The sequence below is a fragment of the Microtus oregoni genome, unplaced genomic scaffold (assembly GCF_018167655.1).
Source record: "Microtus oregoni isolate MIOR12 unplaced genomic scaffold, Mior012 000011F_ref0000422, whole genome shotgun sequence".
Lineage (NCBI taxonomy): Eukaryota > Metazoa > Chordata > Mammalia > Rodentia > Cricetidae > Microtus > Microtus oregoni.
The window spans coordinates 31,865,622-32,098,323 of NW_024543070.1; the positions used below are offsets into that span (position 1 = coordinate 31,865,622).

Genomic DNA, 232,702 nt, shown 5'->3' on the forward strand with positions numbered 1-232,702 from the left:
GCTTGTTCTAATAGAACATTGTACCATAACTTTTAAGAGGAGTTTTTGTGGGCTGGTGAAACAAGTCATGGTTAAGATGAGACGGCTGCTCTTCCACTGGATCTGGGTTTTTCCCAGCATCTACTTGGTGTGGCCAACAGCATCCATAGCTCCAATTCCAGGAAATCCAACTCCCTCTTTTGGCCTCCATGGTGGTGCACAGACATACACAGGAAAAACACCCGCACATGAACATAAAATGAAAATTAGAGGTAATGAAAAGCTTCGTATGCTACACCTATTTTTGGTTCCATTTCTCTGACAAAAACACTCCTAACTGCTGAGCCATCCTTCATCCCTGTGTATGTTATATTTTGTACCTTAATTTTTCATAAGTTTAACCAGACACAATATAGGTATTCAATTTATATATAGTGGATAGCTACATTATTTGTCACCAAGTCAATCACTATGTTCTACGAATGCCTTTTTCCAGAAAACTAGGTTAACTCATAGCACATTTAAAGATATACAAAATTATGTTTAGCTTGATATGTTATAGATGTGAATAAAATCAACTTTTAATTAATTTAGTGTAAATTAAAATAAGGTTGTGGCTTACAACAGCACCCTGGTAATTACTTACTTGGTATTTCCTCTGGGTTTGGCTGGAATCAGAGGAATAATTAAGCGACTTCAGGTCTCTAGTGTGCAATAACAATTTGGAGACTTGGAGAAAGATTCGTTCCCTCTCATGAGGGAGATTTCCTATTGGGAAAAGAAATAAGAATTAAAACTCAGAGGAAACAATGTATCTAAAGGGAGGCGATATTAATTCAGCAGGAGGAGAACTGAAAAGGGGACCAGATCCTCCGAGGACCAAGGAAGAGGAGAACCGTGGATATTTAAGAGATCCAGATCATTTTATAAAATTAAAGTAGTTCATCCAATAGCTACATGACACTTATTATGTTTTAGTAACAAAAGAGGGACTTCTGTACTGAGTATGTATTGAGGAGAGTTGAGTATACAAGTCTTAAGATAATGTGCTCCGTTTTTAAATAAAATTTGAACATAATGCCATGGAAAGAGACCAAGTGTCCTGGGAGTGCAGAGCTGAGGTGATGTGCCGGCAAGTCTAGAAACACAGGAGTAGCAGAGCCGAGGGAGACAGGATGGACCACGGCAGCTGGGGTGGTTAATTTCAATTGACGATTGGATTTATAACTATCTGGGTCATTAATGAGAGACTGTTGTGGGATATTTGTACACTGGGAAGAGGATTACTGTAATTGTGTAATAAAACGGTGAATGGCCAATAGCTAGGCGCGCGAGAGAGGCAGGACTTCCAGGCAGAGAGAAACAGAGAGAGGAAGAGAAAAATTGAGGTGTGTGGGAGACACCAGGAGACATGAAGGGGAAGCAGGTAGTACAAGATGAAAGAGAGGTAACGCCACCTGATCGAACATAGATGAATAGAAATGGGTTAATTTAAGTTATAAGAACTAGTTAGGAACAAACTTAACCTAAGGCTACGCTTTCATAACTAATAAGACTCCATGTCATTTTTTGTGGGCTGGTGGTTTGGACAAAAAGTACAACTACAAGACACATCTTTGGGTGTGTTCACAAGGGCTTACTAGAGAGGAACAACTGACTGACTCTAAATCCAAGTGACATAATACCAAGACCCGGAGGTTTGAACTGAATGGAAATGGAAAGGGAACTGGCCATCTAGTACCAGCATGCTCCTGTCTCTGCTTGCTGATCCACGAAGATGGAAACAAGCTTATCTTCTGATCACCATGAGGTCACCTGGCTCCATGTTTCCCTGACATAATGGACTGTCCCCTCTCATACTGTAAGCCAAAATAAACCCTTTCTCCCTTAAGTTGCTTAGTCACATAGTCACAACAAGGAGAAAAATTAACTAAAGTATGCTAAGTCAAGGGGTGACCTGTTCTTCCAGGACCAGGAGACTTCTCATCAGGGGACTACGTGTGGTTCAGTGTGGCTGGGAGGGAGAGGGGACATGCCTCCAGATGAGCAGAAGATGCTGTAGAATTTATGTTGTTCTATGGAAGAGGGAGAGTCGGGGGGAGGGAGAGAGAGAGGAATCGTGTGTGTGTGTGTGTGTGTGTGTGTGTGTGTGTGTGTGTGTGTTTATGTGGGGAGGCCAGAGGAAAATCTGGCCTTAGGCACTGCCCAGGTTTGTTTTGCTTGCTTTTAGACAGAGCTTGGAACTTGCCGGCAGAACTAGCCTAGTTGTCCAGCAAACTCTCACCTCCTGTCTCTGTCTCTCCAGTGCAGAGAGTACAGCACACATAACCAAGCCCAGCCCTTCTTTCATTGGCTCTGGGGATTTAAGAGTCCTCATGCTTCAAAGGCAGGCATTTTCCCAACAGCAATCTGCTCGTCCCCACCATTAGGAATTTTAAGAAAACAAGGGGCTCCCTACAATTTTCCTCAATGAAATAAACTCTGTACTTGGGGAGAGTGGGCCAGGAAGCAGCTTGGAAGGTGGTGCATAGTCCTCACAAACGTGCTAACATGGACCACTCAGCTGATTGCTCTTAAGGAATGGCTTAAGTTTTCGGTCCTGGGGACCCTGGACTCAGGATAAAAAGGAAGGCAGTGGGAGACTTCAAAAATTGGGCTTACAATAGCAACCAAGACTATTATTCTGAATAATTAAAGACATGTTTGACGGAAGGAATAATACCAAAGTTCTTGGAAGGACTCAGGAACACAGAAGAACAAGTAGTACCCAGGGTCTGGTGATGGTACGACTTACCACCTTGGATCTGAAGAAGGAGAGGAAGAACAGTTGCTAGAAATCCAAAGTGGAGAAAATGCTTTCCGGAGAATAGCAATGACCTTAGCTATGGTCACGACCAACCTAATACAAGCCTGCAAGGGGAAAGCTGGAAAAGATACACCTTTTCCTCGGTCTCGTTGTCATGGGCTCCTCTTTGGTCAAAGCCCATGAGAATGCAGAAGGCAAGAGGGAGTTTTTGGATGATCCCTGCAGAACTGATTCCTAAGCAAAGGAGGACCTGGGCTCAAATGGATGCTGCCTAGCTCAGTGCATTGTCTCTGATCCTCAGATGCTCTCTCCTCCATCAGGCATTTAAGGCATCTCTGCTCCTACACTACAGTGCCTTGAAGTCTGCTCAGCTACTAAATTCTAATAGGTTCCATGCAAACCAAAAATTGGCCACATCAATGGCATTTTTAAAGAAGGTAGCAAAGACAAACGGGAGAAACAACTCCACAGAAGAAGCCTAGACACTCCCAGAGTGTGTATGGCCAGGGCAGGAAATCTTCAACTTTGTTCTGCCAGATGCACCATGCTCATATTGCTCTCTGCCAGCACCTCAGTTGCAGACACTTTGGAAAGGGTGACCCCCAAACCTCCTCTCCCTAGAATGATTGGTTCTTAGATTGTATTGTCTCAGATTTAAATAGGTGAAGACCAATGGAAAATGACTGCCAAGCCAACAGGAGCCACTCCTAAAACTCCTCTCATTCCCACCCATAGTCCTTCTTGCTCCATGGTGTAGCAACAACCCAGTCTGCCCCAAATATCAGTCAGTTGTGAAGACAATACAAGAGCTGAGGAGTTTGTCTCCAAGTCAAAACCCTGTGTGTGGCCTCTCAGGCCAAGCAACAGCTCGGAAGAATGGCTTTATCTTCCATGCCTCTCAGGAAGCAGGAAGGCAGTAAGGGAACAGTCATCTTTCTTACATCAGATTCAGTGGGAAGACAATATACTGTGCTCTCTAGGGGGAGGGGGGCTGTAATGAACAGCCCAGGCCTGGTGTCCCTGTTCAGAACCCTCTGTTAGAATAGGTCTTTGAATGCTCAGGTGGTTCTGTGAGCTGCAGTCAGACTATGTGGCCTTTTGCATTCATAGCCCCTCTTGTCTTCTCCCTGTTAACACTAGGAGCTAAAATACCTGGAACTCTTTACCCAGAGTGCAGTCTGTGACAGACCCTGCCTTCATAGATATTGATGAGACTATCTCCCTCTGCACGGGTATGTGTCTGACTTGCTAGGTGCCATTCCATGGAGAGAACGGGAGCAGCTAACTTCCTGCTTATTCTCTTGTCCATACTGTCAAAGTAAGGGAGTAAGATTCAAGTGTTATTTTTAATTTGGTTCACTATCTTAAGTAACCATTGCAATATATGGTGGCGCTCTCTCTCTCTCTGTTTCTCTCTCTCTCTGTTTCTCTCTCTCTCTCTCTCTCCCTCCCCGTGTGTGTGTGTGTGTGTGTGTGTGTGTGTGTGTGTGTGTGTTCCACTCTGTGTCTCTCTCTCTCTGTCTCTGTGTTTCTCTCTGTGTGTTTCTCTCTCTCTCTCTCTCTCTCTCTCTCTCTCTCTCTCTTCATGAAATAAGCCCCTTCTTTGTCTATCCAGGGACAGAAGAAGACTACAAAAATCATGAAATAATATCTGCTTCCAATTTATCCTTCAGCCCCTGCCAAAATAACAATTTTAAAGCAATGCTACTTCCTAGGAAGATCAGGAGAAATGAGCTCTGCTGTCATTTAACCTGTCTGGTCCTTGCAAAAACTGGCCAGATCAGATGACAATGCACTACCCGGATATGTCAAAGGACAAACTCTAGTGTCAGCCTCTGGTGTTAAATGAACTGATGAGAGAATCAATATCCATAAGAAAAGGTAACCAAAACCTGTTCAGCCTCATGGGCATTCTCTATGTCCATTTGATGAAGAAAAGAATATCCAGGTTGATTAATGGATGAGATTACTCAAGAGTTTGGTATGAGACAAAATTGATTGTTATTTTTATATAATAACATGGAGGAAGAATATAAGCTACACCGACATAAAGAAATTACCGTGATAGGCACAGCTTTGAAGGAAGAAATAGTGGACTCAGGGTTAGTGTTAAACAGGTTGGGTTAGTTGACCCGAATCCAGACAGCTAAATCGAAGACCTAGAGATAAAAAGTCTGAGCAAGTATAGTAGGAGCTCAGAAGACTGGATTGCTAATGGAAATGTGGATGGTGACATCTTCTCATGAGATTTCAGATGAGAAGCGGGACTTCATCGAGTACTAGACTAGGGGCCATTGGTGTCACACTCCAGCAAAGTAGCTGTCTGTACTTTGTCCTTGTTCTGAGTATAAACATGAAAATCTAAGTAGTTTGGCAAAAGAAGTTCAAGACAGTGTATCATTTAGGCTACGACACAATTGTTGCCATGGGAGGAAAAGCTGAAGATATTGTCGACTGTGGGCTGTGGAGTGTGTGCTGAGCAAAGTCGCAGAGAATATGTAGAGCCACCCCAGGTGAGAGGTCATGGATTGCAAGCAGCAAAGCCAGGGGGGCAGAGATGCTCAACTCATAGAAGCTCTTTTCATGACACTCCATGCCCTAGGTCCCCAGACATGGAGCTGCAGGATTTAATGCTCTCTCTGCTGAGTCCGTGTTGCTTTGATTTGATCCTTCTTTAACTATTCTTCCATTCTTCACTTTCAAGTGGAAATATTCATTCTGTACCATTTAAAATGCTTACTTTTATACAGAGGCACATACCAAAGATATTTCCTTGAATTTCAGAGGAGACTTTGAACTTTGACTTTTGAACAACGTTGGAATTATTATGACTATGGGGACTCTTGAAACTGGACTGGATGCATTTTTGCTATTAGGTGCCCAGGGTTAGGGTTTGGGTACTCACAGTACAGTGTTTTATTTTGGTGTCAAGTTGACAAGAGCTAGACATATGATGATTAATCTTCATAGTCAATTGGACTAGACTGAGGAACACCTTTAGGTGTGTCCATGAGAATATTTTTAGAGTATAACAGCAGAGATATGGTCTACCCTGAATGTGAACAGTACCATCCCATGGACTAGTAGTCCAAGCTAAAGGAAGAAAAAGATTTTTAAAAATATAAAGACCACCTTTAGTTTTTAAGAAATACAGTCTATGAGAGATGGGAAGCTAGATTTGGCCCATGGACTGAAGTTTGTTAGTCTCTGGTACAAATTAAGCTGAATTCAGGGAGGTTCATGGCACAATACATGACTAAGAAGGGATAGTGCCCAGACTCTGCTTGCCTCCTCCTGGTTTACCCCATTCTGCTCTATAGTAAATAATTGAAGAGAAAAAGATGGGGGATCAGCGAACACATGGAACTGCCAGGAATATGAAAATGTAAGGCATGAATGGCTATTACAGCCTAATCTACCTGCAGTGGGCTCAGCTTTGACTTGCCACATGGCTATACATACTACATGGCAGGGGAAATGACCAAAGAAATAGATCTATAAGTTAGTTCTTTTATCACTGTGTCTAAAACACCTGGCAGAAACAACTTAAGGGAGAAAAGATTTATTTTGATCATAGTTGAGAGGATCCTGTCCATCATAGCAGGGATGGAGTGACAGGGTAGAATGGGCATGTCATGACAGGCCAGGAAACCAAGAAAGGGGAATGCTGGGTCTCACTTTTAAATGGTCAGGAAAACACATACACACATTCACAGTGAGAGAGATGAATTCAGACTACACATACACACAGAAAAGTACATAGTTCCTGAATAGATTATCTGAAATTAAAATAAAGCTTTATTAAAATACTGCCCTACTCTCTACGTATTTTACAGTCTCTTCTGTTCTACAGTCACAGACCTGAAGAGTTGCAACAGAAACCATATGGCCCATAATGCCTAAACTACTTACTAGCTGACTCTTGATGGATAAAAGTTTCTGACCCCTTATATATACTATTCTATTTTATAATGGAATGCACTGTGCACATCTAATTTTATGGTTCAGTGGATTGGAAAACACAAGTTTGGCAATTTGGATATCCCATGGTCAAGAATTCAATCTATCCCAAGAGCAGGAACCAGTCAGGGTCTCCCTTTCTAATGACTGGTGGTTGGCAGAGTATGATGCAGTCTTATTCCCAAACCCCAGGGCCCGTGTTGTGCTCTTTCTGCTGAAGTCTGCCAAGTATTCTGGAGAGACTTTTTTTCTACCACTGATGAAGGGTCCATTGGGGTGAAAGGGTCTATGTCAGAAGACTAAGGTAGCTTGGCTTACAGCTACTTTTAGGTCCAGGTACCACTAAATATTGTCACCTTATGAAGTTACCTATTCAATGAACTGTTACGGCCCACTTATGGCATATGTTGCCCCAATACCTCAAAGAAGGCCATAGAGTACTCGGAGAAAGATACGGGGCAGCAGCTTCTCTCCCTTGTCAGGACGGATGTCGTGGTACTATAGACTTGAAACTCTCAGCCTCTTCCTCTTCACTGGAAGCACAGATTGCACCATGTCCGCAATCTTCTCCCAGTCTGACTCCTTGAAGACTCAGTTTGGGATTCCCTGGAGGCTGAATCGGTGACAAGTGATATAAGTTACCCCCTTATATACAAATACAATCTATTTTTTTCACTTGTGAAAATTTTAAAAGTATTTGAACCTTCATCATATGTGTTTGCTTCAGTACAGATGCCACACCCGGAGCTGAAAGTAGGCTCAGTATCACTCTATATATTATACAGAAATCTCCAAAGAATATGAATGTAAATATAAATGTAATCCATCCACCCACCTACCCATCTATCCAAGTACTCAGGATCTGTTGAATCCAAAATCTTGGGTAAATGAATTCAGCCTCTTGGTCTAGCCCTTCTGCACGGTGTATGTTCCCCAGGCTTCTGCCCATGTGAAACACCAGCATTTCCTCCCTGAAGACACGGGCTCCCTCTGTGCATGCTCTGTTGGACCTGACTCTCACTCTAGGCTTAGAAGGAGTGAGAGAGTGCAGAGAATTGACATTTGTTTGTAGGTTTCAAAAAGAACTAAAGATCAACTTCTCAAACTCAGTTACAGTTTAAACACTTGTTTCTCCTCTGTTGAGGGTTCTGTTCTTACTCACCAATGACCTTATATCCATTATAGCCAAGAATGGTTTGCAACCATGTCTTCTGAGTAACAATAGGATAAAGAAGTTGTTTTAACCATACCACAGTGGATCTGGCTCCCCATACATACGCTTAATTGCGTTTTCAAACCTTCTAAACTCTGTTTTTCCTCATGAAGGCTTTATAGAGCCAGGAGAAGCCAAGTGACTCACTACTGTTGCTATAGCAACTGCATACCTCAGCCAGTTCTTTCCTACAACCCTGTAACTTTCACATCCTTGGGTACCACCTGTAAAAATTTGAATGCCATAATGGCACCACATGAGATGGCTTACTCATATCCTGTATTTCTCTGAAAATGCATTTATTCCTACATTCTCAAAATTTGAGATACAGATTTCAGAATCTTATTTCAAAGGTATCTTTCCTTGTGACAATCGTGGAACTGATCATAGAATCAAAGTCCAAGCCAGAAATAATTGGCACACACACACAAAAAAATGAGAATAATTCTAAGAGAATTTGATGGAGGAACTAATTTTAAAAGTGAGGATATGATGAGTAAAGAAAACAGGGATAATCACCACCTATGTGTGTATGATCTGTTACCCTCAAAGAGTCATGTAGACATTTAGTATCCAGTATTAGCTTGACAGCCCCAGAGGATGACACCATGAGGAATATGGAGAGGTAAGTCCTTTATTCCCAAGGATGTTCATTGGTCATTTCAAGTACAGCTGGTAGGAAAAGAGCTCATTGGTGTAGAAACAGCATCTTCCGGTGAGTACATATGGGCTCCAGAGGCAAAGAGCAGCATAAAAAGATGAAAAATATGTTTGGAGAGATGAATGAAAGCCGTACTACATCACATAGACCAAACACAAGTCTGCAGATATAGAATAGCTTTGTTTGCAGAGATGAATTCATTTCTTAGTGCCGCGGTTATTAACTTAACAGTTCAATAATGAAAGCCTACAAGGTCAGGGATGGATCCAGCAATCATTCAGTAAATTTAAAACAAACAAACAAAAAGAATAAAAGGCAAAGAAAAATAGCCATGATGAAAATAATAATTCAAAATAAAAAAGAGATACTCGGGTAGGGCCCAGATTAATGTGTTGCCCAAATCTCATCAGAGAAGTTTCTTCTTGCCATACAAGGAAACTAACACAGAAACCAGCTTTGGACAATGATCAGAGCACAGAAAGCTCTGGCGTGCTCGGTCCTAAATGGCATGTCTTTATCAGATCCCTTCCCTCTAGGCTCAGGGAACTATGTGGAAATGGCAGGGGGAAAGACTGTAAGAGGCAGAAGTGATGGATGGCGTTAAGGAACAGTGTCTTCCGGGCACAACAGGGCTGACACACGCTTGAACTCACAGACACTGGGCAACCTGCACGGGATGTGCACAAACTCAAGCCACACAAAATCCCAGCACTGAGGAGAGGCAGTGAATGCCTATTCCCACGCATAACCGAGAAACTATTAACAACCGATACCTGCTGGAAACGAGAATCCTGATCTGCTACACTCCTGGGCAGGCCTATGGCCAGGAGTATTTGGCCAACACAAAAAGGAGTCCATGTATTTGTGTGTAGGTTTTTCTTATGGAGGATTTTATCTTTTTGCTTTTTTCTTTTGTGTTGTTTTCTTGAGTTTTTATTTTGTTTTTTGTTTGTTTGGTTTTTTTTTTTTTTTGAGAAAGAAAAGACTATAAAGTTGGATGGGTAAGGTGGTGAGGAAGGCCTGGGAGGAATTTGGGGAGCGGAAAGAATATGATTAAAATGTGTGAAAGATTTTAAAAATAATAAAAAGTATGATAATTTTAAAAAGACTGTAGGACTGGCAAGACAGCTGAGTGGACAAAGATGCTGGCTGGCAAGCCTGGTGGCCTCTAGTTCTCTAGTTCTAGCCTCTAAACCCACATGAAGGAGGATGGAGATGAAAGACTCCATAAAGCTGTTCTCTGCCTTCCCCACATGCTCCATTGTAAAACACCTTTTTCTTCCTTCATCTTGGACTACTAGTCCACGGGATGGTACTGTTCGCATTCAGGGTAGACCATATCTCTGCTGTTATACTCTAACAATATTCTCATGGACACACCTAAAGGTGTTCCTCAATCTAGTCTAATTGACTATGAATAATAACCATCATATGTCTACATATTTACATACACAATGAGTTTTCAAACTTTGAAGAAAATGTACAGGATTTAGAGAAGACAACATTTAAAAACTCTCAATATGCTGAAGGGGAATAAAATTCACAACCATTTAACAGAACATAGCTATTAAAGCACAAAAGTCATGGCATTCAAAATAGTCTAGGGGCAATACTGTAAGATAATAGCAAAGAAACGTTCAGAGGATAGAACAGAGGAAAACACGGGGCAAAAGAAAAGAAAAGAAAATACTAAAGAATCTAACGTAAAGCATATTGGCTTCTGCAGAAAAAAATTAGAGGAGATTTAGAGAAAGGAGAAAATTTAACAAGGACTGAAAAATCTCAACTCTCTAGAGCTTTGGAACTTCATTTTCAGGGTAATGATTACAGGGGATTGGGGAATCAGAACCAAAGAACATTTTCGCAAATATCCCAAAATATTAGTTATGCTGAGCAGAGCCTTTCACCGTGTAAAATAAAGCTTCTGAAGCCACAACGGGACAGAACTGCTCAGCCGCAGCGTGAGAAGCTGGAGGACACTGGAGCTTCAAGAGCAGACATTTTCAGACATTAAAGAATCCAATTCATTTCACGTGCATCCTCTTTGAAGAATGGATGAACAGAAGACATTTTGGAGGAGAGAGTAGACCAAGAAATAAACTAAGGCTCAGGAGACAAGGGCACGACTCCCCGGGAAGCAGTAGAGGCCAGTCCCAGGGAGCGGCTATATAACAGACGCGTATGTGACCAGTAGAATGGGAACTGGAGCCTGATGTTCTCAGTGAGGATGAGATGCAGGATAAAGAAGTGGGACCAAGAGATAATCTCCTCACCTTGAATAACTATAAATTATGCAGAGAGCTGTCTTGTAAACATGCTGGATAAGGGCTTTGCAGATGCCTCTGTTCCCTGTTGCCACTTGCTGCAACCCATCATATTCTTTGACATTGCGAACCTTTGAGCCACCTCCCCTTCAAGCGGTTTGCAGAAAAAATTCCAAAGAATTCTGTGCTCTGAGCACTGGAGAGAAAGGATTTGGATATAAGGGTTCCTCTTTTTACAGAATTATCCCAGGATTCATCTGACCACGTGGCAACTCCACACGCCATATGGCATTGGCAGCGCATCCATCTAGGGGAAAACTGTTAAGGATAAGGACTCTCTCCTGAAGCATACAGGTCCTGGCGTCTTGTCCATGGCAAATGCTGGGCAAAACAGAAAAGGTTCCCAGTTTTTCATGGGCACTACCAAGACTGGGTGGCTGGATGGTGATCTTAGGAAAAGTTTAAAGAAGGCATGAACATCGTGGAAGTCCTGGAGAGCTTTCGGGTCCAATAACCACAAAAACCAACACGAAGATCGTCATTGCTGACTGCAGTCAACACTAATTCTTCTGATTTCTCTACTCTCACTGAAGTTCTTCAGGGTCCATATTTTCCTTATTCCCCTCCAAGTCTAGCTGGATTTCAGGGTTATGTTTATAATTATGAATAAAAACTGAGAAAAAATATGCTGGATAAAGAAAGAATTGGTTACCTATTATATACACACACACACATATAGCTACGTGTAATAAAATGAGTCAATCATCATTTGTGAAAAAGCTGAAAGGCTGTTCATGGAAGGAAATATTATCATGATAGCACATGTGACATCACTATGAACAATATTTGCACGGTAAAATACTGACTATTCATAGATTTAAGAATGCATGAAGAGCCAGGCAATGGTGGCACGCGACTTTAACCCTAGCACTCGGGATATAGAGGCAGGCAGATCTCTGTGAGTTCAAGGCCAGCCTGGTCTACAAAGGGAGTACCAGGAGAGTCAGAGTGATTACACAGAGAAACCCTGTCTCAAAAAACATATGGGAATGTACTGAGAGTGTAGGGTGGGAATGATGACAATGTAAGATAAACACGCCCTTGACTAGCATCCTAGGGCGTCTACTGGCAGTATTTAAAATGCTATACACAAGAAACAACTGTACACATCTATTATTATTTATCCCTCCTGAGACTGTCATCTCTCCGTTCAAACCAGCTGGCTTAGAGCTAGCTGGAGTGATTTCTTTCTATCTGGGGAGTAGCAGGCGGCATTTTCGACAGGTTCACATAGCCCATGCTAGCCTCAAATTTGCAACCCCTCTGCCTCCACTTCCTGAGCTCTGGAACTACAGGCGTCTGTTGCCATGCTAGACTCCACACTTACACACTGTCCTAGTGCTGTCCCGGGTACAAGGCAGTGGGATGAAATAGCAGAAGGAGAATCATAGTGTTATGTACACAGTTAGCCACTAGTCCTCTCAGAGGAACAACGAGAGCCCTGGTTAGTAGCAGTTGCCCATGTCCATGGTGTAAATACCAGGCCTAATTTCAAACCACTAATGTGTCACTGCACAAGGAACCAGGCAGAGCTGGACACAACGGACCCTCATGAGAAGCCATGACTCGGTCCCAGCTCTCTACTGTGTGGAGCACAGTTCACCCTTTCTCACCAGACACTCTCTCTCTTCCAGATCCAGTGGTAGCTCCAAAAGGCCCCCATCTAATCTCTGTATCTTTGTCTCCAGACCCTACCTGACAATAGAAACCTGACAATAGAAATGAAGGAACAGTTATGCTGCTGTATTTCACTACACAATCTTCACTCATCCTAAAATACCTTTAAATAGATGCTCAAGGAAGGTGCTCCCACCCAAAGGGTAGCTTTCTCTCACAATGCGAGTGAAGGGACACTAGCCCGCTCACATATGTGACTCTGGCAGGCCTTGCTTTTCTCCCCAATTCCCTCCACCTTGCTAAAAACCATTAGATGGCATTCCTAACGCTAGCCCCCAAGGTCTATTCCCTTCTTTGGCCAATTCTTCCTCCTGAGGCTGACTGCTTAGATCCAGTTACCAAAGTATGGGAATTCAGCAATCAGAAGCTTCCTTTGGCTCACTTAATCAACATGCCCAACTAAAATTAAACAGCTCATGCTAACACGGGGTTTCTCCTTGTACCTTTATAAACTGCCATTTTCCTGTATATATTGCTGTGTCTGTCTCCTCTCTATCCAGAGGTAGTTGTTTGTCTTCCGGGACAAATGCCGGTGTCCTCTTTCCCTTGTTCCCTTCCCCTTCTCCCTCTTCCTCTGTCTTCTACCTTTGTCTCTTATCCCTGTCCTCTGTCTCTTTGGGACAAATAAATCTCCTTGTGCTGAGAACTTGGTTTGTGGGTCATGAGTCAATCAATAATTTTCCTTTCACTAAGCATAAAAAAGAGACAAACAAATGAAGATGTAGTTGTTACACATCCATTGCCCATAGAAAATGACTTGTGAAAATAATTTCACTTTTATCCCAAAAAAAATTCAAATACATATGAAGATTAGAGAGAAGAGTACTGAACCCCCATATATCCATGACTCAACTTCAAAACTTATCGCCTTGTGCTCAGTCCTGTTTCATTTAAACACATCTAAAATCTCAGACAAGCTCTGGATTATTTAAAATCAAGTCTTAGGGGCTAGAGGTACGGTTTAATGGTGAGTTCTTGCTGAGGACCAAGGTTCGATCCCTAGCACCCACACAGTGGCTCAAAATCATCTGGAACGCCAGTGACAGGCCGTATAAACCCCTCTTCTGGCTTCAGTGGACACCAGGCATGCATAAGGTGCAAATAACATATACATCATCACATAGTCAAGAAACAGCAATACACATAATTTTTTAAAAGGAATTAAAAATAACCCACAGACATTTCATATTATGTGTAAGGCCTTCATTCTGTACCTCCCAAAGCTAAGAATTCTCTTTGAACATGTCTGCATAATTGCATTTCTAAACTTAATGATAACTACTTACCATCAAAATTGACAGGCTAGTATTGTAATTTCCCCAATTATCTTGCAATTTCAGTTAAAATTTTTGATTAAATCAAAGTCAAAACAACATCCAAACATAGCTATTGTGTGGTCTGCCTTAGAGTGTCTTTCAATCTTTAGATTTCTCTCTTGTACTCATTTTCTTCCTTGAAATCTTTCTTGAAATCTCCCCTCCATTTCTTACAGAAGGAAACTTGTCCCAGAGTCTAGCGCGACTTCATCAGCATGGTGTCCGTAAACACGTTCTTTTCCTGTAATTTGGTGGATGGTGCTGAGATTGGGTCAGATTCAGGGTCAATGATTTTTACATAGCCCTCTATAGATGATGTGAGGTATCTCCATCATGAAACACATGACTCTTTTTTGTTTTTGTTTTTGAGGCTCACAACATCTGTGAGTATTACATAAATGCATGAATTAAATAGGGCTTGTAAAACAGTGATGAAAAGCCCATATTCACTGACTAATAGGAATATGGTAGCTATGACTAAGGGATATTTTTATCCCAGTAATTAGTTATTCTAAGACATGAGTATCATTTTGTTTTTAAATAGGCAGGATGTTTGAATCTCTCTCTTTACGTATCAACTTAAATGTTAAACCCGCTATTTCGTACCTTCCAGTGGTGATTAATAAGTTTGTTCGTGAATCTATTTAATTAATTTCAATCCAAGATTAGCTCCTAAAATTGGCATCTTTATTAGTTTTGGATGACTTCTTTGCTTTCTGATAAGAATATTCTGGATGAATCGGCAATGGACACAGCTGGAAACCCTGCCCTCTGACTCATTATTTTGGGGTCTGTGGGGGCCACTCTCAAGCAGAAGCCACTGCCCCAACCAGACCTGAATCTGTAGGCCTGGCCTGAGCAAGGGGGAGAGAGCAGAGACGTGCCATTCCTCATGGCTGGGGCAGGCAGTATTCAACCAAGCACCTCCTGTGACCCAAACAAGAGCCCAAGAGCCCTGGCACTAGGCGGTTGGGCACCATTGTGGTGAGAAACTACAGGGTAGGGAGGTGAAAGAGCAGGAGAGGAGAAATGGTTTTTTGTACTGGGGAGAGAGGAATCTGGAAAGTTGAAGGTGATAAAGAACAAGCTTACCTGAGTGGCCATCTGGTCACCCGAGTCCCAGGAGATGTCTGGAACTGGGCTATGACATAGTCCAGGTCTTGGTCCTGGGTCCTGGAGCAGCTGGCCTGTGCTGCACATGGAACCACGGTGACATACTGGCCTGGGTCTGTGGCCCTACCACAGCCAGGGTCTGTATTGATGTCAGTGACCCATGTTGCCACCAAAGGTCACATAGATGCCTGGAGTCTGGTCCACAACCTGTGGCCACGAGGGTGTTAGAAGGTCATGCTGCCACCAGAGACATCCAGATCTGAGTAACTTGTGCTGACATCTACGCCTATGGTGTCATCTGGGCCAGGACGGCTGGAGCAGGTGTCTGTGGTGATATCCATGACCCCTGCACAGGGGTCGTTGGATCCATGTGTGCTGAGGTGGCCCTACTGTTCACTGGCCCTGGGATGGCTACTTCTACCCCTGGCTGGATATTGCAGCAGGTGAGCTGGCCCTACTGCTCAGGGGAAAGCTTGCCCCATCACTTGGGAAGTGGCCCCAGCATTCACCATAGGCATTAACCCTGCCTGGACAGCACACTAGAGCTGACCCTGTAGTCAGGGACACAGATGAGCCAACCCTGAGAGCAGGAGAGCTGGCCCCGTCCTTTCCTTCTACTTGTATGCTCCCTACAGCAATCAGGAGAGAGGGCCCCTGCACCTTGCCTGGACAGAACTGTAGAACTGGTCCTGGCGGTATGAGTGAGGGGCACCCAGATCTGAAGGTCCAAGAGCAGAAATGGCCCTTCTCCTTGCTGTAGGCTGCATTGGGTAAGCTAGCAGAGGCAGTGATGGAGAACTCGTCAGAGTAGTGACCATGAGGGAAAGCTAGGGAGCTGACCAACCGAGCTATCACTCAGGCCCAGAATTAGGGCTATGAGTTGATCCACCCAACATCCACCAAATCTATGAACCATTGGAGCTTGTGAAGGGGATAAACCTACAGATCCAAAACAGCAGGATCTCCACAACACAGGACAACAACAGGATATCCAAGAGGAGCCCAGCGAGAGAGACCATTATCACTAAGGTTGCAGAAACCAGAGGCCTTGAGTCATCCAATGACTCATAGCAACGAATACTTCCAAGTAAAGATGAACAGACTAAAGGGTAAACTGTGTGACTCACCAGCCACATTCAGCGTCCATAGGATTCTTCTTCTCTTAACTCTTCTTTTCTTTTTGGGGAAGGGGTTCTTTTCTGTAGTTGTTATGTTTTTTGTTTTTGTTGTTGTTTTGTTTTGTTTCTTTGTTTTGTTTGGTTTTTGGTTTTTCTCTTAAATTTGCTTTTGTTGGGGGGGGGTTACAATGGCAGATGCAAGGGGAAAGGGAGATAAGTGGGACTGGACTGCACGATGTGAAATCTATAAAGAATCAGTAAAAGTAAAAGAAAACAGGAAAAAAAAGAATATTCTGGGCTAATTTTGCTGGATTTCTTGCCCCAAGTGTATAAACAGCCATTTCTTCAGGAGGTGTGCTTCCTTCTCAGGGTCAATAGTATTCTGAGGTAATGTGTGAGTCCTAAGGATCTTGTCAGTCCTGCAATCATGATAGTGTCTCAGTGGTTTCCTAGAATGGGATTAGAAAAAAAAATGCATTTAGAAATGTCTATTGATATTTCTCATCAAAACCAAGGCTGTGACATTTTCATTTAACCTCTTTTATCTTAATTCTATATAATTCCTTTCCCCATGCCACAAATCAAAATAATGCAAGCATCATATTTATTTGATTTATCCCATGATACACACTAACAAATAAAATAAGAATAAGGACATCAGCATCTTATAGGCACAGTCAAGAAATACCTTGAGGGCTGCCAGAAATGATTTTTGAAAACCTAAATATCCCATGAGAGCAAGAAAAGGAAAAGAACAGGAAACAAAAGTGATAAGTTGGATGTAACATGATTTCTACCCAAAATGTGATAAGCTCTAAGTTACAGATCATTCATTATATATGCTGTGGTCCAAGAGGCTGGCTGTGTGCTGGTTCTAAGGGGAACAGCAATTTTTAATATTCAAGAGCAAGATTAATTCATTAAATGAGTACTTATTATAACTTGTCTTCTTATAGATATCATCAAGAATTCAGAAATAACACATTTACTTCAAAAATATTGACATTGGTTTGATATTTCTTATTGGTTTGATATTTCTTTTAGTTTCACAATTCCATGCTCTAAAGTTAAGCTAGAAACAAGCTAGTAAGGGGACAGGGTGGAGGTCAGCTGACCCTAGTCTAAGGAGAGGAATCATTTGCTTCATTAGAACAGAGCCATCTAGGACAACTATGGTCACAACATGGACGATCTTCAGGAGAAAAGTCAAGACTATTGCTCAAACAATTAATGGGCTTATCAGAAAACAAAACAATAAAACAAGGGCTAGGGGCTAGGCAGTGGTAGTGCATGCCTTTAATCCCAGCACTCAGGAGGCAGAGACGGGTGGATCTCTGTGAGTTCAAAGCCAGCCTGGTTTAGAAGAACTAGTTCCAGGACAGCCAAGGATGTTACACAGAGAAACCCTGTCTCAAAAAAACAAACATCCAAAAACAAACCAAACAGACAAACAACAAGGCTTAAACTCCAGGAGAGAATCTCATCTACACTGAGCATCCAGGAAAACCATTTAGAATTAAATCTTATTTTTATCCCAGAATTTGGAGGTGATGTGGAATTTCCCTCTGTATGCTGTGATTACCATTAATAAAGAAAGAAACTGCTTTGGACCTATAGCAGGACAGAACTTAACTAGGTGGGGAAAACTAAACTGAATGCTGGGAGAAAGAAGGGCAGAGTCAGAGAGACTCATGGTAGCCCCACCGGAGACACACACTGGAACTTTAGCTGGTAAGTCACAGCCACGTAGCAATATACAGATTACTAAAAATGGGTTAAATTAATATGTAAGAGTTAACCAATAAGAAGCTAGAGCTAATAGGCCAAGCAGTGATTTAATAAATACAGTTTCTGTGTGATTATTTTGGGTCTAAGTTAGCTGGGCAGCTAGGAACCAACAGGCAGCTCTCTCCTCCAACATTGGAGGCACTTTTCTTTTGTCTTACAAACATAGATCTCATGGCATATAACTCGCTTTTTTTCTTTCCTATCATTTAAATAATGCCTTCATTCTACTTCTTTCAGCCCTTTTTCTAGAGATCTGAAGTTTCAGAAGTGATCTATGAAGAAAAAAGTTCATGGCCATGTGACTTAAAGGTTACCCTGAAATCATTTGTCTTCACTAATCTTCTTGAAAGGCCTGTATGATGCTCTTCCCTCTGCTCACTAAATTTGGTCTGAGTCTGTTTTAAGGGCTACATTACTGGTTGCTGATTCCTAGAGAAACTGCTAACTACCAAGAAAGAAGCACTTAGCCGCCTTTAGTCATGACCAATGGTCTGCTAATAAGAGCCTACAAGGATCCAAAGGGGCCGGGAAAGAATGCAGAAAACCTCTAATAGATCGCCATGGGACTTCTGCACATTCAGATTTCATTACAGGCCCAGTTTAGTTTAGAGAATCGTGACTGGCAGGTAACGCCCATGATGGATGGTGTGGCTATTATGGATGGGGCAGGCTTGGTGTATTTAAGGTAGTCTGTGCAAAACTTACATCACGTCCCACTCTAATGCGCCTATAACTGCGACACAAGAATAGAAGAGAGGACATTCGAGTTCTCTCTAATCTCTGTCTCAAGAATGGCATCCATGGAGGGGATTCCTTCACCTATTTATCCCTGGGTGGGTATGAGAGTAGCCTGGAGAACAACGGGTGGTATTCACTAGAGATGTTTAACACAGATGCTTATTGTTTGTGAAAACATTGCTTTTCTAGGGTAACAATAGCAATCATGACTTCCGCTTTAAAGGTTGAGCATTGTCCTATGCAATGTACACAGAAGACATTTTCCTCTGTGTTTTATATCTGAAGGAACTGTGAGAAGCCAAGCAGCTGACCCAAAGCACAGTGCTTGTGAGCGGTGAGAGGACATGTCTAAGTGCAGACACATGGGACTGCAAAGCTTCCCAGTCGGAAGAACATTCTCTTCTCACAGAAACAGCATCTACCTTAATGTTCGCTACAGACCTTGAATTTGTCTTGTTAGTTCATAAGCACTTAGAAGGTAGATCTGCACCCAATAGCCACATCATGTTCCAAAGCTGGACATGATGGTGCACACCTGAAGTTCCAGCCCTTGGAAGTAGAGGCAGAAGGACCATAGATTTGATGCCAGCATGGTCTAAATAGTGAGATCATGTCTCCCTACCTGTTTACCTCCCAGACCAGAAATAAAGAAGTAAGTGAAAAAATAAGGAAGAGAGGAGGGAAATGGTTCACTGATCACTTAGTATGAATAGACATAATTTCTGCTTTCTAGGTATTTGCATCCTAGGAAGAACATGTTCCCAGAGGTGAGCATGTATATCATCTTCTGCATTTTGAGGGAAGCAGATTCCACAACAGCACCAGTGACAATCAGGTAAACCCTATTTTCTGTATGATATGTTTCAGAAGTTGGCAATATAGTCAGAACATGTGTAGCCTTGCTTGCCAGCTTGGTTAGGGCCCAGGAATCAGCTAGAGAAGTGTGACCAACTGAGAGGAGAACACAGTTGGTCTGACCTTCCTCACTTCCGCAAAGTTTGGCCCAGGAGAATTAGCTTAATTTCATTACGTTTCATGTTATTATATACAAAACAGGACAAATAAAACATCCTTCAGCGAATTATTATGATAACCCCAAAGAAGAATTTTAAATGTCCTTACAAAGCTTTTAAACCATGGTAGTTGTTCCATGAAAAATAACCTACTTTCCAAACATCCAGTTTAAGAAAGATTTATTAATAAGTAACCTTCCTTGAGCTGTCTTCAGAAAAATTCCAAGATGTATTTAGTGAACAAAATGAGTATGGTTTTTAATTGTGTATGAAGGCAGATGGGAAGGGCAAATAGGAGGTAAATGCAACTTCAGTCATCGACTTTCTATGCTTCTGTATTGTTTGAGTTTTACATGTAGTTGAATGTTATTTTTTAAAAAACAACAGTAAACAACAACAGCAAAAAGAGAAAGACTTGCTGAACTTTTGCAAGTGCAAAATAGATTTTAAAGCCGCTAAGGAATGATTTCCCGCAGCATCAGCTACTCCTCCACTCCTCTCTATTTACAGGTCAGAGCTGCACCAGGGATATTTTCTGTGCTGTGAGCAGTGGCCAATGCGGAAAACCTCATGCCACCACAGTGCAGAGAGGGAGTGTCATCGGAGTGCTCAGGACAAAGGGCACATCTGCATCACTGCTCCCTGACCACAAGGCTACCACAAAATTCACAGAAGATGGGGCAAGAAGACTGCAAGGGCCAGAAGTCAGGGAGGACCAGAGTGAAACAGTGACTTCTGCTGCCCTCATGAACTCACCTGCCTGCACAGGGCAAGCCAAGCAACATCCCAGGGTTGAGTAGGGAGGGACTCAGGAGCCCCCACTCCCAGCCGAGAAGCTATTGACAGGTGATGGGTTCTGGAAAAGGGAAGTCTGTATTCTTAAGGGGCGTGGCCGCTGGTAGGTTGACCACATTCCGGTGGATGGCTCTACACCCAGGAGTACACAGAAAACACAAATTTGACTGAATGGCTTTTTAAAAAGAAAAAAGGGTCACGGAGTCTACAATTGGTGATCCCAAAGAAGCTAAGTAAGAAGGTGAACCAAAGGAAAAACATATAGTTGTCCTCTTGGCTATGGGAGGTAGACAAAATGGCCGGGGAGAAAATTGAGATCTTGGGGGTGGAGTGGGATGGGGGTAAGGGGAGATGGGGAGAGAAAAGGGAAAAGGGGAGAATGGGGGGAACTTGGGGAAAAAGGAGGATTGGGATAAAGGAAGGTTGGATAGGGGAGCACGGAAGCACAATTCTTAGTTAAGGGAGCCACCTTAGAGTTGGCAAGAGACTTGAACCTAGAGTGGCTCCCAGATGCCCAAGCCGAGGTCTCCAGTCAGTTCCTTGGGCAGCTGAGGATAGGGAACCTGAAATGACCCTATCCTATAGCAATACTGACGAATATCTTGCATATCATCATAGAACCTTCATCTGGTGATGGATGGAGATAGAGACAGAGACCCACACTGGAGCACTGGACTGAGCTCCCAAGGTCCCAATGAGGAGCAGAAGGAGGGAGAACATGAGCAAAGAAGTCGGGACCACGAGGGGTGCACCCACACACTGAGACAGTGGAGCTGATCTATTGGGAGCTCACCAAGGCCAGCTGGACTGTGACTGAAAAAGCATGGGATAAAACTGGACTCTCTGAGCATGGCGAACAATGAGGGCTGATGAGAAGCCAAGGACAATGGCACGGGGTTTTGAACCTACGTAATGTGCTGGCTTTGTGGGAGCCTAGCCAGTTTGGATGTTCACCTTCCTAGATATGGATGGAGGGGGGAGGACCTAGGACTTACCACAGGGCAGGGAACCCTGACTGCTCTTTGGACTGGAGAGGGAGGGGGAGAGGAGTGGGGGGAGGGGGAGAAGGGTGGAAGGAGGGGGAGAAGGGTGGGAGGAGGGGGAGGGAAATGGGAGGCTGGGAGGAGGTGGAAACTTGTTTTTTTTTTCTCCTTTTCTCAATAAAAAAAATGGAAAAAAAAAGAAAAGAAAAAAGAGGATGTGAAGTTGGAAAGATGTGGGGAGATAGAGATGGACCTGAGAGGAGTTAGGGGGAGAAGAAGTTGGGGTGAATGTGATCAAAATACACTGCATGGAATTCTCAAGAACGGGTGAAAATATTAATAAAAAGAAACAGCCCACCATAAGCTAGAAGGGGATAGATGTGCCAATAGGCACAAGCAACATGATGCAATAATTATAAAAAAGAGGCTATCAGCTTGAAGTGAGGGGTGCTAGAATTCAAGGGTGATTATCTAGGAGGGGCTGAAGGAAGATAATAAAGGGAACAAAACATGTACGATGCTGCTGTGGGATTCCCCTCTGATGCTGTGAGTACCATTGGTTAATAAAGGAACTGGCTTGGCCTGATGAGCTAGGCGGGGAAACTAAACTGAATGCTGGGACAAAGAGGGCGGAGTCAGAGAGAAGCCATGGAGCTGCCACCAGAGATAGACATGCTGGAACCTTGCCTGTAGGCCACGAACTTCATCATAAAATATAAAATAATGTAAATGGGTTAATTTAATATGTAAGAGCTTGTTAGAAATATGTTATAGTGATTTAATTAATACAGTTCCTGTGTGGTTATTTCGGGAATCTGGGTGGTGGGGAAGTGAACAAGTGGCTGACTCTTCCTACAAGGTGCTTTTAAAAAGTGCTGCTGGATGAGATTGGCAAAGTGGAAGAAGGAAAAGGCTTACTACTTCCGGAAGCCAGAACATCAGATCTGGCAAAACTTGTGTTTGGCTACAAGCACAGAACCTATGTGAATCTGGAAAGTGTTCAGTGAAGGCAAGGTTGTGAGTAAAGATCTGGGCAACTGTGGTACTTATTCTTGATTGTCAACAAGGTAGGGCTAAGAATCACCATGGAAACAAACTTCTGGGGATGATCTATATTATGCTAATTAGGTAGAAAGAATCACCCTAATTTAGGCAGTATCATTCCAGAGCTAGGGGAGTCTGGACTGGATGAAAAGGAGCAAACAAGCTGAGCCCAGTGTGCACGGCTCCTGCTTCCTGTCTCCTGCTTCCTTGAGGTCCTGCTGCTGTGCCTTCCCCTCCATGGCAGACTACATCCCCCCCTGAAATATTGCCGAACCAAACCCTTCTCCCCTTAATCAGTCTCTTGCGAGACATTTCATTACAGCAATGAGGAAAATAACTAATATGGCACCCATCATTATCTATTCGAACATATAAGCACCTACTGTGCGCCAGGTACCGTTGTTACAACCCTCTAGGGCAGTGGTCCTCAGCCTTTCTATTGCTGCAACCCTTTAGTACAGTTCCTCATGTGTTGTGACCCCCAACCGTAAAATTATTTTCATCGCTACTTCATAACTGTTATTGTGCCACTGTTATGAATTGTAATGAAAATATCTGTGTTTTCTGATTATCTCAGATGACACCTGTGAAAGGTCATTCGACACCTCCCAAAGGGGTCACGACCCACGGGTTGAGAACCACTGCTCCAGGGAGACAACAAGGTGTATCCCTCAGATTTGCAAGGGTGATACCTGTTTTTCAGTGTAAAACTACCTTTAACTTGTTGTTTCAAAGTTGTTAACAGTGTAATTGGGCTCATTTATAAAGGATAGCCATTAAGGCCACCCTCAGATCTGAAGTGAAGAGAAAGGAAACCCCAGCATCACTGTCACCCCTCAGAAGTGTTCACATCATAAAGAAAAGGGTCGCTTTGCAAATGCACTTTCCCTTCCATGAAAGTTAAGGCTTTGGCCACTTTGAACCCGCACTGTATAAGCACAAGTCACGCTCACCTCCAAACACTTGACAGCTCAGCAATGGTGTCTATCCGCATAGATCATGGTAAAATGCCTTCCCAAGAGTCCTCATCCATGAAAACCTAAGGGGAGAAATAATGGAAAGCAAAGTAGAATTTATTAAATTGTTCTTTTATTGTACCTGCACAATCATTTCTGTCCTGATTTCCACAGGCACACAAGAAAACCAAATTAAGTCTTGGATTTATTGCCTGCTTTGGGCATCTTGACATCTACTGCGTAAACCTAAGTCTGTTTCCTTGCAACCATTGTCAGAGGCATCTTGTATTTCTCACTGAGAAATTATATAACAAAGAGACAAAGGAGATTAAGGCAGCAGACAAATCGGGCGGCATCAGTAGACCCAGCACTCCCCAACCATGAGATGGCTCTCCTTTTTCTCAGAGCAGACTGCATTTCTTTCAACTCTAGCAATATATTAAAAGACAGTGTTATAATGACACATAAATATAAAAAGGAAAATTAATAGAATAGATGCATTAGGAAAACATCAGCAAAAAGAATATAAATATATAAGACAAATAAGCAAAGAGACAGGTGACATAAAAGGAATAGGTCATCAAGAAGATGTGACAATCATAAGCTTCCATGAGCCTAATGACAAAACATATAAACAGAAATAAGAAGTCAGTTGTAAGAACAAGTGAAGGAGTCCGAATCATAGCCAGCAATTTTAAAATATATACATGAGAAGCAGACATTTTTAAAAAAAACACCAAAACATGAGTAGGAAGAGAACGTTTCCATTGCAAATGTAATGATAATGGCAATGGATTACTCCCTAAGTGGAATAAATAAGAAATGCCTGTCAGGAAGTACATTTTCAAGTACCCACGATTCATTCACAGAAATTGATCACAAACAGGTGACAAAGGAATTCAATAAATTTTGAAGAATTAATACATTCCCTGACCACAAAACACCAAAGTTGGAAATTAATAATTGGGGCAAAAAAAAATCCAGATACTCAGAAAACTTGAAGTATATGTCTAATAACTCATCAATTAAAGAAGTTCTCATGACAGAATATAGATAGTACTTTAGAACAAAATGATCACTAGTCTACATCAAAATATTGCTGTGTTATCAAAAGATACACAGCCATGCTGAGATCAAAACATGGATATCTACTTATTAAAAGGGAGAGTCAGGTATAGTGGTACCCACTTGCAATCCCAGCTCTCCTGTCACTCAGGAGGTCAAGGAAGGAAGATTGTGGTAAATTTGAGGCTGCTCTGGCCTATAGTGAGGAGGAGGAAGAAGAGGGGGAGGAGAAGAGAGGTAGGAAGTAAAGGAATATGGAACATTTGGGGGATGGAGAAATGGCTCAGTTGTTGAGAGCACTAGCGGCTCTCCCAGGTGAACCAAGTTTGATTCTCAGAACCCACATGGCAGTTCATAGCCTTCTATAACTCAAGTCTCGGCGCCAAATGTCCTCTGTGCCCTGTTATGGCCTCCATGGGCAGCAATCAAGCATGTGGCTCACACACACATGCATGCAGGAAAAACACCCACACATGGAGAATTCTTTAAGAAAGAGTTGATAAAACAAACATGGAAACTTTGCTGGATTAAATTTGCATATATATATATATGCATAAAGAACATTATTTACCATATTAAAGATAATTGAAAGAAGGTTGGCTACGAGTCTCAAAAACCAATAAGTGCTAGGCAGTGTTGGCTCACACTGTTAATTCCAGCACTTGGGAGGCAGAGGCAGGCCAATTTCTGTGAGTCTGAAGCCAACCTGGTTTACAGAGCTTGTTTCAGGACAGCCAGGGCCATTACATAGAGAAACCCTGTCTTGAAAAGCAAAACAAACAAACAAACAAACAAAACCCAATAATGAATACTCTTCAGCGCACAGAAAATCTTGTATTTCCAACATTTCCATTTCAGGAAAATAAAGTAACATTCATTGCCAAACTTCTACGGCCCACCCCCAACCTTCTCTTTCATCCCTCCCTGGCCCCCCATAGGAAAGCCCTGCTCTCTTCACTGTCCCTGTTATCTACACCAGGCACAGCTCAGTCTGATCCCACAGGCTTTCACACCACTCCTTCCTTGTCTCTTCTGTTCTTTCATGGCCTTCTCCATGCTCTTTCCCACTTGAAGTGTTCTGTCTTAGCTCTGACCCTGTCTTTCCCTTGCTGGCTCACTTTAAAGCAAAAGGTGATAGAGAAGGCATCCTCCTCTTCTGGAGATGGATTCATCCCCACAGATCATTACTGTTTCCTTTTGCAGTGTTTATTTATACCCTGATCATATAAGTTTAGAAGATGCCGCAACACCCACTGGGATGACTGTACTTTTCTGTGTTTCTTTAATTCAGGCAAGGGCAGGACAACAGCTGACTGGAGGCCCTCCCCCAAAACCAAAGCCACTAAATCTCACCTATATGTCAGTGAGACCCAAGAGCACTTACTTCAGATAAAAGTAAATTAAGTGTGCCAATGTATATCTTGTCATCCAAAAGATTTAGCAATAAAGAGAACTGTATTAACTCTTTCTGGAGCTTATATTTTAGTAATATACAAAAGTTGCATGCTTTATTAATCTTCCCTTCGGATGTGCTATTTGGTTTTTGACATTACACAACTGAGGGGCAGCATTTAATTTAATAAAATTCCAAATGTTCCAAGAGGATTTCATATTTCCATTTTAAGAAAAGCCTGAGTAGGTGTTCTTGTCATCTGCCTCGCAGTTGCTCACTTGATCTCACTGACTGACACTGTTAGGGGAGGTGTAGCAGGCTAACATTGATAGGCACTAGCTGACTTTCTTATTAGCACTTTTATGTAATCGTGCTAAATATAAGTAATGTAATGTCAGATAGTTGTATATTAAAATAAAACTTAAAAGTCAGTTTATCAACCTGAGTTTTGAAGTTAGTAATTCTTCTCACTGCAGAAATATAAAATATTGTAGTATTGAATAAATTTGATAATGATATTTCTATTATATCAAGAATGGAATGCATTTATAAGTAAATTTCTGAGTTTAACTTGTCCATTAAGTTTCTTTTCTACTCTTGGAATAATTTACCTGGGGGCAGTTTCTTCGTATTAACTGACTGGGAGGGAGAGCTGGAGAATCTGGATAGGTAAGGACACCCGAATAATTTTCCTCTATCTTCTTAGCTGAGTATCACTGTACTTAGAGAACAACTGTAACATGAAAACAAGAAGCTTCCGCAAGTTCTATTTTTCCATACAGCCAAGTGTGAATCACATAACTAAATGACATGGAAGAGACCCCAGGAAGATGCATGCTACCATTTCAATTGTCTGGGGGGTTCATGATAATTTATTCTGCAGAGGAGAAGTTGCTAATGATATCTTTCCATGGTCTATGGAGTGATTTCTCACGCTATGGTAGAACTCCTCAACCTCAAGAAGGAATCTAAAAATTGTATGCTATTATAAATACATTTCTGGGTTTAGCGTATTTGTGCATAAACTTCTCTTCTACACTTAGCATAATCTGCTTAGGGTGTTCTCTTCAGTATTAACTTGGTAGGGAGCATTTGAAGCATCACTGAAAACAGGTCATTGCAAACACAAAGGTTATACCTATTTACATTTTGGACAACAGTCTGAGAAATCCCAATGTCGTCATGCCCTTGACATCAAGACTACTCTTAAAGTGTTTTTTAAAGCTTTGCTTAGAACTAATCCACCAAGTTACCAGCAGTTAGCAAGAGCTTGTAGCTTGTGCATTGTCTTTCATCCTCTACATGCTTTAGGGGTGACGTCACCCTGTACCATTTAGATGTGTGGAAGCATTCACATGATCAAGTTTACTTAAATTTTGTGAACAAATTATGGTGTTCTGGGCTCTGTTTTAAGCTATAAAAAATCAGAATGAATTAATACATATTGGTACTAGCTATGAGCAAAGTCTTTTCTATGTATCATAAAATAAAATCCAAAATATATCTCTCTTTTCGAATAATTCTGTAAAATATCCTCTAAATGATGTTGGTGTCACTTGAAATGATTACTTGAGTGACTATCAATAACTTCCCAATGACAATCACTAACCTGAGAGATTCAAAGCGTACAAAAAAAAAAAAAAAAAACAGAGAAGACAAGCAATATGGCTAAGAGCATAAAGGTGCTTGCTGCCAAGCCTGACAATCCAAGTTCAGTCCCTAGGGTTCACATGGTGGAAGGAGAGAATTAGCTCCCACTCATTTTTCTCTGACCTACACTTGCAATTCATGCTTTAAGTGTGCACACACACACACACACACACACACACACGCATGAGGGGAGAAAAAGAGGAGGATGAGAGATGAGAGGGGATAAAGAGAGAGAGGAGAGAGAATAAATGTTTTTAAAAGCAGAGAAGACATGAAGTGTACCTAGTGGTGGGCAGTCTCCCTGAATCCCTAGCATCTGCTTACCTTGTTAACAGAAGCATCGGTAACCCTGGGCCATCTTTATCAGACTGTGAGCAGAAGGTGGAGACATGGGATTGATGGTTGGAAGAAACAAAGGGCAACATGAAACTTTGCTACCTGCAATGCCAAGAGGAGCCCGCCATTGTCTCTGGTCCAGGTGTGTCTTGCCTTTTGACAAGCCTCTTACAAGTGTATGTAGGCTGCATTGTGAGCTAAGAAGTATATAAATTCTCTGGTTTTTGACAGTACTGAGTAAGGATGTTTAAAAGTACACAAATTACTATAAGGGGGATCTTAATTATTTTTGATGCCATGATTGGCAGCTACTAGACTCTCCTGGTGGGAAGTCCCTCTGTATAGTGTTGCTTTTATTGTTTAATGGATAAAAAAAAAAAATCTGTTTCAGCAGTGGTTTAGCAGAGTTGAGCTAGGCAGGAAAACTGAACTGAATTCTGGGAGAAAGAAGGTAGAGTCAGGAGACACCTTGTAGCCCCACCAGGAACAGACATGCCGAAATCTTGCTGGTAAGCAAGTGATTACACAGATTAATAAAAATAGGTTAAATTAAGATATAAGAGTAAGCCAATAAGAAGCCAGAGCTAATGGGCCAAGCAGTGATTTTAATAATACAGTTTCTATGTGGTTATTTTGGTTCTGGGTAGCCGAGAACAAACAGGCGGCCTCTTACAACACTCTGACTGGCTGTTCTTGCTGCCTTGAGCAACAAGGGCTGTCATTCAAACAGGCAGATGACCCACTCTTCTATCTGTACTGACCACTCTGAACACTCCCCAGAGAGCTCGAGGAAGCCACTTACTCCTGGGAGCTTGTATTTACTTAGTTGGGACTGTTTCAAGCAGTTTAGGTCTGTCTTGACAACCATTTCTATCCAGCCAGAGGGGGCGCACTGCCCCTGAGATCCCTGCAGAGGGACGACTGGGACCGGTGCAACGGGAATGACATGATTGGAAATCTTCATTTGCATGGAAGTTTGTTTGTCACAAAGCAAACACCCCTTCTCTGGACCTCTAAGCAGGCTGTTGGTTCATCTGCTGAGTCTCCCAGAAGATATGTTCCTGTGTTTCGATGTCAGGTTCATAACAGAGCAGGCTAAGCTGGTGACAGCAAGAAAGTGGCTGCAGAAGCAGAGACGGCTGAGCAAATGGCTGCCTGGCTGAACTGTAGAAGCAGCAAAATACTGGCTTGGTAGCTGAATCAAAGGAGGATCCACGGAGAGCACTGGGCATGCAGAACTGGGAATGTAACAGGAACAATGCCACCTTGACTGTGGCAACCGTGGGAGACCTGGGAGCCACAGGGTTTGTGAAAACCTTGACAACCAAAGAATTGGAGCTAGGGAGCTGTCTCAGAATGTGACAACGGAGAGGCAGAGTGATGTTGAAGCAAAGGCCACGACATCAACAATGACAGCATCAGAAGCATCAGCAATGGCCATAAAGATCACGAGTCTTAGATACCACAGGCCTAGAAGCTGTAATATCAGCCACTGGTAGGAACTGACCAGTCCCAGAGCGTATGCCTGCAAGTTGCAATGACAGCTTCCACCACTGACTGAGGAGCGCTGACTTCTTCTGTTTATACAAGAGCTGGAACATTTGTAGAGCTAAGATGTCTCATGATCCCAGTCTTCCGAGAGCTGTAAAACACTAGATGGTACCACCTACTGCTGCTCCCACCTGCTTGCTGCTGCTCACAGATGCTAAGGAATACAAAGACCAACACTAGGAGAGTTTCTCTCATCTATTCATGATTTCTAACTAGGTAGGGCAAAAAGATCCCAGACTGCCAATGGGTAACACCCCAGTGACTTTGGCTATCAGATATGCACCTCTGTCCTGCATTTTTGCTCCCAATTCTAGCCTGTTCTTGCCAACTGTCTGTCTGACGTAGTTCACAAATGACTCAAATTTAAAATGCCCGCGTTCAACACATTCTCTCTCTTGCCCATCACATATTCAGTGGGCTCTTCTTTCCTCCAAGCTGTTAATGGGATCATCACTACCAGGACCCCAAACAAAAAATCCATAAAGGATCCTCATTGTTAGTCAGGCATGTCAACAGAACAAAGTCAATTTAATAGTACCAGGCTGAGATAAACGTTGCTTAGTAGAGAAGACTCTACCAAGTGATGAGACTGTTGATAAAACCCCTAAGTTGCTTTGCTTCATCTCTAGTCTGACTTATTATAGAATGACATAAATTTCGATGTGCCAATTGTTTTTTTTTAAGTCTTTATACATATCCCCGCTTTGTGCTAATTACATGCCTACATACATTGGATGTCTTAAGGCTGAGTTTGCCTTTTATACCTATAAAGTCCTGATCATTTTTGGAGAATTGCTTTACCCACAATGGGTGGATTAATCAAATTTTGAGGATTTCAGCTCCTTAATAAGTTTTTTTAGATCTGCTCCTTTATTTACACTTCTGGAACTATCCGATCCTAGTTAATGTTTTGTGATCTGTCACCAGATTTTTCTCCTGCCCCTGACTTGTCCTCCATCTTCTCCAACTCTTCAGATCTATTTTGTGTACTCTTTCCAAAATTCAGACCTGATCTTGGTACTTACCTGCCATGCTATTCCAGTAGCCCTCCCTTACACAGTAGATTATCTATTTCAGGTCTTCTGTGATGATAACGCTAATGTCCCTTCACAGGATGGGCATGGGTGATCCGAATCCTGTCAAATTCTCTCTCTCATCTCAGCTACTCCCTAGCTCATATCTCATGATACAGGAAAACCAAACTAGCTAGAGTGGTTCTCCTGGGTAATGGACTGCCCTAGCCTCAGTGGTATTCCACACACTGGCCCCTTCCTAGTCCTCTTCCCATGCCTTGTCATGGTCTGGAGTCTTGGACTGTAGCAGGAGTCTCTAGAAGGCTATCTTCTCCAAAGAGGAGACTCTCTTTGCAATACCCCAACGCCACCCTTCTTATCCCCACCCTTGTCTCCATGGATTTTAATTATAGTCTTTCTGGCTTTCCCATGAACACGTCTTTCTGTCCTCACTGGCTTGGAGGGTGCCTCACATATATGAATGCTATAAACACTTATTGAACAAGTGGGTAGATTGGTAGATGGATGGATGAAGACTGGGTAATGAGCTAAGGGCATTTATGTGCAGTTTAATTAAAGTATACTTTAAAAGGTAGTCAAAGGATAGAAGAGCACATTACTGCCTGTTTCCCTTTTGGAAGGGCATCAGTTCCTGGGATAGATATATCAACAAAAGAACACCTCTGTCTGTTACTTCAACAATTTCCATACTTTCGTTTTCTCTTATTAAACTCTGACAAGTTAGAAATGTAACAGTTGTCTGTCGGTGGTGGCGCACGCCTTTAATCCCAGCATCTGGGAGGCAGAGGCAGGCAGATCTGAGTTCAAGGCCAGCCTGGTCTACAGAGCGAGCTCCAGGGTGGCCAGGGCTACACAACAACCTTATCTCAAAAAAAAAAAAAAATTAACTGATAAATTGGAACATAGTAAATATTTTCAACTCAGTATATTTGTTCTTATGATAGGCACAGTGCAATTGTGGTATTAAAAATCAATGTAAAAAAGTGGGTTTTCTATTACTATATCAAAAATCTGTATTGTTTTTAGAGAGTTCATTCTCATCATATCAACTTTGTAAAAATGTGGCAAATGACTTGAGTCCTTGGAAGAGGGACAACTGTGCTAAGTGTAAATGTGACTCTAAATTATTCGTCAATAAGATGAGAAAATATGTAGAAAGGGTAGGTGGAATTTTACATTTCTACTACAATTGAAGTAGTTTTTAAAAAAGGTATTTTGGCATCTGAGGTAGTGCTAGATAAATGTATCTTAAAATAGAATGGGAGTTTGAAGGAGGCAAGTGAAGATGGGGCCTTTTGTGAGTATCAGACCCTTCAACAGGACCCAAGGAGAGTTTGCATAATCCCGTTAATGACACATCTTCCAGTACATTAGCAAAACAGTTAGAGCAAAGTGAAACTCAATGGCTTCTGCCCCCACGACTCCCCAGTGCCCATTTAAATGCCTGGGGACTGTGAGCACCAATCAACTTAAGCTAGATACCTCCTCATAGGTTTTGACTCCCCATAAGATTTAATGGTAAGGATGCAGGGAAATTAAAGACATACATCTTACTGATAAAGTCAAGAAAGGAAAAATGTCAAACTTCTGGGCTGTTTTGTAGAGGAAATACACACATAGGCCTTGACAGGGGTGTGGAAAACAAGAGTCCTCACAGCTCTACCTGGTAAATACTCTCTACTCTTCCCCAACATCTGATGGTTCCTTCTATGCCCTCGTATATTTTTATCTTATTTTTCTACTTATATGTGTTCTTTTCAAAAGCAGGAAGAGAGCTGGTGAAATGGTTTCGCTGTTAAGGGTTAGGCTCATGGCCAAAAATATAAAATGTGGGAAGAATTTATCCAGACTTGTGGCTCTCATTAATTATTCTCTTTATTTAAAGGTACAGTATCTTTTTTATTATATCGATTTATTTGGCCTCTCTCTCTCTCACTCTCTCTCTCCTGTCTCTCTCTCAATTTTCTCTACCCCCTTCCGTGTGTGTGTGTGTGTGTGTGTGTGTGTGTGTGTGTGTCGCAGAACATGTATGGAACTCTACCATATGAATCTCCAGTGACCTGAATAATAAATGTCCCCTACAGTCTTAGGCATTTGAACACTTGGTCCCCAGTTGGTAGTGCTGTTTGGGTAGATTTAGGAGATGAGGCTTTGCTGTGGTAAACACATCACTGGAGGCAAGATTTGAGATTTTAAAGATCCCAGCCATTTCTAGTTCACTCTCTGCTTTGGGTTTGCAGTTCAAGATGTGAAGTCTCACCTGCTGCTCCAGCAGCATGGCTGCCCCACGGCTGCCTCCACCCCACTTCACAGACTCTAACCCTCTGGAACCATAAGCCCAAATAAACCCTCCTTCTTTAAGTTGCCTTGGTCATGGTGGGGTTCTGTTTTGTTTTTATTGTTGTTGTTTCTTTGTTAACTTTTATTGATTCTTTGTGGATTTCACATCCGGATTCCATTTATCTCCCGATCCCCTTGCATCTGACTATGCAACCTTCCCCTGCCCCACCACACACACACAATAAAATTTTTAAAAAAATCAAATACCAAACCAACCAACCACCACTACCAACAACAAATAAATAAATAAATGAAAGAGAAGACTCTCATCTTGCCAGCTGCAGTGTAGCCCGCTGAGCTACACGGTTTACCTGTAGACTGTTCATGTTTCCTTCTTAAGTGTTGATTGTCATGAGTCTCTGGTCTGGCCTGAAGCTTCTGGCTTCAGCTACACTGTTCAGAATGGTCCATCCTTGGGGCTCCTCTTGGCTGTCCTGTTGTCCTGTGTCATGAAGATACTGCAGTCTTGTTTCTGTAACTTTATCCCCTTCACATGGTCCAACAATTCATGGATGAGGTAGATGTTGGGGTGGGCCAACTCATAGCCCTGGTTCTGGCCTGGGTGGTGGCTATGTAGGTCAGTCTAGCAGATTTCCTCCATGACCACCACCTAGGTGAGCTGTTCTGCACTGGCTCAACTCAGTCTGTCCACCCAGTGCAGCCTGCAGCAAGGGACAGTTCCAGGTCTTCTGCTCTCAGGTCCTCAGATCCAGGTCACCCACACTCACACCATCAGGGTCAGCTATATTGTTTTGCCCAGGCAAGGTGCAGAGCCCTCTTTCCTGACTGCTGTAGGGGTGGGGTCAGTTCTATTGCTCTCACATTCTCAGTGATGGCTCACGGGTGCCCCCTACAATAATGTTAGCTCTAGCATCTCTGTCTAGGTGGGGTGTAGGGCCTGCTCACCGGTGCACTGCAGCTAGTGAGGGGCAAGGCTTGTGACCCCAAGCCAACTCTCTAGCCTGCCATAGGTAGCAAAAATGGAGGGTGGAGGGGTAAACTCTGCTGCTCTCACGCCTTCTGGGCTGACTTACCTACATCCCCTACAATAGGATTAGCTCTAGTGTGCTGCCCAGATGTGGTATAGAGCCGGCTCTCTTATATGCTGCAGTCGATGAGGGGCAGGGCTAGTTCTCCAACTCAATCATGGTGTAGTTTGTTTTCTATTAGGGATCAAAAAGTAACTAACACAGGGTCTCAGGGATTGAACTCAAGTTGCCAAGTTCCTTCATCCACCAAACCATGTTGTCCATTCCTATTAAGTATTCTTATCCTTTGTAGACCCACACCTCAGTAAGTACACTCAGTTTATACTGTTGCTTACTAGACGTTCACAGTAGCAGGAGGAGTTTGAGGACAGGAACTCGGGGCTACCAACTTGAGCACTGAGTACACACTCACTGTGTCACTGAGTGTGAGTTCACTCTATCACTGGGCACTGAGTGTGCCCTCACTGTGTCACTGAGTGTGAGCTCACTCTATCACTGAGCACCGAGTATGTCCAGTTTTCATGAGTGTTCGCAGGTATATCTGATAGAGGAGTCCAGCACCACCCAGCCTTCTTGCATTGCTCACTAGAGACAGAGTAGAAACTGTGTAACTTAGGAATGCTAGTGGGATGGGCCTTCCGGGGAGGCTGTTTCAGCAGACCTAAAAAGCGCATTCTCTTTCTAGGGAGAGACTTGCTGGAAGTCATCTAAACTGCCTCTGACACAAAAACACCTCTGAGACTTCGAGTCAGCAGAGCCACAGACTCACACAGTCTAAAAAGATTTTTTGGCACTAATAATTTAATAATAGAATCATTTTATTTTGGTACTAATTAGAGCAAAATAGAATGTCTTGTACCTTTACTTTGTGACATTAAATAGATAAATTCATTGAGGAAAAATCTAAATTATTTCACCAACTACTGTAGTCAGATTTTTTGTGTGACCACCAGATCACAAATAATAACAGGGAGACTTATTGATTATAAAAGCTCAGCCTTAGACAAGGCTTATTGTAAACTAGTTCTTATAATTTAAATTAATCCATATTTTTAACCTATATTTTTACTTCATCTCTGTACTGCTCATCATTTCCTCTGAGTCTGACTGGCAATTTTTTCTTACCAGGGTTGTCTGTCTGCCTGTACTCTCCAATCTAGCAATTGGTAGTTCAACTTTTTATTACACCAATCACAACAACATTACACAGTGTACAAATATCTTGCAACAAACTACAGACTCTTCTAAGTGTAAAAATCTTAGCTTATATATTTAACTAGAGATACAATAGTTAAATTTTGTTTGACCATTATTCTGAGCATATTTTAAAAACAATTTATTGACCTAGAGAGTTTGTCTTAACATGCACAAGACCCTTAGTTTGATTCCTAGCACTGAAAAAGTCAAAACAACCACAGATCCCTCAAAAAAATCATCACCATGCAAAACAAATAATTAATGATTCAATAATTTAGTTTCACCTTAGAGAGCATTTATTGAAGCTTTAGGGCTGTATAGACTACCTCTGTCCACTTAACCATGCCACTGAGAAGTCTTGCATAATTACCCAAACTATATGGATTCTCCAACTGGGATCTTACCCTTGCTTCAAGTAAAAGTACCTCCTGCAAAGAGCCAACTTCTTCACGAACTAGACCTTATAACCCGTGAAGCTAACCTCTCTCTCTCTCTGTCTCTCTCTGTCTCTCTGTCTCTCTCTGTCTCTCTTTCTCTCTCTGTCTCTGTCTCTCTCTTTCTCTCTTTCTCACACAAACACACACACACACACACGATGGCTTTGGTAAACTCAACAATTTGTTTCTCAACTCAATTTAATTCTTGTCATCTGTCATTTTATTTCTGACTTCTTGAAGTTTCTATAACTTTCACCATAATGTTATCTGTTTTGAAGGGCTGAAAATAGTAAAAAGAACAAGAGAATCTTACCTAAAATCATGATTCTAAAGACAGAGAAATGACTCAGTGAGTTAAGGTATTTGCCCCTGAGCCTATCAATTGAATTCTATCCCCAGGATTCACAAGGTGAGAAGAGAGAATCAACTCGTGCAATTTTCCTCTGGCTTTCACATACATGCACAACAGCTGTGATGTTTCTCTTCATCATCCTCCAACAACATTGCAACATCTGTGTTATTCAATGATCTACTTAGGAAAGCCATAGCCTGTGTCAAAAGTTAAGAAGAGGAAATTACAAAAGTAAATTTCTTGGTGTCCATTTGGGATATATATATTCACTTTTGACATACACAGATATCCTCCGTCTAAAGTGCCTACTATGTGTGAAGCGTTAGGAAAGCCAACGAAAGACATCCTTTAGGGAGACAGTCACAGCAAGGGATACCACAAATAAGTTAACAATGAACATGCTATCCATGCCAATAATTATAACAACCCTAGTCAGTAGACATAATCTTTATGCTGTTATGAGTGGAGATATCAAGCAGTGGTTCAGATTTTCAGATGAATAGCAATGAATGTTGTCCATATGTCTGTGGATCTTAAAGATCTTGATAGTATCTAGACCTGATGGATTGTTATGATAAAGAGATGCACAGACCTCTGAAATAACACAGAATATGCTCACCTAGGCTGTCGATTGGTCATTTCAACGAACATCACTTTCCCTGTACCAAGTATGGTAATAAGAGTGGGAGAAACAGAGAAGAATCTAATACATCCATGCCCACAGCTACTTGGCTTCTAACAGCGAAAGTCAACGTGAAAACAGACAGCAATTAACACAGTAGAAGAAGGTATTGCTAGGTGCAATGATATCACAGACAAGGGGTATACATTTTGCTGAATATAAGAAGCTGGAGCTAGAAGAGGTATTCCTCAGGAAGAGAAAAGGAGAAAGATCAGTCTAGAAGACAGTCCGGACGGAGAGGATCCCTACAAAGGCATGCACAGCAAGGTGGCCACTGCATCATACTATGTCAGAAGGCAGCCAAAAGAAACGAGGCTGTGGCAGGCAGATCAACCACGTAAGAGAATATACGGTTGCACAAAAGGCTTTATACACGATTCCTCAGACAACAGGGACACAGACACCGTACAAGTATTTAGCCACGGAGTGACTTCTAGATTATCTCTGGCAGTAGCACAGAATTTAACAGAAAGAAAAAAGAGCCTGAAGTTCCAGAGAATCATTAGGGCCATGAACTTTGTCATTACGTTTGACCGCTAGATTATTATGTTCTCCGGGACACTGCGATATGAGAAGAGCAACATGTAATGTTTTTATCTTGCCGTGCTGATAATGTGGAGAATGAACAAGCTATGTATTTGTGAACAGTGGGCACAGAGTTAGGAGGCTAGATTAGTCAGAGTCTGCAGGCATTTCCTGTCCAGTTCACCCTTGGGCTCAAGGCCAGTTCTGCCAGGCTTGCTGAGGTTCATCCATTCCATAGACTCTAAAATTAGGGAGGGAAACCCTATATCACGTCTCCCTTTTGAGGGCTATTCCTCTACTGCGTGCTGGTTTTCCTAAATCTAAGCCTGCCTTTCAAACTGAATTTGTCTCTTCATCTATCCTCCAAAACAGTCCCCTCCAAGAGTACTTTTAATAACACAGACTGAACATTCCTAATTCAAAATCCTAAGTCAGGAAGGTCCCAAAGTTACAAGCTTTGAGAACTGACAGGATAAGTGAAAAATTCCATAGTTGGCCTCAAATGTCAGTCACAGGCACAACAGCAAACATGTAAAATTGCCATCATGGGACTCAAGGGTAGCGCACATGCTGAGCACATGTGAAGCCCTGAATTCAAGCCTTAGCACCTACAATAAAATAAAAAAGAATTTACCATGGTGTTTAGGTATATATGAAATATAAATGTTATACATAAAATATATAAAATAGTATATACTCAAGGTATATATGAAAATAAATGGATCTCATCCTCAAGCCACCTTATGTATCTGCATCTAAATATATGCAAATATTATAAAATAAAAGCAAATGTAAACAGAGACTGCTTGTTCATTTCCCGACTGCTCAAACCTGAATAATTACACAGAAACAACACTGTTTGGCCAATGGCTTAGGCATCTTTCTAGCTTATATCTTAAATTAACCCGTTTCTATTAATCTATATATCACCATGAGGCTGTGTCCTACCGGTAAGGTTCCTGCGTCTTTCTCTTTCAGCAGCCGCATGGTGTTTGTCCAACTCCACCTTCTTTCTCCCTGCATTCAGTTTAGTTTTCCCACCTAGTTCTACTCTGCCCTGCCATAGGCCAAAGAAGTTCTTTATTAACCAATGGTAATAAAACATTGTCACAGCATACAAAGGGGAATCCCACCTCAAGCAAATCTGAAATACTTGTTTCAAGCATTTCAGATAAGGAATACTCAACCTGTAATAGCAAAGTACTCTCCATGGATCAGACATCAGGCTAATTTCTCAGTGTGTATGAAATGATTAGATTCTCACACAAGCCCTCTGAGAGGAATACTATTAATAACTTACATTTTTCAGAAGAACAAACCACAGCTTCCCAAGATCCTATACAGGAGCAACACGGCAGACTGAACTCAAGGACTGCATGCATATAATATTTAAATATTTAAGCTTGCATGTGTACGTGTGTGGAGGTCAGTTCTTTCTTTCTACCGTGTGAACTCTGGAGACGAAACTCACATTATCAAGCTTGGCAGCAAATGCCTTTATCCACTGCGTCATCTCACTGGCCTTGGAGTTGATAGTTTTAACCATTCACCATGGTTTAGAGTACTTGCTATGCATCTAGAGGACCTGAGTCTGGCTCCGAGCACCCATATCAGTCAGCTCACAACTTCTTATCACTCTGGCCTCTACGGGTACCTGCACACATGTGACAAGTTTTCTCTCTCCCCCTCATTAACTATCTAAATAAGGCATGCTCATAAAGAACCTGCTGTGCATCCCACCAGCTGTGCTAGTCAGCCTTCCTTTATTATAACAATTATAACAATACTTCAGATGAATCAGCTTCCAGTTGACTCAGAGTTTTAAAGTTTCTGGTGTGGTCCATGATGGGTTGGACTCTGCTTTGGGGCCTCTGTAAGATGGAGCAGAGCTTTCACCTCATCACGACTAGGTACTTTGTTTTTCAAGACAGGGTCTCTGTGTAGCCCTGGCTGTCCTGGAACTCACTCTGTAGACCAGGCTAGCCTCACACTGACAGAGATCCTCCTGCTTCTGCGTGCAGAGTGCTGGGATTAAAGTTGTGCGCCACTATAACTCAACTCACCTCATCACATCAAGGAAGCAAAAGAGGGGAAACGAAGAAGTCAGAGCCCCACAGTTTATTCTCCTCAGGGGTACCCCATCCCAGTAACCTAGAGATTGTTCATCAGTCTCCATGTCTTACAGGTTGCACCATCTCTGAGCAGCCCCCAATCCATGGGCTCCAGGAAAACGTTTAAGATCCAAGCAACAGCACCCTTGCACCCTGCTTTTGAGCTTTTACATACCTTGTACTGGTTTAATAATCCTCAAAACATATTTGGAACTTTGACAGTTCAGTTGATATTTTCATAGTCTTACCAGAGCTCCACCTCATACTTACTATCCTTCTAAAGGATTTCTTCAGGATGTAAAACTTACCAGGAATTAGCTCATTAAAACTTCTTCCCTTCAATACTGAATACTAAAATGAATCTTTTCTACCAGGTCAGCAATAACAGCAAATCTAATATAAGACCTTTATTGACTTAAAAGCAAATCTGATTACATTAATCTTTTTATTTTTGTCTTGTGTTTAGGTCATAGGTCACCAGTCCTTTTTGTGAGAGAGAACTACTTTTCATATTCTCCAAAGCTTTTAAGGAGATTAGACTAGAAACAGAAAGTGATGTTTTTAAAAAGTCAGTTTACCATATAAAGATCAGGACCTACTTACTGGACAAATGAAGGACCCCTGGCCTTATCTAACCATAGATATTTTCTGTTATCTTTCTTCTTTTTGAATCTAAGCTTTATTTCTAGGAATGATTATTTACAAAAAAAATAGTTGATTCTCAGCACACTATGGTTTTGAAACGTGAGTTATGAACCTCTGGTGCAATTTTTTTCTTCACAACTGAAAAAATTAATATGAATGACACAGAATGGAAAACTTTAGCAGAAGAGTTAGTAGATAATATAACAAATATTCTAAAGTGAGAGGCCCGGGAAGAAGTAAGGAATAATCTCAAAATCTCGTGTTTTCCTTCAAAAGCAAACGCACTGGCTACTTTATGAGGGCAGATTTTTCTTAAGCCTTCTAAAAGGCAGTGGACCCTTTCCTGGCCCCTGAAAGCTTTCTGTCTTTTGTATACCGAACACCTAATACTGAAAATGTGTTGAAGGAACACGTTCACTTCAGCAATTGCTCACCTCTCCCAATTGAACTTCGTGTGAGAAAAGAAAAAAAAAAAACACACAAGTCCGGAGTGTGCCTGGAAAATAGGAACTTTGCAATCCCTTCTATTATCTGAGCTCCTATAACACCAAGCAAATCCTGTTTCAAAACTGTGGGCAGCATTATGATGGAAAGCAACCTGTGGATTGATTGCTAGCACCGTCTCCCAAGAGCTGTGTCGTTTTGTGACATACCCAAAAGTTCTGGTAGCATGTTTAGGAAAGGGAATTTATCCCTGATTCTCAGAAAACCTCGCGGCCCTTTCCCTCTGCACATCGGAGGAGGGTGGCCTCCTGGTAGGTGATACTCCCCAGCTTTCTACGTGTAAGGCACTTTTGTACCCTGCCTTGCAGCCATGCTTGAGCTGATTACAGAAACTTCCAGCTCTGTCTGTAGAGCTGAGTAAAAAGCACCGTGGAAGGCTAGGCAGGGTCCCTAAAGCCAGGAGAACCTGCAGCTGGCCAGAGGCAACATTAGAGTTCTCCACTGCAGACCACGAAGAGCGCTGCACCGCGGGCTCCGGGAAGGACGCGCTGGGCGAAGCTGCAGGGCGCGCGAGCGGTCGGACGGGGGAGCGAGAGCCAAAGCTTGCGGAGAGCAGCCGAGCGGGCACCGCAGTCCCGGGAGCCGCCTCGAAGAGCGGCTGAGCTCCTAGCTAGAGAAATGTGCGGAAGGCGGAGCGAGGGAGGCGGGGCCCGCGGGAGCTGTGGCCGGGGAGGCGGGGCTAGAGGGAGGGAGGCGGAGCTAGAAGAAGGCGTGGTTATATGGGGGCGGGACGTGTGGAAGATTGAACCTACTCGAAGGTAGGCGGAGCTAGTGGTGGAGCCCGAGCTCCAGGGAGGTGAAGCCTGCGCTCCAGAGAGGTGGAGCTAGAGGCGTGGAGGTGGAATCCGAGCCAAAGAGGAGAGGTCCGAGGTGGGGAGGCGGAGCCTGTGCCCCACGGAGGCGGAGTCCTCGGTGGGAGGCGGGCACGGAGGCGGTGCCGGGGCGGGCTGCGCAGGCGTCCCTTGCACCTTGTTGATTAGTCAGTGCCGGGAGCGCTGCTATGGCGTTCCTCGGACCCGCGGCTCCTCCTCACACAGTGCTCGGGGCGGAGGCTAGGAGGGGGCCGAGGAGGAGGAGGCGGGCGGCCGGCCGCCGCAGCTGCAGAGCCGGGGCCAGGGGAGGCGGAGCGGGAGGCGCCGCAGCCAGCCGGACCGCCTGCAGTGCTCCCCTGGCTTGAGGGCGCGGGACGCCAGCCATGCCTCGGTGTGGCCGCTGAACCCGGGCGCCGGCGTCCCCGCCGCTGTGCCTCGCTGCCAGGCTGCCCGCGGCGGGAGAGCGAAGCCGCCCGCCAGCCAGCGGTGGAGCGGGAGAGGGAGCGCGGGGCCGGGGAGGCGGGGAAGATGGACCCGGTGCCCTCGTTGGGCTGCAGCCTCAAGGATGTGAAGTGGAGCCCAGTGGCTGTGCCGCTCGACCTGCTGGTCAGCACCTACCGGCTACCCCAGATCGCGCGGCTGGACAGCGGTGAGTACCGGCGGGGCGCGCGGGTGCCAGGAAGGGTGGGACCGGGGAGGGGATAGTGTTCGCCCCTAGCCGTCTACTTGGCCTGCGAGGCTGCCGCAGCCCTGGCGCGTTGCTCTTCATTCCCCCCAGCAGCCGCCGCCGCCAGAGAGGTGCAAATCAGAACCCTTGTAGTGCAGTCAATAAGGGCACCTTAAAAAAAAAAAATCAACATCGTGGAAACCTGCAGATAGTAACCTTGGACTCAAGAATTACTCAATCTGGGAACCCTGAAGTTTTCTTAGGCAACTTTCTGACAAAAATAATTGGGCTCTGGGTGGTATCTTGTTTGGGGTGCTCTCTCCAACTGGCCCGCTCTATGTCTGCCAAGAAGCTGCAGAAAAGCTCCCGGGTGACCCAATGAAAACGATCACGTTTCTTGGAGAGCTTTTATTACAGCTCGTCTATTCTGTTTAACACAACATCGAGTGATTTGGGGTTGTGTGCAAAAAATGTCTTTAGCAGAAGTGATGGTATGCTCACGGTTAATTATTAGCTTAGCGCGCTTCCAGCTTAGAAAAAAATATTTTAAGCCACTAAAACATATTGATTTGCAATCTGAGCTCTGAACCAAGAAATGCCTGTATTTCCTGAAACTGACCACAAGAAAACAGCCAAGAACACCCCCCCACACACACACACACAGATTATTCTGCACGGTGACATCTGCAAACAAATATGTAGATTGCTACTGTCAGTCAAGTGGACACCTTTATGTTTGAGAGTTGTGACATTGGAGGGGACATTTTAAATGGTGTCTGTTTTTTTGCACTGTAACTTCACCGGGTTGGCTTCTTGGGATTTCAGATTGTAGGGAGAAGTCTGCTTTGCTGTAGGGCAGCGGGACCCGGGCTGGCAGCAGGCAGTGTATAGATAGAGCCTTGGTCACAAGCAAGTCCGATTAAAACAGGTTTGAGCAGAAGATATCCTTTCTTTCAGCCACAGACGCTTGCCTTACTCCTTGCTTTCTAGAGTAAAAGAGTGTTTCACAGGAGACACACAGATGTCCCCGAGGACGACTTACTCTATTGCTTGTCTGTGGGGTTAGGTTAGACACTGGAAACACTGACAAGAGAATTAACATAGAGGAAAGTTGTAAGAGCAGGAGAACAACATTGGTATGCTTGCTGTCCTTGTCTGGTTGGTGGTGGTGGTTGTGGTGGGCACTGGGAATAACCTGGGAGTTTATAAACTAAGAATGAAGTGTACAATGATAATAACTGTTGAATCGAGGTGAGGACAGATGGCATATTGAGGCATTTCTGCTTAGCATGGGGGTGGCGAAGTGTGTTGTGCTTTAATATGTATCTGCAGGTGTGTGTATGGTGTGTGTGTGTGTGTGTATGTGTGTGTTTGTGCGTGTGCGTGCACAGTTTCTTTTCCTCCTTCCCTGAGCAAAACTGTATGTTTTGGCAGGTTGTGAATCTTTACCTTTCCATTTCCAGACCTTCCCTCATCGCTGCAAACTCTGCCAAAACTTCCTAGCTAGGCAAGAGAGCATTGGTGCATATAGTATGCAAATCACTCAGCCGTCCTCCAAGTCAAAGTGCAAAGAGGCTGTGTATGAGCCTCAGACACAACTCTTAGTCTCATTATCCACTTTCCTATCCCTGTCATTCATTAAAAGGAGCTGAATCAGCACTGAGCTCACCCCACACTTCTTTTCAAATTAGGATGTGGGCTGCAAGTCTTAACACTGTGTCCTTTCAAGCCTTGGGATGGATTTTGATTACCATGTGTAATTCCAGTTCTTTATTGTAAATTCCTCTTGTGATTTCTGCACACCAAAGTCATACTTGTAGCCAGTACTACTGTGTCCCTGGTTATTTATTAACAATGCCATCTCCTTTTTGTTAGCATAGATTTTAATAGCTGCATAATATTCGATGGGAATGGCTATAACATATATCTATCTGGTTCCCTATTGGTGGACATTAAATTGTGTTTATATCTACTCCCTCGTTGTTGGACCTAAAGTTGCTGTTTCTTCTTCTTCTTCTCCTTCTTCTTCTTCTACTTCTCCCTCTTTAATACTTGTAAATCCTGAGATAATAAGCATTCCTATACATCGGCTTCTTTTGGGGGTGAGAATGTATTCCTACCTTGCTGAAAGCACATGCGAATCCCTTTAAAACTGTGATACACTTGCCGTTGCTCTCAAGACCAAGGGTTACTCATGCAAACAGGCATTGTGGGAATACCACTGGCCCATATCCTTACTATGGTAGTTTACTCTTTGTTTACTTCTTAAATCTTTGCTAATCTGATGGGATGGGGGACAATTATTTTAACAATTTAATTTGGGTAGACTTTAAAAGAGCCAAATTATAGATTCTTTACATTAACAAGTTTCACTGCAGTACTGAGGACAGGTTAAGGGCTTTGCTAGCATAGTTTAAAATGCCCCTGGTAAACTCACAGGCTTTGTAGAGTCCTAATCTGGTGTGTATTTTTTTACCCAGTTTTAATGCTACGGGAATATTTTAGACACACACGAACACACAAACATCTGCTTAGACAGGAAAAGTAGTAATTTTTACAAATCATTTGCTTTAAAAGAAACCAGAAAGAAATGGAAAAGACATGCCACAAGTTGACATTATGCCAAGAGGAAGATAGGGGCCACCTTTAAGCTGTCGTGAAAGAACGCTGGAAGTTGGAGTTGGTCAGTGTTGATCATCAGAGCCTGCTGTATGTAGGCGTGTTTCCACATGTTGCACGCATTGTTTCTGCTCCTCAGCAGCCCTGCTTTAAGGATTTAGGGGGCCTGGACGCAGAGAACTTGAGCAATGAAATTCAGAATGAGCAGTGGGGTTTCCAGCAGCTTCTGTGCTGCCCCTTATCACAGGCTCCTGCGGAGAGGCAGTGGGATGGGGCGGGTCTGACTTCTGCTCTAAATAGCCTCACTGTGTCTGAAAGCTTGAGGACCAGACCAGAAAGTCAGTTTTTAAAGTGGTGTAGGCACCGAAGTAAGTGCTGGAGTCATCCATCGTAAGTAGATGACTTTCTGCTTCCCAAAGGAGTGGCTGAGAAGGGAAGAAGGGAGGTTATAGAAGGAGAGAGAGGGAAGGTGAGGGAAACAAGTGGTGTTTGGGGCTTGTATTTGTATCTGTTCAAATAGCTTCCTTGTACATTTACTATTTAAAAAGTAGTAACTCTACAATATGTAAAGAATTTTCCAATTCTTTGCCCGAGACAGGTCAGTTAGATGCATTCAACTTGATATGTTCAACGATGGAATTTTTTTTTTTTTGTTGGTTGTTTTTGTGTGTGTGTGTGTTTGTCTTTGTTTTTGATTTTTGTGATAGGGTTTTTCTGTAGATTTGCTGCCTATCCTGGAACTAGCTCTTGTAGACCAGGCTGGCCTTCAACTCAGAGATCCGCCTGCTGGGATTAAAGGTGTGTGCCACTACCGCCCGGCTCAATGATGGAAATTTTAAATTTCATTTATTTGTTTGTGTGTGTGTGTGTGTGTGTGTGTTTGCACATGCATGCCACAGTGCATATGTGATGGTCAGAGGAAAATTCGTGGGAGTCAATTTTCTCTTTCCACGACGTGGGGGATGGAACTCAGGTCATCAGACTTGGCAGCAAGTGCCTTTACCTACTGAACCATCTTGCTAGCTCTCCTGTGAAGAAATTTGTCTTTGAGTGGTAAATACAATTGGTGAGACTTCCTGGGTCTTCCCCCCCCCCCCCCACAAGTCTTTTTGGGGAACCCAAAAGAAAAGCCTGTATAGTGGTTCTCCCTGGGAGAGTTGATAGGATGGCTGCACTCAGCGCGGCCGACCCCAGGTATTGATTAGCTCACTGTTAGGTATTCTAAATGGTTGTAGTCTTGTAAATTCTTTGTAGGATCAGGGTCCACAAATTCATTCAGAGCCAGAAATATTAACTCTTACTCCATTCCAGCAGTCCATGCCTAAAACCGGGACTGAAGAAGCTGCCCATTTTGCAGCTTCATCTTGCAGAAGTCCTAGCTCAGAGTTTCCTTTTCTCCCCTTTCTGTCCCTCCATCCTTCCTCCCCCTTTTTCCATTCCTTCCTTTCTCCCTTGCTTCCCCTCTCTCTCTTCCTTAAAGACTGTATGAACTCCTGTGCCCTAAGCACATTTTAAACTTGTTCTTTAAAAGTTTTCATCTTTGCTTGCAATGCAAAGAATGCTTTGTATTTTATAATATTCACATTTTAAGAAACATAGTTATTTCAAAAGCTCTAGTAAAATCTTTATTTGATTCCCAATATTTCATATTTTTTATCACATTTGTTTTGTGTGTACATGTGTATGTGTGTGTATGCTTGTCCCCTGATGTGAGTGTGGAGGTCAGAGGACAGCCTGTAGGCATTGCTTCTCTCCCTCTACCTGGTAGGCCCCAGGGATCAGGCTTGGCAGCAGGTACCTGTTCCCATAGAGCCAATGGCTTTATTGATCACTTCTGTGACAAGTTCTGAAACAGAAAGAGTAAATTTAAATATAGAATTTTGTACTTTTTTAACCATAACACTTCAGAATTTGAAGGTTTCCAGATGTCAATAAAATAAAATGAGACAGTGTTATTCTGTGATGGGGCATGCGTGGTGTGTGTGTAGAGGTCAGAGGACAGCCATGTGTTATGGGATTTCTCCCTTCATACTTCTTTATGTCAGCTCTCGGGCTTGAACTCAGAGCATCAGGCTTTTGTGCCAAGCACCTTTACCCATCAGAGCGTTTAGTAAAGAAAGGATTAGAGCTGGGCCTATTGTTTAGTGATAGAGTGCTTACCTGGCACGCAAGAGGCCCTGGGCTCATTCCCGAGACACCCCTCCCAGCATAGACAGAATTTCTTGAGGTAGAAAAATTATCACTCAGATATTGGAGACTTTCACCCCTCATTATGCACCAGTATTTCTGTTGTCTCCTTTGCTTATCCTCTTGCGATCTTTGTACCCCTGGCCAGTGTATTTGAGAAAGATCTGGGAGAAAACATCACATATGAGTTACTGGAATTTCGTGGGTAAAGGACCATTGAGGGGTAGGTGAAGAGCAGATTCCATCATCACAGACGTGGTCCCCGCAGGAGAGAAGTCCTTCCACCATAGTCATGGCCCAAGCAGAATGCCTTTTAAATAAGTAGCTTTGTAAGTGAGGAATCTGGAAATACAGCGGCCTGTAGTTTTGAGGAAACCTGGAAATAGTTGGTTTTACCTTTGAACAGTTTGAAGATACTGTTCAAGGTATCCCAATGGTACAAGGGTAGTAAAAAAGAGGTCAAGGCTTTGTTTCCAAAAGGAAGTCCAAGGCTGCAGAAAATGACGGAGAGAGGAAAAAAGAAGGTGATATGAGTTGAAAACAGGTAAATAAAACAGCTCTAGTCTCCTGCCTCATTGTATTAGTTACTCTTTCCCCTCTGGGACCCAGTATCAAGCCAGAAGCAACTTAAGGAAGACAAGGTTAACTGTGGCTCACAGTCTGAGGGGTGTTAGTCATCCTGGGAGGAAGGCCTAGTGATGGGGGCATGCTCTGTGGTCACAGGAGCTTGTGGAAACTGCTTGCTCACATCCCTGCAATCAGGAAGCAGAGAAGGATTGGAGACACCCAGATGGCTTTCTTCTTCACTTTTGTTTTCAGACTGGATCCCAGCCCCGAGTGTGGTGCCTCCCACATTCAGAGTAAGTCTTTTCCCTGTAGCTGATTCTTTCTGGAAAAAAGCTAACATATACACCCCAAGCGTGTCTCAGTAATAAGTCTGGTCATGTTTCTTAATCCAGTCACGCTGACTATTGAAATTAACTATTGTTTAGCTATGGGGGAAGTCCATTCTGATTCTATGCCTTGGGGTATTGGGTAGTGGGAACTTGGGTTTAGCATTGTTGTGCTGAGTTGTTCTGTGACTTTTATCAGTTATGCACCTGGAGACTGTAGAAGCAGAAATATGAACAATTAGACCCCCCCGTGGGCTCCAAATGGCTGCTTGCAAATGTCAGAGATCCTTCTAAATCCATGCTCTGCCTTTGAAATTCATGTAAGTTCTGACACAGTGCTCTGTGATTGATGTGTGTGTGTGTGTGTAATGTTGCTTTGTTAAACTAGCAACATAAAAATATTGCCCCAGAAGGCATATATACTTATCTAGGGTTTCATTTCTCTCTGGCAGTCTGTATTTCCAATATAAAGGGTGTATATATAAGCCCAGGGAAGATAAAAATGATGCTAAATGATGTTGAATTTGGAGTCAAGAACTCTCTTGTACAATCTTGATCAGGTTTCTTCATTTCTTTCATTTGTAGTTTTTTTCATGGAGGAAAAATAGACATACCTGCCTCTGATGTGTCTTGTAAATGGGTCTATAATATTAACTAATATTCTTTAAGACTATACTATGTAATGCCCTATTATAGATATTAGAATTATAGGAGTGAGAAAAACTTTGGAGCCAGCAGTCTTGTGTATCTACTTATTTGGGGCGTTAATGTAAATAGCATATATGAATAACATGTGTATTGCATAATATCATATATGCATATTTAAGATTGGCATAGAGATGCTTATATGCTTTCAAAGGGAGACTTCTGCACATATCTGAGAGTGCAGAAGGAACCAATAGATTGTAGTACACTTATACAGTAGAGGGAGGAACAGAAATGCTCCAAGTGGCTGAGCCTGGTTCCTTCTGTGAATTATAGATACCTAGACATCTGCAGGTTATAAAAAGAACTAAGTCTTCATCAGTGTGAAAGTGTTATAAACTAACTAAAGGTTGGGCCAGGAGGGCTGAAGTCAGGAAGAATTTTTAACTGAATCCAGTCATGTGGTACCAAAGTAATGAGCTGAGGCATTTAAACATTCGAGTGTATGTTTACATGGTTTGGCTATCAGTGGTCTTTTTAGTGCCTATAGTTACTTTTGTATATAAGGTACATGGTTGGAAAGCCGGTTTAATGTTGTCTCATACACTGTATACTTCTAGGTTTTCCTAGTTCTCCCTTACTCTGATTACTGGCCATGTCTAAAAGTGATGAACTCAGGATGGGAGAGGATGTTGTCTTAGGCAGTGGAAGGTGATAAACATTTAGATCCAAGAGGCGAGGGCGGCCATAGCTACTTTAGTGTCTTTGTATTCAAGAACCGTGGTTGTTTTGAAAGTCTTACATGAAATGCATTTCCACACTGGCATTGAGAATCTGGGAAAATGCTTCGACTGCTGTGATCATCTGCATCATCAGTTGAAGAGGGAGTATTTTGGGTCTCTTCCTCTCATTGGCTGCCTTACTAAAATAGCCAGTTCTTGTAGGCCAGCTTGCAAACTCATTTATTTTTGTTGGCTATCCCTGAGGGATCTGCCTTTTCACTTACTAAACCACAGCTCGTGGAAGACTCGTAAACTCCCCTCTGGTCTTAACAGGACCCTCAATCTTTAGTACACCAGCTCTTATGTACAAAATGAAAAGTAACTCCCATTCATGGTTACATATTTTATCATTCTTGAAGAAGATGCAAAATACCTGCTAAAACATTTTACATTTCTAGAAATTAATTCTTCAATGGAGTATAAGCCTCCCCCACTTCCCTACCCACTTCTACTCTGAAATCCACAAGAATCTTTTCCCCAACTTCAGGTTAATGTTACCTAGAACTCATTTTATTATCTCTCAGTTCCTCACACAGACCCCATCATATGGGAGACTCTGGTAAGCATTTAACAAATGAATGAGCAAATCTCAGTGTTAGTAACTGTGTGGCCTTAGACATCTACAGGCCTGTAATAGCAGTTCACCTTGTCCCATTTGAGGCAGATATTATATCATTAAGTTTATAAATTAGAATCAACCTTCTAGGCAAGCAACAAGAAAAATAAGAAACTCATAGACCATCATAATTTATAAGACAGTGGTTTACGGAGCTGTTAGTTATAGTATTTTAAATAAATTCTTTTTAGAAATTGTGACTTATTTTTAGGCTAAATAAAATTTACTGACTAAATAAATCAACTGTCATGCTAACATGAAGGTGACTGTCCATGTTGCATGGGGACATGCCTTTGAATTTTAAAACTTTGATGTCATAGTGCTCACGTGATACCCTTGTTTGTACTAGAATGCTGTAATCCTTGAGACTGGTCATCTCTTACCTCTAGAAAGGCCCAGTGAGGTAACCATCTCTCTAGCTGCCCAGGATCTCATCATGGACACTAGCAATTTTATTTCTTAGCAAAGCAAACCACTTGGTTCAAATGTGCCACAAGACTATAGTTGCTAATTTGAAGCAGTTGTTTCTTCCTAGAATAGCCATAAAACTGACTGTAGTGTCTTAATCCCAGACAATGAGTTTCCTTTTATGCCCTTGAAGGAGTATTCTGTCATAGGAAAGGAAGGAAAAACAACACTCGCAAGCCCTTTGCAGGACTGTGGATGAATTGCCTTACAATACAGGGCAAGTCATTGTAATTGATTCTGCTAATTGTTAAACCCAGATTGAAGTATTTAAACACCACTTGGGCTTGGATGGCTTAATGGTTGTTTAATAAGTACCATGTTATTGAATTTAAAATGCAGTATGAATTCCTTCCCACTGTGGAGACGTTTGTTATTCTGGGTAACACTGAGCTTGCACTGATGATTGTTGGGAGTGGGAAAGGTTTAGAGAGGTTGTGTGTGCTGGTTAATTTTCTGAGCGCGATAGAAAGTTTTCTTCAGCCGCACACTTTTATTTTCTTTATTAAGGTGATAGTTTCTTTAATAACAAATTTTAAAATGTTGGAAATGAAACATGCTATTTTTCTATCAAGGGACTAGATTTATATATCTCAAAATAATAGTCAAGAGTCACCCCCTTTGTGTTATTTTTGTTGCGTTTGATCACGTCTACTTGCATTTAGGCAGTACGAACACTGGCTATTGTGGAGACTGTCTTCCATTCATAAAAAGGTTGAAGAATTTCTGAGAAAACCTTTCATGACACATGATCATCTGTCTCTGCAGACGTTGTTTCTTCTGTAAGTGATGCTCACTTTCAATTACCTTCTCCTATAGTCACCAAACACTAGTGAGAGTGGTCAGAACCAAGGGACTAGCATATGCCCACTCCTTTGTCATTTCTGAGCCGTAGTCTCATGCTCTCAGCTCTTATTTCAGACAGTTTCAGGGTGTTCACATTTAGAAGAATTCAACATTCATTTTTACCTTGGGGCATCCCGCAGAATCAGTCAACTCCAGGCCCAAGTTAAAAAGCAACTTAATGAGTTGAGAGAGAGGCACATGTGCATATGTGAGAGCAAAGTGCCCTAGAAGGTTCAAATTACCTACTTAAAAATAACAAGTAACAGAAAGCTGTGTTAAGAGACTGCCCTTATTTTTTTCTGTTTATTTTGGTCCCATGTTTTGGTCAGTTAAGATGGAGTCAGAAGATAGGTTTGGCAGTAACTTCAGAAGCTCATTTATCATAGTTATGTATATCAGTCAAGGTTAATTTCAGTCATGCATCACAAGTTGAAAATTACACACACACACACACACCACACAGGGACTTACACAACATGGAAAAGCCTATTGGTGTGTTGTCCAGGACTGACACACAAGGTTCAGAGTTGAAAATTTACACCGTTCTTCTGTCTTTCTGCTTTGCTCGCTTCAGGCTGTTGTCACTGTCAGGGTGACCTCATGGTTCTGAATGGCTGCTGGAACCGTAAGTTATTTTGTCTGCGGCTCACAATAGCAAGAAGGGCCAAGGGGTATGTTCTAGTTCCTTGCCACATCTCGCTCACATCTCATTGGTCAGGACGTTGGCACTTCGGCATGGAAGTGTCAGAAGGCAGAGTTGAAGTCTGACTTCTGACTGAGGGTCCCTATGGCAAGAGATGGGTGCACTGGGCATGAGGGACCGCCTGTTACTCAGAAGGGTTTTAGAGCAGCCGTAGCTCCCTGAGATCTCCCTTGTATTTAAGAAGCCTGTTTGCTTGCTTGTTTGTTTGTTGGGGGGGGGGTGGTAATTAGGACTTATGCATGCTAGGCAAGTAATCTACCATGAGCTACATCCCCAGCCAAGAAACTCTGTCATTAGAGCTGAGAATGCTGTACCAAAAGTAGGCCTCGAAGAGTTATGCGTCTATAGGAATGGTGGCTGTGGCACACCCCACCTTATTCTACAAAGGGTTATGCATTTATTAGGATCGGTGGCTACAGCACACCCCACCTTATTCTACAAAGACTTACGTATTGGTTAGGATCGGTGGCTACAGCACACCCCACCTTATTCTACGAAGACTTACGTATTGGTTAGGATAGGTGGCTACAGCACACCCCACCTTATTCTACGAAGACTTACATATTGGTTAGGATCGGTGGCTACAGCACACCCCACCTTATTCTACGAAGACTTACGTATTGGTTAGGATCGGTGGCTACAGCACACCCCACCTTATTCTACGAAGACTTACGTATTGGTTAGTATCGGTGGCTACAGCACACCCCACCTTATTCTTGCTTCCACTTGTATACTTTTTACTTTCTCTCTGACTGATGCACTCATGGGATTAGCTGTATAATATTTGAAAGACGTTCTCCCCCTATTCTGGTCCCTTAACCAGAAAGAGGTGACAGTTGTAATTAAAACAGTATTTTCTATTTTCCTTGTTACAGGCAATTTTGAAAATATAGAAAAAGAAGGCAGAGTGAATATTGGCTTTAAACTCGAAGATCATATTGGTTGTTAGATAACAACTGGTATTTGACAGATATGTAAGACAGATGTGGAATGTAAAGAAAATACATGTAGGGCTGGAGAGATGGCTCAGCGGTTAAGAGCACTGCCTGCTCTTCCAAAGGTCCTGAGTTCAATTCCCGGCAACCGCATGGTGGCTCACAACCATCTGTAGTGAGGTCTGGTGCCCTCTTCTGGCCTGCAGACATGCACACAGACAGAATATTGTATACATAATAAATAAATAAATATAAAAAAAAAAAAAGAAAATACATGTAAACGTGGGACCAGCCTGTACATCACTCAGACTTGCACACTGCTGTGCTATACTTTATTATTTCTGGAAGGTAGAATTATTAACGTTAATGGACTTGTGCCTTGCCAGTAAATCATCATTAGTTTTTTTCACCATTTTCCTGCTGTAAGACATGCCTTTTGAGTGTGCTGTTTTTGAGAACATTTTTGTATTTACATCGGTCAGTTTCTTATCATATTATTCTTTGAGGCTCCCAGAAGCAAAAGTGTTGCTTTTAGATTGTGAGGTGTTGGTAAATCACAGCTAGGAATGTTTAGACACATGGTTCCCAACCTTCCCAATGCTTTCACCTTTTCATACAGTTCCACATGTTATGATGACCACCAACCAATAGTTATTTTCGTTGCTACTTCATAACTGTAATTTTGCTACTGTTATGGATCATAATATAAATATCTGATATGTTGGCTATCTGATGTGGCTTCCAAAAGGGGGCCATGACCCACAGGTTGAGAACCACTGGTTGAGCCCATGATGAGTAAACTTGTCACTTTGTATGTCATTTCTTATTATCTGTTAATTTAGATAATTTAAAAAAAAACATACGTTTTTCATTTGTATTAGTGTTTCTTTGGTTACAGTTAAATTAGCTTCAATAATAAATTTTTATGTGAATTTCCTGGGATTTTTATTCAATTAAAAATTTTTTGCAAAGATCTTGTGATCATAATAACAAAAAATCTTAATGCACTTTATGTTGTTTTCTATGGAATATTTATGGATAATCTCAAGTTTATCAGAAGTTAGTCATTTTCTAAATTTTCTTTCCATTTTTTTTTACTGTTAAATAGTCGTTGCCTCTGTTTTTGTAATCGAATAGTTATGATTATTTAAAAATACTGCATGCCTTCTTTTTTGCATGTAATCCATAACATGCCCAAAGTGATGTGTGGGCCAGCTGGGTGAGCCAGAACATGGTTCCAGCGTGTTATAGCCATGAGTGTAAGCACTGGTACAGGATAAATGACAGCAGGGCACTTCAAGACGTGGGGACGAACAAATGCAAGAGCTTGAATGTCATTGTCTTCTGGTGAACATCTGTGCAAACGCTGTCTTCACCATGCTGTCTGTGGAGAAGGGAGTCAGGAAAGCCTGGCTCAGGTCTCTCAGCCTGTGATTGACAGAAAAATAAAATATTATCTCAGTCTGCCAACTTTGCACTGAAGGGCTTTACAAGCAGCTGTATCTATCAGCGTGGAGAGGTGACAGTTTTGAAAGAGAATCTTTTATTGCCAGAGGAAAAGTCTCAAATTTACTACATCGCGGCTGAGGAAGCTCATCCCAGCCTTCTATGTCTCTCCTTTTGTTCTCCCTTCCGTCCTCACCCTTTGGTCTTCTTAGACTCTGCTGGAAGAGAGTAATCTGAGTAGCTTATGCACAGTTTAGTACTCTGATATCGAAGGAGTTTCAGGCTAAGCAGAGCCTAGAGAGCAGTGACCTTCACCTAGCTTATTTCATCCTTTACATCAAGTCTTCCTACCCTTGAAACCTTGCCTGCCCATTTGTCTTAGTCATTGTCTTATTGCTGTGAAGAGACACCATGATCAAGGCAGCTCTTATAAAAGAAAACATTTAATTGGGGCTTTGCTCCCAGTTTCAGAGAGTTAGTCCGTTATGATCATGATGGGGAGCATGGCAGCAGGCAGGCGTGGTGTGGGAGAAGTAGCTGAGAACTGCATCCTGATCTACAAGCAGAGCGAGACTCTGAGTTTGGCATAGGCTTCTGAAAGCCCACCCCCAGGGACACACTTCCTCCAACAAGGCCACACCTCCTAATTCTTCTAATCCTTTCAAATAGTGCCACTCATTGGTGACTAAGCATTCATATATATTTATGGGACCATTCTTATTCAAACCAGCAGATTGTAATCTACTTAATCCAGTGTGTGTTCTTCATACTTGCTCTGCATTCACCCGGTGTCACAATTTACCCAGACACGTACGCAGTCCTGTCACTGTTTAATAAAAGTTGACTACTTTTATTAAAAAAGGATTAAAAGTGTGCACCACCACACCCAGCTTCATTCTCTTTGATTGGAAATCCCGGTAATTAGCTCTCCAAACCTTCTTGTCATTGATTTCACTGTTTTCCAGAATCTTCTAGTTTGTGTCTGCTCCTCTCTACCACCTCTCATATCATCGTCTTCCCAAATGTTGTGATGTCGCAATCAAGCAGCAAACTTTGCAGTGGGGGAGAAAAGAATGAGTCTCACATCAGATTCAAAGCCCAGATGATAGAGTGAGTGGGTTTGATTTAATGAGGGTTGATAAGACGGAGTCCGAGAAGTCTCCCACAATTCTTGCTCTGTCACATTCTCGTGTGGGAATACCACTTCCCCAAGGCTGTGTCAACCTTCGTTTAAGATGTTCTTACCAGCTTAATGGATGTAAGTGAAATAAGGTCTTATTGTTACATACATACATAAATCTCTTCTCTGAGAATCAACGTGTGTGTGTGTGTGTGTGTGTGTGTAGGTGCATACAGAGCATGGTGTGTGCATAAGGAGAACAGAGGACACTTGTAGGAGTCTGTTCTCTCACTTTTTTGTGAGGGTCCCGGGGAATGAACTCAGATCATCAAGCTTGGCAGCAAGGGCCTTCAACCACTAAGCCATTTCACCACCCTTCTAGGTAGGATTTGTATTCTCTGGGGACATTTTTATTTACACTTATTGTATCTGCTGACCATGTATTATTCCATTTAACAGATTTTAACTTTTACACAAATAGACATCTTTAGTCCTGATTAAGAAAATCCACCCAGAAACATAGGTTGTGTGTGTAGTCTTTTAGATGGTTTAGGAAGATTTGAAATTTTCAAATATGTCTTCAGTCCATCTGGAATTAATTTTTGCATATGATGTAAGATTTCTATTTTCTTACAGGCTGTTGTTATGTGAGCCTAGTTATTAAAAAAATCTGTTTACCCACTGATATGAGCTATCTTTGTTGAATTTATTTTGCTTTTTAACAGTAGGAAAACACACTTGAGCCGCACCTGTCTTTCAGAGATTACCATGGGCTGTGTTCCAAGAACATAAAAGGTTAATGAGATCTGAAAACAATCTCTTTATTCCCTAAAGAAAAGTCGTAGAAGACCTGTCTCTCTAGTATTGACGTATTCTTCTCATCCAGTGGCCATGGGAGATCCAATATTTGTTTGTGCAAAGAAAAAATTAAATTCCTTTTGAAGCAGGGCTGCCCTGGTGAGGTCTGGAAGCGATAGGAACTTGTTAAACGCCGTCTGGAAGCAGAGTCCAGATGCTTTGGCAGTAGGCTTTCCCTAGGGATGAGTTTGTTTTACATTGATTCTCTACTAAGCTGCTCTGTGTGTGTGTGTGTGTATGTGTACGTACGTGTGTGTGTGTGTGTGTGTGTGTGTGTGTGTGTGCGTAAGAGGAAGGGATGTGGGAAGAATCAATTTAAGAGGAGGTTTACAAGTCATACTCACTTTTAGATCCTGTAATTAAGTGTGTAGTTCTCTTATTTTCTGTACAAACAAGGGGCACACTATTCTCAATGTGTATGCATCTACTTCCCTCAGGCTCCATAGTGACCTACTTCTGTCCATTTTGAAAGACTTAAGTTTCTCTTACATTTTATCTCTCCCAAAATAATTGTTAGCATTGTCTTCCTAATTCCTTTAAATCACTCTTGCAGAGGCCAGAATTAAACCTTTTTAGAAGAGATGTAGAACAATGTGGGCCTCATACCTCAGGTTCAAAATTCATAGTGTTTGCATAAATAATGAAAGTATTCTCTGAAACTTTGTTTATTGCATGTGTCTTGTGCAAAATTTCAGCAGAGCCACAACTCTGAATTTCCTGAGGAAATTTATAAAGCTGGAATAGTGTGTGCTTAAATATTTTATTCTATTCTAGATTTGTATTCTCGGCTGTGGGCAGAGATCCAAGTTTCCCATCTATCACAGGTTGCACAGGGACTAGTGTTGATGTCCCACTTGGTAGATTGAAATCCAGGTGAATGGCTCTATTTCAGGCTCATTGAGATCATATGATGTGTACACATGTGCACACACCTCATTCTTCACACTGCAGTCTTCTAGCAGGTTCTGGGCAAGGAAAACATCTCAGCTCCAGAACCTCTTTCCTTCCTGCGAGAGCTCTAAGTTCTGCTAATTTAGAGACCTTTAAAACTTTTCCTTGTATATATGTTCCTTATATGTGGGTGGTCCTGGGTTACATAAGTCATGTTCATACAAACGTACATTCTAGAGTTTTTCTAAGGCTCTGATTTTTTTCACACTCAATTCTCAAAGGCATCCATCTATTAGCTGAGATTATTTATGTGTATTGGCATAATAGAAAGAAATTGGATAGATGAAGACAATGTAGTGTTGAAATTTCGCAGGTGGATCATTGATATTTGTCTAAACTATTTCAATCGAAAGCTGTTTACATTTTTCAGTGTGTTGTGGGAGAATATTCCAAAACAGGTACTAATATATTTACTGATTCTAAAATGCATGTTTTAATTAGAATGTGCTTTATGGTATGGCATAGTTGAATCGGTGGTGTTTGTTCTGTCTTGGTTGTTGTAAAATGATGATTATCCTACATCACAGATGTTGACATCCCAGATGGCATGAATTATAGCCATTCTATAGATTGTCTTTCAGACAAGTCATGCAGTGTTGAGAGCAAACATATGAAACAAGGTGTGAATGCCCCAGTAACGAGCAGGATATAATCCAAGCTCAAGTCAAGGAGCAATCCCCCAGAGGCCCTCTTAACGGCTTAGTCCTCATCATGGTGCTATAAGGAGATCATGGGAACTCTGAAAGGTAGGCATTAATGAAGATACTTCTGGTCACTGTGCTGTGCCATTGAGTGGAGTAGAGGGACCTCATATCCTCTCCCTCCTTTTTGCTTCCTGGCTACAAAGTCATGGTTTTATGCCATGATGTGCTGCTGTTGCCTGGCCATGGGCCCCAGAGTAACAGAGGAACTGACAGAGTAGACCCTCCAAAGTTGTAAACAAATATAGATTTTTCTTATAGGCTCTTTTCTTATTTTTTTTTTGTTTGTTTGTTTGGTTTTATAAGAGAGTTTCCCAGCAAAGCTCTGGCTCTCCTGGAACTCACTCTGTAGTCCAGGCTGGCTTCAAACTCAGAGATTCTCCTGCTTCTGCCTCCCCAGTGCTGGAATTAAAGGCATGCCCCACCAGCACCTGGCGTAAGTTGATTATTTCAAGTAAGTATCTTTATAGTAACAGAGAGATAACTAAGAGGAAACTATTAGGATACATGTGTGTGTGTGCACATGTGTGCAGTACATCTGTGTGTGGAGGTCAGAGGACAGCTCTTGGGAGCTGATTTTCTCATGCTAACTTATGGGATCCAGGTATCAAACTCAAGTGCTCAGGCCTGTGCACAAATACCCCTCCCCTCAGAACTGTCTCACCACCCCAAGGCCTCCTTTTGTGGTCTAGTATATGATACACACAAGCATACTAACAAAGTAGTGCGTTAAATGATGCTCACCCCATCCTAAGTGACAAGGCTATGTCTAATCCCTTTTTATGTTATGTTTCTTAGATAAAGTCTTTGCAGATGTATTTGACAGTCCTGAAGTGAAGGTACCACCTGATTTGAATGTAAAACCACAGGAGGCTTCCTTCTAAGAGGAGGGAGGAGAGCTTAGAGAGATTTGGAATGGAGTAGCAGTGGGACCATGGAGACAGAAAGAAGCTGGAGAGAAGGTTATATAAGTCAAGATTTACTTGGTACCATTAGAAGTGAGTGAGGCAGAAAACAGAAGTAGAAACTTCATAGGAGTGTCGTCCTGCTCAGTAATTAATTTGGGGTTTGGCCCCCAGAATGGGGAAGGAATAAATCTCTGTTGTTTTAGACTACCCAGTTCATATTAATTTACTATAGCACTCACGGGAAACTACTGGGCTACATGTACACACAAGCATATGGACACACACAAGTTTTGCTGACCTATAGTTAAGTAAAATGCTAGAATTTTAAAAATAGAAGTTATAAATATAGACTTTACCCTAACATCCATCAATGGGATGTGTGAGTGGGAGTATGGTATGTGGTTTACACAATGCTATTCATTTACAAACTATAGCTCATGAGCCCTGCTATCTGATACACACAGTACCAAGAGCAAGGAGCACAAAGATAAATAAATGTCGACCCAATCTTCCAGAGGCTCACAGGCCCACTGGGTAGGTAGGTTCCTAGACAGTTAAATGTTAACTTGTGATAGGCAGAGATGGAACCTCATCTCAGAGGTCAGTTAATTTTGCCAGGGACTCTTGAGCAGCTTCTCAGAAAGCGTCGTTTGACCAGTGAGCTAGTCAGTGAAGTATGAATAGAATTTTGCCCTGTTTAGAACAGGCATAATTGTATTTCTGACAGAGGTTCAGAACAGCCGAAACGCAGGCATCTGAGAGAAGAAATGAGGCCCTAAAGACAAGCTGGAATGAGACTTGGAAGAGCTCTTACATACTGAAGTTTGCCTGTCACCTGTGGCCGCACAGGTAGCCCTTAATCCCGGGCTCCCTTCCAAAGCACATGTGACAGTGGATACATTGGAGTCCCTAACTGTGATGATTTCTTTGCCAAAACTGCAAATAATACAGTGATCTATATTATAAAGACTAGGTAAGCCACACAGGTCGGAAACAAGTTACCAAACGGAGCTGAAAACCATTAAAGGGCCACAAGTGTAGCAGGTATCTAGATTAATTTTTTTATAAGGATCATTTTCATTATTTTGGAAGATCATTTAGAACAGTAAAAGGTCAGGCGTAAGAACGAATATAATCTTCAAGAATATTTCTCAAAGAATCAAACATTCTCTCATAATCAAAATAGGATTATGTAGCCAAGGAACAAAGCATCCATTAGCCCAAGCCTGTTGTGGAGAAGTGTGCAGGGTGATGGCACCGACTTGTAGCTGAGTCCTGCAGCATAGGTGATTGGCTGCGAGGAGAAGTGGGAGCTCTAGCTAGGCCCGAGGTTACTGGCTTTGGTGCCAGTACTGTATCAAAGGTGACCATTCCCCAAAAAGCAGGTGGCTGCTGAGTGTTAGTGAAAGACAGCTCCAAAATCGCACTTTTCAAACAGAAAAGGTCAGGCTGTGGATCCAAGTGTGGAAAAGTAAAGCATGTGGTAGCTTGTGCCACCCCCAGGTCAGTCCCTGGCATTCACATAACTGAATATGTAATGCCTCACAAATTGACTACTCCACAGCCTCCTCCCACTGTGTTTGGAGTTCCCAGAAGTGTGTGTCCACATTGTTGAAGCAGGAGAATAGTAGGCACGTCTCACTTGGGTCCTGTAAAGCCTCACTGTTACATGCCATTGTTAGAGAACTGGCCACACACATTTAGCTTTCAAGATCCATGCCATCTGCATGTGTCAAGAATGACTCCAGTGTTGGTTATGGTGGGAGATATGGGAAGACAGCATGATTATCTGCAGGCATGCGGGAGTATTTTAGGGAAGGTGTGTTTCAAAGTTGGGGAGTTTGCATCTTGAGAGACCAGGGCAAGAGAAACGGAACTAGGAGCTTGAATGCAGTGGTCATAAATCAAGTGAATGTGATAACAGGTGAGACTGGAGCCACTTCAGAGGTGGGAAAAGACCAAGGTTGATAAGCTTGTGGAGACAGATGTTCTGACCCTGAAACCCTGTATGCTTTGTAGCAGCTGGCTATAACTTTTACATTTTATCTAGTGCTTGCCATAGGGTTGGATGAATCACTTAAACAGAATGTGGCTTTTGTAGACTCCCAAATTGCTGACTGGTGTTCGGTGATTTAAAGGGTGTCTTTAGATTTTGCAGGAAACTCTCCACAGTTTTTCAGCCCAGCAGGAGAGATGATACCTAGCAAAGGGTATCTACTGTCAGTTGGAATGGAAGAAGGCTAGTTATATGTCGATAGATACCAAGATCACTGAGTACTCAGAAAATTTGAATGCCTTCATTTTCTTTCCTGTCTGCCTCAGACAGCGAGATAGGCTTATCCTTGCTGTAATGATGTTCTTTTTATAGCTTCAATTACTGGCAAAGGGAGGTAGTTAATAGCAGTTTTCCCCAGACTGGGGTTCAGACATAAGACTTGCATTTCCTATTCTCCATTCTCTCAAAAGGTTTTACACATTTGCCTGCTGACCTCCATAGGGGTCTACACTAGAGTACTCACTTTTGAAACGTTTTGTATGTACACATATAATTAATTACTCTCACGAAGTCACTTCTCCTTTCTTCAAAATTGTATATTTATCAGAAAAATGAAGAAATAGCCTGGCCCTGCTGCATGCTCCCAGTTTTTTTTTCCTGAAACAAGTTCTCATGTATCGTGTAGCCCAAGCTAGCCCGAAACTCACTCTCTATGTCCAGGATGACTGCAGGCTCCTGATCCTGTTTAATGTGATGTCAGGGATTCAATTCAGGGCTTCCTACGTGTTAGACAAGCACTCTACCAGCTGAGCCACATCCTGAGCCCATCATTATCTTTTAATGGAAAGTTTGAGGCATTGTGATAGCAGTAATGATAGTAAAATGACAATTCCAGCCTTCACAGTTGGAGCAATCAATGTTTCATTAACTTTTTACTTTCTGATAGCACTATGAATGACTGAAAGAAGTTTAAGTAGGAAGCTAGCTTTTACTTTTTGTGCATATAGGTGATATATATGCATATATCATATATATGCATCATATGTGTAACACACTATATGCATCATATATGTGCATCATACACACACACATACACACCCCAAGATGGAATAATTATACATCCATAAAAAAGGGGGCATTCAACAAAGGATCCACATGAACACAAAACAAGAAAATCGGTGTTAAATTCTATTACATTGAACTTTATAGTTACCATGCTGATCTTTCCAGAAGGCAAACTGGAAGCAGAATTATAGAAAGTACAAAATTAGCTTCAGTCCAGTCTTTAGAATAGATCAACATGCCTTGTCAGTGAGGAAGGAATAATACCACCTGCTTTGTTAACTATTTGTCATCATTACATGTAATTAAAACTTAATCTCAATATTGCTATTTTTCTACAATTTAATTGTGATTCATCATGAATGGGATATGTACAAACAATTCACCTTTGATACTTGCTGGCAAGTGTATCAGCTTGCTCCAGCTTGCAAAGGGAAGAGGGGGAGGATGAGGCCAGGTTCCTAACATTGCCCTGCCAACATGTAACCTCACGTGCTTATTTATGGAGCTGTTGGCTAACTAGACACTAATTTCTGTTCTCAGAATTGGCCCATCATGGCCCACAGAAATCCTGATACTGACACTGAGATGTTAATTGAGTGCTAATTAATGTGTTTACATTATTAAAAAACTACCACCAGCTTGAGAACACAAGCTTTTACCTTCTTGACAGGAGCGCAGAAAACTGTGAAACACAACAGTTGTGTGCTTTCCAAGTGGGCTAAGGCACTAGTGTTCACACCTGTGTAATAATTAGAGTTCACATTTATCCAGGACTAATTACGGCGCTGACCATTGTTCAGTTGTATACGTGATCTCATTTGCTTCGAATAGCCCTGACATAGGACAGATTTGCAGGTCATGGAGCTGAAGTGCAGTCAGTGGCTGGAGGCCTTGAGAATACAAACACAGTTCCAGCCTGCCTCTCCTAGTCCTCACACTGGCCAGCATTCCTCACTGTTTGTGTTTGTGTTGCACTTTGCAAAATGAGACAGTTTGTTGTTGGTTGTCTTTATGAGAAACTGAACCTTTCTGGGCAAAAGTATCGAAAATAGGTCTGCCCCAGTAACCAGCGGGAAGCACCGTGAGAGTTCTGAAGAACCCTTTTCAGAGGACAGGAGCTGGAGTGACACTGAGGACCCCAGTGTTTGGAATATTTGTGTCCTCCCACCCCTGCTTCCCAACAGCGGGGCTAAAGAGTAGGATCTAAGGACAAGATAATAAAGAAGTGGGAGGTGGCCCATAACAATACTAATAATTTTCAGTTTTTGTTCTCGGCTTTTAAAACACACATTCCCAAATTGTCTGTGTGTTTGTGTGCATTTGTATTGTCTACACAGATATCCGTAAGTACAGGGTTAGCCGTCACTTACCATGAGATGTGACTTGAAGGAATGCTCGCCTTCTTTCCAGTGAGCCCTTCCCTCTGGTCTCTTGTATCATAGCTCATGCCCGTAGTCAGGGGGCCAGTGTACTTTATGCAACAGGAGGGAGGAGCAACCGCTGTGGAATCCAAGCAGAAACAAGCTGCAGGGGTGATGAGAACACCGATGTGTCATGAACAGGCGTGTGATCACACTTAGCTTCCAGTTTCAATAATCAATAGACTCCCACTGTCCAAAACACAGCAGGATCGGACCAGTTTTGCGTTGTTATGACATTAGTGGTGATTCTTGCCCGACTATTGCAAGGTGTAAGAAAGGTGGACATCCGAACTCTTCACATAATGGTAACGTGTCCATAGATAGACTTACACTCCCGTCTGAGGCGAGAGCGTTCTGAGGGACGTGGATAGCACCTCACGATGGGGCAAACCTCCACACCGTGCATGTTACTGAAAATGGAAAGGCTTACCTCATGCATCTCTACTTCCTTGTTTTACACTGAAATCTTTAGTTTATGAGATAGCATCCGCGGAATAGTGACATTATTGTTGTATGTGTGCTGGGTGGTGGTGTTAGCAGTGCCCTGTGACAGGACTGGTACAGCAAGCTTCTCAGAATTGGAAATGTTCACACCAGTTCACACCAATCTGACCTCACTTCGCTTAAGTACGCTCCTCCCAAGAAGTGGTGAGTTTGTCCTAAGCCTGAGGTCAGCACCTGGGCGCCCCAGGCTCACTCTGGCCTGCGATGGTCTAAGTAGCGGCCGTCATTTTACTAGAAGACTGCGCACCTGTGCACATACTTTCTCAGTTGCTTTTGCACTACTATCACAGACGTGAATAGGAATTGCATAGTCTAGTGACAGAGTCCATCCACCAAGCCTAAAATCTTTACCTTCCGCTCACTTGAAAGAACAAATTGACCAACTCTCATCTTAAGCCACTTGTTCTTAGCTACTTAACTTTAGTGTTTGTTTATATGGATGGTGGTTACATGTTGGCAGGTATTGTGAGACTGACAGGCTTATATATGAGCCTCATGACAGTTTATATATGAGCCTCATGCTTGCTCATTTAATAGATGATAGGTATGGAACAAAAGAGATCCTCAAATTGGCCCATTTAGGAATACAGTGTGACAATCCCTTATTACCTATGTCACTGTTATCTATGTGTGAAATGGCATAATTTCACAAGCCAGGCTTTTACATACCCTCTCATGAGACACCTAGATGAAACAGACTAAATTCTTTAATAAAATATCACAGAGCATAGAACCAAAGAGCCAGAGTCATCTCATTTGACAGAGCAAATCATGAAATTCTTCAGGTTTTCTTTGTTTTCATTAATGTGACTGAGAACTGTGGAAATCAATTGAAAGCATGGTCATAGTGGAGAAGGCAGGTGGGAGGAACAAAGAAATATAAGGCCCCCACCTACAAGAAATGTTGAAATTGGAGTTGGAGTGCTGAAGCCACAGTCGGTAGGTCCTGGAGCATCAAGAGTTGAGAGCAAGGCCATGGCTAACCACCTGAAGTCCATTGCCAGGACTGTTGTGCTTCCGGAGAGGAACGTGGAGGTGCATACAGGACCCTGAACAGTCCTCACTACTGAGGCTTACTGAAGCCATAAAGCGATGGCGCTTCTATGAGAAGCCCTGCCGCCGCGAGTGGGAGAGCTGTGAAACATGCCATGGATCTACCACATGGAAATGGCTCCAAAGATTAACTTTGTGATGCCAAAGAACCGGGCAGACCCATGGCAGGGCTGCTAAGCCTGTGGACAGAAGGCCCACGTTAGCTCTGTGTCCAGCTCTTCTTATCCAACCCCAATCTCTGTTAACGTTCTCTACAATAAACTCAGTCTCTCTCATGCACACAGGAAATGTTGACATTTACTGTTAGAGTTACATCATTTTCACAACTATTGCAGACTTAGAAGATTGAATCTGTAGCCATTGTGAAAGGTAGTGCTTCAGCATTTTTCTGTGCCATAAAACAAATAGGTTAAGCTTTATAGATGTCATCGGTCCATTGGTGAGAGAGAAAATTGATAGGCTGCCGCTCCCGCATTGGTGGACTCAGTGGTGGACACTCCATTTAAGGGTATGCTTAAGACCATGGGGCTTATTTTACAGCAGGAGTCAGGGAGGAGAGGGGAGTGAGGGTGGGGGGGAGAAGAGGTGGAAGGAGAGGGAAGGAGGAGGACCAGGGCAGGAGGAGGGAGGATATTTTGCAATTTAAAGGCTTGTTTTTCAGTAAAGTCAAGAAAATTTGCATACAATCTGAGGTGAAGGATCATATACCATAGGGTTAAGGATCACACATTTGATGAGTGGCTTTATTAATGGGTTTTTAAATATGCAAAAGAAAAATTCAAAACTCGAGAATTTTGTTGAATTCTAATGTGGTGTAGAAAACTGTTGTTTCTTAAAGTTATCTGTATTAAATTACAACCTGAAAGAAATTCTAAAATTTGGTAACAGATATTCTCATCCAGAGTCTTTGGCGGAAGCCACTCTCTAGTGAGCGTAAATCAGGTGGTGGTGGATTGTGGATGTTCGTCTAGGAACAGCAAAGCTGCCTGTCATTGTGTTCTTTGTGTGGACAGTGCAGCCAGGGCTATTGACAGCTGTGACAGTTGAGCCCTGAGAAGACAAGGACAGAAAACAGCTGGTAACAAGCCCGTGCTCACTCCGGACAGCGCGTGGGAACACTCAGCAGGGCTAGACGGCCGTGTCTGAGCTACACACACAGTTTCGTCATCTCAGTGGCTTGGGAATTTAATCCCCGCTTTTATACCTCGAATCCCCAGAGGAATTGCAGGAGGTTGGGGAGTAGTGTCTGTGGGCGCAGTGATCATCATCAGCTTAAGAACCCTCATACAACCATGTTCTGACTCCACAGTGACAACAGTGTGGGAAGCAGGAAACTGGAGCTTTGTGCTTCTGTTTTCCCATTTCTGTTTGCTCGGGAGGTTGTTATTTTGAACCATTCAGGTGTGAATTCCAGCCCTTATTTTCTCTGGTCGCTGTGTGTGAACCTGAAAAGTCAAGAAACTTCTCTACGCTTCCCTCCTTTTCTGGAAGTCTCAGCATCCCGTTTTGTCCAGGATTACCCTCGGGTGCCCGTGGGATTGCGTATGGTCCCCTTTTCCACTCAGAGCACCCTCGTAGGGCTGGAGAGATGACTTAGCAGGTAAAACGTTGAAGTCTGGATCCCTAGAACCCTCGTGAAAGCCAGAGAAGGTGTTGGCACATGTAATTCCAACGCTCTGGAGGCAGGGACAAAGGTTCCTGGGCAGGATGGCTGCCTAACTTCCCAGAATCAACGGTGAGCTCCAGGTTCACCAAGAGCCCCAGCCTCAGTATAGTGGAGAACGGCTGAGCGAGACACCTGACATCGAAGTCAGGTGTACACAACACACAGGCACACATGCATATGCCTCTGCACAAACACATGTGAACATACATACGAAATAGACGCATGCAAGAGCTAGTGTCCTAGAACTGGCAACACATGGGCATTCTGTTGACTGGAGATAGTACCTCCATCCTCCTCAGGTTGCAGTGATGAAATTAAATAGCATAAAAATGAGGAACACAACTATGCTTACATTTCCTGGTGTTCATGGCTCTGCTACTGAAATAATGTGAGTGTAATTTTATTCTATTATTACCTCACTGAACATTTTTGATAGGTGAATTTAAGTTAATACCAAATGACCTGGTTCTGGGATTATTATACATACTAATTAAATGTTTGTGATTTAAGTATTCAAACTTTTTAGACTGTGGCCATCATTTGTCCCTGACAGTAAGATGATTCAGTTTAGAATCCTACAAAACAAGGGAATCTTATACACACAATTTTAGCTATTTAGTCTAGAAGTCTGTCAGCCACACATCTTGGTTTCATCATCTTTTATTAGATTTCTGACCTATATTCAAAGGCAAGAAATTACTAATTCATGAATTCTATATTACCATATGCCATGCTTTTGACAAGACTTTCCAGTGCATTTCCTTCTCTCGGGCTGTCTCTTTTCTGCTGACACAGTGAACGTGCTCTGGAGGAGCACACACCTCTGTCCCTGCAGCTGCTGGTGCTGCACGTGGCCAGGGCACCGCTGTACTCGTAGGTTACTGACGTGCTACGTGACAGCTATAGACCTTTGATTCATTCCACGTTCACCCATTAACTGCACATTTCCCCGTCTGCCTCCAAGAGCCTTTTAAAATGAGCTGTACTTCTCCCAGTGAGGAATCCCAGAGCTCCGTGGTGAGTTACGGAGACATGAAGGATGAAGTGGGAAGCAGTGAGCTTTGAGATTTGGTGGTGGCAATCCAGGTAAAATGCCTCAAGGGGGGCTGTTTCTCTTTCTTCTACCTTTGACCTTCCATAGGCCCCATTCTGGTGTCTCAGACTAGCAATAGCTCCAGACAGATCCAGGCATGGAATGGGAAGCAAGACACATCCCTTTAGGAGCCTGTTGGGTTTTTGTTGTTTTTTTGTTTTTGTTTTTGTTTTTTTTCTCTCTCAAATACCTCTTTGTCATGTGTAACCTTCTCTTAATCTTTGAAAATGAGGTCTCTCGGCAGCACTCGGGAGGCAGAGGCAGGCGGATCTCTGGGAGTTCGAGACCAGCCTGGTCTACAGAGCTAGTTCCAGGATAGGCTCCAAAGCCACAGAGAAACCCTGTCTCGAAAAACCAAAAAAAAAGAACATACGCATTCAGTTTTTGAATGTGATCTAGGAACAGGGAAATGAAGCTTCCTCCCCCACGCTGGGTTATGTGTCTGGGCAGGTTGGAAAGGTTGGAATGGGACCTGGTACTGCTGGGGACAGTGTGGTTTAGTGGGCATCACTGTGCCCACTTCTGTTCTAACTTGATTTTTTTTTTTGATGATTGCCCCCACAGAGTGACTATCCAACCCAGAATGGAATGTTAAATTTCTGTCAGTTCTCAAGTGTGCATGGGGATTGTTGCTAGGTTTTGCCATATCGTGACTGCAGAAAGACCTCTAAAATCATGCCAGCACGCCAGCCAAGTAGATGACACTTACAAACCTACCTAGGCTAGAGTTCCACTGGCTGAATCAAACACATTGGCCAGTAGATGGGCTTTGGGTTGTTTCTGGTTGGACTGTCATCTACACTGCTGATTATTTGTATGCAAGTTATTGTCTGAACATCTGTTTTCATTTCTTTCGGATTCACATTTAGGAGTTGCTGAGTCATATGGCAGTTCTCTGATGAGTCATTTGACGAACTGGCAGAATGTTTTCCACAATGTCTGCGCCCTTTCACATCCCTGCCAGCGATGTACAACAATCCCAATGTCTACATTTTGCCTATTTGCCTCTTGGTTGTTGCAGCCATCCCGACAGGTGTGCTGTGTCTCACAGTGGCTTTGATGCATGTTTCTCTTAATTCTCCAAGAGTGTTGAATACCTTTAGTACTCATTAATGTTTGCTTCTCTTCTTTGGAGCAATGCTTCATTGAATTGTGTGTTTGCTTTTAAATTAGACTCCTATTTATGCAGAACTGTTAAGGATTCTGGGTATGATCTGAGTATAAGGCCTTTGTCAGCTAAGTGTTATGCAAGTGTTTCTTCCCACCAAATGGGCTATCTTTTCACTTTTCTTGATGAAATCTTTAGAAGCACAAATGTTACTAAGTCTTAAATATTGCCCAAATTGAACATTCCTAGTTTTTGCATTGCTTACACTTTGGGTGTCAAATATGAGAGAGCGCTGGTAATCCAAGGTCATGGGCTTGCTCACGGGCTTTCCCTTTTAGAGTTTAGAGTTGTAGTACATTTGGAACTTTATCCAATGAGTTAATTTTCATATAAATTTTTATTTAATGCTGAATTGTCTGCATTGCCCAATTGTGTTATCTCTAAATTATTTCTGACGTTTTAGTCCCCTGAAATTAGATGAAAAGTTTGAAGGAAAACCTTTCACATGCCTGTCTTGTTCACTGGAGGGCGGAGGACCCTCTTTGACAACATAGCTATTCAGTTCAATTTTTAAGCTCTATCGTGAGCTGAAGAATACATATTTTCTCTTCTGCAGTAGCAAGTGCAGCATGCTTCTGAACGCTCTTGCTCTCTTAACCTGAACAGTTGGTCTCTGTTCTAGAACAATCTCTTCCTTTTCTGAGGACACTTGTTTGGGACCTTTCATTGAAAGCATCTCTCTTCCCATCAGCTTCTTGTCTAACAATGAACAAAGCCACCGGGCAGAGGGCTAAAGCTGCGGACATGCAGGTGACCTGGAAACCCCAGTGCTGTCTTCTCTGTCGAGGCTGGACATGAACATCCTTTCTGAAGCCGAGTTTCCGTAGCTTCCCAGCCTGTTCTCCAGCGATTTGACAAGCAGACTTTTAAGAAAGTAACCTATGGGCTTTTCTTATTCTTTGTTATGCTTAGTTCAACATTCAGTGTGCCACTCTGGGTACACAGCACAACTTTCATTTATGGATGTCAGGATCAGTTCAAGTGTGCTCTGTGTCTCAGAAGAGTTCCTTCCTGGCTGAACCCCTGCATGGTGAGTGAAAAGCCAAGATTGAAGTCTTCCATTGAAGTCACGTGCAGGTTCCTGTTGGCGCCTTATATTCTTTGGATATATATGCCTTTCAGGTATTTGAAATTTGTTTTGGCCTAAACAATAGAGTTGTATACTTTGTTGCACTAAATACAGAAATTGAGAATTATTTGCTACGTATGTATTCAGAGTGCTATAAAGGACAATAGACATTAATGACCATAAATCTATATAGTTTACTTAGCAGTGTTAAAAACAACATTTTCAATGTAAGTTTTATTTTTACAAGGTCAGTAATAGTATTTATAACAGTTCGATAATTTGGTCTTGGCAAAGCTGCTCTCAGCACTTCAGAGAGACTTCAGCGAAAAGAAAAGACATTTTGCACCTTGGATGTGACGGAAGCAGCTTTCACAGCAGGACTTAGATTCTGTGAACTGCTTCAAGTGCTTGCTGTGCTTGCTGGTGACCTTCCCAGGGACTCCATCATCTGCACCAGGGACAGGAAGTTTGCTATATTTTGGAATGCAAGCAGAAATATCAGCACATTGTTTCTGCAGATGACTTTACCAGTACTCTTCTCTCTGTGAAGGACGGAGGGGGTGGGCTGTGTGGGGGGAGATTGCTGAGTGGGTTGGCTTGTGTCCGAAGAAGGAGCCCTTTTATACCGGGCACTGAGGACCGAAGCAAAGCGGGAATAAAACCAGAGCAGGCCGGCTTTTGTTTCTGGACACAAGGGAAGGCTTCTGTGTGTTTGAAAGCTGTTGTGTCTGGGTGAGCAGACATTCAGCAGAGAGCACAGCCAGGGAGGAAGCTCCAGTGAGGGCGAGAGGCCATGAGCAGCTTGACTGGGCTGCTGCGTTCATCTTTGCCAAACGCTGTCTTCCCCACTGTGGGCTGCGAGGACTGCCTCATGTTTATTGAGTTCCGTCCATCAAGCAAGGTGCTTTCTTAAGTAGACTTGGGATTGTCTTCCTTTCACTGAGGTGATTGTTGGATTAACTGACAATCCACACACAACCCAGATTCTCTAGAGAATGGCAGAAAAACAATTTGAAGCCATATTAGATGCCGTTTTCCACGTCTTTCCACGCATATTCTCCAGGCCCCCGTCTTGAGAATCTCTCAGAAGTCTGAATTAGTTACTGGAACACCACACTACCTGGACGAGTAACCTACAGAGTCGGGGTATCACAGAACCCAGTATGACGAGTAGAGTATAAACACCCTGTTTAGTTCATGGGAGATGAGCCCTCGTGGCAGGGAAGGTATGGTGGCTGCAATGGACCAATCTGTGATGCCAAACAGGAAAAAAGACAGCACCAGAAGTAGGACTGTGCTATGGCCCTTAAGGCTTATTGCTAATGGCCAGCAGCTGCCTGCTCGGCCTGTGTTCTGAGGTTCCATTCCACAAGTTTCCTAAACAGTGCCTCTAGCTAGGCACCAAGGGCTCAGAGACCTGGGAACAATGCACACTGAAACCATTATAAGGTCTTTTTGTCTTTGAAAGAAAACACATGAACTGTGTAGCCCTGCTGGCTCCTATGTTTTAAAGATACACACTCCTGGTTTTCAGGTGACGTTCTGAATTTATTATTATTTTTTTATTAAGTCTTATTAAGAAAGCACTAATGGCCAGGCAATGGGAGGCGCATACTTTTAATCTCAGCACTCGGGAGGCAGGGGCAGGTGAATCTCTGAGTTCAAGGCCATCCTGGTCTACAAAGCACTAATGGTAAGAAATGTTATATGTATGTACCCTAACAGTGTGCCTCTCACCTAAAATTCTACTCTATGCTAGTCTCTACGAGTTGTTTCACACAAACGTTTGGACCCATGCCAGTAAGAATCTGTATTAAAATAAGGCGTCTCTAAGTATTGCTCCTCTACTCAGCTGTAGATGCTCATGATTCCCCACCCCATAGGGACCTCCCTGCCATCGAGAGCACTGCTGATAAAGCATTTCTTAGGAATGGTGATGCTGCCTCCTCAACTTTCTTCTCAGCTACTGATATCCCTCACAGTGGGCATCATATCCAACAAAGACACATACAACTGCCATCTGGCCAACAGTGATTATAACATGCATTCCAACTTGAGAGATTCACTCCAGAATCGAAACTTCATAGTGTACTATTAAGAGAAGAAATGAAATCCAAATCCCAGCTTTCTTAACGTCACTTTTAATAGGGCTTGCCAGTATGCTTCTGGAACGTGCGTGCGCGTACTCATCATTGGTAATGATAATGGCGTACAGTGTGACCATCACAGTGTTAAGCAGAGCTTCTTGGTTAAGTCTCTCATGAGAACTCGAGCTAGGGAACATCAACAGCTGTGGGAGCTGAAGTCATGATATTGTGATGGAGAGAGATGCCCAAAGCTCTTGGAGCCACACAGAAGCCATATGAGAAGTAAGGTACTTAACTTCTCAGTACTTCAAAAGGTAAACATGGTAGTTTTCACCTCGGGGATGCTTAAACTTCATAGATGATAACCATAGAGCCTTTAAGCTGCTGCTTCATATGCTGGTAAGTGCCCAACCAGTTAGTAAACAAACAATGACTGGGAAGCATTTGCGGGGACGAGGCAGAAATCCTTAATAAATAAATAAATTTAAATAAAAAAAATATTAAAAAAAAAGAAGTAGGAGGGAGACAGGTGCCAAACCCTTGGAGAGAAATAGAAAAATAATGGGGGCGTGGCGGCAAACTGTAAAAAAAAAAAAAAAAAAAAAAAAGAAGTAGAGAACAAAGTGTAAGTGGAGGAGGTCGGCCAGCAGAGAGGGAGCCCAGACGGAAGCTGTAGAAGAGGTCTCTGCCCCAGGGACCACATTCAGTTTAGCAGTGTTCTACTCTAGGGCTTCTTTGCCTACTGGAGGAGGCGAACCACAGGGAATCCACGTCCACAGGTCTCGGTCCTGGTAGGGAGTCTTTGTAGGAAAGTGGCCTCAGGTTGCCATCCTCCTGGAGGAGGAAGCTGCAGTTGCTGGTTTTTGTACACATTGCCAACTTTCTCACGGTGACCTGAGGAAGGCTGCGTCACTTCCAAGACTGTCCCTCTCACTTTGCCACTCCCATGGGTCTGAGGCTTTAGGTCCTTGGTGTGGCTGTACCCATGTCAACAATATACATTCTCTCAGGACTTACCCCACTTTTTATACATTCATTAAGGGCTTCCTCTGCTCCCCACAGGAGAATTTTCTAAGCTATAGTCTCCTTCCCTACTGGAACAGTCCAACCATGAAATCCCATGGGAGCATGAAAGGCAGAACTTATATTTGTTTATCTAGAACTTTCTCCATATACTCTGTCTGTGTGCCTGGTATTGGAGCTCGATGTTACCCGATGGTTGATAGTGACCACAGGACGGTAGTTGGCAGTGGGGTTGCTAAGGCTCCACCACCCAGTTTTGCCCCTCCTTAGCTCTGCCAGTCACCACCCTCTACTGCTTTACTCACAATAACCTCCCTTTTAAAAAGTAGGGTTTTCCCTCGGCTCCTCTGTTCCTTTTGCAGATGAAGTATTTTATCTGCTTCCTCAATATCTTTTGGTCAAGAATGGACGCAGAGCAAGCACAAATCTACAGATTGTATACCCTCTGACCTCCCAGTTGGGGATATTTTATAGGACGAGAGAAACTTCCAGCAATTACGTTACCAGAATTCAGTTGAGCCCATAATAATGAGAAGTTTCTCCCTGTACCACTGCCCGTTTGGGGCTTATCTGAGCGCCAGTTGCATGTTTACCTGATGCCAGCCATGTGTAAAAACCACTCTTCTGATTCTTATGCAATTCTTGATTTTTGTGGGTAGTTTGTTTTCTTCATGTATTCACCTGAGAAAGAACTTTCTTCTCTAATTCTTCTTGTTAAATAGCAGAAGTGGTAATGACAAGGCCAAAAATGGGCTTTAGAGTACCAACTTTTCACATTCTCAGTTTGGTGGCTGTCATGTGCATGGGGAGCTAGAGTGAGGCTCTTACATCATCATACCTAATGGTATTTACCTGTGGACATGAGTAAAGGCAGAAGGTAAGGCCCAGCTTCTCTTTCCACCCTCAGATGTCCAGCCAAGCCTTGCAGCTTTGTCTAGAGGAAATGGCATCTCCAGATTGACCACCTTGAGAGGACTAGTCCCTGTAAATGTGGATTGGCGATCACTGATACCTTGAAAGCAATCTTTGAGGATAGTAGAAATCTCACTTTGCAGATAAACTCAGAGTCAACAGTAAGAAATTGTTCAAAGACAAAAGTAAAAGGTAAATTCCCTCGTAAACTTGTAGCTAGCAGAAGTTCCTGGGTTTCAGTGCTGGGATTGTAAGGGTGAAAGTTTAGTACCTCTTCTCCTGGACACTTCTCCATTGCAGCCTTTGGAACGACCAGATAGCTGTCATTCCCTCTGACCCAATGCTCTTCTCGCAGCCTCTGGGGTTGGAAGCTAGCAGAGGGGAAGGGTCAGTATGATAGTGGTTCAGCTTCCTCCTGGGCAGAGGCACCTTGCAGAGGAAGCTGTCTGTCATCTTAGGAGCCAGGCAGACTGCCAGGGTGAGTGAGAATGAGACCTGTCGAAGGAAGCTTGTGGACCAAAGCCATAGTTGACAGGGATTCAAGACCACTGCATGCTGAGAGCATAGCCTCATAGCCTCAGGCCGGAGCAAATTGTCTGCCAGAGAGAGCCTACAGACTTCATTCGGTCGTGTATGCCTTTTCTTACTACCTACCTACCTACCTACCTACCTACCTGCCCGCCCGCCCACCCACGCACCCACCTACCCACCTACCCACCTATAATCCATCTGTATGTCCATCTGTCTGTCTATCTTATGAGTAGAAATGGCAGTAGAAAAATTGCTAGGTTTGGGTTATTTATTTTCAACTATTAGATGGATATTACTTGGTTCAATCTAATTGCCTCCCCCCTTTTTGTCTTTTGGGATATTAATCTGTTTTGCTCTATTATTAATTAATTAATTTATTTTATTTTTTGTTATGCATCTGGATGTTTTACCTGCATGTATATCTGTGTACCACATTTATGACCTAGTGACCATGGAGGACAGAAGAGGGATCCCTCAGGCCTAGCATTACCGATGGTTGTGAGCCATCTGTATCTGAGTGAAACCAGAGCCATCAACATTGCTTCGGGGTGAACTGGGATTGCCTCATTGAGGAGTGTGAATGGCATAGAGACCATGATCCAGAAGCTGGGATTGTAGGCACAAGCCACTACACTGAGTTTTGAAATTGTTTCTCAAAACACGTCTGCCCGTGGGTTGGGAAGGTGGCCGTGCTTTGAAGGTGCAGCTGACCAATCTGCTGGCCTGAGCTCGATCCCCAGAAATCCACAAGGTGGAAGAAGAGAAAAAAATGGCTCCTGAAAGTTATCGTCTGACCTCCACAGGTATGCATGCACCCCTGTGCAGGAGGCGCACATACTCATTCAGGTTTTGCCAGTCTCTGCCCTTTTGATATTTCCTAGCTATAGGTGCTAAAGAATATAATATATAATAGCTATAGAATAAATGAGCTCATGCTTGCGCTGATCAGTTTTAAATATCTGAAATGTCAAACCAGAATCGGACATTCTTCTTAAACTGTAATCCTACTTTTTGCTTTCATTTAAAACCCGCATTCAGGAGAAACTGGAGTGCGGGTAGGACCATGTTCTCAAGTACCTCTCAGAGGAAGTGGGTAAACTCCTGGAAGCCCTCTGGCTGAGCTGCCGCACCCATTTATGTGTAAGAAAGAAGAGTTATCTTTGGCTGTAGCCGTGCGCTTTGCACAGAGTTTTAAGCTCCAGCTATCAGTCTAAAGTTTCTTATCCCTTTTTCCTTTTCTTTTTTCCCTCTAAAGTTAGGGGGTATTAGTTCTCCAACTTAATTCAAGCTGCCAAGATGTTAATTGCAATACATTACATTGTAATTAGATTAAATACAAGTCATATAAGAATAAATCATCATCTGAACTATTACAAGTTCCCTATTTTCCCAGTCCATGGACATGCTATGCCTCTTTACTTCTTTTTTTTTTTTTTTTACTTCTTCCTAAAGTTTTGATATTTTCTACATGGTTTTCTCAGTGTATACTTAAGTATCTCTTTTTTTCCTTTTTTGGATTTTTGAGACAGGGTTTCTCCGTAGCTTTTGGTTCCTGTCCTGGAACTAGCTCTTGTAGACCAGGCTGGCCTCGAACTCACAGAGATCAGCCTGCCTCTGCCTCCTGAGTGCTGGGATTAAAGGCATGCGCCACCACTGCCTGGCTTTAACTATCTTTTAAAGTATTATCAAAACTATTATTTTAAATTGTTCTCTGATTGTTAATTGCTAATACATAGAAATTTGATTGACTTTTAAAATTATCTTGATATTCTTTAGCCTTTATTAATTTACTTACCAGTTCTTGGAAAGGTTTTTAATTTCATAAGATTTTCTACGTAGATATTCATACTCTCTGCAAATATGAACACTTTCTCCTTCTTTGACAATCTAAAATCTTCTTTTTGTCTTAACTGAAATGGTTAGAATTTCTAGTATTATGTTGAATAAGAATTATAAGGCTATCTATGCCTTATAATTTAATTACTCTTGGAAACTACATGGGTTCTGGGGTTGAAACTCAGGTTGCCAGACTGGTGGCAAGTGCCTTTCACCAGGCTGTCTTGCAGGTCCCAGTTCCCTTGTCCTGGGTCTCAGTTTTCCAAGCTTCTTTCTCTAAGCAGAACTCCTTTAGTGTTTCCTCTGGAGCAGATCTACTGACCGACAGATTTTCTCTTAGTTTTTCTTCATATTAAAATGCCTTGATTTCAACTCCATTTATCAAGGATGGTTTTGCTACTGTAAACTTTTCCGTGGACAAGTCTGTTTTTACAGTTTGAAAAATAGTCTCCTTCTCTCTGGCCTGTACAATTTCTGATGGGAAAATCATTTGAATCATGATTTTCCTGTAGGTAGCATGTCACCTTAATCAAGTTTTCGTCAGTAGTTACCCTGTGTGCAGTGTTTATGACTGTGGTATATCATTGCCTTGATTTCTTTTTTTTTTTTTTTTTTTGGTTTTTTGAGACAGGGTTTCTCTGTGGCTTTGGAGCCTGTCCTGGAACTAGCTCTGTAGACCAGGCTGGTCTCGAACTCACAGAGATCCGCCTGCCTCTGCCTCCCGAGTGCTGGGATTAAAGGCGTGCGCCACCATCGCCCGGCTTGCCTTGATTTCTTTAAGCCTGCTTTTTCTACTTAGAACTTGGAATCTCTCTGTTTGTATTGTTTACTGAATTGTAGCATTTTCAACCAGGGCTTAATATTTTTTTCCACGTCACTATTTCTCCTGCCCCCGGCTGTGATAACACAATGTCATATCTTTTGCTATTTTCACACCTGGAGACTTAACTTATTCATCATTTTTTCCTTCCATTTTTTTCCCTTGTGTTGTTCATATTAGAAATTTCTCGTTGGTTTATCTTTAGATCTTCCTGCTTTTCCTTCTACATGGATCTGATCTATATATGTTACACTGAAGACAATCTTGTCCTGGTCAGCAGACTGTACTTTTATTTAGTTTTTTAAATGTCTCGAAATTGCTTAAGTGAGACCTATATATTCTCAGCCTGTAGATAAGCCCAGGATTGCATACGCTGGAACCAGCTCCCTGATCTCTGATTGCCCTTATGTTCCAGACTCCCTAGAATTCTCCTTTCTGATTTCAGGCCAAAAAGTTAAAGATTTTCAACTTCCTCTGATATACAGTTCCCACAATTGGCATCTGTCCACAGACAAGCAAGAGGACAGGATGGGAGTAAATGTAATCTGTCCAAAGGTCTTGGGACCAAAGTTTCCTCAGGCAGGAACGTGGTCAGCTCTTACCACCATCACACTGGCCTGCTCAAAGACCGGTGTGTTGCTCTGTCAAGTTCCTGCCTGCTGCTGCTCACTCTAGAGCATCCTCGGGATGCTGCCTTCTGCATCTGTCCAGGCCTTATAACTAGGTGCAGCAGTACACACGCCAGCATGCACTGTATCTAATCCTCACTCCTGATGATGCTGCAAAGGCCATGGCTCTTCTGAGCATCCCGTACAGACTGAGACAACTTAGCTTTCAGGATATTTGCATATTCCATCAACCTTAGTTAACAACCTAGTACCCCTGTGAGGACAGATAACAATCAGAACTCAGCATTTTTGTGTAAGTCTTTCTTGTTACCATTACATCATCAAGTCAGAAACAATTCAAACAGTAACCAACATGAGCTCCTTCCATCCCCTTTGCTGTATTTGTGTAAGCCATTTTTTTGTAAGACAAAAATTTAAAGATTGGATTTCATATCTTTAGGACACCCCAAAATATCAGCATATCGGTTCTGCCTTTGAAACCTTTTCAAATGCAAAGTTGTATTTCAACGTTAACCATTTCTTCTGCTTACCAACTCCCACTTGGACCATGCTGAGCAGTAACTGTTTTCTTATGTTCTTGCTTGTGATCCCAGCCTTTAGTGCAGAGCCACCTCCCCTGTTTTCTGTTCTTATTGATGTTCTGGACTATTAGCATGTGACCAGCATTCTTGTTGTGACTGGTAGTTATGTCAGGAAATTTGTTGTGTTGTTTTCTTGATAAGTAAAAAGGACTAGCCTTTAAAAAAAAAAAATCACACGACAGTGATTGTTTCAAAATTCAAACGAAAACCGCAGAAACCGGATTGCTGCCGTGTCATAGCCTTAGGTTTCATGTTATTGCATTGTCTAAGACAAAACCACGGTGCCCGTTTTTCTTTGTTTCCATTAATTAAGCTTGATTTGCAAAGAGTGCACGAGCATTTGCCTCTTTTTTGATTATTGTTGTCTGCTAACTTACAGGCACAAAGGAGGCCAGGAGCAGTTAGACTAAGAGAATGTCATTCTTCTGCACCAGGAAGGAATGAGCTGGAAAGAAAGGCCATTCATTAGAATAAAGTTCACCTCAGTTGGATCACTGCTTTTCACTGAGAAGTCAAGTGCCCTTGATCATTGTAGATTAAAATACTATCAGAGACCTAAGCCGGAAACATAGCCTATGAACTGAAACCATCTGATTTTCCTCACTTCCTATCCTCACAGCATGAATTCACTTTTAGAAGCCAAAGTACCATGCTGTGGGGTTCAAAAATGTCATGGTAGCACCAGAATTCAGAACGGGCTGCATCCGTGCTTTGAAGTAAAGGTGGTTGCACTGGGGAAAGGACTTGTTTTGTTGGAAAGGGGTAGGCTTTGTTATTAATGACATTCTGAGAGATGGGCATCAGTGCCCAGAGTGCTGCAGTTATTTTATGAACTGTTTGCATTGGTCTTCATGTTATATAATCCCAAGGTATAGATCTTTGGCTCCACAATGATGAAAATTAGACTACCCCGGCAAATAAGGAGTACATTTCCAGTAGCGAGTGTGAAACGGTGTGTTCTCACTAAGTCGACTGTAAGTGTATGATCAAAGTCTGACGGTGAAACAGGCATTCCTCTTGTGTAGATGGACAGGGTGAAAGTGAGCTCGCACCACAGCTGGAGAGGCTAACTTGGCTAGCTTTCCTTCCTCCCTACCCCATCACCAAGAACAGGAAGGTCATTGCCATCTTTGCCTTAGACTTGTTTCTATTTCATTCTTTAATTCATTTGTGTGCATGTTTTAGGAGCCATGTATCCCATGGTGCTCTTGTGGAGCTCAGAATAACCTGTGGGAGTTATTTCTCTCCTGTCATGTAGATCCTGGAAATAGAGCCTTTATCCACCAAGTCATTACCCCAGTCCCCCATCTCCATTCTAAAATGTCATTTCTTGATAGGAAGAGGCAATATGCAGAGAAGCATAAAATATATTGTATTAAATGCTTTTTAAGACCCAAACTTTTGCTAGAGCCTGGCAAATTGTGCAAAGCAAACTTGAGCTGCTTCATCAAAAAGGGAAAATACAGGACCACCCAGGAATCCAAGGGCAAGGGGTCACAAAGGCAGGTCCAGCCTTTGGCATTTCAACTTGATGTTATCATTTCTGAAAAGTAGGTTTGAAGGAGAGAGAGAAGAAAATAATGTGTTAAGTAAATTTACAGTTCTGTGTTGACTGAATTCCTGTCTGTCTTTGGCTTCATGTGTCTAGTGGTCAGGCACATCTGCAAGGGATTGAGAAGACGGAGGGTGGTCAGATTTCTCATCTAGGGTCACGTGTCCATCCCCGTGTCTTCAGCCGTATCTGGGAAGATGAGCCGCCTCTGCTTCAGGTTGTGGCCACAGTACTCCTCTGGCATGAGAGAAAATGTAAAAGTGAGTGGATTAAATGAGACCGAACTCTCTGAGAGCATTGATCCCATGTTCAAATTCACTGTCTTATTATAATTGCAGCCATTCCTGATGTGCAGCCTTCTGGGGCCTTACAAAATCCATCAAACTTGCAAGTTCAGCTTTTTAAACATTTTCTCTCAGAAGCAGCCAAACTGTTTTAACAATCTCATCCAGGTGTTTGCACTGTGTCTCAGCGGTTGCATATGTTTTTAAAGAAACGGCTTCGTGTCCCACTATAACCCATACTCACTGTTAGAACTCTATAACGCACACCTTTATATGTGGTCAGGATCTTGATACGATTATACTTAAGTTGCACTAGACTTCACCTTTCCTCATCCCTTCTTTGTATTGGAACTTTTTAGACCGAAAAGACTTCAACTTTCAATTTTAGAAAGTATAGCTTTAATATAGCCAAAAGTGATGTGGCATTTTTTTTGAAAGGTCACATTTTTTATGGTTGGAAGGAAAATTGGAAATATTTATGAGTCATTTGAATTGTCTAAGTGAATTTAAGGCTAGCTTTTCTCTCCAGGTTTAGATGCTTAAATTTAAATGCAGAATATCACTTGTCTGCATATGTCTGATTTTAATCTTGGGGTGTGACAGAATGTAATCATGCAATCCCTTGTGCCTAGACTACAGCCACATTTCCACGTTTCAGAGCTGAGCTCTGGTTGTCTGTGTCAGTCAATGAAGAGGTGCTCTGGCTCTGTCTTCGGCTCGGTCACTCATTAGCAGGTGACTTTGGGCTAGTTATTTCACCTCTTGGAACTTGAGTTTCCCTCACATACTAACTTAAAAAGAGCTTATATAGCTGTAGACCTTTGAGAACAAGTTAGCCTCATTCCTGGAAGTAATTCCTGCACTACAGTGTTTAACGTGTGTTTCTTACATAGCACAGCTTCTCCAGTGAGAAGCCCCACCTTGCTTAATCTGCAGTGTCTTCTGAGGCCTCCCAGTGCAACTTTATACGACTCTCCTATCTCAGTGCTCCCAGAAGCTACAGGGCACATTGGGACAATGAGAATAATAACAAATTTAGGAGTCTACAGATAAAATTGGTGGCAGGTTCATTAGCAACTCAAGTAATAAACTGGTTGGGTGTATGAGACTGTGAACACTCTAAGTAGAATTAAAAAGATAATTGCTATAGAATGAAAAGTGGTAGTGATATATTTGGAGACATGAAATAGAGAATGGAAATTGAGAGAATAAATCTAAATATAGTAAGGAGAAGCACAGTTTGAACCCAGAATTGCTATCTTGCTGGATGTAACTTAGTGGTAAGAGCACTTGCCTCCAGCGTGTGTGCAGAGGTTCCTGGATTCGATCCTTAGTACCCACCGGAATACAAAAACAGAATTAACTATCTTATGTTCCTTTTACCTTGGACCTTAGGAGTCATGTTTCAATGATAATAAAAAATTAAATATTTAATTTTGCTTTGATGTTGGCCAGGTCTTTAGTTGAACATTTTATTTTCTCCTTGGACTTCAGAATTAAAAGGGAAAAATAGTTACAGTTCATAAAAGACAATAGAATTAACCAAAGAATGTTGGTTACTAAGGCTTACCGGGAGCCATAAATCCTTAGTTCAAAGAGAAGTTAAAGAGACTACTCATGAAAAAGATTACTGAGAAATGACTTGCTTTCTCCCTGAGAACTGGGGCGACACTTGGGTAGATGAGGTCCCTCTAGCGAGGGGACGGCTGTAGACTGGACTCTGTTTTCAGGAGGGGACTGTGTCTTCACCATTTGCTGTCATGCACTTGACCACACAGTTAGCACTTATTTTTTTCTTTCATTTTTCTTTTTGTTTCTTTTTTTTTTTTTTAAATACGGACCTTCCCAGAAAGCTCTGGATGGCTCTTCTGGAACTTATAGTATAGTAGGCTTTCTTCCAGCTTGCATCAATGCCGTCTCCTGAGTGTAGCGATTGCGGTTGTATGCGATTGTGTTGTGCTTCTGTCATGAATGTTAATCTCTGCTTCTCTCTAATTCCCTACTTTCTGTTCCGAGTCGGAAGGTAGTAGGGAGCAGAAAATGAATTCTATGGCCATCAAAGGAGACATTCTTTGGCCTAATAGCTTAGTTGACTATGAAGACAGTTTCCCTTCTCTTAATGGAGTTACTTAGAATCACTGTTTACCTGAGATAGTGGCAAATTACATTTGAAAACAAACCTCTTCCTTAGGAAGTATGCACACTGGTAAGACTCCAAGTGAATGTGGTAATTGTATTTCCTACCACCTACCATCTATGGGAGAACATACGTTTCTTAAACAGTTTAGTTAACAAGGGTTTAAAAGCTGACTCTGTGGGGAATATGCTCGGCACAACGAGTGATGATCCAATCAAGCAGTAACTGATTAATGTATGCCAACCCACTGGGGTAAAAATAGTTGCACAAGGAGCCAAGCGATCATGGAGATGGCCCTTCACTCAATTGCAAACGCTAAATTGGGAATGGCACAGAATTTTAAGTGCCTTTTTCTTGGGCCTTGCTGTTGTGATCTTTCTTTAGAACTGTTCTGATATACCCTTCGGAAGGCTGGCCTCTGTGGATGCTCTCTGTGCCAAATTACAGCACAGAACAAGGGCCTGTTCTGTTTAGTTACTGAGAATAGTGCCTAGTCAGTACTATTTGACAACATGCTGAATTAAGGGAATGTTAGAGGATGTTTGACAAAGGAAAGTGGGCAAAACGTCTGATGTTTACAAGTTCTGTTTATATGTGAGCTGATAGTCAGAAGCTGTGCTTAAAGCTCTCCTTTAAAGACTGTACCAAACACATATGCATTTGTGGAGAGTGGATGATTTCATCTGGTTCCAAATATATGTGATCTCTCAGTAGAGCTCATTCTATTTTAGAATCTGATCTTTTCCCTTTCTGGTTTGAAATGTATCAGACTCTGGTAAGATGCTTTATTTTAACCAAGCTCGTACAGTACTGATTACACCCGGGGACACACACACCTCTGATTGTTTCTTTTCTCTTGTCTTTGACTTGTATCCTAGTATCTTATCTGAGGTCTAAGAATAAGTAACTCTGTGCTCTTTGAGATGTAGCCCACCAGAGAATTGTGTTCTTATATTCACCTGTCAGTACACATCCTGGTCTTACAAAGATCAGTGCCATTTCCTGTTGAGAAGGGAGATAGCTGGGAAATACTCCGTAGTCAGTGGCAGTGTCACAAGGGGAGCATTTATCTTGCCTCTACTCAGTCATAGCTCTTTATCATATGAAAAGCCTCCTGGGGGTGGTGAAAGTTGCTTCTGTTTTTTAATGGCTAATCTACAATCTACTGTCAGGTACCACATAGGAAACACTACAGGATGAAGTAGAAAAATACTATAACTTAGGAGTTAGAGGGAGTTCCTTGAGCTAGGTGTTTGCCTTACATCTCCTTTAGCTAAAAGATAAGATTCAGATGATCCTTATACTCCTTTTAGCTGAGGAGGCTCAGTGCTTTACCAGCACACATTAAACTTGTCTGAGTCACATTGTGTCTGTAAGTTTGTAAGTGGCAGTCATATCACACAGTAATAATAACTTGCGGCTGCACATTCTGACAAGAGAAACTAGGAAATGTGAATTAATACATATTCAGTACCCACATTACCCCCCCACACACACACACACACACTGATGTAATTCTGTTGAGCCAGATAAATGCTGAAGTCAGAAAAGGAGGAAGTCAGGACAGTCATTAGCTGGTGGTTGATCTATTGCTAAAGGGCAAATGTAGAGTAAACTAGTGTCTGTCTTACCAGCCAGCACCTAGGTTTATGATTCATTGAGCACAGTTGCCATCCTTCGTCCCTAATCCTCAGGGCAGAGTGGAAAGAGAGCTCTCACGTTTCTGATTAGGAGACCACCTTCCTGGATCTCCTGACCAACCAGGAGCACACCTTCACGGCTGGGATAGGGCTCCCACTCAGCGCGAAGACCAGCCCTCACACCCACTTGGTCTTCCCCTGTATCCGCTGTGATGTGACGCCGAGATATGTGGTTTAAGTGAATTGTGTAGATGTGTGTGTGTGAGATCAGATCCGAACCCTTCGTTGGTCTTTGGACTTGGCAATCATCAGGGGCTTCAGGTTTGCATCTAAGAAGCAGGAAGCTGAGTTCTGCTCTTGCCGGTGTCACGAATGAGAAGTATGTATACATTTCCCCAATTATCAAACAAAAACGCTTCAGCTCTAAAATTCTCTGAACCCACATTTCATTGCTACTGCTCCTCTAAAGATTGTTACTTAAAGAAAAAAAAATCAACATGGATTTCCTGTGTGTGTGCATGCACATGTGTGTGTACCTGGATTCTTTGCATCGTGTATGTGTGCGGTGAGATGTGCATGTATGTGTGTAAGCCATTGGCTGACAGGAGTCTTCCTCAGTGATTCTCTGACTTAATCACTGAGGCAAGATCTCCTAATAGAAGCCAGACTCATCAACACAGCGAGTCTAGCTAGCCAGCTTGCTCCAGGGGTAGCCTGTCTGTTTCCTGAGTGCTGGACATACAGACAAGCCTCCGGGCCTTTTACATGGATGCTAAGACTTGGCACTAGGATAAGCCATCTCTCCAGCCCTATTTGGGTTTTAGACAGGCATCTCCTTAGCATGGAGCTTGCCCAGTAGGCTGCTCTGGCTGGCCAGTGTGCCCCAGGGAGCCACCTGTTCTGGTCTCCCCAGTGCTGGAATTACAAGCACATGCCACTTTTTACAGCTAAAAAGTGGATTCCTGGGATTGACCCCAGCTACTCATGCTTACTGAGTCAAGCAATTTACAGAGCCATCTTCCCAACTGCTGAAAATGTTCTTATGTTCTTTCCTAACCCGGAAGCTATGGTGTAGATGAATGTTACAGGGGGAAATCTGAACCCCTTCCCAAGGTTGGGGGTTTGATTCCAGCTAGGTTGGCAGTTAAGAATCTAGAATGTAGATTCCAATGAATAGTTTCTTGAGGTAGCTTAGACACTGGATACAACCCAGGAGACAGTGGTGGGTGTGAGTTGATATTGTTTATTTCCAACAGTGCCAGTGCCTGGTACTTTCAGGATTTAAAACATTCTCCAAGCCTAGCATGCCCCCCACTTCCGATCCCCAGGCCCTCCTCTGGCTTCCTTCTTCTTGAAAGGGATGAAAACTAGTCACAAGAGCAAAGCAAGTGTTGTTCCTTTTGCAAACTACAGCTCCCAACATTCCCCTGGACTACGCATACCAGCGCGCGCAGGCGCAGGACACCTTTCCCAGACGCCCTTGCATTCCTCGTTAAAAGGCGGGGGTCGCCACGAGCCCCTTCTCTTCTTCCCCCCTCTCCTTTTGAAATAAGAACAACAGCAAGGAAGCCTTACAACCTAACCATGATGTGGACAGTAATAATTCTAAAACTATTCAAAACTTTCATAGTTAGCTTTTAAAAAGCCAAGTGAAATTGTTAAAAAAAAATCACTCCAGATTTTATTCTTAAACATAAACTAATTGGTTTGGGCTGCATCCATCTCTCAATTAAATTTATCTGATGTCAAGACCACGTTTGTCTTGCAGGGGAGTGAAGCACAACCTCTTGGCCTGGTAGCAATGCTAATGAAGCTGTCACCCTCATCCTCAGCTCTTCCCCTCCCCTCAGGCAGAGGAGCAGTGTTTGCATATCATGTCTCAGAGTAGTAATTGATTTTGATTGATTTATATGCATGGAGTCACTTTGAAAATTACCTTGTAAACATAAAGTTGTATCCATAATACTCATTAAATTCTGTATCTGCCTTGTTTGAACAACTCGCTTTCCCCATGATTTAACATCCATGATAAGCAGACTTCTGAGACTGTCCCTTGCTCTTAGTCACTGGGTGTTATCAACACTATATTGTATATATATGGAAATGAGATTGTATAGATGTAATTAGGATCATTAATTAATTTACTTTAAAACAGGTAGTGTCTTCCAGCCTTTAAGTTAAAGGGTGCCTTAGTTTGGGCTGTATAACAAAATGCCATAGACTAGGTGGCTTGTGTTAGTGGGAATTTACATCTCGTTGCTCTGGAGACTAGAAATGTGAAATCAAGTGACCAGCATGGCTGGGTTGGGCAAGGAGTTTTCACTGCAGAGTGCTGACCTCTCCTTGTAGCCTCAAGTGCCAGGAAAAGAGCGAGAGCTTTGGGGCTCCTTTCATGAAGACGCTCATCTTATTTCAGAGGGTCAGTCTTCACTGCATGGCCTTCTCAAACCCGTCAACCTAGGACCTGGGTTCTCCAGAGAACGTGGACAGCCAGTGCCCTGGGGGAAGACTGGCCCAGCTTACTTCTACAGGTCTTTTCAAAGTCAATCTGTGCTCTGGCAGTTCACAGAGGAGTCAGACATATTGGAGGACTGGAGGGCTCTGCTGTGAGACTGTCTCTATGCTGCCCGGATGGGGTGAGGCTTACAGACTAGGCCCTGACACCGGCCTTTAGCTGGGGAGTGGACTCTGATCTGTAGTCAAAAAACAGGAATGTCAGCCAAGAGCTGCAACTGAGGCCCCAGATCAGATGAGAAAGTGGCCAGCCAACACGGATTTCATCCTGATAGGTTAATCTGGATTTAGCTCCTCTGACCAACTGCCCCTATGTTGACCGGTCTGTTAATCAGCTTTTTGTCCCCTTGGCAGAATCCCTAAGCAAACAACTTAAAGGAAGAAAAGGCTGTTTTCGCTCCTGGTTTTAGAGGTTCCGGTCAGGTGACAGTAGGGACATGTGAAGCAGGCTGCATACCTCATGGAAGCAGAGGGCACGACAGCGCCTGCAGACTAGCTTCCACCTCCACTTAGCCCAGTCAGATGTGGGCTCATCAGTAGGTTCATCTAGCCTGACATTAGCGCACCTCTCGCTAGCACCACCAGCTGTGGGCCAGGCCTTTCCCTCACGATGTAGTTTTAAAGTAATTATGTAATCATGTGACATCTAAACCATGGCACTATCTGGGCTAGGAGCTAAGTTAAAACACTCTTGATCAAGAAATATAGAGACTCGGTGAGTTTGGTAGGGTGGCACCAGCACGTTTATTGAGCCCAAAGCCCATGTTTTCCCATGTCTGAAAAACCTTTTAAAATATTGTTTAAATTTGGCATATTAAAAAAAAAAACAAAAAACAAATCCTTAAAACCTCACAAAAAAATTGGCATATTTAATTTTGCGAGTAGCAACCTTGCTGACATCCTTTCAAGCATTCAAAAGACCTTTAAAAGGGTGTGTGCACCAGGGTGCAGAAACTCCTCTTCAGACCTGTTAGTCCGTGTTTCAGACCAGTCCAGAAACTAGCCCTTTAGGATTAACTGTCAAGATTACTTTTTTTGTGGTACCTTTAACCACAGAAAATTGGACTGATAATTTTTTGTTGTTGTTGTTCTACGAGGCAGGTTTCTCTCTGTGGCCCTGGCTGGCCTGGAACTAGCTCTGTAGACCAGGCCTGCCCTTGCCTGGGATTAAAGGCATGTACCAGTACCACCTGGCTGTATTGATAATTTATAAGCAATAAAATTGGTTAGGAAATATAACTAACTATAATACCAAGTTCATTAACAGTTAATATGTATAAACTCTTTAAAAGCTTTTTTTTTTATTACTGTTGTTTTGTGCCTGACGTGTCGGGGCGTGCATGCCGCAGCATGTGAAAGGTCAGAGGACAGCTCTGTGGAGTCGTTTCTCCTTACACCTTCACATGTGTCCTGGGATGCAGCTGAGGTTGCCAGGGTTACACGGCACGATCCTTCCATACCGTCCCACCAGCAATCTCTCCGGCTGCCTTCCTGGTGTCCTTATTGCCTTGTTTGGTTTTGTGTATTTAGAAAGAAATTTTGTTGCCCTGTTTCACTTTCTGGTTATGCTTTGAGAAGTGGCACCTTACTTGGGACACTGTGTCCTTCCTGTCTGCCTCTGTTTCCTAGTGACCTTTATGTGTCTATAAAATTTGATTTGATTTTGAAAGTGTTTGCCTACCTCCATCATTTTAGTAGATACTTTAATAGATAGATAATAGCATTTCCATTTGAGTTCTTCAGTTGTGTGTATTTGGAAGTCACGGTGTAGAGTGCTGTACTGCTGCTGCCTGCAAGAGCAGTTCGCCTGGAAAATGAAAGCCTTCCACTGCTACTTGGCACCTACACTGTAATAAAAAGCTGTTATGTGTACAGAGACCATTAAAATCAGTAGATTTGTACATTGATACTGAAACTGTTAGTTTCAACATTGACCTTTGTTTCTTTAAACATATGCGTGAGGCTTTGTTTATATTTTGTTTGGTTTTGCTTTTTAAGACTGGTTTGTAGTTTTTGGAAATCTGCTTAATGTGAGCAACATTTTCAAGTTATCAAATATGTAATTTAAATATTTTCATAAGACTGGTCTTTTGATACAAGTTCTATGTGGTGAACTTTAAGACTTGATTCATTCATATTTCATGTTGCTGTCATGTAATGAAGGTCAAGAGACACTTAAGCATAAGTTGAAACAAAATAATGTTGGACATCTTTCAAATCTGATCTGTGACTCAATTTGTCCATTTGAAATAAAATCGTTGGGGGAGCTAGGGAGGTGGCTCAATCTGTAAAATGCCTGCCTGGAAAACATGAGGACAGTCTCATCTCCAGCACAAAAAAGGTAAAAAGGTAAAAATTGGGCACAGAAGCTCTCTGTAACCGAGGGTGGTGGTGAGTGAGGGGTGGGGGACTTTGGGTCTCTGGGTCTTGCAGGTCAGCCAGCTAGTTTAGCCAATTAAAAACCTCCAGGTTCCATAAGTGAAGAGGAATCAAGGAAGACACCCAGTGCTAACATTTGTCTCCCCTCTACACACAGACACACACAGACTCTCACACATATTAAACACACATATGCACCTATACACGTGTGCTCAATACACTAAAATGGTTGGGTTTTACACTGAAATCAAATCACCTCTTTTTTAACATGAAAAAATAAATGTGGCCACTGCACCTTAGCAGTGATTTTCCTCAGGAAACTAGGAATCTACAGGTTGTACTGAGCCAGCAATAGGGGAAGAAACTTGATGAGCAAGAAAGCAAAGCCAGAGTCTTCCTGGAGAGTCTCCTGTCCCTGTGACTAGTAGTGTCTCACTTATTCAGCCCTACAGGCCTCCATAGCTCGCTCAGAGAAGACCCGGAATTGCCCACAGCCACACAAATAACAAAGCTACCCTCTAGGGTTGGAGAGATGGCTCAGCAAGGACAACAGCCACCTGTGAAGACCAGAGCTTGGATCCCCGGAACTCCCTAACATACTGGTCAAGTGTGGTGGCCCACCTGATTCCTCGCCAGGAAGGCAAAGACAGGAAACCTCTGAAGCAAACTGGCCATCTCACTGGGAGTTTTTCTGAGCTCTGGGTTCTGTTGAGAGACCTTGCCTCAGTGAATAAGCTGAAGAGCAACAGAGGAAGACACTAACATCATCCTCAGACCCCCACGTGCTCATGCTCATAAACATGCACACTGCAGTCACGTGAGTCCCTCAGACGTACACACACGCATATGTATACACGCCACACTCACAAACACATATAAAATAAATAGCCACCATTTAAGCTCGGCTGCCTGGAAAGACCCTGGCTGTTTTTGAGACGCCTTGCCCTCTCCCATGTACTATGTGAAGTCATCGTATTTGCATCAATTATCAGAACCCGAGAGTTGGAGGGAGAAATACTAGGAATGTGCCCAGTGATTTTACCTTTTACCGTCGATGCCTGGTGGAGCCTGGGGCGACACCTGCATGCACTTGTGGGTCTCAGTTTTTGTGTACCATTTGTGGTGTGAGCATCTTCTGACACTACGTTACAGATACATACCCCTCAGACTGAAGGGGTGATCACACTGATGGTCAGAATCCAGCACTCGGTGGGAGGGGCAGGAAAGGCGACACATCAGGCCTGAAGCAGACCTGCGGCAGCAGACCTGAGTGCCTTAGCTCAGTGGATTTTCAGTGAATACCTTTCTCCTGGGAATCTGAGCTACTCCCTGAAGAATTGCACACCACCCGCTGGGCACTATCCTGGCTTGAATTTGAATGTCTGAAGAACTGTGAGAACCACAGCTGCTCACCTGCTGTTTTCTAAAAACTCCCTTCTGCTGAATTCCTGTCTTTAAAATGTTAGCTATGGCTTCCCATTTCGGAGTATAGAATTTGGGGTTTGACCTAGGCATACTACTGTTTCATACAGAAGGAATTAGGTACCATAACTGCTAAATCTCCCATTAGCAAAGATTCCTTTCTCTGAGGGCTTATTTAAAAAGAGGTAACAGTATATCCCTAATCTTTTTTCTCCTTTGCGTCATGCATTCCATTTTACTAAAATTTCAGTAGGAAGCTCTCTGAGCACATTACTAGTTAATGCTTTGACTAAATTAATCTCTTTTTCCTACTTTTCTTAGAATAAATAACTTAAAATTCAAGATTATAATCTTAGGACCTATGAATAAGGTATTTATCTGAAAGTAGGCCTCTGGGTGATGAGGGTTCCTTGGTGTTTATGAAGGCAGGAGAAAACAATAGGAGATGCTTGAGAGCTGTGCAGTGGGGGTGCACGCCTTTAATCCCAGCACTCAGGAGGCAGAGGCAGATGGATCTCTGTGAGTTCAAGGCCAGCCTGGTCTACAAGAGCTATTCTAGGACAGGCTCCAAAGCTACAAAGAAACCCTGTCTCGGAAAACCACAAACACACACACACACACAAGAAGATGCTTGAACATCCTGAGAGACTTAAGGGTTGAGTAAGAGGAGAGTGCTTAATTTCTCTTTAGACTTATATTATGTGAATATCGATGATATTATACTCAAGATTCTTTTCATTGAAATGCATTCTTTTATATACCCATTCTGTTGTCCAGAAATCTTGCGGAATGCCGCAGAGCAGAAACAAATTATGTGAGCCCACAGATGTGATTGGTAATAGTTGGGTGGGGACCCAAGAGCTCTGCTGTTTCATGTGCATGCACTCAAAGTGAGAATCTGTGTGTGGAGCCCTTAGCCTCTGTTTGTCTCACTTCCTAAACACATGATAGTTTTAATCAGCAAAGGAACTGGAAATCACTCTTCAGTTAGTCAGCATGCCATGACAGCATATGCAACTTCATCAGAATATCCTCCAAGAATAGAAGTGTTCCGGGACTAAGGGAGAATCTTTCCTGATTTAGTTAGCATATCATCATAGATTCTACTCCAAAGGAGTCAATTTCTTTTCTTTGAATTCTTGCACATTTTCAGGAAACAGGGACCTCCTAAGCTTTGCACTAAACTAGAATTTTTGTTATAAAGGTTCACTGCCCAAGTAGAATGCACAGGAGGTACCAGACAGAGCCCCAGTGCTTGTTCTTGGTTGCAGTCAGATGGCATGTGGGTATGGAGTGCCTCACCTTCCATAGCACTCCTCTTTGGTGCCACTACGCACGCAGTGAATTCTCCTGTGAGTGCTCGCCTTAGAAAGACATCTTATCTGTATTTCTCATGATGGTTTTTGGCTGTTAGTGTAAGGAGAGTTTCACTCTCTGCATTTGGAGTATTTATGATCACCCTTTGCAAGGTTCTACCCCTTGGTTTCATAAATACATTAGAATTAAACCTTATAAGGCTTATGGATTGAACCTTTTACATTTTAAGGCTGAAAAACAGCATATATATATAATTTTTATTAAATATGTAACATATTTTGATGACTTTTTAGAATAATCTGGCCTTTATTAAATAAATGTGAGTTTATAAGAATAGGGTAGCCTCTAGAATCATAAGCTAGTTAGGAAGTTATGTTATTATGATAAGATATATTATGAAAGAATATATCAGAATCAAAATGACGGGTGCTTTAAGCTCTGTGACATTATTTTCAAATTAAAAAAATACCACTAGGTGCTAGACAAACCAGGAGTCTTAGGCAGCATTAGGATTAATGTTTAACTAGGATTCTTCACTAAAATTAGTTTAGAAATAAATTAACAAAATCCTAGTGCTCTGAAAATATGACATAACTGAGTTGTGCAGGCATCGTGCTCTATAATTTCTTTCATTTGCTCCTTAGCATCAGTGTAGGCTTAGATTCAGCTACAATCTCAGAAATCCCAAAATAAAGAGTCCAGATAGGAGACCTGAGGCTAGTGTGCTGCCCAAGACGCTTGGAACCAAAGTTTCTTCTCTTTACTCCAGCCCCGGCCTCACTCGCTAGTCCTTAATTCTCTCTGGAACCTGAGATGAATGCTACCAAGAAGGGCCACCTTTGCCAGGGTCAGTGCTTAGACTTTTGAATATCCACAATCACAGCAGTGCATCTGTACCACACCTATAACATATAAAAATTTAACTTGAGTTGTCGACCTAAATGTTTTTAAAGGATAAAACTGTGGAAACATAGGCACAGCTCTTCTTGACCTTATGATAGACAACCGTCTTTCATGCTGGACCGTAAAAGCACAAATAACAAAGGAAAAAAAATGTATCTGACTTCACCCAAACTAAAAAATTTGCTCTACAAAGGATACTATCAAGAAAGTGAAAGGAAGACTCTACACAATGAAACATATTTGTAGCTCATATATCTAATAAGAAACTTGAATCTCGAATACCTAAGAGCTCAAGGGGCTGCAGACACAGCTCTGCAGTTAAGAGCACTGACTACTCTTCCAGAGGATCTGGGTTCAGTTCCCAGCATGCACAGGCAGTTCACAACTGTCTATAATTCCAGTTCCAAAGGAGCCAACACCCATGGCAAAACACCAATGCACATCATACCTACATACCTACATACCTACATACATACATACATGCCCTGAAGAACTCAAGAACTGAGTCATCTAATGGAATACAGTCTCTGCAAGGCCCCTTGAAAGCCTGGGCTGCACATTAGCATACAGGGAAGATTTCAGAGTCTTCTGGTCCAGGGATACCATGCCAAATATTCCTGACCAGAGACAGGAACTGATTAGAGTTCCTACAGGTCTCCAGATGATTACAGTGACCACACAGCCTGGGGTCAAAACTGTCTTCCTCTGGACTGATGGTCCTCTCATCACATACAAGGGACAGCTGCCCCTGGGACAATCAGATAGGTGCTCATTTTTGGAAATGATTACAGCAGGATGTCGATCCACGAAGGTCCAAGAGTACTGCTGTTGACTGTGCCTTTTTAGCGTTTCCCCCCCCCCCCCCAGAGGCCTTTGTTCACAAAATGACAATGCTAGAAACAGGATGCGGTGTTGAAGGTCAAGATTGATGTCTGTGGGTATAGAAATGCACGTGCTCACGTGTCCTTGGAGGGTCATTTGGGAGTGCAGAAAATTATCGGTGACTTCTATTAGAGATATTAAAACCATTTACTGTGTTTGCCTAAACTTAGGATGCTGGTTTGTTTCATTTTGTTTATGTTTTCCCCCACATGGTATCTATAACAAAAGCTTTTTTTTTTTTTTTTAAATCCATTTGCTGCATTCCCAGGCTCTTATCTAGCAGCCTCAGACAGGTCCCTGTGTCTGAGTAAGGCTGCTGCCAGTGCTCTCCTGCCGTCTAGGCACTCTTGAGTAGCTCAGCTATTAGGCTAAAAGCAGTCTCTCTTCTTGTTCTCCGGGCTTTGGTTTGCTCAGTTCCCATTGATTTCAGACTATTACCTGTGCTCCAGTGATTTCCTGTGACCACATCCTTCTCGATTGCTTTATGATTTTCCCTCTTGACAGTTACTTGTCAATTAGTTCCTTCTTTGAGGATTCCCCTCCCTTTCTGCTGCTTTCTCTCTGGAGCCCCTTACTACCTTTTCCACACAGACAGCATTCTAGTGTTGATTTTTGTGATGCTCTTGGGCTCTCCTGACTCATTTGCTGTGGTGTCATCTCTTCTCTGTTCCTTTCATCATTTGGTGTCCAGTCCTTAGGGACAGAAATATCACAGGTGCATTCTACAGCTTTTTATTTGGAAAACGGTGACACTGCTAAGACATCCTTCCCTGAAAATGCTCAAGGATGCTAGTTGCATCATACTGGGTTATAGTCCTCAGTATATAGAGTACAAGCAAGAGATGTTGCCTCTAAACTACCTTTTCAAAGTGCAGAGAAGTTTATATTTATGCAGAACACTAGATAGAGTAGCTGCTTACGTGCCTTTTCAGTTCCTGTAGTTGGGAGACTGCCAGGGTGGAAGGTGATGCTGATAGACACTTTGCTTCAGGAAGGCTAACTGTGGTAACAAGAAGGGAATGCTGGAGCTGACGCTGGTGTGATGTCCCAGTAGAAGGCTGTGTCTCAGGCTGTGTGTGTGGTCAGCCGTGCAGCAGGTAGTTTGTTCTACTTTGTGTTGACTAAGGAGGCCAGACAGCTGGCACTGCCCTGTCTTTGGTCTGTTCCAGGTGCTCTTGGAAGTCAATATTTCTCACAGGGCATGTGAACCACCATTATGGGTGTGCCCAGGGCAGGGGGTAGGCAATGGCAGTCTGCTTACACACCATTGGCTGGAACTCAGGAATACGACAGGGTAACTGCCAGGGCAGTGAGGTGCCTTGCTCCTTTGTATGCCTGGAAAGAAGAGCAAGTGTATGTGGTGTTTACCCCTGACATTGAAGGTATTTTTAAATTAAAAAAAAAAAAAAAAGAAACATGCAGAGGTTTTCCTGCTGTATGGAAAAGATTGTACCATCAAATAAACACACAGTTAAAATGTCACAGTATTCATTAATGGAGTGAAAAACTCTAAATATAATGCTGTCACTTGACCAGCTTTCTTCTGGATGTTGGGGAAAAAAGGACAACTCACAACTATTAAAGTAGATTTGAAATGAGAATCAACAAGGAAATTGTGGAAAAAAAATTGTTTACCCATTTTGGCTAATTTAACCAGACATAAGAACCAGTTTATGTCCATTTCAAATAAAAAATTTCATTTTCAGTGATTGATTCTCATTGCAAAAGCATAAACAAATCAGATTATTTCGGTTGGGGCTTTATTATCTGTCAATGAGTATGTGGTGTCCAACATAGCCAGAATTCTGTAACGGTGCTGAGACCAAATGAAGTCAACCAGGAATAACAGCAAACAGGAGAAAAATGAATCTGCATGTAAGGCTGTGCATTTGCTGCACAAAGTCAGGTGTCCTTGGGGTTGGGGGGTGAACGCAGCTCCTGTGGAGCGACAGTTCGCTGACCCAGCGTTAGATCTCCTGTGAAGTGCGGCACCGAGAACAAGGGAAACAAGTGCGATTGTTAATAAGCCTTAATTTTATAGTTGCCGTTGTCACACAGCTCTCTCAGTTTGGGGAATTATTAAATTCACATGGGTTTGGCCTTTTCTTGGTTCTGTTAACGTAGGATATGTTCTATATGGACAGGAACATGTCAGAAACAAACCCAACATGGACATGCATCTGTCTTTCCCAGTTTTGACTTTATCCTAACGTTAAAAGAAAACTTTAGTCTTGAACTGGTAAATTTAATATTAGACACATTTAGCCATCAGAGTTCACATCTACGGAGTTTTGTCTTTTCTTTTTTGGATTTTGTGATATTTGCAGTTACATCTTAGGGCCTAGGTCTAAACACAGAACTCATTTCCATCCTATATAAACCTCGTATATATAGCCTGAAAGGAACTGTGCGGTATTTTAGTTCACTTATATTTTAAGTACAACTCTCATATGAGGCCATGTGTAGAATTTTCCACTTATGACGTCATGGTAGCATTAAAAAATACTGGATTTTGAAGTATTTCAAATTTCAGATTTTTTAATTTAGAGATGACTTAAAATATTTAATCTGTACCTCATTTTTCTGGTTAAAAAGAAAAGAAGCTTTTGACACACTTATGTTCTACTATGAAAAGTGTTGTACAACTTTGAGCTGATTCAGAACCACCCCAAATAATTCATACATACTAGAAGCTGCCTGTGCTGTAACTCAGTTATGTTCATCTGTACTGATGTGCAAAGCTAAAGTAGCTATGGGGTGTGTAACAAGTTGTGATCCAGCCCAGAACGGGGTGTGCCACATAAAGGTAGCAAGCATGCTGGAGTATTTAAAGGCCCATGAGACCCAAGGCCATGCGTGTCCTCTGTGTCACATTCTGTGGGGTCTGATGTGATGCCCGGCCACAAAGAAGTTTCTGTTTATAGTCCTGAATATCTTTTCTCTGGGACCCCAAATGTGTTTCTTAAACCTGACGCGTGTCTGAGCCTCTCATTTTTGTTTTTAAGACAGTTGCTAGCTATGCAGCCCAGGCTTTAAACTCACTGTGTAGCCCAGGCTGTCCTGAAATTTGGAATCCTTCTGCCTGAGGCTTCCAGGTGCTGGAAGGAACGGACAACTGACACCATTGCCCTTTAAAGACAAAATTTTAAATGTCTTTATTATAATTATATACACATACATTTAAAAGTTGACTTCATAGTTCTAAAATAAATTTAAAATTCCAGCATAGACCATAAGCAAAGCTACAAAATTATTGTGATTTAAATCAATAAAATTTGTGTTGATATTTAGCTGGGATTAGGCTTGAGATGGAAAGACACTTATGTAGGTGGCATTTGAGCTCTTTTTTAAAGATCAATAGGAGAAGATCTGGGCATATAGAGGTGAGAATATAAAGAGAAGAACAAAAGTGAGGACAGGGACCAGTACGTTAGAATGGAGCAAATGTTTGAACAGCAAAGAGCTCTTTGGGGAGTTAATGTAGGGCAGGGACGTGAGATTGCTTTGGTCCAAGGGATGGATGAAAACCTTTGAAGATGTGTGAATAGAGTAATAGGATACTATACTTGAAGTTGGTCTTCACTAGAGGAGTATCTGAATAGGTGAGAAGAGGGAAAATTAAGGTGGAAGGCCCAGAAGGTTGGCTCTGTTCGTTTGTCTTGCTACTGTGTTGCTAGGACCTGGAACATAGAACATAGTCAGTCATCTGTCAGCGTCGCTGAGTGGCTGTGTGGTGTGTGACACATGGCAGGACCTGGAACATAGAACATAGTCAGTCATCTGTCAGCGTCACTGACTGACTGTGTGGTGTGTGACACATGGCAGGACCTGGAACATAGAACATAGTGAATCATCTGTCAGCGTCACTGACTGACTGTGTGGTGTGTGACACAGGGCAGGACCTGGAACATAGAACATAGTGAATCATCTGTCAGCGTCACTGACTGACTGTGTGGTGTGTGACACAGGGCAGGACCTGGAACATAGAACATAGTGAATCATCTGTCAGCGTCACTGACTGACTGTGTGGTGTGTGACACAGGGCAGGACCTGGAACATAAAACATAGACAGTCATCTGTTAGTGTCACTGAATGGTTGTGTGGTGTGTGACACAGGGCAGGACCTGGAACATAGAACATAGACAGTCATCTGTCAGTGTCGCTGAATGGCTGTGTGGTGGATGACACATGACCAGGAGAGAGGCGTCCCTTCAGCAGTATGGAAAGTAAGCCTAGATTAGGTGCTTTACATAGAAATTAACAATTGATACCATGAGCTGGAGAGTGACTTGTAGCTAAGGGAGACAGAAAGGAACAGGCTTAGGCTGAACCTTCCCATCCCTGTAATGGCTGGCGAAGGGGGAGACACTGAGAGAGGTGACAGAGATGGTGAAGGGGACACTGAGAGAGGTGACAGAGATGTGAAGGGGAGACACAGAGAGAGGTGACAGAGATGTGAAGGGGGGGACACTGAGAGAGGTGACAGAGATGGTGATTTGGGAGGGTGCTTTGTACCATAAGCCAAAGGCAGAAGGACGATTATTCGTTTCTCCTGTCCAACTCATAAATGTTTAGTTGGGATTTTGAAATTGAGCCTTATTTTAAAGCAGACTTACTTTGAAACTGCTCAATGTTGACAAAAATATGGATATCGTAAGAGGAATATGTAGATTACTATAGAGGGGAGCAAGGCCAAAGCAAGCACATGGGGTGCATCCTGAAGCGTCTCAGCTCAGAGTAATTTCAGGATGATTGCATGTTTAGAATGTAACGCCTCCTTCCTTTAGGCTTCCCATGCCTACAGCATTGAGCTGTAAAATGTATTGCATTTGGCATCGTTGTTAAGCACCAGGATAATTATGTCACAAAAAGATGTTTGCTTTGTGAATTCATTTAATTCCCTATCTTTATTAGTGACCTACTCTGAGATATTTTAAGTTATTGTATTGTTCTATTTCCAGACAAATTTTGTGAAACTTATTTTGCCTAAAGCAGGCACACAGACCAGTTGTTAAAAAATAAAATAAGACATAATCTCAAAAATAGGCATTGCTTTTTCCTACTTTATGGCTCTGAAATCTTCCTGACTCTTCCTAGTGTTTGGTACAGCAGCAAGCGCAGGACTGAGCACTTTGTTCCCGTTTGGATTGACTTCACTGCAGTGGTTTTTTGGGTGCCACTTTAGAGCCCATTGTGGAATAAAATTAAAACATTCTTTATGGTACAACAATTCACATGCTGAAAATGGCATTTTTCTTCTCTCCCTGAGTGGCAGTGTGCTCTCCCGCTAAGTTTCCCAGGTAGGTCCCAGGGCTTGGTTTTCCCCCTTCTCCAATGTATCTTTCGGTAATATCTCCAGATTCGTGTTCCCTGAGTGGTAGTGTTCATTCCTGGCTCCTCATGAGCCCAATTCATCCATCACAGGAAAAGCCCGGTGGCTCTGCTCTCCCCTTAAGGCTGCCTTCATCTCTGCTGACTTCTAGGTTTGGTCTAGACCGCATATCTCTTTCCACAGCGTAGATCTTGTGCTCCTCCCACTAAATTACACGTGGGCATGCTGTGAGCTTCTGAAACGACAGAACCAAGTCTCCTTTATATTTCTCCAAGCTCCTTCATTGCCTGCTCACAGAAATAAAAAAGCAATACAAATTAAGTGGGTGTAGACATCATGGCGCTTGGGCACCAACAAACATGTACACACACAAAATAAGTATGTAAACAAATTAGTAAATAAAAAATAAAAGTTTGTTGGACAAGTGAATAAAGTATTGAAATTGGAAAAGCATGCAGCCTGCCCCCTCAGACCTGTGACCCCTTTGTAATACTTTCAGGATCCCTTTAATAAACTTTTCCTGATCCGGGTGGTGGTGGCACACGCCTTTAATCCCAGCACTCGGGAGGCAGAGGCAGGTGAATCTCTGGGAGTTCGAGGCCAGCCTGGTCTACAAGAGCTAGTTCTAGGACAGGCTCTAACGCTACAGAGAAACCTTGTCTCGAAAAACCAAAAAATAAATAAATAAATAAATAAAATAAATAAATAAACTTTTCCTGTTTTCATCGCACCTTTTATAATTCTCTGGTGATGCAAGCATTCACCGTTCATGGTGGCATGGCTGCCCCCTCTTCGCTGGATCCCAGGGTGTGTATTTAGTTCACTGATGTGTCTCAGCAGCGTGCTGGCTGTACTGGGTGAATCAGTGAGTGAACTGGGAGCCCACAGTCAGCTTCTCCCTGCTTCCTGGGTTCCTGCGGTGGTTTTTCAGGTAAGGTTAGGGTGGTGGCAGAAGATAAGGAAGACATATAGAGTCTCCTACTTAACTAGCTGTACACCTCCAAGCAAACTCCTTGACTGCTTTGAAGGTCATTTCCTTCCCTGTTAAAGAACAGCATGAACTAAAATTACAGTGTTGGATTAATATTTAGGCCGAAAAACAAAAGTTAGTGGCCGAAGTTCTCTGATGAGTCCTAACAGATCCGATTTGGTCATGATACCTTCCATTTGTTGTCACCGTGTGTTCTCTGAGAAGTAGGGGTTTGTCATCTTGTTGGTGAGAAGCAGAGGTCCTGCCTGAGACCACTCCCTGGAGCACAGGGCTGCTGGAGAGCAGGTCGGCTGAACACACCCGCTGCATGCTCCGCCTCCCTGGGGGTTGCTGTTGTAGATACTGCTTATTATCTCCTTTGGATGAAGCTTCTAGAGCTTTTCCTTCCTGCCTTCATAAGCCTGAGGAATGCGAAGGGCTGATGAGTGCCCCAGGAGATGTTATTATGAAATAGCCTAGTCCTCCCCAAGCATGAGGTGCAAGGGAGTCTGGGAACCCCACCCCCTTCCCACCCTGCTAATGAACACTACTTCCAGGTCATTCCCACCCTCTAAATGAAGTATTTAAATCTTTGTTTTCTATGTTCAAAGATAAAATATTCTTGCATTAAAACTGTTTCAAAGATCATCATGGTATTGGTTTAGAAGCCAGTTAGCTTATGGTTGGTACAACTGGCTTCATTAATGATAGGAAAAGTACTGAATCTTTTCTTTTTAGAGAGGTCTGCAAATGTCATTTCAAAACATACAATTACATCACTAATACCTCTTAATTATTGCAGTAAAGTTACATAAAAAATGAAGAAGACTGTCTTCCCTATGAAGGAATTAACTTCTGCAGATATTTTCATTGGGAATTTAGAATGACTAACCCAGAGTTAATAGGCTGGATTTTGACGGCATCTGAAAAACATCTTTTACATTTGAAGGAGTGGATTTCCCTTTTGAAATAGTTTGTCATCGTAAAAGGCTAATCAACCCAATTATAAAATGGGGCACTGATCTGAACAGAGAATTCTCAACAGAAGAACTTCAAATGGCCAAAAGACACTTAAGGTCATGCTCAACTTCCTTAGCGATCAGGGAAATGCAAATCAAGACAACTTTAAGATACCACCTTACACCTGTCAGAATGGCTAAAATAAAAACACCAATGATAGCCTTTGCTGGAGAGGTTGTGGAGAAAGGGGTACACTCACCCATTGCTGGTGGGAATGCAAACTTGTGCAACCACTCTGGAAAGCAGTGTTTCGGTTTCTCAGGAAATTCGGGATCAACCTACCCCTGGATCCAGCAATACCACTCTTGGGAATATACCCAAGAGAGGCCCTATCATACAACAAAAGTATATGCTCAACTATGTTCATGGCAGCATTGTTTGTAATAGCCAGAACCTGGAAACAACCTAGATGCCCTTCAATGGAAGAATGGATGAAGAAAGTATGGAATATATACATATTAGAGTATTACTCAGCAGTAAAAAACAAGGACTTCTTGAATTTTGCATACAAATGGATGGAAATAGAAAACACTATCCTGAGTGAGGTAAGCCAGACCCAAAAAGAGGAACATGGGATGTACTCACTCATATTTGGTTTCTAGCCATAAATAAAGGACATTGAGCCTATAATTCATGTTCCTAGAGAAGCTAAATAAGGTGAATCCAAAGACAAACACATAGGCATCCTCAGGAATATTAACCTTCATCAGGCGATGAAAGGAGACAGAGACAGAGACCCACACGGGAGCACCGGACAGAAATCTCAAGGTCCAAATCAGGAGCAGAAGGAGACGGAGCACGAGCAAGGAACTCAGGACCACGAGGGGTGCACCCACACACTAAGACAATGGGGATGTTCTATTGGGATCTCACCAAGGCCAGCTGGCCTAGGTCTGAAAAAGCATGGGATAAATCCGGACTAGCTGAACATAGCGGACAATGAGGAATACTGAGAATTCAAGAACAATTGCAGTGGGTTTTTGATCCTACTGCACGTACTGGCTTTGTGGGAGCCTAGGCAGTTTGAATGCTCACCTTACGAGACCTGGATAGAGGTGGGCAGTCCTTGGGCTTCCCACAGGTCAGGGAACCCTGATTGCTCTTCGAGCAGATGAGGGGGGGGGGGGGGGACTTGATCGGGGGAGGGGGAGGGAAATGGGAAGCGGTTGTGGGGACGAGGCAGAAATCCTAAATAAATAAATAAATTAAAAAAAAAAAGAAATAGTTTGTCATCATTTCAGAAGGCTAAGAAGGTACTTCAGGGAGTATTTAAGTGAGAAACAATTCCATTTGGATGTTTTAAAACTTCATTATACTTAATTGATTGGGAGGGTTGGTGGCAGGCCAGAGAACTGGCTGGTGAGCGGGTGGGACTTAAAAGGAATATATGAATTTCGTGTCAAACACTCCTTCAACAGACCAAAGTTTGCTTGTGATAGTTTATTGTAGTGCCACAGAGCTAAGTTTTGGCACCTTCTGCTCTACATTTGAATCCCAGTTTTCCACTCATTAAGCCTCTGAGTTTAGACATATCACTTCATATTTGCATCTTGGTTTTCCTCACCTGGGAAGGAGCAGTGTCTTCTTAGTAATGCTATCTTCCATGAAATGACAGTAGGCACTGAATGATGTTTGTAATCAAATCCCAGCCATTTAGATATGATGATGTATGTAAATACCATTTTGCCAAATAAATGGAAAACGCCTGTATGAAACCTTGTGTATAATTTTCAACTTGGCATGGAAACCCTTTTTTCTTTATATCTTTCTTTCCTCCTTTTTTTCCAACTTAAGGAATTAATATTGTGTGATGAATTGTCAATTTGTTAATAAGTAAAATCTTTCTTCCCCCTCTCTCTTTCTGTGTTTGTGTGTGTGTGTGTGTGTGTGTGTGTGTGTATGTTTATGGCTGGAAGGTAATGCTACCCTTTTTCCTTAAGTTAAACAGTTTTTTGTTTGGTTGTTTGAGAAATGGCACCAACAAAATTAGGCTCACATGGCCTCCAGCTCTAGTGGGAGCAGAGACACCCAGAGCACCACCATATTCTTTGAGGTAAGTTCTTTCACTGGCCAGGCACCTGCTCATTAGGTAGAGACTGGCTGGTGAGTAAACACCAGAGATCCTCCTGCCTCTGCCTCCCCCGTGCTGAGGATTGAATTTAGGTCCTAACGCCTATGTGGCAAGTGTTTTCCAGACTACGCCATCTCCCCAAACCCACACAAGTTTCAACTAAAGAAATTTCACTGTAGGATGTGGAGCAGGCTGACATGAATTCCAACTTTCTTCTATGAAATTGTGTTTTCTAGGAGAATGCGTGGAAGGGCTGAGGGAGAATGACTACCTGCTGATCCATTCCTGCAGGCAGTGGACCACCATAACTGCTCATAGCCTGGAGGAAGGTCACTATGTCATCGGGCCAAAGATAGAGATCCCCGTACATTATGCAGGTAAGACTGGGCAAGATGTGCAGAGAGAAGAGGAAGAGTTGATTTTCTTAGGTCTTTGTAGCAGGAAATAGGAATATTTCTTATTATATTTCCTATATTTTTTCTAGCCTACCAACACTTCTTGTGGTTATTATTATTATTATTTTAATAAATGATAGTTCCATTTTGTCACAGATATTTGTAGGTAATGGAGCTGAGTGTTTATAAGGTGAAAATTTTACACGAAGAACTCTGTTGTCCTGGAATCGGAGCACTATGTGAAGCCAATCCAGGAGCTCCCCATTTGTGTGCATCTGAGTAATCCAAGTACAACCTGAGCAAAGCTTTTGTGAAAGACTGGGATGGAGCAACTCCACTAGGTGCCATTTCACAAATGAGCATAGTAGTCTGGCTTTAAAAGTTTCTGTTTAGAAGGTCACATACTTGGGCATGCCACTTCTCTCAAGTAGTCTGTTAACACTGGCATGACCTCATTGCTCTACTTAAATGTGGACAATGCCCACCTTGTCAGCTTGTCACCTTACTGGAATCTCCATTTGGCTCAGGGATGTCATTGCTCTTGGTTTTGATGAGTAAATTCTGTAGCGAGAATTGAACTTGTATAAATAAATAAACTTTGCTTAATAAAATTTTAGTAGGGATAGCCTATAAATCAGTTTTTAAAAAACAAACATATTACTATTTGCTGTCTCCTGGGTTTTAAAGTTCATCAAATAAGCTTATTAACTTACCTGTTTTTTCCACTTTTTAAAATGTTATTGCAGGATGTTTTAACCATCTAACTATAAATTGTGTAAATCTAAACTGCTGTTCTGGCTTTGACAGACTTGTCTACAATGTTAGGCAAGTTACTTATATGAAAACAGATTGTTGCCATATTCTAGAATAGTAGCAAATGGTATTTGTTCAAACAGTGCTTAATGAATGAATAAATGCTTTGGTAGCTTTTGGATTCTTAGGAGTCTTCAGTTGTTCACTAAACTTTAAAAAAAACTTTTCAAATATATTATAGGAAAGAGAATTTTTGTGGCCTAAAACTTAGTCCTTTAGAATTATGTGTGGGTGGATTTTTCCATCAGGACCTCTGGCCAGCTCCCAAATAACCACACAGAGACTTAATATTAATTATAAATGTTCAGCCAATAACTTAGACTTGTTACTAGCTAATTCTTACAACTTTAATTGATTCATATTTCTTATTTATGCTCTACCATGTGGCAGCAGCTTTTCAACATGGCACGTTCATCTTGCTTCTCTCAACATCTCCTTGTGACTTTGCCTTCTTCCTCACCACACTCTGTTTTTGTCTCCTAGTCCCACCTAAACTTTTCCTGCCTTCCTGTTGGCCATTCATCCCTTTATCAGACCATTGAGAGCAACAGATATTCACAGTGTGCAAAAAGATTGTTCCACGGCAGCTATACTGCTTAGTTATGAGTAGGCTTTACCGGCAAAGTAAGTAGGTGGCGCCTGCAAAAGGTGCTGTGTTTGTGAGATTAGCAGCCAGGCAGCTGGGCAGAGTTTGTAGGAGCAGGGAATTTGGCAAGCCCTTGGGTTGCCCACGTTCGCCTCTAAGGGGTTCCACCCAAACAAGGTCCACTTTATTTTCAGCAAGCTCAACTCTAGTTTCTCTCTTTATAGAAAACTAGAAAGTAAATTGCTGTCGTGTTTGTTTTTACCTGGACAGTGTTCTATCAGTCAACTTGCCTTTTAGAAGTTTCTATAAAACATGGTGATTGACTCTGTCAAATCAGTCTTCTATAAAACACGGTGATTGACTCTGTCAAATCAGTCTTCCCAGTAGACTGCTTATCTCCATGGAGATTCCCTCCTGCCTCGTCTGAGAGTTCTGGCCTGTTTTCCCAATATTTCTACTCTAAAGAGTGGACATTCTACTAGCTGGGTCAGTCACCTCTCTGTTGGCTACACTGGGCACTTTCCCATCGCCCCAGTCACCCTGCCGGAGGCAGCTCCTTCAGACAGGCAGCTTCTCTGGTAGGGAGGACCTTCCTCTGTCTCAGATCGCCTCTACTGCATGCTATATTCATTTGCCACAGGTCACGACTCTTCATTCAGTTGCTACTTCCTGTGCTCACATATACCTCCCTCCGCTCACCACTGGACTGTACATTCCTTAACCAATAAGACAGATGTCAAAAATTCCTTGGGCATTTTTTTCTGCCAGTCTATGGTTGATTCACTTCTTCGTGGAAATGGGTGTTCAGTCCAGGGATTATAATCTTGGCTACACAGTGGAATCAAGGAGAAGGTTCTGGAAAGAGTGGTTGCTGAGTCCTACCTGTAGAGAGTCTAGTTCGGTTGTTTGCAATGGTTGCATAGGTCTAAATGGTTGTATAAGATGAGCATCAGGTTTGTCAAGGCTTTTCCATGGTTAAAAATACAATTAAAGTTGGGGAACAGCATCCAGTATCAAATGATAAGATCCCCCACAAAACCAACAACAGACACAAGTATTTTGAGCTTATGCTTTTATGTTGATAGCCATCCATCTTTCAGTGGGAAGAAAGGAATAGCATGTTCAGACACTAACTCTGGATGAGAAATGAGGACACAGGTGACAGACGGTGCCTGTAATGCCACATGTCGCAAAGATGCGGATTATCATTAATGAAATAGAACTGCCGATTCTGTGCTGAATTGAGAAGTCGGGACTGACGTCACACCATTTTACATTAATGAATAGGAAATAAATTAAAGGAGAGAAACCTGAAATGATGCCAAGTGCTTTATGAGGTCATTTGCCATTGGGCAAGGACAGGTGGCTGGTGATGGCAGTCCCAGATTTCTGAGTTGTTTCTCTTGGATTTCTTCTGCAGGAAGCTTGAGTAGAAGTTTGGAGGTCCAGATAGATATTATTGACCTTTTGTTTGGGGTTCCACATCTTTTGACACATGAAGGCATTTGCATTTCAGAGTTTACAGTCAAAAAACTGGCTGGCTCTCTTGCCTCTTGGTAGAATATTTGCTTCCTGTGTGTTTAGCCCTGGCATTAATCCTGTGTGCACAACCCTGACCCTGACCTCCAGCACTACAAAGAAAAATGTTCACAAAGACAGATGTTAGTGATTTTTCAAGTTTTTATTTCCTTCCATCTTCTATGCTAATAGATAAACAAGAAGGCAGGTTTTTTGGTTATATTTTAAATAGATTTATTAATTTTGGTTCAATCACTTCACTGGTTTGGGTGGCATATTTATAAACCGTGTTCTTAGTTTTTCAGGCAAAGTTTCACTGTTTCCCAGGCTTATCTCAAACTCCTGGACCCAAGCCATCCTTCTCCTGCCTCAGCCTACCCAAGTGTCTGGGGTAGCACCCTGCTCATCTTAGAGTGGCATCCAGTTTGTTTCCAAGAAGAGATTTATTCAAGAGTTCAGCCTTGGAAGAGAGAGCATTCAAGTGCAGAGTGGGAACAAAAGCTGTCACTTCATGTTCTCGCTCATTTGAGCCCCGGCTGTAATTAGTACAGAATCCACTTACCCAGGCGTGTGTTACTATTGTATTATTAGCTTCAGGATCTCATCTAAGTTGGGATTCATCTTTGATTCCTGGAGAAGGCTTACTAAGTAGTTGGCAAACACCTTACTTAGCCGCGGTAGCACAGCCCACCAGCCTCGTGATGGCTTCCTTTGATTTCTGCCTCTTGCTCACTCTCTGTACGGCTTGGACAAATCCCAGCTTCTTCACGTGCCAGTGGGATAGAGTACCTTTCCTCCCAAGAAGCCTGGAGCTCATGCAAATGGAACACCTTTCAGACCACTTAGCACCTTCTGAGCAGACGTTAACCATGCTGATCACCACAGTGAGCCCAACAAAATGCCTGAGTTCCTTGCTCCTAGTTTGGATTAATCAAAAGGCAAATTGCTTGCTTTTCTCTTCACTGAAGCAAAATGAACATCAACACCCCTTAGCATTGTTCTGGCAACTGTGCATAGTTTGGGTCTCTCTCTCTCTCTCTCTCTCTCTCTCTCTCTCTCTCTCTCTCTGTTGTGTCTGTGTTGTCTATTTCATTTTGCCTTTTAATAGTTTTGAGAACTTCATAGGTGAGCCCTGTATATATGCATCACTCCTGCCCTTCCTCTCCCTCCAGTTCCTCCTATGCCACCTCCCAAATTCATGTTCCCATTTTTATTATTGTTATGTGTACAGACGTATGAATATCTGTGTGCATCTGTGTGCACCTTTGAGTGTTCAGCCTACTGAGTCCATTTACTTTGCTCATATGTACATATGTGTAGAATTGGCCTCTTGAGACTGGGCGACCTGTGTGGGAGCTTGGTCCTGGACTAGATTCTCCATCTCTCGGCAGCTATTGGCCACCTGTAGCTCTCCATCTAGGGCTGAGGCCATGTGGAATTTGCCCCCTCCACACTGGCATGATAGCCGGTATTGTCATTATTGCTGGTCGGATTCGGGCTGTCATATTTTGGGAGTTCCTGAATGCAACTTCTGAACTTTTTGTCTTGAAGCCTTATCCTTATATTGTTACTCAGTGTGGTCCATTTTGATCTCATGTTCTCACTTATTTTTATCATTCTTCCCCTGCACAAATGTGTATTCAGACCCACAGATGTGTATCTTTTTGAATATTTGGGAGTAGACAGCACACGTGCCCTGATGCTTCACTGTGCGTGTCTAATACAACTGCCATACAGTTGGCAGATTCGGGATGCTCCAGTGGTGCAATCGGTTAGCGCGCGGTACTTATACAGTTGGCAGATTCGGGTCACTCAATGCTTTCCTCTGCAGCCCCTATTCCAGTGCTGCCGCTAGTGTCCTTTGTCGCCTTTTCCTGTCGAGGATGGCACCAGTTCACCTAGTGCATTCCATCATCAAGTCTCTTCGGCTTGCTTTCATCTGGGACTGCCCCTTGGCTGTCTTTGTGCTGTGTGGTGTGGACATGTTCGAAGAGTACAGACTTTTGCCTCGTGATCATTTTCCACCTGTGCACTCTGTGCAGGGTTCTATGTATGTGACCGTGTCCTCCTCAGGAGCCACAGCAGGGAACCAGTGTGCCTATTACTAATCATACCTGTTCCATCATTGGGTTGTCCGATTTCTTCTCTGTATCTATATTTTTTATAGATAGGTAGATAGATAGATGGATGGTAGGGCCATTGCTTGTAAATATGGAAGAGGAAGCTTCCAGACCCTCTTTTCTCCTCTGCATCATCCTGCCCCTCCACTTCACCCTGTTTGTACAGCCGCTGGCCACATCTGTCCAGTGCAGCGTTTGCTGTGCTGTGTCAGGAACTGGTGCTCAGTCAGTCTTCACCCTGCTGTAAGGAGAAGCTTTTTGCTCATTTCTTTACATGCCTACGGATTACTGTTCTTATTTACGTTAATGCTTCAATTGCTGGCCCCGTGTCTAGCATGCCATCCTTTCTGGCTTAGGTCGCAGGCATCCCTTCAGTTAGAAGGAGCAAAAGCACTGCCCCTCACTTTGTGGTCTTTGCAAACGGAGTCCCATGGGTTTGGATGGTGGACAGCCTGGGAAGCCACATGTATCCAAGAAAGTGGTGAAACTCTATGCTTTTTTCCCCCTGTTTTTTTCTTTTCCTTTTTTGAGACTGAGTCTAACTGTGTAGCCCAGCTGGTCTCTCAGTTGAGATCCTCGTGCCTCAGCCTTGGATTACAGGTCATGTACCACCACATCTGGTTCCAAACTCAACATTGTTAAAAAGTCCCAATTCTGAACCTTCCAATACTCTATGTCAGAGATTTTCATGACATTTCTCATGTGAGAACGACTTTCTACAATGTAAGAAGGAGCCAAATGTGTCCTGAAGTCTGCACTTGGACACGGCAGCCCTAAGACACTCCTTGTGCTGGCTTCTGAGATGATTCAGTGTGCTCCAGACAAAGATTTTGTTTTGTTTTGTTTTATTTTATTTTGTTTTCGAGACAGGGTTTCTCTGTAGCTTTGGTGTCTATCCTGGAACTTGCTCTGTAGACCAGGCTGGCATTGAACTCACAGAGATCCACCTGCCTCTGCCTCCCAAGTGCTGGGATTAAAGGCATATGTCACCACACCTGGCCTATAGATCTAACTTTCTAAATGCTTCTGCTCATGAGCCTTTGAAGCCAAGGATTTTTTTTTTTTTTGCTCACGTCTCAAGAAAAGCAAAATAAAACTATCTACTTGGCATGGTAGCCCATGTTTGTAACTCAACGTGTTTGTAACATGTTGTAACATGTTTGTAACACAAGGGAGGGTGAGTAGGAAGTTCATGAGTTTTAGGTCAGCTTGGTCATATATAGCAACTTCCAGGTCAGCCTGAACTGCATAGTAAAACCATTTCTAAACACCAACAATAGCCAAAATAGATTAAAAGATAAAAAATAAAAAAAAAAAAACATCTAAGACATAACTTTAAGAAACCAAAGAGGGCCAGGCAGTGTTGGCTCACACCTTTAATCCCAGCACTTGGGAGGCAGAGGCAGGCAGATTTTTGTGAATTTGAGGCCAGCCTTATCCACAACAGTGAGTTCCAGGATTGCCACAGAGAAACTTGTCTCAGGGAAAAAAAGCAAAACAAAAACAAACAAACAGAAAAAACAAACAAACAAAAAAAGAGGTAAGCCTAGCTCTGGAGGGCAAGGCCTGTGATCCCAGCTACTGAGGAGTGAAGGCAGAAATAGGAATATTACAAATTCAAGGCCAGTCTGGGGTACAGACAGAGTTCAAGGCCAGCCTGGGCTACTTACTAAGACCCTGTCTCAAAGTACAAAGTAAATAGAAGGCTGAGGATATGGCTCAGTAGTGGAGTACTTGTTTAGCATGTGTGAGGCCGTAGCTTTCAATCCCCATTGTAGACAGGAAAGGAGAAGAGCAAAGGGAAAGGAACGAGAATGGAGAAATGGATGGGAATGTGAGATGCCTGTGTGTCCGTGCTCGACCACGTTGGCAGGTAATGCAATTCTGAGTGTGTTCGTGAGAATCTAAATCACTCCGCTTGCTGTCATCACGGATGACCAGATTGCTCCCGGGAGGTAAGCGTCTGAGATAAACTCCAGCCACGTTAGCTTCTATTTTTAAATTCCTATTCTCCTGCGAATCCGGTCACTCTCTAAGAAGCCAGAATGATCTCAGTGTCTTCTCTTGGAGCGACTCCCCGTGTAGAAATGAGGGATGCTCGCACACACGTTTGGTAGACTTGCTTATGCAGTCTGCGCAGCCCGTCCTCGGCAAAGCACCTGGGCTTACACGGCAGTGCCTGCTTTTAAAGCTGTGACATGTACAGTGTCTATCTCATGACAGAGTTATAATTGTGCGCGATCTAATATAACCTTGAATCATAATCACTGAACAAAAGGAAGTGTCGAAACAAACAATTCCATTCTCCTGAGCTACACGTTTAATTAGCATGAATCACCAGTTTATAAAAGTGTCTGCCAGGGTAGAGCCACATTTACTCTGTTCGGAGGGGAACTCTGTGATGAAAAACCGGAAAAGAGCAAACTTTCCTTTGAAAGTCCTGAGGAGTGACATTCTAGGCCAAGGAACATTTATCCCAGCCAGGCTGGCCATTAATAATTATTAGACATCAAACAAGCAAGCAGGCATCCATGATTGAATTGCTCGGCCATGGTAAATGAGGAAACTTCCGTTAGTTCTTGTTGTTCCCTAGACCTTGTATTGCTTCACACGACTTTCACAACAGACCCGCTAAGGTCTCTTTTCTCCTTTCTTGCACTGTTAAGTCTCTGGTGATGTCACACGGCCAATAGATATGACTTGAAGCCGGGATACGTGACTCCATGGATTCTCTTACTGTAATCACTTGGGAAGTTCTAGAAGACACTTTCTGTGTGGACAGGACATCTATCCATCCTAGACCTGTTAGAATCAGCTAGTATGTTGGCTTCCTTAGGGCTCAGCCCATGTTCTGACCCCTGGGGATAAGTCAGTAGATAGAGTCAGTTTTGACTTTTTCCCTCAGCAGCCATCTCCCCTTCTCTGAGTGATTACCAAGGAGAGCTTCCAGGACGCCAAGGCCTGTGGGATGGACTCTTGCTGGGCTTTGAGTCCAAGTCATTGCTGGAGAAAGATCTGCTGTGTACCAACCGAGGAAACAGGTGGTCCTCACCAGGGTATTCTCAGGACTGAAACTGGTAAAGCTAACTGGTTAGCGGCCAGTGGGCCCTGAAGACAGCAAGTGAGGACCGGTGTTTTCATCAAGACTTTTGTATTAAAGGGAAATGAGAGGACATAGGAATGAAAAGCTCTTACTGTTTCATTTTCAGTGAATACTACAATCTGAAGACTCTACTAGGCCAAATGGAGTAATTCAAGAGAGGGAAAGAAAAAAACTAATGTAATTGCCAGGTGTTTGGGAAATTGTCTAGCAGGAAGGGATCTATTCCTCTCACCTCAGAGTCATGCTGACAAGCTTAACAAAAGGCAGGTTGACAAAGGAAAAGCTAGCAGGTTTGTTTTCTCTAGTTTTATACAGCCCCATAGACTTCAAAGTGAAGATGCAAAGGCCATGGGGACTGTCCGCTCTTGTGACTGCATTCAGGGTGCATGTGACTGTCGTGAAGGGCAGGCACTGAGGGGGGACCCTGCAAGGTGTGTCTGTTTTAGCTCCTGGCATTTCTGGGTGGCCTGTCCTTCACCCAGGAGAACAAGGGTCTTACAAGCCAGTTTCACATGAGGTAGAGGACCATGGCAGCTCAAAGGTGAGAAAGCCTAGAGCTCCTTCTAGGGCTTCCATGTGGCTTTGGAGAAGAGGGCTTTTAGGATCTTCCCTTGAGAAAAGTGTAATATTTCTTTTCTGAAGAAAAACAGGTTAGAGAGAAAAAAGTGGCCAGCAAAGGTTAATAAAAACATCTTCATCTTCTTGGAGCATGCCAAAGCCCACTCCACTGGTAGTGCCTCCTCGCATGCTCCCACCCCATTCTCCTTATTTCTGGTCAGAGAGAGAGTCTCACTCAGCTCAAAGCAAGAATGCAAACATTATGTAAATGTCTACTTTCCTGAAAGAATAAATTGAAGATTGCCACCAATCATTGATACAGCTTCAGCATGGCTCATCCACTTTGATTGCTTCAAATACTAACCCAGGGTGCATTGGGATGGGCCCCAGCTTCAGTGCCTGCTCCTCAACAGCAGTCATCAGACCCAAGGAAATTGATGATGTGTTTCGCTGGTTTTGTTAGCTGTGACATTGCTGTCCTGATTATAATAGGAATTATCTTTATTTTTGTAAGATAGTGTTATTGAAAGATAAATGTGATCTTAATATAGACACACAAATGATTTTTTTATTAGAAGATATGGGAAGAAACTATGATCCAGTACATTCATAGTTATTTGGCATCGTATGACGTGCCTTTTCTTGATGGTTCTATAAATGCTAATATAATACCTTTAATACAAGATATAGAATCACTTGGTTGCTATTTCCCAATCTTAGATTATTTAATCTTATACACCCTGTAGGTTATATACTTACCTACATACAGAAACTCTAGGATCAAAAGAATTTACTTCTAAGCCAACGCAGAAGTGGTATGTAGGATTCAGGACAGGAGTGGCGTGTGGGGTTCAGGACATGGGTGGCATGTGGGGTTCAGGACAGGTGGCACATGGGGTTTATGACAGAGATGACATGTGGGGCTCATGACAAGGGTGGCATGCACTTAGTACATGGGTGCACATGGGGTTTAGAACACAGGTCTTATGTGAGGTTCAGAACAGGAATAACGTGGAGTTCAGGACAGGTGTGACATCCACATGAGGTTCAGAACAGGGGTGCACACCTGGGGTTCAGAGCAGGGATGGCATGTACAGGGTGTTCAGAAGAGGATGGGATGTGTAGTTCAGAACAGGAGTACACACACAGGGGGTTCAGAACAGGGGTGCTCACTCATGGGGTTCAGAACAGGATGGCATGCACAGGGAATTCAGAACAGGGTGGGATGTGTAGTTCAGAACAGGAGTACACACACAGGGGGTTCAGAACAGGGGTGCTCACTCATGGGGTTCAGAACAGGATGGCATGCACAGGGAATTCAGAACAGGGTAGGATGTGTAGTTCAGAACAGGGGTACATACACATGGGGTTCAGAACAGGGGTGCACACTCATGGGGTTCAGAACAGGGGTATATACACATGGGGTTCAGAGCAGGGATGGCATGTACAGGGGGTTCAGACAGGGTGGGATTTGTAGTTCAGAACAGGGGTGTACACTCATGGGGGTCAGAACAGGATGGCATGCACAGGAGCTTCAGAACTGGAGTAGCATATGGAGCTCAGAACTCCGAGGCTGCTGCTCTTTGCCTCCTCTACATATATCCTGGTATTCAGTGGAAAACTGGTGCTGGAAGGGGCTGAGGCCAGTTCCGGGCTAATGTAACCTGTGAGATAATGTGATCAATATGGGTGGAAAGTTTGAAGAGCCGCCTGTGACCACACTGTTAATGGAGTGTTTATAGCTCGGGTGGGAACATGCGCATCTCACTTCGTAATTTGATTTCCACGTTGGATTTGTACCTCTGGTCTTTTCAAAGGTTCCCTTTTAACTCCTAGGAACAAATTTGTGCTTTTTCTCTTTGTGGAAAACAGACCTTCCAAACCAATTACACTGCTAGTAAAACTTTTTGAAGTCACTTGGCACTGTTTCTTGGGATTAGAATCTGACTTTATGACTCACTACCCGGGGAAGTGGAGTGCTGGCTTTCTCTGCAGACTGACCCTTCTGGTAGCTGTCAATAGACACAGAGCAACAATGAACCAAGCTTAGCATGCACACTGCTGCCGTGTGATGCAAGAGGAGAGATGATTCAGACACTAGCATGCTAGTTTTCTGTAGGTGTGTGTGACGCAGTGCCTCCTCCAGCTCGTCAGAACTGGTTGACAGAACATCCTGGGGTCTGACCCTCAGAGTGACTCAAGCCAATGGGATTGTAAGGCAAGCAAAATAGTTTTTATCTTCGAACATTAAAAGTCGTTGTCAGGAAATGAAACGCAGTAGGAAGTAGGCATGTGAACCGTTCTTGTCCTTCAGCCAAGAGTTTTCCATCCTTGGTAACGACTGGTACTTCTGATAGTCCTTCATACCACTTCACCATCTCAGCCTTCTGTTTGTGTGTGAAGTCCAGTCCTGTCCACCCTGGCTCCAGAGACCTTCCTCTTCTTCTCATGGAGTGTTCTTTTTGAATGTCAGGTTCTTTTTGCTCTCTTTGTCCTAATTGCTGGCCAGATTTTCCCAGTGTTCTCTCCCATGTGACTACAACATCGTCTAACGCTGACTCTCAGGTCCCCCAAGCTGACATTGCTCTTACAGGTTTTGTTGACCTGCTGTCTTCTGTTCCTTGTGTAGAAGACTCACACATCTCAGCCACTTTCTGACTGCAGTCTTTCCTCAAATTCTGTTGTCCTTAAGCGCCTTCTCCCTGTCCCCACACACCAGGGGGCCATCTTCTTCCCTTCTCTTCAAAATCTCTGCAGCAGTTTGCACCCATGACTTCTGACAAGCAGAGTTAGTATCTGTGGTCCATAGGATGGGGGCGGGGGACAGGGGTTTTTGTAGGTTTGTTAAGAAGCTAATCAGAGTTCATGCAAGGGTTAGGGCTCCAGGTATATCAACAGGAGGTACAGAAACCCTGGGCTGGGGAGCTGTCAGCGTTAGCTGTCAGGATTAGAAGGTGATGGGGAACAACCCAACTGGCGTGTGTGTGTGTGTGTGTGTGTGTGTGTGTGTGTGTGTGTGTGGTGTCTCCAGGTGAGATGGGTTGGGAGTAGACAAAGCTATGATAATGGTAGTAGGAATACCAGTTAGGAAGTTGTTGAGATAAAGCCAAGGGAAGATAGCGAGGCCCTCGATGAGGTGGTGTAGGGATGGAGGTGAGAATTAATATCTACATTATAGGAGAGGGAGATGTTTGCCCAAACTTTAAGGAATCCCTTTAGCCTCCCCCACTTTTCTCTCTTTCGTTCCTTTCAAACACACACTTGCCTCTTCATAATAGCCTTAATTTATTTCTTTGTCATTTCCATGTCTGTTAGTTTATGTCTATGTCTTTGTCTTCGTTGCTAAAAGCTTTTCAGCTTAAACTAAATGTTGCTAGGCCAGCAAGAAGGCTCAGCGAATAAAGCACTTGCTACCAACCTTGACAAGCTGAGTTTCGTCCCCAGGACCCACATCGTAGAAGGAGAAAACTGACCTCTACACACATGCCATGATATGTGCACACCAGCACATTCACATACATACATACATGTGTGTAAGTAAATAAATGTAATAATTTTAAAGAAATGTTGGCAACAAGATGAAATATTTCAATAACATTAAATATGATTAAAATCTTTAACTAGGATTATTATTCTAAGAATATCAAATGTTAAGTCTTGTAGTCATACAGTGTGATTTTGTTTTAAAACCCTGTGGCCTCTGAGAAGCCAGGGGCCTTCTGGTCCAAATTTCTCATGATCTCAGACACTAGAGTCTGTAGAGTCTGGACTGGAAGGCACGCACTTATCTCTTCATGCTTGGTTTTGTGTGTGGCAGCCAAGACTGCTGCATAGCACAGTTTTGCTTTCAGTGAAGGGTCAGATGACAAAGAGGGAGGGGCGGGTGTGTGAAAATCTCATGCTCTAAAGACTAACCTACAAAAACTGGGAAGTTTCACCTATATTTGGCTCTTACTTTTTAACTGCATCCTATAGGAATTCCTCATTTCACATGTTAAAATCTAGGGCAAAGATGAATAGAACTATTATGGCCACATATTTTTCAGTTCAAGTTTAACCAAGTTTCTCCATGAAGGAGAATCTATAATGTAGGTCAACTTACTACAATCAAAGTCTCTGTCAAGGGGGCTGAGGAGAAAGCACAGTTAGTACAGTGTTTGCAATGGGGGCCTGAATTTGCTCCCAGATCCCGGGTTAAAAACAAAACAGAAAGCAGGTGTGATGGATCACGCTTGCAATCCTAGTGCTGAGGAGACAGGGTCTGCCGGACTCTGGAGCTCGCTGCTCAGCCATCCTAACCTTGACAGGCACAGGTCAGTGAGAGATCCTGTCTTAGAAACCAAGTGTGGATGGCACCCGAGGGATGAATAGTAGCCACAGACACGTGCACATGGCAAATGTGCCAGGGAATTTGTCAGAGTTCTTAACGACACTATCGCTCCTCATATAAGGGAAGAATGATGGTCTCCTTTGTTTAACATAGACCGGCAGTTCTTAAACAGATTTAAAGTAGCATCTGTTTCCCAACTCTGGGAACCTCTGCCCAATGTGGACACATTTTTGGTTGCCGCCAGAGGAAGACCGCTACCATGATCTGTGGAAGAAGCCAAAAATGCAACTGAGCATTCTACAGTCTTCCTGTGCGTGTGGCAGCTGCTGCATGCGACTGAGCATCCTATAGTCTTCCTGTGCAAGTGGCAGCTGCAGCAGATAGAATGCCCTTATCATCAGCATCAGTCATATTACAGCAGACACACCCGGATAGATCACGAGCATCAGTAGTGCTGAAGTAGACACACCCGGATAGATCACGAGCATCAGTAGTGCTGAAGTAGACACACCCGGATAGATCACCAGCATCAGTAGTGCTGAAGTAGACACACCCGGATAGATCACCAGCATCAGTAGTGCTACAGCAGACACACCTGGATAGATCACCGGCATCAGTAGTGCTGAAGTAGATACACCCGGATAGATCACGAGCATCAGTAGTGCTGAAGTAGACACACCAGGATAGATCACCAGCATCAGTAGTGCTGAAGTAGACACACCAGGATAGATCACCAGCATCAGTAGTGCCACAGTAGACACACCAGGATAGATCACCAGCATCAGTAGTGCTGAAGTAGACACACCAGGATAGATCACCAGCATCAGTAGTGCTGAAGTAGACACACCAGGATAGATCACCAGCATCAGTAGTGCTACCGCAGACACACCCGGATAGATCACCATCAGCATCCGTTTTATATTCCGCTACATATCAGAAATTCTCACTTTTCAGATGCAGGCTGTCAGGCAGACACTGTCTGGAAAATCGATGTCAGAGTTGATTTCTAAAACAACCAGTTGTTGACCAGACTGCGGGGCGGCGGGAGAAAGGGGGAAAACTAGTTCAACAGATTGTGAGTTCGTGTTACTTTCCATACACTCTGCCTGAGACTGACAGCAGCCAAGCGTGTCATGGCAGAAAAATTCAGGGGGCTGTGGTGGAGCAATCCCTTCCGCTGGAAAGCTTTGTTTACCGTCCAGCAAAGTGTCCTTAACTTTTCCCCCTTCTTCCTTCTTTACCAAAGGGGGTAGGGAAAGTATGTCTATAAATGCCTATCTTTTCAAAGAATGAAAACATCACAAACAAGGGCTACCTGTTTCAGAGTGTAGGAGCCACCCACCTGATATGGGTCTTAAATGTTATGAAATGTAGAATTTAACATAGGAAATAACAACCTGAGACCCCGCCCCCTGCTCCTGGTACTCCTCACAGGTGTATCTCTTCAATTTTCTATTGCTGATTTTTCATCCTTCCCAGCCACTTCAACAAGTCTTTTATTTTGCTTTTAACTTCAGGCAACTGCATAGAGAGCCTGATCTAGGAAGGAGAGATAGCTATGAAATGGGATTGCTACATGTCTGTAGATCTATCCAGATATCCATCAGATGATTGGATGCCTGCTAGGTGCTACACAATAGATGTAGGGAGTGGGTCAACAATTGGCCATGGTGAGAGTTGAGTCCCCTGTTGAGCCTCAGGGAGTGTCTACCACGTGGTGGCAAGCTGTGCTTTACTGGATATGGAAGCTCAGGTTCTGGTCCTCCAGGGTACAGAGGTAAAGTTGAGATTCAAACCCAGAGCCAACTGGCTATGGAACCACCACACCCAACCTGCCGAGCAGCTAACTTTCAGAGTTTTCTCATGAACCTCGTGGCTTGATCTCTGTTCTCTAAGGGTGAGCTCATCCTCCTTATGTTGGTTTTGTGCAGCAGGTGAGGACAGCCCTTTGTGACTGGCAAATTGTGCAAGCCCAGTGGAAGTGGCAGATAATACAGCTCTTTGTTCCTTAGCCTCAGGACTTTAGAGAAGCTGCCCCCGTCTCTTGCTCAGTCTGGGTTCTATGAATCATGAAGAGCGTCGATAGGATATTGACCAAGGCCGTGATTCTTCCTTCTGTTTTTCCACCTCGCCCTTCCTTTACCCTCTTGTCGTTGTTCACAGGGAGTGCTCTTCATTAGAGCTCTTCCCTCAGGAAAAGCTCACAACACGCTGCGATGTCTGTTCCTCTCAGGTCAGAGTATCCCACAGGAAGGCCTCCCTTGTGTTCCAAAGTTGTACAGTGACCTGGGACGGAGCTGGAAGCTGAAATGTGGCTCCTGGTGTTTTCTAACTCGTCTCCTCTGCTGCTCTTCTCCGACCTGCCCCGGCACAGAACAAACAAGGGTCTCTTCTGAGATGCAAAAGCGAGGACCAGATGGTGCACTTTACTTGCTACGGAAGCCGTTCAGAAACTCTTTTCTCTCGTGCTTCTGACAAGTTCCCATGTGGTGACCCCGAGCTTGTTTCTACAAAGAGGTGTCCATCTTTTGACACTGTGTCATGACATTGTGGTCTACAAGTTACACTCAAGAACCTGCAATGGAACTGTACAGGATCACACAGGCATACACATACATCGCGTACATCAAAAAACAAAACAAAGAAAAAATACATACACACAAAAAACCTCAAGTGAGGCCGGTGACATCGCTCAGTAGTAAAGGCACCTGCCTCCGAGCCTTACAGTCTCGAGAACACACATGATGAAAGGAGTATCTGAACCCCACAAGTTGTCCCCACAAGGCCACACATGTGCCTTGGTGTGTGTGTACATGCACAAGCACACACACACACAAACACACACGAAGAAATAGAATAAGTAAAGCTAAATGAATAATACCCTTAGAATGTGTTCAGAAAGTTTATAATTTTATGTTGAACTTCAATCATACTCATGTCAAGTTGCATGTGGCCTGTGAGGCACAGACTGGGCATGCCTGTGAAAGGCATTGCACACAGGTGCCCTGAAAACTATCTGCACACTTGGCAACTGGATAGTGCCACATTGCACAGTAGTGCAACAGTATCACCGGCTAGTTCAGGAGCCACTCTCCTAGTTGTAATGAGACTGGACAATCAAGAACCATTTGAGAAAGCCAGTCCCTCTGGCTGACAGCTTGAAAGGGACTCTGGACAAGATGTCCAGGTGGCAGGAACCACTTGAGTCAGTTCGGTGATGCCTTCCAAAGACTTTAGTTCATACCTCCCGGCAGTCAGCCGTGTGCGGTCCTGGAGCCTCTAGACTCCAGTTCATACCTCCCTTATGGCGGTCAGCCGTCTGCGGTCCTGGTGCCTCTAGACTCCGGTGCATACCTCCCTTACGGCAGTCAGCCATCTGCGGTCCTGGTGCCTCTAGACTCCGGTGCATACCTCCCTTATGGCGTCAGCTGTCTGCCGTCCTGGTGCCTCTAGACTCCAGTTCATACCTCCCTTATGGCGGTCAGCCATCTGCCGTCCTGGTGCCTCTAGACTCCGGTGCATACCTCCCTTATGTCGGTCAGCCGTCTGCGGTGCCTTTAGAAGCAGGACAAGAAAAAGGTCCCATTCTCACCTTGCCATTCTGTGGCTCCACTTTCCAGCCACTGTGAGAATCCTCTGTACAGGGTGGCGATGCCAGGAAGGCTCACCGTCTGCCTCAACAGCCCTTCTACACGGTGCATGGCCCCTCTGTGTCTCGCTTTCATCGTTTATTAAATGAGCCTGACAACAGGGATCTCATCCACTTGTATGAGGATTAGATGACACTTAGGAGCATAGCTGGCTACTCTCAGCACTGTGTGAGTGTTCTCAGCTGCCATTACTGCTTTTCAAATGCGTTTCCATTTGCAATTGCTACACAGGAATTGTACATAGTTAAGAGATTTCAGTGTGACATTTTAGTGCATGCAAATCCCCAGCTCCATGTTTCTTTTCCACGGGCTCCTATGAGTTAGGGGAATCTCCATGTCTTGCTCATTGAGATTGATAAAGCTGAGCTTGAGAGTATCCCTCCTGCTCATAATGAGCTTGGTGAGCCAAGAACAACTGAACAGGCCAGTCTCTATGGCTGGCAGCTCTCTGATGGATTTGTGGTCCCTGCAGTTGTTAGTGCTGTTCTTTGGGGTGTTGAGGTGGCTGTAGGGAAAATTACTTGATTCTGGTCTTTGCAACTGAAGTTCACATTTCCAACTCTACAACTTCAAAAATACTTTTTTCCACTAAATCCTTGTTATAAGGAGACTTTGATTGTTAAGAACTTGGAATACTAAGTGATAGTTTGAATTTTGTAAATGATACAGGACCATTCTTTTACACTCAGTGTACACTTAACATCTTTTGGAACAGGTGGATGGGTGTCCTTAGTGCTTAAACAAATGACATTTGATCTTTGTCATTCTAAATGGCCCCAGTCCCCCTTCTTGGAAGAATTTACTTGTGAATCACACAGTCCTTTATTGGAGCTGTGTCTGTCACAGTAGGGTATAAAATGTCCATCACATGCCTGTGACTCTCATATAAACTCCTAGGCCTATTTCATTTAACCTATGACTCCTTGTCACAATGCATTCAGTGTGCAAGGTATATTGGAGGTTCCTTCATGGCTGAAAACACGAGCAGTCATTAAGTCGCCGTGTGTGTTGCCCACCAAGCCAAGCTGTCCTCAAAAGCGTGTGCTCCTCAAGCATCTTTTATTTCTGCTGTCATTCAGGCATTTTCCTCTTTCCTTTCGTTTTGTTTCCCTCGCCGTCTCAGCAGGCGTGTGCCTCCAGAGTGCTGCCCCGAGTAGTTGTTTGTGTTGGGGCTGCATTGCTTTGCCTGAGTTTAAGAAAGGATCTAGCAGAATCCAAACATTCTATTACTGCCAGTGTGGTTTCAGCTAGTGTTCAAACATGATCCCAGGGGCCTGTGTCAACCATGGTAAGGTCACTAGCAAGGACCGCAAGGACGCATTCACTGATCTAAGAACACGGACTTAGTGTAGAAAACTAGCCTGCAAGTTAGAGGAAGTACTCTTGTAATTATCCTGAGCAAGAAGTGGCACTGTGGAAATGACGGGATGTGGTGGGGGAAGCTGGCCACCTGCCCAGAGAAGGCATTTATGACCCCGTGGCCTAACTTTATCTTTGTCTACTTCAGCCTCTGCAGTGCTAGGGTTTAAGTGAGCTACCATATTCAGCTTGCCAGAAATACTACTGACAGTTTTATAAGGCTCTAAAGACTGATTTCTGATGGGGCAGATAGCTCGATCAGAAAAGTGCTTGTCATACCAAGCACAAGAACCTACTGGATCACCACAAACTCATGTAAAAAGCTGGGGTGGTAGCAACCTCTATAACATCTGTCCTAAGGAGGTGGAATTGAGTAGATTCCCGCCAGCCTAGACAAATGGGCAAGCTCCAGGCCAATAAAGAGCCCTTGTCTTAAGAAACAAATGACAAGGTGAATGGCAGCAAGGAAAAACACATGAGTTTGCTCTTTGGTCTTTGTACACATACACATATATGTGCACACAAGCATGCATTCGTACATATAGGCATACACATACATTCGCTCAAGATTGGTTTACCAACATGATTGTAAGGGACTCCGTGGTTGACACCGTTGGCAGTAAACCTAGCGTGCAGTGAAGCGGGCAGTGGGAGGCTCCTCCGTGTCTGTACTGAGACTGGGGAATCTGCATGGCATGGAGCAGCAAAATTAGTGGCTCTCTCATGACAACTCTTCCAGACCCTTGTTTGAAAGTGACTTTGCTTGTAAAGATATCCTTGAAAACATGAGAAAGTCACCATGCCACTATTTTTTGGCCAGAATCTTAAAAAAAGCGTGAAGAAGAGAAAACTCATATTTTTAAAATGATTTTACTCAAGAATAAACAGAAGCTGTAAGTAGGTTATGCTGTTTCTTGGAAAAGCCCAGCTGAACAGGAAACCCTCTTCCCCTTTAACTAGTCTGTCCATCCCTCCCTGTCTGTCCATCCGTCTAAAAACCACTGAAAAGTCTGGCACCTTGTGTTTTCAGAGATTTGTCTACGATATTCAGGGCTTCCATCAGCTGCAGCCCGTGTTGTTCCTCAGTGGGTCTCAGTCCATGGAAACCGCCACATTGAGAAAAAAAAAGAAAGCCAAACATTGACTGATTGGCTTAGAAATAGAAATGTTTCAGAATTCTGGGGTGCTGGAGGACCTAGAACAGGCAGACTAATGACAGTCCGGGCTTACGGAGGGCACCTTCTCTCCATGTCTTCACATACTGAAGAGGTGATGCTCTCTTGGGGGTTCTCTTTAAAAGGCACTCGCCCATTTACAAGGGCTGCACCCTCATAAGCTAATCACCACCCAAAGCACCACCTCCCATCACATTAAGGGTTGGGTTTCACTCTGCCAGTGAGTGGAGAGGCCACCTGGGCACTCAGACTAAGTGGTGGACCAAGTCCCTCTTCCCACGTGGGTCCTGGTTCTGCCTGTGTGGTAGTTCATTTCATCACATGCCCAGGGATTTCATGTTCTAATCAGGAAGAAATTGCCTTCCAGGTTAATAGACTCGCCTTCTTAACGTCTTCCTGGTAGGCTTGTTTACTAGTTGGCATTTTGCTCTGTAGTTAACAAACAAAAGCGGATCTATTTGAGGTAGTAGAGGGGTCACAGGAATCCTCTCAATCTGTGTAGAGAGTGTAGTCAGAAAAGCATGATTGCAGTGTTCCTCTGGCATCTGCTCGAACAGTCTATGACTTAGAAACGGGCGTAAGAGTGGTGAGGTTCAGAGCGAGAGCAGAGAAAGCTATGGCCGAAGTGAGGGTCTTAGGAAACACTGGTGTTCCTCTGTTGGAAAGATAAATACCCAAGACAGGTTCACACTTACTATCCTAGCACTCAGGAAGCTCACACAAGAAGTTCAAGACCAGCCTGGGCTGGTGAGACTCTGAGTAGATAGGTACCAGCACGTAGTTTTCTACAGTAGCAGCCCCTGGCCCAGCTCTCTTGAGAAATCTCCAGGAGCCACTTTTCTATGCCACAGTTCTGACCCCTTCGCCCATTTCCTGGGAGAGTGAACCCACGCCAAGTCCAGTGGCCATTCAGCTACGAGCCAGTTTAACCAGTCTTTCCTGCTCCTTACGCATTGCCACACTGCTCCAGAGAGCGCTGTGTGGCTCCCTTTGTGGTGGTGAGACAGAAGGCAGGTGTGGAAGCTTCCCAGGGTGGGACTCCCTCTGCATGACTCACTGGGTGTCACTCCTTTGGGTGTGTGTTAGCACTCTCTCTCTCAGATGTCCTTTGCCTTCTGGGTGTAGCACCCAGAGCTCCCTGCTAAGTTTTGGAAGCCCTCCCGGTGGGTAATTGCTTCCTCTCTGCTGCAACTCAGTGAGTGGGACTGGGTGTTCCTTTTTCCTACCTTGTACCTCTCAGAAGTAAGAAAGATGCTTGCTTGTCAAGAGGTCACATGTGTCGTATAGAAGGATCAGGTTTTGATTATAAGAAATACTATTTCCTTTTTGTATATGTCTGTGATACTGAGAACCTAATCGGTGATTTAGATATAGAGACATAATCCCTGGATTATAATGAGCCATTCTTGCTCACAGTAAATGCCTTTTGTCTATAATGTATGTGTACATGCACATAAACCCCATAAGAAGGAACAAAAGATTGCCACCAAAATATTAGGTTGGTCATGCCTTGACAATAAGTAATTTAAAGAACATCACAACCTTAACCCCCCCACACCCCTGTGTTTCTAGCAGCTCTTTGACTGAGCACTGACCTCTGACCTCACCAGCCTTTGAGGGCTAAGAGTTCTCATCCCGTCACCCCAGGAGCGTTCTCTAAGGTGTTCAGTCCATCCTAGTGTAAATAGAATTTCCAGTGCCCTTCTTTCCTTTACTGCTCTCTCCTTGACCTTTGACCTTTGTGGGCTTCTGGGGCTGCCAAGACCTCACTCTTTGCTCTCTTCCCTTTTCAAGCTCCCTCACCCGTAGAGTTGCCATCCTTGTGGCCTGCTGTCACCTTGAATGCCACCTTGGGCTCATTCCTTTCCCCTCCTGAGCCATGTCTGAAGGAATGTCTAGTGTCAGTTCAGTACAGCTCTGTCTAAACTTCCTGCCCACCCTAAACCTGTTCTTCTTCCTGCATCCTGTTTGGTGGCATCACCACCCAGGCCAGAAAACTAGGAGTCTCCCACGGCTTCATCCTCCACATCCTGTGATGAAAGGTCCCTGGGATTCTATCTTCTCTGCATATCAAATGTGCCTTTAAAAAAACTGTTTGCTGCCCTCACTCAAACCCTTTGTATTTTCCACTTACCACAGCCTTTCAACTGCTTCCAGCTTCATTCCCCCAGATCCTACCACCCACAGAGTAGCCAGAGATGGTCAGTATTAAAACCTTCCTGCCCTACATCTTCACCTTAAGTACTTGTATGGATCTCCAGGCCAAGAGACTGTCTTAGCAGAGTGCTAGGCACACTTGAGTAGTGTGTTCCTCTCTAGGGCCTGCCTGTGTCTCTGTGGCATTCTGTGAGGAGTTCCCGATGTGGACCGCGTCATCATCACATCCTCCCTGTCGTCATGCTGTCTTCTCCACCCGGACTTTCCTAGGAGACTTTCCTGATGCATCCTTGACCTTCCTGGTCTCATTATGGTGCTCCCCTTTCCTAGCAGCTCCTTGTGTTTGTGGATAGGTACAGGAGGGCTGGTAAAGAATGCCTCTTGTTCCTCCAGCATCTGCCAGTGGACCTGGCTCTAGTAGACAGCACATTTTAAAATCAATACTTTTATTTATGATATCTGCATTACTGATAAAAATTTAAGATGCTACTATTGCAAACAGCTTAGGCTTCAAAACCTCTGCAGAGCCAGTTTCTGTCTCTCTTCACAACTCCAAGGAAAAGATATTTCCCAGACAAATGTGAAGTCGTTTGGATGCCCATCTAGATTCCTGGTGTGGAAAATACTCCCACAACTTTGGATGAAGCACTTGAGCTCTGAAATGGGACCTCGTGCGTAGAACTAGCTTTCTCCCTGTCTCCATCTCTCTAGTATCTAATACTGTTCCAGAAAGTATTCATCCTATCACGGGGAAAGATTATTGTCTTTGTTTCTTTTCTTGTTGTCCTGATAATATATCCTTTCAGAAGTGACTTAAGTGTGAGGTTTATTCTGTCACACAGTTCAAGGGCACAGCCATCATGGCCGGAAAGTCAAAAAGGCAGGAGCGTGAAGGAGTTGGTTGCACATGCTCACAAGTAGCAGAGACCAACAAGAGGTGATGCTCAGCTCACTTGGTGCATTCCATGCAGCCCAAGGAGGGGTCCTGTCCACAGTCCTAACAGAACTCACCACATCAGTTATCCTAATCCAGATAGTCTCTCACAGACATTCTCAAAGGCTTGCGGTCTACATAGTTCCTCTCAGGTGTGCCTGGAGCTTTACCGGCTATGATTCCAGCTCCTATCAAATGGACAAGTACCGGGGCTGGAGAGATGGCTCAGAGGTTGGGAACATTGCCTGCTCTTCCAAAGGTCCTGAGTTCAATTCCCAGCAACCACATGGTGGCTCACAACCATCTGTAATGGGGTCTGGTGCCTTCTTCTGGCCTGCAGGCATACACACAGACAGAATATTGTATACATAACAAATAAATAAATATAAAAAAAATGGACATGTACCACTGTCACAGCAATAAAAGTGGCAATTGGATGTTGTAGCTGTTCTGGCAGAGCCTTCTCTGGGGCCACTCATTCGGGTTTATTGTTCAGACCAAATGTAGACTAATGGTCCACCTTCTAAAATGACAATGATTGCACTTTCTGTTTAACTCAGAAGTGTATTTTCTTCTTAGCTACATTTTAAAAAAATAGGTATTACCGCTGTTTATTTTATTTTACAGGGAACTGTGTTTTATAGATTTTTTTCAGGAGGGTGTGTGGTTTCAAGACACGCTTTCTCTGTGTAGCCCTGGCTGTCTTGGAACTTATTCTATAGACCAGGTTGGCCTCAAACTCAGAGATCCACCTGCCTCCGCCTCATGAGGTTTGGAATTAAAGGTGTACATCACTAGTACCCAGCCCAGATTCTTAATCTAAATACAACCCCATTAAACAGCCATGTTCACACTGTTCGTATGTAAGGAAGTGAAAAAGAATACGTGGAAGAGCAAAGGGACTGGTGAGGTGACTCGGTACCACCTTGATGCCGAGTGCCAAACCTGACGGCCACTGCTGGCAAGGTGACTCAGGTAATAAAGATGCTGAATAGGAAACCCAACCACCACTGAATTTCATCCCTGAAACCCACATGGTGTAAGTTGTCCCCTAATCTCCATTGGTATACACACGCACACCAACAATAAATTAATTAATAAATGGGGAAAAAAAGAAACTTCTCAAAGGAGTATATCCTCTGTAAATTGATGGAACTTAGGTTATGCCTAGATGTCTGTAACTAAATGTGTTAGGACAATATCAAGGCTTAGTTTGAATCTTTGCTTAGAGTCTATTAGTATTAACAAGTTTGTTACCTGTGAGTTTATAGTAAAGACTGTCACACATATGTTAGCTGTGATGACACACACATCCATAATGCAAGTGTAATTGGTATAGGGGTGCTCTCACTGTGTAAGCCGGGCTGGCCTGGAACTCACGGTACCGTGGGCCAGCCTGGAACTTGTGGTGACTCCTCTGCTGCCCTCCAGTCACCAAAGAAGTGGTTTGAAACAAACTTGTATAGCATTCCTCGCCTTTAAATAATGTTTTTAAAATACTGTTTGGAGACAGTAGTTTGTCAGTTTTATAAGTCAAGAACTTCTTGGGCTTTGCAGAAAATTGAAGGACTGGTAGATTTATCTTAGAACATTAAACTATCCCATCTTACTTTGTTAGGACTTTTGTTTGACATGGAGCAGTTGGAAAATTAGATTCCTAAGATTAAAACCTGAAGCCGTGAGTGCTGCTAGAAGACTCTGGGAGCTGGGAAGGACTGATTTAGTAGAGATTAAACATTTGTATTTGTACCTTGTCCTTGGTCATGTAGTGTATCATCAGTCAGTCCTCATTTAAATAACTAAGAAAAGGTGCTATTTCAAGTTTTTTTTTTTCCTTACTGAGCATTCCATGTGAAGTTGTGGCCTTATTGGTTTATCAACCCTGCATTTTACCTATTGGCAACAAAGACATTGTTAATGAGAACCTGCATTCCACCGCTGGTTTTTCCAGAATATTTGTAGCACTTTCTCAACAGCTGCGAGTTTGCCAACCCAGTTTTGGTATGTAGACCTCCCAGCTAGCCGGAAACCAAGCGTAATTTACAAATCACTCCTGTGTTGCATAACCACATATAACTCTGGCACTAAATTATAGCTAATGATTTTAGCCAAAGTTAATCTCATGTTCTTCTGTGGTGGTCAGATTTTCCTGAAAAGTGGAGGAGGAGAGTGATTTAAAGTTCACCGTTGTAGTCTTCTAGTCTGCCAACCCAGGGCATTTTCCGAGCTGGATCTCGGGTTACAGGGAAGTCTTCCATTGTAAGTGTACACTGCTGTAAGGTCTCTTCATTTCCATGCCCTACTTGGGGTTGCTCTGCTGTAGTATTCGTTGATGCAGCACTTGATGAGTCTTGGGACACAGGGAAATCCTAAGCCTTCCTGGAAGGAGCTGGCATTTCCTGACAGTGTCAGCCGACATGGAGCGTACAGAGAAAAGGCACAGTGCTGTGAGAAGCGACCAGACCAAGCCGGTTCCTGTCAGCTCCTAGACTGAATTCTGTGGCCAGTGAAGGAGGATAGGGCAGGTGGGAAGGAAAGAGATATTGGAGGAGCAGGGACTTTTTCAAGGGAGTAAAATTATGCATTTGAAACTATACAGTTGGCTGTCCCCCTTTCCTACAGGAGAGGCGGGCACGCTCGGGCCCTAGAAAGGGTGTACATTCTTCTCCACCTCTTTGAGATGCAGTCTTCAGAATCATCTATCTCTCCATGTGCCTACTGTGTGGCACCCACATCCATGTGCTATTTATACACTGTAGCACCCACATCCGTGTGCCATGCGCACACTGCTTAGCACCCACATCCGTGTACTGTGTGCACACTGCTCAGCACCCACATCCATGTGCTGTGTGCACACTGCTCAGCACCCATATTTGTGTGCTGTGTGCCAAGTTTGATTTGGGATTTACTTCGTCAGTGCTTCCTTTCACCATAGCTGAGGCGTTAACTTATTCTGGTCCAGGGCCTCCACTGATGGTCATGATGATGGCGACAGTGATGGGGTGTTTTTACTGGGCTTCAATCACTGAACAAACTAGAAAGATATTTTCTTCCTTTTCCCAGCCTGCCCCTCTCCCCCACACACTCACTGTATGACATTCGTGAGGTAAGAAATTAAAAGTCATAATAATCAGCCCTACAAAGCAATTGCTGGTGCCAAAGTTTGAACAGAGAAAGTGGAGAATCCACAGTTGGATCAGGCCCCTCATGTGATTTACCTAAAGCATGAGGCAGTTTCTGAGGACCTGTTTGTTCTGGATGAAAACAGAGAAGGTATTCCTGTCCAGGTCAGAAGGGACCCCTCACTAAGAAAGAAAACTTGATGGATTCAGTGCCAAAGAAATGTTACTTATTTCTGTTTTGGCTACTCTGGACAATGTGCAGATGGTCAAGCACTCTGACTTAACTGTCAGTGTCGTGGCATTGTGTTTGTATTTTAATAAATAAAACTATAACCTGAGGTTTAGAGAAACAAAGCAGCCAGCCACTGGCTCTTACCTGTGCCTCAGTCTGAAGTGGCGATCCTGCCTCCAGGAATCTCAGACTGAGACTCCGAGCGGTCTCCCCCATTTTATAATCCTCTCTAGGGCTGGGATTAAAGGCATGCACTGCCCAGTTTCTATAGCAATTAGTGTGGCTACTGAGATTAAAGGCAGTCACCACTGCCTGGTCTGTAAGGCTGAGCAGTGGGGCTGTTTTACTCTCTGATCTTCAGGCAAGCTTTATTTATTAAAATACAAATGAAATCTCACTACAGTGCAGGTGTATAGCGGACTGCAAATCCACATTCACTTTAGAGAGCGATGGGGTGACCAAATGCAGTGTCTGCCTTTGTAAAGGAGTGGAGGCCCAGATTACAACTTTAGATAATCAATGTTCTTAAAGAATACTGTATATCTCATTAATTCTTCCTCCCCCCAAAACAGGAAATAATTTTTATCACTGAAGAAACTGTGATAAACCTTAGTTTTTCAGAGTAGTTCTGCTTTTGTTAAAGCAGAAATCAGTTTGGACTTGGCACTAATCTTCCCATACAACCTACTGGAAAAACTACTTACCAGATGCAATCATAGTTTATCTAATTAAGCAAACTTGATAAATGAATATAAATAGGAAGGTATTAGAATTAAATCATTATATAACTGACATGATTGTCATAAGATTCCTTGGAAGAGAAATCTTAGCTAGTCGGTACAAAATAATCTATTGTAGAGGTGAATTTACAGTTATACAACGAGGTATGCAAGTGTATAAAGAGAGGAATACCGCTGTATTTAAAGGATATGCATGTCTCATAAACATCCCATTTCCTTGTTTATACTCACTCTTGTTTTAGTAATTAAAATATTGTGAACTTTACTTTCATGAAACCAAAGCTGGACGGGCAGATGAAAGGATAAATACATGGTTATGCTGTCACCGAGGCCTTGCTCAATGTCAGGGGTCACGTCTCAGCAGACACCAGCATAGTCATCATCTGGTTAAATCTATACGTAGTTGTCTCTTTCATTCATTTCCTCATTGAGGTTTTCATGACTCTTGATAATCTCTCTTTTTCTCATCTGTAATTTGCCCTTGCTGATATACAGAAAGCTAAGAAAAATCACATTCCTGCTGTCTGTTATATTTATCTATAAGTTTATGACAGTTGAAGGAAAATATAACTTAAAATATACCTAATATATAAATTTGGTAGATTATTAACACACCAAAATTTTGTTGAAAGTTCTTTACAAAGACATAAAGGACTTATTCTAGGAAAAGACTAATTCTAGGCTAAGCGCGGTGCTCCATGACTATAATCCCAGAATTCAGGACTGAGTCAGCGAGAGCTCAAATGTGAGGTGCCTGGGCTGTATAACAAGTTTAAGGATGCTCTGGGATGCCGTGTAAGGCCTTGTCTCAGTAGAAGAGAGACAATAGAGATAAGCTGTAGCAGACAACACATCTAGGTCCCTTCGCTTTATTGACTTTTATCCTCACCATGACCAAAACAGCTTAAGGGAGGAAGACTTCAGGTTCTTAATTGAATCCTCGATGGCTTCTGGTGAAGGGAGGGTCACTTTTCAGTAAGGGCACGAGGACACGAGCAGCACAGAGTTGACTTGGTGAGTTACTTTAAAAAAGCAAAGCAAGACACAAAGTTGGGAGAAGTGGAGAGGTAGTGGAGGTTCTGGGAAGGCTTGGGGAGGGATACGAAGAGATTTTCCATCTTAGTGATCGCGAGTGCATGTCCTGCAGACATGGGAAACAGCTGTGGAGATCTGAAGACCCAGCTACATAGTCCAGGATTGGCGTTCTCCGTGTCTGCTCGTCATGCCAGATCCACGCCATAGTTTCTAGTAGCTTTTAAGGTGGTAAAGGGGTTTGCTTGGAAATGATCTATTCTTTGAACACTACATGTAGTGATCATGCCTAGAAATGGAACACCACAGAGATAAAAATGCATTGATGTTTTAATTATTAGCTTGGGTTTATTTGAAGTGAACAGATTCCACTTTATTTCTCCCTATTAGTTTGACCTCTTGGTGTTGATTTTATACGAAGTAAACAGTACATTGTATAAGCTCTTTAGGGGATGGAAACAGTTTACAGTCTTTCCTAAAATGATTGGCTAGGTTATTGGGAAATTACAAAATACTGATGTAAAATCTGCCTCGTAGTCATACGTTCTCATTCCACTTCCTGTTAGTTTGCCAGTGCTTAAAAATAGTAATTCTGTGGAAGTCTACTGATGGGCTTTGGAATGTTTATTGACCTGCCAAAACTCCTCTAGGAAGAGGGCATCTTTTCCGGGGAGGCGGGGGGGAACAAAATAAATAAGACAGCATCTGTGTAAAAAGGATCAGTAGACAGTCATTTGGGTCCCCTAAGGAAACAGTAGGCTGTTAGTTCATCATCCTACATAGATGTTAACCAAGCATCAAGTCCCTTTGTGTTACCAACCTCTTAAATGCATAATCATGAACAATGTGAGACCTATGAACAAGGTCTGCAGGGCAACAAGTAAGAGCAAGACACACACTAGTGCCACACAGAAAAAGCAGCCTGAGAAGCAGCAACATACAGGAAGGGGGTGGGGGTCCCCAGTCCTTGACTTCTTTCAGAGAATAGAAAATACTTATTCAATAAAATCAGTATTTTTTAAGCAATTGGAATTTGGAAACACTCTTTAGAAACTAACAATCAATTGATTGTTTCACTAAAATGTCCCAGAAATAAGATTTTCAAAAGGATGTATGTAAAATGGGGAAAATCAAATCTGTACTTGTAACAAGTATTCCAGAAAAGAAACAAGAGGTGGGGGGGACTGAGGAAGCAGCGAGATTACACAGCATGCTGAACCGTTCTTGAGAGGCTTCTGTACTTAGGGTAAGCAAGGCGGTTGTTCACCCACAGGGACTGTGGCGTCACACAGGAAAGGACCTATGGTCCATTGACTCCATTGCGAATTGTTAGTACAAACACCTAGTGGTACTCACAGTCCCAAGCTGTCTGTTTGTCACTTGGTCTTATCTTGACTGTGACCTGACAGAAACCTAAGAGAGGAAAGATTTGGCTGGGCTCTGTTTCAGGGGTTCTGTCCTAGTGCGTGGTTCTTTGGTCCCCTGTAGAGAGCATCAAGTCTTTGGGAGCATGTGATAGACCTTCCTCACCTGTGAACAGGAAGCAGGGTATGAGGGAGGAACCTCGGGAGTCAGGTACAGCCTTCAATGACACTCTTCCTGAAAATAAATTCAGCCTCACTCAAGGACATAATGGTATAATTTATACTACATTTCCTCAATGTAGTATAAATGGCCTCTGGTACAATTCCCAGTTCCCAGCCCTTGTTCTGTTTGAAACCTCATGAGTCTGCCCTTGGTGTCTGAGTTCTTTTTTGTTTTGTATATAACAGTCCAGGAACTTACTCTGTGGACCGGGCTGGCCTTGACTCACAGAGATCTACCAGGCTCCGCCTCCCAAGTGCTAGGATTAAAGGTGTGCACTGCCACCGCTACTGGCTGCTGTCTGCATTCTTATGGTCTTCTACACTCCCATCAAAACCAAACATGAAGGGAGTTCTTGCTTGCAGTATTCCATGCTTTCTCTAGCCCATTTCTCCAAATGCTTCCAAATTCCTCCCACAGATATTTCCACCAGCTTTTTAGACAAATACGCTCAGTCATAGCAGCTTGTTGGTAACAGTTTTCTGTTCAACTTTACATAGCTGTGGTCACAGTATAAGGGAAGAAATGATAATTTTGCCCAAGGTTTCATAGGTTTCAACTTTTAATAATGAGGTTGGTGTGGCTAAATAGGACCGCTCAACTCTGGGTAACCAGGAAGCCCAGCACAGGAAGGGATCCCAGGACCAAGCAATGATCTCCACAGACCCCACTTCCTTTAGGTGGTCCAGCTGGGGACCAGATGTCAATACGCAGGGCAGTGGAGACAGTTCATATCCTAAGGGCAGTATTCATAGAACCAGGCTAGGAGGGTTGAGGGAGAGAATAGGTGGCACAGTAAACTATCCAAGTATAAAAAATCAGGAGTTTTTGTTTTTAGACAGGGTCTCACTTTAGCCCTGGCTGGCCTGGAATGCTATGTGAGACTAAGCTGGTCTCATAGAGATCTGCCTGCCTTTGCCCCCTCTCCCCTAAATTCTGGGATTAGAGACTTGAACCATCATGCCCAGCCTTCTCTCTCTCTCTCTCTCTCTCTCTCTCTCTCTCTCTCTCTCTCTGTGATATATTCAGAAACATGAAAAAAAATCACAGATGAAACCACTCATAGTCTCTTGGAAGCAACAATCAGTTTGGGAGGCATGGACAGGCTGCTGTTTTCCTTTTTTGAACTGTAAGCCTTACACACCCTACAATATGAATCTTAAGTGCCCCCTGCAGTCCAAATATTAAAGATGGAGTCCCTAGGTGGCATTCTGTGGTGTTGGTGGTACCATTAAGACATAGTGCCTGGGGGGAGGCCTTTGGGTTATTGGGAAATGGACTAAATGAAAAGGATTGTGGAAGCCAGCCTCTTCCTCGCTGACCACAGGGCTGGGGTTTTACTCTGCCTCTCTCCCACCTCATGCACTGCCTCACCAAGGCCCAGAGTAACAAGAACCAATATAGTAATGGGCTAGAGTCTTCAAATATGAAAGCCAAAGACAACCTTTTTTCCTCCTAAGTTCATTAGCTAAGGTATTTGTTATAGTAACAGAACCAACTAGCAACCAGCTAGTACCTCCGCCATCTGATGATCCCAGCTGTGAGAATGCTTTGTTTGACTAAAGCAGAAGGAAGGCCATTCTTTGTTTCACTGTGACAAAACACCACCAGGGTTGTGACACAGGAGGGAGGAGGCACAGTATAGTTTATAGATGGTTTAGGGCCAATCTGCTGGCCCCAAATTCTCTGTAGTTTACAGACCCAGGTTGAGGACAGGCCTCAGGCAGCGCTGCTCACAAAGAGGTTTGGAATCTGGCCTCAGGGAGATTGCCACTCCTTGCTCTGACCCTGACCTTCTCAGGCCTGTTTCTACCCTCAGGCATTGGTAAGACCAAGAGGATTGGAGTAAACTGACTTCTTGAGGGAAGTTGAAAGTAGCTTATTACAGGACACCCTGTACAGTTGTGCTGGTATTTCTTATGGGTCATTACTGTCTTCTCTTAAAGAAGAAATTTGGCGTGGAAAGGGTCATTTTCAACTGTGACTATACTAAATGAAATCCTGTTTCTGGAGTGGGGGAAGGGACAGCACATGGAAAGCTGAACTTGCAGTCCCTGCTGTCCAGGCTGTCAAGGCACCTGCCTCCAGGATGGACAAGCTGCCCCTCGGGGAACCCTAGCTTCCTTTGACTTCCTGTGGTGAGCTGTACCCACTGCCAGAGGTTTGATTCCCTGGTGCACACCGTGAGGTGAGGCAGCTTGGACAAAAAGCAATGCAAATCTGAAGTGCTGCTCAGGAAGGGCTCCCTCCATTGCCTCTTCCTACGTGGGCAAAGTGAACCCTCGACCTTTCCTGTGCAAATCTGTGCAGTCCACAGCCAGACTGTCAGAGGTCTATCTCTGGTCAGAGTTCAGTTGAGTGAGTCAAGTGGCGATCTGGGAGGAGTCACTGTGGCAACTAGAACCAGCGGCCTGAAGAGAGGAGGCAGGATTTCTGATGTGGTCAGTTAATTCATTTTAAAAGTAGTTGTCAAAGAGATCCTTAAAAACATTAAAGCATTAATGATAACATGGTAATCATTGCCACCCATAGAACATTGTGTCTAAATGGTGCTGCTTCTTGGAAGCCTGTGTCCCACTGTTTCTCTTGTTATTTCATTTGTAGCTGTGACTTACTCACTGAAATTACTTAAGGTTGCAGTGAGTAGGGATAACTCTGTTTTGTAGGGGAGAATATGTGGCTTAGATAAAGACTTGTTCTGAGTTTTGGAGAAAACCATTTTATAGAGGATGGGATCTATAACACAGTGCTATAGAGCACGAGGTCAAGCTAATGGGCAAGGCAGGCTCCTCCTTTCTGTCTGTATTGGCTCCTGATAGCCCTCCTGTAGGTCCCGTGCTCTTCACATTCCCCGAACAGGACGCGGCAAGATCCAGTGTAGAGCAAGATAACAGGGGTGTCTGTCCTCAGGAAGCTCACAGCGCAGGCAGCAAGGAATGCAGTTACACATTGAGATAAAGGCAGTAAGTGCAAAGTTCAAGGTGTCATGAGGGTCCAGAAGTTGGAGTAAGTATTATCGTGTTCAGGACAGATCTTTTCGTGGGAGTAACTCGTAAGCTGAATAATGTGACGAGAAAGAGGATTGCAAGCAAGGGAATCAGGATTGATGGTAACAACAAGCTGCGGAGGAGTTGCTTCCCAGAAGTCCTGGCCCCTCCTCAGAGTAGAAAGAGCAGAGTGGGGTCATGCTGGACTCTGCTGCCAGAACTAAAAACACCACAGAAATTTCACCATTAAGCTGTGCGCTCAACACTTGTCGATGGTATGTATGTGCTGGCGTGTTTGTGCTTGTCGATGGTATGTATGTGCTGGTGTGTTTGTGCTTGTCGATGGTATGTATGTGCTGGTGTGTTTGTGCTTGTCGATGGTATGTATGTGCTGGTGTGTTTGTGCTTGTCGATGGTATGTATGTGCTGGCGTGTTTGTGCTTGTCGATGGTATGTATGTGCTGGTGTGTTTGTGCTTGTAGAGGGTATGTATGTGCTGGTGTGTTTGTGCTTGTAGATGGTATGTATGTGCTGGTGTGTTTATGCTTGTCGATGGTATGTATGTGCTGGTGTGTTTGTGCTTGTAGAGGGTATGTATGTGCTGGTGTGTTTGTGCTTGTCGATGGTATGTATGTGCTGGCGTGTTTGTGCTTGTCGATGGTATGTATGTGCTGGTGTGTTTGTGCTTGTCGATGGTATGTATGTGCTGGCGTGTTTGTGCTTGTCGATGGTATGTATGTGCTGGCGTGTTTGTGCTTGTCGATGGTATGTATGTGCTGGCGTGTTTGTGCTTGTAGATGGTATGTATGTGCTGGTGTGTTTGTGCTTGTCGATGGTATGTATGTGCTGGTGTGTTTGTGCTTGTCGAGGGTATGTATGTGCTGGTGTGTTTGTGCTTGTCGATGGTATGTATGTGCTGGTGTGTTTGTGCTTGTAGATGGTATGTATGTGCTGGTGTGTTTGTGCTTGTAGAGGGTATGTATGTGCTGGTGTGTTTGTGCTTGTCGATGGTATGTATGTGCTGGCGTGTTTGTGCTTGTCGATGGTATGTATGTGCTGGCGTGTTTGTGCTTGTAGATGGTATGTATGTGCTGGTGTGTTTGTGCTTGTCGATGGTATGTATGTGCTGGCGTGTTTGTGCTTGTAGATGGTATGTATGTGCTGGTGTGTTTGTGCTTGTAGAGGGTATGTATGTGCTGGCGTGTTTGTGCTTGTCGATGGTATGTATGTGCTGGCGTGTTTGTGCTTGTAGATGGTATGTATGTGCTGGTGTGTTTGTAGGTCGTGAAACTAGAAAGGGGAGGAGGGTGGAACGCATGTTACATGAAAGCCCAGAGTGAGCAGCTGGAACAGGCAGGGCTCAAGAGTAGGCACAACAATGAGGAAGGATGAGGGGAGAAGAATCAGCGAGATTGGATCTGATGAGACCAAAATGAAACCTAATGCTTTGTATACTAATTTTCAAAAATAATTCAGACTTTTAAGGTATAAACCAATTTCTGTGATAAACAGTAGAAAGTCATTGATAGAACAGAAAGCTCAGATTTAAATGCAAAAGTAGAAATATTAGATCTTCAATTTTTTTTTTTTTATAAAAATGGTTCTTAGGAAGTAGATGTCACAACCTTTTAGTTCAAATCCTGCATCTGTTTATTGCTCATTGTGTGACTTGCACCGAAAGCCTTTGACCTACCACATCCCAACTGACTCGATAGTACATGCCGGGAGATGAAGGACTGCTAAGACCCTGGTGTGGTACCTAATGTTTAGTGAGTTCTCAGTGGTGGAAGGAGTAGATGTTGCCGTAGTTATGTATTTGAGGACTTGAAGGAGGTACTAATGGACACAGGAGAATAAGCTGATCAGCAAGTAGGAAAAAATAGAAAAATTTGTTCCAAGAACCAGAAGCATGTGTTTATGAATTTTTTTGTGATTAAAAAAAACTCTAAAACTGTACTAGTAAAACATGGGTGATGTCACTCCTTTTATTCTGGGTGGTTTTACTCTGAGTAGTTAGTTGTAAGTTCGAATGAGCATGATACTTCAGAAAGCAAACAGGGGCATAAATGGGAATGGTCATCAGACCAAGTCAAAATTCCCCACAAATAGCTACAAAAAAATAGGGGGGATTGCTAACCTTATCTGTTTCATGGCAATTCATTCTCTTCCTATTTTGCTTCTTAAAACAAACCAAGAAGCCAGATGTTCAGCTGCCTGAGACGAAAACTACTTCCTTTGAAATACTGAATGAAAGAGGCAGTGCCTCTCCAGAATTGCCAGGTCCCCGCAGAAGGTAATCGTGACCTGATTCAGGCATTCGAATGTGCTCGAAGGAGTGTTGCTCATGGCAACAAAGAGCACTTGTAGACATTAATGCCCCCAAATCAGCCTTCTGTGATGAGTGTACATGGGATTGCCCTGTTCTACTGTACCAAATGTGCTTTAGTTTTCGCTGATTATGTTGACCCAAATATTATTCCCCTTGGTAGTCGTGTAGCCTTTAAAGCTATATGTTTGCTTAAAAATCTCGCATTTCTTTCATAGAACATTTCCACCCAACATATTCCTTTATGTTCTTTCTGTGGATTTTAATCAAAGTTTTAAATGTCAAGATAATGGAGGAAAAGGTCCTTCCTTCACCCCATTTATAAATAGCAAGGTGAAATCAGTCATCTTTACTTGCTATTTCAGAAGATAAATGTGAGTGAGATAGGGGCTGGGAGAGTAGTTCAGTGGGTCTTGGGTTCAATCTCCCCTTAAGAAAGAAAGGAAGAGAAAAGGAAGGCAATTTCTGTTGTTTGGTAGATTTCATTTTATTCTATTGTTAGTAGCTGAAACATGAGTATAGAGCTAGTGTTTTGAATACGTTACCTCCCATGCTTGACTCCTTCAAGTAGTGTTCTGAGTGATTATCATAAATTAAAATCCACATGAAATAGCCTTGCTTACAAAATCTTGTCACAGAATGAAGCTTCATTTCCTTCCCCAGAGTTGGGGTTCTAGGGGGCACTATTTTGTCCTCTACTTTAGAGCTTGCTTTCTAACTCGCCGTGCTTTTTAAGAGAATTGTAGATTTGTAAAATTCTTCATTTACTAAATCATTTTTGGCAAAAGGAATGCTGTAATTAAACATGAGGTCTTCATTATTAATAACGATCACATGGCAGGCTTCTATTAAATGTCTGTCTGTATCTCACACCCAGTTTTTATCACAGTGAAGACAATTTTTCATGTGGAATTTTCCGAAACCATGTCCTTACCACAGCGAAGTCTTAGTGATGCGACCGGGGTGTCTGTCACACCCTCGTCACTTTGCCTTCTAGTGTCATTGCTTTTCAGATTCCTCATAAACCAAACATCTGCTGACTAACAGTCAGTGAGGAGGAGGACACTGATTTGTGTCTTTAATCTGCAGAGCCCTGGAAGCTAGAAAGGGCCCCTGAGAGGGAGGGGGAGGGGTCTTAAAGGGATGGGGCTAATGCAACCCATGTGAAATGTTGAAGAGAGAAGAGTATGGGCACTAGAGGAAGACACCAGAGGGGTGTCAAAAGGACTAGTTGCTATTCTGCCTCGTGACGGGCCACCAGGCTCTCTGTGCATGCTCTCTCTCTCCTTCCCTTCCTCTTCCTTCCTCTGTAGCTCCTTCTCCCATGCCACTCTATAGCCCGTTCTGTATGATCATGATGCCCATTTCGCATCATGAGAGATGGCTCAACAGTAAGAGCACTTCCTGCTCTTTCAGAGGACCCAAGTCTCGTTTCCAGGAGCTCGTAACTGTCTGTAACTCCACGTCCGGGGAAATCCCGTGGCGCCTTCTGGCCTTCATGGACACCCACATATAGAGCATACACTTAAACACATACACACAAATAAAAGCAAATATTCTTTTTTAAATCTCTGCTTTTGTCTTTCATATAGTGTTCAAGAGATCATTTGCCTTTCATATGCGATTTCAACACAGGCAATGAATGGGAAACAAATGTGGACAGACAGATTGCAGACTCTGGTACTAAGTCACTGTTTTCCACTTTGTCACAACCTTGTAACAAATGTGTCAGTTTGGGTTGTCGAAAGGATTTATACATGTTATCTGTGGTGCTTTTGGCTTAGGCAGTATTCATAAATTTAGCTTACCAATGTCAGCCAAGTGGGCCTCTTTGATTAGCAATCATTTGTTCTAACTAATCAGCTTACTCACAAAAGATGTTCAGATACCTTTCCCAAGGGAAGCTTTGCTTTCTTGCCTTTGAGAATTTTAGTTCTTCCTTCTTCTCTCCAATTCACTAGTTCACTTTCTGTCCCAACTGGAGTTTTTCCAGCACCCTGTCAACTCCAGGTCAGACCAGTCCAGGTTCCCAACTCCACACAGCGCTGTCCCGTGAAGACTGTAGAAGCCACTCACTCAGCACAGGTACCGTGACTGAGTAGGTTAAAGCCCTTTCCCCTTTCTGACTCATCTTGTCTCTTCACTCTTGGCCCAGGGTCAATGCTTTTACTGTTTTCAATGTACTTTTGCTTTGCAACTCAGAAGTCAAAGCCTGTCATCAGAGAAAGTCCTAGTCACACCAAGAGACGCTTTGCATGAGTGACTGGAGGACTTGCAGTCAGCCACAAGTTGCTCAACCCTTGTTTTGGGGCTCAGATCAGAGGAGCTGGTTGTAGAGCTAGAGAAATAGCTCGCCTGATAGACTGTGTGAACACAAGGACCGGAGTTCAGATCCCCAGCGTCCGTGTGAAAGGTGCCGTGCAGGCGTGCATGACTGAAGTCTTGCTCCTGGAGAGGCAGACAGGAGGCTCCCTGGAGCTCGCTGGCCACGTTGTCTTCCCAAATCACAGAGCTCCAGGTCCAGTGAGAGACTCTGTCTTTAAAAGTAAGGTAGAAAGTAACAGCAAACACCCACCATCTGTCTCTCGCCTCCACAGGAACACCCTTCATGCTCACCCATGAACGTGCACATGCATGTGCATGCATGTACTGCACATGCAAACTTTGGCTGCACACTAAGAGAAATAGCTAGCACATCAGTAAGTAGTAATCACAGCTAGACACCTTCCTTAGTGGAGGAATCTTCACTAACGTAACCATATGAAGCAGCACACACGCAGCCTGTAGTGAGCCCTCAGAAGATACCTGGTGAAAATAAATCTTTCTAGCCGCATTATCATGGTACATTCCTTACTACAGAAAGAGTTAAAGATATTAATGAAACAAATAGAATAAGTGTCGGTGACAAAAGATGGTACACCCAGGTATTTATTCTCTTGTTAAAATATTGACACCTGACCTCTGTAAGAACTCAGGCTTCTGTCATCCAAGAAAAGGAGTAAGAAGTGGGGCAAGGCATGAGGGAGATGGGTACAAACCACAAGGTGTGCCGTGTGAGATGTCACTGTGAAACATATTAATATGTATGGTTAATGGGCATTAATAAGTGTAGGGAAAATCCCATTCTCAGCCATCGAGTTGAGATTGGAATATTTGTAGTAGGAAGATATAGTGTGCACTGGTCCCTTCCTCCCAAAACCTGGTTGTCTTGTTCTAAGTGCCTCCATGTCCTGTTTGTACCACGTACCTGCATTTTAGTAGTAGAAGCCAATGCTGGGTCCTTCTGTGTCCCTGGCCACAGCTAAGATGTCCCACCCCTTCTGGACTCCAGAGAGACCTGGAATGCTCTCCTGTGGCACTTCCTCTGTTGCCATTCTCCACGGTACTTAGAACCAGCTGGGTCCAGTCAGAGGCCATGTCTGGCTCCTGTTCTTCCTCACCCTCTTTCCCCACACACCTCTTTCTGCCCTGCATTTAGCTGTACTTCTCCTTTTACCACCCTCCACCCAGTGTTCCCAGTAACCTGCTCAGCCCCTGAGCACCTGAGGCTATGTCAGCCCCACCGGTGGTCCACACCACCCCTGAGCCTACAATTGGCACAAGCTGTGGACGATTCCCTCTCAGGAGACAATAGTTCTTACCCCACTGGACTTGGCTGTGGGCGCAGTTCCCAGTGTTCTATGGTAACTCGGTACCGTGCACTGTTCTTCCAATCACATCCTTTGTGCTGATCTTGCAACTCAATCCTCGACTGTAATTCTGTGCCCCTGGGAAAGTGTTAAAGTTACAAGCGACTGGCTAAGAAGTGAACTTTTAGCATACCATACGTCTGGCATGGGTGTCTGCCCCTTCTGATAAGGCTGTACTCTACAGCTGCTGAGGGCTTTGTTTGGAGTTGGAGGTGGGAGAAAGAGGACTTGAGAATTTGAAAATCTAAAAGCACTTTGTGATCATTTGAATTTATGTGACTCTTCCACTTAAGTTTGGGCGTAGTAAATGTTTGCAGAAGACATTTATTTCTCATATGTAATTCCTTAAGTCTACATATCAGCAGCTATGTACCCCATGGAGGAAAAAGATCCTTTCCACAGTCATTATTGTCATGGCATGGAACTAATATTTTAATCCACGTTTTCAGAGAATGGACTGAGAATCCAAGTATAGGGTGACCGGTCATGATGAGCGAAAGCTGATTTTTCCTAGTTTTTCTAGTGATGTTTTCTGTTCAAGTAGGGGGATTCAGGAAGAGGGGGACAGAGAGAGGTGGAGAGATGGACTGAGGTCCTGGAGCTGGTGATGGTTTCGTTGTTCAGGGCACTGCTTTGAGTGTTGGCAGTGTCAGACAGCTAACGCCCTCCTGCAAGTTTGTTTTTGCACACTTCTCTTGGTTAGACCTGACTGGATTCTGTGTGTACTCGGAAACTTGGTTGAGCTGTGTGCCGCCCACATAGTGCAGGCCCTTGAAGGTGCTCCTCGGGGCTCTTCGTGGAAAATGAGTTATTTCTGTGTTAAGTGAGACCTGAGAGCTTACCATTACTGTTGTTCTGCTTACATCAGTAGTTTGACATCAGCCTTTCCCACTGGTAAATTTGACTCAGATTAATGAGTAATAAATCTAAAGATAACCTTTTAAAACCATTGGAGAGCCAAGAAAGCGAATATATAATTATGACTTAAAAGGACACATGAGTAAGACACCCGAATACATTTTCTTTTTTACACAGTCTTCTTTTCTAGTTGAACGTAACTGGATGAAACTTCCTTCCTGTTCAACATAGCACCATTAATTCCTCTTCTAAAAACAAGTCTGGATGCATATTTGTGGATGTGAAGAAAGATACGGATCTGAAGTTTAACCATCATACTAAAATTAGCTTAGTACAGGCTTCTTAGAGGAATTTCTGTGCCCCCACTCCATATTTTCCTGTCTTTCCTAGTTTTAAACACAGGCCACACTATTAAAGAAAAGCATGGCATATGTATCAAAAGGTAGAAACTTGTCTGGTAAGTTGAAATTTTTTTAAAGCACTGTTCTTTACATTCCTGATGGGCCATAAAATTTAATGTGTAACAGAAATGCAAAGCGTTAGCCATTTGGATCGCATGTATATTTTGAGGCCAGCAGGCTGCTGTTTGGTTTGTTCTAGCATTGCACTTTGATATCTCTATAAATAACTATCTTTTTATCACATGAAGTAGAAGTGAAAACTTCAATTTATCATCCAAGTAAGGACTCTTTAAAGCAATTCACAATCAATAGGAGTTTCACTTGGCTACTTTGTAAACTGCATCTAAATGCATTTTCCTTATACCCCAGGGAGAAAGGGTGTTTTCTGCAGTATGAAATCGTATGAGGTAGCTTGAGTGTACAATCAGCAATACCATGAGTTTAAGTAGAGGTGCTTATACTTAACTGGACAATTTTAATTTCTCACTTTCCTAACTATAAAATAGTTCTGTTGCTTTTTGTTCTTTTTTCAATAGATTTTTGTGTTTCTGTGTGTGTGTGTGTGTTATATGTATCACACATATATGAGAGAGGCGGGGAGGGAGGAAAGAGGCTACAAATGACTCCCTAGGGTTGGGGGAGCGCATTTTTTTAACTTTCCCACTGGTCTTCTTTCCTCCTCATGTGTACCCCCCCCCACACACACACACTTACAGTGTCTGCACATAAGAAGTGCCCCTTCCAAGCATCTGCTTGTTGCCAAGGTGTAAATCAGAAAACCCTGGCTTCTTCCTCACACTTCAAAAACAAGAGTCCCTTCTGCTCCGGCCCTTGGAGCCCTGCCAGCGTTGTCATGATGATGTCAGCTGACCAGGAATGCTCACGTCTCCTGCTGTGCTCCACTTTCTCCAACTTGAGCAAACGTCCTTTAGAGCTCACTGAAGGAGGGGATCAGAGAAGCACCTTGTTTGCCCTCCTGCCTTTCCTGTGTTACCTTTCGAAACCAGGAGTCCATTTTCTAAAACAACTTGGTAATGTATAAACTCGCATAACACTTTCTGCATTTGTTGGTCATGAGAATAAAGTTACCAGATGCTTATTGATCTTTCAAACCAGTAAGGCTTTATTAGTCTCCTAAGATGATTTTTTAAAATTCAGTATTCTTTCATACAGCAAGTATTTACATTATACACCCATACTAATAATATATTCTCATTGACTTTCTTCATCACAAATAACAATGTCAGATGCTTAATTTGGGAAAGTAATTTCCGTTGTAGAATATTGTCCACAGTGTATAGAATTCTTACACAACTTACAGCATTTCTTGGTTGTTGCCCAGCTCGTTGGAAACTACTAGGTAATAATTTCTAGTCAGATAACAATTTTGGCCTAGAAGCTATAAATATTTTTTAAACCCGGATAGTTATTGAAAGTGTATGGAGCCAGCTGCGGTTAGAGTTGTACAACTCTCCTTCACACCTTACTCCATTCCACAGATGTCGCGTGTGTGTTGTGAGACACAGGAGGAGTTGAATCCATCCAGCATTTTAAAATGTGTGTAAACTCAATTTTACGGGCTTTTAGAGAACAAAGCATTAAAATAAAACCTGGTCTTTTCCACACCTGTTACATCTGAGCTAATTATCTCGTGTAATTAGAAGCCGCGTGTATAATTCTAGTTCTGCCATGACCCTGGTAGAACATGGAGTCTGACTAAAAATTCACGGGTAAGTTTTAGGTCTCTGTGTGATTGCGGATAGTATAAATGTGTTGAGCTGAGCTAAAGATTGCAAGTTCTGTGAACTGAGTTAGTTCTCAGACTTCTTTTAAATGCCTGGTAAATATAAGCTTGTTAGTTAATGCCCATTAATGACCTGATTAACCTTAATATAAAATAAAATGGCAGTATGTGCTTATACTATAAGTATATATATTAATTTTTATGTCCTCTCATTTGAATAGGGAAATTAATACCTAAAGGAAGGAAAGCAGGAATTTTCTTGACTGTTACTTTTTACATTGAACCTTAGTTGGCAGAAACTCACTCTGGGTATTGACTACATCCTCTTAGGAAAAGGAGGATTATGAATAGCTTTCTTTTAATCATTGAATTTTGATTCATTTAAAATAATGGAGCTTCTTGAGGCAGAAACTTCCCCAGACACTCAGATGCATGATGTCAGTCAGGCAGAGCCCGTGCCTTCTGTCCTCTGTCCCGTTGAACAGTATAATGGCTTTTGATAAGATTCCAATTCATAAATTTAAACCATTGTGAATTTTATGTTTAATCTTCCTCTTACTGCTCTTGGTAAATGTATCCTTTTGGTAATTTTTAGAGTGTTCTTTTGTGTCTTTTTATAGAAATTTCAAAACAAGTTAAACTAGGCAAATTAAAGTCTAGTTGAAGACAGAGATTTGTAAAACTCTATTTTAAGAAATAATTGCAGATTCTAGAAGCAGTTTCCAAATTAGCAAGGAGGACTCAATCAACATTTCATCCCTGGGTGAGCACACCTACCTGTATTATCTAGAATCCCAGCAGAGTCTCCAGAGCTAGAAAGGGACCTGAGTTCCAGAAGGGTCAGGAGTCTGGATTCTACCTTTCTGAAGGTTTCCTAGGACTTCCGAGGATAGCAGGTTCAGGGGTACCTTGGGGTGCATTTATCCAGCAGAGCATCTAGGAAGCTGGAAGTTAGGTACTTGTGGAAGGACAACAGACATGTCTGCTGCCCTACATGCTGGTGTGCTGTGGTAGAGGCAGCTCTTGTCATTGAGAAACAGGTACTCATAAACCTGGTATTCTCTCTTCTCTCACCTTCATTGAGTTCATAAAAGACATAAATGTTTTGCTAATTGACATGGGTTTGGCACTTCTATAATTGATGTTGGTATTGTGTACCTTCCAACGTTTCCTAAAGAAAGGCTACATTCCCCCTGCAGAGGAGCATCCTCATTGATCTGAGTCTTTCTGTCTTGCCCAACTTTAACACAGTATTCACGGATCACCGTTATAAAAGACCACCCTTCTGTGTTTGCTTCCATGTACTGTACCCAGATTCTTGTTCCCAGTGTGAGCTGCAGGGGTACCTTTGTTCCCAAGCAACCTAGTAGAATCCTTGTTTACCAAGGACATGAGTTGATTCCCTTGACTACAGAAGATTGCTTTTCTTCACCAGCGGTTTTCTTTTTCTTTCTTTTTAATGGTCTTCTTACTAAGACATTAATCTTTTATTCTCTAAACTTGTTCCCTTTGTCGTTAACTATCTTAAGAATCTCTTGCTTTTCTGCCTTTGTGTGTACAGAACCAGCACTTGAGATCATGGTATGCACATGCACCATAAATCAAGGCTCTGTGGCAGGTTTGTCTTCAGACTTCTAAAGGTTCTATTTTCAAACAGAAATGCTGTGTTAACAAAGCAGAGACTGAAGGGTTGAATTGAACAGAATGGCTTGTCTCTGCCTTGGTCTTACCCTGGAGATCCTCTCTTCCCTTTTATAGAATGTTCTTAGTAGAGCTGTAGGTTTTAACACTAGACTTACTGCCTTAGGGTTTCTGTTGCTGTGAAGAGACACCATGACCACAGCAACTTTTAAAAAGGAAAAACATGTAGTTGGGGTGGCTAACATTTTCAGAAGTTAAGTCCATAATCACCATAGTGTGACGTGGTGGCACACAGGCAGACATGGTGCTGGAGAAGTAGCTGAGAGTTCTATATCTTGACTTTCAAGCAGCAGAAAGTAGTCTGTCTCGCTGGATGTAACTTGAGCATAGGAGAGCTCAAAGCTAACCCTACAGTGGCACATCTCCTAATAGTTCCACTCCCTTTGGGAGCCATTTTCTTTCAAACCACCATACTTGCTTTTTGAGAAACTTGTTAAGAGTTTTAAAATCTCATTCACTAAAATTCTTCAAAGCCCAGAGTTCTGCTCCCCTTTGCTCTTCAGTGTCTCATAGATCAAGGAGTCATGATTTGACTTCTTCACTTCCAGAACATTAATGTATTTAAAAATGAACAGAACAATAAGTTGTTCATTCTCTTCCCACCAGAGCCCAATCTTTGAACTGTATTGGAATTTTACATTTACATGTATGCTGAAACAAAAGAACCATTAGTCAGGGGGTAGAGACTTTTCCCACATTATAGTTTACTTCTGATAATCGCTATCAGTTTTGAAGAAAATTTACTTTTTTATTATTTAACATTTTATTGATGTCTTTCACATCATGTATCTCTCTCTTTGTTTTTTTTTTTTTTTTTTTTTTCGAGACAGGGTTTCTCTGTAGCTTTGGTACCTGTCCCGGAACTAGCTCTTATAGACCAGGCTGGCCTCAAACTCCCAGAGATCCGCCTGCCACTGCCTCCCGAGCGCTGGGATTAAAGGCGTGCGCCACCACCGCCCGGCCACATCATGTATCTCAATCCCACTCATCTCCCTGTCCCTTCGCATCTACCTTCTGCCCTCACAATCTCTCCCACAAGATAAAATAATAAAATTTAAAAGAAAAGAAAAAATAAGAGAAAAATCTTGCCTTAGAAGCTGCAGTGTGACACAGTGAGTCATGCAGTAAACCTTTTAGTCTATACATCTTTACTTGCAAGTGTTCATTGCAATAAGTCATTGGTCTGGTTCAAGGCCTCTGGTTTCTGCTACAGTATCAATACTGGCCACTTACTAGGACTCCTCTTGGATATTCTGTTGTTCTCCTATGTCATGGAGATCCTACAACTTTGGGTCTATAGGACTGGCCCCTTCATATGCTCCTGCAGGTCATAGATGGGGTGGATGTTGGGGCAGGCCAACTTATAACCCTGGTTTTGAACCTGGGTGGTTGCTGGGTTGGTGAGCCTGCCAGCTGTCCCTCGTGCTCAACATCAGGATGAGCTCTCCAGCACTGCCCTGGCTAGCTCACTCTATGTAGCAAGTAGCAAGGGGCAGAGCACCTGCAGATCCTCAGTGCTGGCTCACCCACACCTACACCACCATGGCCAGCTCTCCTGTGTTTCTCAGGCAAGGTGCAGGGACTGTTCTGTCAAATGCTGTAGCCGGTGAGAGGCAGGCCCAGTTTGGTGAAGTGCCTAGCCAACTCACTGGTTCTTGTGGTCTCAGGACCAGCTCTCCCACCTGCCACAGGTAATGGGGTTGTGGGGGAGGGGAGGGCATCTTCCCCTTGCTCACACCACCTTATGTAAGATGATGGGTGGGGCCAAATCTATGGGTCTGCTCTCCAAGCCCATCTCCACAGGGTAACCTCTGTTGTGCTGCCCAGATGAGGTGCAGGGCCTGTTCTCCCTAGAGAAAATGTACTTCTGTTAATGTAACATTCATCAAATGTGTAAGGAAATTCCTATTTGAATTTAAATTATTAAATTTAAATTCCTATGGTCCAGTTAGGCTCATTTATATTGGTAGAACTAAACCAGTAAAGGCCAATAATTTTATATAAAGATATACTAAAATGTTGTGTCTACTTTTAAAATTATCAGTTAGTGAAATTTGGGTTCTTTTCCAACTACGTCTCTAATTGATCAGTATAATGATGAAAACAAGTCAGATTTTTGATAAACATGGCAGTATCTGTGGAAACTTGCGGGCTTAAGCTCTAGTCAGAGTTGATGGAGCCAGCCCAGTAGAGACTCTGTTCTGAAACCAAGGCACATTCAGTTGTAGACAATGACAATGATTAAATGCTACAGTGACAATCATCTGTGTTTGTCTGGCAGGACCCTGTCCCCCCTTCAACATTGCTATCACCTTTCAGAACTCAAACTCAGGTCAAGTTGTTCCCTGTGTCATTTTTGTCAACATGGTGGTGTAATTATCAGCCAGAAATTCATCACCTGCTTTTCCTGGTGAGAGTCACATAATCATTTGCTTGTTTGGACAGAATTAACCAGGAACAGGCATCTCCTGTGCTTGTTGCTAATATTAATTCCATATGCTGATATTAATAAACTTTGCCTCATCAGAGCTGTGGATAAAAGATCCCTTCAGCTTCCACTGTGTTCTTACTGTCAGTCTATATGAAGGGTTCAGTGCAGACATGGTGGAATTAATTTGTTCACATTTTATATCCTGTGACATTATCGTTGAATGATATCTCTGGTTATCAGGCTTAGATTTCAGCAATGCAATAGAAACATGCAGTTGATATAGAAGACTTGCCATGCTCAGTGGGCTCCTAGCATTGATTTCCTAGTGCATAGCCATACCCTCCTTTATAGTGTGGTTAGTTTGTCCCCTGGATCATGGAGAACTTAGTTCTCTCCATGAAGACTTGTGCTGCTGAGACATTGCACTATCTAGCTTGCTCATATATTATGGGCTGTTTGTCATGGGCTACTCATTAGCTTTCTGACCTGACCCTTCAGTGTTAAAATGTGTGTATCAGTATATGCATGTGTTTTATCATTTGTCACTATTTTGTTTTGAGAAAAATTTTTAAACTATAATTCTTTAAGATTAATATTTTACCCATGATTTAATTTCCAAATGATTATTTGATAAGCACTTCTAGATGTATCAGATTGCTCTGTACCCGGCATGGTGAGCCATTAACTTTGCATGATTGGACATAACCATTGATAGTTTCCTTGTATATAATCTGTTCTGTTCCTTAAAAAATCTGAACATCGGTATATTACCTAGATCTCTGCAAGCCCTTGTTGGCAATGTAGGCTTCCAAAAGGTCTATAGATATTTTTGCCAAGACTCAGCAGAAATGATCTACTTGGTCAGCATTAACCCTCATTTTGAGAAACTTTCAAAGGTGCTCGATTGTAGGGACAAGGCTAATAAAAACAGGAATGCAAACAGTTCCATCTAAGAAAGATGTCAGATCCAAATAAACAGTCTGAGTTTTGAGGACTAGGGTAGGATGGTGAGAAACCACAGGTCTGTGACTATAATACAGGGTGATGTGGATGCCTGTTCAAGTGGGCGTGTCCACAATGTCCTCTGGATTGGTTGTGAACCGGATGCTTGGAGACACCTGAACCTAGGCACCCCCAAAGGAGGGAGCAGCCTTGATTCTTATGGAGCCCTGGACGGGACAGGAGAAGCTCGCGGTGGGAGGAGCACAGGCACAGCCTCTGCACTGCAGGCAGGGACAGAAAAAGTGAAGGAAGAGGTGTTTACACATAACCTGACTCCACCCAGAGTGGGCAGCTCACCGCCTCTTCCATGTACTTGCTGGCTACTCACATGGACCAAAACAGTGCTCAGAATGACAGCTGCTACTTCCCACAAAGTTACCGTAAATGCACGGTAGGCAAATGTTAATGTGTTTTATCAAATACTATGATCTGGGACCTATGTTGAGGTAAGAAACGTGGGGTCTCTTTCTCATTGAACTGGCTGGCTTTGAAAGTAGTCTGTGGCTTTTTCAGAAATCACATGTTCAGATCCTCAAAAGTGATGCTCCTCTCTACCTGTCCTGCCTTCTGTCTCTGTCACACTTTGCCACCTGAGGGCATTTTCTAGATAGCACACCATCATCACTTGCTGTGTATTTGAGGATGACCCTGAGTTTCTGATCCTCCTATTCCCCTCCCAGTTGCTAGGATTACAGGCTTGCACCATCAAACCAATTTTACATAGTGCTGAGAACTGAGCCAGGACTTCGTACATGCTAGGGAAGCACTCTAACACTCAGCTACATCCCCAGCCCTAGATAGTGGATCTTGTAAAAAAAATTCATAATATGCATATTTCTAATTAGAAAAGTCAGCAGTAAACATCAGAGATTGGGTCTTGTGATCTGGGGGCGTATAGCCATTGATGAAGTAAGTTAGCAGTATTTGCACAGACTGACTCAGAGATTAGAGAGCTAAATACTAAGCCTCAGCATGGTGTTCCTGCTGCTTCAAGGCTTTGAATAAATACTCCCCTGGCCAAGCTCAAGTTCTTACATCTGTAGGTAATGCTATATGCCAAATATTTTAGGACAGAGGAAGCCTGGGCAAACAATACAGTGATAAGCAGAGAAAAAGTAACCTTCAGGACGGGTTGGTGGACACACCCAGAGAAAAAGTAGGCATCCCCTTTCTCTGCTACAGTCACCTAAGCTTCTGTTCACACTGCACTTGCTTCATTGATCTAGCAGACATTTCTAAGTATATATTATTCAATTATTTATTCTTCTCTTCAATTCATGTGTATTAGGAGATCGGGGATTCCAGACAAAGAGACTGCCCTCGGGGAGTCTGCTGAAGAGACAGACAGTCAAACAATTCTGCCAGAGCGGGGAGTTTGAATTGTGTCTGGAGTTCTGAGGAGCTAGCAAGGGTTCCAGCCCTGGCCGTGCTTATAGAAATATGTTACATTTTAGAGCTATTGTATTAGCACCAGGGCTGTGGATGGGTGGAAAACAGAGCCAGACTATAATTAAGTGGTGTGATGAAAACTGTTTCAGACCAGAACTCAGACAACAGAACTAGAGCGATGAGGACAGCTTCAAGGAGCAGGGTGTATGTAGATGGCGTATCTAACAGATCCTGCGTTCAAGCCCAGCCTGGGCTGAGCTACATAAGAAGTTGTAGGCCATTTTGACTAGATAGTGAGACCAAGTTGTGGGGACAAGAAGGGAGGTGGGATGGGTTTAGAGTAAGATCCGTTCCTTTCTAGGTCTATATTTTCAGTGACTGCCATGCATGAGTAAGTCTGGAAACTACATAGCCCATGTCCTGAATTCTCTAGGTCATCCTGTCTCCACCCCATGACCTTTAAGACTGTTGTCAGGCATCCTGTCTGCCAGCGTTGAGTCAAGCTCCTTCCAGCTTGTGTGGTTAGTTAGCTAATGTGTTTTGCATTCAGCCAAGGAAATCAAAATGCTGTCTCTGAAAGCCAGCAAAGGTGGAAATGCTGTCCAAGTTACAAGTGGCAGGCTAGCTGAATTCTCAGAGTGATGATTGAACAAACCACCCACTAATTTTAGGCTGGGAGAGCATAGGGCAAAAACTGAGTTTTCCATAGTACATAATGTCCTTCTTGAACATTCTATAGCCTTTGGAACCGTCTTCTGGCTCTCTAGCTCTTGGCCATCTTAAAGGCTCATATCCTCACTCATTATCATATTAAATATGGTCAAGAGTTTAGTTTTGAATTTTTTAAGTTTCTGCACTGAATCATCTGGACTTCAAAGGTCATGGAAATTTAGCTTGCCCTTTTCTGCCCCTAATGGAGCTGGGCAGCAGTGAGACTGGCAGCCTTCTCACCTATAAGTGCATAAGCTAGGTAATGACACACAGGACCACACAGGAACTACAGTGTTCCAACTGCTCCAGAAAGGACTAGTGTCCATCAGATGCGTTCTGACCCACTCCTGCCCATGTGGGTGAAGTTTACATCCATAACCAAAGATCTGTTTGGTCTTTCATAGGAAACTTACAGTTGGCTTTTTGATCCCCACTTCTGGTACTTTTTCAAACATCCTAGAGCTATGACCGAGCCATCAGATGTATGTATATTTTCGCAGTGATCCATGTCCCCAGCTGTTGTAATAGGGCTGCGTCCCCAGCACCCAGCTGCCAGCATGGCTAGCTTTACCTGAAATAATTACACGGAAACTGTATTCTTTTAAACACTGCCTGGCCCATTAGTTCCAGCCTCTTATTGGCTAGCTTTTACATATTGATCTAACCCATTTCTAATATTCTGTGTAGCCCAAGAGGTGGCTTACCAGGGAAGATCTTAACCTGCGTCTGTCTGGAGTGGGAGAATCATGGTGACTCACTGACTCAGCTTTCTTTCTCCCAGCATTCTGTTCTGTTTACTCCACCCACCTAAGGGTTGGCCTATCAAATGGGCCTAGGCAGTTTCTTTATTAATTATCCAATGAAAGCAACAGATTAGAAAGAAATCACTCCCACATCACCCAGCACAATACCAACATACAGTGCATATTTTTCTTGAATATAGATGTGCTCATTCATATGGTGAGGACCTGACTTTGCAAGCTCCATTTTAAAGAAGGGAGACTTCATCTTAAACCATATAATGGGTGGGGGCAATCTCAGCTCCAGAAATGTGCTGCAATAGCAGAATTCGAATAAGTACCCTGAAAATAGCCAATTAAGGAGCTAGGATTATAAAATTTAATGAGATTGAGATGCTCCTAGGAGACACACTCTCCTTGAAGATACCTTGTCAGTAATTTATGACTCTTTGTTAGGTTTCGTGCCCAAAGCTGACCATTGGTTTCAAAAACTATGTTACTCCATGCCCTCCTTACCCAATCCCAAGACAACAGGATATGAACTCCCTTCATTATAGCATTTCCCCTTTAAAAGTTCTACCCTTGGAGGGTTCCCTGCCACACTTTCTGCACCCACCATGCTGGAGTGCAGGAAAGGTGTTGGTCCAAACTCTCATGTAATTTGCATTGGAAATTCGGCTCTGTGAATTCATTTGGGCACGAGAAACTTAGGTTTAACAGTACCTACTACTTTAAAGATTTGGGCTGGAGAGATGGCTCAGCGGTTAAGAGCATTGCCTGCTCTTCCAAAGGTCTTGAGTTCAATTCCCAGCAACCACATGGTGGCTCACAACCATCTATAATGAGGCCTGCAGGAAGAATACTGTATACGTAATAAATAAATAAATAAATACATAAATAAATACATAAATACATAAATATTTTTTAAAAAAATAGGAAAAAAAAAAGATTGGCCCTTGCTCCTGTATTTCTCCACGGGATTTCCATAGCAAATCTTCTCAGCATGTAGAAGAACTGATGTTACTACTGTCTTATAAAATAAATGAAAACAGAAAACAGAGCGCATTCCTCTGCAGACCCCATACTGCAAAATTTTGAACACTTACAGTTTTTAGCCGCTTACTCTGAGTTTGCAATTTCGCTAGCTGTTTTATATATTTATTTGCTAACATTAATTAATCGCAGCCGATGAAATCAGTAAAACAGACTTTGCAGATGAAGAAGATATGTTCTGTCCTTTCCACTGGGTCCTGGAGCCCACCTGGTGAAGGCTGTCATTCTGGCGACTGTTTGTATCAGTTGTCATCTTGACCAAATCTAGAATTACCTGTAGACAGACTCTGGTCAGACCTATGAAGGATGGTTTAATAGCTGTGGTGAGGCCATTTCCTGCCCACGGTCCTGGGAGATGACCTCTAGCATAGCATTCGTGATTCTGTGCTGCTTGAGTGTTGATGCAACGGGACCATCTTGTGCTGTGGTGACTGCTCTGTACCATCCAGTATGGACCAGAGTAAACCCTTTCTCTTGTATGTAATGATAATTCGTTTGTATTTTAATAAATAAAACTTGCCTGAAGATTGGAGAGTAAAACAACCCCAGTGGTCAGCCTTACAGACCAGGCAGTGGTACACACTTTTAATCCCAGTGACCACGCTAGTTGCCATAGAAACCGGGTGGTGCATGCCTTTAATCTCAGCCCTAGAGAGGATTATAAAACAGGAAGAGACAGCTCTCAATCACAGTCTCATTCTGAGATTCCTGGAGGTAGAATCACCATTTTCAGATTGAGGTCGAGGTTAAGAGCCAGTGACTGGCTATTTTGCTTTTCTGACCTTCAGGTTTAGCCCCAATTTCTCTCTCTGAGTTTTTATTAATCGTGCTGTAAGTGTCTTTTGTTGGGGCATTTTATCCCAGCAGTAGAAGAGTAACTGGGGCAGCAGTCCATGAGCTTCACCACATTGTAGGTTAATTCCTAGTGCTCTGCTCCAGGACTGGTCGATATTCTGCTATTAGTCCATTGTAACACTGAGATGGGAAATAAGTGATAGCTGATAGGGAGCTGACTTGTTGGAATCTAGAGCCACTATAAATCTACTTTAGTAATAAAATAACATAAACCCTTGTACTTGTATTTTATAGCAATTGTAATGTTTTCACTCAGAAAGAAAACACAATTATGAAACTTAAGTTCAACAAATAGTTCTAGGGGCTGGAGAGATGGCTCAGTGGTTAAGAGCATTGCCTGATCTTCCAAAGGTCCTGAGTTCAATTCCCAGCAACCACATGGTGGCTCACAACCATCTGTAATGAGGTCCAGTGTCCTCTTCTGGCCTGCAAGCATACACACAGAAAGAATATTGTATACATAATAAATAATAAATAAATAAAAAACAAATAGTTCTAGCACACCATATTGTGGATACTTTTATACATGCTATTCATTTAGTTTTTAACAGTAACATCTCAACAAGCCTTAGTTATTGCTCGTTTACAGATAAAGAAACAGTGTCTCCGGCTGGGAAGATAACTCAGCCCATAAGAGTTTGTGCTGCCCAAGAGTAAGAACCCGAGTTCAAATCCCCAGAGCCCACATAAAAAGTCAGGCATGGTGACTCATGCATCTTTAACCCTAGCACTTTATGTGGGAAGGAACAGGAGGGTCAATGGGGCTTGCTGCCTGTCACCCTAACTCTGGGTCCACTGAGAGACACTGTCTCAAGGAAATAAGGCACCGAATGATCGACCAAGACACCTGACATCCTCTTCTGACCTTGGCGCTGGGCACACACATGTACCATATGACACTCACAAACATTCATAATGAACCAGTTACTTGAGGAAGAGTACTCATCTAATGGGAAAAGCTGGATCTACACAAAAAGCTTTTAGTCTCCTGTCTGTGGCTGTGGCCCTGTTGGAGTGTCCCCTGCTCTGTGAACTCAGCTCAACCCAGCTCAGCCCAGCCCACCGCCTACCATTTGAATACTGTACTTGTGAATTTCAGATCACTTAGGCACCAACACAGAAAGCATTTCCTGAGTTGTAACTGGAATTGTCTAGGGGAAGTCATGCATCTAAAAAAGGTATTCTATTATGCAGTCATTAGCATATCATTTAGGAACCTCTGTTTTCAGAATTAATTTCACAGAGAGCAGTGCAGTTCCTTATTTATCAGGCGTTTCTGAGAAATAAATACAAGAGACGGATACATGTAGTTCAAATCAAGACAGTTCATTACACCTGCTCTGGGTGTTTAAGGCGTCCGGAGGTAATTGGACATAGTAATTGTGTTATGGTATCTGAAGGTTTTCCCTGATGCTTGTTTTGGGGTTGTGTTTTGCCTGAGCCTGTAATTGCAAAAACATTCGGCCATGGTGATTAGTTCCCAGTTTAGAATTGACTGTTTCATTAAAGGTAACTCCATAATGAGTCCAGCGAGGAGCCCAAGCTGTGTCCTGTAAAATTGCACTTCCCTCTTCACCAAACCATGTGTCCACAGAATGGTGTGAGTGTCAGCCTTCACCCTCACTCCTGTCTGTACTGCAAGAGGAGAGGAGGCTCCATGACACTGCCATCAAGGTCCCTTCCAGATTCAGCATTCAGTGATCCTTTGGAATATTCACCAAATGGAGGTTCAAAAATTGATTCTGCTTTCACACTGAGAGAGAAGAATGCCCACGATTGAATAAAAGATTAGGAACTGTGGAGAGGAAATAGTTGTCTTGAGTGAGTTCTTTTATTGGAAATCAGCCTTGGACTACTGGACAGGAAATTAAGTTCTTGCCTGGGTCATTAATCATTGTGCCAATCTGAAGATTGGCAAGGGAGGGAGGTGGCTATATTTAAGGAGGAAGGAAGGAGTGGGCAGAGGTAGCTCTCCTACAGCTCCCGGGTCTGAGTGGGCATTCTCTGGCAATGGTGGGATGGCACCAGACACCAGCTCTGGCTCAGATGTCCGTGGTATTTTTGTCCGACCTTCTTGAAAGTTCCCATGTCTCTCCTACCCAAACCCGTTTCCCACTTTCACCAGGAGGAGAGAGGTGGGTTTTCACTGAGCAATGGTAGAGAAGTGATAGGCCCATGGGGATCACATTCCCCCTTCAGCTCCAGAAATGTCCTAGGGAGGAAGACAGCAGGTTGGGGTTATCACTCACATCTAACCACTAACAAAAGCAAAGGACCAGGATGTTCTGTCTCAGAACAGCTGTGCTCCTGAGCCTCCCCATCTTCTGTTATCTCTTACTTGTATCTTGCCCTCTTCCTGGGTGGAACACTATTTTGGGGAGACTATCTTCTACCATATAAAGTAGGATTTTCCTCAGCATTTCTCCATTGTGCTAGAAAAGTATCCTGGCTCCTGCTCTCCCAGCCCCCACCCTGCTCCTGCTCTCCCAGCCCCCACCCTGCTCCTGCTCTCCCAGCCCCCACCCTGTTCCTGCTCTCCCAGCCCCCACCCTGCTCTCGCTCTCCCAGCCCCCACCCTGCTCCTGCTCTCCCAGCCCCCACCCTGCTCCTGCTCTCCCAGCCCCCACCCTGTTCCTGCTCTCCCAGCCCCCAACCTGCACTTGCTCTCCCAGCCCCCACCCTGTTCCTACTTTCCCAGCCCCCACCCTGTTCCTGCTCTCCCAGCCCCCACCCTGCTCTCGCTCTCCCAGCCCCCACCCTGCTCCTGCTCTCCCAGCCCCCACTCTGCTCTCGCTCTCCCAGCCCCCACCCTGCTCTTGCTCTCCCAGCCCCTCTCCCCACCATGTGGCTGTGTCAGAGCTCTATGCTTCTCTGTTTATTTTTCCTGTAAGGTGAGAAGTCTTGGTAAATAAAAAAAAAACTTGACAGCAGATTTTATTTTCACAGAAATAATAATTTTGACATCTGCAGGTGTAATGTATCTCAAAGCTGTTTCCGACTCTAAATATACCTCTAAACCTCCTCTGGCCCAGCAAACCCACCTGGGGAGTGTGTCCCTCTTGGGCTGTGACTAAGCCTTCTATCAGCCCTCACCTACAGACTTTCCTGGTAAGGAGGTGACTAATTTGGGTTGGAATTGAAACTTTTGGCTTAGTTATACTTGTTGAGGGTCTTTGGTTCTACCCCCATCTCTCTAGACACCAGCTTCTTTCTACCTGGGATTTCACAGGGGTCTTTCTTGCTCTGCCCAGTGTGGCTTTCTGCATCTCAAATGAGCCCTGCCCCGACCCATCCTCTGAGCACTCCCTGGGTGACCCTGGTGGTGGTGGCTTTCTCAGTTCAATAGGACCCAAGTGGCTTTTGCTGTTCCCTCTACAGATCCTGCCTGGGTGGTGATCTGAGTGTACCCAGTCATAGCTGCCCGCATCATGCTATTTACACCAGAGATGAGATCCAAGGTAGTTTCCAAGGCTCAGGAGAAAGAATAGCATCAAAACACAAATGTCAGTGTTAATGTAGGAAGTAAATTTTCTCCCCACCCTCCTCTTCTGTAATTGTCATTGTCACCGCAGTCCATGCACTGGGCCATATTAATCTTTCTACGTTCCTCACTGTGGTGGCATTTCCAGGAAAGAAAGAGCTCAGGTAGACTTCTGAACTACACCTGAACACTAGGGACTCACAATAAAACCTCTTGGTAAAGGCTTTATATTTAGAGCCTCTCTGAGGTGGAATCATATGAAGACCATGACTCCCTATTTTCAGAGGAAAATCTGAGAACTTTTAACTTCGTTCTTTGGTTTGGCTATTGGATTTGGGGCCCAGAATCTATTGTCTTCTTATTTTGGTATTTGTCACTGTCCTGGATTTTCTAGTTGTACAGATCTGTATTTATTTATTATCAGGAAATGGATAATTTTTGCAAAAACTCTTTATGCAATATAATTTGATTAGTTCTACTTTGTCATTAATCAATAAAATAAGTTGTTGGTACAAACAGGGGGTGGAAAAAAAGACCTGAGATAATAGACCCCATCTGAAGGGACTCTCTACTGAGCACTGTGCTGTACCCCACTATAGGTTTACTCTATGTGACCCTCACAGAATCCTTGCAGATGGTGTTTTAATTCAAGTTTCTGTTGCTGTGATGAATGTCATGACCAAAAGCAACTTGGGGAGAAAGGTTTATCTAGCTTGCACTTCCTTAATCGCAATTTATCAAGGGAAGATGGAAGCCAAGGCTGGAACCTGAAGGAGGAATTGATGCAGATGCCCGTAGGAACGCTGTTTGCTTACTTGCTCTTCCTGGCTTCCTCAGCCTGCTCTCTTATAGAACTCAGGACCCAAGGATGCTCCCACCCATGATGGGCTGAGCTCTCCACCCTCAATCATTAACTAAGAAAATATCCTCCAGGTTTGCCTACAGCCCAGTCTTACGGAGGCATTTTCAACTGAGGTCCCCTCCTCTCAGATGACTCCAGGTTGTGTCAAACTGACATAAAACTAGCCACCACGGCTGGCAACAGGAGGGCTCAGGCTTCTACATAGGGCCTGGGACCCATGCAGCACCTCTCGCTCCCTCCCTCTGTAGACATCTAGAAGACTAAAGGGTGAATGGCCATAATCTAGATTGCATGGTGGGCCGACTCCCTTGGAGAGTTTGTGCTTGGGATCTTGAGTCTCCTCTTTTCAGACTGGTAAGACTTACTTCCATTTGGCATCTGTCTTTGGCTCTGCCTAGAGGAGTGAGAATTTTAAGGCTCAGCATAGTCTTTGCTGCTAAGTTTTCAAAGGGTAAGAGAAGTGAGAGAAGGCTCCAGAAGGACTTTGTCACACTTGGGCCACCTTGGCTCTGAAGCCTTGCACGGTGGCATTCCTTAGTAAACATTAGTGGTGCATAGTTCACTGGGTAATGCTAGAGATGCAGCCCTGTCCAGCTCCCATGTACATCCTGGAGAAAAGCTTTGGACCACGGCCTTTACGCTTCTGTGGCCATGACAACTATAATAGGCTTTCTGAAGGCATGATAAGCAGATGGCTTCATCATAAGGGACAGTCAGATGTGCTGTCTGCCCAGCTTTCTTCGTGAGGGATTGCAAGCACAGAGTGGCAGCTAGGAGATGTGCATGTCAAATTGACAGGACTGCAGGGGCAACAGTCTGCAGCAGTTTGGTAAATGTAGTCCAGGCCCTCCTTCAGTAGCCCTGTCATCAGGCTCTATGGACAAACTGTCCCTGCTGTTTGTCCTTCCCACTCATGGGGTTCTGTTTATTCTCATCTCTCCTCTTCCTTTTCCTCCTCCTCCTCCTCTTCCTCCTCCTTTTTTATATGTTTCCATTCTGTTATTTCATCATCTTGGCTTTAAGTCATCTAAAGAAAAAAACCTTCCCTAAAATTGACCCTCCACCTTCTCTTTTTCTGCAAAGCTGAGTACCTCCAACCTCTCCTGAATTTCTCAGTCTCTTCTCTCCTCCATCGATGCCATTGTGTTTGTCCTCCTCTCACTGCATCAAGGGTTCTTTTGTATGTGTGAGGGGTGAGACAGGGTTTCTCTGTATAACAGTCTTGGCTGTCCTGGAACTCTCTTTGTAGACCAGGCTAGCCTTAAACTCCCCGATATCAGCCTGACTTGTGGCTGGGGTTCTTAAGAATGAACTGGGTGTTTAGTGCCAGCATCACTTTGTTGGAGTGCTGAGTGTCTTCTGTCACCCCCACACCTGAATCAAATTTGGGTAGTTGATGGAGCCTCAGAAGTTCATTTTAATGAGATATCCAAGGATTTGACTACGGCAAGTTTATAATACTGCTTTAGAATTTACCCATTATTTTTGTTACTTGATATAGGTTTTTCCATGGTGAGGCCATCCATACACTATGGTTTGGGCCACATTTGTGAGTTTTTATTGTTATATCAAACAGTTGAATGAACATTTGGACCAACTGTTGAAAGTCATTTCAATTTTTATCTTTGTCTCTAAGACTAATAGTTTTATCTTGAGCATTATATAAAGAAAAATGTTAGGTTCTTCACAACCCCTGAACCAGCTAAGCACAGAAGAAAGGGGCGGGACACCAGGCCACCCTGCATGGGCTCCCAAGGGGCTTTTGAAGAAGAGGGAGGAGCAGAGTTCTGTGTGCTGGAGTGTTTGCTTAGGCCATGATGTCCAGGCATAATCCTTTCAGAAGCTGACCCTGGGACCTGTGTGGAGCTTTGAAGGGAACACTTGCAACATGCAATCGAGCTGATTCCTAAAAGAGCGTGTTGATTTACTCTTGCACCCAGTGTTTGACCTTGAGACGCTGTGGCAATGTTCCCTCTGCCCTCTACCCTTTCTCCTTCTGTAGCAAATAGTAATTTTGAAAACCAGCCTTAATTTTTCTTCAACTATTAAAAGCATGGGGGAGACTTTATTTTAATGCCGTTTTATTGTGATTGCTCACTCCCTTCTCACCCATCCATGTGCAGTCATTTAAACATGCTTTTTATGCCTGGTTTCTTTAGAAGTGCTTTTGTAAAGGTTCCATGATATTTCTGTGCACACACTTTTAGGTGGGTGATACATGTGTGTGCACATGTTTGTGAGTTCACACTCAAAGGCCAGAGGAGGACTTTGGGCATCTTCTCCATCACCCTCTCCCTTGTTCCCTTGACACAGGATCTCTCAGTAAACCTGGAGGTACAGTTGGTCAGCTAGGCTACCTGGCCAGCAGACTCCACTAGTCCTCCTGCCTATAGGCACCCCCACCCCCTGCCCCCACTGCTGTGAGGTAAGGATCTGACAATTACATCAAACCTTCTTCATGACACTAGGATCCAAATTCAGGCCCTCGTCATGTACTCCAATCCCCTGAGCAGTCTCCCCAGCCCACAAGTATCTTTAATTTATGTAAATTGAGTAGTGATATAAATCTCATCTCTTTTCTTTTTTCATCTGGCAAGATCCAGCCTTGCTTCAAATCCCATTTTTGCAGTGTGTTTGTACCCCGCTGTTGACCAAAGGTTATCAAAATGGTGCTGCAATGAATGTCCCCATAGGCTCTGCCATTATGTCCCTGTGTGTCCTTACATTTGGCACTTATTCGTCAGAGTAGAATTTCTGGAAGTTGGAAATATGGAGTGTTAGCCTGACTAAATGGTGCCAGGTCATTCTGTGGAGCTGCTGCCCCCCTCTATTCCATCCACTTTTCAGTCAGATTTCTTACCTGCAGGCTGGGGACGTAACTCAGTTGGTAGCCCTTGCCTAGCATGTGTGATTTGATCCTTTGCGCTGCGTAAAACCAGACATGATGTATCATACCTGTCTGCTCAGTACTCAGGAGGTGGGGGGATCTGAAGTCTCAGCTCATCCAAAGCAAAATAGCAAGTCTCAGGCTAGCTGGGCTGCATAAAAGAATCCTTACCTCCATGAAGAAATACAACTGTGTAGTCCTACTAGGTGTGAAGGGTTGCTCTTCGTTTGTATTTGTGGGACTTCTCAGCTTTGCTTCACATGCCTGTCAGTCATTTGTGCAGCATCCTTAAGTAAATGCCTGTTGGTACTCCTTGCACAGTGTGGTATTGGTGGTGGTATCTTCCGGATGACTTTCCCAGCATTCATCTTAGCTCCATTTCAGGCTTTCTAAGTTTCATCTTTTCTACGACCTGCCCATCAACTTTTCCCACAGTATAGTTCTGCAAACAAAAACACTTAATTTTGATAAAAATGATTGTTTTGACTTTACATTTGCTTTGGAAGTCCAATTTGGTTTTTCTCTGTAGAAGGAGCCAGCTTTGCCAATACCAAAGACTGGTCTTTTCTAGTTGGTAGTGGCAACATTTTTTAATCATATATTATTAATAATTTTTCATCTTCCTTAACTGTAAATTCATTTATTTCACAAAAATATTCCTGAACACCAAAATGACCAGAAGTCAAGCAAAATAAAACTATGTCCCAGTGTTTAGTAAGAACGACACTTGAAAAATTAAAAAAGGAATTATGTGTGTACGCATGCATCATGAGTAGAGGTGTCCCAGAGGCCAGGAAGAGGGCACTGGAGTGACAGATGGTTGCTAACTGTCCAGTGTGGACACTGAGCATCCTACCACATCCTCTGTGAGAACAGCAAGTGCTCTTAGCTACTGAGCCATCTCTCCAGATCCCTTTCGATTGTCTTAATCAATACTGGTTTTCTTGATTATGAACTGTCATCACCATGGAGTAATAAACTTTTTATATACATTCTTTACTCCTCTGAATGCACCACCATATAAATGATGAACATGTGTGAGGACCAAGTCCATCTACCTGATGGCCATCTGCCTGTGTAATTCACAGATAATTTCCATTTGTAATCAATTATGTAGCTTTAAGACCATAGTAATCACCATCAAAACAACAAACACTTCGGTTTTGTGATTGTTGCTTTGAGTTGTCTCCACAGAGGGCAGCTTTACACATACAGTGTGTCACCTTTGAGTTCTCCCCACGGAGGGTAGCTGATGCACATTGTCACTGTGGATTGATTATTGGCATCTTCTATGATTCAGAGTAAACAGAACCGTACTTTATATATTAATTTGCACTTGTCTCTTCAATATAGTTTTTTAAATATTATTAATTCTAAGGGCAGCCTTCTGAAATATCCCAGATAGTTTAAATATTTTTGATTTTTCCTTTTAAAATAATAAAATTTTAAAATCTCAAAATGGTCCCTTTTGATGATATCAGAAATTACAGTGATCAACTAGGTCATTATTAATTTTTTAAAAATTTCCCGGATGATTTCTGTTTGTTAAAAGTTTAGCCTTACATTGGAAACAGATATGGTGACGCTAACCTACAGTCCTAGCACTTGGGAGGCTGTGGCAGGTGTATCTTACATTCCAAGGCCAGCCTGGACCTCACAGTGAATCGGGAGGGGCGGGCCTGAACGAATAATGGTAGTGTTGCTTAGAGTTCATCTGTTCCCTGACAGATTCAGCCCTCTCTAAAAGCGCTTTTTCTCCTGAGCTGTGTTGATCCCATCAGACATCTTGCCAGCGGCCCTGTTTACATAACTGCCCTCAGATGGAGTGTTTTACAGAGGCCTGTCCTCCACACCAAGTCCAGCCTGTTTAACATGGAACAGGGTCAGAACCTGAAAGCACCAGAGAATGCCCAGTAAGCTAATTCTTTGCAGAACAAAGAAGGAGGCATTTGGAGGAAAATGAAGTATTGGAACAAGAGCAGGGCCATTTCATCAGCAAAGACTGAAGCAAGCAGGAGAGGGAGTCTTCTCTGGCGGGGGTGGGGGGCGGGAGGGGAACCACTTGGTGCTTTGGAATAGAGGAACAATGTATGCGTCTGCTGCTCAGCAGGGTTAACGAAGCACTTGCAGGAGAATGGAGCTGTAAGCAGCAGAGCAGCCCCTGGACTGTTCAGGTCTCCATTTCTTACTGAAAACAGAAGGACTGGCAAGATTGAAGAGGCTTGCCATAATGTAGGGCCTTTTCGTCTGAGTGGTAAGGGTTTTTCCACAGCTAGGATTGAGTCTTAATAAGGATAGGACTCTAGTCCATAGTCATTGTGGTCACAAATATATTTTAAGCGTGTGACATTTGGATTGGAATTGCTCTTCGCCAGGTGAGCAGAGGGTTTGGTTAGCAACTAGTCATCAAAACAGATTACACTCGGCATGGTGCGTGCCAATCCCTGTCTTTCTCAGAACCGATCTCCAACAAGGTGGTGGAAAACCACTCTAAGTACTTCGAGTTTGTTTCTCTGCCCTCCCCACTTGGCATCTAACCTCCAACTGTCACCTCTTTATCTAAGTCAAATTCACAGAACCTTTTGGTGTCTTGTACCCTGCAGGAACTCTCCCAGATCACTGTCAAGAGCTAAGAAAGCTTGTGTCCTAGGAAAGGTTAGGATAGCAGCATGGTTACTCCCCATCGATAACACATCTTCTTCCCACACTTTGACCCAGCACTGATGAGTGCGTCCACTGAGCTCTTATCTTCTGTCGCTGTGCCGAGCTCCGTCTGTATATCTAGTCAAACTCATAAGTCTAATGTCAGTATTTCTGACCTGGATTACGGAACCAGGGAGTGGATGTGTCTAGAAAGTTAGGACTTAAACAGAATCTCCCTGTGAGAGACAAGACTTGGACTACAGAAGCCCACACACTTAACTGCTGTGCCGAGCTGGAGACACAGTGATAGTCAAAAGCTGAGCCTGCGCTGAGCCAAGAGAATAGAACACGCCTGCCTGATGGTGCCCTCCCTTGGCTCTGGCCTTGCCACTGAAGCACTTAGAGGCCCTGCCTTGCCGTGATTTTTTTTTTTAACAGAGCAGTTTTGGGGAGATTTCCCATAGTCCCCTACCCCGACGTATACATTCTCACCCTCCCCTATTATCAGCGTCTCACACCACAGTGGAGAGAGTATTTGTCAGAGTTGACAGACCTACCTTGGCACATCATTACCCAAAATCCATTGTTTACTTAGGGTTTCTCTTGGACACCTGTGCGCTTGGACAGATCGTAATGACCTGAAGCCACCATTCTGTCATGCAGAGTGCTTCTATCGCCTGGCCTCTGTAGTCCCTTCTCCACCCTGGAGCCACAGATCATTATACTGTGCACACAGTGTGGCCTTTCAGAATGTCATGTGTTTGGAATCATATGCTGCATAGCTTTTCAGATTGGCATCTCTCACACAGTAGTACAGATTTAACTTTCCTCCATGTCTTTTTAGAGTTAGTATGCTTCACTGTTTCTGCCTTAAGAATTTGGTAGAAATGTATCTACCAGATTTCCAGAGGCACCACATAGGGCCTGTGTGTAAAATGTTTTCATTTTTCTGTTGCTATATTTGCGTGGACTGAGCCCGTGCAGCGATTGCTATGTAGTATGGTTCTGGGACACATCGCGTTTCTGTGCACGGAGGTTCTTAATCACTCTAGCTTGGGTGCAGAACTTAAGAACTAAATCTTCTATAATCGAGGCATTTCCCCCTAATGGGAACCACAGTGTGAGCAGCCGCTGCCTGGCTGCCTGTCCTCTGTAGTCCCACCGGTGTGTGGGAGTTTGCTCTTGAGCTGTGGAAGAGAGCGAGCAGGAAGCCAAGAGTGGGGTCATGTTTCAAGAGAGGGAAAGTGGTGGGATCCTGCAGTCCTGTGTGTTCCTCACCACCCTTGCTCTCTGGCCACAACTCTGGCTTTCTCCTTCCCCTGTAGATGCTTTCCTAAGGCGTGGAGGGGAAGCACGTACCACCCAGACTCCTCGACTTCCACATAGACTCCACACTCCCAGTTTTCTGGGTGGAAAGTGTGTATATGTGCATTCTGATTTTTTCTTGTCTGTCTTTCTCACTTAATCTGTTCTCTCTCCTAATTTTCTGCTTACCTTTGTTTGCCCCTTCACTTTCATACAATCCAACTTCAAATTAAATAAATTAAGTTTTATTTTGGGTACTCGATCTTTATGTAGATAATAGGTCATTTCATTATATTTCTGTTTCTTAAGAACCTACCTCAAATAAAATTGACTTTTATATATTGGAGCCTACTTTTTTTTTTATTGAGAAAAGGAAAAAAAAAGTTTCCCCCTCCTCCCAGCCTCCCATTTCCCTCCCCCTCCTCCCCCTCCCTCTCCAGTCCAACGAGCAGTCAGGGTTCCCTGCCCTGTGGAAAGTCCAAGGTCCTCCCCCCTCCGTCCATGTCTAGGAAGTTGAACATCCAAACTGGCTAGGCTCCCACAAAGCCTGAACATGAAGTAAGATCAAAACCCCATGCCATTGTCCTTGGCTTCTCATCATCTGTCATTGTTCACCATGTTCAGAGAGTCCGGTTTTATCCCATGCTTTTTCAGTCATAGTCCAGCTGGCCTTGGTGAGCTCCCAATAGATCAGCCCCACTGTCTCAGTGGGTGGGTGCACCCCTCGTGGTCCTGACTTCCTTGCTCATCTTCTCCCTCCTTCTGCTCCTCATTGGGACCTTGGGAGCTCAGTCCAGTGCTCCAGTGTGGGTCTCTGTCTCTATCTCCATCCATCACCAGATGAAGGTTCTATGGTGATATGCAAGATATTCATCAGTATTGCTATAGGATAGGGTCGTTTCAGGTTCCCTATCCTCATCTGCCCAAGGAACTGACTGGGGACATCGCCTTGGGCTCCTGGGAGCCACTCTAGGTTCAAGTCTCTTGCCAGCCCTAAGGTGGCTGGCTCCCTTAACTAAGAATTGTGCTTCCATGCTCCCCTATCCAGCCTTCCTTTATCCCAATCATCCTGTTTCCCCAAGTTCCCCCCATCCTCCCCTTGTCACTTTTCTCTCCCCATCTCCCCTTACCCCCAACCCACCCCACCCCCAAGATCCCACTTTCCTCCCCGGCAATTTTGTCTACTTCCCATAGGCAAGAGGATAACTATATGTTTTTCCTTGGGTTCACCTTCTTATTTAGCTTCTTTAGGTTCACCAATTGTAGACTCCGTGACCCTTATTTATGGCTAGAAACTAATTGTGAGTGAGTACATCTCATGTTCATCTTTTTGGGTCTGGGTTACCTCGCTCAGGATAGTGTTTTCTATTTCCATCCATTTGCATGCAAAATTCGAGAAGTCATTGTTTTTTACCGCAGCGTAGTACTCTACTGTATATATATTCCACACTTTCTTCATCCATTCTTCCACTGAAGGACATCTAGGTTGTTTCCAGGATCTGGCTATTACAAATAATACTGCTATGAACATAGTTGAACAAATGCTTTTGTCATATGATCGGGCATCTCTTGGGTATATTCCCAAGAGTGGTATGGCTGGGTCCAGGGGTAGGTTGATCCCGAATTTCCTGAGAAACCGAAACACTGCTTTCCAAAGTGGTTGCACAAGATTGCATTCCCACCAGCAATGGATGAGGGTACCCCTTCCTCCACAGCCTCTCCAGCAAAGGCTATCATTGGTGTTTTTGATTTTAGCCATTCTGACAGGTGTAAGATGATATCTCAAAGTTGTTTTGATTTGCATTTCCCTGATCGCTAAGGAGGTTGAGCATGACCTTAAGTGTCTTTTAGCCATTTGAACTTCTTCTGTTGAGAATTCTCTGTTCAGTTCAGTGCCCCATTTTTTAATTGGGTTAATTATCATTTTAAAGTCTAGTTTCTTGAGTTCTTTATATATTTTGGAGATCCGACCTTTGTCTGTTGCGGGGTTGATAAAGATCTTCTCCCAGTCAGTAGGTTGCCTTTTTGTCTTAGTGACAGTGTCCTTTGCTTTACAGAAGCTTCTCAGTTTTAGTAGGTCCCATTTATTCAATGTTGCCCTTAATGTCTGTACTGCTGGGGTTATACCTAGGAAGCGATCTCCTGTGCCCATCTGGAGCCTACTTTTTTAATGTATGTTCTTGCTCTTTAGTAGAAGCAGCTGCTCCATAACAGGCTGCACTAGCAACCATGCCAGATATTATAAACGGAAGGCCGGGGGGGGGGGGGTAGGCTGGGTTCTACTTTCCCAGAACAGGGTCAGTTCCAGGCACTCCGTGAGCTGTCCATGCTTAGCTGCCCTACAGCATGCTTAAATGAAATATGGCCTTATCATTTACTCAATTTCAGGTCACTTTGGGGATTAAATGAGACGATTCGAGTAGGCTTTCAAATTTTATCAAAAACGAATTCATTGACTAAATTAATGACCGCTCTTGCTACTGGCTTCCTCTCTGTTCTTCCAGCGGGAGGTGAGCTGGAATGAGCAGGCCACTCCATCCCCAGGAGCTGCTGGTGCTTTGAGAGCTTCATGGCAGCAGCCAATTTGGGTCAGAACACAGCCCCAATCCCGGATTTACTCCTGACCCACGCAGACCAAAGCAAACACTTTAATCTCTGCAGGCTCCAGTTCCCTTGCCAGCTCAGTCTCTAATCGTCCCACCCATCCCTGGACTGTTGAAGGGGACACTGGGTGGGAAACCAGACTGACTGTAAATTAGCATCCTGAGATGGCTCTCATCCAGAGGTGGGGCCTCCCAAGGCTGATGGGACACTGAACAAGCTGCTCATGTGGTGTGTGATTCTCTAGCTCTTTTTCTGTGTTGGCACTGGGCACACTTCAGCCTTCAGAGCAGAGCAGGTCATGGAAGGCCCTTAGAGATTGGAGAGCTATTGTGGTACAGTGTTATTCATTGTACGCATGATTAAGGGATGCTCTGGTCCTCGAGAGAGGTGGATTTAGCTTCGAGTGTAGTGGTAACAGATGGGGAAGGATGGAAATGGGATTTCAATTTGAAGCAATAATACCATATAGAATGATGTAGAAAGCAGAATAGACACAATGGGTGCTGAGGACAAAAAGATTCCTAGAAAAGAATATGGGAGAGTTAGAGGGAGCCTGGATTCAGCAGAGGAGGGATAACGACAGTATTGAGAGTCCTATTACGGAGGGTTAGCAGCCACGCTCAATTCTGAGATCATATTAGAGCCATCCTTTCAGTGGAACACTCGCCCCAGAAATTTTCTAGTAAATCTAAAGACACAAATGACAAATTAGATACCTTGAAAAATAAAATTTTCCCTTTTTGCAAAAGAAAAAGATAGGGAAGCTTTTTTCAGAGTATAGACTAACATGACTGTTTGAAACATCTACCCAGAATTATGCAATGATTATACAGTTTTATTTGTTTTAATTATACAGTTTTAAATCCAGGTAGATTTAGGTTCATCCAAAGATGGTGTGTCAGAGTAGAAGGTGATAGTCCAGTTTGTTTGTATAAGCCCTGTGGACACATAAGTAGAAATATCCACATATTACTTGCAATAGTCCACCTTTGTATATTGTGCTTTTTTGTGAGGTAATTGTTTTTTGACTGATGGTTGTTTTCTGTGTTGTTTTAATTCCTGTTCTTGATAACGATGAGGGCCTTTGTATTGGGATCCATTCCTTCTCTTTGATTGTAAGGGACTTCGTTCTTCTCACCCCAGACTGTGGCTTTAGAAACTAATACAAGCTGATACAGAGAATCAGATGAAAATAGGAAATGCCACCTTGTAGCATTTCAAGCCTGTTCTTATTTTATGTGTGTGTGTATGTGTGTGTGTGTGTATAGTGCATACATTTGTACATCTCTGTGCATGTGTGTACATGAACATGCATGCACTTGCAGCAGTCAGAGGTCAGAATTGAGTGTCTTCTTCAATCACTTCTCTACTGTATTTTTAAGACAAGGTCTCACAGTATCCCTGGAACTCTCTGGTTCGCCTGTGGTTGGCCAGTGAGCCCAGACACTCCTGCTTCGCCTTCCACAGCTGGGAGATCATGGGCACACACCACTACACTGCCCATTTGTATAGGCTCTGGGGTGCAGAGCAGATCCTCGTGCTTCTGCACCAAGCGCTTCATAGCCGGAGCAGTCTCCCTAGCCCAGTTCTTATTTTTAAAATTATGTTTAAGATTGGTACAAAATTCAAAGTTGGTAATAAGAAAATGAATTTTTAAATCCCCAAGATATAAAATAGGAATTAGTGAAAAATAATTGTGTCATCTTTTATAATAAAAATATGATTCAAATCCCAGTGAGAGACTTGATTGACAATGATTTTTAAAGGTTTTCCAGTAAACCATTAGGCAAAACATGAGGTTGGGGGAAGTGTGAGTGGGCACAAATTTGTACTTTGTTTGGCAGGGTAAAGAATTAAAATGTACTTGCCCTTTGGCCCAGCAAATTCTCATTTAGGCATTTTCCACCAGTGGCCTGGGATTAAATACTCAGAACCTTCAGTACAAGAACACTAGCTGACTTCACTGTGGCTCCAAAAGACTGGAATAAGTCTGGACGCCCACCCGGAGGAAGCTGTTTAAATGGGTGATGCCATGTGTGGAGTTGGATTCTGTGCCGCTCTGACAAAGAACAAGATGGTTTGCACACCACGATGAGCTGTCCACATAGAATGCTGCTTGTTGTTCGGCGTTAGGCAAATAGCTGGGCTGTGTCAGACACTCTTGGACTTGGGGAAGGATGTGAGTAAATGAACTCCCAGCGCTTGTGGAAGTAGACGCATGCGTGCAAGAGGGTTAGTTGCTGCTGCTGTGTGTATCTTATCCCAGGCAGTCCTTTTACTCCAAGCCTTAACCTGCTGTATATACAGATAAAAAACAAGAATACTTTGCTAGGGAGAGCTTGATCATCAGCACAGATTGCTGCCCAGCCTTTTTTATTTCCTGGGAGGTGGCATTTGGTTTGTTGTTTCATTCATTGGGAATGGCTCACTTCTTTCTTCACCTGTGGAAATGGCCCACCGGTTCAAAGGTTCAGATATTTGAGCTATTTAAAAGACATTGCTGAGTCAGCTGTAACTGTACACGTCTGAATCTCAGTATCAGGAAGGCAGGGGCAGGAGGTCCAGGAGACGAAGGTCATCTTCTAGAATGCAAATTGGTGACCAGTCTAGGATGCATGAGATCTTGTATTAAAAGTTAATCAGTTAATTAATTAACCAACCGAAAAGCATTTCTGCACGGTGGTCTCAAGCCTGTCCACCTTAACGCTGGCAGTCTGTCTCTGAAAGAGGCAAGAGGAGAAGAGTTAGAACTATCCACTGTTTCTAAGCACCTGCTTCTTTCTGCCAGTATGGCTGTCTCACGAAGAACACAGCATCTCGACATTCAGGGCTCTCTTTGCTTAGCCTTGGCTCAGGCTAGCCTTTGGCTGTGCTTGTATTATAGCCCATTCCTGGCACTCCTCCATTCTTCTCTGTTTTATCCTCCTGGGGTGGTCTCTGCTGTTTCTGCTGTTCCCACAGTGGGCGTGGAGGACATCAGTAGGATGCTGTTCAGGTGAGTTATGTCCCATGAGGGACACTGCAAACCTCTGCTCTAACCTTGTTCTCTCATTCACACACATGCAGTGCACCTCTGTGCTGACAAGATGGCAAGCAGTAAGAGCATTGCTGTAAAAACAGAATATTTACCCCTGGCCATGCTCACTGCCACAGTGATGAGTACTCCTGCAGTCTGGTCCTCACTGGGCGCAGAATGAATTCTTGCCGATGGTTGCCACACTTAACTTCCAGCCCATAGCATGTTTGACAAACTTGTACTCACCTCCCTCTTTCTCTCCCTGCTACAACTCAGCACTGTTGCTCCCTCTTCTTAATCAGTAAGTTTTGTTTCTCTTTTTCATGTCCAGCACAACCTTCCCCTGGAAGGAAAGAAGCGTTGTTGTAAAATAGTCCCTTGGTATTGGGAGGGTGTTATATTTTAGATGTCAAGGGAAGGGCTTGGGGCCTCTCGATTGTGCTTAATATAGTATGAAGTTCATCCAGCACTTCTGCCTTGAGGGACACGTAAAAAAATAACTATTTTCCAAATGGCAGTCCTAGTCAACATGTTAATTATGAAATGGAGTTTTCGGAACAGCACATGGACTAAGGCATGAGTCCTTGGCTTCTAAACATCGACTTAGAGTCATTTAAACTCTCACCAACAAGCTTGTCATTGGTGTGGGGTTAGCTCCTGGGAGTTCCAGGGTACCACAGATGGGCCAGGTCTCACAATGGAGATGTTTTATGAGATCATCAAAGCGGCTGAAAGACAATGCAGCTCCCTCTGTCTCCAAGAACAGAACTTGACAGTAACATCTCAGAACAGATGTTTCCACAGCCTCCACATGTTTTTATTTGGTGGCACAAAAGACTGTGTTATTCATGAAATGGTCTGTTAAAGGATTAGTTCCCCTGTGTGGGGGTCGTGGGAATATGTGTAATATAAATTGATTTTACTTTTGGCAGGAAACCGGCCCTTAACTCATCCAGTCTGCAAGGTTGGGCTCTAACAAAGTTCCAATTTTAAGGCCACAGAGTGACAGAGGATGTAGATCAATGACATAGCCTAGCATCTTCCCTAGAGTGTGTCAGACTAACTAGTCTGACACCATCATATCATTTATAAAACAGTAGAAGCCAAGCAAAAACTCCACAAGTCTGGCTGTCTAAAGCATGGGCAGAAGGTGGGAGCATCCTGCGGCTGGCTTTTTATGTCATCATCCCAGGACAAGTTCACCCATTTCGAGCCAAACTGCCATTCCGAGATATTGGCAGTGTAGTACATGTTACAGGCTCTCCCGAGACCTTGGTGTGACTATTCAGTGATGTAGAATTAGAGGGATGGCCATTTGTGATGTCTTGTTTTGTGACTTACCCTGGTCTGTACTTTCTACCCTGTCCAGCAGGACAGGCGTCGGCCAACCCGAGGGCCACCTCTGACCGTCATCTGCTGTTGTAAGTGTGGTCTAATGCTCTCTTTCAATGTAAAGTTTCTATGACTCCTTTTGCACTCTCTTGCCAGAGACCACTTAGCTAGTGAGACCTAAAACATTTACAGAAAAGTGTACCAACCCTGCCGTAGGAGTCACATCCATGCTACGACTCAGCCCATGAAAACACGTGGTTGTGATACTCAGGTGACCGAGGCGAAAGGGCCACAGGGCCAGCCTAGGCTACACAGCAAGATGTGTCTCAAAAATAAGATTCGAGAAGAAAAGAAGGCATGTCAGGTTTTAGTAATCTAGATTTGGAAGTCATCCAGAGACTCTAAGAACTATAAACAATTGGTGTTAGGTAGCCTATCACAGGAGAGTAGTTGGAATATACAGAGACAAGCATGAAAGTCAGAATGCTACACTGAGATCTGGAAAGCATTCTAAAATGAAAGCGGTCTTTTTCTGATGTGTAGAATGTTCAGGTGATAAAAGCTGAGTAGCATTTGGCTGCTGCTCTATTTGTTTCTTATCCCTCACCTGTGTGTGGTGGGTCTCAGAACTCCACACGTGTGCACTTTTGACCTCCCTGAACAATGAGCTGACAAGCACAGGCAAGGCTCTGATGCTTAAATGCTAAGTTATACTTGAGAAGATCAATCATACGAAATCATAGGCACCATAGAAGAATGACTCCAGAGTGCCCGAAGAACAAGAGCCTTGGTGGGAGAGGAATGGATGGGAGGAAGTTGTATGAACACCGAGAGCTAGATGTGTGGAGAGAAATGGATGGGAGGAATTGTATGACAACCGAGAGCTAGGTGTGTAGAGAGAAATGGATGGGAGGAATTGTATGAAAACCGAGAGCTAGATGTGTGGCTCGGCAGAGGAGCTCATGCCTGGCCTGCACACACACTAGATCCAGTTCCCAAAACCTTCAGGAAGGAAGAAAGGACTGAGGATAGTGTTCTACAGAGAGCACGCGCCTAGCACAGGACCTGGGATTAATTCCCAGAAACACAAATACACAAATCTTATACAAAACACAGTATCAGGTATCATGGTAACCAGGGAGGGAAGAAGGAAGAAGGAAGGAGGGAGGGAGGGAGGGAGGGAGGGAGGGAGGGAAGGAGGGAATAAGGAAATAAGGAAATACTAATTGTAAGCCTTGTTATTTCATGAACAAGATATGGTCTACTCTGTCAAGATATGAAACATATATTGGATTTAAGAGATTTAGTGCAAGCACTAGGGAGATGGCTCAATTGGTGAAGTGCTTAAAGGACCTGAATTCAATCCCAGAACCCACATAAAAAGACTGGATAAAATGGGGCGTGCTTATAATCCCAGTGCTGGGAGGCAGAGACAAGGGCTTGCTGGGAGCCCAAGCCCCAGGTTACTATGAGAATTCCTGTGTCGAATAAGGTAGAGGGCACCAGAAGACACCTGAGGTTGTCTTCTGGCCTACACACACACACCATGAACATGTATCACAAAAGGAACAGGAAATAACTTTGATTTTATTCAGTCCGTCTGCTGACTTAAACCAAATCTACTGTTAAAATTGATTTCACCTTTTCGCTTTTTGTTAGTGTGGCTACTAGAAAAATCCACGTAACTCAGTTTGAGCAGCTGCTAGCCACTTAGTGAGTGTTTAGGATGCATACAAGTCCCACCTCGGCTTAGGAAAAGCTTCCTAAAACACTGACCACAAATTAAACTCGAATGATAGACTTGAGCAGGTGACATTTCAGACTTTCATGAAACTGTTTTCTTGATAGATAGCTTGAATCACCTTCAGCTTCCAAATCTGTAATTTCTTTTTCATTTAATAAATTAATAAATTACAAAACATAAATCACCACTTCAGGTAGCTGAGAATGTTGGCAAGTACCTGAAGTCTCTGAAGTCTCTGTCAGATATTCTCTAGCTCGCAGGCAAGTGAATATATATAATGTGTGTGTGTGTGTGTGTGTGTGTGTGTATATATATATATATATAATGTGTATATCTATATATGTATATATATATACACACACACACACATATATATATATTCTAACTCCCCCGACAACTGCTTTGGTCCCGTCACTCATCCCGTAACACAGAGAGATTGTCTAACTCAGCTGGAGTGTATCAAATCTATTTCTTGGCTAGGCTGGCTCCTGAAAAGTAATATTTGAGCTTGTGTAGAGCATCCAAGGGATGTGTTTTAAGTAGGCCTCTCTCCTTTATAGCTTTTGAACTAATTCCCTCTACATCAGAGCCATTGTTCCCACTGTCTTCACTGTCTCTCTGCCTTCCCACCAAGAGCTTTGGTATCTTTCCCAACCTAAAGGTGGATGAGCAGGTGTTGGGGTCCCCCTTGCATATCTCCTGAGTCCTTCCTCCTGCCTCACTTCTCATAGGCACCGGCGGTTTCACAGCGGTGGCAGAATCTAAGACTAAGTCTCTTCCCGTTTCGTGCCCATATCCCTGACCTTGCCTTGTGCTCTCTGGCTTCCCTTTAATTCTCAGCCGGGAACCTCCAGTGTTGATTTCATGCTGCTCAGCACACACCGCACTGTGCGTCCTCAGTGGGCACTTGACATCTTCTTTCTTTAAACCTCCATTACTCTCTTCCACCTCGCTTTCAGCTGATACCTTCTCTCCAACTCTAACTGGAAACCTTGAATCAGGAAAGGGAGCTAAGTCCAGGTCACACTGCTGCCCCTGCTGTATACAGCTGAAGGTGGGTTGCCCATGGCTTGTCTGGGGCAACTCCTCCGTCTGGTGTCAGATGCTGTCTCTGAGCCCTGATTTTATTCTATCCTAAATAATAACTTCAAAAGATTTGCTCTGCCATGGTACAGGGCCTCAGTTTTAGAAAGTAATATCAATAGTTATTAAAACGAAATGGCAAGAAAATTTAGTGCTGAAAACAAACCGAGCCACTGTTTATAGCAGACTATGTTTTCCCTTGGAGGTCTAAAGACACGCAAGCATCTATCCACTATAATTTTAGAGCCCTGATAATGAACCCTGAATCTGATCAGAAAAAGATGAAATGCAATTTGTTCTCATTTTCACACTGATTTTTGAAAATTGTATAGAATCTAGTTTAACCAAACCTTCAGGGGTGATCGTCCTTTTTTAACATGGTAGTGAATAGCAATCTACAACAGAGAAGAGCTGCCGTGAAGGAAGAGGATGTTGTCGCCACGGTGACAGCTATCCAGCATAAACATCTTACTTCTCTTCTGCTTGTCGTGTGTTTTAGGACAATTCAAGCTGCTGGAACAAGACCGGGACATAAAGGAGCCGGTGCAATATTTCAACAGCGTGGAGGAGGTGGCCAAAGCATTTCCTGAACGTGTGTACGTCATGGAGGAAATCACATTCAACGTGAAGGTAGCTCTGAAGAAACAGATGTTTACCCCTCACTGAGCCGCTGTCACATTCAAGTGTGTGATATACGAGGTGTGCACATCTGTGCCTCCTAGAAACATTCCATCCTCTCAGTGAGTGAATGTTAGCATCTGAAACGCTGCAGGTGGTAGAGACGACCCCATGCCTATCCACACACTGTATTTATCACCACAGTCTTTTATTCGATCTTAAAATTGTTGATTTCAGAAGTAACATTGCTGTATCTATTTTTCTCATGCCTGAGACAAATATCAACAAAAAGCAATTTAAAGAAAGATAATTTTTTTTGGCTCACAGCTTTGAGGGGACAGTCCCATCAGTGAGGGGACACCGTGGCAGCAGGAAGGAATTCAAGGCCCTGGCCTCACTACGTCACAGTCAGGATGCAGAGCAAAGAGTTCCCATGCTCAGCTTGCTTTCTTCTTTTCCTGCAGTCTGGGATTCCAGCCCACGGATTAGCCAGTTAATCCGACTTAGAAACTCCCTCACAGACAAGCATGGAGTCTTGTCTCCTGTCGTGTTCATAGTCAATACTGAGCATCACAATTCCTAAGCAAATAAAAGATGCTTTTATCTTGAACTTCATCCTCCCATCTCCAACAGCTGTTTCACCAGGGCCTCTGCTAAGTTGGGTTTTCCACTCTTAGAAGCAAAAGGCCTATGATGAACCAAATATCATCATTTCGTTTTTTAAAAAGAAATCAAGGAGGGACGAGAGAGCTCACAGGCACACGCCCAGTGCCAGCACTGAGGTCAGCACACATCCCCTCCATTCTCTGTGGACTCTCTCGGTGTACAGAGAATCTGAGACAGCCCAGTGCTGCCTGTTGTTCTCGAAGGGACGGTGCGCTTCCATATATGGGCAAGCTCCTCTGACCAGACTGGCCAGGGGAACAGGGCCCTCGCATGGGTTCCAACTGTACTGTTCACACGCCTGCTTCATTTTGTCATCGACACCCACAGTCACCCTCAAACACCTTCAGGTGTCTATGTTGAAAGGATTTCCTGTTTACCCTCTTTTACATAGGAAGTCAACTTAGTCGGATTCTATGAGCAGGTCAAATGTTAGGAGTCAGCATACCTGTTTCTTAGAACAACAGGCTACATGAGGTATTGGCCCAAGACGGCATTCGTGCCTCTGGGTTAGTCGCCCCGCCTACACTCCTCAGGGAACACAGGACCAGGTGGTTCCCAAACATGTGCCCATGACGATGGCAAAGGCACGCCATTCTTCCCCGCTTCTGAAGGACAGTCACTATGGTCTGCTTTCTATAGTTTTATTGTTCGACTTAGGGAGATTTTATGTTATGTAAAATCTTCTACTGAATGTTTTACTTATATGCAAAGGTCTGGTTTTTCCTCCAGTGCCCCGATGTTATCAGTAGAGCAAACCTTCATTTCCACGTGCATGAGAGCATATTCTTTGTTTTTAAACTTACTAAGTTCCATTAATTCATAAAATATTGAATCTAGGTTTTTAAAGTCAAAACCTTCCCCTTAAAACTTTTATTTAAAATTAGCTAAATGAAAAAAATAAAAGTCAAGCTAATACTTTTAAATTCTTTTCTAAAATTAATTTATCTCCTAGCTGGTGACAAGTCAGGCATAAAATCTTTTATGGATTTGAAGATTAACATTCTATTTTTGGTTACATATTGCTCATGTAAAATTTTCTGAGACATGGTCTCATTGTGTAGCCCTAATTAGTCTAGAACTCACTATGTAGTTCAAGCTAGCCTTGAACTCACAGAGATCCTCCTGCCTGGGATTTAATGCATACACCACCATACCCTGCCTCATGTACAGTACAGGCTGGGCATATGGCTAAGTCAGTAATATGCTTGCTGTGTAGGCAGAATCTGAGTTTGATCCCCAGCATCCATATAAAAGCTTAACCTGGCCTTGCATGCCCGTAATTCCAGTGCTGGAGAGGCAGGCAGTAGGATTTCTGCATTCACTGGCCAGCCTACCTAGTCACTGGGTAACTTCCATGTTCAGTGAGAGATCCTGGCTTAAACAAGGTAGAGAGTGATAGAGAAAGATAGTCAATGTGGACCTCTTACACACATACACACACATATAAGTAAACATAAACACACACAACACAACAAAAAGATAGGTATGTGTAATAGAGATGCCACTTACAAGTTTGAGGGCACAGATTAGTTTAGGAAATGTGAGCTCAGAACACCCAGAGCCAAGTGGGTTTTGATTGAGTTCCAAGCTGTGCAGACATCAGTATTTGATAACTTACAGAGTTGTTTAGTACTTACAGAGTTTTAAGAGCCATCAGTCAAGTTTGCATTCTTCTGTTCAAAGAACCATTGGTAGAAAAATTTGGGGAAATTTGTGTAATGAAGTACAGAACTCCGTGTGCTTAGTAAATGTGTACCCGGGCAGGTGAATGAACTGGGACACTTGCAGGAATGTTGGGTGCTGCTGGCACTGAAGTCCAGCGCTGGGAAGCATGGCCTCTAACAACAGTTTACGAGATATTGGTGTTGGGTACAGACGTGGGCGGGACAGAATGCCATGTTTGGTCATTGCATCCCCTGGAGAAAGAACAAAATGAAAAATAGCACTATATAGACTCAGGTGGAAACTGTTTCCCAAGAGGCAGAATTTGGGGGCAGGGTTGTTTTTCAATGAATTTAAACCTACATAGAAAAAATGTCACCCTTTATTTTCCAATTCAGAAGTGGCATAGGTAGTAGGACGATGGCTCAGTGGCTAAAGCACTTGCCAGAGTTCAGATCACTAGAACCTCCATAAATGCTAGGAGGGCTTAGTAGCCCACCTGTGGTTCTAGCCTCAGAAGGCAGAGGCAGTTGATCCCTGGCAAGCTGATTGTCAAGACTGGTCATATCAGTGAGCTCTGTGTTTGACTGAGAGTTCCTGGCTCAGTGAACAGGTAGAAGGATGGTCATGGATGATTCTTAACATCAAACTCAGGCCTCCACATGCACATATGCGTTCATGTGTGTGCTTGCATTCACATACATGAAATAGAAAAGGAATGGGATGAACTAGGCCAATAAGATACACTATTGAAATTTTTTGTAGTTATGAATTCATGAGCTGTCTTTATAATTGTCCAAAGACATACATATTTACATACATAAATAAATATGCATTTTATAAAGCCCAAAGTGGAAATTAATTGTAATAATTTGAAGTAATAACAAAAATAGCAACTCAGGGTTGGAAATATATCTCAGTAGTAGAGTCTTGCCTAGCATGTGTTAGACCCTAAATTTACTCCTCAACACTACAAAAATAATAAATCATAAGGACAGCAACCTTAGTTCTGTCTTCTGTCTAAGACTATAGTAAAATTTTAATTAAGTATAGTGGATAGTATCATATCTATCGACACTTACTTAGAATGAACTGTCCGTTTCATTATATGCGCAATACTGGGTTTCAGATGCAGCCCTGGCCGGTCTCGAGTTCACAGCACTCCTCCTCCCCGGCTGCCTGGGACTGGCACCACAGGTGTGCTGCCACACTCACCAAGCCGTTCTCCTAGCCTAACATTAACAAGGAAAACTTGTCTATAAAAGGTATCTTGGTACATTTCAAATCATTGACCTGATTGCCCCATCATTCGTGAACTGCACAAAATGAGTTCCTAACTGGTTAACTGGTTAACCGGCAAATGTATTTTGAACTCCTACTGTCTGTCCAGGACTGTTCTCAGTGAGTATGCAGATGCCCGTCTTCAGGGACACAGCCTAGTAGGAGAGGAAGACAATAAATAAATGTTTATCCTAACTCCAAGAGGAAATGTGGTATATAATTGCTCCACGGCTTTCAAACTTGGAGACAGGTTGAAGTTGGGGTGTACGTGTATAGCCCCTCACCTTTAGAGGATATTTGAAACTCTAAGTCGAGTTTCACTGAGCTGCAATAACTGCTCTCATTGGCGGGTGATTTTGTTCCTGGGCACATTGGCAGTGTCTCTAGGTAACTTTGTCATGATCATGGGATGGAGGAGGTTCCTGGTCCCCAGTCAGTGTGTGGGGCCGGGGTGCTCCTGAGTGCAAAGCAATGAAGAGCTGTCTATTCCAAAACAGCTAAGAAAACACAACCCAGAGAGCAGAGGGCAGAGGGCTCAGGTCTAGGGCCTGAAGCACCGCAGCATCCAGAGAGTAAGGTGAGGAAAAAGAACTGAGCTCCAAATGAGGTCAGTGCCAGAAGGGGACTTGCAGTATCCTCAAAGCCCAGTTTCCAGGACAAATGACAACCGAACCATACAAAACCTGACATGGTTGTTCATGCCTTTCATCCCAGCTCAGGAGAGGTGGAGGCAGAATAATCAGAAGTTCGAGATTATGCTCAGTTGCATAGTAGTTCAAGGTCAGCCTAGGCTACTTGAGACCCTGTCCTGAAAACAAAGAACCAAAGTATTCCATGTTTTTAGAACAGCGTTCCCCCACCTTCCTTCATCACATTTTCCCTTATCCTTCAGTTTTTGGTTTCCATGATGAAAATTTTTATTATTATTTGTAGTATATATGTGTGTGCACGTACCCAAGGAGACCAGAAATGGGAGTCTAACCCTCGGGAGCCAGAGTTACAAGAGGTCGTAAGCTGGTAGTGGTGGGTTCTGAGAACCAAGGCCAGGTCCTCTGGAAAGCACCAAGGGCTCTGAATGGCCAAGCCATCCATCTCTCTAGCCTCTCTGCTGTCTTTCAAAACAGCCACACCGGCTGCTAGACAGATGGCTTAGCACTAAGAGTGCTTACTGCTTCAAGGAGGACCCAAGTTCAGTTCTAATCAACCACACCCAGCAGCTCAGAGCTCCTGAACTCTAGCTCCAACATCAAGCATCCTCTCCTGGCCTCTGTGGGCTTCCGCCTTCACACACACACACACACACACACACACACACACACACTGGCCTCTATGGGCTTCTGCCTTCACACACACACACACAGACACAGAGGCCTCTGTGGGCTTCCGCCTTCACACACACACACACACACACACACACACACACACCCCTCTAAAAATAAATAAATCGGTTGGAGAGATGACTCAAAGGTTAAGAGCACTGCCTGATCTTCTAGAGGTCCTGAGTTCAATTCCCAGCAACCATATTGTAACTCACAACCATCTGTAATGAGATCTGGTGCCCTCTTCGGGTGTTCAGGCATACATGCAGGCAGAACACTATATACATAATGAATAAATAAATCTTAGAGAAAAAAAAGTTTCTATTTTAGCCAGGTGATGGTGGTGCACGCCTTTAATCCCAGCGGATCCCTGTGAGTTCAAGGTCAGCCTGATCTACAGAGTAAGTTCCAGGACAGGCTCCAAAGCTACAAAGAGAAACCCTGTCTCAAAAAAATAAATAAAGAGAGAGAAAAGAAAAGAAAATCAGTCAATCTTTTTTTCACCAGCTACATAACTGTTCAGCCCATGTGTCTCTCTTTAAAGCCACCGTGACCTGAAGACCTATGAAGCTGTGGAGTTGCTCTGGTACTGGGTTTAGAGCCGAGTTCAGCCTCGCCCACAGATAGTGTAACCACATTCACATTGCAGAACCCCGGGAACTCCCAGCATCTTCACCTGCGCAATGGAGTGATACTGCCTGCCTCGGACCTGTGTTGTAAGAATTACACGAAGCCATGCAGTCCCGTCCTGTTTAAGTATCTAGTGTGGGGTTAGTGAGCCGTGGGCTGTGGACACACCCATGTTTCCATATGTGTTTCGGTATCATATAGAGTGAAGCCCTATTTACGTGTTGGCTGTGGCTTCTTTCACCCAGCAGCCACGCCACAGAGACCCTGTGGCTCCCAAAGCCCATATGGAGAAGCTTCAGTTCCTGTTGCAGAACTCTCAGTCATACTGAATTGTCTCTCATTTTAGAAGAATTGCCCTGCACATCACTTCACTTCCACTTTATTTAATACTTCAGAGCCATTGTCTTCATTAAGCATGCCATATCGAGAAGCTAGTTTTTGTCGCTGATTCAAAATTACCCCTTTATTCCAATATCTTTAGGAGACATTACACTAATAGCTAGTGAATTATTTGAAATGTCTTCAGCCTTTCAAACTCAGCCCAGTGCTGATGGGAAATTTTCCCACACATACATTCTTGCCATCAAAATAATGACTAACCAATTAGGTTTTAATTTGCGTTCTGTCCTCGTTGCTGCATCTGGAGGAGGGTGGGGACACGAAAGGCAGCTTGGACTTGGCATTGGTTCTGAGCTGTCCTGTCTTCACTGCTGCCCCCAAAAGCTTTCAAATTACTTCCTTCCAGACTGAGAGGCCCCCGCTGCAAACTGGACGCTATCTTACGGCTTTTAGTTCCGGCCTGGGAGGTCTGGCTTTCAGCTGTCTCCGCAGACATTTCCCCAGAGGCAAAATGACAAGTTTGCATTACCTCAAATAAGGAAAGTGAGCCACGCAGCCATGTGACGCTTTGGTCAGATGTGGACAGGAACTCCCTGTCCTTGCCCAGACCTCATAGAAGGAACTTCTGATGATGGCATTTAGGATGTGCTCTATCAAAGGTGTCTTAGTTAGGGTTTCTTTTTCTGTCGTGAGACGCCGTGATCAAAATCAGCCTGAGCTATGCCAGCTGCCAAGCAGAGAAGTAGTCAGTACCTAAAGCCCATGAGCCGTAACAACGGCCAACATGGCAGGAGATCCACAATGCTGTAATAGTGGCACATATACTCTTGGGGATGACTACAAGTTATTTAAATGAACTTAAGATCCTCTCAATGGGATGGAGGGAACTTATTGCTTGGTTCTGTAAAACTAGCCAACAGTCCATGGCAAAAGAGATCCTAGACCTTAAAGGAGAAATCTACACTACTATTTTCCAAAGTCAGTGTAGTTTTTAACTATTCTTTATATTTATATATATATATATTCTTTATACTTACATTCACAGATAAGTATAGCTCTTGTCCCTCAGAAAATGAGCTTTTTTTTTTTTTTTGAGTAGAATGAGGCTACTACAGAGATCCATAATGTCAAAAAACAAAGTAAGAGATCAAGGAATGTCCAGCACCAACTGGTACACCTACAACAGAATCCTTATACCTAAGGCTCATTTCTTGATACTGATTAATGTACTCAAGAATCAAATTTTAGAATACTGTAAACAATTTAATAAGGTGAGGAGTTTGAGTTTTTGTAGGCATAGTTTTAGATCTGGAGGGGTCTTTATACATCCCCTAAGTCTTCTTCCCTTGACCAAATATAACAACTAAGAAGCAAATGCCTTAGTTGACTTCAGTGACTCAGTCAGCGACGTCTAGAATGGATTCCAGGTCTCGCAGTCCAACCTCTGTGCTCTGCCTCATTCTGTCTGTGTGTCTGTCTGTCTGGCATCTGGCAGGACTCAATAGTGGTCTGAACATACTCTCCATTGTCCCAGTAGCATGTGCAGTTGATCCATTTTCTTTTTGGCTGATAACTTAGTATCTCACGGTCCCATCTAAGTCATGTGGCACCCCTGTGTCTGTTAGAACACCTGCCTCAGTACTCCCTTTTCCAGTTTTACTTCCCGTCTCTGATTAGCTGGGCTGGGAATTGGGAACCACATTGGATAGTGTTTGGATCAGCACAGAAGACCACACTGGCTTCTCTACCAAACCTCACAGAGTGACACACCTTTCTGGTGGTCACCGAGAGCCTCCTCAGCACACAGCCTTGTTCTTGGCTCCATGCCACCAAGGTTAGAAAGGATTGATGGCTACACATTCAATGTAGGTTTTGCAGGTGGAGAGGGAAGATTCTAAAATAACAGTAAATTTTAAACGTAGCCAAGTTTTGTTTGCTTGTTTTAAAAATCACAGGGTTTCCTTAGCATGAGTCAGATGACATCTATTGTCAAGACTCATGGAGGATGATAAACTGGATACAACTATGGGCTTGCTTATTTTAGTGTTTGATGCTTTTTCTGTTTGCTGAGCCTTTGTGAACATCTCCGAGGAAATACCAAGTTGGCAAGCTGTCTGCCATGCCGTCACCACTAAGCCAGTGCCATTGTGCTTCCTGTTCCTCGCCTAGTTGTTGTTAGATACACACGCACATGCACATACACACATACACAAACTCACTCTCTCTTTCTCTCTCTCTCTCTCTCTCTCTCTCTCTCTCTCACACACACACACACACACACACACACACAGGAGCGACACTTACCTTATCTCTTAAAGCACTAATTGTTGCCATTTTCCCAGACACAGCTGGATTTGTAGTTTTAGATATCAAACATTGTGCACTTAATCTACACATATTTATGAGATCGGTTATTGTTATTGAGAATTGGAATTTTTAGTTTTACCACAATGTTAACTTTATCGAAACAAAGAAAGGACTTTTCATAAACATAACTTCAAAGGACCCATCTCCATTGTCTCTCTTAGATCTTCATCAGAAACTGCAAGTTAAAGTGTCCTTCTTCAAGGGATGCTGCCTCAGTTCTTCTGTTTTATTGTTCGGTTATTAGAGATACAGTGCCTACTGCAGAGAGAATATGTATGTGTGTCTGTGCCGTGTGCATACTTTACATCAGTGGTTTAGAGTAATGGGGGTGGGGATATTAGTTCTGAGTGGCATTATGAGCAGTAAAAGCCTGATCATTTCCTGGATTAGACCTATTAGAGTTGTTTAGATAACACACTTTGAATTACTTCCTCTCAGGAAACACTGAAGCTGGAAATGTTAACCAGGCTCACATACCAAAGCACTTAGACAGAGCACGTTGTTTCTTTTGCAGTAAAAAAGAAAGAGAAAAAGAAAGAAAGAAAACCTAAAAAGATGTCAGGCTCATTGACCAGAGGAAGAGCGTTGCTCTCTGAGATTCCTCCTCTGTCCCAGACAGTGACCACAGATCTACTAGGGTCATAACGCATGCAGGACTAATTGCCAGCATTCATGATGGCTTCAGAGTTGGAGCACAGACTGCAGCCGTAGTCCCATGCATTATGCAGTTTCTGTGTAAAAGGGGGCCGCCTTACTGAATACACAGACACAGAGGAGGCGGAGGTGTTGAGTGTGCCCAGACAGTGACATTTGCTAAGGAAAGCTCTGCTCTGTCTGGTCTGTACACGTCCTTTCTGCCCCATGTCTTGGACGCTCACTGACATCGGCTTTCAATGTATTTCATGGCGGGGCACTTCTCACCCTGTAATTTCTTCATTCTAGAAAGTGTGTGTTTATAAAGGTACAGTAGGAAAAAGTAGAAGCAACAAATTAATTGCCTAGGAAGGAACATATGCTTTACAGCCTGGGTGGGGGTGGGGTGGGGTAGGGTGGGGTGGGGTGGGGTGGGGTTGGTTCCTTGAAGAGTGCTGGCCTAGTAAACACAAAGTACTGGGTTCAGTCCTCAGCACTGTGGTGGGGGAGGGGAGACAGAGAAAGGTTTTTTGTTTTTGTTTTGTTTTTTTTTTATTTCTTCACATTTAAGGTACATTACTGATTCCCTGAATACTAGCTGAAGATGGTTTGTAGAGAAAACAGATGTAGAGAGAGACTCAAAATCATGAGCACCGCATCTTCAGAACCCCTGAGTTTTTCACAAGACTGAGAAGGAAGCGTAGCGATCAAGCTGAGAACTTCACACACCAGTCTGTTCTAAATCAGGAAGTTTTGACTCATTTCCTCTGGGATGTGTCTGTAAGCACACATCGGGCTCCATTCTGACATTAAGCTTTATTCCAAGGTAATACATTCGATAACAACTTGAGCTCTCTTCAGTGCAGACAACGCTTAGAGGTAGTGGTTTGGGGGCTTGAAAACGTAGTGGGTGAAAACTCGCCCGTGTGAAAATACAGGGCTACAAAAGGTGATTGTGATACCGAAGAAGTCGAGTGTTCTTGAAAAAAGGAGTGGTTATGCTGTCTTCGTGGACTGAGTGCCTCCCATGCCAAGAACTGTGGTAGCTGTTCATATATGTGCCTTTAAACAGCAGAATAAATACAGGTGAAGAAAGAGGCACTGAAAGGGTGAACACTTTGTCTAGAGTCCCTTCCTGTTTCAGGCAGGATTCAGACTCAGCCTGTGTTTTCATAGTGTGTTAACCAGTAGAATTGTACCAATCAAATCCCAAAGGCCATGGTCTCTTCCATGATTGGTGAGATTTTTTTGTGGAAAAGAACATTGAACAGTATTTTAGAGTTCGTGGGTCATGGAACTGCCTGCAAATACTCAACGCTGCCTTTGTTAGGACAAAGCAGCCATGGACTGGATGTGAACGGGTTTGTGTGACAGTGTCTTCATACAGTCAGATTATAGGGCAGATTTCCACCATGAACAGTAGTCTGCTGACCTTGGGTCTTCATGCATGCTTGTAGATGCTAGCTGAAATTAAAACCTTAGATATATACTAAAAGTTCAAATCAATAGTGGAGGATTCTGGAGACCAAAGTCAAGGAAACAAGGTAACTGAATCCCGAAGCTACAGATCCTGAAGAAAAGGAAAACTGAGGCTAGAAAAAATGTCTCAGGGAGTTAGGTATGTGCTGTGCATCCAGGAGGAACTGAACTTGATCCCTAGCACTCGTGCTAAAAGCCAGGTGTGACGGCACATGCTGTACTCCAAGCTCTGGGAAGATAGACAACACAAAGCCCTCGGGCTTGCTGGCTGCCAGCCAAGTCTACTTGGTGAGCCTTGGCTATCAATGAGGGTCCCTTTCTACAATACAGGAGGGGTGCTCTGAAGAAACAGCATCTGAGGTTGACCTCTGGTCCCCACACATGCAAGTGCACCCATGGGCATACACACATGCTCCTGTACACATAAGCACAGTTGTAGCAAAATCACATCAGTTGTTAGCAGGCACTTAGTGTTGGGCTCATAGGAACTGTCATATGCAGCTTCTTCTTTTTTTTTTTTTTTTTTTTTTTTGAGACAGGGTTTCTCTGTGGCTTTGGAGCCTGTCCTGGAACTAGCTCTGTAGACCAGGCTGGTCTCGAACTCACAAAGATCCACCTGCCTCTGCCTCCCGAGTGCTGGGATTAAAGGCATGCACCACCACCGCCCGGCTAATATGCAGCTTCTTAAACAGTCAGAAATTATTTCAAATAAATATTCTTACCTTTACTCTGCTGTAGAAGCTGAGAATCCATCTAGGGCAGGTGGGTAAATACTGACTGAAAGAAAACAGATACTAGTCTTTAAAACTTAATAATACTCCTGTGAGTCACTCCAAATGGACTTTAAACCCCTGCGTGAAGCACCATTAAAATAAGATTGTGTTGGCATCAGGTACTTAGAATGACTCCTCTAGAAAAATACGCTTCACTATGGAAATGCCAGAGTTGTTTGTTTTTTATAGTACTAATGTTGATTGACAAATTGCTTATTCTAGCGATTAAAATTGCATAGAGATGACTTGTAATGATAAGAAGTTATTTGCAGAGCTGTCTCTGCCTAGTTTTTCTCAATGCACACTGGCACTTGCTACTCGGGAAGCAATTTAACATCGTCGATCAGTTCAGGCAGACACTCTTTATTGGCAAAGAAAAAGTTTAATCTCATGAATGCAAAGCCCTGATACCCAGACCTAATAGAGGCAGACTAATAAAACTGTAGGCCATTCTCCCCTGTAGCTAAAATCTACACACCATAGAGCAAACACTATCGCAGAGAATCGCGCGGTCTTGTCACAGGCGCACCGTGATTGTGCGTAAATTATTTCAAGCATGTAGTCATTTTAGAATCTGAGACTCTACTGCTAGGATTATAAAGTACCGCACTGAAATAAAAGAAAGAATCATGACCGTATTACTGGATAGTGAAATAGCAATCAGTTTAAAAATTAATTTCCTTGTAGAAACTTCTAGAAAACCGAAGTTGGAAAATTAGTTAAAGGTGTGGTGAAGGGTCTCTTGGGCCAGTGTGTTTCCCATAGTTGTGTACGGAAATGCTGAGTGCACTCATGTGAAGCTCAGAGGCATAGAACACTCACTGCCCCCACCACCATGTCATTGGAAAGAACAGGAGAAAATTGAAAAGTGGAAGATAATTTGTTTCATCAGGTATATGGGTGATCTCAAATTCCAAGGGAATTTTGGGCTAGAGAGAGATGACTCAGATGTTGAGAGCACTTGCTGCTCTTCCACAGAACGCGGTTTACCAGGATCCCAGCACATCAGGGACACCCAGAACTCCTGCAACACTCTCTTCTGGCCTCTGCACACACACATATGCATTTGTGCATAATTTACAAATAGACACATAATAAAAACAACAATCTTTTCAAAAAATAATTCTGTAAGTTTCTACATAGTGAGACGCAGAAAATAGCACCAAAATATATGCCAGCCAACTGTTAGCAATTAATTGATTTGTTTTTTATTTCTCTTTATTCCCCTCTAAAACAGTCTTTCGGGCTTTCTTGTCTTCCGGGTGAATGACTGAGGTACAGCTCGGTGGACAAGCACTTGCCTGGTTGATGCCCAGTTACATCCCTGCACAGCAGAGAGTACGGAAAGGAGGCTGAATGTTTCTGTCTGGGTGTGTCTGATAGTTCATGCCTAGATTCCAGTGATAGCTTGGAGTATTAAATCATGAGCATCTTGGGGTACACAATTGATATACATCTCTTGGGTGTGATTGATCCTGATCTTTCAGGCAAAGTTGGTCCAGTTTCTTCAGTGTATTGCTCCTTTTTCCTCCCGACGGTTATAATCAATCTAGAGCAGGGACTCTCAACCTTCCCAATGCTGCCGCCCTTTAATGCAATTTCTCATGTTGTGGTGACCCCAACCATAAAATTATCTCCATTGCTACTTCATAACTGTAATTTGCTGCCATTATAAATTGTAATGTAAATATTTTTGGAGATGGAAGTTTGTCAAAGGGGTTAAAACCCAAAGGTTGAGAACCACTGTTCTGGAGGAAGATGTTTAACTATACATATGACATGGGGTTTTTTGTAAGTATTTTTGTTTACTCTTTGACAATTTCATACCTGTATATAATGTGTTAACACATTTCTGATCTCCCTCCCACACACTCTTCGACCCCTTCAGCTTCCTAACAAGTGTCCTTTTACTTTTATATTTGTCTTTTCACTGATGAGCGTGGATGTGGGGTTTCTACTGGCTTGCGGGCAGCTTACCAGTGGCTACAACACTGGAGAAAAATTTCTCTTCCTCCCAGCATCTGTTAACCAGCAGTAACTCCTTGGACAAATTGCTCTTTATTCAAGCTTTTCTGAGTTTATAACCCGTAAATGACTGAGAGGTGGTGATGGCAAAATCAAGATTTCTCCATTCCCACCATTCCTCCACATTTGTTGGCTTTCCCCCGCCTTATTATTTTCATTTGTTTATGGTTTTTGTTGTCAGTATAAATTCTGTCCTATTTTATTGGGTAGATTGATTGTGTTATTTAATTCATTATGTTATATTTATTGTTATTCTTAATTTATCCCAGAATTTGTCAGTATGAGGTAAGTCAAGCCATCTCCTGTTCCCTGGACATATCCTCATCATCTTATAAGTACTCTGTTTCCTGGCACAACAGGATGTCCCACGCTTATCCTTCACCCCCAGCTCACCCTAGAGTCGTTATTCCTCAACAAATCCTGGTTTTTATTGGGTTTTGGATATAAGAAAAGAGAATGACAGAGAGAGAAAGAGACAGAGAGAGAGAGAAAGAGACTGGATATGTGTGCCAGTGTGTGTGTATGTATGTATGTGTGTATGTATGAGTGTCTGTGTGTTCTTTTGTCAGAGTCTTTATAGGTATATGTCTTCTGATAACTCCAATTCTCAACCAGCCTGCAAGGAGTTCTTTTTCACTCTTTCCTGCTTTTCATGATGTTATTTCTACCTCTTCTTCCATAGCAAAACTTTGCAGGTTTAGTCTTTAAGTTTTTATTACGTTATTACAAATAGCATTAAGTTATCTGTATGTGTGGATAGACACCGTGCATGTGTGGAGCTCAGAAGGAAGCATGCAGGGGTCACTTCTCTCCTTCCACCGCATGGGTCCCTGGACTCAAACTCAGGTCATCAGGCTTGATAGCGGGTACCTTAACCCACTGAGGCATCTCGCTGATCCAAACATCCACACACACATTTATTTGTTCTACAGTGCACATGAAGTCAACTCACTTGGATTCTACTCCACTTCTCTGCTGTGAAGAACAGAATTTTCTAAAGGAAACACCGTATTTATTAGCTGGTTTGAATGTGTAGCATCTAAAGGTCGAAACTTGGCAAGGCTGTCTCAGCTGTTGCTTTCACCAGCTTCCCTCTACCCTAATCCTCCCAATCCCCTCTTGAAAAGTAACTCACTTTATTGTTTTTTTCGTTGTGTTTCTTCTTTTCTAAAAAAAAGGGCTGATGAGACGCAAAGGACAGTGGCACGGGGTTTTGATCCTGCTTAATGTGCTGGCTTGGTGGGACCCTAGCCAGTTTGGATGTTCACCTTCCTAGATATGGACGGAGGGGGGAGGACCTAGGACTTACCACAGGGCAGAAAACCCTGACTGCTCTTTGGACTGGAGAGGGAGGGAGAAAGGAGTGGGGGGAGGGGGAGAAGGGTGGGAGGAGGGGGAGGGAAATGGGAGGCTGGGAGGAGGTGGAAACTTGTTTTTTTTTCTCCTTTTCTCAATAAAAAAAATAAAAAGGGGAGGGTAAATAAATTAATAAGCAGAAAATATAAGCACCATTTTCTAGGCAAAGGAGAACGTTCTCCACAATCCTTTGCATTTCGCCTTTGCTGAATGCATCCTCTCTGTTCTGTCATTGAACTTTATTGGACTCGCTGCAATCAGCAGAGGGTCCTTTGCTCTGTTTGGGGGACTTCACAAGCAGGCCATGTGCATCTCCCGTGCTGTGAGCCACTTTCTAGTTTTGAACGACAGCAGACCGGCACTCGGCAGCTAATCCTAGGAGCCCTGGCAGCCACTCCTGCTGCACAACTTACAGCCCCTACCTAGAGCCTTTCCAGCTGCTGACGCCAGCTGTTTTGTTCAGCAGTTCTGCCTTTGTAGTGCTCACCTTCCTTAGCTTCTTGCCGTCTTGGCACTGTCTCAGCCTTGTTTCAGGTCTTTGGAGTCTCCCTTTCCTATCTGCTGTCTGGGACTACAGGAGTTGTCTGTTTGTTCTATCACAAGCTTCGTCTTGGTCTACCCTCAATAAAGGACCACAGTAGGCAATGAAGCCTCCAAAAGAAATTGTTGAGATCTTGACTGCAACCCACGGCCTGTCGGGGGTGGAGAAGCAGTGTGGAAGAGGGAGGCCTCCCTAACTGACCCTGGGAGATTGAGCAGGGCTGTTTACATATCCAGTCACACATGTGTGTAGCCTTCTGTTTGCTAACCACAGAGTTTCTGCACGGTCATGCCACTGCACAGATGTCATCTGCGAGAAGTCATGGGTGTGGGCATCTGGAACGGCTGTCACAGTAGAAATAATACCTTCTAGGGTCACTAGTGTGTGGACTAATGACTAAAACAGCCCCCTGACTTTCCCTTAGAAAAGAAACCGTTTCTGCAGTTGCCAGAGCAGCTCAGTCTGGATTAGATTCTCCAGTTGGCCATGGCCATATTGAACATATATGTAATATACTTTGATAATATCTCTCCATTCTTTCTTGTCCCCCTAGCACTGCACTGTTTCTTTGTGACAAGTCCCCCTCCTACTCTGATGATCTATTGCATTTAGTTAAGGGTGTCTGCTTGAGTACAGGTGATATGATTTACTTGCGCAAAGGCAACTTGCTCATGACTTCACCACTGAGCACCCTGACCCCTTTCCCCCTGCAATCTTTTAACTGCAGAGGGATAAGGCTATAGGTACCCCTCCCTTATTCCTAAGGGAAGGGTGATGAGCCCTGTCCTGAACAGGTCTCGTGCAGGTAAACACTGTTGTTGTAAGTTCATGGATGTTAGAACCAGGTCATGGCCTCCTCACCTTCCAGTTCTTACTGGTTTTCCACCTCTCTTCTGCAGTGTACCAGAGTGCTGAAGAATTGATATAGACGCCCATTTAAGGCTGAGCTTTCAACAGTTACTTATTCTCAACACTTGACAAGTTATAAGTCTCTATACTAGCTGGTGTCCATTGCAAACAGAAACTTCCCTGACCAAGGCTGATGGCAACACTAATCTGTGGGTATAAATATAAATATTGGCAGAGTTTGATACCCTGTTCCTTTAGCAAAACAACAGCGCGCGCGCGCACACACACACACACACACATCACCCCAGGACCACAACTCTTGAAGTGAGGCCAGCTCACTTCTAACTTACAACTAACAAGGGTGTTAGTTGATTGACAGCTTCTGTGGGGATTTTGAGTCAGAATAACAAAGAGATTTGTTATCGAATGTAATGAAATGATTGCAAAGACACAGGAAGTTAAACAGTGTAACTATGGTAGGACCGATAACTATGATATATGTCCTCAAAATAGATATGTATTCACAAACCTTTAAGTACTTGTTTTGTGAATTTTAACACATATTAAAGATGGCACTTCAGCTATGATAGAATATTGTTTAGGAAATATACTAGACACTCTATTAACTTTAAAAATAATCCACATGCTGGCCAACAACGTTGGTAATTACACCAGCAACTCCCAACTTGAGTGCAATTGAAATTTTGAGCTTGAGTAGTCTTTTCTGAGGAGCAGGGCAACAGGCTGCCCTATGTATTGTTCATGCTTAGGAGCACCCTGGTCAGTGCCCAGAGATATGAAAAGCAGCTCCCCTCATCATGACAACAAAAATGTCTCCAGAAATTCCCACCCATCTCCTGGGAGGGTTGTAAAATCACCCTGGTTTAAAACCATTGGTCCCTGTCTTTTCAGCTAGAATCGGAGCACCACAGAATAAATCACAAAAGATAATTCTGGAAATACTGTCTATATGTTTTTATAAAAAAGAAAAAAATTCATTTAAAGAAGCCACAAAGTTTAAAACTGAGGAACAGTCAAAACTACATAGTATGAAATCCATTGATTTTACATAAAAAAAAAAAACTCTAAGAAGAGACCTAAAGAGTCAGGCATGGTGGCAAATACCTTTAATCATAGCATTAGGGAGGCAGAAGCAGGCGAATCTCTGTGAGTTTGAGGTCAACCTGGTCTACAAAGTGAGTTTCAGGACAGCCAGGGCTGTTGCACAGAGAAACCCTGTCTCAAAAAAGAGAGAGACCCAAAGAGATGAGTTAATACCCCAAGCATCAACTTACTAATAGTCAAAGCTCTTAACACAAAACCTGAATAGGTAAACTAAGGATGCAGGCTTTTCTTTCAGGTTGGTGGTGTGGAAGTACAGCATGAATGAAAAGCAAAGGTCCCGTTTCACCTCAGATTCACACGGCTGTGGCCCCCACAGTTCGGATTCTGTTGCTGCTTCCTATGGAAACCATTGAACTATAAAAGTTTACGTTGCAGTACTATTTATAATTGCTAAATGTGGGGGGAAACTACCACTTTTCTAACAAAAAGGAACTGGCCAAAACAAAGTAAAGCCCATCTTTGTGTAATAAATAAATGTATTAAATGACAGTTATTGTTAGTGAAGTATGCACTCGGGAAAATGGGGAGATTTCAATTGGAAACTCCAGAGGGTGGCTTTACAGATCCCTGAGATAACCAATACATACCATTTCTTATTTCTATTTATGTAAGATTTTTGACAGATGATATGAAGTAAGAAAATAATATAGGTTTGTGTTATTTTTATGTCTTATATTTCTTCCAATAACTATGAATGCCTTGCATACTAATCTTTTTTAATGGAGAAATAAAGCATTTTAAGGATCTGGGGTGTAGCTTGGTGGTAGACCAGTTGTCTAGCTTGCTCAAAGCCCAGGTTCAATATCTAGTAAAGCACACAAAGTTTTGTAATCCTTTGTCTCAGTTCCAAATTTTAAAAACCTATTTATTAGGAGATTTTTAACAGGTAAACTTCAACAAAATCTTAAATACCAAAAAGAATTTTTTTTCTACCTTGTTTATGGACATGTTATAGTGGCAAAAAATAATGTTAATATTCCAAAATAATTATCCATCAAATAGACCTCTCTCTGTCTATAGGGGTAAAGCTGTTTTAATGATCCAGTGTAAAACTGGAGTGCTGGCACATGCCTTTAGTCGGGGCACTGAGGCAGAAGGTGGCCCCAGCTGCCTGGTCGATTTGAGGCCAGCCCCAGCTGTGTAAGGCCACATTTCAAAAAGACCAAGGTAAAAAACAATGATAAACTAAATTAAAGCCTAAATTAATGTTGTCTTACATCAAGCCTGTTTTTTTTCAACTGAGGGGCAGTTGGTAGTTAATGGCTGTTGGAGGAGGGGGAGTTATCTTTCTTCAGGCGTATGGCCACTGATAAACCATCCATGATCCAGTAACTAGCCCCACACCCATTCACATGAGGGAAGCCCAGTTAACTCAGTGGGTTATTCAAAAACTTTAAAAGACAAGAAAGTAGGAGAGAACATCCTGGGAAGAAGAACAATTTAAGAGGCACAGGGGCTGAGAGAAGAAAACAGAGGAGACTCTGCTCAAAATGCATGATAGACGTGTGTGAAATTGTCAGAGGATAAATAAAACACTAGTTCAGAATGAGAAAGTTTTCGGCAGCATTTACTTCAGTTTCTCTCCAAAATAAATATATGTGACAAATAAGAAAAATGTGGCTGTTGTCGGCCATGTCAATAAAACCGAACCATCCTCATTTAGAATTAAAGTGAAGCATAGTGTTCGCCTGCGTGTGTGTCCTCACTAACGTGGAATTCGGTTTATCACGTCATAGGTTGCGTCCGGCGAATGCAACGAAGACACCGAAGTTTACAACATCACCCTGTGTACTGGGGACGAGCTCACCCTAATGGGGCAGGCAGAAATCCTTTATGCAAAGACCTTCAAGGAAAAGTCGCGACTCAACACAATTTTCAAAAAGATTGGGAAACTCAACTCCATCAGCAAGCTGGGGAAAGGCAAAATGCCCTGCCTCATCTGCATGAACCACCGGACCAATGAAAGTATCAGCCTTCCATTCCAATGCAAGGGCAGGTTTAGCACCCGAAGTCCCCTGGAGCTTCAGATGCAGGAAGGGGAACACACTATCCGAAACATCGTGGAGAAGACTAGGCTCCCCGTGAATGTGACGGTGCCCAGTCCTCCACCCAGAAACCCCTATGACCTTCACTTCATCAGAGAGGGACACCGCTACAAGTTTGTGAACATCCAGACCAAGACGGTGGTGGTGTGCTGTGTGCTCCGGAACAACAAGATCCTCCCCATGCACTTTCCTTTGCACTTGACTGTCCCCAAGTTCAGCCTCCCAGAGCACCTGGTGAAGGGAGAGGTGTGGCCGGAAACCCTAGTCCATCACTGGCTGGGCATCTGCCAAGAGCAGTTTGACATCGATGAGTATTCACGGGCTGTGCGCGATGTGAAAACAGACTGGAATGAAGACTGCAAGAGCCCCAAAAAGGGCCGTTGCTCTGGCCACAACCATTTACCCAACTCCCTCAGCTATGCCCGTGATGAGCTCACCCAATCCTTCCACCGACTCTCAGTCTGCGTATATGGCAACAATCTTCATGGCAACAGTGAGGTGAACCTCCATGGCTGCAGGGACCTTGGGGGAGAATGGGCCCCTTTTCCCCATGACGTCCTTCCCTATCAAGACTCTGGTGACAGCGGGAGTGACTACCTTTTCCCAGAAGCTAGTGAGGAGTCGGTGGGCGTCCCAGGGAAGGCGGAGGTTCCCTATGAAGAGCTGTGGCTGGAGGAAGGCAAGCCTAGCCACCAGCCTCTCACTCGCTCCCTCAGTGAGAAGAGCAGGTGTGACCCCTTGAGAGGCTCCACGCGGTCCAAATGTGCAACTTCTTCTCTCCCTTCCCCTGCGACCCTGGGAGCCACAATGAAGTCTTCAGAAATCGCCCTACCTCCACCTCCAGTGCCTCCCAAATCTGAAGCCGTAAGTCACTTCCGGGTGTGAATGGTCTGCCTGTCTTTCTTCTGTCTGCCCAGTCATCACCTCACGTATTTTCTTTAAGAAAGTTCCCGATTCAAGATGGTCAGGATGAATAAATGTACTTGATCTGGAGTAAAATACGGATGATAGCCCAGCTACTTCAGTGGGCAGGTGATAGGCCTCTTCTATGCTGGGCGGGAAACTCTGAGAGCTCCTAATAGCAGATCTTTAAGCCTGACTTGCTATTGCCTAGAAAACAAATTACAGGGATGAGACGGGGGACACTAGGTGGCCAGGAAAGGGACAGTCATAACAGGTATAAGTGACAGTGTCTAAACTGTAGCAGCTGTCTGGGATAGGTGACCTGAAGACATGAGGTTTGGAATATGGTTTGTAGGCAGACCAGCAATATTCACAGACAAGTGTGTTTGGAGAGACGAGGGAAGAGGAAGCCAGAGAAATGGCATCGTTCACTTGCAGGGACAGTGCTATGTCTGAAGGGACAGCACATCCTCTGTGCTTGAGATGGGAAGAAAAAGGAGACCTCAGTATCTTCAATAACGCTCTCATGTCCCTGAGTTATACTGAGATCATAGTGGGGGTACACACACGCCGCAGAACCAGGTGCCCTGTAGTTTTATTTATATTAGAGGATAATTCGGAGCTTGGTGAGGTGCCTGTGGAGTTTCAGTGTGAAAAGCTTGGTTAATGGCTGGAGTGGTTACTTCAATGCTGGAGCCTGCTTTTACCATGCATGTGGCCTGGTGTGGGAGGTTTGTCTGTCTACATGTTGCTTTTATTAGTTAATAAATAAAGAAACTGCTTTGGCCTATAGCAGGCAGAACTTAGCTAGGAGGGGAAAACTAAACTGAATGCTGGGAGAAAGAAGACAGAGTCAGAAGAAGCCATGTAACCCTGCCAGAGACAGACACCAGAATTTTACCTGGTAAGCCACATCATCGTGGCAATACACAGATTAATAGAAATGGGTTAAATTAATATGTAAGAGCTAGCCAATAAGAAGTTAGAGCTAATAGGCCAAGCAGTGATTCAAATAATATAGTTTCTTCAACAGTGGCCCATAGTTTAATCCCCAGCAGCCCCCAAATCCAAAATGAGGACACAGGAGGAAGGACCTGTCTCTTGTCTTTTGACCACCTTCCTTGGTTGAGAATCCCATTCTGTCTGGAGGAGAAAGCCACAGAGGCGCCAATGATCACTCTCTCCATTTATTTGACATCTGCTACAATGGTTCTTTTTTCTATCTAGTGTTCAGCATCTTTTTTACAGGAGGGAAGACTCAAGGGTTAAGAGTGCTTGCTGTTCTTGCACAGGACCTGAATTCAGTTCCCAGCACCAATGTCAGGCAGCTCACAACTGCCTGTAACTCTAGCTCCAGAGGATCCAACACCTTTTTTGGCCTATGTGGGTGTGTGCAGACATAGGCACACACACGGACATGCTTGTGCTCACGCACACACACACACACACACACACACAAATAAAATAATGTTTTTTGTTTTAAATATTTTTTAAAACAAAGAAATGGAAAAACAGCCCTCCCACACGCTTCCCCCATTAACTGGTCTTCCGACGCCTCCCTGAGACCCTAGAGTTGTAGCAAATCCACTGTGAAGTTACTCGGAGAACTGCTAGAAATACTGATATCAGTTGTAGAAGAGGTAGCAAGTGCAAAGAGATGCTGAAGTCCAAGTTAAAGGATGAGGAACAGTCAAGAGACAGAAAGCTTGTGAGGCAGTTCAGAGCACAGAGAGGAACTCCCAGTGGGAGGTGAATGAGTGAAGCCTTAGGAGAGATAATGGCGTTTTCAATGGGATCAAAAATATGCAGGAACTAGAAAAGCAGAGCAGCCAGGTGGTGGTAGCTGTGGCAGCAGCCTACCCCTTTAATCCCTGCACTCAGAAGGCAGAAGAGGGTGGATCTCTGTGAGTTTGAGGCCAGCCTGGTCTACAGACCAAGTTTTAGGATAGCCAAAGTTACATATAGAAACCCTATCTCAAAAAAATAAACCCAAAAGATAAAAAAAAGAAGAAGAGAAGAGAAATTGGGGGAGGCGCATTCCAGAGAAAGAGGATGTGGATCCAGAGATGGCCTAAGTGCGTAGGTTCTATGGAGCGTGCATGAAGGGGCAGTCAGAAAGCTGGAGCCAAAGTGTGGACAGCCTGGGGTTGGCAGGAGTTCATCCCAGACATCTGACCGGCTGCCCACAAAGGGTCCTTGCTGTTACAGAGGTTTCCTAAGACAAGATTCCCTTTCGGCTTCCCAGATACCGCAAGACTGGACTGTGCTGTGCTTCTACAGAACCTTTCAAAGACTCCAGGCACAATGCAGAGAAATACCTGCATTCAATAGGAGATCCTAGAATTTTTGCTGAATTCTGGGTGACTTGAGGTCCTCAAACCTTTAAACCTTATATTCATGTCAGAGGTTCCCTAAGGATTTTCAATAAATAAATACAAGTACAGGACACCCTTCCTAGCAAGTGCTAGACACCCTTAATGATGTCAGACCTCAGCAATATGTCTGACGTGACTTCATGATCAACAATGATCTGTATCAGGAACACAACTACCTGAGTTTTTCCTATTGAACTTTGGTCCTGCCTTACTTGCGGTGGCCCAAATGTTTGTTAATTGACTCAGGTGTGCTCATCAAAACGATCACACCCAGGGTCACTTATGCAACCAAATCTAGAGACTGGAAACTAATATCACTTGGTTTTTTGTTATTGTTGTGTTTTGTGGCTAGTGACAGATGAACAGGAATATCAATGTTAAGAAGTCCCATCATGACCATGACTGATTCCTTGCCTACTAAAGATTGAGAGCTTTTTGGGGGGTGAGGGGGATTAATGTTGTTTTGTGCTGTTGCATGTTTCAGTGTATTGCCCCAAATCCTGTGCTTCTTGTGATCAGCTTTGGTTATCTCAGAATTTCTTCATCCCTGATGGATGAATACTTTTCCTAGGTGTTCATGGAGAGAAGTGCCTGAGGTTATTTGGCACATCCCTGAGGTTGGGTGGGTTCCTAGGGGCTTTTGGCAAGAATATAGGTCAGTTTGCAAGATTGCATTGACTCTGATGGGCACCGAGACCGCCTTTCCTCAAAGGTCACTGCCGCGTGGCTGATCTGAGGTCACTGAAATTTGTAAACAGGGTTGCCAACAAGATATTTTTCATTTGATGTACACAGTTTTTAAAGTGCAGTTTTTGTTCCATCAATCTGTGTTAAGTCACTTGCATAAGAGTTAGCAGCATTTTTATAATGATTTAAACCTCTTGATGGTACTTACAATAACTTTAAAAAGAAATGACTGAGCTGTCATCCTGTCTTTACCTTGGGTCTAAAAGAAAAACATCAGACTTAAATTTGAAACTAAAAGCAAATGCCAGAGAGAAAGACCCAGGCCTCTAGTCCATGCTGTAATTTCTCATGACACAAGAAACTCTTCTCAGCATGCCTAGTGTTTATAAAACACGATAAACACAAAGGGTGTGTTATAAACACCTGAAAATCATTTACTTTGTAAGGAAAGGCTAGATATTTTAACTGAAGCCATTTTTTTTATTGGTTCTGTGACCGTGAAATGAATTTTCCATTTTTAGTATGTGTGGGGAAACCAGAGACTGTCATGACAGTTAGATGTGGCTTCAGCTTATAATTTTCAAACAAGAACTTTAATGGGGTATAAATTCAAGTGTTCCCATAGAGTGAACTCAGAGTTCTGCCTTGGGTATTTGGAGTGCTGAGAGAGAGATGGCCTTGTTTCGAGCGCCCACTCCACCCAATCCCTGAAGTCACTGTAACAAAACCGATGTGGTGGAAGTGTCCTGTGGGAAGCGTTATCTGGACTAATGGTAGGGTCTGCGGCAGGGAAAGTATATAGCAACTATCAGGTTGTCACCAGGCAGGAAGCAGAGAGAGTGATAAGAAGTACCCACCTCCCATTATCAATGCCTTCCAACTGAGCTCCACCTCCTCAGGGTTCCATTGCATTCCACAACAGCTCCACCAGCTGGAGACCAAATATTCAAACACATGTTCCTTTGGGAGAAATGTCTCACTTAAACCGTAACCAAAGCCAGCAGAACACTTATCTAGGAAGTTGACCGTCCCCTGCAGGAACTGCTAGAGCAGTAGAACAGCCAACAAAAGAGTGTGTGCACAAACAGGAGGCGAGCTGTCCTGTTACTGCCGCTGCCCTGCGGTCCTGTGGTGCAGTCCTGTGGTGCGGTGCTGTGGTGCGGTGCTGTGGTGCGGTCCTGTGGTGTGGTGCAGTCCTGTGGTGCAGTCCTGTGGTGTGGTGCAGTCCTGTGGTGCAGTCCTGTGGTGTGGTGCAGTCCTGTGGTGCGGTCCTGTGGTGCGGTGCTGGCCTGTTACTGCCGCTGCTGTGCGGTCCTGTGGTGCGGTGCTGGCCTGTTACTGCCACTGCCCTGCGGTCCTGTGGTGCGGTGCTGGCCTGTTACTGCCACTGCCCTGCGGTCCTGTGGTGCGGTGCTGGCCTGTTACTGCCACTGCCCTGCGGTCCTGTGGTGCGGTGCTGGCCTGTTACTGCCACTGCCCTGCGGTCCTGTGGTGCGGTGCTGGCCTGTTACTGCCACTGCCCTGCGGTCCTGTGGTGCGGTGCTGGCCTGTTACGGCCGCTGCCGTGTGGTCCTGTGGTGCGGTCTTGTGGTGCGGTCCTGTGGTGCGGTGCTGGCCTGTTACTGCTGCTGCGGTGCGGTCCTGCGGTGCAGTGCTGTCCTTGGTGCCTGTCTGCTCATCCTTTTCGTCCCAGATGCCTACCCGTTGCTGCTGAGTTGTGCTTTGTGTTTTCTCTCTAGTGGACACTGATGGCCTTTGTTTCTTTGTGCGAAACTTAGAATTACACCGTCATCATGACGCCTCTCGGTAAAGACAGTTTCCCAGGGGCTTTTAACAGCATGCTACCACTCGCCTCTCTGGAATAGGAGAGCACTCCTCTTGACAGAAGTGTCTTAGGGAAAAGCAAAAGGAAATGATGTCTAGGGAGAAGGAACTCTGCCACTGTACAGCAGAGCAGAAGTTAAGGACCATGCCACGCTCCCTGGCAGGCCATTGTCACCTTCAGGCCTTGTTAGGTGGGCAGGCGAGATGTGCTTGTCACCAGGCCTGACAGCTTGAGCTCAGTAGCTGAGACTCACGTGGCAGGAGTGCCCAGCCAATACCTGTGAGCTGTCTGACCCCCACACTTGTATCGTGGCTCATGTGCATGTACACACACGTGTAATAAATAAAGGTAATTTTGGATGAGTTTTGCAAGGATCTCTATACTGTGATGACCTGAAAGTTATTCTTAAGTACATTATCCTTTGATCCATGAGTTTATAATAACTCATTCTTCCTTGTGGGCCTCTATTCATGACTTTAATTCCTGAATAGTGCCTAATATTTTTTAATAATTTATTTTATTTTATGTGCTTTGGTCTTTTGCCTGCATTCATGTCTGTGTGACGGTGTCAGCTCTCCTGGAACTGGAGTTGTTGACAGTTCTAAGCTGCCATGTGTATGCTGGGCACTGAACCTGGGTACTCTGGAAGAACACCCAGGGTTCCTAACCACTGAGCTATGACTCCAGCCCCCTAATGTTTATAGAACGTTTACCCAGACACTTGACATGCGACAGTCTTCAAGAACTCCTCTGTCCCTCTCTGTCTGCCTGGGCCCTACTTTTCCCTCTCCCCGTCCCCACCTCTAGTAGCTATCAGAAGTGCAGCGCCTCCTGTTTACCTGAAGTCAGCATCTCAGAGACTTGTTCTTCAGTGTTTAGAACAGCGCTGTTGACATTAGCCAAGTTACAGAAGCAGCCCAGGTGTCCAACAGCAGAGGGATGGAGAAGGAAAGTGTGCTGTTTGTACACTGTGGAAATCTGTGCAGCTAGGAAGGACAAAGTCATCATTTGCAGGAAATTGATATAACTAGAAATGATTACATTAAGGGAATTAGTCTCAGAAAGACAAACAGCCTATGTTTTCTGTTATTTGAGGATCCCAGTTTTATACAAATACATAAAAGTGCACGTGTGTGTGTGTGTGTGTGTGTGTGTGTGTGTGTGTGTTGAAAGTAGAAGTGGACCTATTTAGGGGAACCAAGAGTGGGGAGAGAAGAGTGTTAGAGATAGGAGTGCATGCTCAGTATACAGTACACACTTCTATGAAAGTGACCTTACGTAGCACAATGCTAGCTATGGTGACCACATAGGATGAATTTTTTTTACAAGAAAATAGCAAAAAGTAGGAAAAAATACCAAAAAAATTCATGGTCTGACCAGAGGTGTGATGCTCAGTGTCTGACCGGAGGTGAGAAGCTCAGGGTCTGACCAGAGGTGTGAAGCTCAGAGTCTGATGGGAGGTGTGAAGCTCAGGGTATGATGGGAGGTGTGAAGTTCAGTGTCTGACCAGAGGTGTGAAGCCCAAGTCTGACCTGAGGTGTGATGCTTAGGGTCTGACCTGAGGTGTGATGCTCAGAGTCTGATGGGAGGTGTGATACTCAGAGTCTGATGGGAGGTGTGATGCTCAGGGTCTGACGGGAGGTGTGATCCTCAGGGTCTGATGGGAGGTGTGAAGCCCAGGGTCTGATGGGAGATGCGAAGCCCAGGGTCTGACCAGAGGTGTGAAGCCTAGAGTCTGACTAAAGGTCAGACTTGGAAGCTTGGAAGCAGAGAACTTATCTAGCATGCACGAAGCATCAGTTCAATCCCCAACTCCAAAACAGCCAACTTCATCTCCAGGTCTCCACCTTCTGACGCCATTTGGGCAGCAGCATCCTATCTGGGACCAGCAGCTTCTGTAAATTCACTTAGCTGGTTGTGGGTATTGCCCAATCTGTAATGCTGGTGAAAGGAAGACTTGGGATGAGCTCTGGATTGGAGCTGCTGATCTCACCCAGTTTTGCTACAGTGTTTGTGAATTTGTTAACTCTTCTGAAGGACAGGATGCTTTTGCAGCTGCAAAGAGGAGGCGGGGTATGAGAACTGAGCTATAGGAGAAGGAATGAAGTCACTCGTCATTAGAAGGTGGGAAACCCATCATTAATAATGCCCTTAATGAAGCACACCACGTAAGACCTTAGAGCCTGAGTGGACAGCTGGGCTGACTGGGCCCTGGTGCAACAGGCACTAGAAGAAACTCATTTCAGCTGGAAGCCAGTGTCTGAGTAGGCTTCAGCAAGCTTAACAGTCAGTGGGAATGGAAGATACCTAGATCCCTGGAGTCATTTCCCCAGTGGCAGAACTCAGGGGAGCACTGATATCCACACCACAGGATAGATCACTACATGTAGTCGCGCCTGAGAGCCCCATGTGGAGCAGCATCCTCATTCAGCTTAGCAGCTTTACACTTGGGCAAAATATGGAGCCCTCCAGAGTCAGTGCCTGTGGGATGATAAGTTCTTCACTGTGTTATTGTGTTACACAAAGGACTTGGCACGACTCCTTAGCACTTAGTAAACATTCAAAATGAAGAGGAGCAGTAATTGAATGTAGGCTGGGTTCCAGCTCACAGCCAGATAGAAAGTGATGTTGCCCTTTCAGACAGACAGGGTGTCCTTGTAGCTCCTGAGAGGCAGGCATGAGGACTGGGCTGTAGGAGGAAGAATGATGTCACTCATCATTAGTAGGTGGGACATTCATCATTAATAATGCCTTAAGGGAACACACCACAATGAGACCTACAGGATGTGTGGACGGCTGAGGTTTGTCCCCAACATCCCATCCTTCCTTGACTAATGGGTGCAGAGGGAAAGTAAGGTCCCTCCAAAGGGTCAGGACACAGGCATGTGCAAGTCCAGAGAGGCAGATCAATATTCATACAAGAGAACACTTGATTTTAAAACTAGAACAGAGGTGGAGAGTTGGCCTAGGGGTTAAGAGCACTGGCTACTCTTCCAGAGGTCCTGAGTTCAGTTCCCAACAAGAACATGGTGGCTCACAACCATCTGTAATGAAATCTGATGCCCTCTTCTGGCCTTCAGGCAGACATGCAGGCGAAACACTGTATACATAAGTAAATTTAAAAACACAACTAGAACAGTATTTTAACTTGCCTTTGAAAACACCTCACAGGGTAAGTGTCTCTCACAGTTATCTGGCAATGGAGGGAGATCCATAAACCCAATGGTAAGAAACTACACTATCACCCAGTTCTCTGAGGATCCCAGTAACAAGTGTCATTTCAAGGGGACTGAAGGGGTGTGAAGAACTTGAGGGTGCTTGTAAAAAGTGTGCCTGTGTACAAGTGTCAAGGAGCTAATATTCCCAGGCTGCCTGCATAGCTGTCTGGAGCCAAGCTGCCATGGTGGAACTCTCCCTTCCTCTGGCGCAGCCAAGCTGGATTGTGGCATCACCGGCCCTTTAGCCCTGGGTGCCCCTGCCTCTGAATTTGGGTCTTTCATAACTACCCAGGTTCAGAAAGATCTGTGAAAAGGTTTGTCTGTGAACTAAGAGAAGTGATCATGAGAAACAATTCAACCACAATTTTGTATTTTATCTTTGCATTTTCCCCCTTATCAAATGTAGGGAGGAGCCAGTGAGGTGGCTAAGTATACTTCACATGTAAGGCTGACAACCCGAGTTCATCTCCAAGAACTCCTGGTAGGAAAGAAAGAGCTGGCTCTTCCGTAAAGAGTTCCACGACTTCCGCATGCACGCCATGGTATGTGTGCACCTGCACTCACACACACTACACACAAATGATCCTACGTCTTCTCATCTTTAAAGAAAAGCATGTTCATATCAGAAAAGGCATTACAAGACAGGTTTACCCAAGAACATCCGATGTATTAATATTCGTTTAAATTGAAAGCCATTAGAAATTGAAAACTGGAGCCTGCGGGTTTATATAGCTCAGCACTGAAATGCTTGCTTGGTGTGCACGAGGCCCTGGTTTTCAGTCCCCGGGCAGGAAAAAGATGCGGAAGTGATAATTTGCATCAAGCTAACTACTCTACAATAGCCTCCATTCAGGATTCCACTAATTAATGAGGTCTCCTAGAACTTCGGCATTTAATTACTTTTAATTACAACTTTTGAGGAATACTTTGTAAGTAAGCCATACCTGGGCTTTCATTTATTAATTGAAATGACGTCTAAATTAGTATGCTGTTTTGGTAATTCTGAAACTAATTGCCTTCCATTTCAGGTAGGTTGTTTTTAAATGAAATTTTTTAAACTAAGTCTTTTTTTTTCCCCCTCCTATGTCCACTGGAACTCTCGGTGACTAGTATGCTAATAAAGATAATTATAGTACCCTGGTGGGAAAGTCATGTTTCAGACATTCACTGAGGACAGGAAAGCTATATGCCCTGAGTGATATATGTCATATATTCTCTCCTTTCTCAGGAAAGTCTTTATCCTAGGCCCCAACTGCATGGCACCCTTGATCTTAAACAACAGCTCTCTTTCAGAGCCGCTTGCCCTTCTTGCCTCCAGCTGAGTAACTGCAGCTCCGTCTTGGTCGCCCTTGCCTGAGGCTTGAATATTGGAGGCCCTCTCCCAGTAGGCTCTGTCTCAGATCCTTGTGGTCCAAGTGCAATGAAAGGAAGGAAAATAAGACACCAGGGCTGAGAATGGGGATTTAGACTGTAGGTCGGCCTTGGGTAATTAATCCAGTGGAGATTCATTCATTGCATTTTGATAAGATAAAACTTGTGTTTCTGTTTGGCTGAAAATACCCACTTATGGCTATGTGACAGGGTTATGAACTCTTTGTATAAAAGCCTCTTTATAAAGAAGATTTCTTAGGGCTGTAATGATTTTGTTATCTGGGAGACAGAGTGTGGGAAGAAATGTAAAACGCAGGGCAGAGAGCACGCAGGGAAGGCAAGGTTACAAAGTTCAAGGCAGCGTGGTTATAAAACTCCTTTCTTTGGACTGCCAGCACTGGCCTCAGTTTGGTTCTTTTGGAGAAGAAAGTCATACTGAAGGTGAGTCCGTCTTTCCACCAAGCTCAGCACTGGGATGTCTGTGTCTGAAGGGCTCAGTATGGAAGCATAAGACTCAGCTCAGGTGAGGAGTCAAAAGCTCACAGTTCCAGGCAGTGTAATCTTTTCGGCAGGTTACCCCCGCCCCGCCCCGCCCCGCCCCGCCCCCCAGCAGCAGCAGCACCACCACCGCCAGGTGTGCCAGGTAGGTTTAGGGAGTAAGCTCTAAAGAGGCGTGACCTCGGCGGGTGTGTCCCCACGCCCACTTGCTTCCCTTCAGCCTCTGCTATAAAACTGAGTTTTTCCCAGAAAGACGTCTAAAGGATGGTAAGCAAAGAATGTGGCTGGTGATGTGATCTGTTTCCTTTTCCTAAGCTGTCTCACTAGCCAGCTAGTGGAGGTGTATTCCATCCAGAGTAAGAGCAGGGAGTTCCAGCATATCCAGAAATAAAGGCTTCTTAAGAAATGTCACCTAATCAAAGTCTCACCCTTCGTAGATACTTGAGGCAACTTTTATTTTTTTGTATTCTTTTAATCCCAGGAAGTATATGACAAAATTATGGAGTAGGAGAAAATAAACTTTCATTTTATGTAAAAATACCACAACAACATGCAAAACTTGAATTTTTGTTGTAAAAACATATATTTTTCTAGCCTGTTTTCCAACCACACAGGAACCCACTTTGTACAATTAAACTTTCATAAAGTATTCTTAACATGGGCATTTCAAGAAAAAAAAAACAGTTATCCATTTTTTCCCAACTGTTGTCCTTTACCCTGTTCCTGGCCAGATGCTCTCACAGCTAAGCAGAGCTGTAACCGCTGCTTTTAGGGGGCAGGAAAGGTTAAATACCTGTTCCCGGGAGGCAAGAGCTCAAGTCTAACTTTCCAGTCCATCTTCAAAAAAAGCCAAAGAGTGTCCCATCCCATGATGCATTTGGTTTCGGCCCAGCTATTGAAGTTGTGTTTGACTCCTTCGGGAGCCCCCACCACCACCACCATGCTATTAGATCCATTTTATCCTCAGGCGAGCTGATTGCGGGTAAGTTAGCACACGGGTAAGTTAGCTCACGTCAGTTTTCTAGTGGGGTGTGGCCAGCAGGGGCACGGCAAAGGCAGGAATCAGTGAGAGTCTGTGTTCGTTCTCCTTCCCATCCTCATCAGTGGGAGTTCACCTTACAGGCCCAGAGGTGCATGAGATGTGCCCAGGCACATTTCTCAAGGTTCTCTAACATGTGTCCGCTCGTCCTTCCTTCCTGGCCATTATCAGAAGCAAGTGGCCAGTAAGTGGCCGGTCCCACTGACTCTCCATTCTTTTTTCCTTTTCACCGGAATGTGCCTTCTGTGCCCTTCCCATCACTCACGCCCTATTTGCTGAGCCTTCCAGTGACCCGCTGAGTGCCGTATGGTGCTTCTTCTCCACCTTCTCGGGCTTCCTGACACCTTACAGTAATGCTTCTCCATCTTCACCCTGCATCTTCTGTCCGCAGTCTTCTCTCCTTCACCCCGCCATTCCATCGTTCTTCCCTTGGGGGCTCACTCAGTGCCACCAGGACTTCAGATTCCATCAGTGAGTACAAAGTCTAGTCCAAGCAGTATTTTCAGCCTTGAATGTCACGGTTTCTCCCTGCCCTCTTCTTCTGAGTTTCTGCCACTATTACGTGGCTCTGTGTGGTTGTTAGATATTAAATGTGGATGCTAGGTGCACCGGGCTTCTAACATCGTGCCCTCTACGCCTTTCTTACACCCTTAATTCTGCTTCCCCAAGACTTTTCCACTCAAGCATCCTATGAATTTATTCTGCTGCTATCTTGAGTAAATTCATGGTACTCCCATGAACCTTTGCTCATAGTTCTATTAATACACATACCAGTTTTTATCTTTGTTGTATTTGTTTCCCTCCCTTAGAGCTAACTCTGGGAGTTAACTTATTTTTGTACACTCAGCCCAACCTCAGTGGTAGACACTCGACATGCACTTGAACGTCTAAGTAGAAAAACGAAGTTAACTATGTAGGGAAGGAGTCAGTAGACTCTTAGAAACCGTGCAAGTAGACCATGTCCTAGCTATTGACGCCAGGACAGACGCCTGCGACAGTTTTCTTTTTGCTCTCTTAGATGTTTTCTGTGAGTTAGATTGCAGGAACATGAATGTACCTCCCTGTACCACGTAGGCTCTGGAAGACCAACTCACAGTTGTGCTTTTACATAAATTAACTTTCTATTTAGCTCTAGCTGTCACCTGTGTTAATACCAAGAACAAGTGGCCCACAGTAGTAGTGGCTTGTGTTTGGTAAGATGAGGGAGGACCCCGGGGACCAAGGTGGCAAGGCTCTGTGTGTTTGGTAAGATGAAGGAAGACCCCTGGGGATCAAGGTGGCAAGGCTCTGTGTGTTTGGTAAGATGAAGGAGGACCCCTGGGGATCAAGATGGCAAAGCTCTGTGTGTTTGGTAAGATGAAGGAGGACCCCCTGGGGATCAAGATGGCAAAGCTCTGTGTGTTTGGTAAGATGAGGGAAGACCCCTGGGGATCAAGGTGGCAAGGCTCTGTGTGTTTGGTAAGATGAGGGAGGACCCTGGGGATCAAGGTGGCAAGGCTCTGTGTGTTTGGTAAGATGATGGAGGACCCCGGGGATCAAGGTGGCAAGGCTCTGTGTGTTTGGTAAGATATGGGAGGACCCCTGGGGACCAAGGTGGCAAGGCTCTGGGTTGGTGGGAGCCAGCTTTCACACTGTCACCTGGGTCCATACTGTGTCCTCTGGCTTTTGCTTAAACAGGGGAGGCTGGTGCAGAGAATGTCTATGAACACCCAGACGTCCCCTAGAGATGGGCGAAGGTCACCTGTGATCCAGTGAACAGTCACTCGAAACAGAACGTTGTTCCTCACAGAGCAAGCTTAGCGTTTGTTCCTGAAAACACAGGCGCCTTGTTGCCAACTGAAGTTCTGAAAGCCCTCATCTGCCAGGCACAGAATAGTGTATAAGATGCCTATTTGGGGATAGGAATTATCAGGAGATGGGAACGCTGACCATTCATGCCATTTCTAGTTGAGGAATTTAGTTATTGTCTTTTTACCCCATTAGCATATCAAATTACGATAGAGACAGGATGGTGGTCTGTATGCCAGGTGCCACAGAAACTTACACCGAGCCCATGTGACTTAATCTAATTTTCCACATTAGAATGTAAAAGATATGTCCAGTTTAAATTTAAACGTAGAAGTGCATTTCTGCTGCATTTTTTATTTTAAAGAAATTAACCTATTTAGTTAAATTTTCACTGAAGCTCTGTGTAACATATTCCAGCAGTACTAGAGAGTAGTAACAATGACATTGATCCATTTTATTTTGACTCTCTTTGAGTCATTTTTGAGGTAATTAAATACACATGCCCCAAAGTCCAGTTGAAGAATGGGAGGAATGAGAATATGAGCAAAGAGGTCAAAACCATGATGGGTTCACCCACTGAAAGAGTCTACCTGAGCTAATGGGAGCTCACCAACACCAGCCAGACTGGGAAGGAACAACCATAAGACCAAACTGGTCCCTCTGAATGTGGGTGACAGTTGCATGGCTGGGGCAGACTGAGGGGCCACTGGCAATGACACCAGGATTTAGCCCTACTGCTTGTCCTGGCTTTTTGGGAACCTATTCTCTTTGGATGGATACCTTTTTAGCCTAGATATAGTAGGGAGGACCTTGGATCTTCCCCCAAAGCAATGCGCCTTGCCCTCTCTGAGGAGTGGATGGGGGTGTGTGGAGGGGGTATGTGGAGGGGAGCGACTGGGAACTTAGATTGGTATGTATAATGAAAAAAGATAGTATGTTTTCTTTTTTAAACAAAATTAAAAATTAAAAAAAAAACTGCACATGAAGGGTGAATCGCTGTAACAGTGTGTTAGCCTAGCTCAGAATCAGGGATCTGTCCTAGTGGCTAGAGAGAACATGTGGCCTTTAGGACCAGACAGCAGGAATGGTCGATTGAGTGTGATGGCTAGCAAGAAACTATAACAGAGGAGAGTCAGGAAAGCACAAGGTCCTTAAAGTGACAGAGGAGCCTCCAAACAGATCCATTGCTAGGGAGGAAGAGGAGAAGGAATAGCTTGGGTGGGGGACGGAAGGAGGAGGGAGGAAGAAGAGTCTGAGAATTGGCCCAGGAAGATGGGTCAGTGCTAGCCTGCAAATGCCTCAGTGGAAGACCAGCCAAGGCTAGTCTTCATCAACTGGGCAAGAGCATGATGAAAGCCACATGCAGAGACTTCCAGAAGGAATATGCTGGGCGTGTAGCACGTGAAAGTGAACTGAATACGGGAGAAAGTAGGAAACAGGCTGCTTGGCCATCCTGCCCTGTCGGTTAGCTTTTATTGTGAGATAAAATTCATTTACAGCATAGCTACCCTCTTCTTGGATATAAATGTCTTGTGTTGAATCAAATCAAGAAGCAAAGAAGAGTAGACTGAGAGCTAGCATGAAAGACAGGATATAAGATGGCACAACCAACCTTCACTGTTTATAACCTCCAAATGCCAGGATGTGTACATCCCGCCGAAGCATGTAATCCTTCCCATACTGTCGTGAAATAGGACTTCATCAGAGAAGCCGTATCTGCAGCCCAAGCTGAAAGCGACCTCACTGCATTGAGGACTGCCCTTTCTGCCAGCCCGGGGCAGCACGAGTCCCTCATTCTGTGCCTGTGCAGGAAGATGCTCAGAATCCATGCTGAGGATTAGTTGTCGCTTTTAATATGACCGTCTTTCCAAAGGACGTTTTAAGGAAGCTTGGTCTTTTCATGAACTGAGTTAGACCCAGACTCCTTTCCGAGCCTGGGGAAGCCCCTAACACGGCCTGTGTCCCAGATTCCATTCTGAAGTTTGGCTGTAAACCCTCCATTAGCCACAGCTCCCCTACAGCAGGCGCTGACATCTAGAGCTGCTTCCTGTGCACCTTCCCCCACCCACAGGAAGAACTTCAGAACCGCCGAGCTATGAAGGTGCTGTCCAAACACCCCAGGTGCTTTAGTCATAAGAACAGGAAGGGGGAACAGACCGCATTCAGCTGCAAGTGGGTGGTTTTTAGAGTTCCAAGGTTAAGGTCAGCCAAATATTCTAAATTGAAATGCACCTTGCAACGGGCATCTCAGCACATCTCAGGTGACGGGCGAGGGAGGCTGTCCCTAATGAAGTATCATACCTAATGACTGATTCTAAAATGTAGATATTCCAAATTGAATTCATCTCTAAGCTTTTTCTTTACATTGTGCTTAATTATGATATTGAGAAGTCATTTATTTAAAAAAAAATATTAAAACATTAGCCAGTTCCTCTTGAGAAAAGCAGAGCACCCCAGTGTCAGAGCTGAACAGTCCTCCCCGCTCTGCAGACCCCATTGCTTATGGGTCCCTTTCTGTAGTTACCCACCGCTACCATCTTTTTTTTTCTTTAAGAAGGGTTGTTTAGTTTTTGAGACAAGGTCTAACTATGTAGTTCTAGTTAGTCTGGAACTCACTCTCTAAACCAAACTCACGGAGATCGCCTGCCTCTGCCTCCAAACCAAATCAAAGATGCGTACATAGACCACCACACCTCGCCCACCTTTTATTTTAATTAATTCAGAGGCAACAAGCACTTGCTGCTCTTGTGGAAGACCTGGTCCAGTTCTCAGTACCTATGTGGTGGCTTACAACTATCCATAACTCCAGTTTTAGGGGACCAGTGCCCTCTTCTTATTTTTGTGGGTGCCAAGCACACATGTGGCACACATACATACATGTAGGCAAAACACATAAAATAAAATGAATAAATCTATTAAAAATAAAAATATAATTGTTTCCTTCCATTCCTTTTCTTCATTCAACCTCCCCATTCTCTTTCAAGTTCATGTCCTCTTTGTTTATAATTGCTATTTTTCCAAATATATATAAGCACATAAATACATAAATACAACTCTCTGATTTCTTTCGCTGTTGTTTGCATGAACATGCTTTCAGAGCTGACATCTTGGTATTGAGTAATCAATAAGCGGACTCCTCCCTGGGGAAAGACTCCTCTCGCCCTTAGCTTCCTGTAGTTCTTTGTATAAGGACAAGACCCGTATTTTCCGTCTTCCTCTTTAGCCTGTCTATGGTGGTGTCCTTGTTGAGGTCTCATTTAGGTAGCCATATTGTTGAGGTGTCATAGGTGTGGCTTCCCTGTCATTTCTAGGAGAAAAGATTACAGCAGATTGCCTGGTCCCCTGGTTCTTATAATCTTTGCTCTTCCAAACTATCTCATGAGCCTTTAGTGCAGAGGTTTGTACTGTAGGTGTATCCCTTGGGATGCGCCCTTTAGTGCAGAGGTTTGTACCATAGGTGTATCCCTTGGGATGCACCCTACATGAGCAGTTGGTGTCTGCACTGTGACCTGTTGTGGTTTTCTGCAGCGGTCTGTATTTGCTGCAGAGCTTTGATAAGGGCTACTTTTCTGCAGCATTACCTTTTTGAAAGGCAACAAAACAGAAAACTTGCTCTAGCCATTGAGGAGGACATCTCCTACCCAAGTATTTTGCTTTAGTTTGTAGAGCTGCTTGCCCTCTTCTTCCCAACCCAGTCCTAGGACTAGGGGTTCTGTGGGCAGGAGCAGAAACCCCCAGTGCCATGATGAATACAGTGAAGGGTGCTCTTTAATCACCCCCATTAGCTACGGTAGGGTATACCTGTAAGCCCAGCACTTGGGGGGTACAGGCAGAAAGATGGGTTCAGGGTCATCCTTTACTACATACAAAGTTTAAGACCAGTGAGGCTGTATAATAATTCTGTCTCCAGGCTGGAGAGATGGCTCAGTGGTTAAGAGTATTGGCTGCTCTTTCAGAGGACCTGGGTTTGATTCCCAGCACCCACATGGCAGCTTACAACTGTCTGTAACTCCCATTTCCAAGGGTCCTGACACCCTCATACACATTGACAGATATGCAGGTAAAACACCAATCAATGCTCATAAACTGAAAATAAGTAAATCATTCAAAATGATTCTGTCTCAAAAAACTTAATAAAAAATAAGATTGCTTCCACCTCACTTGAATCAAGGTTCAAGGCACTATTCATCATCACCTGGCTTCCTTTTCCAGCTGATTTTCTTTAGCGAGAGAATCGGGCCTGGACTCCAGTTGGAGGCCCAGTGTGTAGTTCAACAAAGAAAGTATATTGTATCATATGAGCCCGTCCATTTCATCTTCAGCATCCTCGTCACCAAAGCTGCTGGGCATTTGCTATTTCCGTTGTCCCTAAGACACGTTGTTGCTGGAAAAGGTAAGAGAAATGCCGGGAACGCAGCCTGAAAGCTAGTGGGGGATGTCTCAGAGTCTCAGAGGTTCAGAGTGGACTAGCACAGCCAGGCATCAAGTGCCCCCTGCTGCCTGACATGGAGAAGGGCATGCTATAGTCATGCTTCATATTGAGAAAAGCTAGAGTGACCAGAAAGCCAGCTTGGGTAAGGACAGTCATGTGGCTGAAGCCCCAGGCATCCTAGGTCACCTGGATCCTCCCCAGTATGGAGATGAGTGGAGGCCATCTGACCGGCGAGGTAGCTTCGTATCAGTGAAAGTTCTGCTCTAGAACTGGAGTACTACCTCGTTGCTCCCTCTGCAGCTGTGTGGTCCATAGACCTATAGCATCACAATCACCCTGCTGCTTGTAGGAAATACAGACTCTGCCAGACACAGTCGTGCCTTTCTGTAAACCCAGCTACCCAGAAGGTTGCAGCAGGTGTGGGTCACAAGTTCCAAGCCGGCATGACTGACTTTGAAAACTGTACCAAAAAAAAAAAAAAGAGGTGGGGGCAAACAAAAGAAAGGAAAGGAAAAGAGGGAGGGAGGGAGAAAGGAAGGAAGGAAGGAAGGAAAGAAGGAAGGAAGGGGAAGAGAAGGGAAAGAAGAGAAAGGGAAGGAGAGGGAAGAGAAGGAAAGGAAAGGAAAGGAAAGGAAAGGAAAGGAAAGGAAGAAAAAAAAAAGGTAGTGGCTCCGGAGCTTTCTTGAAACAGACTCTCACTATGGAGCCTTGGCTAGCCTTAGCTCATGGCAATCCTACTGCTGTGGCCGTCTGAGTGCTGGAATTACAGGCATGTAACACCCTGTCTGGCTTCAACAATAACCTTTGAAAGGGCTGATCATAGCTCAGTAGCTAGAACATTTGCCTAGCATATACAGTGCCCTGAGTTCAGCACCGTAAAAGATGGAAAGAAAATGTCAACTCTCAGAGCCCAGACTGGATCTCCTAAATTCAAATCTGCATCTTAACGAGGTCACTGAATTTAGACACATCAATATCTGAGAGGCACCAGACATAGCTGTCAGTGGAGCCTTAGCCCTGAAGAAAGCCCACATTTTGCCCCAGAAGGCTCAATGGTAAAGGCCACCAAGCCTCATGGCCTAAATTTGATCTCCAGGACCCAAATGGTTGATGCAAAGAACTAACTCCCATAAATTGTCCTCTGACCTCCACACAGGTTCCATGGCACAGCTCACACATGCATATCCACATGTGTGTGCACATACAAAATCAGTGTAAAAAAAAAATGAAGTCCACATTGCCAAAGGTTTGAGTCCACTTGGATTGCATTGGGGAAATAAACAGGACTCAAGCAGAGCCTGATCCTCTCTCATTGTCATGATTGACACCCTCATTGCCTCCCACATCCACGTCTGCTCCATGCATCCTGGCATCCCTCGAGCTTGTATTTCCCATTTCTTGCTTTATTTCCGCAGAAGTTGACATTCACCACACAGTTTTCTTCCAGATCTGTCTGTTCCCAGCAGTAGTTTGTGTGTGTGTGTGTGTGTGTGTGTGTGTGTGTGTGTGTATGTGTGTGTGCCTTTTTGTTTGACCCATTTTTCTGTTTGTGTGCCTCCTGCTTACCCACTGCCTTTACTGCTTAAAGTACCCCCCAACCCTGCAAGACAGAGCTGTCTCCACAACCTCACCCTCAACCTTCCACCCCGTCTCCAAATCCATGCCTTGGTCCTATCAGTCTGTTGCTAACCTGAAGTGTTCTTTTCCCACACCAGGTCAGGGAAGAATGCCGGCTCCTGAACGCCCCACCTGTTCCACCCCGAAGCTCCAAGCCTTTATCCACAAGTCCCTCCATCCCTCCTCGCACAGCCAAGCCTGTTCGGCCACAGACACGCTCTCCCAGCCCCACCCTGTCCTACTATTCTTCAGGGCTGCATAACATGTAAGTCTTCCTGTCCGAAGCCACAGCAACCCAGCTCCTTACCAGCTTGAGAATATCATCTGGCGGCAGGGTGGGAGAGGAAGTGGGTGTTTGCCTCTTAAAGCTAAGGTTATAGGAAGAATATAGTTTGGCCCCTGCTGGGTTTGATGGAATAGCTGGTATCATGGTAAGAAAAGATTCCACAAGGGTCTGTGAGACACCAAGGAAAGCCCCTCCTCTTAGAAGCAGCGTGCGGGCTTCCATTGCTTCTCGGAAGCTGACTCTGGTTATTTTCATCTTGACTTGGATACAAGCAAACAACACCTTCTATCGGGACCTCAAACCCAAAAGCTCTCCCCTTGGCCTTCTGCTCTGAACTTGAACCCAGCAGGAATAATCCCCTCTTGGCGATGGCTGCAAAGATGCTCCTGTCTGGGTCTCTCCAGAACTCTGAGCTCTCACAAGACACAGCCTGCTTCACTACTGACAAATGGGCGTTGTTTTTTAAAAGGTTCTCTTCATTGCGCTCAAGTTATAGTATGTCTGGCTCTATGTAACTTTCAACTGTAGTTTGTCTAGAGAAACAAAACAGACCATCCCCGTTTTTCTCAGAAAACTAAGTTCTTCTGCGAAACAAAATGCCCGTTTCCTCTGCTGCTCCCCCAGACATGACCGCCCACTCCCCTCGGCCTGTTCACCAACCTTTCAGCATACTCTGGTCCCACCCCGTCAATATGAGAATATGGAAGTGTGGCCTCCAAGACGAATGAACCTCTGCCTGTGCTCTTAAACTTGAGAGTCTTTGCAGGCATGTTTTATTTCATTTTTCCTGTCTGGACATTAAAATGCTTATGCTATGTGTTAACTCTATTGTTTGAAACCAAGGCAAGGATAGGCATTTTGTCAGAAGCATTTTTTCCTAGCAGACCTTGGAGAGGATACAGAGTTATGGACAGTGGTGATGTGTCCAGAGCCTTGGTTCTTGTATGGTTGTGTGAGACACTTGCCACCACTCTGTCTCCACCCTTGCCCACCTCAGACGTTATCCTTCAGTGTCGGACCAAAGCGTGGCATGAAAAGTTTTCTCAATATGAAGACGCAGGCCCTGACGAACTGTACTTTCTTATTAGCTAAACTATACATTATTTATGTGTATGCATATATTATTTTTATCTCTACTACAGCATTTCAAATCATTATGCACATATCTACTAATACAAAGAAATTTAGTCTTCTTAAGAAAAAAGTTAATAGTAATTTATTAAATTCAAGAAGATGTATATATATGTGCGTGTGCATAGACGCGCGCGCACACACACACACACATACACACACATATTGCCCTTACACCTTAGAAATAACATCTGTGAATAATGATAAAGAAAAGCTTGGGGTTTGGCTGTTTTTAGAGAGGGTCTCACTATGAAAACCAGGTTGGCCTCGAACTCACAGAGCTCCCCCTACCTCCCAAGGGCTAGGGTTAAATTATATTTTACTAACTTCCTTTTCTGTGTTTTGTTTTGTTTTTTAAGCTGCACCACGAAGAGTGACCCAAGTCCTCCTGACAGTGCCCCTGTTTCCTGCTACCCTTGCAACCGAATAAAGAGTGACTCTGTGGACCCCAAGTCCCCGTTTGGAAGTCCTTCTGCTGACGCTCTGGCCTCCAGACTCTCGTGGCCCAACCATTACTCGGGAGCATCGGAGAGCCAGACACGGAGTGACTTCCTGCTCGATCCAAGCAGGAGCTACAGCTACCCCAGACAGAAGACACCTGGCACACCAAAGAGAAACTGCCCGGCCCCTTTTGACTTTGATGGCTGCGAGCTCTTAGGCAGCCCGCCCAGCACAGCCTCTGCAGAATTCAGCAGCAGCGGCGGCTCCAGTTGCCCCAAGTCCGCCAGCTACTCTCTGGAGAACTCCGAGGACCGCTCCCTTGCAGCTGGCATGACCAAGCAGAGCATCTCCTGCCCTGCCTTGCCCCCAAGGGCCCCAAAGCCAGTGGAACAGAGAACCACCCCTGAAACATCTCCTTTGCCTCTGAAAATTGATGGTGCTGAGGAGGACCCCACCGCGGGGTCGCTGGACCTCTCCGAGGACCAGTATTTTGTGAGAAAGGGCGCGCAGGACGTCTTCGCTGTCTCTTACCCGTTCTCATCTCCACTCCACCTCCAGCTGGCCCCCAGATCCTGTGGGGATGGTTCCCCATGGCAGCCACCTGCCGACCTATCCGGACTCTCGATAGAGGAAGTGTCCAAGTCCTTACGGTTCATTGGTTTGTCTGAAGACGTCATAGCTTTCTTTGTCACGGAAAAGATCGATGGGAATTTGCTTGTTCAGTTAACAGAAGAAATCCTCTCAGAGGATTTCAAACTAAGCAAACTGCAGGTGAAGAAAATAATGCAGTTTATAAATGGCTGGAGACCCAAGATATAGGCAAATGTCCTTGGTCAGCGTGAAACAGAGCTGGGAAAAGTGTGCCAGCAGGGTGGGCGGGGTCTCAAATCCACGTTTTTGCACTAAAAAAAAGAGAGAGAGAGAGAGAGAAAACAAAACAAAAGCCGTCTGTAAATAGAGCTAGAGAAAGTCTTACTATGCAGACTCCATTTCTGAATGGTGAACAGGCTATTTTGTACATCAATAAAGATGCTGCACAGAACACTTAGAGGTGTGCCTTGTACGTCACTCAACATTCAACAGCTGCTAAAAGAACTAAAGTCATATTCAGAGAACTCATTTTTACTCCAGTGGGTTTTCAAGAAGGCATGGTATTTATTACAAACAGCCAAAGCTGAAAGACATAAACACTTGGGAGCAGGCCCTTCCACGGGGAGTCAACGTCCGTCCATCCAACAGTTACTTGTATTCTGCGGCTTGCTTTGCTTCATGCCAATTGTTCAACTCTTGTGCCTGACGATGTTAGTGGTGTGAAATGACACTTTGATGTTATATGCTTGGTGGAGATCTTTTTATCAAAAGGCATTTTCCAAAAATCTTGATTTGATGGAGGACATCTGATGTCCTTGGAAATGACACAGATCATGACCATTTGATCTGTACCTGCTGCTAGTTTTATTGAGCAGAGAAAAAACAAAATAGGTATGTGTGTGTTCTTATGCAGCACATGCAGATATGTTGAAATGTAACTTTTGAATCTGATATTTTAAATAACATCTGTTAATTTTCTAATATCCATTGAGGTTTTAGGGGCCTTTAACTGAGTGAATTCTCTAAGACCAGTTGGCAGGATGATTCTAAAGAGTCTCAGACCCTGACCTTTGAAGCTTGGCCTTATAGGCTCCACCCTGAAAACTCAGGAGTGATCAGTCAGGAGTGTTGAAGGATTTAATGTGATATCTAAGCCCTGCGAGGGCTGATTCCTACAGACCCATGTGATGGTTGGGGACACGACAGCCACCTTCCTCCCATGTGTCCCAGGGAGAAATCTGAAAAGCATTTCTCCACAGATGTGAGGTCTTCTCTCCACACCTCTTGTGTTAGGAAAGCTCGTGACTCAGACAGACCACCTCTCTGTTATATACGCCACATCTCTGCACTGATTCGTAAATATCAATGAGTACTTGCTCATTCCACAGACCTCCTCTTTCTATTCCTCTAAAGTAATAATAATAACTAATAATAACAATTACCATACCCATATTCTGAGAATTCTAGAACGTATCTAAGGATTTTGCTAAATGTGATTAAATACTTTAAAATATAGCATCATATCCCCACCCTTGACTCTCTGAAGGCATATAACCTCAAAGAGTTCCTGTTTTTTTCTGAGCAACAAATATACCCTCCAAACAGTTCCTGGGTCTGTCCCCAGATTCTAACTGGGCAGACAATCTCTTACCAAGATGCACACCAGAGCTTCTCAGGTGAGGTTGTTTGGCCACCAGGAGGTAGTGTATTCTGAAGGATTGACCGTATCATGTCTTCCTACTCACCAAAAAAGAAATAACTGTTAAGAGCAAGAGTCAGCAGCCAGCACTTGCAGTCCTGTGAAGTACGTCACTATTTCTTTTTGTTAGAAAGCTCCTTCATTCCATCTTGTGATTTAGAGCTGAGATGAATTGACACCTAGTCTAGTTTGTCATTTCTGATCACATTAAAAGAAGCAAAGTTCGTTATCCCATCCTAACATGCATCCTAGATGTAAATACTACAGTGCAAGTCAAAAGAATCTTCCATAAAACTAAGTAGCTGGAGTGCTTCAGAAGCCATTCATGAATTGGTGAAGTTCCCGTTCTGCCCTCTCACAACCAAGACTTGTGGAAAATCTGTTTCAGAAAGCAACCCTCGGTGAGAGGAACTAACTCCTTAGAAAGTTTGCCTAGCCCAAGAGCATTACTTCCCTTGAGAATGAAGACAGACAACCTGCAGTAGAGGCACTGTGATCACTGCTGACAAACCTTCCTTTGTCCATCCTCTAGTACCCAGCACTTGACCGTGATTCTCAAGCTCATCCGCAGGCCACAGGGTTGGCTTGCATTTACTGTGAAGGTTGTCCCCACATAAACAATTGCCGTGATGCATCTTTTGCAAGAACCTTAAAATACGATTGTCCATCTTCTTTTAGTTTGCTTTGGTCCTGGTGTGCTTGTGCCAACTCTGTATTGATTGGGATCCTGGAGCCTCCCTGAGAGCAAGAATAGGCCTTGGAATCAGGCATTGATTGGACATTCACTGAGCCCTTTCTGTGTGCCAGACCCGAGGCTGAGGAAAGAGATGACCCCCGCTCTCTGAGAACTTGTTTATGTTTCAAAATCACAGTTGCTGACACTGTGTGTGCATGAGAGACTCTGGAGTTTTCCTGGAAGGTGGATTTATGGAGAGTATTGTGTCCCATCTTTAAGGAGCCCACAGATGGAAGCAATGACAGCCCCTTCTAAGACATACAGTAAATACCCCAAGACACTAACACTTGGAATACTTTAGAGGAAAAATGCTTCTGTCTTTCACTGTCTCCTGTTTTCTTTTACTGACTTGGAATTTTTTAATGATAATTAGTACTGGCATTTCTGAAAGCCACAAATAAGTATAATTGCCACTTCTGAGCTGAACACCTGTCTGCGGAGGATGTTGGCTAGACAAGGAATTCATAAGCCAGCAGAGGGAAAGAGACATGCTACATAGAGCAGAAGGCAGAAACAGCTCTCGCCTTCCACATCCCACCGTGGAACCTCTTCCAACCAGCCAGGTCAAGATAATACCTCTCTCTTTTTGTGGCAGATTCCCTGCAACCCCGTAAGTGACTGTGGGACTTGTGGAGAAGTACTGTCTAAACAGGATCTTTGGGTGATCCTTAAACTCATGTCTAAAATCTTCCTGCCCCCTCCCATCAGGAAAGAGCATCAGCAATAAAACAAGCCAAGCAGCTGAAATGTAAAATACGAAGTCAATTCAGAGTGAAAACTCCAGCATTCTCCCACCAATCCTGCCACAGAATCTTCCAACTCCCTGCACGTTCTGTCTTTAAGTTGAACTGCTCAAGTTTATGAACTGTGAAATGTCCATGTATACTCTCTCAGCCCACACACACCATTCAAATTTATGAAGTTGTACCAAACTGCCCATTCAGCTAAATTGTAGTGTTTATTCTTATCTTGCAGAAATGCCACAGCCTTATGGGAAATGTGATAGTCCATTCCAGCTGGTCAGATACCCGCATAACAAGCGCCACTCTCATTGCCCAGGCACCTGCCTAGCATGCACTCACCTCCTTGAGATTTCAGGGGGTAGGTGTGGACGGATGGAGAGCCCTTCATTTTCCTAGTGTGTTCCTCATGCCTAACATCTGGAAGTGTATACCCCGAGTAGCAAACTGGGGGACAAAATACTTCTCCAAAGAACCCAATAAATTTGTGTTGCAGTCTACCAAAAACTTAACATCTGTTGGACACATGAGGCTTTCAGAAACATTTCCATAACACCCATTGCCATTGCTTTTCTGAAAATCTGAAGCTGCTAAGGAAAGAAGAATCAAAGGGCCAGAGAACAAACGTGGCCAACAGGACTTTTATTATACTGTGGGTTTGTAATGTAGGATCCTGGTGGCCCTATCATGTCAAGTTCACATTTCTGAGTTTTCAAGACTTCTTGTTTTACAGTTTGCCTCATTGTGATGATAAGAAATAAGTAAACGTCTCAAGCTAGGTGCAAACCTCGTCTGTAGCTGTGCTCCTCTGTCTAACTCCAAAGCTATGCCTTTTGTCACAGAGCTTAGCGGATGGTGAGTTCCCTTGGTTTACAATGTCCTGTAGGATAGGACTTAGATAATCCCCTACTCATAAACCTGACCCCTGTCTTTATATTATGTTCCATTTGGAATATTGCTTCATCTAAGACTCAGAAAAAAAGTGAAACTCAAGAAGTTAAGAAATTTTCCTTCACTTAAATGGAAATTGTAGTTTCTGAGGATTTTGGAAGTGTCTGTACAGTTTCTTGGCTGGGGAAACAGTGGGCTGCTAACTCCATGTCAGCAGTTGGTTGTGTTGCTTTCCAGAGCGTTATCTAATGGGCCCAATGTGTACCTCAAGAGAATCCAGTATGTTATGTCAAAAATAATCCATTGTCTGTTGATTTAAATGGTTCTGAAATGTCTATAAATAAAGAAATTTTCAAGGTTGCTCTTGTGGTTTTTCCTGAGTGAGTCAGACCTAGTACTGACTTCTCAAAGGCCTCATTCTCCAACCTCAGACATGAGGAACTAGAAAGGGATTCTAATACTGCAAACCCCATTCTGAATTGAGACAGGCAAAATAAAAGCAACAGTTTATAGACTCTGGTAACCAGGCAACCGTGTCATTCAAAAAAGGACCCAGTACCTGTGTGGTCAAAAGACAAGTGCAGATATCTTTTAATTTGAAAGAAAGTATACATGTTCCTGTGAGAGGGTAGCTATTGCAAATTCTGTCTTTGGCGTCAGTATTGTTCAGCTCATGCAGAGATGGCCCAGAGCAGCGCTCCCAGGTGCTGGTGAGGAGGCAGGCCTATTCACCCTACTGTATAAGTAAGTTTTACAGAGAGACTGGAGGATGACAGATTGGTTAGAGTTTTCGTTGTTCTCAACTTATCATGAAATCACTTCCCACATCTTATTTCTCAATCAGAGGACTCCCAGAGTCATTCATGCCCCCTTTTCCTACAGTCCCACTTTCCCAGAGCTAAGCACTTGAAGAACCATACACATGACTAAACCTAAAAGCTCTAAGTCGGGGTCCTAATAATGCCTACCTTGGGTATACTGGGATGCTCCACAAACGATATTGCTGAGAAATTTGAAACTGGAAATAAGTTGCATTAGGACCACATGTCCTCTGATTCCTATGGAAGAGGCTAGAAAATACATAATCTACTGAAAATATTAAGCACAGGATGCATCCTACTTTGCCCAATTGACTTTCACCTATGCCTGCTCACCTTGGCCCCTTCTTGCTTGGATGATTCATCTATATGCTTTGGGTATTATTAGGCAGCATCCCAAGGCTTTGTACATTATGCTCTTCATAATGAGAGAGCCACCTATGTGTACCCAGCCCTTATGAGCTCCCCATTCCTTGGCCTCCAGAGTCTTCAAAGTTAGAGGATTCTTGAGCAGATGTTGAATGGCAGAACACCTGTAAATGGAGACTGTGTTTTCATTTCCTGGCCACCCAGACCTGGATAATCACATAGAAACCATATTAATTACAACACTGTTTGGCCAATGGCTTAGCGTATTCCTAGCTAACTCTTACATCTTAAATGAATCCATTTCTATTGATTTACATATTGCCACGAAGTTGTAGTTTTACTGGTAATGTTCCTATCTTTCTCCTTCAGTGATTATATGGTATCTCCTTGACTCTGTCCTCTCTCTCTCTCCTTCCCTCACTCTCTCTTTTTCTGTTTGGATTTCCCACCTGGCTTTCTCTGCTAAGCCTTGGTCAAAATAGCTTTATTCATCAACCAATAAAAGCAACACATATACAGAAGGACATTCCACATCATCTCCCCTTTTCTGTCTAAATAAAAAGGAAGGTTTTAACTTTAACACAGTCAAATTACATGTAACAAAACAGTTATCAAGCAAGAATTACAGTTACAATATTTAAAGAAAATTAAAATTAAAGAAAATATTCTATCTTTGTGAGTCCAAAGTTTCATATCGAATTTATCTTTTAATATAGCTAACTATAATTTTAACTATCTGTCTTCAACTTTATCAAAGACCCCAGAAGAATATAATATTACCCAAGTAAACAGGAAGTGCATTGTAAAGAGCTTTCAAAACTCTAGAATTGACAGAGACATCTTGCTGCCTGGACAGTCACCCAAACTTCTGTAATGTTGGGGCATCCATCTTCAGCCTACAGGACCATAGTATCTGGCAGACTTTTCTATGAAGCAGGAAATTTGAAAAACTGTTTTGCCTATATTGCAGTTTGTTAGTCACTTTCTTCTGAGTCTTGCAGAATATCTGGCAGACTCTTTTATGAAGTAGGAAGTCTGAAGGACTGTCTAGCCTTCTTTTGACAGTTTAAACAGTCATTTTTCTGTGGGTCCTACATGTCCAGTTTATATAGCATACCATCAAGCAGTCCCAGCCAGAGCATTTTCTTGCCCAAATGGCTAGCAAACTCCATAAAGGAACCTCTTCGATGCCCATCATCCTACTGAAGTATATTGGTGGTGCTAGAACCAGACATGTCTCACTGTTGAGAAATGTCTAAATTCTTAAAACATTTTAAATGTCATATTCTGAGGTCTTTGAAGTGTTGAAGATTGTCTACTTAACTGAAATATATCTGTATATCTAGAAAACCTAACTAATATAATTAAAAGTTTAATTATTATAGATGACTATCTATAAGTCTGTATTTCTTAACTATACATTACATTTTTAAATGAGCTGATAAACATAATACTTTAAACAAGAGTAGAAATATATATATATATTACAGTTTAACTAAATCAACCTTAAATTTGTATCAATAAACCAAAATCCATACTAATGTAAAGTATTTATCTCTATATCATATCCCCCCTTTTTTAGAAATTGACTGTAACCATTAACCATTTATGACCAACCCTTTTAAAATGAAAACAAACATTTATAAACAACCATTTTGGAAATTTGGACATAGTTTTCTCCAAACTTCTTTCAGCTGTTTGTTGGGCAAAGTATTTTTAGGGTTCATGGAAATCAGGGGGCTCTTGTTCCATCAAACTACATTAGCCTGGAAGGAATCCACAGGTTCCCATCCTCTGTGGAAACAAAAGCAGAACCTCTTTTCCAAAGTAACATATTCTTAGACTCAAATTTTGAAGTCAAAATACCTTTGAAATATATATGTTTGTTTAGTTTAGAAGCCCCCAGAATCAAATGTCTCTCTGTAGTCAAAAAATTCAAAGAAAACATAATAATATACATAAGCTAGATTCTTTGTGTATTTTTCATATTTTTGTGACCCATTTTTTTAAGTTCTCTTTTTCCCTTAAGAACCTCAGTTTAATATTCTTAAATTATTTTTATCTGTATGTCTTTTATCCTCTGTCTTTAGAGGCTTTTTTTTTTGTCTAACTCTGTCTTTACTGTGCATCTGTAATCTTTTTCTGACCAGGAGTATTTTTTAAAATGCTAAGCAGGCATGGCTAGGACTAAAGTTATAGCTTTGCCTGTTGTCTTCACCCCATCCAACATGGCAGAGGTATGTTCAGAACCTCTGCAAGTCATGCTCACTGCCCCAGCTTCAGGGATGCAACCAGTCTATGTCACCATTAAACTACTTATGGCATGCTGCCTGCAAACCCCATTTAAGTGCTTTATAGCAGGACCCCCAGAAAGAGCTAGACTTTTGTGCTGCCAGCATGAGTCAGGAAGTCATCTCTTAAAGAAGTCACACATTTGTTTGCCACCAGCAAACAGAACATATTTTAAAAATGTGGCTACCAGGAAGCTGCAATTGATTCACATTTTTGTGGGTCTAGAAGCTTTTTTTAAGCTTTCTTAGGCTTTATGTGGATGTATGTTGCCAAACATTGGGTTCCAACTTGTAAATGGAGTCTGCACTTTCATTTCCCGGCCACCCAGATCCAAATAATCACACAGAAACTCTATTAATTACAACACTGGTTTGACCAATGGCTTAGGCATCTTAAATATACCAAGTTCTATTAATCTATGTATTACCATGAGGCTGTGGCTTATTAGTAATGTTCTGGTATCTTTTTCCTTTGGCAGCTACATCATGGCATCTTGACTCCACCAACTTTCTCTCTCTCTCTCTCTCTCTCTCTCTCTCTCTCTCTCTGTGTGTGTGTGTGTGTGTGTGTGTGTGTGTGTGTGTGTGTGTGTTCTCTGTTTGGATTTCCCACCTGGCATTACTCTGCTAAGCCATTGGCCAAACAGCTTTATTCATCAACAAATAAAAGCAACACATATACAGAAAGACATCCCACATCAAACACTGTGACATTCCTAGGAGTGGGTGATTACTGTGCCTTGAAGATCAAGGCATTAGTCACAGAATAACAGGATGAAGCTGAGTCAAATGAGATGCAGGGGATGCAGCTCAGTGAGAATGCATGGGTTTAGCATGTGTGAGGCCCTCAGTTCAATCTTCAGCACCCAAAAATCAAAGGCAAATGAATGACGTCATTGGCACTCCCACATAAAAAAGAGGAGCAGATTATAAGAGAATGAGACATAAAGTTGTTGGTGACCCCAAGTTGAGTTTGTGTCATGACCATTGATGGATGCAGTGAGAATTTCTTACAAGTACATTTTTCTTACAACTTGAACCAGTGACTTCCCTTAGTGATGGATATGAAAATGAACCAAGAGCAGTTTGTTTCATAGGTGGCCACAAATATTGGCTTCAAGAGATACAGTCCATTGAAAGATAGTTCATGTGGTGGAGTGTTCTCAGGCCAGAGGCAGTGGGGAAAGATAACAGGTCTATGTCCTCCAAGATGCAGTGACCCAGGAGATATGGCACAACAGAGCTTTAAAGCAAGCAGAACTTTGGAAACCTACTCTCTTAACTTCACAGGAATAAGAGTTACACTGTGTCAATTCCTCCAGAGCCCACATGAGCTATCACAAGGGATAGAATTAGAACGTTCTCCTCCATTGTGTAATCATCACAAACCTCCTGATTTCCCCCCACTGTTAGCTTCCATAAATGATAGGAAGGCTTTGCCATGGATGTGTGACACACCCTACTGTGATCCTCTAGCTTCTGTCCTTAGGCTGAAAAAATCAATCAGAAGGCAATCATCAACTGATCCTCCCCAGTAGGTACTAGCTAGAATAGAGGAAACTGCCAACTGGGCTTAGTGGCACCCCTGTAATCCCAGAACTTGAGAGTCACTGAGGCAAGAGGATTTCTATGACTTCAATACCAGCCTTACTGCATACCAAGGCTCTCTGTCCAAAAAGAAAAGGAAAGATAGCCAGAAAGAGAAAAGGAAAAACTTCTGCTTGTAAAACAGAAGCTGGGCTGAAGAGGTGGCTGAGCAAATAAATACTTGTTTCTGTTCCAGACACCCTGAGTTCAGTGCCCGGTACCCACGTAGGCAGCTCACACCTAGCTAGGATCCAGGGCACTCAATACCCTCATGCCTTCCACAATAGACACATACACACAAGTCATAAGTCTTTTTCCTTTAAAGAGCCTCTGAGCAAAGCTTCTCCTTCATCCAAAGCGATGGCTCAGTAGAAATTCAGATAACCTGTAGGCACACTTCATTTGGCTGTGTCCAAGCTATATACTAGAAACAGCTTATGAAGGAACAGCAAGGGAGAAGGAAGCTGTAATGTCAAATATGGCCACTAGGTGGAAGACTCTTCCACCCATGACAGTTGATAGACTTTAATGACAAACCAAGGATCATTTCAAAGCATAAAACTGATTTGTCATAGGGCCTGCTCCTTCTTGCTTCAGAGATCTGATGCTCCCTTCTGCCTTAATAATACAGACAATTAGAAATGAAAAAGTTTTAATGAAAAAGATATATAAAGATAATAGAAAACTAAACAGCTCTTATGGAGATGAGTGACCTTTATAAATTTGCTTTTTAGTAGTTTAGATTTCTATCTTTGAATGGTGTGTTTGGTGATTTATGTTTTTACTTAGTCATGCTTAGCTAGCTTTTTCAAACTTTGGTGATTTGGGAATGAGGGTCGCGGAGGAACCTGACCGCTAGGAGGGAGTCACAACTCACACTGCGGGCTGCTGAGGTCATGTTCCTTTGTCACATCACCCCTGCTGCCCTAGTTTGCTTTCTGCTGCTGTGATAAACACAGACCAAGACCAACTTAGGGAGGAAAGAATGTATTTGGCTTACAGGTGACAGTCCATCATGGATACAGCCAAGGCAGAAGCATGGAGCAGAAGCTGAAGCAGAGACCACAGAGGAAAGGAATTTACTGGATGCACCCCTCGGCTGGCTTGCTCCACTATCTTTCTCCCTCCCTCCCTCCTTTCTTTCTTTTTTTCTTGTTTGTTTTTCGAGACAGGGTTTCTCTGTGTGGCCCTGGCTGTCGTGGAACTCATTCTGTAGACCAGGCTGGCCTCAAATTCAGACATCTCTTGCCTCTGCCTCCTAAGTGCTAGGATTCAAGCTGTGCACCACCGCCCTACAACTACCTTTCTTTTTTTTTTTTAATTTTTTTTTAATTTATTTATTTATTAAGGATTTCTGCCTCGTCCCCACAACCGCTTCCCATTTCCCTCCCCCTCCCCCGATCAAGTCCCCCCCCCTCATCTGCTCGAAGAGCAATCAGGGTTCCCTGACCTGTGGGAAGCCCAAGGACTGCCCACCTCTATCCAGGTCTCGTAAGGTGAGCATTCAAACTGCCTAGGCTCCCACAAAGCCAGTACGTGCAGTAGGATCAAAAACCCACTGCAATTGTTCTTGAATTCTCAGTATTCCTCATTGTCCGCTATTGCTGGTGGGAATGCAAACTTGTGCAACCACTCTGGAAAGCAGTGTTTCGGTTTCTCAGGAAATTCGGGATCAACCTACCCCTGGATCCAGCAATACCACTCTTGGGAATATACCCAAGAGAGGCCCTATCATACAACAAAAGTATATGCTCAACTATGTTCATGGCAGCATTGTTTGTAATAGCCAGAACCTGGAAACAACCTAGATGCCCTTCAACGGAAGAATGGATGAAGAAAGTATGGAATATATACATATTAGAGTATTACTCAGCAGTAAAAAACAAGGACTTCTTGAATTTTGCATACAAATGGATGGAAATAGAAAACACTATCCTGAGTGAGGTAAGCCAGACCCAAAAAGAGGAACATGGGATGTACTCACTCATATTTGGTTTCTAGCCATAAATAAAGGACATTGAGCCTATAATTCATGTTCCTAGAGAAGCTAAATAAGGTTAATCCAAAGACAAACACATAGGCATCCTCAGGAATATTAACCTTCATCAGGCGATGAAAGGAGACAGAGACCCACACGGGAGCACCGGACAGAAATCTCAAGGTCCAAATCAGGAGCAGAAGGAGACGGAGCACGAGCAAGGAACTCAGGACCACGAGGGGTGCACCCACACACTAAGACAATGGGGATGTTCTATTGGGATCTCACCAAGGCCAGCTGGCCTAGGTCTGAAAAAGCATGGGATAAATCCGGACAACTACCTTTCTTAAAGAGTCCTAGTGCACTGGACCGTCCTTCATCAGTTAGCAGTTAAGAAGCACACCCACAGACACGCCCACAGGCAAATCTGATGGGGGCAAGGTCTCTGATGAGGCTTCCTGTTCCCAGGTGTGTCTAGGTGTGTTTCAAGTTGACAAAGCTACCTGTGACTCCTCGGCTCTAAGATTCTCTCTGTTCTGTGTTGTGGGATGTTATTTTAACCATGTAAGGATGTGTTAAATTGGTTTACACTGCATTTGTTAAACTATGTAAAGATGTATGGCTGTGCCACCTGATTGAGCTAATAAAAGTATGAAAGGCCAGTAGTTCAGCGTAAGAGGGATGGGTGGGGCTGGCAGGTAGAGACAATAAGTAGGAAGAGAAATCTAGGCTCAAGGGAGGGAAGAGAAGAAGGAGGGAGAATGAGGGAGAAAGAGGACATGCCCAGGGCCAGACAGGCATGGAGACAGCCTCAAAGCTAGATACACAGGAAGAAAGGTAAAAGGCCTGAAGGCAAAACGCAGATGAAGAGAGACAGGTTAAATAAGTTGTAAGAGCTAGTGGGACAAGTATAAGATAAGGCAGAGCAGTCATAACTAATAAGAAATTTCCGTATCATGATTTGGTGCTAGCCGGTGCCCAAAAGCAAAGGCCTGCTACAGTTCTGTGTATATGGGACTAGAGGGCGCCAGGTTTACTGTTTTCCTTCATCTGAATTTGAAAAAGTTCAGGCATTTTCCTACTGAAGCAAATGTGTTCATCATCATTTATTGTCACTGTGTATGGTGTAGTATGTGTGTGCACATACATTTATTGTCACTGTGTATGATGTAGTATGTGTGTGCACATACATTTATTGTCACTGTGTATGGTGTAGTATGTGTGTGCACATACATTTATTGTCACTGTGTATGATGTAGTATGTGTGTGCACATACATTTATTGTCGTTGTGTATGGTGTAATATATGTGTACACATACATTTATTGTCACTGTGTAGATGTAGTATGTGTGTGCACATACATTTATTGTCGTTGTGTATGGTGTAATATATGTGTACACATACATTTATTGTCACTGTGTATGATGTAGTATGTGTGTGCACATGCATTTATTGTCACTGTGCATGGTGTAGTATGTGTGTGCACATACATTTATTGTCACTGTGTATGGTGTAGTATGTGTGTGCACATACATTTATTGTCACTGTGTATGATGTAGTATGTGTGTGCACATACATTTATTGTCGTTGTGTATGGTGTAATATATGTGTACACATACATTTATTGTCACTGTGTATGATGTAGTATGTGTGTGCACATGCATTTATTGTCACTGTGTATGGTGTAGTATGTGTGTGCACATACATTTATTGTCACTGTGTATGGTGTAGTATGTGTGTGCACATGCATTTAGTGTTACTGTGTATGGTGTAGTATGTGTGTGCACATACATTCTCTGTGAGTCTTGAGACTGACCACTTGAGGCAGGAGCACTTAGGAACCTTTTTCTGAAACTTGAGCCCCAGAGGGCTTTTCTTCTCACACCTTGAGAGCTCTTACTCTACTTGGCCTCCAGAGCAGTGGGTCTCACCCTCCAGTGGAGGGTGCCTTCTGCTTCTCTCTAGTCACATGGTCTTATAGTACGTCAGTTGTGAGCATGGTGTTTTATGTGTTCATGTGGCCCTGTGTGGAGATGAACTATGGAGGTCATTCTGCATTCTTTCTCAGGCCCAGAGACTTCATTTGAATTCCTTGTTTCCTTAGACAAGAACAGGACTTGAGTTCTTGTCCCCATGACGGGGTCTCCCTGGGGCACATTGTTCAGCAGTAAGATGTCCTTGTTGTCAGACCCTGGGTGATGGTAAGGTGTGGATGACATCTGTTCTGGATGAAGAAAGGCAGCATGTTGAGCTGTGGTGACCACATGTGAAGAACCGTGATCCACCAGCCACTCGGTTCATCACTGAAAACTCATCATTTAGAACATGGAAGGAGAATTAATTTCTCCTTCACGGATGAAGTAAGAGGTAGGAGAAGGAAGTGCTTCCTGTTATCCCGTTAGCTCTCGGGAATATCTGCAGAGCAAAAGAGTGAGGGGCATGTGCCATGAGCAGCCCTGGCAGCTCCTTTGACAGGCACATGCATTATTGACTGATCACCCCAGCAGGTTGCCAGTACTCACCACATTTAAAGATCCCATCTTCCACTCAACAGACATCATTTGTTCCTGACTGTCACTTACTGTCAGGGAGGTGAATTGGTCAGGTTTTTTTTTTGTTTGTTTGTTTGTTTCTATGACAAATACCTGAAAAAAAAATCATTTAAAAGGAGAAAGGACCGATTTCATCTCCATGTCTGAGTTTCTGTCCACACATGGCTGACCCCATTGCTTTCTGCCCTATCACAGTGGAAGGCTGTGTAAGCTCACCTCGGGACTGCAAGGAAGCAAAGAGACAGAAAGGGGCAGGAGCAAGATGGTTCCTTCTGAGTCACACTTGGTGCAGGAGAATTGTCTATATTATGCCTATCTGTTTTAAATAAAAGCTTATTGGCCAGGCAGGAAGTATAGGTGGGTCAACCAGACAGGAAATAGAGGTGGGACAATGAGAACAGGAGTATTCCGAGAAGCAGGAAGCTCCCTCCATAGCTCTGCCCAGACCACCAAAGAAGCAAGATGTGAGCTTCCCTGCTGAGAAAGGTACTGAGTCATGTGGCCAACATAGATAAGAATAATGGGTTAATATAAGCTACAAGAACTAATAAGTAGCCTGAGCTAATGGGCCAATGAGTTTTATAACTTATGGAGATCTCTATGTGATTTTCTTTGGGGCATGCCGGCTCTGGGGTACTGGGCAGGACAGAAACCCCAACAAGCAGGCCCTCATGTTACACACACTCCCGGTGACCTTCTGCCAATGAGTCTCACCACCCAAAAATGCCATCGTTATAAATCAACTCCATGTATGGTGAATCCATTGCTTAGGTCTGTGCCCTCAGGATCCAATCACTTCCAGTAGTGGCAACACATGTCCCCTTTGCAGAGGTGAGGGGGGTCAATTAAAATCAGACCCTAGAGGGTGTGGCTTAGTGTTTAGAGGATGATGGGAGAAGTGCACAGTAGTTGCTGGGCTATGGATCCCCATTATCTCTCAAGGTAGCTCAGTTGCTCTCCTCACTCACTGTTTATAGAAACAGATCTCAGGCACAAACTGGCCTTATGCAAGCTAGCTGAGCCCTCTGCCCCTGATGGGCATTTCCAGCCTCTGGCTTCTCTCTCCCTGGGGTTTCTTATGTCTTTATTCACACTTCCTCCAAATTCCTCTTTTGCTCTCTCTTCGCACCCCCAGTTTGCTTGTTGTGATGTTTTAAAAGATCTTCTGTTCCAATGTTCAGCAAGTCACTTACGTTCTGAGACCAACTGCACTGGAGAAACGTGTGGGTCTCAGAGGCAGATAGAAGGAAGTCTGCCTGCTGGTCGGCAGTTGTGTGGGTTCATTCATAAAGAAGTCTGGGTTCTTTTTCATGGGCATCTCCTATTCAGTAGGCCCTATAAATTAAAAAAAAAAAAAAAAAAAAAAAAACACCTCTCCCTCCCTTAAGTCACTTCTGGTCAGGTATTTGGTCACAGCAAGAAGAAAAGTAGTTAATGCAGCTGTCAGAAATAGTGGTCATCACTCCCATTTTATGAACAAGAGCATAGCACCATAATTACATGAGTAACAAGGAGTAAAGTCCCAACTCAAACAGAATTAAACTCACTGGAGTGGATGATGGATGCAAACCTCGCACTTCTTTGAGACATGCTTGGCCCCAGAAGTAGCCGCCAATGCTCTGGGGGAGGAGGGGCAGGGTTATGTGGCAAAAACAATTGTGGGAATAAACAAACAAGGTATTCCCATGAAGCGAGGCATCCTGACCCAGGCCAGAGTGTGTAGACTGTTGAGTACAGGACATTCTTGTAGACTAAGGAGAGCTGGAGAGAGAAAGCACAAGTCTGTTCTTAGAGGCATTGTGGGTGTCAGTGTTAGTGTTGTCAACTTGGTTATTGTATTATTATAATAAATAAATAAATAACTTATGGACACTACTGTGTCTTGTTGATTGAGGCCCCAAAGAGTGAGCAGCATCCAAAGGAAACCCTGTCCCATCTCTCTAAGGAAGATGATTTCTGCATATGTTGTCAGAAGGCCCTTGAACAAGGGAGGCAAGAAGCCCAGGAGCAGCAGCCTGTTGTTCCACATGTCCTGCAATATTAACACCAGCACATTTCTCTGAAGAAACAGGGAACAAAGAGAAACGGAGAAGTTGCAGAATATGCTAAACGTTTGGTCATGAGGATGAAAGAAGTCAAGGGAAAAAAACAGGAACAGATGGCCAAGAGAAGTAGGCTGCCATCTCTGAGAGCTTCTATTTCTAGTTCTAAACCAGGTAAAACTGAGTCTTTGACAAATAAATGGTCAGAGAGGGACTCTTGGAAAGAGTGGCTTCTAAAGTTGGATGATAAGTAGGAAGACAAAGAGAAGGAGGGAGAAGGTTCAAGGAATAACACAGGAGTCTCAAAGTCCTAGAGACAGAGAACAGAGCTTGGTTTCATAAGGCCTCCAGCAATAGAGTAGTGGTAAAGAACCCAAATGAACCAGTCGACATGGATGGAGCCCTTCCACAACAGGCTCTGCATAGCTCACACGAACATAGAGCATCCCCACAAACAGCCAGTGGAAAGTGAGCTGGAAGTAGGCTAACCCTGGATGCTGAGGAGCAAAGT

General features: G+C 43.5%; 1 protein-coding gene and 1 pseudogene across 1 annotated transcript; both read left to right on the forward strand.

Moving 5' to 3' along the window:
- Nucleotides 1–41,286: 41,286 nt before the first annotated feature.
- On the forward strand, nucleotides 41,287–216,730 carry LOC121453377 (GRB2-associated and regulator of MAPK protein). Its single transcript, XM_041660111.1, has 6 exons — nucleotides 41,287–41,756; nucleotides 102,563–102,703; nucleotides 175,078–175,208; nucleotides 193,978–195,150; nucleotides 214,138–214,304; nucleotides 215,816–216,730. Exons 1-6 carry the CDS (start codon nucleotides 41,636–41,638, stop codon nucleotides 216,714–216,716), a joined length of 2,634 nt encoding a protein of 877 aa, XP_041516045.1. The 5' UTR covers nucleotides 41,287–41,635; the 3' UTR covers nucleotides 216,717–216,730.
- On the forward strand, nucleotides 64,411–64,665 carry LOC121453378 (annotated as a pseudogene).
- Nucleotides 216,731–232,702: the final 15,972 nt, after the last annotated feature.

Bases quoted from the DNA above. Each gene is read 5' to 3' on its own strand.
- LOC121453377 (XM_041660111.1), top strand. From the start codon at position 41,636: ATGGACCCGGTGCCCTCGTTGGGCTGCAGCCTCAAGGATGTGAAGTGG. The intron at 41,757-102,562 runs GTGAGTACCGGC...TGTGTTTTCTAG, and splicing joins GATCGCGCGGCTGGACAGCG to GAGAATGCGTGGAAGGGCTG. The intron at 102,704-175,077 runs GTAAGACTGGGC...CGTGTGTTTTAG, and splicing joins GATCCCCGTACATTATGCAG to GACAATTCAAGCTGCTGGAA.